Consider the following 288,358-nt stretch of genomic DNA (forward strand, 5'->3'; position numbering starts at 1 on the left):
GTGGTGTTAGTGTCTGTTTGTTAAGACAGTGGTTCCCAAACTGGAGGTCCTGAGAGATTTACAAGTGGGGAACAGACGTCTTTCCCCAGTAGCCACAATATACTGTATAGTAGGATTTGTTTTGGTGTCCTCCTTACAAGGGCGCCCATGCCCGGGGGCAAGGGGGGACGCCCCCACTCCTTAGCTCTCAGGGAGAGGAAAAATCTAACGTAGTCAGGTGATTTTCTTTCAAGAAAATGATTTAAAAGTCGGTATTACGTAGAAGTGGTAGGGGATACCGTGGGTGATATTCTACCGTGGAATACAAGTCGCCATTCATCTTCCAAAATATTAAAAATACTACATACCCCCAGGTCGCTCCAGAGTGGCAGTGGAGCTTCAATGTTTTTAACATTATTGCAATCGTTGAAATTAAATTATTGTTTCCTACTGGAAACTTAACTTTTGATGTCTCTTTCAGTTTCGTTTCTGAAACACAGGAGCAGTTCTTTATATCTATCTCTATCTAAAAGGAAAAATGATGGTTTTAAAGTAAATTAATATGAGTGGAATTAATGTAGTTGCATGTTTATTTAAATTTTTCTTCGGGTTAAACTTTCGGTTTGAAGCAGCAGCTTAGTAGCTTTATGACATTTCGTTGGCGTATGAACAGTTTTATACACTTAATTTTACTTATTTCAGCCACACATATCTAAAGTTAAAATTAGTTACTGTGTTATTTTGAAATCCTCTTAATTTATTCTACTGAAGGTGCTCTGAACTCGTGGACCGGGGGCTAAAAGTTCCCAGGGGCACCATTCTCATTTCGAGACCATCTACACCAGGGGTTTCCAACTTGTAAGGGGTCGAAGACGACATTGGCAACCTTACGTATGATCGCGGGTCGCACTTTAATAACAGGCCAATTTTCGTTAATTTCGCAAATAGAACAGAGGTGCCAGTATGAAATAATATGCATAGTTCAATTGAAACGAATATTTAATAATTTTAATTATCTAAAACGCTATTTTACAATTGCATAAAAGAGTAAAATTAAAAATATACGCTATTATACCCAGATCAATTGAATTTTGAAGGAGAGCACCCAACAATATCACTTCGTTTGAGTTAATATTTAACAAATGACAAAAAGAAAAATGTAAAGACAAACTGACATTAATAATGTATGGAAATTCTAAGTTCCCATGGAGGGAATCATATACTTTTCCAATCCAAAAATCAGATTAAAAAATTAGATGTATGGCTTTTCAGGCGTTTGCTCTATTAACCAGCATTTCGTCTTAGGTCTGACACTAGACTCATCAGAGTGGGATGTGTCAGATCCTACCCACTGATGCTGGGGTGTATGCAGGTGAACTTATCAGAAGCCCATTATAAGAGTTTTGTAGAAATTATTTCTCAAGTTGTTCTTATAACGTTTTAAATGCTTTTGTGGCTATTAACTTCACAAATTTGTTTTTAGAATTGTCTAAAATTGTAGATCTAATTTCACAATCTTTTCAATTTTTCGATCACTTTACAAACTATTTAAGAAATACTCACTCTATTGTGTATTCTTTGTCTTAGGGCAGCCTCTAGATGGAGGAAGAATGTACCAAAAAAAAAAAAAAAATGAGGTGCATCATTTTATTTCTCACCAGGTTGCAACTGGAAACAGGCTGTGGATTTTCATTTCTGTAGTTATTTCATTCGAAATAACATCACTACCATATTCATTAAACCAAGGTGCTTCACGTTCAGGTTCACCCGTAAACTAACTCTAACTCTAACTACTAACTCAAAATGTAATCTCTCTTCCCGCTGTCACTGTTATTTTAATGACTTATAACTAGGATTTTGATGACCTGAAATGTTAAAAAAAATCTGTAAAATGACGGCAAACATCCAGTAAAATGATCCGAAAACTTAAAAAAAAAATACATAAATTATAAATGAAATATTACATTCAATTTACTAATCGAGTTGGTATAGCTTGTATTTATGTTATAGACATAATAAGCTTTTGGGCTTTTTATGTGTCAAGTAAACAACGGGAAAACTCTTTACGTTTCGCAGAGAACTTTGCCCCGCGTCTTCAGAAGAAAATGTCGACTGTTCACGCGGAAGACTTCTCTAATTGGAGATGTCTCTCCTGGAATGTGGACATTCCCAAGAAACAAGTTTTGAAAAAAAAATGTCTTTAGTCCCCAGATTGACAAAGCGTTGTAATGATTCTCAAGTCTCCGTATTCATCCTCACTTAAAGTTGCGATAAAATCCACTACCACACGCGTAAATGCTTCAAAATCCTCAAACATGTAAGAAAATGACTCAAAAAGTATAAAATAGTATAATAAATTCTATAAAATGACCAAATAATGAAGTATAATTTTAAAAAATGACCTAAAAGTACCAAAAATTGGAAAAAAATGACCTAGTAAATTAGCATTTCTGCAAGGTGGGAACTATGATCAGAATTTCTGTACAAGTTAGCAATGTTCGTTGTGAACCAATTCAAATATGACATGTCATCAAAATCCTGCTTATAAAATTAAAGAATAGCAAAAGTGTACAGTCTGTTCCGAATTATAGAGTAACCATGGGATATTCCTCAGAGCTATTGTTTCCGGTTCTTGTTCTTTTAATTCAATTCAATTCACTGCATATACTCTGCACGCTCTAAGTCAGATTCCTTTGCAACTGTCTGGTCTGGCATGTGCCATATCAGTAGTTCAATCGGCGCAATGATTTCTTTGGTAAGATGAGTAAGCGTCCCCGAACAATCATAATGAACACAATGGTGAGTCTTGACTCATTGCAGGTCTGTTTTTTCCACTGTCGCTGAGAAGTCAGCCAGCTGTCTTCATCGATAAAATTGTTGGGTTGGTTGGAACATTGCACACACCGAATTTTCTTCGTTGCGCTGAATTGAAATGGAGTATGGCTTTCAGTGCCGGGAATGTCCGAGGACTAGTTCGGCTCGCCAGATGCAGGTGTTTTGATTTGACTCCCTTAGGCGACCTGCGCATCTTAATGAGGATGAAATGATGGTGAAGACGACACATATACCCAGCCCCCGTGCCAGGGAAATTAACCAATTATGGTTAAAATTCCCGACCCTGCCGGGAATCGACACGTATGACAAAAAGCCAATACGCTAACCATTTAGCCTTGGAGCCGGACTTCGTTACGTTCCAGCCCAGGAACTTGCGTTATAATATATTTTCAACAATAAAAGGACGCTGTTGAAGAGTGTGTTGCATGTTAGTGTTATGACAGAAAACAAATAGAGACTGCGAACTAATATTAATAAGAGCCAACAGTAGTCATAACAGTCAACAACGGATGGTAGGTGGTGGTGACGGTTATTGTTAGGAGCTAATATAGATTCTCCCGGAGCCAATGAGATCATTCATGTTTACACTAGCTTCCAGGGGGAAATTATAATGTACTGAATTTGCAATAGAAATTGTAATGGTTTAAATGGATCGTACTGTCTTTTTTTTTTTTTTTTTTCCAAGTTGATTTACGTCGCGCCGACACAGACGTGCCTTATGGCGACGATGGGATAGGAAAGGGCCAGGAGAGGGAAGGAAGCGGCCGTGGCCTTAATTAAGGTACAGCGCCAGCATTTGGCTGGTATGAAAGTGGGAAACCATGGAAAACCATCTTCAGGGCTGCCGACAGTGGGGTTCGAACCCACTATTTCCCGAATACTGGATACTGGTCGCACTCAAGCGACTGCATCTATCGAGCTCGGTGGATCGTCTCGTATTTCTAATTCTAATGATGTATCCTTCCCAATATTTAGGGGCATTATTTTTCTCAATTTATGTTCAATTTCGTGAAAAGGAAACAATAAAGCTTTAATTTCGAGAAAATTATTTCTTAAACTTATTCATAAAAATTTTAATTTGCGAGATTTGTGAATTATTTATGTGAAAGATAGATAAATAAAGAGAAACGATGTTGATAATCATTCATTAGTCTTTATGTAGTCTTGGTTAAGGCTATATTATATCCCTAATGTCCGGCTCCATGGCTAAATGGTTAGCGTGCTGGCCTTTGGTCACAGGGGTCCCGGGTTCGATTCCCGGCAGGGTCGGGAATTTTAACCATCATTGGTTAATTTCGCTGGCACCGGGGCTGGGTGTATGTGTTGTCTCCATCATCATTTCATCATCACCACCACCACCACCAACAACAACAACACCACCACCACCACCACCACCACCACCACGACGCGCAGGTCGCTTACGGGCGTCAAATCGAAAGACCTGCACCTGGCGAGCCGAACATGTCCTCGGACACTCCCGGCACTAAAAGCCATACGCCATTTCATTTCATATCCCTAATAAAGATTACATAACAAATTACCCTTTTACACTACATGGCCATACCATTAAAGAGTTTCCTAGAATATTAATACAAAGAGATATTTCTGTCGAATTGAGAAAGCCTTTGGAATACAATTTCATTCATTATTCTTTATGTAGTCTTGATTAAGGCTATATTATATCCCTAATGTCCGGCTCCATGGCTAAATGGTTAGCATGCTGGCCTTTGGTCACAAGGGTCCCGGGTTCGATTCCCGGCAGGGAATGATCGTTATTTTCCATTTGCACTTATCGCAAACTAAGTAAATTTCGCTTTAAATTGGCCTTGTCGCTTTAATTCGCTGTAATTCACGAAAATAAAATCACAACTTAATCAGAATCATATTATGATTTATTAAGATATCTCAAAATCGCTTCAAAATATTTTTTGTCGCATTTATCGTTGATATGAAATATTTATGCCTCTACCAATATCCTAGTAACTATCATTCTTAGTTTCCAGTTCTTCAACCTCCTTGTCGAGAACGGAATCGAACTCGTCGGTATCAGAATCGATATCGATCAATACAGCACATAGGCCTACAGTATGTAGCGGCACCGCCGGTGTGTAGCGGCGGCCGGTCAAAATGGGTCAGCGAGGGCTCAGGGCGAGTGTTTACAATTCTACAGCACTAAAACACACACATTGACGTTCTGTTATTAATATATGGACCGGGCGAGTTGGCCGTGCGCGTAGAGGCGCGCGGCTGTGAGCTTGCATCCGGGAGATAGTAGGTTCGAATCCCGCTATCGGCAGCCCTGAAAATGGTTTTCCGTGGTTTCCCATTTTCACACCAGGCAAATGCTGGGGCTGTACCTTAATTAAGGCCACGGCCGCTTCCTTCCAACTCCTAGGCCTTTCCTATCCCATCGTCGCCATAAGACCTATCTGTGTCGGTGCGACGTAAAGCCCCTAGCAAAAAAAAAATATATATGGCATGAGGAAACGCCAGTCCATATACAGTATTTAGCTCCAGCACAATTCTCTGTTACCTAAACTTGGAGCCTTTTCAGTCCGATGGTAAAAAAATGAAACGTCTGGCCTTGGGTCACTCGGGTCCCGGGTTCGATTCGTGGTCGGGTAGAGGATTTTAATTTCGTCTGGTTAATTTCTCCGGCTCGTGGGCGGAGTGTTTGTGTTCGTCTTAAATGTGTGAGTTCAATTCATCAAAGTCGATCCATAATTAATAATCAGAAACATAAAAAACCGAACAATTCATAATTAATAATCAGAAACATCCAAAATTGTAGCTGGCTAAATGGTCGTTAAGACCGAAAGCCAATATTTTTAAAAATGAAATGGCGTATGGCTTTTAATGCCGGGAGTGTCCGAGGACAAGTTCGGCCTGCGAGGTGCAGGTATTTTGAATTATCTCCCGTAGGCGACCTGCGTGTCGTGATGTGGATGAAATGATGATAAAGACGACACATACACCCAGCCCCCGTGCCAGCGGAATTAACCAATTATGGTTAAATTTTCCGGCCCTATCGGGAATCAAACCCGGTACCAAAGGCCAGCACGCTAACCATTTAGCCTGATGATCAGCAGTCGCCACTGCACATATGTCAGTAGAATTTAAATTTCTAATTCTTCTGTTCATGCCGAAAGGTAGAAAATATAAGAAAACACGATGAAACACGATGAAAGATTAAAGAGATTCAAGAAAACCAGGTAGAAAATTCATAATGCACTCACACTGGAACCGTAGATATAAAGGTCAGGAAGAAATCTAAGCATGAAGTGTTTTCAGAGATCGCAGCAAATGATAGAAACGTAAGGTGTCGACATACTGTCGACCTTGGAGTAGTATGAAAATTGTGAACGGGATATCGATATGATATTAAAACAGCGTTAATATGTCGATGTCGGAATAGGTGTTGACCGAGGGGGTCGGATTGAAAAGATGAGCCTGGCACGAGCAAATGGAAGCAATGACAGCCTCAGCCAGTGGCCCCGTGGACGCCACCCTACGCTCCCAAGTTGAGAGTCCCCGAGTGGTCATTTAGCCACTTCTTTCGGCAGATAGAGGACGTTGTGATGTATTTTATTCCCAATTCCCGGGCGTCACTTGCACTGAGTATGATTGTGCCACAATTCGATTGCAAGCAAGGTTGCAGTTTTACGTGACTGTTGGTATCGTGATCATAAGGACAGGATCTACAGTTTTACGTGACTGTTGGTATCGTGATCATAAGGACAGGATCTACAGTTTTACGTGACTGTTGATATCGTGCTCATAAGGACAGGATCTACAGTTTTACGTGACTGTTGATATCGTGCTCATAAGGACAGGATCTACAGTTTTACGTGACTGTTGATATCGTGCTCATAAGGACAGGATCTACAGTTTTACGTGACTGTTGATATCGTGCTCATAAGGACAGGATCTACAATTTTTACGTGACTGTTGATATCGTGCTCATAAGGACAGGATCTACAGTTTTACGTGACTGTTGATATCGTGCTCGTAAGGACAAGATGTACAGTTTTACACGACTGTTGATATCGTGCTCATAAGGACAGGATCTACATTTTTACGTGACTGTTGATATCGTGCTCATAAGGACAGGATCTACAGTTTTACGTGACAGTTGATATCGTGCTCATAAGGACAGGATCTACAATTTTACGTGACTGTTGATATCGTGCTCATAAGGACAGGATCTACAGTTTTACGTGACTGTTGATATCGTGCTCATAAGGACAGGAACTACAGTCTTACGTGGAATTCGAGCCACAGGCACACGAATTTACATCACAAAAATCCCATATGCATCGTCCGGTATTCAAACCAGGATCCCTATCGAATAGCGTGCCCCTCAATTTTCAGTTCTCTATTGTCCAAAAATCTTGTCAGTTTTATAGACTAGTTATAAAATACGTTTTCTTCCGTCTTTCTTAATCCGTTTAGCGTCCAGGGTTGGTTTTCCCTCGGATTCAGCGACGGATCCCACCTCTATAGCCTCAAGGGAAGTGTCCTGGAGCGTGATACTTTGGGTCTGGGGATACAATTAGGGATGAGGACCAGTACCTCGCCCAGACGGCCTCATTTGCTATCTCTGTAAATTAAGTTGTAGCGGGTCCGCTGTCTCTAATGTCGCTTTTTTTTTTTTGCCAATTTTTCAGATAGTTATCCGATTTAGGTCAACTCAAAACCGTATCCGTGGTTTTTAGCGTTCATGTCTGTTTGTCCGTCTGTTCACCGTGGTGAAACAGCTGGATAGATCTCGACCAAATTTCAGTATACTCAACCAGGGTAAGGTTTGGGTATGCATGTGATTTAAAAATCACTTAATAGAATGGGGGTTTATAGGGAAACAACAACAGTTTTCTTCCATTTTCTCTTATACTATTGGAAAACGTCCCTTCATTTTAAACAGCTTTTGTTATGAGCATAATTTCGCTTACTCTTCAAAAGACGGAGAAAATAGCTACTTTCTGCGGGTTACATGCTCTTCATTGAGTGGTCGGCAGACCGACAACGAGCCTACCGATTAACATGGCAACGTCTCTGGCTGCTTGCCAGCAAGAAAGTAAAATAGGCTAATGTCATTTATGTCAAAATGAAATGGCGTATGGCGTTTAGTGCCGGAAGTGCCCGAGGACATGTTCGGCTCGCCAGGTGCAGGTCTTTCGATTTGACCCCCGTAGGCGACCTGCGCTTCGTGATGAGGATGAAATGATGATGAAGACGACACATACATCCAGCCCACCGTGCCAGCGAAATTAACCGATGATGGTTAAAATTCCCGACCCTGCTGGGAATCGAACCCGGGATCCCTGTGACCGAAGGCCAGCGCGCTAACCATTTAGCCATGGAGCCGGACATTTTCGTCAACATTCCTGTAAACTCGTGGTTCTTCCTTACGTAGAAGGCGAGAGAGACGTCATGCTGCCATTCTGCGGGATATTTGCGGAATATCGTTGGAGGTTACAATCGTCTTCGAATAGCTCTAAAGGGGCTGTTAATATTCGAATACCGTGGAGTGTGGCCCATAATTTCACACCGTAAGGTGTTTTCTGGCATTTGCTATACATTTTACTGTATTTCTCTTCTACTTCTGTTTGCCGCTTTAATTTCTTGCCTCATTAGGCTTACGTAATTACACCATAAGTCATATTCTTATCCGCTTACCATGAATCCCTGCGCCTAAATTTCTTCCCTGTTACTGCCTTCTTATATCCGTAACTCATATCATCACAATTTAGTGAGGGACATTTAATTTTACAATACATCCACTTGGTATTTACATATTTGTCCTATCCGGCTGTCCTCAGTTATAATCCTATTTTCTATTCTCTTCAACTTTCTTAAATGTAATACTTTCTTCCTTAATTACTCCGTATGTATGGGAGTGCTAATTCGGAAACCTGGGCGTTCTTTCCTATAAGGAAAAATTCCAAGCTGTTCAAATGTATAACTTTTTGGTAACGGAACATATCGAAATATGGAGGCAATTTCAATGACGGCGCTGACCTTCGTTTCGTGGTAACTGCTTTCTAAAGGGTAGTAATTTTACAAAGCAGGTGACACAATGGCTGCTCAATTCGGAGGGATCTACAACTTTGGTCCTATGCCTTATTGTCGTATCTCGATTATTTATACTTTAGATAGCGCAGAATTTATCGATTATGTTCAAACCTCTCCAACTCGATTGTGACTGACCTGTCATTATAATGAAAACTATCCATCTCTATTGTGAATTTCAGTTGGCAATTATTGTAGAAACTTCCGGACTCGAGTGTGAATGGCAGTACGAATTGTGGTCTGCTATTATCATCTACATTTTCCGAACGTGCACCTTACTTCTGAAACAACGTATGATAGCGCTAAGAGACATGCAATTTAGTATAATGTTACTCACTGGGTGTGCAGAACTCCGTATACCAGGTAGAATACCGTAGCGAAACAGGAGTACATTTGCTAGTTGTAGAATATACGCGTGTATATTTGTTGCCACCTCAAGAAGTGAGTGGCATCTTTGATCGGATGCTTTGTGATGATGAAGGCCTTGATTCAGAGGGTCTTGGGTTCGATTCCTGGTCGAGTTTTGGATTTTAATAGCGTCTGGTGAATTCCTCTGATTCGGGGACTGGGTGTTTGTCCCAATACACTCCTCTTCATATTCACACTACCACACTAGAACTTTATTTTCGTTAAAAAATCAAGCTGTATCTAAAAACAAAGTCTGAATATTTATTTCCTTTACTTTTACTTTTGCTTGTGATATTGCCAAAGACCCAGTTCATCATTTTCTAGTAATAATGGTACTTCACTTTTCTAAATTTATATGTAGACCTATTTCTTCTAGGAGATTGGTGACTTTGATTACTACTACGGAAACAGCTGTTTGGTCTTAGCCACAAATTACAAGATCGTCCGCAAAACACAATGGTATTAGAGGTACAGATAATTGAAATCCATACATTACCGAAACTTTAGTCAGGAACTTTGTGTTCAATAAATAATAATTGACAATAAAGTGATTTATTCTCTAGTTGAATGAAAATGATGAAAGGTGATCGCCTTGTACTCGTAATACTCCACATTTAACTTTAATTTTTTCCGTAAGACCCTAGGGAGTTCGTTCGTGTTGTATTGTCAATGAAAAAGTTGGTGAGTAATCTCCGTATGGATTGGGTAGTGGTGGTGGTTATTGTTTTAAGTGGAAGTACACGTTGGCAACCATCATTAACGCCAATCAGAGGGGAAAAAATAAAGAGGTTCGACGCTACGAAGAAGGAAGGTATCGGCAAAAGAAAGGGAAAGGCTTTGAAGGGCGTGAAAATGAAAGACTCCTAAATACCGTTGGGGTCGGAAGAGAACAAAACATGACCAAGTGTGGTCGGTCAGGAAAGATGAAAGCGAGGAGCCTGTCACAAGTGGAAGCAATATCCGACTCAGCTAGGGAAACCTTGGTCGCCAAACTGCGCTCCCACCAAGCCAGTTGACCGTGCGGTTAGAGGTGTGCAGCTGTGAGGTTGCATTCGGGAGATAGTGGGTTTGAACCCCACTGTCGGCAGCCCTGAATATAGTTTTCCGTGGTTTCCCATGCTGGGGCTGTGCCTTAATTAAGGCCATAGCCGCTTCCTTCCCATTCATAGCCCTTTCTTATCCCATCGTTGCCATAAGACCTATCTGAATAGGTGCGACGTAAAGCCAATTATTAAAAAAAATACGCTCCCAAGGTCCCTGGTCCGCCTTTTAGTCGCCTCTTATGACAGGCAGGTTGTTTTCTAATGTATTCTACCGTCAATATTTTACCGTCCCCATCCACAAGGGAATTACGGACTGCGATAATGCAGATTGCGCGATGGTTACCCTCGGATGACTATGACCAATGCCATCAACGGCCTTACTAATGCCAAGAAACACAATACATCTTGAAGTCTTTTTCGTTGTTGCTGTCCGTAAAATGCCGTAAAATTTATGTTGATGAAAGATACAGGGGTCGTAATAAGGCCCCTTTGGTATTGATTTAAAGCGATGTATTATAAGATTTTACCGGTTTTTGTAAATGTACGCCGAATGACAGTTCAAATACTAAATGGCCTCCTTTTTCTCAAATCATCCTCACCACCTCCCTTTTTTTTAATGCTATTTATTCGGGGCATCGACCTAAGAAGATTTTTTACCCCTACTTTGCACCATATATGTTGTGTATTTGAAAAGGTAAAATAAATGAAAATGTAATGAAGTGTAAAGTGTTGAATGTGAGGAAAGGACCACCCACTCCCTAGGGCAGGGATATTAATCATTTACAAGTAAAGACTCCTGACCCGGTCGGGAATCGAACCCGGGGCAGCCGGGTGACAGGCGGACGCGTTGCCCCCTACACCGCGGAGCCGGACACCACCTTCATAACGTATGAGAATTGTTCTGGCAGCCTTAACAACATCTGGCGCAAAACAATTGTTTAGCATTCTTGTAATAACATGCACCAACACATCTGCAGCAATAGGACAAGAAATGAAATGAAATTCCACAGCCTGTTTCCAGTCATTCGACCGGGTCAGGAATAGAATGAATGAACCCCCATCTGGCGGCGAGGATAGGAATTGTGCCGGCTACCGAGGCCTGTCGCACTCAATAGGACAAGACCAACTACAATATTAGCAGACCTGAATGCGTATATCGATACGATAAAATGGTTGCCAACTTAGCCATATGTAGCCGGCGTTTGGGGCCATGTCTAAATATTCTTTTCGGCCTATGTTGCCTGAATGTCTGGTTGGAGTTGTCTTGCTGCTGGAATTCGCGATTTCACTATCTGTTAGTTATTGTGTTCAACAGTGTTAAGGTTATTATTATTATTAGCGAACCGGTTGTTTTTGATGCGCTAACATTGTATTTAGAATTTACAACTACGGTATCTTGAGTGTGTCGTGGTGCTTCAGTTGCTTTCGTTGGTGTATGTTGGAAAGATGTTTTAAATGTATAAATGTGATAGGCGTGGATCATGGTTGTGGGCATGAAATGGGTCATAAAATATGTTCTGTGAATTTTTGTCACTCTCACTGTGAATGTGCCAGTACCACAACTTTTCTAAGGACAAATCATTAACGGGAAAACAGGTTAGGAGTATTCACTGTGGTCATAGTACAATGCTTGGTAATACTTCGGTGCGTTTTATATATATTTATACTCGGTTCATTTCCATAGAAGATGCAAGTTTCCTTTCCATTGTGCTAAGGAAATAATTTATAGGCTTATTTCATTCTATTGATAGAAAAACGATCTGAAGTGTCCATTATCAATGTTTATAGGTAAAATAACACCCACGGTATCCTCTGCCTGTCGTAAGAGGTGACTAAAAGGGTCCCCAGGGGCTCTTAACTTGGGAGCGTGGGTTGGTGACCTCGAGGGCCTTAGCTGGGTCCTGGCAATTCCTTCGACTTACTTGTACCAGGCTTCTTACTTTCATCTATCCAATTCGACCTCTCTTGGCCAACTCTTGTTCTTTTTCTACCCCGACGGTATTAGGTTTACGAGGCCTAGGGAGTCTTTTATTTTCAGGCCTTCGTGGCCCTTGTCTTTCGTTGGCCGATACCTTAATTTTTCGAAGTGTCGGACAGTTTCTATTTTCCCCCTTCGATTATAATAGAATATGGTTGCCTAGTTTTATTTCCTCTTTAAATAGTAACCACCACCACCACCACCACCACCACCACCACCACCACCACCACCACCACCACCACCACACCACCACCGTCACCTTTTCCTGATGCTGAATAGTGTCAACTATGAATCTGAATTTCTCCAGTTACGGAATGAAAGGTTTAGGAATATAGTTAAATGAGAAAACTGTGTGTAACCTTGAGGATGAGTGTCGTATGGTGTTCTGTTGAAAGGAGTCGTTAATTTATTTTACACTGTTATGATTTACTGATACAAATAAAAGTTGGTGATAGCCTATTCAATTTTGCTGATTTTAGGGTTAGGTACGTAGGTCGAACTTGTGATTGTGTTTTAATAATTTTTAGACGATATAGCAATATAATTTCGCGATTATTAAATTTGGAAATTCTGTTTATGTTGCATATAACCGTTCTTCTGTATGGAAATTACGACCGTTATCAGCGTTAATTATTTTATGTAGGCATTTTCATCACTACCGTAATTAAAAACATGCTTTAGAGTAGAAACCTTTCCCGGAGGTATTGGCTAAGAACCTCCAGACCAAAAATGTAAAGAGAGGTAACTGGTAATACATATGAAATCCCAGGAGTAAAGGCAAGGGAATGCAAAATACTGAGATTTGGTAGCAAATTATCCTCTCTAGAAAGTAACGTAGCTGCTCAGTTATATGTTTTGCCATCAATGTTGCGTGATGTCATTGAAAGTGGGATGATATTCTTAAAAATATATGTCTATGTATACATTTGAAGTTGATTACTGTTATTTATTTTAACTAAGAATGGCATTTAAATATAGTGGTGTTAGTGCTTTGTGTTCTTCTATTAATTTATTTTACAATATCATGATTTAATGTTAAATTATGGTAAAGGTTTGTGATTTTAAACTTTGCTGGTTGTAGAATTATGGACGAAGGTCGAACATGTAGAGTATTTACGTTTTTAATTTTTGTTTTAGAGGATACAGTAATAATATCATTTTATGGTTTTAAACGTTGGAAACGTGGTTTATGCTGAATATAACAATTTCTTTTTTTGCGGATATTGTGAACATTTTCAGCGTTATTTTATATGGAACTTATCCCCATCGCTTTCCATTAATCTTACAACAGACAGCGAAAATACACCGAGGTCTATGGCCCAAGTCTCTCGCCATTTTGGATTCTGCATTACGATCTGATAAAAAAAATGTGAGTTAGTTGGTCTTGAATAGAATCACTTACGGCCTTCAATAGGACGTTATCGAGCCCAGGACTAGGGTATAGACTACTGGAATACTTTTAGTGATGGAGATAACCAATTATTCGGAATTTTCGAATGAATCATTACAGTAATATCGTAATTCAGATACAATTGTTGTTGTAGATTCCCACAGGGAATACATGGAACGTGAATTATATTTTAATAATAATTAAAATTAAGTCTGAAAAAGTCCGCTCTGTGATGCAGTGGTTAGTGTGATTAGCTGACACCCCGTGGTTTCGATTTCCGACTCTACCACGAAGTCTCTAAAGTTGCACGAGGGTGGTAACGAGATCCACTCAGCCTCGGGAGGTCAACCGAGTAGAGGGGGATCCCCACCTCAGCCACCCTCGAAGTGTTTTCCCGTCGTTTCCCACTTCTCTTCCAGGCAAATGCCGGGATGGTACCTAACTTCAGGCCACAGCCGCTTACTTCCCACTTCCCTGTCTATCCCTTGCAATCTTCCCATTCCCCCACAATCTCCCTGTTCAGCATAGCAGGTGAGGCCGCCTGGTCGAGGTACTAGTCCGCCTTCCCAGTTTATCCCCCGACCCAAAGTCTCACGCTCCAGGAGGTGGGATCCCTCGTTGAGTCCGAGGGAAAAAACCAACCCTGGAAGTTAAACGGATTAAGAAAGAAAGAAAGAAAGAAAGAAAGAAAGAAAGAAAGAAAGAAAGAAAGTCTGATAAAATATTAAATGCGAGGAACATACAGCAACATGTTTCATTCTTTTTTGAGCGATTATACAATCAACGTAAACTATATAAATATATTTTCAAAATAAAGAAAACAGAAAAATGGGTAAGATGGTGGTAATTAAAGATCAAAATGTCGCCTTAGTTAAAATACAGAACATTTAGACAACACAATCAGGGATACAAAACACATCAGTAATAACGGTAATCAACGATCTCACACAGAACGAGAACCTAGCAGAACAAAGCGTGTATATTCTTGCTGTGAAACCAGAGGATAAATCAAATTCACTCCCTTCATACGATTATTGACGTGAATGAATGAAAATGAAAACCTACAACCTGTTTTCCAGTCTTTGACCGGGTCAGGGATGTAATGAATGAAACATAGGGTGTTGTTACAATGGGGTCGCCACTCCCACGGTGACTTATTACTGACTGATAATTGCTGAAATGATAACGGAGAGTGTTGCTGGAATGAAAGATGACAGGGAAAACCGGAGTACCCGGAGAAAAACCTGTCCCGCCTCCGCTTTGTCCAGCACAAATCTCACATGAGTGACCAGGATTTGAACCACGGTATCCAGCTGTAAGAGGCCGACGCACTGCCGCCTGAGCCACGGAGGCTCTATTGACGTGAATAAACTATTTTATTTTGGTTTTCTAGCTAGCCTCGTGCTCGTGGATATTTATTTATTCTGGATGGCGGGATAGAATGGAGTTCACTCAGTCTCGCAAGGTCAACTGAGGAGCTATCTAATATGAGAGACAGCAGAGTCACGAGACCAAAGCAATATGACTGACGATGTAATCACGCTGATACTCCAATATCTGCAAGGCATCTGGATGAACACTATTATTCTTAGCAAAGCATTGGCCTTGAATGGATTGCTTCTGCTATGGGATCGTTTTTGGTGTGTTAACGTCATTTAAAACATACACCCATAGGAACCCTCTCCATCGACTCTAACAGCGTTATGTTGCAACAGAAGTTCGAAAACTATGAGAAATGGACCTGGAATCAGTGAGGCCTTTAGACATCTCCCCCACAGGGCTCATGCACAGTAAGCTGCAACAACACCTGCAGGATCTCGACAACGCTACAATTCCCCAAATGTAGAAGGTTGTTATTCAGAACACTTGCCGCAGCTGTGGCGGTCGTGAGAACTAGACAGAGGGCAGTACGTCTCTTCGCGGTGTACCGCCACGGTTATTGAAATGCGGATATTCTTCTAATACAACTGAAACAGACACAATACTTAAAATAGAACGAAGAATAATTCTAACGTGTATAAATAAACAATATGAAGTTAATAGCCGTTGGAGAGTAGCTTCAAATAACTCAGTTTATAAGGAAATCGAACCAGTATTGAGGACAGTTACAGTAGAAAGAAGTGCATCTCATTTTTTTGGATATCTTATTAGAACACCGGAAACAAGAGTTAGTAGAAAAATGATGGAATACCAGGATTAAATGGATTACAGAAATTAAGAATGATGTTAATGAACTACAAATAACATTAAATGATCTCAAGAACAAAAGAAACAAACTTATGATTCTCAACGACTCACATGTGAGACCACAAACAAAAATTAATAAAATGGCGAAAGGTAGAGTCTTCTCAAATGAAGAGAGGATGTTGGCATCTGAGAGGATGAACAAATATTGGAAGTATAGAAATGCTACAATTTCTTTGTATAATCGATGGAGTGATCTTATGTTGCCCATAAAATGTTACAGCAACAATAATAGTAATAACGAATTAAATAATTTTCAGTTCTTTCTTTCTTCCTTTTTTCGACGTATCCTAATAAGACTATATCACGTGTTGTAATTCTACTAGAAAAAGACCTGCACCAGGCGTCTCCGGAGGCCATTCGCCATTAAATTAACATGTTGTATGAACAAGGATTGATTTTCGTATTGTAGTGTAGTTTTCTTAAATAAGGAAATCTGAATACAGGTGAGTGTGGTTTCCCTGAGGAGTCTTTCTTCCTTCTTTCTTAACCTGTTTACCCTCCAGGGTTGGTTTTTCTCTCGGACTCAGCGAGGGATCCCACCTCTACCGCCTCAAGGGCAGTGTCTTGGAGCGTGAGACTTTGAATCGGTGGGATACAACTGGGGAGAGGACCAGTACCTCGTCCAGGCGGCCTCATTTGCTATGCTGAACGGGAGCCATGTGGGAGGATAGGAATATTGGAAGGGATAGACAAGGAAGAGGGAAGGAAGCGGCCGTGGCCGTAAGTTAGGTACCATCCAGGCATTTGCCTGGAGGAGAAGTGGGAAACTACGAAAACCACTTCTAGGATGGCTGAGGTGGGATTCGTCTCCCCCCCCCCCCCACTCCCTTGTACTCAGTTGACCTCCCGAGGCTGAGTGGACCCCGTTCCAGCCCTCGTACCACTTTTCAAATTCGTGGCGGAACCGGGAATCGAACCCGGATCTCCGGGGGTTGCAGCTAATCATCCTAACCACTGTTCCACATTTTTGATGCTCTCTGAGCGAATTTCGACAGAGAGGTAAAGGTTGAGATTTTACCAATTTAAGTGTGGTAATAATAGTTTTATTTTGTTTTAAGATTTTGATCCAATACTACACAATAAAGAGCCTCCGTGACTCAGACGGCTGCGCGTCGGCCTCTCACCGCTGGATACCGTGGTTCAAATCCCGATCATTCCATGTGAGATTTGTGCTGGACAAAGCGGAGGCGGGACAGGTTTTCTCCGGGTACTCCGGTTTTCCCTGCCATCTTTCATTCCAGCAACACTCTCCATTCTCATTCCGTAGCATCTATCAATCATTAATAAATCAGTTTGGAAGTGGCGACCCCATCGTAATAATAGCCTATATATGATTAATTTATTACATCCCTGACCCGATCACTGACTGGAAAACAGGTTGTAGGTTTTCATTTTCACTACACAATAAAACTTTCACCAAAGGAACAATATTTCGCACTTATTATAATCAAATAGAAGTACGGCGTGATTATACAATTCAAATAATTTGGTATTTGACTACACACTAAGAAACTAACAGACACAGAAGAGAATGTCAGACTGACAATGACGAATGCGCGCGGGAAGAGGGTGAATCATACCTCAGTGTCCATGAACTTGGCAATAAATAAATAAATAAATAAATAAATAAATAAATAAATAAATAAATAAATAAATAAATAAATAAATAAATACCCCTGCTACCCTTCCTCACAGCACGTGCAAAGTCTCCACTACTTGCTGTGGCGCTATATACAAATTGGTTAGCCGAGAGGAACTACATTTTGTGCGTATTTCCGCTAATAATTTTGTTAATAATTAAAGAAAACGAAGGAAAGAATTAACTGATAAAACGACAGGAATTGTACACATTACATTGCTTTTGAAATGTATATAATTCCTAGTTTTAGCCGGCAAAAATGCGAATAAGTAAGTAAACTCGTGTCCTCCTCCTCCCGAGGTGGTGCAGCTCTTTTCAGGCTCACCCCGCATGGAGGTGAGTTGCATGTATAAATACCATTTCAACCACATACCAGCCTTCCTGCCATAATTTTCTGGCAGTAGCGGGAATCGAACCCGGGCTACCGAGGACGACACCTATTAACACTAACCGTTACGCTACGGAGGCGGACTAAAATGCGAATAAATATGTACCATAATATGTTCTCAAAATAGTGGGGGGGGGGGGGTGGGGGCCTAACTGCTCCCACTCGCCCCACTCACCCCTAATCACCGCTAGTGTCTATAATGGCACGATACCCGTATCTCGCTCTTTATCGTTGGTTAATAATGTACACTGCCTACTGCCATTTTTGGTGGATTGATGCCATACCTTTGCATCTGTCTCTTGGCACAGGCCATAGCAAAATGCAGCTTCCACGGAAGTCTCAGTCTCGTCCGTGAATAATGCCATTTAGGGCACGACCAGTGCGTCTTTAGTGTTGCGAAAGGTGTGGCTCATAGGTCAGCCGTGCTGGAATAGCACTTTCTGGTCCAGTGAGGAAAGCAAAGGTAAACTAGACACTCCTCATCTTTCCTAGTACACCTCATTTTGGCGCCGCCATCGGTTTTTGTGGTGCATTATGAGGATTCAACCAGCCTCTGGGGTGACCTAACAGACAGACAATAATGTACACATGTGCTAAACCATTATCATTAGTTTTCAAAATCTCGTGTAAGGAAGAAATCTTGAATTGTGCGTGGATCGCAGTAATATAGCTGCGGACCTTTACTGAATAAGCCCTATAGTCGTTATTATTTCTGAATTTCTGTTCGAATTTGCGATCTTAAACTACCCAATTTTGACCCCTGTCGACTTGAATTCAGAATTATTTTCAACTGTCTGGTACTAATAGTTCAAGCTCATTGGTGATCAAATGTAACACTCAAATGCAAGATATTTAATAACCATTCTGACATTATTGCCATGGCAACCATTTGCACAAAACAGTATGCCGTTTGTATTTCCTTGACGGACCCAGGTACGGCGTGCAGGTCCCATGGTGTAATGGTTAGCACTCTGGACTCTGAATCCAGCGATCCGAGTTCAAATCTCGGTGGGACCTGATCTTTTTAGCCGATTATTTTGTATTCATGTTGATGTTATTTTTCTGATCGTGGAATTTCCAGCCAACGAGGATCATTTTACCGCCTTTGCGAGTTCTCTCACGATTACATAAGCTTAGTCTTTAACGATCATAGAGGACAGAAAATACAGCAGTTCGCCGATAGCTGGGAGCACTTTGCTGAGACAGTCAACGCTGTGAAGCGGACAAACTTGTAACTCTTGGGAGTAGTTCGAAGCACACCCGTTGAGCGGCGTAGTTCCATGTTGGTCAGTACTACGTTGTCACGCTAGCGCTACCTATCCGAGAATGAATGAAATCCTTCTTTACTACTCATTGAATCCCATCAGCGGGGAAGTCGAATGGAATGATAGCCTACTATAGGCAAATGCAGTAGAGACTTTGATGGAATACAAATGTAATGTTAATATTTGTTAATAACATAGCTCGTTGTCTATCTTTTGGCGTGGACGTACACTACTAAAATTAAGTTATGTTGTTAGAGTAGCTTTCTTCATTACCAAAAAATATTTAATTGTCAAATAAGGGAGTTTGGCAAGGTATTTATCTGATGTGAATTTTCATAAATAAGGACTCACAAGATTAAAGAGTCCGCCTCTGTGGTAGAGTGGTTAGCGTGATTAGCTGCCACCCCCGGAGGCCCGGGTTCGATTCCCGCCACGAAATTTGAAAAGTGGTACGAGGGCTGGAACGGGGTCTACTCAGCCTCGGGAGGTCAACTGAGTAGAGGTGGGTTCGATTCCCACCTCAGGCATCCTCGAAGTGGTTTTCCGTTGTTTTTCCACTTCTCCTCCAGGCAAATGCCTAACTTAACGCCACGGCCGCTCCCTTCCCTCTTCCTTGCCTGTCCCTTCCAATCTTCCCATCCCTCCACAAGGCCCCTGTTCAGCATAGCAGGTGAGGCCTCGCCTGGGCGAGGTACTGGTCATTCTCACCAGTTGTCTCTGCGATCCAGAGTCTGAAGCTCCAGGATACTGCCCTTGAGGCGGTAGAGGTGGGATCCCTCGCTGATTCCTGGGGAAGAACCGACCCTGGAGAAAGAAAGAAAGAAAGAAAGAAAGAAAGAAAGAAAGAAAGAAAGACATTTAAAATGAAAATTTGTGTATAATTTTGCTAGAACTGTGATGGTCTTCTTCTTCCTTTTATCCCAATTTATTGGGATCGACACTGCTAAAACAGTGATAGTAACCAAGATTGTTGAAGAGAAAAAAGACCGGTGCGGTGTGGTAGTGCGGTGGGGATGGTGGCCTTGGGCGGCTCGAGACCAAATTCGTACCTGTGGAAATAATCTTTTTGGAGCCAAACATGGTGTTACCCCCTCCCCCTACCTATCTCCCAGCACCAAGCCGTTCCCACACAGGCCCGACCAATCTCCCGAACGAAATACGCGATGCATATTATTTTGATGTCAATAACGTTGATTTATCTGTGCCAGTAACTTATACCCGTGTGGGTGGGGATGGTAGAATAACACCGACGGTAATCCCTGCCTGTCGTAAGAGGCGACTAAAAGGGTCCCCAGGGGCTCTTAACTCGGGAGGGTGGCTTGGCGACCACGGGGCCCTTAAATGACATTGTTTCCAGTTGTGCAAGGCTCCTCACTTTCATGTTTCCTACCCGACCTCCTTTTGTCAACTCTTGTTTTGTTTTTTCGACCCCGACGCTGTTAAGTTACGAGGGCTAGGGAGTCTTTCATTTTCTCATTCTTTGTGGCCCTTGTCTTTCTTTGGCCGATATCTTCACGTTTCGAAGTGTCGGATCCCTTCCATTTTTCTCTGATCAGTGTTATGTAGAGGATGGTTGCCTAGTTTCACTTCCTCTTAAGACAATAATCATCACCACCACCACCTATCAGAAACTTACTACCTAAGGTATTACAGTTAATAATTTGAGAATGTATTATTAAAAAGAAGTTTGGTTTTAACGTATTGTTTGATTATTGGGACTACCGACCTGTTTCCAGATCTTTTTAAAAACATCTTTTCTTGCACTGTCGTTCAGGTTTTTCACTCAATTACACAACAATATTTACCGTACATTTTATTGCAAAGTACAAATAATAATAATAATAATAATAATAATAATAATAATAATAATAATAATAATAATAATATAATAATAATAATAATCATATGGCTTCAGCTACCGTGTGCAGACATTTTAATTTGATGCCATCTGGCTGTCTGCTCGTCAATTTCGACGTTCGGTTTTACTCTAGGCCCACTAGATGGCAGACCGAGTAAACCGAAACTCTCTTGGGCGTCTATGGCTGAGATTTAATAAATTTTGTCGGGTAAACACCAAATGTGTCACCCCAGAGATCTTTTACATGCCGACATCGTACGACATGGAGTGTCGAATGGACTTTTTTCCTCCCTTCAAAAATCCGACTATCTCTGCCGGGTTTGAACCCCCTATCTTGTAATCCGGAGGCCGACACTCTACCACTGATCCACAGAGGCAGCTGGCAAAGTACAAAACTAATTCTAAGAAAAATGCAAGTTACTTGGTGTACAGTGAATTATTTTTTTTTACGAAAAATAAAAATTGTTATTGGATATTTGAAATTAAATGCAATTAAACAGCCTAAAGAAGAAAATAAATCAAGACAAGGAAGTCATTTCAGAATTCAGGGAAAAATAAAAACGTTTCTTGGAGTGGAACTTACTTACCGTTATTTTAAGAAGTTGGATCTTGGATTTATTTGCAATTAAATCAAATTTAGTCTATACAAAAATGTTTGCTAAATATGAGCCTATAATTTTAATTTCAGAATATCTTCTTTTTTTGTCCGCCTCTGTGGTGTAGTGGTTAGCGTGATTAGCTGCCACCCCCGGAGGTCCGGGTTCGATTCCCGGCTCTGCCACGACAATTTGAAAAGTGGTACGAGGGCTGGAACGGGGTCCACTCAGCCTCGGGAAGTCAACTGATTGAGGTGGGTTCGATTCCCACCTCAGCCATCCTCGAAGTGGTTTTCCGTGGTTTCCCACTTCTCCTCCAGGCGAATGCCGGGCTGGTACCTAACTTAAGGCCACGGCCGCTTCCTTCCCTCTTCCTTGTCTATCCCTTCCAATCTTTCCATCCCTCCACAAGGCCCCTGTTCAGCATAGCAGGTGAGGCCGCCTGGGCGATGTACTGGTCATTCTCCCCAGTTGTATCCCCTGACCAAGAGTCTGAAGCTCCAGGACACTGCCCTTGAGGCGGTAGAGGTGGGATCCCTCGCTGAGTCCGAGGGAAAAGCCGAACCTGGAGGGTAATCAGATGATGATGATGATGATGAATATCTTCTTTTTACAAAAAATATTCCAGGATGTGAAGGAGGGGACGCACCTCGCGCCAACGACTTTGGCCAGTTTGTTATCATTTCTTGAAAACATGGGGGAGGAAAGAGATATTTTCATAGAATAAAATTATACAACTATACAAATGAAGGTAGAAATATCATCGCCGCTCTAGCATCCTTGCGTCAACCGATATGGTAATAAACTGGCACATTATCCAAGTTCAATAATGTTATTAAAGTTTTTGTTATATTCAAAATGTTTAACTTATGGCCTCAGGTAAAACAAACAAACAAACAAACAAACAAACAAACAAACAAACAAACAAACAAACAAACAAACAAACAAACAAACAAACAAACAAACAAACAAACAAACAAACAAACAAACAAACAAACAAAAAATCGAAGAAATGTCTGACCCGCTACATCCCCTGTTGGTGGGGGCGGTAGAATAACACCTACGGTAACCCCTGCCTGTCCTAAGAGGCGACAGAAAGGGGCCCCAGTGTCTCTGAACTTTGGTGCGTGGGTTGGCAATGACGGGGCCCTTAGCTGGGTCCTGGCATTGCTTCCACTTACTTGTGCCAGGCTCCTCACTTTGATCTATCTTTTCCGATCTCCCTTGGTCGACTCTTGTTCTTTTCCGACCCCGACAGTGTTAGAGCACTCGAGACCTAAGGGGTCTTTCATTTTCACGCCCTTCGTGGCCTTTGCCTTTCTCTGGCCGGTATCTTCATTTTTCGAAGTGTCGGATCCCTTCCGTTTTTTTTTCTGATCAGTGTTATGCACAGGATGGTTGCCTAGTTGCACTTCTTCTTAAAACAATAATCACCACCACCATCTGACCCGCTACATAGAGCGGCGCCACGTGCGAGCGCATGGCTTGCACGGGCCAGGAACCGCCCATGATGGTGGCAGCAATCACAGTGACAGTCGATGTGGAACTCCTTTTGTGTGCCCCGTGTTGATGAAAGGTGGGACTGCGGACCTTATAAGGTCCTTTGTCCCATGACGACGTGGAGGTGATTATGGCTTGGATCAACTGGTTAGTTAATTTCAATATTTGCGACAATATTGTCTTGGATGCTGGTGTTAATTGATACTTTATGGTAAGTTTCAGTCCCTAATTCCAGCGCTTCATTAGTCAATTTAGCAGCGGCAACTGGAAAGGTTATTGTGATGAGGTGTTTGCGCGGTGAGTTGAAGTGGTTGTGGGTGGAGATGTTTGAAGGGGGACTGATTCGGAGGCTTAGGAGGGAAGTGGGGTGTGTAGTGATGTGATGGCGTGTGTGTGTTTGTTTACGTGAGTAATGGGTCTTAATTGCCTTTTTGAAGTAAGGGCCAGGAAACGAAACGGCATGGTTGCCATGGCAAATAGCACATTTTGGCTGGTCCCGAGGTAATTTATAAGCTGTCACATCTGTTGCAGCGGCTGATGTTTGTAGACTCAACGTCGGAGTGATTCGAATTTAGGCAATTAAAGCACACAGTGACAAGTATGGGAGCTACTCGAAGTGTAGGGTGGATTTTGCCGGGTGGTCCTGGTTAGGTGCTTTTGTGGCGGAGTGTTTGGTGTGGTTGTGAGCTCCTGAGGTTTAGATAGGTTTTCTGGAGATGTAGATTTGGTCTCAGGAGGTTGAGCAGATGTTTGCGATTGCTTTCGAGTGGTGGGATGGGTTGTTTGTGTTGCTTTGGTTCTGTACTCGCGTGTTATGTTTTGGATGACTTGGTGATTGAGTTTAGTCAATTTTGAGGAGCTGTTTGTGTAGAGTGGCAGCAGTATGAGCCCTTAAGTATGTAATAATTAAGAATATAATACAAACAAAATCCTAATTAAAGTGTCCAAGCCTTCTCTCTTTGTATTAACTATATACATTTTTTATAGCCTGCATTGTATTTTGAAGAACTTCCCATATTACGAAATAGCCCCTTGTTCTGAATGTTCATAAACCAGTATACAATTTAGGTCTTCGAAATTTGACTGAGTCAACAATGCGTTTTTCACTGAGTCCTCTGTCCGCTGTGCTTTCATTAAATTGAAAATTACTGAGCAAGTAACTATGCAGCTTGGTTCACCTAGCTATTATCTTGCATTCAGGAGATAGTGGGTTCGAACCCCATTGTCGACAGTGCTGAAGATGGTTTTCCGTGGTTTCCCATTTTCACACCAGGCAAATGCTGGGGATGGGCGTTAATTAAGGCCACGGTGGCTTCCTTCCCTCTCCTAGCCCTCTCTTATCGCATCGTCGCCATAAGACCTTGCTGTATCTTTGCGACGTAAGGAAGATTGTAAAACGGAGTACACATTGGCGCTGTGATCAGGTGTAGCACTAAAAATCTCACGTATCTTCAGAAATTCAGGACAAAGTTTATGAATTTTTTTTCAGATTTGAACATTTATCAAAGAGAAGGGATTCTTGAATAACAACTCTTTTCTCCTGCATTTACTTTACAGATATTTAAGTATATACAGTGACTAATGAGAGAAGCGGTATAAGAATGGCTCATTGCTGATAACCAGGGTTAGCATTTTTAGGTACAATTTCGGATGAAAGAAGGAAGGGTAAAGGTGCTCAAATGAGGTTAGAAAAGGGACGAAAAGGTGCTGGTTTATTCAAATAATTCAACGATTTCTCTTTCCTCTATTCTATTTTGTTGAATTACAAACAAGTACATAAAATGATCACTCATCAAAAGAAGGAAAAACATGAAGCTGTTGTACTTCAAGACATTAAGCATCTCTACATTTTTAAAAGTAAGTCTGTTTCTCTTAGGAGATAGACTGTCTTTGTAGATGCTAAAGCTTCTTTCGACATCCACAGAAACCAGTGGGGCAAACCTTGTATTCACTCGGAGTGGCACCTCTAGAGATGTGGCGAATTCCTCAATGTCTGGATTCTTCCGAAGACTAGACTCAAGTTTGTCTTTAGCAAAGCCATCTAACTGGTCTCTCACGGAAGTAAAAATATCCCATTGTTATTCCTTTTCTAGACCTTGTTCTTCTAATCGTTTAATAACTGCAGTCAGGTACTTGTAACTATGGACACGAGTCCCACTGTCGGCAGCCCTGAAGATGATTTTCCGTGGTTTCCCATTTTCACACCAGACAAATGCCGGGGATGTACCTTAATTAAGGCCACAGCCGCTTCCTTCCAATTTCTAAGCCTTTCCTATCCCATAGTCGCCATAAGACCTATCTGTGTCAGTGCGACGTAAAGCAAAAAAAAAAAAAAAAAAAAAAAAAAAAAAAAAAACTATGGACAGAATATATTTCTGTTTGAAAATTATGTAGACTATTTTCTCCGGTAACAGAAGTTGCTGTGGCTTGGAAATTGCACTTGCGTAGGCTGGATCCAAAGACAGCACAACCTCTCTAATTTTGTCAAAATTCTCACACAACATAACAAGACACTCAATCCACGATCCCCAGTGAGGAATGACCGGGAAAATTGGAAGGGGAAGGCCAGTGGTTTCCCTGTAGACAACAACACGAATCGGAGCTTCCAGTAGAATCTTCTTCAAAGCAGAGATGAGTTGATTTGCGATGTCGTATTCGTTCCTTATGGATTCACAAACCCTGTGAAGGGTATGAACCAAGCATGTCACATGCTTCAATTTCGGAAATAAAGGTTTCAGTTGGTTAAAAGCTGAAACAATGTATGGAGCTTGGTCCGTAACCACAAGACGTTTTTCAAACTCGATACCAGTAGGCCAGAGTTTTTGGTAGAAGTCCATAATTAATTGAATTACTCTACTGGCATTGGCTTTCTGCAGCTCATACATTTTTAACAACATGGGCTTAACGTTCTCCTCTGCTAAAGGAAAAACTAAAATATTCAAAACATATTGTTCCATTGAGTCTCTTTTTTTTTGCTAGGGGCTTTACGTCGCACCGACACAGATAGGTCTTATGGCGACGATGGAAGAGGAAAGGCCTAGGAGTTGGAAGGAAACGGCCGTGGCCTTAATTAAGGTACAGCCCCAGAATTTGCCTGGTGTGAAAATGGGAAACCACGGAAAACCATTTTCAGGGCTGCCGATAGTGGGATTCGAACCTACTATCTCCCGGATGCAAGCTCATAGCCGCGCGCCTCTACACGCACGGCCAACTCGCCCGGTCCATTGAGTCTATGGTTTAATCCACAATGATTCCTACATCGCAATCAGACCCTTTCTCCTTGATTCTTTGTATGGTTTCTTGTTAAACAGGCTCCATGTAGTTTTTTCAAGAAATCCCTTGAAGGCTGGATGGTTCACCTTATTGAGTGGAATTCCTGCTTGTGTAAGAGCTGCATACAAATCAATGTTTAATTCCTTCAAATTTTGGCTTTTTGAAGAACTCTGTTGAAACACATTTCGTAATAGAGTTTGCCGCGATTTGTTTGCTTGAAGAGTCTTATTCATTTAATGCTTAGAGCTGGAAATATGTTGTTTGATGCGATCTCGCCGGTGTTTTTCAGCTAACAAAATTCTTGAATTACAAATAGTACATCGCATAACAGCTCCATCGGTGTCTATGAAATCTTGTTTGAATTCCTGAGCCGGTGGCGCCGGACACATTTGGCATGGTAAAGTTTAGTAGTACACTCGTTTAGTAATGTAACCAAGTGCTAACACTAGTTCACTTGATAACTTAATACGACTATCACACAACTCACTCTTGCGCTCACTCGCTCACTTGCTGTCCGCACTCTCTTATAACACCGCGACAGTTACCAGAATGTTCTCATTCATGCTAGAACTGCAGTCTCAGCAATTTATAGTAGCTTCGAGCAGAACCCAGTCTCATTTCTCGGAACTGCGCGGATGCGGTTGTTGACATCTCTGCTTCACCAGTCTCCGCCTCCATGCGAACAGATACCAACTCACATTCACAAACAGCAGGCTACTGATTCTGGTTTAGATAGAATCACTCATTGTCATTGTCAGTTGAATTATTGCGGGTTACTTTATAGAAATAAAGCGAGAGAAAGAAGTTTTGTCGAACACACAATTATTTACTATTGTTGCAGGTGTGCTTTCAACTCCCGCGCGGTGTTTACTGAAAGAGGTAGGCTTACTATTCGCATGTATACAGCAAGCTGAGGAGACGTTAATTGAAAGTTAAATATTTTATATTGATTGGAAATCTTATAAAATAAATTGGAATTAAACTTAAAGAAAAAGGGGGGAAAAAGGGGATTATGGGCAGGTTGGGGAAAAAGGGATAAAGGTCCAAAAAAAGGAAAAAAGGTGCGTGAAAAATGCCTTTTTTCGCAACTAGAAACGAAATTTCACACTGTGATATCTTTCCGAACAGCTTTAATTTACCCTAACAAAAAGGGTGCGCACCTAAAAATCCTAACTCTGCTGATAACTATGCTAACTTTTGCTAGCAGTGTTGTGACGGTAAGCTCGGGCACGGTCAAGTAAAAGCCGCATTTAGCAACGAAAACTCCCTCACAGAGTCTATGTAAACAACTCCCTCGCGGAGACAACTAAAAATATTTTTCTTCCGACTTTACCAGACTTAGGACTGACTATACGAAATGCATAGGTGTGGTTAAGAATATTTGGCTACTTCCACTCTCCATTACTTTAAGTGAGAAGTAAAAATTTAAAATTTTACCTTGTTAAAAATATTTGGTCACTTCTGCCCTCCATTAATTGAAAAGTAAAAATTTAACAATTTACTTTGCCTTTGAATTTAAATATGCTGCTCTTTTGATGAATTCAAATAGAGATATTTCCTTCAGAAAGTATTGTTGACGCAAGTGTGAAATATGCTGATAAAATTAGTTATCATCCTGTAGAGCAGGGCCTCTCAAACGCCCAAAATCTCACGCGTGCAGAGCGAGGCGCAAGAGGTCCGTGCACTGTGCATCGGTGCCGCTCGGTATCGCTCGGATCAACGCTTCGTCTCTGGGCTACTCGGCTATGCTCGGCTCTACTCGGCTCAACTCAGCCCGGATTTGGAGCGCTACGGCGCAAGTGGGGGAGAGGGAGACAGGCGGAGAGAGCGAGAGAGGCGTGAGGAAAGAGAGAGTTAGCGCTATTGCTCCAAATCGAGGAGTGGGGGGTCTGCACTCTGGTCAACCAAGCCAAGTCGTCTTTTGCACCGTGCACAGTGCATGCACCACGCGCATGCACCCTGAGAGGCCCTGCTGTAGAGTAAACCCAATCTCCTACAGTTTCTGTTACACCACTTGTGATGGGCCGGGGAATGTTGTGATTGTACATTGTGGCCGTCATGTTTTCTTGAATGTGAACCAGTAATGTATGGCGGCCGAACATGATAGGCCTACCTGCCCAGAATAATGCTGAGTCTCCAAGCTCTTAGTGACGTTCTACTGAAAATGGTTCATTGTAACTTTCCCCTCCACATGCGCAGAGAAGTTGTCATCGGGGTATAAACCAGTTCGCACTTTATCAGTGAACAACATTCTGGTCCAAAGATCTAATATCCAAGTAATTTCTTGTTAAAGTAATATAGTGCAAGAAAAAAAAAACTCTACTGGAAAAATAGTATACCTCCCCCCCCCCCCCCCGGAAAAAGTACATGTACTGTTAAAATAATCCTGACAAACCTCTGAAGTACACTTTGAACGCGGGCCATCCTATGATGTCATCGAAGTGGAGGAGTCCTGAGGGACCTTCTTGAATACCTCCCTCAGCATGGAGTCTAATGCGCACAGTTTGGGTACTTAGCTCCTGTTCATATAGCAGAAGGTTCCCTTCTTACAATTTCGGAATGGTTTGCACACAGAGCGATCAGGGCTGGTCTGTTTCCCCCTCGTTCTCCAGATCTAACACTGTGTGATTTTTACTTGTGGGGTGAACTGAAAGGAAAAGTGTATCGAACAAATCCTCACACATTGGAGGAACTGAAAGGAAACATTACGAATTAAATAAGAAACATTACAGTGACAGAAATCACTCGCGTTAGGCAGAATGTGCTTCCCAGATACAATGCCTGTGTAACCCAGGAAGGACGACACTTCCAGCATCTTTTATAAGGTAAAAATTGCCAAAAATTGAGAGTGTAAAGAGTCGATTTTTAAAGCATGTATTAAACCCTTGGTGGTCCATAAAGGATACCTATCAGCAGTTAGCATGAGATCTGTCTCTTGGGTCGTTGCGGGTTCTTCGTCACTTGCTGAGGTACAGGTGGGTTTCAGTATATCTAATCTAGCTACTTGAATGAAAGATCAACTCTAGATAATTTGTGTTTTATTTAAGAATTAACGAGAAAACTTGAGAAATCATCATTGTAATTTGAACTCATCTTGTCCCAACCACTGTCACAAATTAAGAATGAAGAAAAGAAAGTCTGAAAATACTTAAATTCGGTTTCCATGTGATACTACATGTACCATTATAATGATTCGTGATGGTCCAGCCCTCGTACCACGAACTCTGGACTCTTGGTATAATTAAGGTAGTCCAATCGGCGTGTGCCACACAGTGATTGCAGTGGCGGCTGGTGGTTAAAAGGTTCAGTGGTGCACAATTTTTTCCAATGATATAATATGCTTACAGGCTAATTTTCAAATCTAGATACCTCAACAATACTTTTTATTATTAAAAATAAAACAAACGTTTTTATTTTCAGGAATATTACTACAACGCATCAACATGTTTTTCATTTAAAAACTCTTTTACCATATTGAAATGAAACACCTTGAGGTAGCCTAATTCCAGTATTGAAAAAATATCCTTTTGTAATGTATCTGGTTTCGAAATTAAACGTCGTGTTGGCCTTCCCATTCGTTTCACCTCGGATTTTTCCTCGGCAGTCCGTTGCGGAAACGGCCTAGACGTTAAAGACTGCACCGAATTCATGATCTGGCAAAACACCAGTAACTGATAAAAATGCACAATAATAAAAACACACATGCTGACACGAATGTTTACACAATGAAATCAATAAGCTACTTAGCTTGTACGCACATAACAAAGCTCACGACTATACTGAAAGAAATGGCGGTGTTTATTTTCAAATTTAGAGCCATTAGTTATATATCCAGCCACGGCCGATTTGATGCGTCGCTCTAGCCAGGACGAATAGCTCTAACTAGCTTCTTACTGAGCGCAGCGAGGGATACAAGCGGCCGTGATCCCGCAGATGAACTTCCATCCGGTGTCGCTAGATGACACTCCTGTTCTATAACAGAATCTCACATTGAGTAGCAGCGGTCTCTAGCGACTTTGCTAGTAGTTGGTTACGTAGGGGCTCGGCTGATTTGATGCTTCGCTCTAGCTGTCTCCTTAGCGCAGCGAGGGATCCAGTCGGCCGTGGTAGGAGGAGCCAGGTTGATAAACCTCCATTTAAGCAATGTATAAGAAGCCACGCCTATCTTTTCCTCTCCCCGCGCACCCCTGTAGCAGCCCAAAAGCACACTTCTAGCAGCCCCGCGCACCCCTCGAGCAGCCAAGTTTTCATCCTACCACAGGTTGACTTCCCGCTGCAAACTTTGCGACTCCTGCAGTAAACATCTAAGAGTACCGGGTTGTAAAGTACCCTGTAGTAATATTTGCTCTTTCAAGCTCTTGAAAGGTTTGTCTTGTTGAATGAAAATACAGTAGTTGAGTAATCCAAATGATGAAACTTTACCTAAAATAAACATAAAAATTTAATGGGGGTAGCGCAAACCTGCAACCTTATGGAGAAACCGCCCCTGAGTGATTGTACAGCATGAATCGATGTGACCTGCGACTACGTCATGGACCGACATGTAATCTTCTAATTTACTTTAAAGTCATTGTGGATGACGACCGCAAGGAAAATGATGCTATAATGGTATATGGCCTTAATCTAAGTCACTGAGGTTGAGGACCCCATGACCATCCAATTTTCTAAGCTGAAGACTAAACACAATTAAGTTACATCGGTTGATGACTAAGGTTTCCACTTTACTAATCCCAGCACATTTAATGCTCAGTCAATCAAAGTCAAATAATACAACAACAACAATGCTCACAATGCTTTGCAGCTGTAAAATCCATTACATTCGGACATGTCCCCTTAAGCGTTACGTTAATAATTGAACTTTCCCAGCAAAATAAACTAAGATTTCCAGAATACACCTTCAAGCTGTTCACTTGGCTTTAAGTTATTTCATAAATACGGTTTCCACTGAGTTTAATAATTTAATAAATTTAAATGATTTTATAAATCCTAATTAACAACAAAGTCTATCTCCGCGACTAATGGTTTCTTTAACAAGTCCCTACTCAAATTCTGACGTGATTATTGTTACGGAGTTTTCCGTGGTAGTTAGAGGTGAAAGAAGGTGCGGGGGGTGTACAGGTCTCAGGCTACGAAATTAAAGTGAATTTAAAATTTAACAAGGTTATATTTTCTTAGCAAAAAACAAGAAATAACAATAATGGCAAGTACAGAGTAGCAAAACCACTAATCGAGAATGTACAATTACAGGATTTGGGGCTCCGAGAGCCAGACACACAATTCTTGAGCAATTAGCCCAACTTTACGATATACAGAATTCAACAAAGGGGCAGAAGACCCCAATCAAGCCCAGGAGCACTTGCTCCCAATTACATCATAAAGCCTCCTCGAGGCGCGCAGAAACAAACTTCAAAAGAGCGATCTGCTCTCAAAGGTTAAGCCTATCAAAGGCCACACCAAACTCCACCTTCAAGTTGTCCTCTCAGGACATAAACACAGGGGTAAAGATACCCAACCTACTGAGGCCTATTAAGTGAGAAAATTTAATTACCTGGCCTCTAAAATACCAATTTGAGAGGAGGCAAACTTGCGCTCCTAATACACTTTGTCTAAAACCTACTTGGCACTAGGCCGTTAATGCAAGGGCTAATCCCATACTAAAGAGGTGACTTTAGAAGGAAACAATTTACATTACGTTAAGGAAGAAACGGTTGTGAAAATAAGTTCACCTCAATGCAATATGAGAGGGAGCTCGAGAGGGTTAAGCACTCTCTATCCCAATATGAAGCTTAAAAGATAGAATAAATACAAAGATTCTTTACATTTTAGGGAAAGTTACATGGTGGAAAAGCTTCGGACCCGCCCCGAAAGTTAAACTGCTGAGCTAGCAAGAAAAGAAGTTATTAATCGGCCATTACCTTGTTGTTGAACTGCTGCCCGAAGGAAGAGGCGCTTCCCGCCCCCTGCTATGTACTTTACACACTGAAAGATGTTACTGAAGTGGCCCAGAGACCCTAAAATCAGCAGTTTATATACTCTCGCAGAAAGTTCGAGGCGTTTCAGGAAGGAAAACACCCGCCCACAATCATTTTATTGGTGGATAAAGAAAACCCCTACACCAGATGAAGAAGAAACACATTATTGGTGGAAAATTAATTAAAGAAATTCGGGATTGGCTAAATTCAAAACAAAGGGGAAAGAAAGGGTTAATATTGCCAACTTAAACAATGACTGAAAGAAATTTAGCAAAGAACAAACTTTTGAAATTAAATTTTCTCCAAAAAAAACAGTTCTTTCACTTCGCACTAGGGTGCACCGTTGTAGTTCTTCAGTAGTGTCCTCTAGAAGAGAATGTTCACACTTCTTACTACAAGCAAAACAAAAATACGTCGAAAACAACACAGTTCAGAAACTTCAAAATTTCCAAGTAGTGACATCTTCTGGGTAACTTGAAAATTAACACCTTAAATAAAGTTCAGACTTCCTCCAGTAGGGGAGTTTCAACTGGCGCAAAATTTGAATTAGCGGCGTGGAGGTGTACCGCCCGGTACAGACCTCCCCCCCCAAAAGTTCCTCCAAGGGGTAACACAGAAGAACATAAACTTTGTTTGAAAACAAGGTCCAAGTTATGATGATATGGAGATTAATTGCAGAAGCATTTATCAAAATTGTTGAAATTTGATTTGATCCAGTTTCAAAAATTCTCGTAGTAACTGCTGAAGTAATGTCTTTATGTTTGTAGAAGTTAAATTCAGAAGAAAATCTTTAGTTTTTAAAGTTGAGGAAAAATTTTCTAAGTCCACCAGGTATTGCAGTAAAATCCAAGAAAAGGTAGTAATGTTGAACTGGAATGTCCATATAGCTGATTAAATATTTTCAAGGTTGTTTAAGTTGGATGGCCAGAGCGGCCGCTGCAGCTTGTGTCCAGAGGAGGCCGCTCGGACCCCTCAAGTACCCTGAGATACCGCTCGCCCGCAGTATGAGAGGAGTAGTGGTGTTGAAGCACGCCGCGCCCGCGGCGAACATATACAGGCTGCGGGCAAGTAGCAGGTCGTGCGCCGCACATCAGCCTTGGTCGGGAGGAGGGCTCTGGCTCGCCGTACACTAGTCGACCTCGCTGGAGGAGAGGGGGCCCTTCCTCTATTCCAGTAGCGGTACGGTGCCGCGCGGCTGCGGGGGCACTGAAATATTAAAGCTCGGCGGCAGAATTTCTGTTGGACCAGAATGATTTTAGGGTACATTCATAGTGGTGAGGTTGAGGGGCCAGCGGCGTGGAGATATTTATTTTCATAAGCAAGCCACTGTGTGTAATGGAGCAGGAGACGGGAGCGTGGTAATGGCCGTGGCAACGACAGGATGGCAGTTTAACGGTTCGGGGAAGGTTTTACAAAAATGCTTACATATAAAACAAAATATTATAGAAGGGGCAGAAGGCCTTAAAGGTAAAAACCCAAAAAAAATATAACCTTCATATTCCTCTCAAGATTATATGAAGCAAGTTAGCACAGAAATTATACAGGTTTCACCTGCGACAGGTGAACCCTAAATATCCTCTCGGTGGCTGGATTACTTAATAACAACGTAACCGGCGTCAGGAAATCGAGAATGACACACGGCCCATGAAATCTGGGGGCAAGCTTGCCCGCGGGAACAAAATTCTTGACCATCACTTGGTCACCTACCTTCAAATTGGTGGGTCTCCGTCCACGATCATATCTTTCCCTAACCTTTTCATGAGACACTTTAAGATTGGCTTTAGCCTTCTTCCAAAGATCTTTAATGTTGTCCGGGTCTATTATCTCCGGTAGAATGTCACTCAGAGACCAGAGGTTAGAGAGCGGCGTGTTGGGAACAAACTTGAACATCAAAGACGCTGGAGTAAATTTATGTGATTCATGAACCGCCGAATTCAAAGCAAAAGCTAACCAATGCAGGGACGTGTCCCACCTAGAATGATCTTCATGATGATAGGCAATAAGCGCGGACCTGAGATTACGATTAACCCGTTCAGCCAGAGATGGTTGAGGGTAATAAGCAGAAGTAGTTACATGAGAGATGGACAGGTCAAAACAGAATTTACGAAAAAGATTTGATGTGAAAGCCTTAGCATTATCAGACACAATATATTGGCACGGAACAAAAGAAGCAAAAATAGAATTTAGGCAAGTAATGGTGGACTGAGCGGTAGCCAGCTTAGTCGGAAATAACCAAGAAAATCTTGTAAAACCATCTACACATACAAAGATGAACTTGTTGGCATTTCCCTTTGACTGAGGGAAGGGTCCTACATAATCAATATACAGGCGTTCCATGGGGCGCGAAGCCTGATGCGAAGACAAAAGGCCTAACTTGATGGACATGGTGGGTTTACTAAGCAAACAAGATTTACAAGCTTTTACTAGTTCACGGATTTCACCGTCCATACCCTTCCAGATGAACCTTTCACGAATCTTTTCACGAGTTTTAAAGATTCCAAGATGCACCCCTAATGGGGTCTCATGATAGTACTTGAAGATCATAGGCACAAGAACAGCTGGAACGACAACCTTCATCATCTTATCATGCCTCGAAGGGCAACATAGAACACCATTCCTCAGAACATAAGGGACAACATGTTCCCCAGAAGAAAGGGTTTCCATTATCGGAGCCAGCGTCGGATCTTCACGTTGGTATTTCTCGATATCCCTAAAGAGCATGGGAGCATCTGTTAAGATGGCATTAACATCAGATAGTATGGACTCGGGAGGTGATGAACTGTCGCCCGGTTCATGCGTCTCGACGTCGTTGGAAAACATACGGCTGAGTCCATCGGCAACAACGTTTTCGGTCCCTCTAATATGCCTGACATCGAATTGGAAGGCATAAATTCGGATGGCCCAACGGGCTATACGACCAGTACGACTCGGCCTACCTAAGACCCAGCTTAAGGCTTGATTATCTGTCTCCAGGTCGAATTTGACATGTTCCAGATAGAGACGGAACTTTTCTAAGGCAAATAAGACTGCCAAACCTTCGAGCTCATAGATGGAATACTTGGCTTCTTGAGCCGATAGAGTCCTAGATGCATAGGCGATGGGTCGCCTCCCTAGTTCAGTCTCTTGAAGAAGAACTGCAGCTACCGCCGACGACGACGCGTCAGTTTGGACGATGAATCTCTTTGAGAAATCAGGCATAGCAAGGACAGGGGCATTACAGAGAGCTAATTTAAGATCTTCAAAAGCGGCTTGTTGAGAAGGTCCCCACTCGAATTTGATGCCTTTCCTACGAAGAAGGTTCAAGGGCGCCGCTCTATAAGCGAAGTTAGGAATAAACTTCCTGAAGAAATTCACCATACCAATGAACCTGGCGATACCTTTAATGTCCTTAGGGGGTTTAAAATCACAGATGGCCTGTGTTCTAGAATGATCGACTGCAACACCATCAGGTGACACAATATGCCCTAGGAATGACATGGAGGGCTTAGCGAAGACAACCTTGGACAACTTCACAGTTAACCCAGCCTTACGAAGGCGATTAAGAACTTCTCGCAGATGATCTAGATGTTCTTCAAAAGTCTCCGAAAATACGACGACATCATCCAAGTAGTGATACAAGTACTCAAATTTGATGTCGGAGAAGACCCTATCTAGCAGCCTAGTGAGTACAGCTGCTCCCGTGGGGAGCCCGAAAGGCACGCGGTTGTATTCATACAAATTCCAATCCGTGGCAAACGCTGTAAGATGTTTAGACTCTTCCGCTAGGGGAATTTGATTATAGGCCTGATTCAAGTCCAAGATAGTAAAGAACTTGGCCTTACGAAACCATGAAAAACAAGAATGAAGGTCAGGAAGGGGCACAGATTGTAACACCACCTTCCGATTGAGAGCCCTATAATCAATGACAGGCCTGAAGCCCCCTTGGGGTTTCGGGACTAGAAAAATAGGCGAAGAATACGCCGACTTAGAGGGCCTAATAATACCATCCTCCAACATCTGATCGATGATTTCTTTCAGAGCCTTCATTTTAGGTGGAGATAGCCTATATGGCGGAAAACGGACAGGAATCGAATCCGTGACCTCAATTTTGTATTCGATAAGGTCAGTAACACCAAGAGTATCAGAGAACACCTCTGGGAACGACTGACACAACTTACGAATACTATCAGCCTGCTCCTCAGGTAGATGTCTAAGGTCTAACAACATCTCATCCTGGGTAGGCGAAATAGATGAACATGACGCAGAATTACATTTTAACAAGGGGATTTTACAATTGGAAGCAAATTTGAATGTGCACGACTTACTCTGAAGATCGAGCACAAGACCCGTGTGAGAAATAAAGTCGGCTCCCAATATGATGGGGCAAGACAAGTGCTTAGCCACAAACAATCTGATTTTCCATGTAAATTTAAAAATACGAATTTTGACATTTACAGAACCGAGAATTTCTAATGGAGATGAATTCGCCGAAACATGTTGAACAGGAGATGAACCATAGTCAGGTAGTTTACAAACCGATTTCAATTTTGAATACCATTGATCCGAAATAATTGAACAAACACTGCCTGAATCTAATAGAGCTGTTATAGGCTCATTATTTAACTCAATTTTAAGAAAAGGAACAGGTGCGGGGGTGTCCGCCGCAATCCTAAGACACTCTTTGGGGCATTCAAAAGATGAATTTGAAGACTGAACGTTCCCTGAATTTACGACCTGTTTGCCAGGGGCTGAGCCTTGGGAAGCAGAATTAGTCGACTCAGCCGAAGCCGCTAGTCACTTATTATTAGTGACATTGGTGGAAGTTGCACAAGAAGTTGAGCAGGAGGGGGTGCTATTTGAATTTGGGCAATTCTTGGCGATATGTGAGAAAGCCCCACATTTAAAACAGCCTTGTGATGAGCCAACTCCATTATTTGCCCTCCTAGATTTGATCAATGGACTCTTGTTCCGAAGATGGTCAGGCGACCCGCAAGCGTAACATTTACGAGGTGTCACTGATCGGCGAGGTGGAGGCCGAGTTTCGCGACACGCAAGGAATCGGCGTATCTAACTCCCTCCGCTGAGACGGCCAATGCTTCAAGTTCAGAGAAGGTTTGCGGGCACGCCGCGAAACACAAATATGACCTATAGGATGGTGAAATTCCTTCTACAATAGCCTGTACAATCTGATCTTCAGGAAAATGAAGAGCAAACACCCTAGTATAAAACTTAATGTCTTGTATGAAATCAGCCAGATTTTCATCCAATCTTTGTACTCGATAATAGTACTTCTGAATCAGGGATGACCTCGCGCGAGCAGGAATAAAATTTGCAAGCAAGTGTGCGTGAAAATCTTCAATAGATGACTGTTCAGCAATGGCTCTTACTATTTTGTCTGAGAGAATACCTATTGCATAGGGATAGATGATTTGCAAAATCTGGCATGGAGAAAGAGAAAAAACAAGGGCATGATCCTGAAATTCAACTAAAAACCTTAAGAAAGAAATAACTTCACTGATAGTGTTAACCGAAAACTTCGAGATACCTCTGAGCAACATTGCCAATGGATGAGGCAAGCTGCTGAACCCAGGTGACATAGTAGGTAAAGGTTTTAGTGGCAAAGAAGTTAATTCAGAACGTACATTATTCAACGATGCACGGCGTTCAGACTCGTTGTCCAATGGGGCAGAGATCGTTTGAGCTCCAACGGTTATCCTATTGACTTCTCCCTTAGGAGGCTCTTCCTCGCTACCTACATTCACCGTGGTGGGTTGATCGATTTTGGGAGGAACTTCCCCAGTTAACAATTGGGTAACCTTACTGGATAATTCAGAAATACTTTCAAGCAACGTACTAGCTTCCTTCCTCTGAACGTCATTCAACTTCAGAGACAACAGATCGTTAACTCTATTTGAAAAATGAAATAGCCTGGCTTGCACACGCTTAATTTGATTCGGAGAAGGATCATTTTCGTCAAAAAAACTAACTACAGATGCTAGCCCAGTAGTATTCTCGGTGATCGTGGAAAGAGAGTCGTCAATTTCTTTCTCTCCCAAAGTGGGGATGGAAATGGGCAAATCAAGGGACTCTCTAAGCTTGTTTGTGTCTACTGCAACCGTGCCTCCAGATTGCACATTTCTAATAGTCAATTCATAGATCAACTCCTCCTTGCGCAAATAGTTAAGATTGAGAACATCGCGAGGGCCGGGCATGATGACAGAACAATTTTGAAAAATAAAAAATAAAAATTTCCAGCAACAGAGAAAATTGTTAGAGTTCGAATCAAAATAATGTTTAGCCGTCAAAAGGGGCTAAATTGAGACCCATTCAACCACGCTCTGCTACCACTTGTTACGGAGTTTTCCGTGGTAGTTATAGGTGAAAGAAGGTGCGGGGGGTGAACAGGTCTCAGGCTACGAAATTAAAGTGAATTTAAAATTTAACAAGGTTATATTTTCTTAGCAAAAAACAAGAAATAACAATAATGGCAGGTACAGAGTAGCAAAACCACTAATCGAGAATGTACAATTACAGGATTTGGGGCTCCGAGAGCCAGACACACAATTCTTGAGCAATTAGCCCAACTTTACGATATACAGAATTCAACAAAGGGGCAGAAGACCCCAATCAAGCCCAGGAGCACTTGCTCCCAATTACATCATAAAGCCTCCTCGAGGCGCGCAGAAACAAACTTCAAAAGAGCGATCTGCTCTCAAAGGTTAAGCCTATCAAAGGCCACACCAAACTCCACCTTCAAGTTGTCCTCTCAGGACATAAACACAGGGGTAAAGATACCCAACCTACTGAGGCCTATTAAGTGAGAAAATTTAATTACCTGGCCTCTAAAATACCAATTTGAGAGGAGGCAAACTTGCGCTCCTAATACACTTTGTCTAAAACCTACTTGGCACTAGGCCGTTAATGCAAGGGCTAATCCCATACTAAAGAGGTGACTTTAGAAGGAAACAATTTACATTACGTTAAGGAAGAAACGGTTGTGAAAATAAGTTCACCTCAATGCAATATGAGAGGGAGCTCGAGAGGGTTAAGCACTCTCTATCCCAATATGAAGCTTAAAAGATAGAATAAATACAAAGATTCTTTACATTTTAGGGAAAGTTACATGGTGGAAAAGCTTCGGACCCGCCCCGAAAGTTAAACTGCTGAGCTAGCAAGAAAAGAAGTTATTAATCGGCCATTACCTTGTTGTTGAACTGCTGCCCGAAGGAGGAGGCGCTTCCCACCCCCTGCTATGTACTTAACACACTGAAAGATGTTACTGAAGTGGCCCAGAGACCCTAAAATCAGCAGTTTATATACTCTCGCAGAACGTTCGAGGCGTTTCAGGAAGGAAAACACCCGCCCACAATCATTTTATTGGTGGATAAAGAAAACCCCTACACCAGATGAAGAAGAAACACATTATTGGTGGAAAATTAATTAAAGAAATTCGGGATTGGCTAAATTCAAAACAAGGGGAAAGAAAGGGTTAATATTGCCAACTTAAACAATGACTGAAAGAAATTTAGCAAAGAACAAACTTTTGAAATTAAATTTTCTAAAAAAAAAACAGTTCTTTCACTTCGCACTAGGGTGCACCGTTGTAGTTCTCAGTAGTGTCCTCTAGAAGAGAATGTTCACACTTCTTACTACAAGCAAAACAAAAATACGTCGAAAACAACACAGTTCAGAAACTTCAAAATTTCCAAGTAGTGACATCTTCTGGATAACTTGAAAATTAACACCTTAAATAAAGTTCAGACTTCCTCCAGTAGGGGAGTTTCAACTGGCGCAAAATTTGAATTAGCGGCGTGGAGGTGTACCGCCCGGTATAATTATATTTTATAATTCTTTTATAATGTTTGTCGCCGCTTGGTATCGAGCAGCTGGAAGAAAATTTACGTCATTTATTTCCAGTATTATATCTTGTTTCATGACATCACACTATAAGTTTAATCTAACACTATCAATTATTAACACTTGGATAACCCTAATTATTAAGTACTAAAATCTTCATAAGTGACTCGACGTAAAATGTAAGCCAAATACTACGTCATATCCCATCATGGCATTTAAATAAGGCTTTGTGCACCCTTAAAAAATAAATCAATAACTACTACCAACACTCTATTTTGGACACCCTGAAAATCGTGAACTTCGCTCATTATAGTCTAACCTTGTGGTTTCAAATATACATTCAGATCTCAGTTAAACAAGTTGATATTATACAGTACAATGCTATCTAATAACACACACGTTACTCATGGATGAAAATTTCAACTAGATCTTGCAAATTACGGTCTCCATTCTAAGGAATACAATGTAATTTTCAACACGTTAAAAGACAGCACGGACACCGTTACTCCCACGGTTAAAAGACTAGACGGTAGGGGTCATCAGTTGGGTGTGCAGTAGCAGGCCACGCCTCCTGACGTCACGCGGTCTCCAACTTCGTAGAGCCCCATTAGTCTACTGCTGGTGTTTACCTTCGTAACAGTGTAAGAGTTTAATTTTTCTGTGCTGTGCCATGGTGTGTTGTTCTGTCGCTGGTTGCTTTAACCATGACAGACACCAGAAGGACTTATACATGAAATGTCATCGTTTTCCAAAGAACAGTGGCATTAAATTAAAGTGGATTAATGCCTGTAAACGGGCTGATTCGTTTACTGTTGAAAATGCTAGTTTGTACTCTGTACACTTCGACGACTCAGACTACATAAGGGACTTGAAGAGTGAGTTATTAAACCTTCCAATTAGATGTAACTTAAGGCGTGACGCAGTACCACATTTATATTTGCCACTGAGTAGTAGGTAATGATTTAGCGTGTCAGTCCAGTAAAGATCGGGAAATAAGGGCACAAAAGCGAAATCATCGTAAGGAGATGCGGCAAAATTTACGATTGCAGGCACCAATTGAAGCAGAAAATGTTAATAATGCAATCTTCAGGAAGGAATTAGATAACAAAAGTAAACACTAATGTTTCTGTGATGAGAAAATTGTTGAAGTGACTGCTGAATCAGAGTTAATTAGACTAGGAAACTGTGACTTAAAACAGCAAAATAAGGATCTTCAGGGCCGTCTTAATGCAGCTAATACCGAGATAATAAAATTAAAAACTAATGTTCGTTTTTTTTAGGATACCGTACTTTTCTAAAAGTCAACAGCAAGCTTTAGTAAACGGCAGAAGCTCAAGCTGGTCATCTGAGGGCATTGCTAAGGCAGTCACTTACGGTCCATATCAATTTGTTTTTTGCTATTTGCTTTACGTCGCACCGACACAGATAGGTCTTATGGCGACGATGGGGCAGGACAGGCCTAGAAATGGGAAGGAAGCGGCCGTGGCCTTAATTAAGGTGCAGCCCCAGCATTTGTCTGGTGTTAATGGGAAACCACGGAAAGCCATCTTCAGGGCTGCCGACAGTGGGGTTCGAAATCACTATCTCCCGGATGCAAGCTCACAGCCGCGCGCCCCTAACCGCACAACCAACTCGCACGGTAAAATGAAGAAATGATTAGAGGACCCCATGATAATGTCCAAGTCATAGTAATGAGAAGTTTAACTCAAAAGTGGATACAACCTATCTACTACAATTTTGATACAGCGATGTCAAGAGAACTGTTGGACTGCATTTAAAGTTGGAGCAGTTGTATGTAACATGGGACCTTCAAATAGGAAATGTGTGACTAATCTGAGTGTTTCGTTGGACAAACACTCGCTGGAAAACCCATCAAGTAAAGAACGTAACATGGGGTTTTCTTTTTTTTTTGCTAGTGTTTTTACGTCGCACCGACACAGATAGGTCTTATGGCGACGATGGGATAGGAAAGGCCTAGGAGTTGGAGGGAAGCGGCCGTGGCCTTAATTAAGGTACAGCCCCAGCATTTGCCTGGTGTGAAAATGGGAAACCATGGAAAACCATATTCAGGGCTGCCGACAGTGGGATTCGAACCCACTATATCCCGGATACAAGCTCACAGCCGCGCGCCTCTAACCGCACGGCCAGCTCGCCCAGTATGTGGTTTTCTTGCGATGTGCCTTATGCACTTGTATTACTGCGGAAATATATCAACTGAAAAGTGGGCAATATGTTACGAAAGAAGCATTTACAAAATTAATTGAAATGCAAAGTGAGGGCGAAGACCTGCAATATGCGCATACTCTTTTAATGAAGCATATTCTTGTGACTGGAACGGAGAGCAAAATGTACGAAAAGCCGGTGAACTGTTATCACTGAACGTGGGTAAAGCAATATGCCACAACTTTCCAGAGCTCAGCTATGTAGGAGAGACTGTAATCACGATTAATAATGGATTTGACGTCCTAAACTCTCGTGTCCACGTGTGTGGTACAAACAGGTTTAAAAGTGCCTATGGGAATTGTATAGAGCAACAAAATCATGCTTTTGACAAATTATTCGAATTAATTTTCACCATGGGAAGCCTCTTTCACCTAAAAACGAGTGACCCCTGACATATGGAAGAGGTTGACGTTTCTTCAGGGGCTTTTCACCAACATTCCACCGGCCAGTACACATTTATAAATAATTACTTATACAATAATATAATGTTAGGTTTTCACAATACTACTTAATACTAACAATCCGCCAAAACAACGGTAAAAAGCATCCCGTGCTATTGGTCATATTTCTTTATTTTTAGTAGGTAGTTTTAGAAATAAAACTGCGTATAAAATCGTTCTAAAATCACTGGATGGATAGAAAATACGAAAACCGAAACGTAAATACTTTATTAGCTTGACGAAAGATAATTTAGTACAGAGAAAGCTACTAGAATTGTTCGTGTTAAGCAGTGTTATTACTTGTAATGCTCTGAAAAATACTGAAATAAATTATAACATATTACAACATAATATCTATACATAACAACTGGCAATTATATTTGACAAAATTGAAAAATATTAAGTGGTTAAATAAAAACAAGCACATCATTAACAGAAACGCACAATTACAATGGGTCGTGTTCACTGCAAGCTCGGCAGTGGAGGCCACATGACGTCACCAGCCAAAGCGAGCCTGCGCGTGACCCCTACCGTCTAGTCTAGTAACCGTGGTTACTCCCCCAGCGGCGACGCCTCCGATCAGCTAGTCTAGCGGCAACAAGCTCCCCTCCGTTGTCATAGCTTTGATTGAAAACACCTGTCCTATATATTCACGCTTAACTGGTCTCAAAAGAATGAAATCTACGATTTCGCAAGTAAAATTACAAATACGACATTCCTGGGCCAAACAGATTACGCACAGAGATTTCCTTTAAGATGTTATTCAATACTTATACACGTCACAAACTGACACTTACGGGTATTCTCTCATGATTTTCATCTCAAACATTGTACAAATATACGTATCTTCCTCGGGTTCACGCAGAATCTCCCGGCATAATTACAGGCTTCCAACCACCTGATTCACAAAAATCCTACCTCAACACAAATCTAACAAGACTTAAACCTCTTGCCTCAAACACGACAAATCTCAATGACAAAAAGAATGGAATAATAATTCTTAGAATTCACAACGCATAATTACACACAAATACTCTAATAATGCAACATCTTCGCACAACGTGACCTCGTATTTTTGAACTGGACTTCACAAAAAATGACTGACATACTTTACTGTTATTTATTGTCAATCAGACACAGTTTAAACGGACATAGAAATAGCATTTCCTTCGTGACAGATGTTCACCAATCTGCATTGCTCAACATGACAGCGCGCCTACACCCGATTGAAACTGGGTAACCACGGATTTCTTCCACCACATCCGTCTTAATTCAAACAGAAGAAAATACGTCGGATAAAGAAATCGTAACTTGATATCACAAAATACAGGAAATAAATTCACGAAAATGACGATCTACTTTGGACCTTATATCGCTTCGTAACCCTCATTATTGACAATTACAACACATTACACGGCACTCGTAATAATTTATACGTATTATCCAAGCATGAAAAACAAATAACTTTTCGTCATATTTTCTGACATTCACGAAACAAATGGGTGACCAAACTGCGTCATAAATACCCATTACAAATATATATATTGAACCCTTGAACTTACCATTCCATCGTTGGTCAGCCACGGCTGCTACAGTAGAACAATATAGAACTCTTAAATCATGGGTCGTTGCGGGAATAAATTCGGTCACGATCTTAACCAAACAATGGGGTTCAGAAGAGAGCCTAACTACTTGAAATGAGGAGCAAATATGTGCTTACTAACTTTTATTAAAATCGAAATGACACGACAACATTATTAATTTTATATAAATCCTTGAAAAAATAAAAAAAATATAGATCATTTATTATTGAATGTTTCAAACGCAGTCACATTGCATAGCGTTGATTTATTTCTTACAATATCGAAAGTTGCTTCGGAGAAATTGGTACATTAGTGGACAGCGAAACTGAAAAACTGAAAAAGGAAAGACCTGAAAACCGGGCACCTATTACTCCAAACGAGAACTGAGAATTAATCCACACGATCCGTGGAAAATCTGACTTTCAACAAGTAGAACGCCTGATTTCCTCTCAATTAAGGTTATCCACCAGTCGAATACCCTTTACGGATAAACACCCGCCGAATGGACCCTTAATCGAACCAAATTGACTATCAGTTGCTTTGGATAGGTTGCGAAATATTATGAGAAAACATGGTGTTCACTACGAGTTAACAGCATCATTCACAATTGAAATAAAATTCCACCATGTATTTGTCATTCATGACACCCTCAAGTGATAAGGTAATCCCGATGCTAAATGTGCATCACCCAAACAGCTGTTCGGAAGGAACCAACAACAACATGATCCGCGAGGATCTTACGTTACGTCGTTCTAAAGGAACAAAACTGCGAAATGCAGGAAACACTTATTCATCACGCATTTAGGAGAAATGCCAAACACTGAGGTAAATTAAAAAGTGGTAAATCACTTGAAAAGTATTATTATCAAACCGATTTTCAGGTTAGAAATGGTTTTGTTACGCTTAATAAAATTACCAGTCCACATTGAAAAATACTACTTTAAGGAATTCTTTCCTTGGAAAAACAATGACTACCATTACAGATCCATCTACTTATTGTTTGTCCCAACACACTACCTATAAAGTGATTACTTAATCGAATTCAACTACGAATAAAATGAAAGTACGACAAAGATTGAAAATAAAATAATATTACTGGCAGACGAATCGAAACCGCATTCGCAACTCAAGTCTCACACTAATACACTGAGTGTCAATATGCACACTATCAAAACGAAACGGCCGTCAGAACGACAAAACAGTTAAGTCCGTAAAATAAAATAACATATCGAAGTCATTAAAACTCAACACGCATGGAGAATTACAGTAAAATATTTAATCTCCATCAGGTCGATATCCAATATTTGGGCAACCCTCATTCACCGATAGCGGCCCCGTTATCTTAGGGAACACCTTCCAGCTGTTGGAGCTACGCACTAGTTGGCCTCATTATTATCGATCTAACCCTCTTCATATTTCATATTTTACTGTAGATGCTACATTCGCCCAGGTCACTTCGCAAAACAAAAGAAACATCTAATCTGAGACTTGAGTATGTACAGCTGACATCCCAGACCTATCGTCGGGCTCACTTAAAATCTGTACATCCTAACACTAATCTCTATGTACATGATACCTTCCAAATGCTATCGTCGGGCGTGAACTAGGACGTCTCATCATCAGTAACTTCAAGGATAACATGCGACATCCTAAATCTATGGTCGGGCGTAAAAATGGGTCGTACTACGCATCCCCTAGCATATCAGGCGAACTAACAATTTCAAACCAACTCTGACATTTCAATACACGTGGAAGCACGTCTCTTACTATTAAACGAATGCAAGTCGGAAAATTCAGTAAGTCTCCATCTCGTTACAATACGTGAACTCGAAAATAAATATACGTGACGAACAATTCTCCAACTCAAACACAATCTCAGCCTGTGCAATGAAGTTTTTAGGGAAGCAATGATAATTCCCAACACACGTCTACCATTTTGTGGACGTATTCAAAATAATAATCATCACTACCGCATTAGAAATTCTCAAATCGTCTACCGTCCATTCCAAATATATATATCAATGACATATCCAGTGAAACGAAATTCAATACAACACCAACCATGTATTCTAAATGCTCTTTTATCCTTGAGGTCACATTATCTTAATATTCATACGGGCTTTACGGAACTAGTCACTTGACTTTTACTACCAAGGTTTTTAATCTTTACTAGAGTCGTTTTCACTTGGGATCTTACTAGAAATCTACGGTGCCTCACACAGTAGTCGTCTCAAATTTCGGATTGGTAGCGGAATACATTACAGCCTGTCACAATACAGCCTGTCTCACAACTCATTCTCCTCGCCTTATCCCAGCGGTGTCACTTAAAATCCAGGCTCCCTTTCTCCATCAATATTCCTATCCCTCTCATCTTTTCATATTTCAATCCTCTGGTGAAAACAACAACCATTATAAAATACACCTCTTTACTTCACTGTTACTACACTTTCGGACCTCGAGAATACAAGAACACACCGCGATTTTCCGTATCATCGATATACACGATATCACAAAATTTTACTTCCAATGAATAAATATAACTCTATCGAATTTCACTGAAATTTTCTAAATGCCTGCGATCCTTGTAAAATATCCTGGTTAAATGCACTTTTAACATAGAAAAATTTCTTTATCCCGCGGTAGACATTATTATTATTATTATTATTATTATTATTATTATTATTATTATTATTATTATTATTATTATTATCGACAAACATTTCTGAATTCAACTGATATTTGAAATTAAGACATTCGCCACGACTATTTTACCATTATAGCTTTCCTAATTTTCCTCACTTTGGACAGTATCTCATAGAACATTAACACCAGATTTAAACGTCGCATTTTACAGTTTCTTGACGTGAAATTTACAAACTAAAATTTTCACACGCTGAGCAAAATTATAACACTTTTCGCCTGATAATTGCAAATATCAACCCGACAATCATCTTGAAAAATTTGTTGGGACAGAGAATGAAATCTAACTACAACATAATACAAATATAGACAGACCTGCAAATGGCGTCATTCCCAGTATTCTGGTTACATCGTCGCCAGATGACCTCGTGCCTTTAGCCGTACATTGGTACAGATAACATCATCTTCTTCAACATATCAATCTTACAAACACTGCCTTTTTCACACGATATTAAATTACAACACCAATCACGCACTTTCCTCGTTATAATTTGTACCACGAACCTCCCTCGTTCTGCAGTCAACTGCGACTGTCTGCTTTCTTCCCAGAGTTGTCTCTCTCTGTCTCCCACAACACAACAGGTGTTCAACAGATAACGAAATCAGAACTACTCTGACTAGCTTCCCAACTCTCTTACCACTTTCAAACGCACATGAGGTGATACAATAAAATTTGCTGTGTACTTTAACAGACGCCTATACTTTCACAGTTTGTCGGCAAAAGTTCAGAAATTTTCTGTCACCTTCCCTTTCTAACCGAATGTGTTGACCTCAGCCACGAACATGTACTAAGTTGTTTGTAGATCAATCTGGTATAATTTTCTGCTGACGACGGGCGTAAGCTACCGCCGCTTCAAAAACCAGATCGACACTGAAAAATATGCAGTGGGGGGTTTCTTTTATAGTCTTTTGAGGGACGCTACACACACTACTAAGCTTGATTGCGTAATCTGCTAATTTCGCGTCCAATAGACCGATTTTTATGAGACTTGTCCCAGAATTCCGGACAGGCTTGTAATTATTTTAGATATTAATCTCATAATTTTACCACACTCGCAACAGGTGAAATAAATTATTTCTGCCCGGGCGTTTCGCGGGTTTTCTTCATCCTTTGACCTTGGCACGTGGAGCTAGTCCACTGATCTGACGCTGACTTGTACTTAGGCTTACCTGCATTTATAATTTACCCTGGGGGTTCTGTCTTCACGTAGGGTTTAAGAATAATTTTGATTATTTATTTCTTTATTTACTGTATTGCCAAAATCTCTCGTCACGCAGAATTCCGTGAATTTAAAGAATTATCGGGCACTCGAAGTCCGCCGAGGTGTCACGGTATTTCACGAGCTTGCCGCGGGTGAGATATTTCCCACGCGACATCCAGACTCTAGGAGCGCAACATGGCTGCCCTCAAAAATAAAAGTAGCTTGTTGATTTGAAATAAATATTGAGAAAAATAAAAACATATTTTTCTCATCGTAGAACTATGGGTTCAATATATGTGTGACATCATAAAACAGGTACAAAAGCGGGGATAGTGGCAGTTCCACCTACCTTAACTGTACGTCAGCTTCCATGTTAGCTCACCTGCAACCCTCCGATGTTTATTTAGCCATTTTAACAATTCTGGCTTCACATTTTGTTTTATTCATATTTTTTTCCTGAAAATAAAGGCACAAGAAAAAAAGAAATACCTTTCACTCGATATTTTTGCGGACCGAACACGAATGTTTGGAATGTCGCCTGCACACGAATTACTATTTTCTTTTACAACACAATATTATTTGAATTTCATCAATACTACTTCGGCGTTTTGACGACCGTCTTTACATATCATTTATACTGTAATGGAACAAAACTATCTCTATTTGGAGACAATACCCCAGCCACATCAGCCAAAATCTAAGTTTTGCTGGACTTAGTCTATTACTCGCCGATCAGTTTACTCAACAGTGTGACCTTCTCTCACGAGCTCCAATGATTCTATGTAGGGTGATTTCAAGATGGCGCCCCCTTTATTTATAGTTTTCTGTCCCCTCTCTTAGGCATTTTTCTTGCCGCCAAGAACTCTTGCGTACTTTTTCCGATTTTGTGGAAATTTATTTAAAGCAGTTTTTACCGTCATCAAGTACTTGCTAAATTGCTAGTGACATTGTTCATAAACAATTAAAATTATCTCGTTCCAAATTAACTGGTTAAATGACGTCATTTGATAGGCACTATATTCTGACGACTTGGCATGGGTTGCATTGACATGTGCGTCATCGAAATATTCTCCGAAACGGCTTAGCAATCTTAAATCTCTATTACTTAAGACCAATTATCTTACAGATAATTACAGGACACTCATTACAGTACGTTCACTGCTAATTCCTTTTATTAAAGATATTTATTTAACCAATACTTTATTCTGTATCCGTCCACCTTCGACACGTGCGGGTGATGTCACATCTCATAGCGTGAGAAAGACAGTGGCAACCTTCCTGCCTCGTGTCGCCTCTGCGAGATGAATATATATTTGAGCTTCTCATTACGATTAATATGGGGCCTCATGTGGTAACTTTACGACAACAATTTCTTGGGACACAAAGGTCATGGGTTCAGTATTGATAGTGGGGAAATTTGCACCGACAAGGCTGGTTTATGAACTAGTTAAACAACCCTTCTAGGTAGAAGTTCTGAGGTTACAACTATCACTACCATCCACAAGAAGCTATACCGAGCATATAGAAGGAAGAATAGGCATGACGAGAGAAATCGATTTAGATTTCTACACCACAGACGCCATTCTCGACAGGAACTGGACCAGAGAAAACCAAGAGCAAAGACATATTATAACACGACTTGCCATTCATGGCTAAGATTTTTGTGAACAAAACCTATTACTATTCTAACGAAAGTCAGGTGTGTATTCTGTGCAGTAAGAACTGTGATAGGTATCATATAACCGTGTGGCGAGCGAGAATAAAATCGTTGGGTGACTATTGTAAAACCTAATTTATAATCTAATGCCCATTCGGGCGAATCTTTCATCATAATAATTACATATAGTATTTTATACACTCTTAAAGCACGGCGGCCGCGCGCGGCGTAAGTTCGGCTGATGCAGCTGCCTTAGCGCAGAGTACAAACACCATGCGTTCGGTCTTAGTTTATGTGAGAGACCCTGTGTATTGACCACATGTGTTTCCGACTAGTTGAACAGATGGTGTCGAAGATTTTGGATAACATCCGCGATGTTATTGGTGGTGCCCTTAAACACATACTGCTGTACGAACCAGCTAGGGGTGTATTTGATAGCAGGGACCTACTTGTTACCTTCTCTGTCTTGTAGCCTAGTGCCTCGGAAGTATAAACAGAGAGTACAAAACATGGTTAAAGGTAAAGTCAAATTGTTTCACCCTGCATGAAGATAATAATAATAATAATAATAATAATAATAATAATAATAATAATAATAATAATAGCAGTAGTAATAATAGCGTGCGGCCTCCAAAGAGGCCTGGTGCAGGTCTTTCGAGTTTACGTTGTACAGTTGACCTGCACGTCTATGAGAATAGGGCCCTACCTCTCATGAATTCTAATGATGAAGATGGCGCACACACCCAGTCCCCGAACCATCAGAATTATCTAATGAAGGTTAAAATCCCCGATCCGGCCTGGAATTGAACCCGGGACCCACTGGACCAAAGGCCAGCATGCTAACCATATAGCCATGGAGCCGGACCCTGCATGAAGATCATCCTGATTACAATAGGTTTAAAGCAGAGTTAATGTGTGTTTGAGTGCTCTGTTTATTCACTGAGGATTGTTCAGCGTACGATATTAACTGATAACGGATATGGTTAGTTTGAAATTGATATAAGAACAGTACTTTAATGAATGGCAGAAATTTAATGTACCGGTATGTCATTGTCCTTGGACACTTCCGGCATTAAAAGCCATACGCCTTGCCATTAAGATAGAATTAGATCTACGTCACATGTTATTAGCGTATTATACGCCGTGTTCCAAAAGTCCCATTACACCCTCCCCTGTCCCAACATTTTTGAGACATCCGAGCGAAATATTCTTTCAACAGCATGTATATGATGAGAGGAATGTGTGCAGGTAATACGGCAGATAACCACCATTTACTCCAGGCTATCTGTGTACACATCAACATTTTCATGGCACAGTATTATTCGTCTCCAAGACGATGTGAATTTCTCGGCTCCATTGCTGGCGTGATGAAAGCAAATGCGTTCCGACCAATGTCTTTGAGGTCCTCGGTTTTCTGATAACGATTGTGGGCGAGTTCCTGTTTGATATGTCCCCATAACGCATTATCACAGGATGCCAGATCGGGACTACGGGGTGGCCATTTGAGAGGTGCCTGTAACGTTGGGGATCTCCTTCCAGTCCATCTGTTTCTGAACACATCGGTAAACCGATTTCCCTGTCCACCCTCCTCTCATCATATGCATGTTGTTCAAAGAGCACTTCGCACGGATGTCACCAAAGTGTGGGGTAATGGGAATTTTGAACACCTGTAGTATGGTTCAACTAAATAGCTATTTATGCAACTCGTGCGTGGACGTTTTTCCCTTACACGTATTGCGAAATGCGCTGGAGCACCATCTTGATGGAACCATGTTCGACCAAGAAGTCTCTAATATTTTTTTGAAAACCCCGATACACCTGACACCGTGCCATTGAATCAGGTAACGTACCTGGCCATGCTATGTGACTGGTTTTTACGGTAACTGGAACGTTACCGGCACCTCTCAAATGGCCACCCCAAAGTCCTGATCTGACATCCTGTAATAATACGTTATGTGGACACATCAAACAGTTACCAAAGTGGGAGGTGGGAGAAGGAGGTAAGTGGACTTTTGGAACACTTGTAGTATGGTCGAACTAAATAGCTATTTATGCAACTCCTGCGTTCAGTGGACGTTTTATCCTACATGAGTGGAAATATTTAAGCACGAAGCATTATCCAAGTATTTAAAATAATAATAATAATAATAATAATAATAATAATAATAATAATAATAATAATAATAATAATAATAATTAATAATCACCATCATCATTTTCTTTGGCTTTACGTCCCACAGACTACTTTTACAGTTTTCGGAGACGCTGAGGTGCCGGAATTTAGTCCCGCAGGAGTTCTTATACGTGCCATTAAATCTACCGACAAGATGATGACATACAGATGAGCACTTTTATATACAAACAGACTGAGCTATAGCTCATTCCACGTTAAGAAAACAGTATTGCTCTTATGGACCTACAAGGAGTGTACACACCCCCTCTGAGACCTCCATAATTCCTCGTGATTAAGGGATATTATACTGTACTTTGTATTGTATTATAAAAGATTTAAAAGGGATGAGGCATTTTTGCCCGTGAGTTATTAAAATAACTACATAACATTTTATTTTTCATAAATATATTCGTAGTTCGTAGGGAGAAAGCACAGTGGCAGGAACAGCCAGCGCTTGGTTGCCTTTTTTCGTGTTTCTTCTGTGTTGCTCTGGTACAAGCATCGCGTAGTCCCACACTCTGTGAACCATCGGCAGCTCACAACTGTAGGGAAGTCATCTACAGTATTTATTTGTTGCGTGTGTGTTTTTAGGTTTTAAATCAATGAGTACTTGTGTTGAGTGAGAGTTGGCTGTATATTGCATAATATTTGTGTGTGTTCTATTATTTTCGTACTGTACAGAAGTTGTTTTTGAAGATTTTGGTGTTGTGGTATGCAGCGATAGATCAGGGCATAACTTGTACTGATAAAAGGAATTGCCGTACGTTTTACTTGTGCTTGGTTTTGTTATTTAGTTATTCTTTCTTAAGCGCGTTTTAATTTTACCACTTTCTTTTTACGACCACATTTAATTTTTACTGTTTTTTTAGCGCTACATCACAGTAGTACCCCGAGTTGTCTGGATAAATTTTATTAAATGCATCCCAAATGCATTCCTCACCCCTCGAGCCCATAAAAGATATTATTATTTTTCTACTTCTTTCCAATTTGCCTTACACTTCAATGCCGAGGTTTTTTGTGTGCCATAGTTTACCTCTGATTCCGTACAAACCAAAAATAGCCCTTGTAACCCCTCGTTCCCTTTAGTTCACAAAATTAATTTGCAGCTTAGTTTATTCCTCTTTTTATCTAGAATTTAAATACTGAATTTCACAAATTTATGTGCCGCCCTTTTCCCGTGACGGAATTGAGCAGAACCGTTCGATATGGTAACCCTGTTGTCATAAGCGCAATACTGTTTTCTTAACGTGGAATGACCTACAGGATCGAACCTGCCAATTTGAGATCAGAAGGCCAGTGCCTCAACCGTCTGAGCCACCCAGCCAGGCTTTACATTATGCGAGAGGAAGATAGTTGCACGCATAATTGTATCTATTACCATAAAAATGTCAGTTCTATGGGAAGAAAATAAAATGTCAAATACAGCACTGAGATGTAGCCTACTGTATGTGTTTAATAATCGATAACGGGTATGGTTAGTTTGAAATTGATATAACAACAGTACTTTAGTGAATGGCAGAACTTTAATATACCGGTATGTCATTGTCCTTGGACACTTCCGGCATTAAAAGCCATACGCCACTGAATTAGACCTACATCACATGTATTATACGGCGTGTTCCAAAATTCCCATTACCCCCTTCTTTCTTAACCCGTTTACCGTCCAGGGTTGGTTTTAACCTCGGAGTCAGCGAAGAATCCCACCTCTATCATTTCAAGGGCAGTGTTCTGGAGCGCGGAACATTGGGTCGGGGAATACATGTGGACAGGAGGAGCAGTACCTCTCCCAGGCGGCCTCACCTGCTATGCTGAACAGGGCCCTTGTGTGGAATGGGAAGATTGGAAGGAACAGAAAAGGAAGTGGGAAGGAAGCGGCCGTGGCCTTAAGTTATGCCCATTCAGACATTTGCATGGAGAAGTGTTAAACCACGGAAAACCACTTCGAGATTGGCTGAGGGGGGAATTGAACCCCGTCTACTCAGTTGACCTCCCGAGGCTCAGTGAACTCCGTTCCAGCCCTCGTACCACTTTTCAAATTTCGTGGCAGAGCCGGGAATCGAACCCGGAGATCCGGGCGTGCCAGCTAATCATACTAACCACTTAATTGCGTGTCTATTGAAGCATGTGGAGAAGACCATGATGTATAACAGGTCATTAATTGTTTAGGATCGAGCAAGTTGGCCGTGCGGTTAGGGTCGCGCAGATGTGAGCTTGCATCCGGGAGATAGTGGGTTCGAACCCCACTGTCGGCAGCCCTGAAGATGTTTTTCCGTGGTTTCCCACTTTCACACCAGGCAAAACCTTAAGACCACGACCACTTCCTTTCCATTCCTATCCCATCGTCGTCATAAGACCTAACTGTGTCGGTGCGACGTAAATCAAGTTGTAAAAAAACTGTATATTTAGGAACATACTGCGATCTGGATGTCAACTATCTGGATATTGCCAACTCACCCGGTAAATATATCGTAGGTAAGGAACTAGTCAGCTTCATACCGAGCGAGGTAACTACGGGGTTTAGTTCACGCTGCTCTTAGCTGGCATTCGGGAGATGGTGGGTTCGAACCCCCACTATCGGTACTTCTGAAGAGGGTTTTCCGTACTTTGCCAATTTCACACCAGGCAATACGACCTGTCTGTGTCGAAGATACGTAAAACCAAAAATTGAGGCGAAAAAAAAGAAGGTTCTTATCATGTTGTAACTCGACCATTGAGGACACAGCAAAGGGGTTCGGAGGAAGTAAATAAAGTGAGAGAAGCCTCATACATATTCTGGAGCTGTGACACACACATTGGGAATACAGACAACTCAGCGCCTGAAAATGGATGATCATGCCCGTCGCGAGGTTTTATTTGAGTGGATCGCTGACTAGTGAGCAGCGCACACCTGAGAATAAATTACATTCTTACTAAAATGTCGCAAATTTACGCCTGTAGTGCCTCGTGTTGTTTTGTTTACCAGGTTACGTCTCATAAATCACCCCATTAAACCCCCACGATCTAATGAAGTTACTTGCGGGATCAAATTTATGTGATATTGTCTGGAAAGGGAGCTGACCTTGCGTGTATACTTCACGCAGGAACAGTAACTATCACCTCGGCAATGTTAGAAAGGGTGTAAGGGAGCATAATAACAATGACATTATGAGCTGAAGAGGGAAGGGATGTTTCTTCAACATCTTTTGTGATGAAACGTAGAAAAGGCCTACATAATCAATATTCTTCTCATGAATGCGTCTTCAAGATGAGGCAATCCAACGTACTTCAGAGAATGCGCATGCCAGGAGCGGCAACTCAATATACTGCGGAGTATCTGTCTGAAGCACCCGGTACCTAGAAGTTTGCGGTAGCTACAGTAATGGTCTTACCCCTGATGTGAGAAAGAAAAATCCATTAAAACAATAGTAATTGCTTGAAAGAGTAAAAAAATTTAATCAAATACTGCAATCCAGAGAAGACAAATACACACAAAAATATAATTATTTATACTCATGTTCCGATAGAGTACAGGTATCACAGATTTAGAAGAAAGTCGCATAAGTATGCTTACTTTTTCGGAGTTGTATGAAAACAGCTTATGAAGAAAGTCACTGATTGTTGGTTTACCTGGACAGAGTAAAGATATCACACGTAATAGATTTCGAAGAAAGTCACTGACGTTTGCTTACCTGGACGGAGTAAAGATATCACTCCAATCAGATTTGGAAGAAAGTCACTGATGTTGGCTTACCTGCATGGAGTAAAGATATTACTCCAATCAGATTTGGAAGAAAGTCACTGATGTTGGCTTACCTGCATGGAGTAAAGATATTACTCCAATCAGATTTGGAAGAAAGTCACTGATGTTGGCTTACCTGCATGGAGTAAAGATATTACTCCAATCAGATTTGGAAAAAAGTCACTGATGTTGGCTTACCTGGATGGAGTAAAGATATTACTCCAATCAGATTTGGAAGAAAGTCACTGATGTTGGCTTACCTGCATGGAGTAAAGATATTACTCCAATCAGATTTGGAAGAAAGTCACTGATGTTGGCTTACCTGGACGGAGTAAAGATATTACTCCAATCAGATTTGGAAGAAAGTCACTGATGTTGGCTTACCTGGATGGAGTAAAGATATTACTCCAATCAGATTTGGAAGAAAGTCACTGATGTTGGCTTACCTGGATGGAGTAAAGATGTCACTCCAATCAGATTTGGAAGAAAGTCACTGATGTTGGCTTACCTGGACGGAGTAAAGATATCACTCCAATCAGATTTGGAAGAAAGTCACTGATGTTGGCTTACCTGGACGGAGTAAAGATATCACTCCAGTCAGATTTGGAAGAAAGTCACTGATGTTGGCTTACCTGGACGGAGTAAAGATATCACTCCAATCAGATTTGGAAGAAAGTCACTGATGTTGGCTTACCTGGACGGAGTAAAGATATCACTCCAGTCAGATTTGGAAGAAAGTCACTGATGTTGGCTTACCTGGATGGAGTAAAGATATCACTCCAATCAGATTTGGAAGAAAGTCACTGATGTTGGCTTACCTGGATGGAGTAAAGATATCACTCCAATCAGATTTGGAAGAAAGTCACTGATGTTTGCTTACCTGGACGGAGTAAAGATATCACTCCAATCAGATTTGGAAGAAAGTCACTGATGTTGGCTTACCTGGATGGAGTAAAGATATTACTCCAATCAGATTTGGAAGAAAGTCACTGATGTTGGCTTACCTGGACGGAGTAAAGATATTACTCCAATCAGATTTGGAAGAAAGTCACTAATGTTTGCTTACCTGGATGGAGTAAAGACATCAATCGTCATGTTGTACGAAAACGGTTTTGGAAGAGAGACACTTCAATGTGCACTAATCAGTATTTACAACTGTCATTTTGCTCTGAGCACTTGAATAGTACGGGAAAAGTCTTAATTTTGCTGCTGTGAGTAGCACTGAACATGATTGTGTCAAAGTATCCTACGTGTTGTGTAAAGAATTAGTGCTGAACTTCAATTAAAATTAATAATGTTTGCTCTTCTTCGATATATCCTCTGTGTTTTAAAATTGTAGTATCAGTGCTCCTGGCGGAGACAGTAGGAACTATACCGTGACGTCATTGAGTTCCAACTAGCTAGAATGTACTCATTTCAGGCCGTTACACCCCTCCCTTGCTCCTCAATGCCACCTAGCAGCCGTAGAAATCAACGTGATTATCTGCAAAATCTGTAGCTTGGTTCTAAAAGGGCCAATGTCAAAAAACCTATTTTTTGAGCTATGAGCATTTGAAGTTTTGCTTATAGTTTTCCAATAAATTTTGCAACAACAAACTTTAAATAACTTTATACTTTCTTTGTGGAAGTCATCTTATTAAACGCTATTTTTTTCTATCGTATTCTTTAAAAATTGCCAAGTCTCTAATCTTTATTGGTAATCTAACATTATTGGCAAGGGCTTATTTAATTAAACCTTAACTGTTCGTTTAGTACTTAACAGAGACATTGGCCCTTTTAACATGTTGCAAGCCAGGATAAAACGCGTTTGTATCAGTTAATATCTCAATTTCGATAAAAAAAAAATGACATTGGCCCTTTTAGAACCAAGCCACAGAAATATCTGAGCGTCTTGCTGCATTCCTTTGGGAGAGAGCATAGTCACTGTAATTCAGGTACGGAACAACGATTAAACTTCTTACATAGAACAATGGTGGAGGGGGTTGTTGGCTGGGGATATTCTTGCTATTATGGAAGAAACGCTCTGTAACGTAATGGGAGAGAAAAATAGCTACCTGAGTAGTGCCGGGATTGATAAAGTTCAATGCATACCAATGAATGTGCGCTTCCTGTCACAATTTTATTATGAAGGGTTAGTGTGGTGGATGATGATCCGACTACCTGGTGGAATAGTCACAACTCACATAGAGTTGGCGTCAGGAGGGACATCCGGCCGCAAAACGTGGCCAATTCCACATGTGCGATATAATTCTCACCCGCGACCCCACAGGGGTGGGAGAAGTGGTAGTACTAGAATAATAAGAAGAAGAATAAGACGTGTTGTGGATGTCAGTTTTACTTTTGTGTGTAGTATATGGAATTTAGGAAATTATCATTATTGGTCTTGTAATTAAATCGTTTGTTGCAGAAACAGCACTTCTCCACTTTTTGACACTATATGAGTTATTAATACTGCCATGATTAATGCACGAAGGGCTACCATTTTGTGCAGAAAAAACACTTCTACCATATACCTCTGCCTGTCAGTCGCGAATGAAAGTTTCCGTTTTATGCAGAAAGAACACTTCTCCCGGAGAGGTGTTGTTTTTACTTCAAACCAGCCCGCTTTACAAAAGTAGTTGTGTCAGTTCTTTCACCTGAGTCGCTAGGAAGAGGTGTGAAAAGAGATGCAAAAGTCGCGTTTCATATAAATCAATTTATGGAGTTTCAGTATGAGGCAAATCATGTCTTAGGAAAATACTGTATTGATGGACTGTGCGTTCATACTCTCAAGTTGCTTATTTCTTCAATCCGTCTCCCTGTGTTACCGACTAAACTTGCTTATCCACAAGGCTGTGTTCCATTAAATGAAAAGAAATTAGCAGCCATAAAGAAGTTGGAATCTTACATACCAGAAGAACACCATGAGTTTTATAATGAACTGTTTGCATGGACAACATCAGCGAAATAGAAGTGAGAAGCATTGTTCAAACATAACAGACTTACATGTTACTTGTATTATATTGTGTTGTTTTGTTTTATATATATTTTGAATTTTGGAAAGGGATATAAAAAAGTATTCTTATGTTTATTTTTCTATACAATGTGGTCTAATAATATGTGCAAATAAGTAAGTCTTACAAATAACTATTAAATAATGGGTTTCCTCAGTACAAATAAAGTTCCTTTTGAAATTAAAATGACGTTAAAATCAATGTTACACGTATTGGACTAATTCATACAAACAACCTATCTGTCATAGTCATTTCAACAGTAGAATAAGCATAATAAATATCGGAAAGATAGCAATGACATTACACACTACAGACAGTTTTTCCTGTTTTCTGAACAATTTGGTACGTTGGAGAAGTGTCGTTTCTGAAACAAACGATTCAATTAATTATCTTATTTGTACATAGGCCTACTGTGTAAAGTTTTGTTGTGTATGGTATAAATATGTGTATGCTATTTTTATAAATACTCATGGAACGTTCACAATGTTGTTCTTTTATCTAATACTGACTATACCGAGCTCGATAGTTGCAGTCGCTTAAGTGCGGCCAGTATCCAGTAATCGGGAGATAGTGGGTTCGAACCCCACTGTCGGCAGCCCTGAAGATGGTTTTCCGTGGTTTCCCATTTTCACACCAGGCAAATGATGGGGCTATACCTTAATTAAGGCCACGGCCGCTTCCTTCCCATTCCTAGACCTTTCCTATTCCATCGTCGCCATAAGACCTATCTGTGTCAGTGCGACGTAAAGCAGATAATAATAAAATACAGACTATGACTTCGTAAAAATGTTCCATTATTTTTAGCTATACTTTATGTATCTGCAATGGGTTTGAGCTAAATACAGTTTGACATTATAACTTAGTAGGCTATTCGATAGCATAATTCCTAATCTTTAAGCTACGGCGATTTAAAAAAGAGTTCTTGACTGTCGATTGCGTATTATTAGGACTAAGATGACTTTTCCATTGCGTCAGTTTGGTAAAATGACGAAGTAACAACACTAAAATGATTTTTAAATGACTGATTCTCATAGGAATTACGTGCACTGTTGATCTGGCCAATATGGCAAAGCGCGCAAAATCTGACAGGTTGGGTTCAATCCAGTCACCGAGGCATTTACATTTCTCCGCGCCCTTGCTTATACTTTGTTCTGCTGGCCTCTTCGATGTCGTCCCCCTGTGGGTGGGGGTTAAAATAACTCCCACGGTATTCTCTGCATGTCATAAGAGGAGACTAAAAGGGCTCCGGGGACTCTTAACTTGGGACCGTGGGATGGCGACCACGGGACCTTCAGCCAAGTCCTGGTATTGCTTCCAGTTACTTGTGCCAGGCTACTCACTTTCATCTATCCTATCCGACCTCGCTTGGTTAACTCTTGTTCTTTTCCAACCCCGACGATATGAGGTGTGCGAATCGTATGGAGTCTTTCATTTTCACGCCTATCGTGGCCCTTGTCTTAATTTGGCCGATACCTTAATTTTTCGAAGTGTCGGGTGTCGGATCTCTTCCATTTTTTTCTCTCTGATTAGTGCTAGTAAAGGATGGTTGCCTAGTTGTATTTCCTCTTAAAACAATACACACCACCACCACCACCACCACCACCACCACCACCACCTCTTCGATGTTGGTAATGTCTCCAATGACTCTTGAAGTCCCACTTTGGCCACGTGTCTTCTGAGACAATTGACCAGGGTCGCCGCTATTGCAAGATATTCAGCGGTTAGTACCATGTCGACTGCAGAGGTCAATCTACTGTCAGGTATTCTCTGTTGTTCTGGGGCTGTACCTTAATTAAGGTTACGGCCGCTTCCTTTCACTTCCTAGACCTTTCCTATCCCATCGTCACCATAAGACATATCTGTGTCGGTGCGACGTAAAGCAAATAGCAAAAAAGAAGCCTATCACCTTGTTATCCTGTTTTGATCTTCAAGGTTTCCGTGATCTTGCCTCCAAATTTAACCTTGGAGTGTATGGCAGTCGGGATTTGTACAATGAGTCGGGTTTTATTATCTCATCCTAGTACTTGGAGGATTTTACTAAGGGTTTGTGTGTGCATGGAGTCAAAGGCCTTTCTAAATTTACAAAGATGACTACCACATGGCGGCTTCTAATGTGTGAGACGGTTAGTACTGTTTTGTGGATGAATATCCCAGCTCTCGTCCAGTCGATTCTCTGCCTTTGTTAGTAAGGCCTTGGACAGGATCTTGTACTGTAAGTTACTGGGAGGAGAGCCTTCGGTAGTTGTTCGCGTCTTTAGCATATCCTTTCTTACCCAATAAAGAAGGACACTTCTATGCTTTTAGGGTGACCTTAAATGATAATATTCACTACAAATTGTCCTACAAGCTGCTTGATAATTTATTAATACAATGGAACTGCACAAGTTTATTCAATCAATCAATCAATCAATCAATCAATCAATCAATCAATCAATCAATCAATCAATCAATCAATCAATCAATCAATCAATCAATCAATCAATCAATCAATCAATCAATCAATCAATCAATCAATCAATCAATCAATCAATCAATCAATCAATCAATCAATCAATCAATCAATCAATCAATCAATCAATCAATCAATCAATCAATCAATCAATCAATCAATCAATCCAGTCAACTCTATTCTACCTTTAGTGCTGTAGCCTGGGTGAAAGATTCCCCATCAGTTAATTGTTTACTTACGAGGGGAATTCGCCAAGTTTAACAAGTCGATTTCCCAGGAACTAAGATAACCGAGGTCTACCGATTCAGCACTAGGGAGCCGAAATATCACTAAAAGTTTCGCGAACAGTACACATTGATGCATTAACTCTGGTCCGTTCATGGCATGGTCGTCAGTTAATTAGTGTAATTAGTGTACACAGTTACTATCAGTAAACATAACTAACTACTCAGGACACATACGTGTTACACATGATTACGTTCATATAACTTTTGGCTCGCCTCAGAGACCACATATTACCTCTGTCGAAGTCCGACTCGTTGGCTGAATGGTCCGCGTACTGGCCTTCGGTTCAGAGGGTCCCGGGTTCGATTCCCGGCCGGGTCGGGGATTTTAACCTTAATTGGTTAATTCCAATGGCCCGGGGGCTGGGTGTTTGTGCTGTCCCCAACATCACTGCAACTCACAAACCACACATAACACTGTCCTCCACCACAATAACACGCAGTTACCTACACATGGCAGATGCCGCCCACCCTCATCGGAGGGTCTGCCTTACAAGGGCTGCACTCGGCTAGAAATAGTCACTCGAAATTATTATACCTCTGTCGAAATACTCACTGTAACGGCCGCTATTACCAGTTTCCGTTTGGCACGCCTTCACTGAACCACCCTGTATATTTCTCAACAAGAAACGTCCGACTGCAGTTGCGGATGACCACGCGTATCTAGAAGACTAGTAGTCTTTTCCAGCAGGAAAAAAAAGGTTCTGCAATTACTATAACGTACTTGCAAAACATTTAAAGACATTTGAGTATGAAGGCTTTCACGGCCGGAGTCAATATAATCAAAATCGTCAGGGCTATTCTGCTGTGGTCCACTCCTCTCATTCCTGCATTACTACATGCAGAAAAATTACAAAATGAAAGAAGACAAACAAAAATACACATAAGTTAATGCAGTGGATAAAGAATCGTTCAGAACTACCAAGAATAGGTGTTGTTTGTCAATCCCAACTTCTTAAGGAAGGAGCTTGTGTCCTGAAAGGGATATTTGCCAATAAAAGGTAATGTTTGATGCAATATTACAAAATATATTTTATTAACAAGTATCACAGAGATTACAGTATTATCAAAATCAGCCAATAGATACTGATCAGTCGTCTCAGAAACGAAATATTTTTCATATAAAATGTAGGTTACATCACAATAGTAAGTCGAGAATAAATATACCTAGCAGTGTTAACCATATTAAAATATCGAAGTACGTATATTGAGCTAATTCATACTTATAATGATGGATGTTACGATTCAGAATCAGCTTGAAGTATTAATTGTTCTATAATACATACACAGCGAAATTCCTCCTTCGAAGAGATTTACTATTCATTGGTAGACTATTACAAATCTGCAGCTTCACATGGCTGTTGGTATAGTGTTCTTCAGCCACAAGATACGAATTTTGATGTTGAATTAGAAACAAGTTGACAAGATATTTCATTAAAATTTTCCATCTGCATTCCTCGGGAATCGAACAGCGACCAACTTCGAGAGAAGTCAGTGACAATTTGTATCACCAGCCACTCTCAGAATTAGTCTCTCCTTGTGTATAATGGTCACAGTAACGATGAATAATAATAATAATAATAATAATAATAATAATAATAATAATAATAATAATAATAATAATAATAATAATATTCCTATGGCCTCGGCTGCCGTGTGCAGACATTTTAATCTGGCACCATCTAGGTTGCCTGCGCGCTAATTTCGATATTCCGTTGTACTTTACCAAATGCCAGAGTAAACCGGATCCCTGTTGGGCGATCTAATGATTTTTTAAGAGACCGAACATCGAGTTCATTAGTTCCAGGTCACAATGAACCAAGAACTGAAATCATTTCATTATACCGAGCAAGTGGCCGTGTGGCTAGGGTCGCGCAGCTGTGAGTTTGCATTCGGGAGATAGTGGGTTCGAACCTTACTATCGGCAGCCCTGAAGATGGTTTTCCGTGGTTTCCAATTTTCACACCAGGCAAATGCTGGGACTGTACCTTAGTTAAGGCTACGGTCGCTTCCTTCCCCCTCTTAGCCCTTTCCTATCCCATCCTCGCCATAAGGTCTAACTGTGTTGGTGCGACGTGTAAAGCAAATTGAAAAAAAAATAGTAATTTAAATTGCAAACGAGATTATCAATAATTTATGTCAGCACTGTGATTTACAATTTCATCATCTGTGGAAATAATTTTTAAGAAATCTTACAATAAGGCCGTCAAGGTTTGTGAAACTAGATACTGGAGGCCGCTGATTTTCGGAAAGTATCTCAGAGAATATCCAGCAGAAGATAGCTGGAATCACTGAAAATCTGAGAGGAAGGACGTTGAAACGCATGAAAGAAGGGAAAAAGTAAAAATAAACGTTTTAAAGGTTTTTTGTCGTTGAAGTTGGTTCCTGAATGAAAATAATTTACTAACTGGAGCTTGTCCCTTGAAACAAAGGCGTCTTTTTTAAATTACTTATCAACTTTCCTCTCAATCCAACGGTGAGTTTATGACCACTTCAACACCCAGGTATTTTTGGACTGCGAAGATAACTTATTCGTAAGTTACAAGTAACAGACATGGCAGTAACGAGAATAATTGGTGGTACAAACGGGTGGTATTATTGAACTCGATGGATGAAGTTGTACGCGTAAACCGGCTTCAATGGTGGAGTCATGTAAGGCGATTGGAGGAGGCCTAGGAGAATAATGGTTTCGATCAAAGAGAGTAAGAGAAGTAGATAGAGACCAAGGTGAAGATGGTTAGACTCCATTTCTAATGATTTATAAGTGGTATGGAACTAAATGAGGCAACAGAACTAGTTACAAACCGAGGATTGTGGAAGCGTTTAGTTAACACACAGGGGCTTGCAGACTAAAAGCTGGAAGAGATAACGGTCTATAATGAAGATGTATTGCAGTCAATAAGTTCGTGGACTGGCGCCTACAGTGTAAGCAGTACGGGGTACACTCATGTACTACAGTCCCTAACTTCTTGGACTGGCGCCTACATGGTAGGCAACACAGTGTACACATATGTTCTACAATCAGTATGTTCGTGGACTGGCGCTAACAGTTCAAGAATCGCATAGTTTTTTGACCTGGTTTTACTCGTCTATTTCCCGTCGTGGTAATCCGGGCGATTTCGACTAGATCATCTCAAACGTTTCGCTAGCGGATTTGCCTAATTTTTGGCAGAATTTGAAATTTGACCGATGCTCAAACTACGACATTCTCAAGTTCCGCCGCTGACACAACAGAGACCGTAGTTCTGATTTTACTGTACGCAAGCAACTGTCTCTTGTTGGGACTAGCGAAGAACAGTGACGGCAACATCCTGTGGTGCAAACTCTCCTCTCTAGTGTACCACAGCGATACTAGAAAGCCAGTACGCGAAATTAATGTCTACTACGTATGTATGTTAATGTATGTACTGTACTTATGTACGTAAGTATGAAGATATTTTTTTGAGTTTATTCAACATCTTCATCACCGAATGATGGCTAACCTGAACGTTTTTGATCCAGTAGACTTCATGTTTCTCTGGACAGTTTTCCCGCAGGCGATGGAGAGGGTTCTGATTCCACTTGGACGAACATCCCTCCGTTTCAGTCTAAGATTCAGATTGTGTGTACAGAGGTGCAACTCTTGAACTAGCTTCCTTGGAGTAGCGTCAGTGAGTTGATTTGTGCCATATATCTTGCCGTGAGCAATCTTCTTCCCAGTGTGGGTGCCTTCTACCCACCAGAGCGTCGTATAGTAGAAAGGGGTACGATAGTTTGTTGCTTGTTTAAGGTCTCCACCACTTCCCACCACCCCTAATTTATCCTAATTGACTACTACGTCTTGATTTTACGGTCACACTTACAGTTCATGACTGTCTTTTAGTACATTTAACGTTACTTTAATTGCTATCTATCGAGTGGCTGAGCTGTTTGAATTACATAGCTATCATCTTGCATTCGGAAGATAGTGGGTTCGAACCCCACTATCGGCAGCTCTGGGGATGGTTTTCCGTGGTTTCTCATTTTCACACCAGGCAAATGCAGGGGCTGTACCTTAATTTAGGCCGCGATAGCTTCCTTCCCACTCCTAGCTCTTATCTATCCGATCGTCACCATAAGACTTATCTGTGCCGGTGCGACTTAAAACAAATTGTAAAAAAGAACCTTTAACTTCTCATAGTTTCAAGATATTTTTGAATAGAGGCAGAGGGTCTTCTTAAAACGCCGGGGGTAATCTTTCTGCGAACTGCATAGAATTTTCGCAGTTTAAGCGCTATGTACATGTCAAATACCCGAAAGATTATCATGTAGTATATTTGTAGGTGGGTGTAATTTTCTTAGCAAACTGTAAGTTAACTATGAGGCAAGAAATATGTAAAAAGTGCTGGTATATTCACGAAGATTTATCAATGAATTACAATACAATATTTTACGAAGACATCATTTAGATATCTATAGGTTAGAAGGTAAGTTATTGAAATTGTATGTATTTTATATATGATCACCAAGTTGGTTCGTAGGATTACGCTGATAAATAGAGACGTGAACATTTGCAATTGTAGTATCTACGAATTTTGGAGTTATGGGCTGAATACCAGATTTTTGTAGCTTAAGAGGAGTAAAGGTTACCTTTTACTCTTTCGAGTGTCACAACATGCAAATTTAGACTTAAAATTTGAAGTAATTTAATAAACATGATTTCACAATGAAACCTACCTGGATGTAATATTTTGTTTACGATAATATTTAGTGAACAGAAAAATTCTCTGATAATCGAAAATACACTACTTTAAACTGTCCTAGATAGTTTCTTCATCCCGTTTCATTTCTGCAACTAAACAGTAATTGATGTTTCGTATGGCACAACTCTTCGACGATGTGACGATTATTCAGGTGACCTTATCACAGGCGAATGTCGTTACCGCTTTTCTATCTCTTCGACTCTTTTAACTTAAAGTACGTGATGTTATTAACGGTTAGATTTAAGGATAAATTCGTCTCCTCTTCTCGAGGTGCTGCAGTTCTTTTGAGGCACACCTCCAATGGAGGTGAGCCGCATGTACCATTTTAATCACATACCAGTCCTCCTTCCAATCTTACATATATGACAGTACCGGGAATCGAGCCCAGACCTATGGGAACGGCACGCTGCTAATAGCGCTTACCGTTACGCTACGGAGTTTGACAGATTTAGTGGTATAATTTTCCCTTTGTGTTTGTGTAGTCTATAAACGTTTCCGAAAAAGAAAGGCGAAGATTCGTACAAAACTAGATGTTAGGTTTCTACCAAATAATAATAATAATAATAATAATAATAATAATAATAATAATAATAATAATAAATGAGATGGCGAATACCGGTCCTAAGGTACTTCCTCTTGCCTGACCATAATGCTGTAGCTGTCATTAACTTAAATTAACTTAGACACATCAGTTGGGATTATGTGACACGCGATTGGAAGTTCGAGTAATTTTATTCACGTTTAGGAAGGAAAATCGTTAAACTCGGCGTTGCATGCTCGTCCACAATACTTTCACAAACGTAAACAAATAGCAGGTCTCGTTACCGCTGGAAGTTTGTTTTCTTAAATTAAGAACCGTCTCGTCATCAGGTGGCGTTCGCGTATTTTTCTAATCTCTTTTGTTAAAAAATTTCATTTGACGAAGTCTTGGTGGAGAAAAATTCATAATCTGGTTTGTCAAATGACTACAAATACAAAGACAGGAATGAAATTGGGGCATGGTTGAGGTGGTGTTTTGGTCTGTTATATTTGGATACAGCTGAGGTAGAAGATAATTTCGTTTATTATTTGCTACCATTGCACTGAATAACGAAAGGAAGATGACATTTGAAAGTTATTTCACTACAGATTATTAGTTTAAATTATCTTCTTTCCCGCCGATAATATGGGCTGATTATTCTATGGCAAATGCTTGTGAGTCCTTTCATTCGCACATAATCAATGCTTTCTGCTCTCCACATCCACCCATAGTCGCTTTCAAAAAGACTAATGTTGATCTTCCGACTGATTCCTACGTGAAACACAACAGCACAAATGATCCCTTCAAATACCCACCTCAAATCCGCAAGAATGTTCAGTTTTTAGAAAGACAACTCGGAAAGTAAAAGCATGCAAATTGGTCAAGATTAAAATTTTTGAAAATATTGTCACATCATTATGGTTAAAGTGTTAACTTATACTAGTGTAGTTTAAATGATGTTTCTATGATTATGTGACTACTTTCGTAATATTACGTACTGATATGTGATATTAGTTGGTTTTCAATCAGTTTGTATTACTGACTGCATTTTAATGTGTAATTTACTCTGTGTTATTATATCAAGACAAAATGTTAAACCACTCCAATCTGCTAAATGGTTGCGCAGTTCCAATTTTTCACACAGAAGGAATGTTTTGTCTTGAGGTTAGCTCTTAATGTTACAAATGGGACGAGTTGTTGAATGGGTTACACCTAACATTACATACTCGGTACGAGTTGGCCTATCGGATTAACGCCCGAGGTGCTCAAATTCGGGATGAGACAGGCTATTCCCGTTAAGCTGTTATTGATATTATGCTTTAGCGCTTATCATCGGTATCAGAACCATTATATGATCCACGTAAAGAATAGACATGGACGTTTCCCGTATACACGCATTTACATTCTGAGCTTCTTCTAATCCCCTGCCAGTTGCATATCATCAAATATTTCAAGCAATAGAGGTGGGTGAAAATCAGCAACAAGATCATTACATTAACTCTCAGATACTGTACGAAGTCTCCTTTACGTCTTGTCGATTTTCAGCGAATCTGTTCACGCGCCTTATTATCCATCAGGAGTAATGTACAAAATATTCTGTAGTAACCAAAGCCGATCGTGAATGAGTTTAAAAAAAAAATTACAATAGAATACCAACGTCTACGAGGAACACGTTTCAGCTTTCTGCATGTGCCGGGACATTCTATTTTGCGCTGAACGACGCCTAATAATACAAAGGAAAACAATGATATACGGATCATTGTCTCTGTATTATTTCATGTTTGATATAGGAAGGAATGGTGTGACTTTGGAACTGGAAAAGGTCGGTATGGTTAAAGTAGTTTTATAAACTACTGCTTTAAATTTGACGCTACGAGAACAAAATAGACTTCTTTTGATCAGGACGAAAGAAAGATATATTTGGGCTGAATGTCATTATTAATTTTGTCTCTACCGGGCGAGTTGGCCGTGCGCGTAGAGGCGCGCGGCTGTGAGCTTGCATCCGGGAGATAGTAGGTTCGAATCCCACTATCGGCAGCCCTGAAGATGGTTTTCCGTGGTTTCCCATTTTCACACCAGGCAAATGCTGGGGCTGTACCTTAATTAAGGCCACGGCCGCTTCCTTCCAGCTCCTAGGCCTTTCCTATTCCATCGTCGCCATAAGACCTATTTGTGTCGGTGCGACGTAAAGCCCCTAGCAAAAAAAAAAAAATAATTGTCTCTAAAGGAAGGGAAAAATCGTGTTCTTCCGTAAATTGATTCGATTCTGATCCAGAGACTCGTTAGAGTTCGTAGCAATCAGTTATTTCAAACCAAGAAGAATATTGGTAGCACTGAATTTTACCTTCAGATATTTTGTTGTTGACGCGCCTTCGGATGGTGCTTCAATGTAGCGGAAAATTAAATTGTGCAAAGCAAGACCCTTCCGAACCTAATTCATCTGTTAATAAAATCTTTTAAAATCAGAGATACCTGACGGTCAGTAAATCTTCACAGATTTTCACACTTAAAGTCTTACTCAAGTGTGATGAATCTGGTGAACACCAGTGAAAGGAATGAACTTCAATCGCGGCTTTCAGTGAGAAAACTCATTCCGTGAAGAGTACTTGTCTTCAGGCTGATTTCGTGAGTGGAGGGAAGGTTCTGCAGACAGGAGTTGAAGGTGGAGTGGATCTCTCTCGGGGAACTCCCGCTACCATCGCTAGTTGCTGCAGCTGATGAATGAACCCTGAGGCCAACATGGTGTGCTGAGGTGATAACTGAGCGTCAGACATCACGCCGAGACGGACTGTGTCGCCGTAGTTCATCAGGGACAAGGACAGGCCTGGAAAACAAATGATTTAATAATCTTCAATGTTGACGTCTATTCAAAGAATTAATCAGTTTTACGTACTTACCTCGAAGCAGAGCCCTCAGCCACTTTCTCAGCAACTAACTCCTACAAGGAACACTTGCTGTTGTTTCTGTTATTAACATTGCTGTTACAAGACCAGTTTTTACGATGTCGTGAAGTGCATGTGATTTAATTTGCGTCTGTTAATCGAGATAATTGCACACTAGCTATCGCTGACGGATTAGTGTTTGTGCAATCGTGGCAATAATCCCACCTATTGAAAATAAATGGCGGCAGGGGACAGAAACACACTTTGACAATACAGCCCATTAAGGGTCTTCGCCTGCCGCCCATTCAGATGGCCTGCAGGCATTGGAGTTGCACATGGTCAGTGTAACGACATCCTCAGTCGTATTGCTTGTGTTTCTTGATCGAGTCCTCTGCTCCTCATATCAGACATTTCCTCAATTTGCCCCATGTGGTTGAGTGAACGTGAACCCTGTTTCAGCCCTCAGTCTAGAAATAAAATACTGGGATTGGCCGGAAATTGACCTTTTTCCTCCCTTCAAGCAACCTTTGCCAGGTTTGAACGCATGATATTGGGATCCGGAGGCCGAAACTCTACCACTGATCTACAGAAAGAGCCAAACATGGTTCATTTTCCAGCTGGAACTTCATCGTCCTTTGACATCAATGTAGGGTGCACCAATGTTGAGCGCTCTCGCTCTAATTTACTCTGTATGCATATAGTAACTGCTGACATCCAGTCGCCTCATCCATAGTCGCTCTTGTATGACGATGACGCCCTTCTCGCTGCTTGAAACCAACGGAATAAGGAATAAAGACACTGTACATGGACAATAAACCATCGGCGGATGCAGAGTGGATCTTGACCTACAAGTGGTCTGCCAGCTCTGCACTCCGACCGGGCAACCGAGCAACGGCTCTACAGTGGATCTGTATTCGGGAGACGGACAGGGACTGGTCTCCACCGTCGGCTGTCTTGAGAATTGTTTTCCGTGGTTTTACATTCTCCTGCACAAAGGCGAATACCGGAACAGTTCCTAGTTGGCCACGGCCGCGAACCCTCTCACCTTCTCCGCACATCTCCTTCTTAAATATTCATTTATAAGAAGGGGAGTTGGGGATTGGAATAACTTACCAAGGGAGATGTTCAATAAATTTCCAATTTCTTTGAAACCATTTAAGAAAATTCTAGGAAAACAACAGATAGGGAATCTGCCACCTGGGCGACTGCCCTAAATGCAGATGAGTATTGATTGATTGATTGATTGATTGATTGATTGATTGATTGATTGATTGATTGATTGATTGATTGATTGATTGATTGAAATCTTCTGGCCTGAGAGATAGCGGCCCGCCTCGCCCTTCAGTAGTAGGGGCCGATGACCTTCGATGTTAGGCCCCTTAAAACAACAAGCATCATCGCCTTCAGTAGTAGTAGTGGTAGAGTGAACTCCAGACAAATGACACCATCAGCATTGAACTCTAGAAGACCGCAGTGTTCAAGTACCTTGGCTCACTCATTAGTTACGACAGTGTTACCCTCCCAGACGTCTGTGGCACACACCATGGATGAAGGGGGAACAGGTTTCTGGAGTCCTGTGTGTCCGACGAATGTATAAACTCTTCGGGGTGAAATTTTTTTGTTCGCCTGGTTGCCCTCGATGGAACGGAATACTAGCCAGCAACCAGAGGTGGAACTAATACGATACGCTCCCCCCCGCCCCGCTGCAGGAAACAAAATTGGGACTTTTCAAATAAATTGTGTCAAACCGACCAATAACACATATAAATTTAAGTACAGCAGATGCTTTAATCATTTGTCCGACTCCTTGGCTGAATGACCAGCATTGAGGCCTTCGGTTGAGAGGGTCCCGGGTTCGATTCCCGGCCGGGACGGGGATTTTAATCGCGTTTGATTAATTCTTCTGGCTCGGGGACTGGGTGTTTATGTTTACCTCAATACTATCCTATTCATATTAACACACCATACTACCAAACATCACAGAAATACATCAATAGTGATTACATCCCTCCCCATAGGGTTGGCGTCAGGAAGGGCATCCTACCGTAAAACAGGGCCAAATCCAAGTAAAAATAAAATAAAAAATAAAATGAATATATATATATATATGTGTGTGTGCGCGCGCGTGTGTGTGTGTGGCACTGTTCCCGCGAGCGACCCCACAAGTGTGGGAAGAGAATAATATAATTTAATCAAGTCTATATCCATTTAATACAATGGATTTGCTATAAGATTACAAAACTAATGAATGTATAAATAGATTTTTATTTTTTATTTTGCAGGGACTAAAATACAGCGTAAATGAATATATGTTCCTATCTTTTGTCTTCACATTTTAAAAACTTTACTGTACTCACATTTGGTTATAAAGAAACTGGGCCATTCCCACAGCGAACTTTATGAGATACAAAGGCATTGCCGATTTCGGTGATATCCATGGATTTGATATTGAAGGAGGATGAGTTTACAGAGTCATAGCTAGTTCCTTATAAGTTTCAGTTTTGAAAACCAATTCAGATTCCCCCTCCACTAAATCAAAGGGAGTTCGATTACTTTCAGCCAAACAAATGAATACCATGCTAATATAAGTGGAAAAGTCAAAACATAAATCACACATAAGCCTGAAAACTCATAAATCTTATAAGACAATATCTGTTAACTAAAAAAATGATCTCAACAAAATCAACGCCAATCTTACCTCATACGAAATTGTCTGAGCTACAGTACGAAGACCTCTTAATAAAGCATATTATTGGAATTAGAAGATTGAACAACAATCATTACAGTGCAAACCCCAAGACTCGCACGTACTAAAAGAACAAAATACCTACATTAAAAGTAAACGGCGTCGTCATAAATGTCATGTCTTTTGCGGAAGAAACAACAATAGGAAAAGTTAAGTTGACCAATGGAATTCGAGTATTATTAACGGTGCGCGCTAGGCCGCTAAGCATGCTGGGATTGTCGGAATCAAAACAACAAAAATGGCTTCGTCTTCATGACCGAGAGCTGTTGTGTGTATATTAATTGTTAAGTATGAGGCACATTCCTGGCTAAGTTCAGTGGACTTCGTAGAGTACTACAATTAAAATGAATACAACGGCAGTGCACAAGAAGATTGCAAGATATATTTTTCAAAGATGTGGATAGCTATTTATGTTTATTACCGTACGGCGACCTATAAGTAAACAGCAATGTTCGATTTATGATGATCAATTTATATTATGTTTTCACGTAATAAGATATGAATTTTCGTCGCATTGCTATAATTCTTTTTTTGCTAGTAGCTTTACGTCGCACCGACACAGATAGGTGTTATGGCGACGATGGGATAGGAAAGGCCTAGGAGTTGGAAGGAAGCGTCCGTGGCCTTAATTAAGGCACAGCCCCAGCATTTCCCTGGTGTGAAAATAGCAAACCACGGAAAACCATCTTCAGGACTGCCGACTGGGGGATTCGAACCCACTGTCTCCCGGATGCAAGCTCACAGTCGCGCGCCTCTAACCGCACGGCCAACTCGCCCAGTCCTCCATTAGGGGTGTGCCTGAACAAAGCTACACCATCTCGAGGCGAGGACACGAATTTACATTTTACAGTGCACTAGTTTGCATGATACTTCCAGTAAAATACGCAAGGAAATCGAAGGTGGAACTTACCACTATAAAACTCAACCGAGATAGAAATTCATATACAGGGTGGTCGGAAATAACGTGAACCGGATACCTGAGCGTTAGAGGGTTGCTGACACTGATAAATAATTTGAAATAAATAATTCGATACCTCACACCGTTGTAATTTTATCAGCTGTTCAAGTTAGCCAATCAAATCGCTTCGCGGGCGAATTCAAATAGGCTTTGTGCGACAGTGTTGTTAAAATTGCAGGCGGCTTAAGACCGGTTTGAGAGCCAAGCCGAGGAATCAGTATCAAACACAAACACACCGTTGGTTTCAGCCAGTGTCACAATAGAGTACTTGCATTGGCGCGATCTTGGTCAGCTCAGAGGTCTGTATTCAAACCCCTCCCCTGGCGAAGTTTTATTCTTCGACTGGTGCTCTCCTGCCGGTCTTAAGTCATGCACAAAGTTAGCAACACCGCCTCGCAAAGCCCACTTGAATTCGCCCGCGAAGCGATCTGATTGGCTAAATTCAGCAGCTGATAAAATTACAACGGTGCGAGATATTGAATTATTGCGTTCATATAATTTATCAGTAAGACCAACCCTATAATGCTCATATACCCGATTCACGTTGTTTCTGACCACCCTGTATACAGTATAAATAGCGAAACATTTTCCACTTCATCTGTAATGGACACATGCAGCATACGCTAGATGTATAACAATTCTAAAAACTCTCTTCCACTCCTTTCTTCCTTCTCTCTCCATCCCTCCCTCTTTCTAGGTATTTTTGGAGCAAATCTAACTTATTTTGGGGTTTGGTTTGTGCTTTAAAGTGTTGGTGACAGATGAAAAATGAAATGGCGTATGGATTTTAGTGCCGGGAGTGTCCGAGGACAAGTTCGGCTCGCCAGGTGCAGGTCTTTTGATGTGACTCTCGTAGGCAACCTGCGCATCGTGATGAGGATGAAATGATGATAAAGACGACACACAAACCCAGCCCCCCGTGCCAGCGGTATTAACCAATTACCGTATGGTTAAGATTCCCGACCCTGCTGGGAATCGAACCCGGGACCCTCTGAACCGAAGGCCAGTACGCTGACCATTCAGCCAAAGAGTCGGACGGTGACAGATGAAAGTTTGAAAATAACGTTGTTATCTAACCCAGGATCGATCAAGATTCGAATCTATATAAGAGCACCAACATTCTCAATCATGAACAGAAACAGTCAAAATCACATGCACTAAAGAACACATCACACAGAACTATCTTTCTAACCAAAATGGTGGTAATCGACAAGGAGTCCCAGGAATTAGTTGCTGTGGACAACCCCAAGAAAGTGCCTGAACGCACTCCAAGTCCTGTTAATACTGTAAAGCTGAATATCCAATGAAAGTTTGTTTAGTAAACGTCTTAAGTTTAGCGTTGCTAAAGAAAGCATCTTATTCATATATTTAGGAAGGTGAAACTTACCAGATGGACACTTACATAAAACGAACACCTGTAAACAACATGTATATATTAATTTCCGGCCAGAAATACGCGGATCTATGCAAAGAACGTAATTGTCATCAATCTGCAAAAGATCACGGCCGTGGTATCATACTTACTGTGGGAAAGTCTAAAGGGCTTTGCTTTTGACACTTCCTGGAGTGGTTACCAAATCTTTTCATCTTGCGTCCCACTTTGGAAGCTATGCAGATATTATTTCCCCACCCTAGTGCCATTAATAAAAATGTTTCGATGTGGAAACGTCTTTAAATTCGTTCTTATACTGGGTGTCACTTTCAAAATCAGATGAAACTGATTTGAAGTCAAATTTGAAACGTATAGAAAACATATTTGTATTGTACGTAATGACATATTTGTAACGGGAATGGAATAAACAACCAAGCACAATTGCAAAATTTTGTTGGTGACATCACTCAAAACAAGATGGCTGCCAATTGACCGATGGTTTCCTTTGTTTCAGGACGCGAAATTTACTGTAGCGTCCAACAAGCAAGGATTGTTGAGCATTTTGAAAATATGATACAGGACAACGAAGCATTTCATATGAGAAAATTCAAAATTGTGGAGTTTTGGTGTCTTGTTGGCAAATCTTCCAAGTGCATGCAATATAAGCGGGTGAAAAAACAACTTAGTATGTACCAAACTACAAAGAAGGGCGAGCGAGGAATCCAAACAGCTCAAAACGATATCCACCGTGCGAGCTTATCGTTCAGGGCAGCTAGCGTCAACTCAGCGAAACAACTTCAGAGCCAGTTTGCTCACCACTGTTGAACGAGAGCAGCTGAGCGAGCATGAAGGGGAAGTGCATGACGTAATACATACTTGAATGCCAGTGGAGAGGTACATTATTCTCACACCACGCGACGATCAAGCCTATATTTTATTTCAATAATTGCACGAATCCCAAAATTCTTCATATACGACTCTGTCAGTTGGTCCGAAATGAGTTCGTTAGAGAGAACGATAACTAATAGAGGAATAGTTTATTTCTATACTTTGAGTGTTTACCCACTCCTCACACTACTGACGGAGCCGTTTATCTCCACATACAACTCAACAAGTATTTTTATACGTCTAATTGATCAGTCCAAACAGCTATAAAAATTTTGGTCTGAAACATATTTGAAATTTCAAAGGAGTTCAGAAGAAGGCCGGAAATCTAATACATGAATATTTCTCAATGTTGGTAGGAGTTAAACATAAAAACATATCAGCCGATTAGTATTTCTAAAGGAGGTCATTCGACTGCACCTGCTCATAAACTGAAAAGGAACAGAAGGATGTATGTTTAATTTTCAACCACACTTACTGTTAACGATTTTGTTTGCATGTACTTCGTAAACAAAAAAAGTACAGAAATTGTAACCGCACTTTTTTCATTCTTTTGTCAACAACAGACAGTTATAAATAAATAAATAAATAAATAAATAAATGAATGAATGAATGAATGAATGAATGAATGAATGAATGAATGAATGAATAAATGAATAAATAAATAAATATTGGCCAAATAGAGAGGGTAAAAAAATTCAAACATCTAGGGGAAATAATCCAAGAAAATGGTGTAGAAAAATCTGCGGTAGAGGAGAGGGTACATAAAATGGAGAGAGCTTATGGTGGCACCAAAGATATCTACAATAAAAGATGCCTATCCAAAAATGCAAAAATAAGGCATTACAACACAGTAGTGAAGCCAGAATGCCTATATGCAAGCGAATGCCTGGCATTAAACTATAATTTAGATAAACTAGAAATACTAGAAAGGCGAATCATGAGGAAAATACTAGGCCCACAAAACACAGCAGAAGGTTGGAAATTACGAAGTAATGCTGAAATATATAAAAAAATAGAAAATATATCAGATGTAATGAGGAAAAGGAGACTTATGTTTTTTGGACATTTATATCGAATGCAAGATAGTAGATTAACCAGTAAGATTTTCAGATATTTGTGGGGTAAGAAATCAACGACAAGCTGGGTCAATGAAGTAAGAAAGGATTTAGAAAAAAACAATATAACAACAGAAGAAATAAATAATAGAGAAGGCTTTCGGGAAAAAGTATTGAAAATAGAAGGATTCCAAGGTAGGAAAGTAAAAAAGACTGGTTCAAAGTGGTCTGAAGACAGAAAGAAGAAACATAGTGAACAGATGAAAGCGTACTGGAAGAAAAGGAAAGAACAAAGAAGAAGGAATTGAAATTGGCACGTGGTCCTCTGGTGGCCCATTCGAAAGAATAAATAAATAAATAAATAAATAAATAAATACATAAATAAATCTTTTCAGTCTGTCGAGCATACAAGTTAAATATAAATATCATACTGTAACCATGGCGAATATAAGAACACGTCTGAGTACTCCTCGAGTTCAAGCGCACCCCGCCAGGCAGTGCTAGAGTGGGTCTTAGGAATGATGCCAGAGGAAACGTACGTATTACTCCGTAACTGATAAGTATATATATATACATACCGTCTTTTAAAAAACAATTAGAGATTACAATTGAAATACCACCGCAGGGTACAATCATACATGGAAATAAGAGCTACGTCCTTCATCACGTGTTGCGGAAAACACAGGTTACTGGAGTGTACATGTAAACAGTACGTAACTTCCAGCATATTAAAACCAACACACATGAACTCTTTAAACTTCCCAACTCAGTTTGTCGGTTTCTGGACTTTCGAAAGCTTGCGTGAAGATTTGGCGACAAGTAAGAGAAAATGTGAGGCACTGCTCCAGAACGTAATTTCCATCTCACACGAGAGATACCCATTTTTTCATCATTCGCTATAAAATTATCTGATTTTATTATCAAATCATCAGAGAAGTGAACAAGACAAATTCTGCTATTACGCGTTAACTCATTATCTTTCCGTGGAATAGCTCTGGCCCATTTTTTCAAATTGATTTATACGGCATGCTGAATTATGAAATTAATCAAGCCACATAAGATACATGCTTGAAGTATGCAACACACAATGAACTGAGTTTAGGAACTAAAAGCAAAGGAAATTCAGTTTCGCTTAAATATCTCGCAAAGTAACGCTTCCCGCTCTTTTCTATACCCCGGTTGCCGGAACAACTGGAGCACGTGTTGGATACAATCGCTTGCAGTGGCGGGACCACAAACTACCGTGCTATAATGGCTGAGTCACCTCACACTTGGTCTTATATTCGACATGCTATAACATACCCGTCATGACAGAGCAACGGCTTTTCAAAAACCTCGCAGTAAATGTTGGAGTAGAGACAAAGGAGGACATCATTAAGATAAGTTCCAGATTTCAAGTTCATAAATATTTAAACAGAAATAAACATATCTATTTCTAAATATTTGAGTGTATTTTTATAGATCTGATCATGTTATATCAAGAACGAAACAAGTTATTATTTGTTTAACAGTGTGTATCTGCATTCCTTGTTTAACAGTGTGTATCTGCATTCCTTGTTTAATAATGTGTATCTGCATTCCTTGTTTAACAGTGTGTATCTGCATTCCTTGTTTAATAGTGTGTATCTGCATTCCTTGTATAATAATGTGTATTTGCATTCCTTGTTTAATAGTGTGTATCTGCATTTCTTGTTTAATAGTGTGTATCTGCATTCCTTGTTTAAGAGTGTATATCTGCATTCCTTGTTTAATAGTGTGTATCTGCATTCCTTGTTTAAGAGTGTATATCTGCATTCCTTGTTTAATAGTGTGTATCTGCATTCCTTGTTTAATAGTGTGTATCAGCATTACTTGTTTAATAGTGTGTATCTGCATTCCTTGTTTAATAGTGTGTATCAGCATTACTTGTTTAATAGTGTGTATGTGCATTCCTTGTTTAATAATGTGTATCTGCATTCCTTGATTAACAGTGTGTATCTGCATTCCTTGTTTAAGAGTGTGTATCTGCATTCTTTGTTTAATAATGTGTATCTTCATTCCTTGTTTAATAGTGTGTATCAGCATTCCTTGTTTAATAGTGTGTATCTGCATTCCTTGTTTAATAGTGTGCATCTGCATTCCTTGTTTAATAGTGTGCATCTGCATTCCTTGTTTAATAGTGTGCATCTGCATTCCTTGTTTAATAGTGTGCATCTGCATTCCTTGTTTAATAGTGTGTATCTGCATTCCTTGTTTAATAGTGTGTATCTGCATTCCTTGTTTAATAGTGTGCATCTGCATTCCTTGTTTAATAGTGTGCATCTTCATTCCTTGTTTAATAGTGTGCATCTGCATTCCTTGTTTAATAGTGTGTATCTGCATTCCTTGTTTAATAATGTGTATCTGCAGTCCTTGTTTAATAGTGTGTATCTGCATTCCTTGTTTAATAGTGTGCATCTGCATTCCTTGTTTAATAGTGTGCATCTGCATTCCTTGTTTAATAGTGTGCATCTGCATTCCTTGTTTAATAGTGTGCATCTGCATTCCTTGTTTAATAGTGTGTATCTGCAGTCCTTGTTTAATAGTGTGTATCTGCAGTCCTTGTTTAATAGTGTGTATCTGCATTCCTTGTTTAATAGTGTGCATCTGCATTCCTTGTTTAATAGTGTGCATCTGCATTCCTTGTTTAATAGTGTGTATCTGCAGTCCTTGTTTAATAGTGTGTATCTGCATTCCTTGTTTAATAGTGTGCATCTGCATTCCTTGTTTAATAGTGTGTATCTGCATTCCTTGTTTAATAATGTGTATCTGCATTCCTTGTTTAATAGTGTGTTTTATGACAGGTATGTTATAGTGTAACATTTATAATGAACTTGTGTGTTCAACAGACTGAAAATATTTCAATTTACATTTACTGAGCCGACACTAGAAACTATGACTTCATTTTTAATAAATAAATAAAACAAGAACAAGAAGTTCTAAATGTATGAAAGTTAGAAGGAATATTGAGTGTGCTTTTTGTGCTTTCCGCGTGTGTTTACGAAGTGTTTTTAATGTTATTTTGATGATCTTTTGATTAAGACATACAACTGTGTGAACGCTTTCAGTGTGCGATCGTGTGGCTAAGTACTTACTTATATTTGCTTGTGGTGGTCTCCAGTAAATGACACTTTCTACCTCTTGTCCCCAGAGTAGCCTCTTACCAGACTCGTGTGCAGATTCAGGGGCAATGTCTGTCAAGGTGACGCAGTATCGTTTTGAGAAATAGTTAACAATGAGTCGCACAATGAAAGATGGCAGCACACTTGTGATGAGTGAGTTCTGATGGGGCCACTGGGATACGAGCTGCAGTAATGTTTGACGATCCCGCGCTCCTTTCACAGCGACTTGAAGCTGCCTCAGACCCGCTTGCGGATCGTCTTCATCCCCTAAGGAGGTACGAGTTGGAAGTGCTAGACACAGCCAACCATCCCTACCCCCACCTATCTTTGAGGGATTCATCAGTTCTTGGAGAGGTAGGTACCTCGCTGTGGCCAGCACTTCATCTGGAACAGACAATCCCAGCTGCCGGAAATAGTCCCGAAGAGCCCTTACTGAAGCACTCATCAACACTTCACTGGAAGTACTTCCAGTAGCAGTACAAATCTTGTGGATGAGTGCCACAGGGACTGGATCAGACCACGACACTACTTTACGACCACATAGTGATACTGTCTGCAGCTGATGTGATTGGCCCTGATTTGACCGTAGAATTTCTTCTATTAAAATACGTGGACCTGTATAGATCACTTTCCATAAATACCACAACTCCTTGAGAGATTCACACAACAATTTCCACCAGTTATAAACTATTTCTGCATTTGTTCCAGGCGTGATACTTCCTTTTAATGAGAATAATAATATTTCACGGAACATTAATATTGGTATCCTTATAAACGTTGTTACACCAAACCACCAAATCCATATTAGCGTGGTACTGGCTATGTGAATTGGGTGGAGTGAGTGACATAGTCCACGAAGAAGAAATGATAAACTGCATCGACGCTTTTCTGCATGTCTTTGTATCATAATAAGTACATTCGAGAGAGTTGTAAAACAGGAATCACTTGACTTTCTCAACGAGCGAACCAGATCTCTTAAAACAGCTATGGAAACTATAATCATCACAGTGAGACTTGTTGTAAAAAATGGGGGAGACTTTAATATATCTTTGTTCTCTAAGGGATCGTAGTTCAGAATAAAGTCATTCCAGTTGCTGATGAATGTTTCACGGATAGAACTATACAGTTTAGGGACAGCTACAAGAGTCTTGAAGTGGCCGACCAGTCGTCGGTCCAGCGTTGTTTCTGGGACAGGGTTTTCGTCATCTTCTCCAAGTGGCATGCGCCATAGAGAAGGCTTGTCTGGGCTGAGAAGTAGGAGATCTCCTAATCCCAAGCCTTCCTCGGACATCAACAGGTGGTGCAAGCGAATGAGGACGAAGAACCTCTCTTCGGGACCCGACAACGTTGGTATAATCGTCACTTGCCAAGGAGATTGCTCGGGTGGCAAATATTTCGTCACGATGTCACTGACACATTCCTGCAACAAAAGAGAGAGTGTTCACAATGACGGCATAATAATAATAATAATAATAATAATAATAATAATAATAATAATAATAATAATAATAATAATAATAATACCGGGAGGTACACCTCAACCCCGCACATTTGAAAGAAGCGCCTTAAGAAACACTATCTATCGAACAACTCTAGAAACCGCTAATGCATAAAGTTGGGACATTGATCAGAAGATGTCACTACTGAATAACTGAGTAATATGTTATTTTAAAGTTTCCTAAACTGACTGGATTTATTTGTTTTGTTTTGGTGTACATCAAAAAGTTTGAACTTTTTTTTCATAGATGTCTCTATAAAAACTGAGGTCATGCACTCTGGTGCAAGGTGGAATAATTAATGATTTGAAGAAGGTTTGTGTTCATAGGTTTTCTCAAGTAAATTGACTTTCATTTATTTTGGTACTTCAAGGTTTGCAACATTTCCTTCTCATCGCGCCAGCTTTTGAATCTGGCCAATAACAAATTTTCTGTAATTATTTTTCAGCCAATCACAGGCTTCTTGTAGGTTTTTGATTTATCCAATAAAAATGAGGGTGTGTGTCCGGATTTAGTCCAGAGCCTTCTCGAACCCTCCCCTTGGGTATATAAGCTGCGGCTTTTTCAAGCTACCTTGTCTTATTGATCGTCGAAGTTCTGAGTGTGTGTATTAAGATAGGAGGCGGGGTGCCTCATTCTTCGGCAGGCAGAACATCAGCCCAGGTAATGGCCTCCAGTTTTATATCTCTGTAGCTACATCCGCAGACTTACCCGAGGGGAAGGTTCTAATTTCTAACTATGTAACCATCCGTTTCCTAAAAATGTAAACTACTTCTCATGTAAAATTTCATAAAGACTTAAACTGTAAATCGGGGATAGAGAGTGCGTTACCCTCTCGAGTTCCCCTTCAATTTATCTTGAGCTGACTGCGATTTTGTAACGGTTTCTCTTTCTGTAAAGCACTAATTAACCTTTTTTTCTAGTCACCTCAGTAGCTTGGGATTAGCCTCTGTATCATCGGGCCGCGAGCCCAAGTAGGGTTTTATTCTTGGTTTTCTAGGAGCGTAAGTGTACACCTCCATACATTTTGAGTTTGGGTCAGTAATGTTAACCTGTTCTTTCTTCTCACGAAGGCCCGGTAGCATGGGTACTGGATACCCCTATGTAAACCACATGGTATTATAAATGGTAGGTTTTGCCTAGAGAGACCTGAGATTGTAAGGTTTTGTGTAAAGTTGCCTTGTGTATGCTGTATGGAATTAGGAGCTCAGTCTCCTTGGTAAAATTTGGAGAGCATATAAGCTCTTTTCTGATATTTGTGTAATAATGATTGGTGCCTTTGGGAGGTATTAAATTGTATCGGTTGGAGCAATGTGCTCTGGAATTTTGTGTCTAATTAAACGCTACTTTGGCGACATTGTAAACTTGAACATTTGGGGCTTGAAGCCCAAAACTGTTAAATTCCCTATTCTGGGGTTTTCTATTCTGGAATCAAAATTTTCATTGTACCTGATACATTGGTTTCTATTCACTAAGTGAAGAATGTTGTTAAGTTTGAGATCTGAAAAGAAATATAACCTTCATTTAAAGTTTTAAATTAATTTTGATATCGTAGTTAGACCCATTCAAGCCCACACCTTCTTTCACCTCTCTGCGTTCCACAGATACCTCAGAATAATAATAATAATAATAATAATAAATAAATAAATAATAATAATCGTATGGCCTCAGCTACCGTGTGCAGACATTTCAATTTGACGCCATCTGGCTGTCTGCTCGTCAATTTCGACGTTCCGTTTTACTCTAGGCCCCCACTAGATGGCAGACCGAGTAAACCGAAACTCTCTTGGGCGTCTATGGCTGAGATTTAATGAATTTTGTTGGTGTTTACCAAATGTGTCACCAGAGATCTTTTACATGCCGACATCGTACGACATGGAGTGTCGAATGGACTTTTTTCCGCCCTTCAAAAATCCGACTACCTCTGCCGGGTTTGAACCCGCTATCTTGGGATCCGGAGGCCGACACTCTACCGCTGATCCACAGAGGCAGCTATAATAATAAACTATAGTTTAGATAAACTGAAAATACTAGAAAGAAGAATTATGAGAAAAATATTAGGATCAATGGAAACAACAGAACAATGGAAAATAAGAAGTAACAATGAAATATACAGAACATGGAAAATATAACAGAAACAATAACAAGAAGGAGATTGCTAATTTTTGGACATATCTGTAGAATGGATGATAACAGATATTCAAATGCCTTTCGAAGAAAGAGTCAACAAGGAACTGGACACTGTAGGTCAAGAAAGATGTAAAAGGAAATAAGAAAAGGACGAACTCTAGAAAGAGAGATTTGAAAAAAGAAAGTTTTAAGAATGGAAGGATTCAAGGAAGAATGAAAAGGAAACGCGGTCCAAAGTGGTGTGAGGAGAGAAGAATAAAGCATAATGCAATGAAAAAGGAATACTGGAATGAACGGAAAAGGAAACAACAAGGAAGGATGAATTGAAATTGACACGTGGTCTCTAGCACGCCTCATCGTAAAGAAGGAAAAGGAGAAGAAGAAGGAGAAGAAGAAGAAGAAGAAGAATTAATAATAACAATAATAATAATAATAATAATAATAATAATACGTAGTAGGAGTAGTTGTAGTAATAATTGTATCGTATGTCCTCAGTAATCGAGATGCAGAACTTTTGAAACGGCGGTCTGGATACAAATTTAGACATTCCGATGGTGCGAGTGGGCCGGCCCCGTGGTGTAGGGGTAGCGTGCCTGCCTCTTACCCGGAAGCCCCGGGTTTGATTCCCGGTCAGGTCAGGGATTTTTACCTGGTCCTGAGGGCTGGTTCGAGGTCCACTCAGCCTACGTGATTAGAATTGAGGAGCTATCTGACGGTGATATAGCGGCCCCGGTCAAGAAAGCTAAGAATAACGGCCGAGAGGATTCGTCGTGCTGACCACACGACACCACGTAATCTGCAGGCCTTCGCCCAATACAGTGTTCAAATCCATAATAGCCTATGCAAGTATAGAATGTATAAACTCCCCTGATTAAGCACAAAGACAAAAAAATAATTCGATTAGTAATTGGAAAAGAAATAACCCACGGTCAACTCACTTCCGGAGCGCCGTTAGCCCCGTGAATAAATCTAATCTACAGTTATTAGTAATGCACAAGCTATGACAAGTATAGTGGCCCCCCCATGCCGTGATCACTGCCCGCTGTCGCGAGGCTACTCACGACAATAATAATACCATCAAATACAGAGGGCGTAAAGTGACTGTTAGGGGAAAAAACTTCCAACAGTTGCCACGTGTACTATTTCGTTGTCGGTTAATCGGGATTCAATAATAATAATAATAATAATAATAATAATAATAATAATAATAATAATAATAATAATAATAATAATAGTAGTAATTGTACCGGCTGGTACACCCCTACACATTTGAATTTTCCGCCTTAAAGTACTCCTCTACAGGAGAAGCTCTGAACTTTAACAACTGTATCAACTCATAAGTTTTCTCAGAAGATGTCACTACCGTAAATTTTGTGATTACGAAGTTGTCAGTACTGTGTGGAGTTCAACTTGTTTTGTTTTCTATTGATCAAGAAGTGTGGACATTCTCTGATAGATGTCTCTACAAAAAAAAAACTATGATCATGCACCCTGGTGCGAAGTTAAGGAACTTTTTGAAGACATTTTGTATTCATAAGTTTTCTCTTTACTAAATTTCGTTTTTTCATTTGTGGGTTGGCAATATTAATCTTTTCTTTCCGCCAGTTTTGAATCAAGTCAATCCAGAATTTCTGTAATTAATTTTTGACAAATCATGTATTTCTTCTTCGACTTTGAGTGTATTTTCAAGACGGACCAATAAAGAAAGAGGGAGTGGCTTGATTATTCATGAAAGGTCTCGAATCTTCCACGAGGGTATAAAACTGCTGATTTTCTTGTCTCTTGGCCACATCATCAACATTTAACTTAGTGTATGGATATGTAGCGGGAAGCGCCCCTTTCATCAGGCAGCAGAACTTCAATAAGGTAATGGCCATTTAACATCTTTATTTCTTGGTAGCTCAGCAGTTTAACTCGCGGGGAAGGTCCGAAACCTTTTACTAATGTAACCTATCTTTTTAAAATGTAAATTCTGCCGGCTTATAAATCTGTAACTGTAATTCGGGGATAGAGAGTGCGTTACCCTCTCGAGCTCCCCTTAATTTTTGCCTTGAGGTGACTACGTTTTGGTAACTTTTTCTTCCTTAATGTATTAAATTTTCTTATACGAGTCACCTCCACAGTTTGGGAATAGCCCCTGGTTCATCGGCCTAGTGCCTCTTAGGTTTTAAAAAACTTTCATGTAGGAGTGCAAGTACACGCCTCCATTCCACTTGGTGTTGCGGGCCATTTACTTAACCTTTTCTTGTCGGCTAAGGCCCAGTAGGTTGGGTACAAGATACCCCTGTTTCAATGTAAGTGGTGCCTTGAAGGCAATCATGTGTAAAAGACTGGTATTGCCTTTAATAGGCTTGAAAAATTGAGAGCGGGTCAGCTCCTTCTAGTATTTGGATATGTGCCTCTAGGAGGCTTGACATTGCTAGGTGGGAGCAAGTGCTCCATATAATTAGGGGATTTCTGCCCTTTGGTAATATGTGTTTGTGAGCTGAGAGCTCAGAAATTGTAAAAATTAGGGCTTGGGGCCCAGATTGTTAAACTGTCTCTAAATCTTGGTTTTCCTGGTCTTGTACCTGATTTGCTTGTTGTTATTTGTTATAGTTTCAAATTCTATGTGAAGCTATTTTCGAAAATATAACCTTTAATGCAATTTTAATCAATATCTCAGCTTTGTAGTTAGACCCATTCCAGCCCGCACCTTCTTTCACCTCTGCATTCCACGGGTAGCCCCGTAATATAATAATAATAATAATAATAATAATAATAATAATAATAATAATAATAATAATAATAGAATGGATAACAACAGGCTGACAAAGAAAATTCTAAATCTAGCTCTAACCCTGAAAATCCGCAACAATTGGTTAGCAGAAATACATGAAGATCTACAAGAAATGGGTATCGAGGACGAAACCATTCAAGATAGAATGAAATTTAGAAGCTTAGTAAACAAACATAAATTTGCAGAGAAACCAACAAGAAAAAATACAGACTGGACAGAAACACGCAGAAAGGAACACAGTGAAAAAATGAAGAGATATTGGGAAGAAAAGAAGAAGAAACATTGTGCAAAATAAGTTCAAACGCGCTCCACAGCTGGGCACAACGAATCAAAAATAATAATAATAATAATAATAATAATAATAATAATAATAATAATAATAATAATAATAATAATAATAATAATTGTAGCGGGAGGTACACCCCAACGCCGCGCATTTAAATCTTGCGCCTAAAAGAACTCCTCTACAGGAGAAACAGTCAACTTGAAACTAAACCTACTTAAACCTTTACTCAGAAGATGTCACTACAGTAATTTGACGTAATTTTGTTATTGTGAAGTTTCCAGTACTGTGTGAATTTCTACTTGTTTTCTTTGCCCTTCCTCAAGAAGTTAGGACTTTCTTCAACTGATGTCGCTACAAAAACTATCATCATGCACCCTGATGCGAAGTGGATGAACTTTGATTTAAAGAAGTTTTGTATTCATAAGTTTTTTAACTAATTAATGTTCCGTATTTTTGGTTTGGCAATATTGACCTTTTCTTTCCGCCAGTTTTGAATTTAGCCAATCATGAATTTCGGTAATTAATTTTCCGCCTATCGCAGGCTTCTTCCTCGACTTTGAGTGTAACTTTTAAATTCTCCAATAAAGTGAGAGGGCGTGGCTGGTTTATTCATGAAAGGTCTCGAACTCTCCCCGAGGGTTTATAAACTGCGGATTTTCACGTCTCTTGGCCACTTGATCGTCATCTAACTAAGTGTGTGTGTCAAGCAGGAGGCGAGTGACGCCTCTTTCATCAGGCAGCAGTTCTTCAGCAAGGTAATGGCCATCTAACATCTTATTTTTTGCTAGCTCCGCAGTTTAACCTGAGGGAAAGGTTCGAAACTTTGACTATGTAACCAACTTCTCTAAAATGTAAATCTCCTTTCGGTTCATGTAAAAATTTTATAAATCTTTCACTGTAAATCGGGGATAGAGAGTGATGTACCCTCTCGAGCTTCCCTTCATATTGGTTTGAGGTGACTACGTTTTGTAACTGGTTTTCTTCCTTTCCGTAATGTCTTAAATTTTTTCTTATACGAGTCACCTCCATAGTTTGGGAATAGCCCCTGTTTCATAGGCGTAGTGCCCCTTAGGTTTTAAGAATGCATACTTAGGAGTGCAAATACTCGTCTCAATTCAATTTGTGTTTCGGGCCATTTACTTAACCTGTTTCTTTCCGCAACGGCCCAATAGGTTGGGTACAAGATACACCTGTTTCAAATTTGTAAATAGTGCCTTGTAAGGTCTGTGATTAGTAGATTTTCATGTAATGTTGCCTTGGGTAGGCTTGGGAGAACTGAGAGCACCTTCGCTCTTTTCTAGTGTTGTAAAAGTGCCTCTGGGAGGCTTGATATTGTGTGTTGGAAGCAAGCGCTCCATGTTTTGAGGGATTTCTGCCCTTGTGTATATTTGTGCTCTTGGTAAATGTTAGCTGAGAACTCAAAAATTGCAAAACTAGGGGCTTGTAGTAAAATTTACATATGATAACAATGACATTTACAATAAGATACAAAAGTTAAAAACTAGAAAAGCGACTGGAATTGATCAGATTTCTGGGGATACACTAAAGACAATGGGTTGGGATATAGTACCATATCTGAAGTACTTATTTGATTATTGTTTGGTCGGAGGAGCTATACCAGATGAATGGAGAGTTGCTATAGTTGCCCCTGTGTATAAAGGAAAGGGTGATAGACATAAAGCTGAAAATTACAGGCCAGTAAGTTTGACATGCATTGTATGTAAGCTTTGGGAAGGCATTCTTTCTGATTATATTAGACATGTTTGTGAAATTAGTAACTGGTTCGATAGAAGGCAATTCGGTTTTAGGAAAGGTTATTCCACTGAAGCTCAACTTGTAGGATTCCAGCAAGATATAGCAGATACCTTGGATTCAGGAGGTCAAATGGACTGTATCGCGATTGACCTGTCTAAAGCATTTGATAGGGTGGATCATGGGAGACTACTGGCAAAAATGAGTGCAATTGGACTAGACAAAAGAGTGACTGAATGGGTTGCTATATTTCTAGAAAATAGATCTCAGAGAATTAGAGTAGGTGAAGCTTTATCCGACCCTGTAATAATTAAGAGGGGAATTCCTCAAGGCAGTATTATCGGACCTTTATGTTTTCTTATATATATAAATGATATGAGTAAAGGAGTGGAATCGGAGGTAAGGCTTTTTGCGGATGATGTTATTTTCTATAGAGTGATAAATAAGTTACAAGATTGTGAGCAACTGCAACGTGACCTCGAAAATGTTGTGAGATGGACAGCAGGCAATGGTATGTTGATAAACGGGGTTAAAAGTCAGGTTGTGAGTTTTACAAGTAGGAAAAGTCCTCTCAGTTTTAATTACTGCGTTGATGGGGTGAACGTTCCTTTTGGGGATCATTGTAAGTATCTAGGTGTTAATATAAGGAAAGATCTTCATTGGGGTAATCACATAAATGGGATTGTAAATAAAGGGTACAGATCTCTGCACATGGTTATGAGGGTGTTTAGGGGTTGTAGTAAGGATGTAAAGGAGAGGGCATATAAGTCTCTGGTAATACCCCAACTAGAGTATGGTTCCAGTGTATGGGACCCTCACCAGGATTACCTGATTCAAGAACTAGAAAAAATCCAAAGAAAAGCAGCTCGATTTGTTCTGGGCGATTTCCGACAAAAGAGTAGCGTTACAAAAATGTTGCAATGTTTGGGTTGGGAAGAATTGAGAGAAAGAAGAAGAGCTGCTCGACTAAGTGGTATGTTCCGGGCTGTCAGCGGAGAGATGGCGTGGAATGACATTAGTAGACGAATAAGTTTGAATGGCGTTTATAAAAGTAGGAAAGATCACAATATGAAGATAAAGTTGGAATTCAAGAGGACAAACTGGGGCAAATATTCATTTATAGGAAGGGGAGTTACGGATTGGAATAACTTACCAAGAGAGATGTTCAATAAATTTCCAATTTCTTTGAAATCATTTAGGAAAAGGCTAGGAAAACAACAAATAGGGAATCTGCCACCTGGGCGACTGCCCTAAATGCAGATCAGTATTGATTGAAGAGAGTTAAAGTACTGTAATCTTGGATTTTTCTATGTTTGTCATTGTTATCTCACTAAGTGAGAATTTATCTTGTTGCTTTTCAAAAATATAACCTTCCATTTCAGTTTTAAATTCCTTCTTGACATTGTAGTTAAACCCATTCACCCCGGTACCTTCTTTCACCTCTGCGTTCCACGGGTAACCCCGTAACAATAATAATAATAAAAAGTGTATAATGATGTTGGGATCCAGTATTCACCTGTATGTTCTGTTCAGTGATAGGTCTGCCTCGGAAGAGAGGTCCTCCTGTTACAAGGTGGTTGTCCAAGTGGAACTTCTTGGGCTTCTCCCAGGCGTATCGACCCCAGCGAGTCGTCAGGGAAGTACGGAGGTGGGGGAAGGCAAGACTACCGTCAGCTTTGCGACGTTCCACGATGTGCTCCTGAAACAGATAACGATAAAGGAGTTAAAGGATCGTAGAGTTCCGGTGCTTAGTATGGCACAGATATCTATATTCAGAACGTAAATCTGCGGAAAGTTATTAACAATTCAAAATGTATACATCCATCATGTTTTCCAGAACTTGAGAGTCGCATTTAGACCAAATATTAACAAACAAATGTTTATACATTTTTTAAAAATTACGGACACGTTCCAGCAACACATACTGGCAGTAGTTGGATGTTTTCTAAAGCACCATGAGGTTGTTGGGAAACCCGGATATCACATGGTAGTGCTATATGACAAGGCGTACTAGTCAAAATATAAATAAATAAATAAATAAATAAATAAATAAATAAATAAATAAATAAATAAATAAATAAATAAATAAATAAATAAATAAATAAATAAATAAATAAATAAATAAATAAATAAATAGTCCGCCTCTGTGGTGTAATGGTTAGTGTGATTAGCTGCCACCCCCCGGAGGCCCGGATTCGATTCCCACTTCTGCCATCCTCGTGGTTTCCCACTTCTTCTCCAGGGAAGTGTCGGGATGGTACTTGACTTACGGCCGCGGCCGCTTCCTTCTCTCTTCCTTGTCTATTTCTTCCAATCTTCACATCCTCTCACGGGGCCCCTGTTCAGCATAGCAGGTGAGGCCGCCTGGACGAGTTACTGGTCCACATTCCCAGTTGTATTCCCGATCCAAAGTTTCACGCTCCAGGAAACTGACCTTGAGTCGGTAGAGGTGGGATCCCTCGCTGAGTCCGAGGGAAAAACGAACTCTGGAGTGTAAAAAGATCAAGAAGGAAAGAGGAAAGATTTCTTTTACGAAACTTGATTTCAGGAAAGATGAAAATGAAATTTGCAGTTAGCATTCTGCCGTCGAATGTCGGCGACGTTCAGAGTCTGACCATTGTATGAGTAACGATAGGTGCCATGTCATCCATTGGTTTGTTGCTAGGTCAAAGATATAGGGACCAACGTATGTGACGAATAACATCTCATTATGCACTCCAAGTTCACCATTATTCTTTATATTCATTGCTGACCGTCCTGACACTTTTAACCCTTTCCTGGCCAAATTATTTAAGAAATGAATTTTTGGGAACTAAACATGTTTTTGTAGTGATGGAATGTCAAGGAGTGGGAGGCTATTTAAAAAAATCAAACACTGGAACTGTGAAAAAATGTGGGAACTATATATCCCAATGGCTGTCAGAATGCCTAAGTGACACAAACGTGGGAACTATACTTCCCAGTAACCAAAGGCTAGCACACACACATCAGGACATAGAATGAGAATATGTGCAATCGTCTTATACCACACAGAATTATAACTCATTTACACTGAATACAGCTGTAACCATCGATTCAGGTAGAATAAGGGGCGTACAAAGTGAAAGCCAAACGAATAATACATTCACAATTATATATTGGAAAGGTAATCTGAACTCATTTATTTGTCATGAAACAAGCTACTAATATATTACATTTTACTTTTCATGGAATTTCTGGAACTCAGTAACATAATAAAATGAAATAAAATAGAATAACAAAAGAATTCCTGAGATGAATAATCATGGCAAGGTGAAGAACTTATGTTCCTGTGTTTCACCTTTACATAAAACCTATTTATTTACCCATACTAGGGCAAAAAATATGCTCAATCTATGTCTGAAGCACTACAGAATAATTTATAATAATGTATGATAACGTAAATAGCTTAGAATTACTAACATCCATCTTTCTGGTGCAGAAAATCACTTCACTTCCGAAAAATGCGCGCTCCTAGCAGCCATTACACTACACACATGTAAGCAAACACGTCCACCAACCTAGAAACTGCAAATATACCAGAGCAAATGTTTTTTTTCTAAATTTTCTGATGTCCACACCAGGTACCAGCACAAATAAAATGTGGGAATCGGGTCACCCTTTGGCCCAATAGCGGAAAAAATTTAGTGGTAATTATATCATCCACTGGCCACGAAAGGTGTAGCGCCGCCATCCTGTACGGTCCTCAGCTTTCCTCAAGGCACATTGCAGAGACCCAGAAGCGTAACGTTAGGGCCTGCAGGGCCTGCGTTTCAGGCGGGCCCGGGACTTTAAGGTGGACCACAGACTCATCGCAAAAAATATATACAGTATATCTAGCCTAATGTCACTCTGCACTGGTCAGGGCGGTTTGTAGAATCAGTCAAAATAGCTTGTTTTAAAATTTGTACATAGAGGGAATGATTGCCACTTGGTTGCATCTAGAGTTTATTGTACTGGATGTAACACAGCACAGCTGTGAACAATATTTTCTCTTGCTGTCTCTCGTAGCATCGGAACAGGCTCTTTACAAAAGACCTGCACCAAATTATTTAAAAATGATCACAGCAATGAAAATTGAAATCAAAATATATATTAGTAAATGATATTTCATGAGTGAGATCCTGACTGCCTAAATGAATGAATTCAGGGATTAAACAATTAATTAATTAAGGGATTTAGAACACATAGTATCTGTACTGACGTAAAGTGAGTGTTTATCTGAGGTTAGACAAAACGAACAAACCCGCGGCGCAATAGACCAAGAAGGCCACTGTTTTTCCAAAGAGCGATTTCTCGTACGAACATTTACTGTGAAGAACTCCAGAATGCTTTCGTGATTCTTGATAACACGCCCATTGACGGCGATTGAATGACGGGACCTCGAAGATATCTGAAGTACAGAGTCCAAGTAAACATGTATGACAGTAGTTGATCACCCGTCCGGTAGCTGAATTTTTAAATCAGAATCAAGCACAGATTTAGTGCATTAACATATATTCTTCTTCTTCCTCTTCTTCTTAGCATTTATCCTACTTAATTGCAGGGTCTGCTGTTCTACACTTACTTTGCCACTTGATGCGTTGTTTTCTGCATCTTCTGGAAAGACTTTCGCCACATTCATATCCTCCCGCAGAGTGCCTTCGTGGTCAGCGGCCGTCAGGACTTAAGTTTAATGCACTTCTCGCAACTTAACTGTTTCAGCGTAGTACGTGTCCATACCATCGCGAACGATTCTCTCGCATTTTCACCCCTCCTCCTCCCGCTGTAGGTGAGGGTGGCAGAACAACACCCTATCACTTGCCTGTCGTAAGAGGCGAATAAAAGAGGCTCCAGGGGCTCTAAACTTGGGGAGCGTGGGTTGGCGACCACGGGACTCTCAGCTGACCCCTGTCATTGCTTCCACTTACTTGTGCTAGGTTCCTCACTTTCATCTATCCTATCTGACCTCCCTTGGTCAACTCTTGTTATTTTCTGACCCGAAAGGAATTAGGTATCCAGGTCTAGAAAGTCTTATTTTCACGCCCTTCGTGGCCCTTGTCTTTCTTTGACCGAAGATTTTTTTCGAAGTATCGGATCCCTTCCATTTTTCTGTCTGATTAGTGTTATGTAGAGGATGGTTGCATAGTTGAACTTCCTCTTAAAACAATAATAACCACCACCACTCTCGTATTTTCTCAGGGATTGGGGCCACACCAAACGCCATCCGAACATCCTCATTTCTGATGTGGTTCAGTCTAGTGAGTCCCATTGGCCAGCGAAGCATCTTCATCTCCATGAAATGCAGCTGTTGTGACTGGCCAATACTCGTTTCCATACAGTCTCACTGGTCTAAAGATTTTGGATTTCAGTTACACTGGCATCGTCCGATCAAAACGGACTCCTGTGACATAGAGCCACTTCATCCAGGCAAGGTTGATTCTGCTTCGAGCATCTGGGAGCGTGTCACCATTCGATTGGACAAGTAATCTCAGATATTTAAATTAAGATGTTTTGAGTATGTCAACGCTGTCAGTGTTAATTGAACCGTTACCTTGTATCCCACACTCTAGGTACTCAGTCTTGCCGACGTTAAGTATATTTTCTTAAATTTTCAGTTGATTTTTCCCGATATCAACAACTGACTTGCTTCAAATTAGTCAAAACCTCTCATTTGTGTCATGTTACAAGATCATTTAATAATAATAATAATAATAATAATAATAATAATAATAATAATAATAATCCATATAGGGTTGGCATCAGGAAGAGCATCCGGTCATAAATAGGGCCAAATCAACATGTGCGACACAGTTCGCACCCGGTACCTTACAAATGTGGGAAAAGCAGTAGAAAGGGAAATAATAATAGAAGAAGAAGGAGAAGAAAAGAAGAAGTGCATGACCTCAAATACGACGTGCAGTTGGTTTGCTCTGATGCCATTTAGGCTGCCTGTGAATCAATTTCGACGATCCATTTTACTCTACCTATTATATTCGACAACTTACTGCTGAGTTTTAATCAGCTAGCTTACCCGTTGCGAGAACTCTCGCATATGGAAACTCGGTCCCCCCTTTTCCCCGATATCTGTATGAAGGGTAAATTATGTCAGCGAAACGTCTTTATTTGTATAAAAAAATATATACAGCTTGGTTTTTTCTTATAGAATATAAAATAAAAATGAAATGATATAAAATACACCCCCGGTGGCCCTGGTTTAATTCCCAGCTCTGCCACGAAATTTTAAAAGTGGTACGAGGGCTGGAACGGGGTCCACTCAGCCTCGGAAGGTCAACTGAGTAGAGGGAGTTCGATTCCCACCTCAGCCATCCTCGAAGTGGTTTATGTGGTTTCCCACTTCCCCTCCAGGCAATACCGGAATGATACCTAACAAAGCCACGGCCGTTTCCTTCCCTCTTCTTTGTCTATCCCTTCCGACCTTCCCATCCCCGCATAAGGCCCCTGTTCAGCATAGCAGGTGAGCCCGCCTAGGCGAGGTACTAGTCCTCCTTCCCAGATTTACCCTGTGGGTGGGGGCGGTAGAACAACACCTATGGTATCCCCTGCCTGTCGTAAGAAGCCTCAGGGGCTCTCAAATTGGGAGAGTGGATTGGTGGCCACGGATCCCATAGCTGAGTTCTGGCATTGCTTCCATTTACTTGTGCCAACCTCCTCACTTTCATCTATCCTATCCGACCTCCCTTGGTCAATTCTTCTTCTTTTCCGACCCCGACGGTATTAGAGAATTCGATGTCTAGGGAGACTTTCACGCCCCTTGGCCGATACTTCCATTTTTCGAAGTGTCGGATCCCTTCCATTTTTTCTCTCTGATTAGTGTATATAGAAGATGGTTGCCTAGTTGTAATTTCTCTTAAAGCAATAGTCACCACCACCACCACCTCCCCTGTTGTATCCGACCAGGACACTGCCCTAGAAGCGGTAGAAGTGCGATCCCTCGCTGAGTCCGAGGAGAAAACCAACCCTGAACGGTAAACGGATTAAATATTATTATTATTATTATTATTATTATTATTATTATTATTATTATTATTATTATTAGTAAGTTATTATTTACGTGAAAAGTGCCCATTACGATGCCATTCGTCTCTTACTGCAGTTATTATTGGCTACTTGTAAATTGTACTGATTAAGTAACTTGCCTTTCGTTTCGTCCAAAGTAAGATATGTGCCAGTTGACTTGTCACGAAAATCCCCCGGGGCAGTCCCTCGCTTGGCTCAACCTGTATTTTTTACATGATAAGATCACACAATATAAACGTCACATTTATTATTCCATCACCTCCAGCCACTACTGAAGCCTCGTTAGATAAGGTCCGATATGTAGGAAGCCGAAATGACATTAAATCGAAATACCCTTCTCACGGTAGCTGACCACATATAATTATTTTATCAGATAAAGTGATCAAATCATTAATAATACCAGCGAAAGATCATTTATCCCACTCAAAACTAAGTTGGTGTTTGGTTCCTTTCTACACTGTTACAGCACGGAGAAGGTCGAATACCCTATTTATGACGCAATGATTCACGTCTTCCAAGGCCAGTTTGAACGCGGTTGAGCGCGACGCAGGTTATCCGCTGGAGATCAAGGTCCAGAGGGGATTCTTCTTTGAAAAAAGAAAAGCATGTGTAGTAGTAGCATCAAACCTTAAAAGTGCCAGTCATCTATTCCACGGTACACTCTGGTGATAGGTTCTTCGGTAATTTTCACTGAAAGTGACCTCGACTTACGGCGGTGCAATCTCACTGCCCGGAACAAGTTCTTCGAAACCTTTCTGAATTTCCGAACCTGATTATATTTTTGGTCTTATTTATTGAGGTTCTGTTTACCTCACAACACAGTGGGCCGAATGAACAATCTAGCAATAATAATAATAATAATAATAATAATAATAATAATAATAATAATAATAATATTGTAACAAGTATGATAAGACAAACTCGGGTGAGATATACTGGGGACTAGAAGGAAACGAACACGATTTTTTGCCATGTATAATACCTACACGAATAAACCAGCTTGGGGAGAGGTGAGCAGTCGACTAGAAAAGTCCTGTTACATAAGTAGGACAGATCATCCGCATAAAGGAAGAGGTAGATCGCAGAAAACTAACTATGGTAAATATTAGTTTGTAAATCGGGGAATTGATTATTGGAATGAATTACCTGCAGTTGTATTCGCGCCTTTTCCCAAACTGTAAGATGCTTCAAGAACAGATTCCAGCATTGTGTGTACATTTCTGGGTATATGATGGTGTCACGGTAATGCAACGCTCAACCCACTGTAAATTGTAGTATTAAGGCATCTGGATTATTTATGGCCTGTGTGAATTTGTATATGAATGTGCTGTATTTACAATGCTGAGATAATAGTTAGCAATTGGACTGCTCAATCTATTGTAAGCCATAATGTAAAATTTTGAAATACTTAAGATACGTGTGAATTTGTATATGACGGTGTTTTAATGTTAAGCTAGAGGTAAGCTCAACCTGTAGTACTGTAGAGCGCAGTGTTAAGCACTGGAAATACTAAAGTTGTGTGAGAATTTCTTTATGATGATGCTGGATTTAGAATGTTAAACAAGTAGCATTTCTTGTAATATTTTCTTTCCATGGAATTGCTTGTTGTACTCTGGTTGTTGTTGTTGTTGTTGTTGTTGTTGTTGTTGTTGTTGGGTAATTATGTCTAAACTTTATTATCACACTACTGTAAGTTATCATTACCAGCCCCAGGGGCTCTGAACTATGGAGCGTCGGTTGGCGACCACGGGGCCCCTCGCTGAGTCCTGGCATTGCTTCCACTTACTTGTGCCAGGCTCCTCACTTTCATCTATCCTATCCGACCTCCCTTGGTCAACTCTTGTTCTTTTCCGACCCCGACGCTATTAGGTTTGCGAGGTCTAGGGAGTCTTTCATTTTCACGCCCTTCGCGGCCCTTGTCTTCCTTTGGCCGATACCTTCATTTTTCGAAGTGTCGGAACCCTTCCATTTTTTCTCTCTGGTTGGTGTTATATAGAGGATGGTTGCCTAGTTGTACTTCCTCTTAAAACAATAATCACCACTACCACCACTATCATTACCACCGGGATATTTCCCAATTGCGATGCATTTGTTAATAATAATAATAATAATAATAATAATAATAATAATAATAATAATAATAATAATAGCACCGAGTAAGAGGCTTGCGCGGTTTGAATCATGCAGCTATCAGCTTGCATTCGGAAGATAGTGGGTTCGACCACCACTGTCGGCAGCCCTGAAGATGGTTTTCCGTGGTTTTCCATTTTCACACCAGGCAAATGCTGGGACTGTACCTTAATTAAGGCCACGGCTGCATCCTTCCAACTCCTAGTCCTTTCCTATGCCATCGTAAAACCACTAGCAAAAAAGATCTCGAGTTAACAAATTCCTTGTACAAATTCATTAAGCTTTTCAGTACAAAATAGACATTAATTGGAGGCGTTTTATGTTACGTGTTCCTTATCCAGCCTCCGTGTAGCCATAACAAGTATGCGCGCTAAACGTTTCCCACTGTTATCTGGTGTTATCTGAGACTCACCCGCAGCTGAGCACGCAACCGTTCTTTATCGCAGCGACCTTTCACTTGCAGTAACACGGTGATAAGGCCCTGGTTGCGCTTTGTGTCGATCGCAGACCGTACTGAGGTGTTCTTCACGAACTCCAGCTCTGGAAACCTCCCTTTCAGGAAGCGAAACCACACACCCCGTACTGTCCTCACAACTGGAACAAAAACAGAGGAAGTCTATGTACTGTTGTTGGAAACACAAGATATAGATACACATTTTAAATATTATCCTACAAAGATAACAAGTAATCATGAAAGATACATACAGTTGTACAGAGTAGGCAGGGGCGTAAAGAATATGAGGGAAAAAATGCAGGAAACAAATTTGAGCCCCTCAAACAAATTCTATAAAACCTATCAATAATGCCTGTTGCTCACGGTAAAATGTTTCGTAAAATTTGTTGTACAATTAATTTTATAAAAATTTGGTGAAAGCACGTTGTGTTGCTCACGGTAACATTATTTTATAAAATCCGTGGAAGCGGTGGAAGCATCAGAATGGCCATCTATGAACTCACTTCTAAATTGAGACGTGTATGTGTTGCCATCTATCGATAAACTTTCAAACCAAGAATCAGCTGTTCAACTTACAGTGTGTTTGAGAGTATGGTTTCAACAAACAAAGCAAAACTTGCTGCTTTACCTGCAATTATATGTTGTAGGCCTATAGTGGTAAAAAGGAAAAAAAGAAATGAGAGGAAATGCTGGACTCGGGATTGAATCAAAAGAAGAGAAGAAGGTAGAGGATTGCTGCCCTTGGTTGAAAATTAGTTGAGGTTAGATGACCAGCATTCATATAAGAATTAGGCGATTGTTTTTCTGCCTCTCTTCTTGCGTTTCTGTTGTGGTAAAGTGACGTTTTAACTTCGTACAAACAAGGATATTTCTGGTATTCGTCCAGTGAAACACTAACAGCTTCCTTAGTCCACCCGGATCCTGCCATTTTGTTTGTTTACAATCGAGCTTCACAATCTTCTCACGATGTAGCGCCAGCATCATGGTGATGTCAGCTTCGCTGATTGGTCCGTTTCGTAAAATTAATTTTACGGAATAGAACATGTCCTATTTTATAAAAATTTGATCAAAGGTTTTATAAAACTTGAATTTGACCGCGAGCAACAGAAATTTTATAAAATTAAATTATTGTACAATAAATTTGACAGAAAATTTTACCGTGAGCAACAGGCATTACAGACACAGCAGATACTTCGGTGCAATCTACATACAGTGGAACCTCGATATCTCGAATCACCTCGGGAGCTAAATTTGATTTCGAGGTATCGAAATTTCGAATACCGTTTTTGACCACATAAAAGCACATAATTGAATCATATGTATCTACGGGCTTATAGCGAACACATTATTTTCAAGAATATTTAAAACATATACAAACAAACTCTATTTCACGGCATCACTTTAATTATAACCCTTTTTATAGTAACTTTTTAGAAGGCAGGTACATACAGTAGTGAAACAAACATACCTCTGTTAACACCGTTATTCCCTTCTGTTTGTTACGGTTAACCTTTCCTCCCTTCACCTTGAAACTTTTCGTCAAAACCACGCAGCCGAGATTCGTAAATGGAGCTTGTCATCCGCCACTTCGTGAGTTGCTTTCGTACGTGACCGGTAATTCATTCACACCCGAGAAACAGCGAGGTTTCGCCGATTTTCCGATCACTAGAAATTCTAGTTTTTTGGTTCCCGTCATATTACCTCCCAGCATCACTGTAGCCCTTTCTTTACTTATTAACTGTTCCTCACAAACAAAAAATGCCGTATTGCACAGTTCGTGTTGCACAAAATTCGAGTTACAGAATATTTTGTGCTTCAAGGGACGAAATGTTTGCTTCGAGAAATTCGTGTAACCGAATTTCGAGTAATAGAGAAATAAATTCACGTGAAGAACAGGACAAACGGTGGAGAAGTTTGATTTACTTCGAGATACTGAAAATTCGAATAATGGAGGTTTCAGATATCGAGATTCGACTTTACATATTAAAAGAGCCTTGCTGTAAGAGTACAAGAAAATTAATGTTAATATATTTTATTTTTTAGGGATTGAAATGCAACGTTAATAAATATACGTTTCTATCCTGTCCTTAGATCAGGGCCTCTCAGAGTGCATGCGCCCGTGAACTACAAGGTGCAGGAGACGACTTCACTAGGTTGACCACAGTGCAAACCCCCACTACACTTCCCCTACACCTGTCTCACCCGTTCGGCCTGCCTTCGCCTTTTCCACCTTCCCCGCTGATCCTCCCCTCACTGCGAAATGTTTATGTGCGGTGAGCGGTGACACTGTTGTATGGGACAACGTTAGCGGTGTTAAAGCACTCTTTCAATTTGGTTTGAGCAGACTATCTTCTCTAACTCCTCTTTTCCTGTATCGTTGCAATGATACCAGTTAAGCCTGGAACAAGGGACCGGCTGACAACAATTCTGAGAGCCTTCTTTACATTACAATCAGAAATAGGCCTACTCGCACGCAATCTAGTTTTCGTACAAGTCAAAACAGGAAAAATTACCTTTCACATGTGCATGTGGAACCAAACATAGAAATAATCTTAGCTGCTTCTCGATGCAGCTTAGGAAAATCTTCCTTCGACAAATTCTCGTAGAATTTGAGCAAGGCCTTTGTATTGGAAAATATATCTTTTTGATTAACTTATCGCATAATTATTGTCCCACGGATTAAGCATTTGACTTTATCGTCACGACTGACAAAAATATAAATTTAAAAAATACGAAAGTTCCCAGTTCGACTGAAATGGACTTTCGAAAGTCTTTGCTTTCTTCGAAACAGGTTGCTCGATTATTTTGTTGTTTTGCGCTTATCTATTTCACTGATAAACAAGCCGTCTATAACCGAACGCTTCGTCGCTCTCAGCACACTACACCATCCGAGTCAAGCCGAGTCGGACCGATCCACTGTGCACGGAGTCTCTGCACCTCGATTTGCACGTGTGAGATTTGGGGCGTTTGAGAGGCCGTGCCTTAGATTAATAATAACGTTATTCGTTTTTACGTTCCACTAACTACTTTGGACGGTTTTCGGAGACGCCGAGGTGCCGGAATTTTGTCCCACAGGAGTTCTTTTACGTGCCGTTAAATCTACTGACACGAGGCTGGCGTATTTGAGCACCTTCAAATACCACCGGACTGAGCCAGGATCGAACCTGCCAAGTTGGAGTCAGAAGGCCAGCGCCTCAACCGTCTGAGCCACTCAGCCCGACAAGAAGAAGAATAAGATGGTATTTATATTGACAGTCATCTTCAGTATATTCCTCATCAATAGGGCCTAACGAACGTGGTTTTGCAGTTTACAAAACGATCACGAAAAAAGCCGCCACAATCGCCTGTTAGATTGGTGCCATGAAGACTGACAAATATTTCTCCCACATATGCGATTTTTCTTTTTTTCCGTATGGCCTCCAGAGAGGCCTGGTGCAGATCTTTCGAATTGACGGCTGTAGACGACCTGCACATCTATGAGGATGTGGCTCTGCGTATGATGAATTTTATTTGTTAAGGCGGCAGATATACCCAGTTCCTGAGCTAGAGGAATTAATTAATGAAGGATGAAATCTCGACCAAGCGGGAGACCAAACTCAGGATCTCCTTGAAACAAATACCAGGACGCTAAACAGTTAGTAATGGAGCCGGACCACGTCAGCGATACTAAGAGAATCTAAATTCATGAATATCTCCATTGTTATAGCCCATACGGTAAAAATATATCAGATATAAGTGTTTGGAAATTAGGTTTTCTATAATTATTGCTAGTTACACTTTTTGCATACAACTAATAATTTTGGAGGTATTTAGATATTTGTGAAAACGAAATCCATTTTATTTTCAGTTCCGACTTATAACCTTTAAGTTCTTTTAAAAACTCATGCAAGATTAATGAACATTCGAAAACACATGAAAAAGGAAACATTTAATTAATAACCGAATCTACCTGTAAAATGAAACATTTCTTCTAGAATAGTACTGACAGCTTCAGTGTGGGTATTGATCAGGTGCAGTAGTCACCTTATTATCTTCCTGGACATTTAACCGATAAGACCGTGGAGTTTCCTTGTTATATACACAGTGATATTGGAATAGAAACAAATCTTGGTGATTTGATAGAAACTGTGAAGAACGAATCGTGACATTCTGTAATTAATATATTTTTTCTTTTTTCAGTTACAATTTATTACTTATGACATGTTTTCTTTGTATATTCGTGAGAAATGTAATCATGACGAATATCTTCGATATTATTCCTCGCACAGTAAAACGCCCGAAACATAAAGTTCATACCTTTTATTTTACACAATTTTCAGTATGTACAGTTTTACAGTTAAGCTGTTATTAACACGGAATTTGATGTTTTGACCTTCTTAATATTGCTACACCGCTGTATAATAGTCAAGTAATATGTCGTCTAATGTACAACCCGGCTATATCTCAACTTAAGTGTCAAGTTTCGAGAAATTCAGTCTCCCATGACGTCATAACAAACAAACAAACAAACAAACAAACACACACAGACAAAATTTAACTAAACTTACTTTCGAATTTTGTGTACCTAATCCGAAAGAGAAAAAGAAACGAAGGATCAGGGAAAAATTTCGAAGCATGCAATCCAAATTTTAATTTTCTATTTATTTATTTATTTATTTATTTATTTATTTATTTATTTAGTTATTATTCCTCAAACGATTGAGGTTGCCACGCTGACAAAGAAGAGCACACAATTCAAATTCAGTAATCTAATTAAAATTTAGAATAGATAAACAATAATAATGTAGATAAAACAAGCTTTAATGATAAAGGTATATAGAAGAAGATAAAATATGAAATACGTTGGCGCATAGTATGTATGTATGCCCCAGCTCACATCAAAGCGTCGTAAATAGGTGACCAGTAGTTTAAGAATGGTGCTCCTTGAACCCAGTTTCAGCCCTATGACCTCGATGTCCTCAATGTTGTAGGCCTACATATTGACGTAATAGGAAATGGTTGATGGATATATATACTAGCAAGATACCCGTGCTTCGCTACGGTATTATAATGAAATTTATAATTGAATGCTTAACGTTTTATACATAATCCGCCGAAATTCACGATCTAAATCGTTTTCTGAGAGAATCCGCCAAAATTCGTGATCTGACTCGTTTTCTGAGAGATTACGGCAAAGTTCCTCCCATTTTCCAAATCTTTCTTTCCAGCAATCGATTTCGTACTTCCCGGGCTAGGTCCAGGTATTCCACCCGGCCAGTTGTGTCCCTAAATCGTTGCCATCTTTTCGTATAAGCATTTTAATATGGATAAAATCCTTGAGCAGATCCGGCGTGGTGTCGTCTTGGGTGCCTTGGCGGTACTGAACCCGCGGCCGGACTGCAATCGTAGTCATTACCCGTCCAGGACCCGTTTCCAGCGCGGTCCGCACATTTTGACGACGGTCCAGACTATTATTATTATTATTATTATTATTATTATTATCATTATTATTATTATTATTATTATTATTATTATTATTATTGAGGAAAGCAATGGCAAACTACCTCACTCCTCATCTTGCCTAGTAAGCCTCATTTTGGTGCTGCCATTTTGTGCTGAATATGTGACGTCGCCGGGCCCGTGGTGTAGGGGTATCGTGCCTGCCTCTCACCCGGAGGCCCCGGGTTCGATTTTTACCTGGACCTGAGGGCTGGTTCGAGGTCCACTCATCCTACGTGAGTATAATTGAAGAGCTATCTGACGGTGAGATAGCGACCCCGGTTTAGAAAGCCAAGAATAACGGCCGAGATGATTCGTCGTGCTGACCACACGACACCTCGCAATCTGCAGGCCTTCGGACTGAGCAGCGGTCGCTTGGTCGGCCAAGGCTGTTTACGGGCTGTAGTGCTATGGGAGGGGGGCGGGTAAATATGTGACGTCACACACATACTCTGTTATAAGATGGACCGAGCGCGATAGCTGCAGTCGCTTAAGTGCGGCCAGTATCCAGTATTCGGGAGATAGTAGGTTCGAACCCCACTGTCGGCAGCCCTGAAGATGGTTTTCCGTGGTTTCCCATTTTCACACCAGGCAAATGCTGGGGCTGTACCTTAATTCAGGCCACGGCCGCTTCCTTCCCAGTCCTAGCCCTTTCCTATCCTATCGTCGCCATAAGACATATCTGTGTCGGTGCGACGTAAAGCCAATAGCAAAAAAAAAAGTTATAAGATGGCGCTGTATTGACTCGCGCGCTCAGTTGGAGGTTTCCTGTCGTTGTGAATACATCGTGATCAGTTGTATAGAATAACATAGTTAATAACGGAAAAGAAAGATTTGATTAGGATTCGGCAAAAACGTGCAAAAGAAAGAGTTGAAACGAGAAAGGTGAATAATGAAGGAATTTTAAAAAATGAATCGAAATGTATTATCCACATAATATTTGTTTTTTATTTCTAACTAGCTGATGTACCAAAATGAAATGTCGTATGGCTTTTAGTGCCGGGATATCCCAGAACGGGTTCGGCTCGCCAGGTGCAGGTCTTTCTATTTGACGCCTGTAGGCGACCTGCGCGTCGTGATGGGGATGAAATGATGATGAAGACAATACATACACCCAGCCCTCGGGCCATTGGAATTAACCAATTAAGGTTAAAATCCACGACCCGGCCGGGAATCGAACCCGGGACCCTCTGAACAGAAGGCCAGTACGCTGACCGTTCAGCCAACGAGTCGGACGCTGATGTACCCGTGCTTCGCTATGGATTTCTCAGAAAGGCTGTCTTGGTGGTTTTCCCAACTGAAGTCATTACAGGTCATTACAATGACGTAAGTAGGAATGTAGCGATTGAAAGCAATGTTATGTAAAATACTCGATCAAATGTATAGCCGCACATTTTCTCACTTTTAACGAACAGTCTACGGTGCCGATCTAACAGTCCAAAGTTCCAGAGCATCTGCAATTATCCCGTTAGATGTGCACACTGCTCATTCCAACTAGTGCCTCAGAGTAGGGAATGAATAGCTGGAATGCTGTGATGAATCAATCAATGGTTACGTAGCAGTAGTTTAAGAAAATTTATGAACAAGAGGAATGACAAGAAGAGAGCTATATCACTCCCCACCTACTCCCCGCCAATATGTAGGCAGGCTGTTATACTCGGTACGCAACAGTAATCCCATTTATCGGAGATGAGTGGCAGCAGAAGACACAAAGCACATCACAACAAACAATGGTCAATGTTATGTTATTGTTGATCAATTTTATGAGCTTTCTATATTGTAGGTCTTAACATTTAGATAACTTCCAACTCTGTTTTATTAGGACATCTTATAATTTTAGTTATAGGGCAGACTGTAGTTCCTTATTCCCCGACTTTACATACCGATTTTCATGAAATTCTGTAGACCCATTTTCTCGTGACTCGATGCTGCTATGGACTTAGCAACAAAAATTCAAAATCATGAATATCTCTGTTATCATAACCAGTAGGCCTACGGTAAAAATGTATAAGACATACATGATAGGAAATTTAACATTATATAACTTTAGTTATGTAGTATTTATGGATAGGATCACTAATAACAAATATTTGAGAATTACACTTTAGGCCTTCCCCTAAACTACCATTTCACTCAGGGTGAATAACATTATTTATGACCTAAATTGTAGCGACTTTTTTCCCGACTTTACATACCGATTTTCATTAAATACTCTTTGGCCGTTTTCTCGTGATGCACGTGCATACATACATACATACATACATACATACATACATACATACATACATACATACATACATACATACATACATACATACATACATACATACATACTGCCCCCATTTTTCCCGAGCTAAGCCCAGCCATCGAGCGATGAGTCCCAAGGTGGACCGTTCGATCGTTGGCTATCACTTTCTAGAGGCATTTAAGGGTTGTAAGGATTGATGACCAAGCAGGATAAAAAGAAATATTAAAACAACACTCTGACATTTATTCACATAAGCAATTAAACAACAAAATATTCTTGCTAGTATTTTTCTTTAACATAACAGAGCTTTCATAATATCGGGTTTCTTCCTCGATTTAGAGCGACTTGTGTTCATATCTCCAGCTCTACTGTGCTGTAAATGAAACCAAAGAAGTAATTAGGCCACTTGCCTTTTTAAACCAAACATTTAACTGAAAGAACTAAATAAACATGTGTTCAAAGTTTCACCAATTTAAAGTTGCCTCAACACGTGGTCTTTACAATGTACACAACTGAATTAGTCATTTACAATATTTAATAATGGTTAATGACACTAACATGAACTTCAGTAGCAAAGAAAAGCTGTTTCCAAAATTCTTAAATTAATTAATTATTATCTTGATTATTATTATTATTATTATTATCATTCAATTAACCTGTTTCACTGTAACACGATCGTGTTCTTACTAATTCTCCACCGCATCATTTATCTAATGTTCATCATTAATATTTCAGAGTAATGATTTTTGATTAATTATTAATGACTTATTTTTACAATGTTTCCAAGCAATCATGCGGCTGACAAAATTTCTACCTTTAATCTTTGCATTTCATTGCTATTCAAATTAATCTTAAAGTATTTCAGATTTTTAGAAATTTACATTACCAACGTGTGAGCTAGTTAAATAAATTTTGTTACAAATCGAGTGCCTTTACAAAGTAACGAGATGATCTTTCCTTTTAAATCTCGCAAATGAAAAATTAAATTCCTTCCTAGTCTTCCTTGACTTAATTTAATTAAACTTTCCCTTAAGGGCATGAAATTATTTCTTAAGGCAACACACAACGATGAATGTGATCCGCGTCACGGCGAGTGCGCAACCAGATCAGAATTAAATGAAATAAACATGGCACAAGAGAAATATACACACTTACACACACATTCACACTAGGGAAACACGTTTTATGTACACTATTTACAACGAATCCTGACTTGGCAATTTTAGTTATGATTTTTATCAATGGTCGGGACGCATAATGTCTCGCAAAAATAATTCGTGCACAGAAATTCTCTTACATTAATGGTGGCTAGTGATCGAAGTCATGAGTATCACTTGATAGAAATACATTTCACATATCAGCGCAAGTTCATCTAATTCATGAGATTATTATGGAAGATTCTAGTAAAATCCATAAGCACTACCATCATGTGGGCTACAGGTTGAATTTACCGCAAGCGTGAGCCTTACTCGCATTATTTTTACTTCCTACCTGTGAAATACACTCACAAACACGTGCTCCACTAATTATAATCTATCTTGCGCTCCAAATACACAAGAATAAATCAATATCACCACTAATTCATCATTTACTCAATTATGCAACAAATATCCCACAGGATAGGCCATATTCCAGACCCTTCATGAACAGAGCACATTCTATCTCACATTTAGGAATTCTACAGTAGTTTTATGGCTCACGAGCGTTTACTTCTGCTTTACCCGATCTTTAATCAATATTATTATTATTTAAGTGATTATTACATCTACTGATTCTCCTGGAATGTCGTAAAATTAGATGACTTCATCATGAAAAAACAACAAGTGATTTTAAAAGACACTAGGTTCGACCCTATTCACTCAAAATGTACACGCAAATTTTCCGTCCGGTAACTTTCAATATTTCAAAGAAAGTAGGTTTATCGTGTGGTCAGTGATTATTAAACTTAAGCTCCTTAAGCATGGGAAGTCAGTCAAAGACAACCTACATGTCTACTCTAATAGATTCCAAAATCTCATTCACACGTACCTAGTCTACCATGACACCTTAAGAAGTAGGAAAATGAAATATTTCTAACTACAGCAAACTGATAGATCTACGACTTAAGAAGAAAGATCTCTAGTTGTACAGAAGATAGGACAGATAAATTAAATTAAAAAGGTACTCAAGTTTTTGTAGAGTTCGATTCCCGTCGACAGTCAGTTATTTCAGCATACTCCGGCCAGTCTTCTTCCAATTACCAGAGACGCCTTACATTTTTACAGCTCCATGGAGGCTCTGCGATGGATGTCCCTCGATGAAATGATGTTGGTAGTTGCGGAATTCTTCATCTTGAGATCTTCAATTCCAAGACGTCTTCGTTGATTGCTGGTCACAAGCTGTAACTGAGATGACAAAATTAAGTATTTTGAACAAGCACACGCAGAATATAAACAGCTCGTCTACACTGTCACACTTAACTTGGCTCCTAGGTGTTTTTATTCCACAGAATTCACTAATTATCAGACTAAATTCTGGTAGAACGGGCGTCGACTTGTCTTGAAATTTCTCCTTCCACGTGGTCCGATGATGTGATGTCTCTCACAGCAAACAAGCATTAAGAAGAGCGTAAAGAGAAGAGCATTAAGCATTAAGAGAGCGATTCACTCGAAGCAAGGCCTTTTATAATTAGCCCAGGAAGGCGTGTTCTTCAGCGAGGACGGTAATTGGCTGATGATCACCTTTAATTTGCGCAGACTATTCCAGAAACAGGCTGAGTCGCGCGTGCGAAGGTAGTCACGTGGTTAGCTATAACCTTGACACAGTCCTGCCGGTGACGTATCGCACCCCTCTGAACGACAAAAAAAACTCGTTCACGGCTCGCCACAAGTTCCCAAGTGATGTGTTGCGGCTTCAAGCAGACAATAAAATTTTTGCTTTCCACTCGGTAAAATATTTATAAAATCGCCAATTTTCACGGGGACAATACATACATACAAACAGACTGACAGAAATTACGGAAAATTAAAAAAGTGTATTTCCTTGTTACTGTGGACATCACCGATAGAGAAATACGATTTCTTTTAAAATTCCGAGCAATGCACAGACACAACTCTTATTTTATAGTCGTATATATAGATAAAGTCTAGAAAGCCCTCAAAACCCTGCGACCGTTACAATATTGACAGCCTACCACCAATTATTGTTTGTATTTTAAGCAATCTCTACTTCATGCTAACAGCAATCGTAGGATAATAGCATCTTTCTAGAGATACTTACCTATGTACGTGGCGAACAGGAAGGGCAGGCAGCTGACCACCAAGAGGAACGCGATCATTGTGTAGAGGAAGCTCACCAGACCGATGAACGCCTCCAATTCCCTCAGGAACCACTGTCCTCTGGCCACCATGACGCGGAGTGTTGACTGTGTTCTGTACACTCTGCTGCTGCTGTTGCTGCCGATGGTGATGCTGCGGTATCTGTGTACAATACCAAACATTCTAATTTACACGTTCCAAAGTACTTCTCTTTATCATCGGGATACTGTCCTCTGATGAAAACAAGGTGTAAGTTACCTCTCAAGTTAAAATAGATATTCGCTGGAGGAATGAACAGTACTAAGTTCCATGCCTGTAACTGTATCAGTTTTCAAGAAGATGGTGGTGGTTCTGCACTGTAAATTGCAATGTCGCTGCTGCTAGCGCACAGTAGCGGCGATTGGGAATTAGAAGTGTTGGTGCCGGAGGAGAAGGGGGGGGGGGGCATTTATAGGCCGAGACCCACTCTGCATCTACCGACCCTCTGAGCGAAACTTGACAGAGAAGTAAAGGTTTACCAACTTATCAGCGATAATAATAATTTTTTGAGACTGTGATCCAATAATATACAACAAACTTTCACCAAAGGAACAATTAGACACGTATCAAACAGAAGTACGGCGTGATTGTACAATAGAAAGCTTTCAGTATTTGATTACACATTGACCAAGTAACAGACAATAAATAGAACTACAAAAACGCATTGACCGACTGAAACTGCCAGACTGGCGAATGCGCGCGGGTGAAACATATCTCGTTGTTCATGACCTTGGTAAAAATGTGCCCTTGTTTTCCTTCCTCACAACACATGCTAGAAGTGCGATGCGTAGAAGCATGATTTTTTCGCATTAATTTTTGTTCGATTTCACGAAAAAGTAACAATTTTTCGCGTTATTTCGCGAAATAGCACGGACCCCATCGCTCTAATTTCGCTTTAATCCTCTCCCATTATTCATAAAAAGTTTAATTCGTGAAATTTGTGAATTATTTCTGTGAAAAATAGATAAATAAAGAGAAGCAATATATATAATAATTAATTATTCCTTATGTAATCCTGATTAGAACTATACTATAGCCTTAATCAAGATTACATAAGAAATTACCTTTTCACCCTACATCGCCATAGCTTTCACCCTATATGGCCATGCCATTAAGGGATTTTATATAATATTAATATGAAGATATACTACTTCTGTCGAAATGAGAAATCCTTGTTATGTCTTCTGTTTCCCTTCACACACGTGATATTAGAATACAATTTCAAGATCGTTATTTTCTACGAATTGCGCTGTATTTTCACACTTATCACAAAATAAGTCAATTTCGCTTTAAACTTAACTTGTCGCTTCAATTCGCTGTAATTCGCGAGAACAAAATCACTAAGTTCTTAACCAGAATCATATGATTCGTTAATATATTTCAAAATCGCTTCAAAATATTTTTGTCGCGTTTATCGTTAACGCGGAACCATCCTGCCTCTAGCGATGACTATCTGATGGTACAAACCTGCACGAAGCCCCGAGTTTGGACGGGAAGGAAGGTAGTGGAGGGGTTAACTACTGCTGAGCTATTGGGAGTGAAATGAAGCATTGTCACACGAACTTAGTCGCCAGGAGCCGATGTGAACACTTCGGTAGCAACTAACGAAATAAACGCGTTCCTTCCCTTTGTCATGATGCAGGCGCATAGACTTTTCCGTATACAGAACTCATTCAGTGCACAACTAAGGCTCTGTACCATCAGATAGTAATCGCGCTTGTACACGCTGCTACGCAAGTCTCCACTACTCGGTGTGGCACTGTGCGAATCGGTTAGCTGCGTCGACTGACATTATGTGCGTATTTCAGCAAAGTATTTTCTTAATATTAAAATAATTAAAGAAAACAATTACGGTAGGTGATAAAACAACAGGGTTTATATAATTTGTTTTTTATATTTCCTGGTTTTAGATGGCTAAAATGAAATAAAAATGTAATATTTCTCCACAAAGTGAGGGGGAGAATGCCCCTTCCCCCCTCTAATCCCCACCACTGCTAGCAGAAGCTCACAGACATGGCAGTCAGCTGTGTTGCGTCCAGCTGGCTTTTGACCAAGCGGTCTGGTTACATGTATAATAACTGTGCTTATCTAACGGCCCTTACACACGAGAGATTTCCTGTCGTCGTTATCGACTACAAAATACACTTCTTTGTCGCAGGTTAGACCATTTATATAGTTCAGTATGACTGCATTTTGTGGCTAGGCTAGCGTAAAATTGTAGTCCAACCAGCTTCACCGCGTATGGAGTAATTTCGTTCGGCGGCTGGAACGGGCATTCGCAGTATGAATTGTGAAGAAGGGGCTGCACTTCTTTTGCTCATACGACGACGCAGAAAAGACGGAGAATGTGGTTACATCCAATTGTTGAAATCCGTCTACATTTTGGACAGTTTCATTCGGTATATCACGAACTTTGCAATCATCCGGATAAGTTTTTCCAGTTCTTCAGAATGTCTAAAAGTTATTTCCATGAGCTACTACAGGAAATTGGACCAATTATTTCAAGGACAGATACTTTATGAGAAAAGCCTATCGACATAATGATAACTGCCAGAGGGAACGATGTCACCCGTGTGAAAAGGAAAGCGCTACAGTTGGGTTGTGATCAGTGGACGGGATGGGCTACAACTGGCGACAGTGGTTCACGTGTGCTCGAGAAAGCGTTCGTCTGGAAAGTGGAAGTATTCTTCCCACTGCATTGTATGGTAACGGCAAAGCGGCGACAACCGACCACACATGAACCACTTTTTGCGATCGACAACGACTGCAGAGAAACGCTCGTGTGTAAGTGCGAAAATGTTACCATGCGGCGCGCCTGTGATGTTCCTTGCCTCGTGCCTCGTCAATGACAGCTTCCGTAGACTAGGGAGAAATATTATTTGACTCAAGCCGCATCAGTGAGTCTTGCGGTATCCAATAAAAATCTAAAAATGCTGGATGACAGTTCCTAGTCAACTCCGCGTGGAGTTACGAGCTAGGTTGCGATATCTCATCGTCTTGAGTGCTAGTTCGTTTGAGAACTTCGCTTTATTCTTTCTGGTGGGACGAACCATTACACAGGATTATCTGCAGGAAATAATGTGTGAATGATCACATTGTAAAGTGAAAAATAAATTATTTGACTATACAAACTATGGTTTCCCCCGAAGCATTCTTCATTAAAAAAAATGCTTGGATAGTACGTTATTTCAAGTCTCGAAGCACCTACCTAAAGTCCTCGCCTTAAGTTACATTGCACACAATACTACAGAGGCCAAAATAACACCGGATGTTTAGATACTCAAGTGTACGGAGATGATGGGTTACAGTATCCTAATCGATTACACTGATTCAATATTTATTTATTTATTTATTTATTTATTTATTTATTTATTTATTTATTTATTTGTCTTCTTTCAAGTGGTGAATTTAGGCCCCTGGCCTTCTCTTACACTAAACCACATTTAGGCTACAATATTTTTCTGAATATATATATATTTTTAAATGGCTATCGGTTTCTGATTATTAATTTGATGCATTGAACTTATCCATTTAAGACAAACACAAACACCCAGTCCCCGAGCCAGACAAATTACCAGTCGACATTAAAATCCCCTATCCGGCCGGGAATCGAACCCGGAATCCCACTGTTCACAGCCCAGCTCGCTAACCATTTAGCCATGGAGCCGGATATATATTACATTATGCTAACACACACTCTCTCACTCCCAAATTTAAAGGAATTGAAATAGTATACTGTACATTAACCAACATGAAATAATATTGCTGAAAAACACACACGCACACAAAACAAATATTACACAACTATCAACTAGATCTATTAACTGAAATGAAATGGCAGATGGCTTTTAGTACCGGGAATGTCCGAGGACAAGTTCGGCTCGTCAGATGCAGGTCTTTTGACTTGACACCCGTAGGCGACCTGCGCGTCGTGATGAGAATGAAATTATGATGGAGACGACACATACACCTAGCCCGCGTATCAGCTAAATTAACCAATTACGGTTAAAATTCTCCACCCTGCCGGGAATCGAACCCGGTACTCCTGTGACCAAAGGCCAGCAAGCTAACCATTTAGCCATGGAACCGAACATCTATTAACAAGTAAGTTTAAACAGTCGAATGACATCATCACTGGCTTCTTTCCAAGGCGACCGCGGTTGGATTTCCGACCAATATACATAAGAGAGTTTCTTAAAATAATGATTCATGTCACTGGGTTTCGAATTCCGCTTATTACTGAGTGTCCTGGGGCTGTGATCACAATATTACCAAAGACGTAGAACAGCAAGCTCTTTTTAATGGTGCCAAATTTCTCTTTGGAAAAATCAAAAGATCGTAAATATGTCTTTCAGTAAATGAAATTGAAATTGATAGCACGGTAACTAGAAAAGAGAGGGATGCGCAGTAGCCTGGCGTGGTCGTGACGTCACTGGACTCTCCCTCCCATTACCTTACACTTTGTTTAGCGCGTTAATATACCCTTTGGTGTCAGTGTTTCCATTCTAAGCACTGAAATTCGGTGCATTGTTGTTCGTCTGCGATCTGCACATTGTTTCTTTAATTATTTAATCACTTTTGAGGTTTACAAATTATTTAAAAGTCGTGAACTTGTGCGTATCGTTCGTGAAGTGAATTTCAGTGTGTATTTCGTTCTTTTTTTTTTTTTTGCTGTTAAAATGCTGTGATGTGCGGTTGCAGGCTGTAAAAATCATCCCAACAACGCAAAGAAACGTAAGTTGTCCTTTTATAGTTCCCAAAGGAATCAATGGATAGATTTTTGTAGAAGAAACGATGTTGTTAAAATCTAAAATCGCACCTACATGCTTCGAACACTTTCTTCCCTCTCATTCTGAAAGAGATTTACAATCTTTACTCTTAGGCACTTGAAGAAAAGGAACAGTTCCTTCCCAAAACATTCCCACAGTTTGGGAATCAGCAGAAAATTGGGAGAAATACACGTGCAGAGGGAACTTACTTTAAATTCTTTCAAGACACTGGGAGCTGTAAATACTAAAAATTCCGGTATATTGCAACACTTAAAGAGATATTTAAACATTTTAGTAAAAGGTCTCACTATTCTGGCTTTCAAAGTAGATATGCAATATTTAGAAAATCATACAAATAAAATAATAAAACTAATAGTTTTATGCAATATCTTAGTGGTTTTCATGTGAAAATGTTATATTACAACGTAAACGCATTTGTGAAAAGTAGAGTCCGGATGTTTATGACATGACGTATGACTTTGGGTCGGTAAGGAGGACCATTACCTCGCCCAAGTGGCCTCACCTGTTACGTTGAACAGGGACCTTGTGGGGGGATGGGAAGATTGGATGGTATAGACAAGGAAGAGGGAAGGAAGCGGCCGTGGCCTTAAGTTAGGTACCATCCCGGGATTTGCCTGCAGGAGGAGTGGGAAATCACGGAAAAGCACTTTGAGGATGGCTGAGGTGGGAATCGAACCCACCTCTACTCAGTTGACATCTCGAGGCTGAGTGGACCCCGTTCTAGCCGTCGTACCACTTTTCAAATTTCGTGGCAGAGCCGGGAATCGAACCCGGGCCTCCGAGGGTGGCAGGTAATCACACTAACCACTACACCACAAAGGCGGACACACAAGAGAGACACTACGATAAATTTGCTTTTCGTGTACTCAAGGAAGTTACATTTCTCGTAATAATTACAATTTGTTAAATATACAAGAACTGATTTCTGGACATACTTGTAGAATTGACATTATTTCTTTCCTTAAAAATTCAAAGAAATTCAAAGAAAAATTGTCGGGCTTAGTAACTCAGACAGTAGAGCTTTGGCCTTCTGACTCCAAGCTGGCAAGTCGATCCTGGCTCAGTCCGGTGGTATTTGAAGGTGCTCAAATACTCCAGACACGTGCCGGTAGATTTATCGGCACGTGGAAGAACTTCAGCAGGACAAAATTCCGGCACCTCAGCGTGTCCGAAAACCGTAACAGTACATGGTTAAATAATAATAGTATTGCAACCAAATGGTCATGATATATACACTTAAATACACTTAGATGTATATCACTAATAGTGATAATATGCAGTCAATGCTTGCAAAACATGATCAGTTATTTACACAGTTGTGTCAAGCTTCCTTTTCTATGGACACATTCGATAGCATGGTATATGCCGCATCGTTGGTCACAGAAGACACATACGCAACCCGGTCCTGACTTGTGAAATTCCATGGTTCTGCACACCTTATGGTGGAACCCGTGTACGGCAAACCTGGTCACTGTATGCCTCAGGTCATATCCACCACGTGTCCAGTCCCTGTTTAACATCGCATCAGTTGAGTAAAACTCGTCCCATATCATAGCCCTCTTTGCTTGCAGTTCTTGTAGCAGCTCTCTGTAACTCCTTGTCGCTGAGAGTAACAATCTAAGTCTTATGTCTTCAATGAAGTACGTCTCCTTTGCCAGAACGTATACTAGCCTTGATAATGTATATTTAGAAACGCATAAAACTCTCTTCAAGAATCTAGCCTTCAAACTTTCCAGCTCTTGCAGTTGTCTTTTTGAGAGGTGTTCCCATATTAGCTCTAGACCATATATGGCTGTTGGAACAACTTTCGTATTAAACAGAGCCATGGCTGTCTCCAAAGATAGCTGTGGAAGATGTTTAATATCACTAATGCTTCGTATAGCTGCGATGATTCTCTCCTTTAGGTGTATTGTGAATGTTGTTCCTGTTACCTGTATTGTGATCCCTAGATATTTGTACTGGTTACTAATTCGTAATTTTTGTCCTTTACACAGGATGTAATCGCCTCTAGATAATTTTCCTCCCCTCCTAAAAACAACCAATTCTGTTTTGTTTGCATTAAGGTCCATTTTATTATCTTCTGCCCATTTCAAAATTAAGTCCATGGCAACTTGTAGTTCCTCTTTACTCTCAGACGTAATAGCCATGTCGTCCGCATATATGTACGCGTTAACCTTTCGTGTTTGCTTCTTAATTTCTTTTATTGCATCCTGTGTGAAGATGTTAAACAGCAGAGGGCTTAGTGGGTCCCCCTGTAATACCTCATTTGTCTGCCGAATCCATCTTGATGTGCAGAGATTGTCGCTTATTTGGATATAGTTCTCCGCAAGTATGTTGGCAACTAGTCTAGTGAGCCAGGTACGACCGATGATCTCCTCTAGTTTTCTAACAAGTTTCTGTCTATCTACTGTATCAAAAGCCTTGGAGTAGTCAATAAATATTACGAACATTTTGCCTTGCTTTTCTCTGGTTGTTTCGTGAATATCTTGGAGGAGGCATTCCACTGCCATCAGAGTCGATCTCCCGGCTCTAAATCCGAACTGTTCGTCAGGGAGAAGCGGGTCTGCTATTCTATTGATTCTCTGGGTTATCAGTTTGGTTAGAATCTTAAAAGCTGCTGATTCAAGAGCCACTCCGCGATATGATTCCGGTTTGTTTACTTCTCCTTTCCCTTTGTATAGCATCTTAACGACTGCTTTTCTCCATACATTTGGAATGTTTCCTGTTTCCAGACACTTGTTCATCAGCTCTAGCCATACTGTTTCTAGGTAAGGAAGAGATGTCTTCAGAAATTCGTTGTAGAGGCCATCTGAGCTTGCCGCCTTGTTAGATTTTGCACTTGAGATCACTTTCCTTACTTCTTCCTGAGTGAAAGGACTGCATGGTTTAACTTCTCCTTCCATTGTAGGTGTTAAGCCCCGTTTACATAGTATATTTTCCATGTATACCTCCCAGATCTCCATTGGTATGTCTGCTGGGAATCTTGGTTGGCGCGGGCGCACTGCTTTGTACGGGTTTTCCTTGATTTCCTTCATTAGCGCCTGATATTGAGCTTCTATGTAACTGGCTTTCTTATCCTTTAAAAGAGTTTTATATGTCTTTCTAGCGGCTTGATATTCTGCTAGGTGGACGACGTCCATACTTTGTCTGGCTACTCGCATTTTCTTCAAAGTTGCCTGTCTTACTTGGAAGCACTCACTGTCGAACCATTCTTTGGCTTTGCGATTACCATTCCACGATTCGGTCGCTTCTTTTATGTAGTCCTCTATGAGAAGTGCCGCTTCATCGATCTTTCCTGCTCTGATTTCTTGGAGCATATGCTCAGTTTCATTTGAGTTTTCCTGTAGTAGAGATACATTTAGATATCTCTTTAGTTTCTTTTCATTACTATGTCTTGTCTCTATAGCTGGACTGCAGTACACGTTTGTGATCACTGGGATGTGCTTTCTTATTAGTGCACCATCAGTACTTGTGAGAAGAGTTTGGGACTGCACCTCTATGCCCTTTACCAGGACTAGATCTATTGAGCTTCCTCCGTTGTGGCAGATGTATGTTTGCGTTTTCCGGTCATTCACTAATGTTAGTCCTACTTCAGTTAAGTATTCCAGAACTAACTCTGTTTTTCTGCTTGGTCTGTCTAAGGGGCAGTTAAAATCACCTGCTAAAATTACATTGGGGTTGTTAGTAATACTATCAAATGCTTTCTGAATGTTGTCTATTATATCTACTGAGCTGCAATCCGGTCTAAAGTATGCGCAGATGATGACTCCTATTCTTGTTCTTACTACCACTAGGTCCTCGTCCGTCATTAGCACATGGAACGGGGATAACCTTGGCTTGATTAGACAATGCACGCCCCCTGATGGTCTTCCCCTGGTGTGTTTCTCGGCTGGAGCAAGTATGTTGTAAAAGCCTTGTACCACAGTATTCTGTTCTCTAGTTACAAAAGTCTCAGTTAATACACAAATATCGAAGTCTCTGAATATATCACTTGGTGAATTGCTTAAGACTCCTCTTAAACCTTCCACATTCCAGGTTAAAATCCGTATCACATTACTCTCTGGGGCCTCTGTATCTCCATGGGGCACGAAATGGCCGACAGATTATATTGGAGGGCCAGAAGCTGTCTCTATACACTTTCTCGAGTTCACTGATTGGTATCCCTATTTTAAAAGCACTACTTGTTGGTGTATCGCTGACTTTCGTGCAGTCTAGCCTTCCTACTATTCCGTTTTCCCTCAAATATTCTTCCAAATCTTCCTTCTTGGTTTCTGGGTTGAGCCTGCCAATATAGAGCCATGCATTCTTCTCAGCAGCTTGTAGTCTGTATTGCCCCTCTCTTGAGCCTCTCACTTTGTCATTTCTGTCTACTTTAGTTGCTTTGCTATCTCTAATGTTGGTAGCAATCTTATTTCCACGGCTATGTGTGGCAACTTTCCATTCACTTTCTTGTTTTTTCTCGCTCGTCCTCTCTTCTGATATCAGCGAGTTATCAACAGCTTGCTCTCGAGTGTCTTCGTTCGGTTTAATTTTCCGTGCCTTTGGCCTTACTTTTTCCGCCTCACTGTTTGCTTCCGGTGATGTGTTCACCCCAGTTGTCGCTTTCGTTATCTTGTTTGATTGAGAGCTTATGCTCACGTCACATGGTTAAAGAGACGTATAAACAATGACATTATTATAAATTCAGAAAACTTGTAAATAATTTGCTCTCATCATGAATGAAAAATTCTTCTTCTTCTGTGAATCTGTCTTGAGACAGGTGTCAACTGGACAACCTCCATGATTCTCTGTCCTGAGCATCTTGCTTCAATTGTTCATAGCTTCTCCCTTGTTTCTGTTAACATTACAAACCTTCTTCTTCCTCTTCCTTTTCTTCCATCTATTTTTCCCTCCATCACCCTCTGTTGAAGACAATTTCTACGTGGCATGTGACACAACCAAGATGTTTTCCCCTTTCTTATCGTTTTCATCATGTGTCTCTTCTCTCCTACTTTTCTTAGCACTTCATCATTTCTCACTTTATCTCTCCACTTCACTTCTTCCATTCTCCTTCAAAACCATATTTCAAAACTTTCCAGATACTTTGTATCTTTCTTTGTTAATGTCCTTGTCTCCATATGACACTACACTCCACACAAAACACTTTGCAAACCTCTTTACCGGGCGAGTTGGCCGTGCGCGTAGAGGCGCGCGGCTGTAAGCTTGCATCCGGGAGATAGTAGGTTCGAATCCCACTATCGGCAGCCCTGAAAATGGTTTTCCGTGGTTTCCCATTTTCACAGCAGGCAAATGCTGGGGCTGTACCATAATTCCATAATTAAGGCCACGGCCGCTTCCTTCCAACTCCTAGGCATTTCCTATCCCATCGTCGCCATAAGAAAGACCTATCTGTGTCGGTGCGACGTAATGCCCCTAGCAAAAAAAAAAAAAAAAAAAAAAAAAAAGCAAACCTCTTTCTCAAATCAATAGAGATTACCTTAGATGTCAAAAGCCCTCCACCTTTCCGAAAGCTGCTTTTCCCGTAGATATTCTACTCATTTCTTCTGTACAAATTCCATTCCATATCAACAAACTTCCCAAATATCTGAATGACATGTTCCACTCTCTTTCCTTCTAGTGTTATATTAACAGCAATGTCCTTCTTTCCTATTCCCATCACCTTAGTCTTCCCAATGTTTATCTTCATTCCGAACTCTTTGCCCACACAGTTAAAATCACACATTTTCCACTGTATACTGAGAAACTGCTTCCTTTTCCGCCTTGGCTAGGTTCCGCTAAGTGCAAGTTCTATTGTGCATATTTTAGTTTTAAGCTCACGGGGCCATGGCATATTTCCGTTAACACCAGTTTTCCGCTATTTACGGGTTCCTTGGCAAACAGGTTTCACTGTATCTCTCTGGCATAGCCATCCATCAATACTTCACATCACAGCCTGCACGGTTGCCCGGTAACATCGCGTCACACACTTTGTATCCCTAATTTCGTGACGCATATTTTAAGATGACCCATAGGCAAAAAAGAAAAAAGAAGGATGTGCGAAGTGGTTTTTCTATTGCTAGGCCTACTCATAACATTGACGCTGCAATTATACCAGACTTATCCCGTCAATGATAGTTACAACAGCTAGTTCAATATACAGTAAATTACGGTTCATCCTCATCCATACTATAATTTATTTTCATAACTGGAAATGTTAGATCAAAGTATGGAAGTCGGGTATAACAAACCATTTGTGTGGTCTGCAGAAGAAAATGGAATTTGTGCCCGAATTGACTCCCTATTGTTTGTTGTCGAGACAGATGTTGACATGTCACGACCAGATGACATGACTCTCTGATAAAGTTGGTCAGCTATTAATAACATCCTCCCCTGACACGAAATACTGTAACTTCACGTATCATAAGCTTTCACTCGTCTGATACCTCCTTTCAGGTCATGATGTCCTGGGAGGCGTGGAAGGTAAAAGGATTCTATTATTCATATCCTCCGCACTTGGTGGTGGAGAGTTGTCATCTCCACGCCCGGCCACCTTTGTCCCCAGGAATTAACCTGATACTCATTTTTGATGTAAGCTGAGTGAACCTCAGGGCCATGTGCATCCATAGAAATGGAAATATCATTTTTTATAAATTTTTCTTACCAGAAGATATAATGCACTGTAAACTCTGTCTCACCTGATATGGATCTGTGCTTTAATAATAATAATAATAATAATAATAATAATAATAATAATAATAATAATAATAATAATAATAATTGTACCGGCTGGTACACCTCTACGCCGCACATTTGAATTTTCCGCCTTAAAGTACTCCTCTAAAGGAGAACTCTGAACTTTAAAAACTGGATCAACTCATTAGTTTCTCAGAAGATGTCACTACCGTAAATTTTGTGATTGCGAAGTTGTCAATACTGTGTGGATTTCAACTTGTTTTGTTTTCCATTGATCAAGAAGTGTGAATATTCTCTTATAGATGTCTCTACTGAAAAACTATGATCATGCACCCTGGTGCGAAGTGAAGGAACTTTTCTTGAAGATATTTTGTACTCATAAGTTTTCCTATAACTAAATTTTGTTCTTTCATTTGTGGGTTGGCAATATTAATATTTTCTTTCCGCCAGTTCTTAAGTTAGCCAATCAATTATTTCTGTAATTAATTTTTGACCAATCGTGTCTTTCTTCTTCAATTTTGATGTGTAACTTTTAGCCAGCCAATAAAAGCCTGTGGGTGTGGCTGTTTTATTCATGAAATGTCTCGAATTTTCCTCGAGGGTATAAAAACTGCTCATTTTCTTGTCTCTCGGCCACATCATCAAAATTTAGCTTAGTGTATGGACATGTAGCAGGAGGCGGGAAGCGCACCTTTCATCAGGCAGCTGCTCTTCAACAAGGTAATGGCCTCTTAACATCTTTATTTCTTGCTATCTCAGCAGTTTAACCCGCGGGGAAGGTCCGAAACCTTTATTATGTAACCTACCTTCAAACATGTAATTTGCCGATGCTTTTGTAAAACTTCACATATCTTTAACTGTAAATCGGGGATAGAGAGTGCTTTACCCTCTCGAGCTCCCCTTCATTTTGGGATTTGAGGTGACTACGTTTTCGTAACCGTTTTTCTACTCTTCCTTAATGTGTTAAATTTATTCTGTATACGAGTCACCTCCATAGTTTGGGAATAGCCCCTGTTTCATCGGCATAGTGTCTCTTAGGTTTTAAGGTTTCATGTAGGAGTGCAGATTCCCGCCTCCATTCAGTTTTGCATTTTGGGCCATTAACTTAACCTATTATTTTTCTACTAAGGCCCATTAGATTGGGTACAAGATACCCCTGTTTCTCTGTAAGTGTTCCTTGAGGGCAGTTAATGGTAAAGCCCGTTGTGGCCTTTGATAGGCTCAGAACATTGAAAGCGGGTCAGCTCTTTTATATGTGGTAAAAGTGCCTCAAAGAGGCTTGGTATTCAAAGGTTCGAGCAAGCGCTCCATGTTATTAGGGGTTTTCTGCCCTTCGGTAAATAGGTGGTTTTGAGCTGAGAGCTCAGAAATGGTAAAAATTGGAGCTTGAAACCCGGATTGTTAAATTATCTCTAAATCTTGGCTTTCTTGGTCTTCTACTGGATTTGACTTGTTGTTATGTGTTAAAGTTTGAAATTTTTTAATGTGAAAATTGTTAAGTCTTGCTATTTTCGAAAATATAACATTTAATGCATTTTTAATTCATATCTCAGCTTTGTAGTTAGGCCCATTCCAGCCCACACCTTCTTTCACCTCTGCATTCCACGGGTACCCCCGTAATAATAATAATAATAATAATAATAATAATAATAATAATAATAATAATAATAATGATAGTAATGCCAGCGGAAGTGTATGTAGCGGAATGCCTTAATATGAACAGGAAAGGCCTGTTAGAAAAATTGGAAATGAAAGAAAGAAAGAAAGAAAGAAAGAAAGAAAGAAAGAAAGATCGATCTTTAAAAAAAATTCTTGGCGCAATTAAAGACAAAGATGAATATAGACGTCGGCATAACCATGAGTTGTGTAATCATGTCTAAAAGATCTCTGATGTCATGTAGAGAAGGAGAATTGCATTTTATGGCCACTTGCATAGAATGAAACGAACACGATTATCGACCCGGATCTTTACCTATTTTAAAGACAAGAAGACCCGGCCAACTCGGTTCAAGCAGGTGAAATGGGACCTACAGGAGATGGGAATCACTTATGAAGATATACAAGAACGCAACCCACTCCGGAGGAAACTAAAAATCCACCAGAGTTTTCACAACTAGAGTATGGTTCCAGTGTAGGGGACCCTCACCAGGATTAGTAGATTCAAGAACTAGAAAAAATCCAAAGAAAAGCAGCTCGATTTATTCTGGATGATTTCCGACAAAAGGGTAGCGTTACAAAAATGTTGCAAAATTTGGGCTGGGAAGACTTGGGAGAAAGGAGACGAGCTGCCCGACTAAATGGTATATTCCAGCTGTCAGTGGAGGGAAGGCGTGGGATGACAGTAGCAGACGAATAAGTCTGAGTGGTGTCTTTAAAAGTAGGAAAGATCACAATATGAAGATAAATTTGGAATTTAAGAGGACAAATTGGGGCAAATATTCGTTTATAGGAAGGGGAGTTAGGGACTGGAATAACTTACCAAGGGAGATGCTCAATAAATTTCCAATTTCCTTGCAATCATTTAAGAAAAGGCTAGGAAAACAACATATGGGGAATCTACTTCTGGGTGACTGCCCTAAATGCAGATCAGTAGTGACTGAAAGGAAAAAAAAAAAAAAAAAAGGAATGGCCAACGTTAAAGATGGGAAAGACGTGGACAGAGGAAAGAAAAGAGCAATACCGGCAACGAATGGAGCACCGGGATAAGATCAAGACCCAGAGAAGAAAGCTGAAATAACAATGTCCTTAGTAGGCCGATAATAATTGTACCGGGAGGTACACCTCAACCCTACACATTTAAAAGAAGCACCTCAAGGAACACTATCTCTCATCTTGAGACCACTAACGCATGAAGTTGGGACAATGATCAGAAGATGTCACCACTGAATAATTGAGTAATGTGTTATTATGAAGCTGCCTAAACTGACTAGATTTATTTGTTTTGTTTTGGTTTACGTCAATACGTTTGAATTTTTCTCCATAGATGTCATTAGAAAAACTGAGGTAATGCACTCTGGTGCAAGGTAGAAGAATTAGTGATTTAAAGAAGTTTTGTGTTCATAGGTTTTCAAAGCTAAACTAACTTTCATTTATTTCAATATTTCAAGGTTTGCAACACTTCCTTATCATTCGCCAGCTTTTGAATCTTGCCAAACAGAAATTTTGTTTAATTATTTTTCAGCCAATAATAGGCTTCTTGTACCTACTGGATTATCCAATATAAATGAGAGGGAGTGTCCGGATTTAGCCTTCTCGAAACATCCCCTCGGGTATATGTTGCGACTTTTCAAGCTACCTTGTCTCTTGATCGCCGAATTTCTGAGAGTGTGTGTGTTAAGATAGGAGGCGGGAGCCTCATTCTTCGGCAGGCAGTACACCAGCCCAGGTAATGGCCACCAGTTTTATATCTCTGTAGCTACCTCAGCAGACTTACACGAGGGGAAGGTTCTAATTTTTAACTATGTAACCACCTGTTTTCTAAAATTTAAACCTTCTTTCAGCTAATGTAAAATTTCATAGAGAGTGCGTACCCTCTCGAGTTCCCCTTCAATTTATCTTGAGGTGACTACGATTTTGTAACCGGTTTTTCTCCTCTAAATTACCAAGTAACTTGTTCAATCAAGTCACCTCAGTAGCTTGGGATTAGCCTCTGTATCATCGGGCCGCGAGCCCAGTCAGGATTTTATACTTGGTTTTCAAGGAGCGCAAGTGTACGCCTCCATCCATTTTGAGTTTGGGCCAGTAATATTAACCTGTTCTTCCTTTGCACGAAGGCCCAGTAGTTTGGGTAATAGATACCCCCGTGTACAAAATTGTAAATTGTAGGTTGGGCCTAGAGAGGCCAGAAATTTGTAAGATTTTTTGTGTAATGTTGCCTTGAGTGGACGGTAAGAAATTGGGAGCGCAGTCTCCTTGGTTAAATTTAGAGAGCATGTAAGCTCTTTTCTGAGATTGCTAATTTTATTGTAATGTTGAGGGCTGCCTCTGGAAGGCTGTAAATTTGTATCGATTGGGGCGAGGTGCTCTGCCTTGGGAGATTTCTCTCCTTGTCTATGTAAACGCTACATTGGCGACACTGTAAATTTGTAAATTAGGGGCTTGAAGCCCAAATGTGTTAAATTCCCTATTCTGGGGTTTTCTATTTTGGTATCAAAGTTGTCATTGTATCTGATACATTGGTTTTCCTTCACTAAGTGAAGAATTTTGTTATGTTTTGAGATCTGAAAAGAAATATAACGTTTATTGAAAGTTTTGAATTGATTTTTGATATTCTAGTTACATCCATTGAAGCCCACACCTTCTTTCACCTTTCTCTAGCACGGAAACCCCGGTAATAATAATAATAATAATAATAATAATAATAATAATAATAATAATAATAATAATAATAATAATAAATTATTATAATTTATTGTTATAATTATAATTGTGTCTGAGCATCTGTTAGGTCATCAGCCCAGAGGCTGGTTGGATCCTCAAATAGCATCACCAAAGGTTATGCGGTTGTAAGGAAACCCCAAAAACCAATGGCAGCACCAAAATGAGGCGTACTAGGCAAGATGAGGAGTGAGGTAGTTTGCCATTGCTTTCCTCACTGGGTCAGAAAGTAGGCTACTATTATAGCACGACTGACCCTATGAGCAGCAGCTTTCATAACACTCAGATGCACTAGTATTTATAATTATGATTATTATAATTTTTAAAACTATGGATTAAGGTTGAAGTGAGGATTGAGGTGGTCAAATAATCTATAAACAGTCCGTACAGTATTCTCGAGCAATTCAGAATTGACAGAATAATAACATTAACATTTATTTAATTAGTTTTATTTTATGAATGATTATATTGAACATGAATAAATTCCAGAATATATTATACCATGTTGACTATAAGCATATAAATATAGTGTATACACTGCTCTAAAAATAATTACACTATTATTATTATTATTATTATTATTATTATTATTATTATTATTATTATTATTATTATTATTTCGTGTAGCTTTTTGAGACTGGTGTACACCCTTCAACGAGAGTCGTGTACAGGAAAGTTCGTGTTTATGTGGTAGAGGAACTGTTATGTGTAGTGTGTGAGTTGCAGAAATGTTTAAGGGAGAAAAAGAAACCTAGTCTCCTACCAAGAAAATGAATTGCACACAATTAAATTTCCACGATCCGACAGTGAATCGAATCCGGGATCCCAGGTCCGAAGATGAAGAGCAGTCAGCGAAGTAGCTCTTTAAGGGAACATCTCCAATGAGCTGGGCCGAGTTTCATTTCCTTTCAGCGACGTACCAGTCCGCTTGTCGATCATAAATCCGTGACTGGCCCAAGAATCGAAGCGAGGTCTTTGAGAAAGTCTGCTAATGGTGTTAACCGTTATACTATGGATATGGATAAATATGAAGTGATGCCACTTGGGAACTTACAATACTATCACTGTTAAACATAAAAACATGACTAGTTTAATTTCAAATTCCTCGCAGTTTTTTATTTTTTTATTTTTTTTATGATGCCGGGCTGAGTAGCTCAGACGGTTAAGGCGCTGGCCTTCTAATCCCAACTTGGCAGGTTCGATCCTGGCTCAGTCCGGTGGTATTTGAAGTGTCGGTAGATTTACTGGCACGTAAAAGAACTCCTGCTGGACTAAATTCCGGCACCTCGGCGTCTCCGAAGACCTTAAAAAAGTAGTTAGTGTGACGTAAAACAAATAACATTATTATTTTTTATGTGGCGTTTAATAAATATGCCACATACTGTTCTGTATTACATTTCACACAGTGATCTGCTTAACAAGTTACCCGTCCCCCCACGGCACTTAACGCCCTTGAAAGGGCTTTGGCCTGCCCTGCGACCGCTGTTCAGCCCGAAGGCCTACAGATTACGAGAGTCCGTGTGGTTAGCACGACGCATCCTCTCGGCCGTTATTCTGGGCTTTCGAGACCGGGGCCGCCATCTCACCGTTAGATAGCTCCTCAATTCTAATCACGTAGGCTGGACCTCGAACCAGCCCTCAGATCGAGAGAAAAATCCCTGATCTGGCCGGGAATCGAACGCGGGGCCTCCGGGCGAGAGGCATGAATAAGTTACACGTTTCCTTTTATAATCTTTCCCTAAGTTCATTAACCACTCACATGTGTCGAAAAATAACTCAATCGCAAGCGTCAATGCAAGCTGAAGGCTATTGCTAGGTCTAAAAAGACCCGTAAAAAGACCTGTAACATAAAAACAACAACAACAATCAGCCATTTCAATCATTAAAATGATGTGGCCTCTTTAAGTCGTGGGTATAGGTAGGCCTTCAACAGTCTTCTCCAAGTAGAACGGTCTTGGGCAGATCTCATCCAAGTGGTACCAGCGATCTTCTTGATATCTTTGTCCCATCTGTCCGGTGGTCTTCCTCTAGGCCTTCGATGTTCTCTCGGACTCCACTCCAGCACTAGTTTTGTCCATCTATCATCATTTCTTCGTGCAACATGGCCAGCCCACTGCCATTTTAAGGAGCGTACTCTCTCTAAGATGTCTTTAACCTTTGTAACAGACCGGATGTCATCAGCTCTTTTCCTATCTTTCTTTGTATAGCCTAGCATTGACCTTTCCATGGCTCTCTGCGCGGTCCGAAGTTTCCCTTTTGTGAATTCGTTCAGAGTCCAAGTCTCACAGCCATAAGTCAGCACAGGAAGGATGCATTGGTCAAATACTGTTTTCTTCAGATTTGCTGGCATTTTTGATCTTAATACTGAAGAAATCTGTAACATAAAAAAGACCTATAATATAAAAAAGGACCTAAAAGCTCAGTTATTTAGTGAAGGAATATGGTTTTAAAATGCAAAGTTCTGGTGGTATGCAACGTACAGTGGAAAAATATGTGAATTAGGTACTTCTTCTTTCAGACATTGTATACTTTTACATTAACTTACAGTATAATAAAAAAAGAATTCCGTGTTTGTTAAAAAGTGCTAAATTTAGAAAGAAATGTTTTTTTCACCTAAAATGAATTCAGCGAACCCGAAATGGACATACTGGAGAAAGGAAATGAAATTAGTATAACTGAACTCATTGGGCTTAGCCACATTAGGGTTACAGAAATTGGAATTCGGAAACCTTACTTCATTTGGTTTTGCAGTATATCACCATATTCATCTCCAAGTTCTTAGGTGTAAAGGATCGTCGGTTTTCAGACAGCACGTTGCGAAACATCGAGAAACTTCTCTCCACATCATACTCGAAGGAAGTGAGATCTTCTTCTTCAAAAACACTCAAATTTCAGTATTTCACTTATCTTGCACATAATTTGATACCATGTTTTTTTTCCGAGCATTAGTTCCATATTTCATTTCATTTAATTCTCTCTCATACTGAGGAAAATATATTTAAGAGGTGATAGATACACTAATGATGATCTGAGTTGAGAATAGGCAGTACAAATATAGTCGAAAGAAGGTCGAGTTGGAAAAAAAAGCCGTTAAGACCTAAAAAGGCTAACAAGACCTATAAGCCAAAAAAAACGCAAAGAATGACAAATAAAACCCACTTTTTTCTGGCCTACAATGACCTGAATGAAAACCTACAACCTGTTTTCCAGTCATTGACCGGGTCAGGGATGTAATGAATGAAGCAGATATAGGCTGTTAGTACGATGGGGTCGCCACTCCCAAAGTGATTTATTAATGAATGATAGATACAATGAAATGAGAATGTAGAGTGTTGCTGGAATGAAAGATGACAGGGAAAACCGGAGTACCCGGAGAAAAACCTGTCCCGCCTCCGCTTTGTCCAGCACAAATCTCACATGGAGTGACCGGGATTTGAACCACGGTATCCAGCGGTGAGAGGCCGACGCGCTGCCGTCTGAGCCACGGAGGCTCTACAATGACCTGAAATAATAATAATTTCGTGTGGCTATTTCTAGCCGTGTGCAGCCCTTGTAAGGCAGACCCTCCGATGAGGGTGGGCGGCATCTGCCATGTGTAGGTAACTGCGTGACAGTGTTATGTGTGGTCTGTGAGTTACAGGGATGTTGGGGACAGCACAAACACCCAGCCCTCGGGCCATTGGAATTAACCAATGAAGGTTAAAATCCCCGACCCGGCCGGGAATCGAACCCGGGACCCTCTGAACCGAAGGCCAGTACGCTGACCACTCAGCCAACGAGTCGGACACCTGAAATGAAGGAATATATATTATGTTGAGTCTCGTCTTCGGTCACTCGAGAAAAAAAAAAGAAGAGATTTTTACCTCAACTTCCGAGCCCTAGTTATTACTGTTCTTCAAACACAATACACTGTGCTTTAGCGCCTCGCAGCTGTGAGCTTGCATCCGGGAGATAGTAGGTTCGAACCCCATTGTCGGCAGCTCTGAAGATGGTTTTCCGTGGTTTAATTTTAGTTTTCATTACTTGTTTTGTGAAGGAATATAAGGTTTTAAAATGTAAAGTTCTGGTGGTATGCAACATACAGTGGAAAAAATATGAGTGAAACACTTCTTCTTTCAGACATTATACAGGGTGTTTCAGTAAGAGCGTGTAACAATTTAACAGGACATAGAGGATGCTCCACTGAACAATTTGAGGTAGTGAACCTTTGGTCGGAGAAGCCAGCTTAAGGAGATAATAGGAATACAATCCCATTACTGTGTACGTTTTTATTTACATTAGTTACAGTTAACTGCAAATACCATCACTGACAAAATGAACGTACCATTTCCACTGTATTTTATAAAACGTGCTCAAACTGACGGCCATCAACCTCAATACAAGCATGACATCGGCGAACAAGATTCTGACGTACCCTGACAAATATCCCTGGTGTCACATGACAAGCAGCTACAATTCTGGCAACTAACATCATCTCCGTATCCACTGGCGTCTAATACAGAAGTGACTTTAGATGGGGGAAGCCTATTCTTCTGCTGAGGAGGAAGTAGAAAGGTTAAACGTGGCGATGCCGTGGAGGGAAAGAGGTTATTATTTTGTTGGGAAGAAAGGCTGTTCTTTCCCCTAGGGCCGGTTTCATCAACGTGGGTTAAACCTTAACCCCGAGTTACACAGTTTTAACTCTGAGTTTGACTGTTCATTCCGTTTCATCAAGGAGGGTTATTTTTAACTCTAGGTTAAGACCGGAGTTATGTTAACCCCGCCTTTCACCTGGGTTAAACTGTTTATTCGAGGTTAAAAGCAATATGGCCACAGTAAATCATGCATTTGATGCAAAGTTGCTTTATTTAGATTTGTTAAACGGTGTTCCTAACAGAAATAGGCCTATAATAAGAAGGAAAGACTTTGAAAATCTATCTGAGGAATAATTTCTGAAGAGATAGACTTCAAAAACCGTCGTCAGAAAATTCGTCGATGAAGTTCGCGAGAGGTTAGAATACACAGCTGATCGAAACAAACTTGGGCTTGCGAACTAAAAGAAACTACATTGACCGTAATAGTAGCAACAGCGGTATTACACAATATTGCTGTGGAGACCCGAGATTAACTTCCCCCACAGGACTTGACTCTGCGTCAGTATCTCACAGGAAGGAGAAGGAACAGGAATGTTGGAATTGAGAATGACATAATTCTTCACATTGATAACGACAGCACTGCAGTGGCATATAAGAATGCAACTGCACACCACCACTTCAATAGTGCAACACTTATGAACATTATACTGTGTATTACGTAGTGGTTATACAGAAATGCACTTTGAAATTAAACTGTATATTTACTTCCGTGTATAATATTGCTGTGAAGGTGTGCCAACTTTCAAAACAACTCTTGGCACAGAGAAACTAAAATTTTTATAGAACTGTTTTAGTTGTTTCGTAGATCGCACTGTAACGTGGGCAATATTATTAAATTCCCCTGTTATTCTTTTCCATGTATCCTCCTTTTCTTTTAATTGTATACCGTCAATCTTCTTGCATTCTATAATACTTCGGTATAATAATTTCGTGTGGCTATTTCTAGCCGAGTGCAGCCCTTGTAAGGCTGACCCTCCGATGAGGGTGGGCGGCATCTGCCATGTGTAGATAGCTGCGTGTTATTGTGGTGGAGAATAGTGTTATGTGTGGTGTGTGAGTTGCAGGGGTGTTAGGGACAGCACAAACACCCAGCCCCCGGGCCATTGGAATTAACCAATGAAGGTTAAAATCCCCGACCCGGCCGGGAATCGAACCCGGGACCCTCTGAACCGAAGGCCAGTACGCTGACCATTCAGCCAACGAGTCTGACAATACTTCGGTACTCGGTGGCTAATTCAATAAGTAATGATTTTTCTAAAGCAGAAAAATTCGTGCCACTATTTTTCTTCTGCACTTCTTCCATTTTTCGTTCAAGATCACGAAAGAATAATATCTACCATGGACCTGAGGAAGAAAACGAAATACCGCGCAAGAAATAAACAAAAGAGCCACGCAAGAAGTGTGTTCATGATCTCTGATGTTTAGTCACTGCCTCCTTGATTATTAGGACAGCTGTTTCCTGCGAGGGTTAACGCGGTGTTAGTTAACCCTCTGCCGAAATAACTTGGTGAAACGCGTGACTTGTAAGAATGAGTTAAAATATTAACCCTAAGTTAACAAACCCAGGGTTAGAGAATATTTAACCCACGTTGATGAAACCAGGCCCTAGTGGTTAAACGTCGGACTAATCAAGGGGATTCCGGTCAAGTGGCTGGAAAACAGTAATGCGATACAAAGCGGTAGACAAGTTTACTTACATATCTCCTGAAGCTGGCTTCTTCGACCCCAGGTTCCCTACCTCAAATTGTTCAGTGAAGCATCCTCTATGGCCCGTTACATTTTTGCACGCTCTTACGGAAACATTCTGTATAGTCCTTCCTTCCTTCCTTCCTTCCTTCCTTCCTTCCTTCCCAATCCTATCGTCTCCATAAGACATATCTGTGTTGGTGCGACACAAAGCTAATAGTGAATAACAAACACAATACCTATCCCATTGCCGTATGCTGTTACTGCTTACTATCAATGGGCGATAATGAGTAAATGAACCCATTTGAGGGAAGAATGGATGGCATAATTCACAGATTTTCTCTCTGTTCTTTTTTACTTTCAAGATAACTACTTAATTATAAACACGCTAATAATCTACTGTTAACTATGGCAAAGTTCGGTTGTAATATGAAATCTCAGAGTGCCTGCATACACTTCTGACTTCAGAGCCCTAGGAACTACGAGTCACAGTTCCAAGTCAGTTCACCGCGCAATACTAACGTGTACTTTCAGATAACATATCGTCTACTTGTAAATATGTTCAAGTCAGAAGTATTCAGCTTTACAATAATATTTTCCAAGCAAGTAATTTTAAATATGCACGTTATTATCACAAATATCCGTTAAAATGACAAACTAAGGTTTGTTGCAATCAACATCATCCAGCAAACAGCTGGAAGTTTGGTAAGCGGCGCTTCAGTTATGACCGATCAGGAATGGAATGAATGAAGTCACAATCTAGCGGCGAGGATAGGAACTGTGCTAGCTGCCGAAGCCTGTCACACTCTTCTGGGGCAATGATAAATCACTAACGGTTGAAATGAAATGCTGGAATGACATGGGAAACCGGAGTACCCGGAGGAAAATCTTTCCTGCCTCCGCTTTGTTCATCACAAATCTGACATGGAATGGTCGGGATTGGAATCACTGAACCCCGCGGTGAGAGCCACGGAGGTTCCAGGGGCTATTCAACATAGTCACTATTTTTGTCCAAGCACTTGTTCCAACGGTACATCAAAGCATTGACACCGACATGGAAGATCTACACAATTTTCTTTACGTTGGACCGACCGGTAGGTCTTATGACGACGATGGCATAGAAAAGGGCTAGAAGAGGGAAGGAAGCGACCTTGACATTGTTTAAGGTACAGCTACAGCATTTGCCTGGTGAGAAAATGGGAAACCACGCAAAACCATCTTCAGGGCTGCCGATAGTGGGGCTCGAACCCACTATCTTCCGAATGCAAACTGATAGCTACGCGACCCAAAACGCGCAGCAACTTGCTCGGCGTCATGGAAGAGATCTGTGTGTAGTACCTGAAGCCACGTCATACAAATGTTGAATGGCCATAACATCGTTGACGATATGGTTGGACGGTCGTATCGTCGTTGAATCTCTTACCACCCAGGAGTTTCTTCAACGGTTCGAAGACGTGAAAATCACTGGGCACCAGGTCTGGCTATAGGGAGGTTTGTCGTACATCCCACCGGAAGCGCCGTAACAATTCACTAGTGATGTTAGCTGCGTGTGGCCTGACATTGTCGTGCAGCAACACAGCACTGCTGAGACAAGTCCAGGTCATTTTTTGCGAACTGTTACCCGCAAACGTTCCAGGGAGTCACAGTAATTGGGAGCATGTACTATCGCTTACGGTCAACCATCTGAACCATCCTCTCTAAAGCTCCGATCTGGTATCCAGTGATTTCCTTCTCTTCCAACAGTAGAAGAAGCACTTGGGTGGTAATTGATTCAACGACACGACCGTCCAAGCATGCTGTCACGACATGGCTCAGGAACGGGATGCAGATTTCTTTTAGTACTGTTGGAACAAGTGTTCAGACAAGAACAGTGACTATGCTGAATAATAACGGGTATCGGCGCCCTAGTGGTGTGTATCCTTATATCTGCCTGAAAAATAAACTGCCATTTTGCGAGCTCTTCTTACTTTACCTTTTGAAGCGCCTTTATATGATTCATCATCTTCAGCACAATTGAGATATTGGGTGGAATAATGATGCCAGCCAACCTGTGAGTGAGCTTTCTGGTATCTTTGAATACATTTATATCATCTTCAAGATTTGATTCAGACTGTTTTATTTTACACTCAAGATTGAATTTTATAGAGGTATAACTGTGTCTGTTCTGAGCATGTTGTCTCTTGAATGATGAACGATTATTTACTTTTGAGATAGTTACACCATTATTTCACCTGTTATGATAAGAATTAAGATAAGAAATGTGAAGAGTAGGCAACTTTGAGAGGGGGGAAGTCCCGCGAGAGAACTACGGACAGTCGTCTAACAAGTTCACAAGGAGTAAATTGAGATGTGATAAGAGTGACGGTTCTAGGAGTCATAGCATCGGTGAGAGTTGTGACAGGAAGAATAAACACTCCGATGATGATGATATAGTTGGGGACTTCACAGGACGACCTCGCCTCACACCACTACTCTCCAGCGGCATCCCGGTGTCTGTTGGCGGCTTATAGGATTGACTACGTCTACTGTAGCCGGAGTTGCCAAATCGTCCACTGCACTCGACACGAAGACAGGGTAAAGACTGAAGAGAGTGTGAAAGAAACCTCTCCACATAAACAAGGATCACTTAGAGCCGTATTACACAGGGCAGCCAGGTCACGCAGCCAGGTTGCGCAGCCACTCATCGGGCATGGACTGTTAAAGGGCCCTTTCACACGATCCACTGCTTGCCACGCCACTCCACTCCACTCCACCAGAGGTGTGGTAAAAGGCCGGTAGCGTTCACACGAGACACTTCGTGTGGCGCAACCTCCGTCCACTCTCGTCAACAGCAGGCTGCTGTCGACCGGCCTGAAGTGTCTTCCACACTGGGCGACCGGAAGCTCACTCATCACTGAATCAGATTAGCTCGTTTAGACAGTCAACATATAAATTAGCTACAAGTTCGAAGATTTCGTTTCAAAATGTCGGTTCCATTCATAGATACTGAAAAGTTAATAATAGAAATACAAAACTGGCCTTGTCAGTGGGATTAACGAACGACAGACTATTCAAATAAAATAAAAGGCTTCAAATGTGGAATGAAGTTTCCCATGAAGTGATTCCACTTTCTGCCGAACTGGACAACTCCAAAGAGAGAGAAGTTGATATCTACAGTAATAGGCTATATGTGTTATATGTTAACAATTTTCGATATTACAATAACATGGGTCATTGAAAAAGAATTAATCAAGGCTTTTTAGCAGTCTTCATTTCAAAAGAACTGCTTCCAATTAAATTACATAATAACATTTTCTTATTCGGACCGAACACGATAGCCGCAGTCGCTTATGTGCCGCCATTATCCAGTATTCGGGAGATAGTGGGTTCGAACCCAACTGTCGGCAGCCCTGAAGATGATTTTCCGTGGGTTTCCATTTTCAAACCAGGCAAATGCTGGGGCTGTACCTTAATTAAGGCCACGGCCAATTCCTTCCCACTCCTAGCCCTTTCCTGTCCCATCGTCGCCATAAGACCTATCTGTGTCGGTGCGACATACAGCAACTTGTTAAAAAAAAAAAAAAACGATCTTATTCGTGAGAACTACCAGTCTTATTTACAGAAGGTAGGTGTTGGTAGCAAGGCCATACTGGTAGCTCACTAAATCAGTCGTTCAAACGGTCAACATTGTGTGCGTCACAAGTTTGAAGTTTTTGTTTCAAAATATCGGCGGAATACATTTTCTCATGTTGGTGTCCTGACGCTGTAAACTTGCTTCAAGGATTGACAACAATTCAAACAAATTCCCACTCATACGAAAGTAATTAAGGAACATTTTTAGATCATTGATATGTTCATCTAGAAGAACGATGTGAGTTCCTCGTTCTAGGCGATATGAATTCAATGGATGGACCCAATGAACCTTAGTACTGTTCTTTCACCTCAACCTTCTTTTCGGAAGAATAAAAATCCCAAGGATAATATGCGCGTCCATGGACCAGATTCAAACCGAGACGCAAATATGAGGTGGGGACGAGAAGTTGCCGGTAAGTTGACGGAAGTGGACGGCAAGTGTCTGAGAAGTGGAGTGGAGTGACGTGGCGTGGCGTGGAAAGCAAGTGGACCGTGTGAAAGGAGCCGAAGTGTCTTCCACACTGGGCGACCGGAAGCTCACTCATCACTGAATCAGATTAGCTCGTTCAGACAGTCAACATATAAATTAGCTACAAGTTCGAAGATTTCGTTTCAAAATGTCGGTTCCATTCATAGATACTGAAAAGTTAATAATAGAAATACAAAATCGGCCTTGTCAGTGGGATTAACGAACGACAGACTACTCAAATAAAATAAAAGGCTTCAAATGTGGAATGAAGTTTCCCATGAAGTGATTCCACTTTCTGCCGAACTGGACAACTCCAAAGAGAGAGAAGTTGATATCTACAGTAATAGGCTATATGTGTTATATGTTAACAATTTTCGATATTACAATAACATGGGTCATTGAAAAAGAATTAATCAAGGCTTTTTAGCAGTCTTCATTTCAAAAGAACTGCTTCCAATTAAATTACATAATAACATTTTTTTATTCGGACCGAACACGATAGCCGCAGTCGCTTATGTGCCGCCATTATCCAGTATTCGGGAGATAGTTGGTTCGAACCCAACTGTCGGCAGCCTTGAAGATGGTTTTCCGTGGTTTCCCATTTTCAAACCTGGCAAATGCTGGGGCTGTACCTTAATTAAGGCCACGGCCGCTTCCTTCCCACTCCTAGCCATTTCCTGTCCCATCGTCGCCATAAGACCTATCTGTGTCGGTGCGACGTACAGCAACTTGTAAAAAAAAAAAAAAAAAAAAAAGAAAAATCTTATTCGTGAGAACTACCAGTCTTATTTACAGAAGGTAGGTGTAGGTAGCAAAGCCATATTGGTAGCTCACTAAATCAGTCGTTCAAACGGTCAACATTGTGTGCGTCACAAGTTTGAAGTTTTTGTTTCAAAATATCGGCGGAATACATTTTCTCATGTTGGTGTCCTGACGCTGTAAACTTGCTTCAAGGATTGACAACAATTCAAACAAATTCCCACTCATACGAAAGTAATTAAGGAACATTTTTAGATCATTGGTACGTTCATCTAGAAGAACGATGAGTTCCTCGTTCTAGGCGATATGAATTCAATGGATGGACCCAATGAACCTTAGTACTGTTCTTTCACCTCAACCTTCTTTTCGGAAGAATAAAAATCCCAAGGATAATGTGCGCGTCCATGGACCAGATTCAAACCGAGACGCAAATATGCGGTGGGGACGAGAAGTTGCCGGTAAGTTGACGGAAGTGGACGGCAAGTGTCTGAGAAGTGGAGTGGAGTGACGTGGCGTGGCGTGGAAAGCAAGTGGACCGTGTGAAAGGAGCCTTATGGATGTTATTACACGAGGGCAGCTAGTCGCGCGACCACACATTGTTGACCTTGAGGCTTATCTACAGGGCAACCAATCTGGCGACCACTGGTGGTGGCCAGGTGTTGAAATATATGGGGCTTATTACAAAAGGCAGCCAGAGACCCGCACCCACAGTTTAGTTACGAATAGCCACGTGCTACCGTGTACTGTTTTTTTGACGGCAAGTGGAAGTCCGCTATGGATAAAATAAGTGCTACTGGAAGTGCAGAGAAAGGAGAACAGAAGAAACAAAAACAATTTTAGAAAGCGTGTCAAACGTTCATAGACTCCAAAGTGAACACTGAAGTTTTCATCTGTGAAATAGAAAGACGCCCTCCGATTTGGAAAAGTAGTATTGAAGATTTCGACTCCGCAACTAATTGAAGAATTTGTTGCCTGCACAAAGCTCATCAAAAAGAGTATACTAGATCCCTTTAGATTGTCTTAAAGATAGAATAGGATGCACATGCACCTTTGTTTCCCTTCTCCTCCTCTTCTTCATCAGTAGTACAAGGAGATGCATATACTCATCACTCACCTCAACTAGTCTTCATCACTGGTCAAAAAGACACTGAGCAACATGGAACTGTCTGGCTGCTCCACCAGTAGCTCGGCTCAAGACAGGTTGGACAGCCATGGCCGCGTAACCTGGCTGCCCTGTGTAATAAGGCCCTTACAACTAGTTAACGATGCCGGGTGCAGGGTATGATTGATTGCCGGCTTCCAGCTCGCTTCCAGAAACTGATGCCGTCATGTTTTGTCCCCAAGTATAACAATAATAATGTATGTTGGATTATTAATAGCTCCACGATCATCTGTCTTAGATGGCCTAGGTATCACAGAGGAGGTGTGCAGAAGAAATGAGGAGTGAGTTAGTTTCCCGCTGCTTTCCTCACCGAGCCTGAATTTGCTCTCACTTATCAGTCTGCCCACGCACCAACCGACCTGATGAGCGACATTTTCACACAGTTCATAACAGGGACTGGTTGCATGTGGAATGACATTACTAGGATCACTCATATCTGTCTCATATTGTCAAAGCTAAGGGTGAGACTGAGACAGGTCAATGAAAGGAACTAATTTGTTCTAGCCTATTCTAAAAGGCACAGTGCACTGCGAGCACTAGGTCTCGCCAGCAAAGGCATAATACTAATAGAAGGAATTTTAAACGTTCATTTCGGGAGAGGGAGATCGACAGTTCGACAGATCTGAAGATGGTTTTCATATTTTAGTGTGTCGATAAGCAAGTAGATATAAAATAGAAAATAAGAACCGAGCTCGATAGCTGCAGTCCCTTAACTGCGGCCAGTATCCAGTATTCGGGAGATAGTAGGTTCGAACCCCACTGTCGGCAGTCCTGAAGATGGTTTTCCGTGGTTCCCCATTTTCACACCAGGCAAATGCTGGGGCTGTACCTTAATTGAGGCCACGGCCGCTTCCTTCCCACTCCTAGCCCCTTCCTGTCCCATCGTCGCCATAAGACTTATCTGTGTCAGTGCGACGTAAAGCAACTAGCAAAGAAAAGAAAAGAAGAATACTAATAAGAGCTTGCATATCGTCCTGCCGCAGAGCCCAGTGTTTCAACCGTACTGTGGAAACTATACATCTACTAAAAAATTTCGTGTGGCTATTTCTAGCCGAGTGCAGCCCTTGTAAGGCAGACCCTCCGATGAGGGTGGGCGGCAATTGCCATGTGTAGGTAACTGCGTGTTATTGTGAAGTATAGTGTTATGTGTGGTGTGTGAGTTGCAGGGATGATGGGAACAACACAAATACCCAGCCCCGGGCCATTGGAATTAACCAATGAAGGTTAAAATCCCCGACCCGGCCGGGAATCGAACACGGGACTCTCTGAACCGAAGGCCAGTACGCAGACCATTCAGCCAACGAGACAGACTATATCTTAATTCGTAATACACACTTTGAGGACCTGTAGGAAGGGACCGAACAGTTAACCTGAATAAGAACGGATGTCAGGAAACATTCCGTTTCCCCGTTACAAACAAACGCCGCCGCTCATTTAAATGTCCCACGTCTGCTGCGTCGCAATTTGAGGGGATTATTTTCTGTGGAGCGATATGAAGAGTCGGATTTACGAGAGTCCGTTGGAATCCGAGCAAAATCTGCTTGCGTTTGTTACGGCAGCGGTGGATATTCGACTATAGTTCTGGCAATTTTTTCGTTAATGACAAGCAACTCAAACGTTAAGCAGTACAACCCTCGACAGTAACCAGACGTACGACTGTCTACAGTCGCCTCTGCTGTGACCAATAGCAGATGGCTCTTGACCAATAACATGCTTGCTTTGCCAGTAACAGTCCACGTGGAGTACTTCAAAAGCGTGCCGGTCCTGAAGCCTGCTCGCTTGTCAGGTCTCCAGTGTTGCACAGCTGCACCGCAGTTCTGTCCAGTTTCGCTGCTCGCTCTCAGAGGCTAAGTAGTTGAAACGGAGAGTTGACAACGCCGTGTCTCGAGTTGGGAAAATCCTGGCAATCCGCGGACAATGAATGTAAACACAGCTGGCTAGCTAGGCTTCAAAAGCGTGCCGGTCGTTAACGAGGAAATTGCAAGAGCTACATATACAGTGTTTGTATGGAAGAGCCTGATCACGAGGTGGAGTCTTTCTCGTAAGTGGACGCAGAAGCGATGTCAACAACAACAACAGCAAGGACTACTCCGCTCCGCTCCGCTCATTCACACAACAGACGCGGGACATTTAAAAGCGTCTTGGTTTTTTTTTCCTTATAGCAGGAAGGCGGTACGTTTATGGTCGTTGGTTCTCACTCAAAATGCTATGTACTCGTTCTGTTCTCCCATATAAGTCCTCAAAGTGTGAAATATAAATTGAGATACATCCTGTATTTAAATGTCAGACAAGTGAGTGGATGGTAGCATTTTAAATCTCGGGTTGATGGTTTTAGAACACATGTGTGCTACCTTGACTGTAATTATTTGGTCCTCCTGTGTATACTATGGAAAGGACATGAAGGGTTAATACCAAGCGAGTTGGTTACACAATAAGAATCGTGTAGCTCAAGCATTGCATTCAGGAGATGGTGAGTTCAAATCCCATTGTCTGCAAACCTGGAGATGGAGTTTCCACATTTTGAGGAAAATCCTGGAGCTGCGACTGCGGCTGCTTTCTTCCTGGTCGCCGAAAATTTAGCAGTATTCTATAAAGTGAGCTAGCAGTCCGGTATGGAAAAGGTAGCTACAATATAAACTCTTTTTTTCAGGAGGTGGTGGGTTCCAATTTCGCTGTCGGTAGCATTGAAGATGGCTATACCTTAAATACGACCACGGTCGATTCTTTCCCACTTCATCAACACCAAAAAATCGAATCATTGCCGTACAGAGTTAGTCTTTCGAGATCAAACTAGAGGGTTCGATGCCGGCTCAGCTCGGTGGTATTTGAAGGTACTCAGACATGCCGGCCTCGTGTCGGTAGATTTAAGGTCACGTAAAGGAACTCCTGCAGAACAACAGGCACATCGGCGTCTCCGGAAACCGGAAAAATATTTAGTGGGAAATAAAACCAATCATATTATTGTATTATTATAGTGGATTTCCATGGTTACCTATTCTCTCATCAGCCAAATGCTGGGGCTGTACCTTAATTGTAGCTAGGACTCCCATCCCATCTCATCATTTGCAAACATCTACCAGTATCAGTGCGACGGTAAGCCTCTAGAAAAGGAAAACAAGCAACTAGTGCTGACCTATGTGATGCAGATTTTGCCCTTGTGTTCCCAAGAGAGCGAGTTCGATCCCACTTGAGGTCGGTTGTATTGGACAACTCGGCGTTTTTGACTTCTGGAACGTTAGAAAACTCCTACGAGGCACAATAAAGAAACCCTCGCTTCTCTAATCTATAACAATTGACGGGAGGTTGATCAAACATCATTACGTAATTAAGTAGTAATGAAAGATGGATGCATAAAAGAAACGAAACCTTACCTTCGCTGTATTAACCATTTCCATTTCATGTTGTTGATGAACAGCCAGTGACTCTACATGCTCGAACTGCAGTATCCCTTCATAGACCATTGATATTCCTGTTTGGAGATTAAGATAAGACGACTCTTCCTCATGTACGCCTACGTTGTACTGTAGATTACATTAGCCAATGATTTTCAGTGTGGAAGTCATGTGTTCAGACTGGAAAAAGGTATAAAAGATAAGCTTAGATCCATCTGTGGTGAGATTAACTGTTTACAGTGCACTACATCTTTACCTTCATCGATTTTGATTTTTACATTTACGGAAGAAAAAAACAAGATAATATATTAACAGAATACTAAAACCAAACCAAACCCCATGGCACTACAGCCCTTAAAGGACCTTGGCCTACCAAGCGACCGCTGCTCAGCGCGAAGGCCTGCAGATTACGAGGTGTCGTGTGGTCACCACGACGAATCCTCTCGGTCGTTATTCTTGGCTTTCTAGACCGGGGCCGCTATCTCACCGTCAGATAGATCCTCAATTCTAACCACGTAGGCTGAGTAAACCTCGAACCAGCCCTCAGGTCCAGGTAAAAGTCCCTGACCTGGCCGGGAATCGAACCCGGGGCCTCCGGGTAAGAGGCAGGCACGCTACCCCTACACCACCGGGCCGGCATTAACAAAATACTACCGTGTGAAAAGCGGGTAATTCCCTCAAGATATTAATAATATATAACGTAATTTCCATTGCAGAATACCTCCTACTCAAATACTACTATCCTGCTAATCACACGAGTAAATTTGGCGTGATACAAACAGAATAACTGACAAAGATGAAACCGAAGATAGAACTTGATACAGTAATATAATTTTACACCTCACCCGAGATAAAAACGAAATATGAGTCGATGATTCGAAATGTACCAACATTAAATCAATAGGATTTTCTGTTTTTCATTGTTATCCATGGCTAAATGCTTAGCGAGCTGGCCTTTGGCCCAAGAGGTCCCGGGTTCAATTCCCGGACTGGTCAGGGACTAGGTGCCTGTGCAGTCTTCAGCATTATAATTCATCACAGATGCGCAAGTCGCCTACAAGGCATAAACTCAAAGGACCTACACCAGGGATTTGCGGAGCCACATGCCACCATTATTATTATTATTATTATTATTATTATTATTATTATTATTATTATTATTATTATTATTATTATTATTATTATTATTATTATTATTATTATATTGGCCTTTCCTGGCGGGACCTAATGTTTACAGTGCACTAAGTCTTCTGGTGTAGGCTAGAGCAATTGTGTTACTTTCATTGATCTGTCTCTATCTTATCCTTGGCTTTGGTAAATGAAAGTGACTGGCGATGCTAGTAATGCCATTCATTCCTTATGCAGCCAGTCCCTGTTATGATTGGTGTGAAAATGTTGCTCATAGGGTCGGTTGTTGCATGCATTTCAGTGGGCTCGACAGACTAATATGTAATAGCAACTTCTGGTTCGGTGAGGAAAGCAACGGGAAACAGTTTCTATTCTCATTTAACTGCAGTAGAGGACAGGGAAGATTAACCAGATCGCTAAAGTAAATAATGATAATGATGATGATGATGATGATGATGATGACGACGACGATAACTACTACTAGAACGACTTGTCAGGTTTTCAGTACCGGTACTTGAATTGCTTTTTCTGTATTCTTGTAGAACCTACCGATACAAATTCAACACCACCTCACACGACGCTCTACCACGCCGGAGTCCAGAGCTACACCAGCTGTTAATAATAATAATAATAATAATAATAATAATAATAATAATAATAATAATAATAGTTGCTCTATATCCCACTAACTACAGCACTTTCACGGTTTTCGGAGACGCCGAGTTGCCGGAATGTAGTTCCGCAGGAGTTCTTTTACTTTCCAGTAAATCTGCCAACACGAGGCTGACGTATTTGAGCACCTTCAAATACCACCGTACTGAGCCAGGATCAAACCTGCCAAGTTGGGGTCAGAAGGCCAGTGCCTCAACCGTCTGGGTTCAATTCCAAACCTCTCCCCAGTGGAGTGAGGGCATATGACGCTGTTGATGGTGATTCGTCCGTCGGATGGAGACGTAAAGCTTTGAGTAGACCCCTTGGTGCTATTCGACAGGAGTAGGATGCTTGACGACACTGGGTTTCACCCTCGCCCCACCTCATTATCAGAATTAGATCTTATGGGCAGGTCACCCCAGGGAGTCAAATAGAAAGACCTGCACTGGGCGAGTCGAACATGTCCTCGGACACTCCTGACATGAAAACTACAAAATAAATAAAGAAAGAAAGATCACAATATGGAGGTAAAGTTGGAATTCAAGAGGACAAATTGGGGCAAATATTCGTTTATAGGTAGGGGTGTTAGGGATTGGAATAACATAGCAAAGGGAGATGTTCAATAAATTTCCAATTTCTTTGCAATCATTTAAAAAAAAGGCTAGGAAAACTACAGTTAGGGAATTTGTCAACTGTGCGACTGCCCTAAATGCAGATCAGTAGTGACCAATTGATTGAATGCTGGGTAGCAAAAGTAAGACACAGATGAAATAAGGATTAGTTGTGGAGAAAAATATACTGATGTTCACAGGCGATGTCATATTTGTGGCAGACAAACCCCACCTGGTAAGCATGCTGAAGAATTATTGTAAAATGTGGCTGCCAAAATTGGGTTTTAATTTCTTTCCAAAACACCACATAATGGACTCGTACACAGTTGATCCCAGGAACTGAATCAAGCAAAATTTGGGACAAACCACCTGTTGTGAAATTTAAATACCTTGGAGAAATTCTCACCCCAGTGGGAACGAGTGAGAGCAAGGGAGAGGAGGTTGGAGATAGTTTTCAGATATGTCATATAATTTACAAATCTAAGTCATCTCTATACAAGACAAATTAAAGCATTATTGTTCGATGGTCTGAAGATAATGTATCCATGTGACGGAAACCTGACTATACTGTTAATAATAAGAGTTGGCGTCTGACATTTCTTAGAGGGAGGTCCGTTTACTGCCTGCCGAGGCGGGATAAAGGGAGTGGCTGTGTGGTTGCCATGGAAACGAGGGTGGGGCGACTGCGGTTGCCATGGAGATAAAACTTCAGGGCAGCTCGTCTTGCTGGGAGTTGCCAAACCTGTCACTGTCACTGATAAGAACCTGATTGTTTGTATAAGAGTGATCGCAAATGGGACGACACCGCCTGGCCAGGTAGTCTACAACAGATCACAGCGGTCAGAATGAAGGAGGGAACCGCGAGGGGTAAGAGTATGTAGAAAGGAATGCTGGAATGTGGCAACATCGTGAAATGGCACGTGCAGTGTTCCTCCCTCCAACCTTACCTGTCAGACGCCAACTTTAGTTAAGTCTAGTATAGGGTGAAGGACCCAGTCATAGATTTCAAAAACAGGAGATTCCTAAGGATAATTTTGGTTTCAAAAGAGATATGAAAGGAGCGATTCGCATTCCATTTGAGACCATGTAAGGAGATATACGTAGTAGATATTAAGTTCGTGTACTGCCGTCTAGTGTCCCTGTAGTGCATTACAGCGTAGAACTTTCACTACAGGAAGTTGCCGTGACAGTTCTTAGCTAGTTCCAGCAAGAAGCAGTTGCGTGCATGCAGTATAAGCAGAACTACGGTCTCTGTTGTGAAGGGGCGTTGAATGTCAGCGACGGAACTTGAGAACTTGAGCAAAGGGTACATTTCAAGTTCTGGCAAATCTGCTAGCAAAACGTTTGAGATTATGATGTCAAAATCACCCGGATCACCACGACGGGAAAAAGGCACGAAAAGGCAGGTCAAAAGACTATGTGATCCTTGAAATGTTAGTGCCAGTCCACGAACATATTGACTGTAGTACAGAGGCGTACTCTGTGTTGCCTGCATTGTAGGCGCCAGTACACGAACTCATTGACTGGAGTAGCATGAAAGAATCGTGAAAAAAACAAGTGCTATGAAGACGAGAATGCTACCTTTCCCTGGGAACATTAAGAGTATGAACCCGAGGAGGCTGGCCCACAATATAGTGATCCTGCAAGGAAATATAAAACCCAACCTCTATGGCTGAAGGAAGTTCACAAAGAGAAGAGGGAGAAATAGAACAAAGATAGGCCCTAAGGAGGAAAATTCTAGGAATCAGGAATGCACTCGAAACAACTTACCAATCCACGAAAAATTTTGGTGGAGAAGCGAAATCAAAGACTTTAGGACCTTTGATGGAAAGAAAAGGGCATAAATCAGAGCGGTAGTAGGAGAGATGGCTTGAGTAAACTTGCCCTTGAGTTGGCCTTGACGAATAATAATAATAATAATAATAATAATAATAATAATAATAATAATAATAATAATAATAATTGGAGCCAACATTACCCTTAGAGATATTATACACTAAGATGTGTCAGACTGCCTGATTTTGTTTATTCCTAGTTTGTCTAAACTGGGACAACTTTCAACATTAAGTCCTCACCATAGCTGGCTTCCGAAATCAATACCGTTTGCTGTCTGTGTCCATTACCCTCTCACTTTACAGACGTGTAGCCCAGGGCAAACGCTAGAAGGGGAGATTAGTAACTTTGACATGGATTGTTAAAGATTTAGGTTGAAGGAATGTGCTTATTGCTCTTTCTAATGTTTAAAAAAATACCGATGATGTGAAGATGATGTTTGTTGTTTAAAGGGGCCTAACAGCTAGGTCATCGGACGCTTTTTAAAATACTAAAACTGATGACTTTTCCCCTTTTATAATGTGATAAAAAGGGAACGATCATTAAAATTTGCTGGATTGCTTTCCTGAAAAACCTTCTGGCACTTTAGCGGCTCCGAAAACCGTAAAAGTAGTTTGTGGCATGCAAATTCAGTTGTAGAGCTCGGTCTCCGGATCACAAGATAGCGGATTCAAGTCCAGAAAAGGTAGTCGGATTTTTGAAGGGCGGAAAAATGTCCATTAGACACACCATGCCGTACGCTGTCAGCATGTAAAAGAACTCTGGTAACACATTTGGTGTTTACTCGACAAAATTCATTATAACTCAGCTATAGATGCCGACGAAGAGTGATTTGGTTTGCGCTGCCGTGAAGTAGGGGTAGAGTAAAATGGAACGTCGAAATTTACGAGCCTGCAGCCAGATGGCAAATGGTAGTTGAGGCCATACGATTATCATTATTTCTTCCTTTCATTCATTCATTCATTCATTCATTCATTCATTCATTCATTCATTCATTCATTCATTCATTCATTCATTCATTCCTTCTTTCTTTCTTTCTTTCTTTCTTTCTTTCTTTCTTTCTTTCTCAATCTATTTACCCTCCAGGGTTGGTTTTTCCCTCGGACTCAACGAGGGATCCCACCTCTATCGTTCAAGGGCAGTGTCCTGGAGCACTAAACGTTTTGTCGAGGGAATACAACTGTGGAGGAGGACCAGTACCTCGCCCAGGCAGCCTCACGTTCTATGACGAACAGGGGCTTTGTGGGATGATGGGAAGATTGGAAGGGATAGACAAGGAACAGGGAAGGAAGCGGCCGTGGCCTGAAGTTAGGTACCATCCTGGCATTTGCCTGGAGGAGAAGTGGGAATAATAATAATAATAATAATAATAATAATAATAATAATCCACCTCTGTGGTGTAGTGGTTAGTGTGATTAGCTGCCACCCCCAGAGGCCAAGATTCGATTCCCGGCTCTGTCACGAAATTTGAAAAGTGGTACGAGGGCTGGAACGGGGGCCACTCAGCCTCGGGACGTCAACGGAGTGTATGAAGGTTCAATTCCCACCTCAGGCATCCTCGAAGTGGTTTTCCGTGGGTTCCAATTTTCACACCAGGTGAATGCCGGGGCTGTACCTTAATTAAGGCCACGGTCGCTTCCTTCCCATTCCTAGCCCTTTCCTATGCCACCGTCGTCATATGACCTATCTTTGTCGGTGCGATATAAAGAAAATAGTAAATAATAATAATAATAATAATAATAATAATAATAATAATAATAATAATCGAGTGAGTTGGCCGTGCGGTTAGGATCGCGTAACTGTGAGTTTGCATTCGGAGATGGTGGGCTCAAATTCTCCCGTCGGCAACTCTGAAGATGGTTTTCCGTAGTTTCCCATTTTAACACCAGGCAAATGCTTGGGCTGTACCTTAATTTGCTTCGTATCCATAGTATCATCATTGCATTTCATGTACATGTTGACACCAGTGGCACCCAGCAAGTCTGATGTAATCGCGGCAATCAGGCAAGGCAATGACAGTTCCTAGACAACCCCACGTGGCTCTCGCCATGTGCTCGGAAGTAACGCGGTCATTCTCCAATCAACCTGAAGACCGCGGGTTGATACATGTTTTTCTTTGTTTACATCAGTTTCGGTTCTCTCCATGACGGCAGAATACCAGACGGTACTGAAAGCTGAAGTCTATTGAGCGACCTGGGTTTCATTTGACTGTGTCCGGAAAGCATGGGATGTGCCGCAGACATGGTTTACATGATGATATGGAGTGCTGAATGGACTTAGTTCAACTTTCAAAATCTGCAAGGTGTGTACCCGTGTCTTGGAATTCAGAAGCGGGCACTGATCCACAGAAGGACTTAAAATTAATTGGCTGCCAGAATGTTGAGTTCCATTAGTGGAGTTCGAAAGGTTTATGACCTAAAGAAGTACAAAATATGCAAACAAATATCAGCTAAAAACTAGCTAAATGACGAAAAATAGCTAAATATAACCTAAAACTAGCTAAATATGCCCTAAAACTAACCAAATTCGCCCTTAAAACCAGCTAAATATGACATAAACTAGCTCAACGTGACCTAAAACTAGCTAAATATGACCAAACACTACCTAAATATGACCTAAATCCAGCTAAATACGCCCTAAAACTAGCCAAATATGCCCTTAAAACCAGCTGAATATGACATAAACTAGATAAATGTGACCAAAAACTAGCTTAATATGACCTAAACTAGCTAAATTTGCCCTAAAACTAGCCAAATATGCCCTTAAAATCAGCTAAATTTGGCATAACCTAGCTAAGTGTGACCTAAAACTCGCTAAATATGCCATAAACTAGTTAAATATGTCTTAAACCAGCTAAATATGACATAAACCAGCTAAATGTGACTTAAAACTAGTTATAACAAAGCAAAGTCATCTCCGTACAGGCCGTAAAGCCTCTTGGTGGGGTAGAGAGGTTAGCTCAACGCCCAACTGCCTTTGCCCCCAGGAATTAACCTGGTACTCATCTTTGGTGTAGGCTGAGTGAACCTCAGGGCCATGTGCACCTCCGTAAGTGGAAATCTCTTTTCTTAAATGTTACGACTTCCTGACGAGGATTCGAACCCACGTCCTTCCGGGCGTGCCGGACACGCCTTTACTGCTTCGGCCAGGCAGCCCCACTAAAACAAGTTTTATATGCCCTAAATCTAGCTAAATATGACCTAAAAAGGTAAAATATGACTTAAGCATTTTAGGGATAGCTAGCAAGTATTAGAGTATTACAAACATTAAACGTGTCAAAACGTGATAAGCAGTAACACAGCAGATACATTTAATCATGCAAACTGACAGAGTCCATCTCTGTGGTGTAGTGATTAGTGTGATTAGCTGTCACCCCCGGAGGCCCGGGTTCGATTCCAGGCTCTGCTACGAAATTTGAAAAGTGGTACGAGGGCTGAAACGGGGTCCACTCAGCCTCGGGAGATCAACTGAGTAGAGGTGGGTTCGAGTCCCACCTCAGTCATCCTGGAAGTGGTTTTCTGTGGTTTCCCAATTCACCTCCAGGCAAATGCTGGAATGGTACCTAAGGTAAGGCCACGGCCGATTCCTTCCCTCTTCCTTGTCCATCCCTTTCAATCTTCCCTTCCCCCCCCCCCCCCACAAGGCCCCTGTTCAGCATAGCAGGTGAGGCCGCCTGGGCGAGGTACTGGCCATACTCCCCAGTTGTATCCCCCGACCCAATGTCTCACGGTCCAGGACACTGCCCCTGAGGCGGTAGAGGGGGGATCCCTCGCTGAGTCCGAGGGAAAAACCGACCATAGAGTGTAAACAGATTAAGAAAGTTCATTCTCATTCTGTTTTCCTAAAATAATAACCAAAAATGAAATATTAGCATACGGCGTACGTTCGTGCATCATCTCTTTCTCGGAATCATATCCTCTAAACCTGGTACCTACCTATTTCGGGGAAAGAAAGAAAACTACATCTACTACAGTATTTTAAAATCCTGTGTTCGAAAATCTACGCAGATAACACGTACTTTGTTAAAGACGATCCCTCAATTTAAACAAAAATGCTCAAAACCAAAATATAACCTTATATCATTAAAACGAGCAAAATATGACCAAAGAAATAAAAAATGACAGGAATGTGTATTGATATGAAAGATAAAATTGCTTTAAAGGGAGTCAGAAACCCATCATTCACAGTTATTTATCAGGTTTCCGATAAAGTGACCTCAGGAGTGAAATATTTCTTTTCCTTAACATCCTAAACTTAGTCATTAGTAATATTTCGAATTATTTTAGGCATTAATTTTTTCATTTGATTGGAGTCGGCACATGATGTGAATTTGGTCCGTGTTTTACGGCCGTATACCCAGCGTGACACCAGTCCCATGCGGAGCGATATATTCACTGTTACGTGTTCCTGCGGCGGTATGTTGAATGTTGATATGTATGCAGATGGACACATTTACCAGTTCCCCAGTCAGAGGAATGAACTATATGCGATTAAAATTGTCGCCCCGGGCAGGAATCGATCGCACGATCCTCTAAACCGAAGACCAGTATACTGACCATTCAGCCAAGCAACCGGACTCTTTTAGGTAATGCATATTACTTCAAAATCGGCGTGTACAGTTTGTGTCGAGTTCCCTCTCCCGCTTACAGGCCGACCAGCTCTAAGTTGTCGTGACCATGCAGGGAAGCACGTCATAAAACACGGTCGTTACCGCAAGCGAAGCCACCAGAAAGTGCTTGTTCAGATTAGGTCGGAGTGGCAGCTCACGTGCCTCTGTCGTTAAGGGAACGTTGCTAAACAAACGTTGGAATTCGTCTCGCGTTCACTCTTAACTAGAATGTTATTTATGCCTTTGTATCTTAGAAAAGGAAACTTAATAGTTTGAAAAACATTGACTGCACATCGTTGCTCTTATAAAATATGATTTGTTGTACCTGGTGGCTACGGAGTCGGCCCCATGGTGTAAGGGTAGCGTGCCTGCCTCTTACCCGGAGGCCCCGGGTTCGATTCCCGGCCAGGTCGGGGATTTTTACTTGGACCTGAGGGATGGTTCGAGGTCCACACAGCCGACGTGATTAGAATTGAGGAGCTATCTGACGGTGAGATAGCGGCCCCGGTCTAGAAAGCCAAGAATAACGGCCAAGGGGATTCGTCGTGCTGACCATACGACACCTCGTAATCTGCAGGCCTTCAGGCTGAGCAGCGGTCGCTTGGTAGGTCAAGGCCCTTCAAGGGCTGTAGTGCCATGGGGTTTGGTTTGGTTTGGTGGTTACGAAACAATCACTTAGCACGTGCGTAATTTATTGCATTTTTGGTCGACCATTTATTGAGCATTCTGCACAGAAAGTAAATAAGATTACAAGAAAAATATGCATAATAAAATGAGATGCTGTTTGTTTGTTTGTTTGTTTGTTTGTTTGTTTGTTTGTTTGTTTGTTTGTTTGTTTGCTCCGGGTAGGCTCGAAAACTATTTGTTAAGAATGTACAGTATCTTGGAATCCGGAGTCAAGCAAGGGATACCGATTTTTCAGACCATAAGACGCACCCTGATATTTCCCTGAAAATTTAAGGAAAAATATAATTTCACTGTATTTTCAAACAAAATTTTACAGTAATAATTTAATTTGTGTAAAATCACAGATTACGTGTAGGGAGTGCAATACTGTCACTGTTACAAATCAGAAGTAGGTATTGTTTTCCTGCTGCCCTATTGCCATACAATTGTGCGTATTCCATAACCATTAATTTGAATGCTAAGTCGTAAAGAAACCTCTTCTATAGAACTGACATTGTGTACGGTAAATTATCACTACCGGAACTTGCTACAGATTACTAGGGTTCGGAACTTTATGACTTAAAGAAGTACAAAATATGCAAGCAAATATGCCCTAAAACTAGCTAAATATGCCTTTAAAACAAGCTAAATATGACCTAAAACCTAGTTAAACGTTCCCTAAACTAGCCAAATAGACCTAAAACTAGCTAAATATACCTAAACTAGCTAAGTATAACATAAAAAACTAGCACAATTGGCCCTAAAACTAGCTCAATATGACCTAAAACTGACTCAGTATGTCCGCGTAACTAGCTCAATATGGCATAAAACTAGCTTAACGTGTCCTAAACTAGCTAAGTATAACATAAAAACTAGCATAATGGGCCCTAAAACTAGCTAAATATGCCTTTAAAACTAGCTAAATATGACCTCAAACCTAGCTGAACGTCCCATAAACTAGCCAAATACCTTAAACTAGCTAAATATACCTGAACTAGCTAAGTATAACATAAAAACTAGCACAATGGGTCCTAAAACTAGCTCAATATGGCATAAAACTAGCTGAATGTGTAGTAAACTAACTACATATAACATAAAACTAGCTTAATGTGTCCTAAACTAGCTAAGTATAACAAAAACTAGCACAATGGGCCCTAAAATAGCTAAATATGATCTAAAACTGACTCAGTATGTCCCATAACTGGCTAAATATTCCCTAAAGTAACTAAATATGGCATAAACTAGCTGAATGTGTCCTAAACTAGCTAAATATGACATAGCATTAGCTTAATGTGCCCTAAACTAGCTAAATATGACCTAAAACTAGCTAAATACCACTTAATTATTTTAGGGATAGTTAGCAAGTACAGTATTGGAGTATTAACAACATTAAATGTGCCAAAACTGATAAGCGATAATATAGCAGACACATTTAATCATACAAACTGACAGAGCTGCGAGAAGTCTGTTAAAAGTTTAGGCCTATACATTCATTCAGTACGTGCGGTGCAATTCTCTCTCCGTTTTCTTTTTCAAACAAGAAAACAAAAACAAAACGGAGCATTAGCATGTTTTTTTATCTGTTGGCGTACGTTCGTACAGCGCCTCGTTCTCAGAATCACGTCTTCTAACAGTATTTCGAAATCCTGTGTTTGAAAATCGACGCATATAACATGTACAGTAGCTTGTGTAAAACGCAGCCTCATTTTAAACAAACTTTTCCAGAATGATCTCCATAGCAACTTTCCACCCAGTTGGTTACCGGTCTCACTCCTCTGGAGCAGTGATTAATGACTGGCAGATGAAATGAAATGGTGTTGGAGAGTGTCGCTGGATTGAAAGATGACAGGGGAAACCGGAGTACCCGGAGAAAAACCTGTCATGCCTCCACTTTCTCCAGCACAAATCACACATGGAGTGTCCGGGATTTGAACCACAGAACCCAGCATGACAGGCCGCCGCGCTGCCGCGTGAGCAACGGAGGCCTGTTGTTCAAACTCCACTCTATAGTTGTAAAACTTGGTTTACATACAGAATGCACTTGAAAACATACCATCAATGCTGCATTAGGAGAATCCTAGGAAACGAGCTCGATAGCTTCAGTCACTTATGTGCGGCCAGTATCCAGTATTCGGGAGATTGTGGGTTCGAACCCCACTGTCGGCAGCCATGAAGATGGTCTCTTATGGTTTGTCATTTTTACACCAGGCCACGGTCGCTTTATTCCTGTACCGAGCTCGATAGCTGCAGTCGCTTAAGTGCGGCCAGTATCCAGTAATCGGGAGATCGTGGGTTCGAGCCCCACTGTCGGCAGCCCTGAAGATGGTTTTCCGTGGTTTCCCATTTTCACACCAGGCAAATGCCGGGGCTGTACCTTAATTAAGGCCACGGCCGCTTCCTTCCACTTACTAGGCCGTTCCCATCCCATCGTCGCCATAAGACATATCTGTGTCGGTGCGACGTAAAGCAAAATAGCTTTATTCCTGTTCCTAGCGCTTTCCTAAACCATCATCTCCATAAGACCTATCTCTGTCGGTGCAACGTAAAGCAACTCCAAAAAAAGTCCTTCCCCCTTACACGGATCGCAAACTTCTATTGTAAAGACTAAGTACCAGGTTAACACTACGAAAGTGCTGACAGATGTACAAAACCTTTAAAACTTTTCCAGAATGATCTCCATAGCAACGATCCATCCAGTTGGTTCCCGGTTCTTGGTCTTCAACTTTCACACGACAACCAATGATATTTCCCTTATTTTTCACTGTTTCGGAAAAAGTTGAATAGTAAAAAGTAGTTTGTAAGTATGATTCTAAATAAAAGAGAGATATCGAGTCTTACATTCTAGGCCCCCTCTAAAGCCTTTTCTGTTGAATTATTTAAAACTAGCTTAAAAAATAATGAAGACCTTTCCTATCTGGACAGCCACCTTTCAACAAATGCAAACACTGAGCTCGATAGCTGCAGTCGCTTAAGTGCGGCCAGTATCCAGTATTCGGGAGATAGTGGGTTCGAACCCCACTGTCGGCAGCCCTGAATATGGTTTTACGTGGTTTCCCATTTTCACACCAGGCAAATGCTGGGGCTGTACCTTAATTAAGGCCACGGCCGCTTCCTTCCCAGTCATAACCCTTTCCTGTCCCATCGTCGCCCATAAGACATATCTGTGTCGGTGCGACGTAAAGTCAATAGCAAAAAAAATAAAATAAATAAATGAAAAATCAAACAAATGCAAACATTGACGCTTAAATTCAGTATCGTCTCAAATGTGTCAGCGCAGCCTAGGGTCTTATGCGAATTAGGGCGTTTGACAATCGTAACATCAGCACTCAAACTAAGCTGTATGTATACCAAGCCGTTGTTGTTCCGGTTCTACTCTACAGTTGTGAAACTTGGGTTACATGCAGAAGGCACTTACTATACTTGGAAAAATACCATCAATGCTGCATTAGGATGATCCTAGCAATAAAATGGAAAGACAGACTCACTAACGCACGTGTTTTGGAGCAAGCGCATACAACTAGGTCTTATAGTTCGCATGCCTGAGTCACGTCTCCCAAAACAAATAATGTACTGTCAGTTGAAGGTCGGACAGAGAAAACAGGGTGGGCAACAAAACCACTATAAAGACGTTCTGAAGGCGAATCTATAGAAATGTCAAATTGACCCTGAAAATTTGGAGGTTGCGTCATCCACTCGTCCAGAATGGCCTTGCCTCGTCCACCAAAGGCACCTATCCTTTGAACTACAGCGTAGGAAACTTCTGACCGACAAACGCAATGCTAGGAAAGAGCGTATGAATGGCAGAAGTATCAACCCTCAAGGAGCAGGAGCTACCAGATCGCGTGCGAACGGTGTGAAGTGTCTATGGTTGCAGAATTGGATTACACAGCCATCAAGGAACTCATGTGATCTGAACTTTACCTTTGAAAGACAATCATACTGGCTAATGATAAGTGTTAATACAGGATGTTTGCCAGTTGTACTTCCTATTAAAATAATAATCAACCACCACCACTGCTGCTATTTATGAAGATCCTAGATTTGTTTGGTCATCTGATTCAAATTCTTGGTGACTGGAAATTTCACGCTTTACTTTAACTTGTTCCTCAGAAAACGGGTTTACTCGTATGCTTAACAATGCGACTCAGCAGTTTTGGTTTACAGCTTTAATAGCTTCAGTTATCACATTCACTAACACGCGGAAGGTGCCCGGGCGGAAAAAGTTTTTGTTTTGAACCCGCAGTTTAAAATTTGCATTGGATAGCAATAGTAGAATTGTTGTTCCTTGTGGATGTGTTGCATAATGTTGAAGATCCCAGGACCTACCATATTTCGCCGCATAATCGTCGCATTCTTTATTTTCAAAACAAAAATCGGATTTTAAAATTTCATCACATAATCGTCGCACATCCAAATTTTGTTCATCAGCCTGTTTACAAGGTAAATGAAACTGCAATATAAATTGCATATGAATGCGCAATTTTAATACATATATGGCTTATCGGTCATTTGGTAACACAGTCACGTTTGCGAGATGTCGTACGACATACAGGATGAAGCGTAATTCGCGCAATCTGGCAACACTGTAACCACATGTATGGTAACCACCTCCGTCAGCAGGAGGTTGTCGTACTGTACAGTTGGTGCAGTGGATAGAGCTTTGGGTTACCATGCAGGAGATCGAGTGGTCGATCCTGGGTTGAGGCGTATGTTTTTTCTTTCGTAAATGTAGTCCAGTCCGCCTCTGTGGTGTAGTGGTTAGCGTGATTAGCTGCCACCCCCGGAGGTCCGGGTTCGACTCCCGGCTCTGCCACGAAATTTGAAACGTGGTACGAGGGCTGGAACGGGGTCCACTCAGCCTCGGGAGGTCAACTGAGTAGAGGTGGGTTCGATTCCCACCTCAGCCATCCTGGAAGTGGTTTTCCGTGGTTTCCCACTTCTCCTCCAGGCAAATGCCGGGATGGTACCTAACTTAAGGCCACGGCCGCTTCCTTCCCACTTCCTTGTCTATCCCTTCCAATCTTACCCATGCCCCGCAAGGCCCCTGTTCAGCATAGCAGGTGAGGCCGCCTGGGCGAGGTACTGGTCATTCTCCCCAGTTGTATCCCCCGACCAAGAGTCTGAAGCTCCAGGACACTGCCCTTGGCGGTAGAGGTGGTATCCCTCGCTGAGTCCGAGGGAAAAACCGAACCTGGAGGGTAAACAGATGATGATGATGAAATGTAGTCCAGGTGGTATGGTGTCTGACATCTTAATCGTCAACAGCGATTGCAGCGGGTCTTCTAGAAACCATTTGCACTTACATACTACGATTCTAGAAATGGACGAACAATCGTTTTCATTGGTCAGCTTTGAAAGGCGCCCTTTCCTCGTCGTGGGCGTGAATTTCTTCACACCACTTCATCTACTAGATGTGAAACCTGTTTGTTTAAGCTGTCTATTTCTTATTAGTCTAACCAGGTATTTGTTGTTTCAGCATTACAAAATGTTGTAAATGTAGGATACATGCCACCTCAGAAACGGTGTCTTACTGTATTACAGTAGGTAATGTCAGATGGAAATTAGCAAATAAAAAATGCGCCTCAACCCAGGATCGAACCATCGACCTCCTGCATGCCAACCAAAAACTCTACCCATTGCACCAACTGTACAGCACGAGACTGTGATGACAGCGGTAGTTACCCTACATATGGTTACAGGGTTGCCAGATTGCTACTCTTCAACGTCCGTTTTCTACCGGATATACTCGCAAGACGAAATTTTGTAAGAGACATTTTTTTATTGCTGGCATGTGAGGAGTCGCGCTGCGACGCCCGAGTGCGTGAATTACGCTTCACCCTGTATAGAAAAAGTAAATAATACCGGTATACGTACGACGCATGGCTTATCGGTAGTTTGACAACGTGGTCGCGAGACAGTGTACAATTTATTCACCAGTAACATATTATCAGTTTTCATTTGAAATACGTAAGGCTGTAAGTTATCGCTAATCGGCAACTTCGCGGAGAAATACGGGCACTGCACACACTAAATTATCGGTAGTTTGACAACGTAGTCGCGAGACAGTGTACAATTTATTCACCAGTGACATATTATGAGTTTTCACGAAAAGAAAGTAAATATTTGCTCTTTTCAGTGGTAAACATCAGAATGAATGCGTTCTTTCTTCATAACATTATCTTGTTCTTGTGTTCTGCCATAATACATAATCGAACGTTCCGGTACTGGGAAATTTACAAGCAACCCTTGTACTGCACCTCCAGTGGACCTCCAGTTGCGCGTTGGGGAAGTTTCGATAATAATGGCAGGCCATATTTCCTACTGCCAGTCAGATTAGAGTTCGGGAGTTTTTACTGTAACGGCAGGCTCATTTGTCAAGAGCTATTCACAATAAAGATGGAGAGTTTTCATTATAATTACAGGCCCCTTTTCCTAATGCCAGTCACAATCGAGTTGAGAGAGATTTTAATATAATCGATAAATGCAGCGCTATCTAACGTATAAAGAATCGAGATAGGACAATAAGTCATAGGACCAAAGTCGAAAATCTATCCAAATTGAACTGCGATTGTGTTATTTCTTTTGTGACACGACTTACCGTTTAGCCACCAATTACCCCGAAACAAAGGTCTGCACCGTCATTGAAATTGCCTCCAGATTTCGTTATTCTCCGGGGCCAAAAAGTTATTCATTTGAACACCTTGGAATTTTTCCTCAAAGGAAAGAGTGTCCAGGTTTCTGGATTAGCATCCGCATACTTACGGAGTAATTAAGGTAGAAAGTAATAAAGTTAAGAACGTTGAAATTAATAGAAAATAGGATTACAACTAAGAACAGCCCGATAGGGCAAATATGTAAACAGCAAGTAGATGCATTTGAAAAATGAAGTGTCCCTCACTAAATTGTGATAATATGAGTTACGGGTATAAGAAGGTGATAACAGAGAAAAATTTAGGCGCAGAGATTCTTAGGTAAACAGATAAGAAGATGACTTACGGTGTTATAACTTAAGCCTTGTCCGACTCGTTGGCTGAATGGTCAGCGGACTGGCCTTCGGTTCAGAGGGTCCCGGGTTCGATTCCCGGCCGGGTCGGGGATTTTAACCTTCATTGCAGTGGCCCGGGGGCTGGGTGTTTGTGCTGTCCCCAACATCCCTGCAACTCACACACCACACTTAACACTATCCTCCACCACAATAACACGCAGTTACCTACACATGGCAGATGCCGCCCACCCTCATCGGAGGGTCTGCCTTACAAGGGCTGCACTCGGCTAGAAATAGCCACACGAAATTATTATTACTTAAGCCTAAACAGGCAAGGCAGAGCAAGAAATTAAAGCGGAAAATAGAAGTAGAAAAGAAAGAGTAAAAATTATAGCAAAGGCCAAAGAACACCTTGTGGTGTGAAATCATGGGTTACACTCAGCGGTACTGTTAAAATATAAACCAGCTCCCCTTAGAGCTATTCGAAGGCGATTGTAATATCCAACGGTATTGCGCAAATATCGCGGAGAACGGCAGCTTGACCTCTCTCTCGAATTCTACGCAAGGAACAACCACGAGTTAACAGGAATGTTAATGAAAATGGCATTACGGTAATTCCCTGCTGGCAAGTAGCTAGAGACGTTGCCATGGTAACCGGTAGGTTTGTTGTCGGTCTGTCGACTAAATTCAGAGCATAAAACCCGCACTAAGGTAAATTTCTGAGTCATTTGAAGAGTGAACAAAATTAAGCTCATAACACAAGTTGTTCAAAATGAGACGTTTCACATTTATTTATTTATTTATTTATTTATTTATTTATTTATTTATTTATTTATTTATTTATTTATTTATTTATTGACTTGTGGCGTGGCTCAGGCTATGAAGCCTGCTGTTATGCCAAACCATCTCATATGTACTACATTGTACAAACTACAGAGTATTAGGATTTCTAGTTACATATAATTAATTATAAAATTAAACTTAAATAATAGTTATAAACAAAAGGAAAATTTCTGAGAGTCACTTTAAAAAAAAACATTAAATACTAATTTCTTAAGTCTATGTACCATTTATAACATGTTTTTTTAAATACATTTCTACTATGTATGTCTCTAATTACAGCCGGAAGGGAATTCCAAGAGAGTATGGTTGCAGGTATGAATGAGTTGCCGTACCCGGTCGTGCGGTAAATTGGGAAGCTCAGCAGGGAAGAGGTTTCTGACCTTGTAGGTATACATATACTCCACGGATTTTACAGAAAATCAATAGTATAAGAGAAAATGGAATTATTTTCAGTGATTTTAAAATCATATGCATTTCTAAACCTTCCCGTGGATGAGTGAAAACGAAAACCTACAACCTGTTTTCCAGTCATTGACCGGGTCAGGGATGCAATGAATGAACCAGATATAGGCTGTTAGTACGATAGGGTCGCCACTCCCAGAGTGATTTAGTAATGAGTGATAGATGCTACGAAATGATATTGGAGAGTGTTTCTGGAATGAAAGATGACAGGGAAAAGCGGAGTACCCGGAGGAAAACGTGTCCCGCCTCCTCTTTGTCCAGCACAAATCTCACATGGAGTGACAGGGATTTGAACCACGGTATCCAGCGGTGAGAGGCCGACGCGCTGCCGTCTGAGCCACGGAGGCTCCCCTGTGGATGAGTATACTCTAAATATGAAGTTTGGTTGAAATCTATCCAGCCGTTTCGCCATGATGGTGGAACAGACGGACAAACAGATAGACGGACAGACACGAAAGCTAAAAACCACTGATACGGTCTTGAGTTGACGTAAATCGGATAAATATCTGAAAAATTTACAAAACGAACGAAATTACAGACAGACTTTATTTATGTAGATAGCATACAGCTGAGATCCTACTTGCTCTTATCCTAAAGTTAAACACCAGGTTTACCGAGCTCGATAGCTGCAGTCGCTAAGTGCGGCCAGTATCCAGTATTCGGGAGATAATGGGTTCGAACCCCACTGTCAGCAGCCCTGAAGATGGTTTTCCGTGGTTTCCCATTTTCACACCAGGCAAATGCTGGGGCTGTACCTTAATTAAGGCCATGGTCGCTTCCTTCCCAGTCCTAGCCCTTTCCTGTCCCATCGTCGCCATAAGACCTATCTGTGTCGGTGCGACGTAAAGCCAATAGCAATAGCAAATACCAGGTTTCATTTATCCATTTTCCCGTGATGCTGTAACAGACAAACTGTTAGACACAAGTTATGCCGAACGCAACATAGACCATTATCTGTTCTGTCAGGCATTAACAACTGAGAATAAGGTTAATGTTATAGAAGTTCAGACAGAAGGATGATTTTATATACAGAATGTTTCAGGAAGAAAAGCAAATATTTCGGAAGGCAGTAGTATCGAATATTTGAAGTAAGTTACAAATACTCAAAAACATGTGTGCCCTCTATGTCGAATTAAAGCCGTTTGTATGGTAAGCATAAGACCAACCTTACAAAAATGATCAACGACACGCAAACGAGTTATTGAAGTATTTAATGGTGGAAAAGCTCTACACAATGTACAATAGTTCAGTTCAAAATGACTTATTGATTCATAAACATTAGGGAATGCGCAACAATTCAACATAAATAATGTATTGATGATTTTATAAAAAAAAACATAATCTTAACTCCTTTGGAACAGTTCACAGTAGACGTTCAAATATTCCACATACGACTATCAATAAATTCACAAATCAGTAATTTATGTGAAATAATTTGTGTAAGATTATTCTAATGCGAACCATCCATCAGCTGTAATTCCACACACGTGGTAAATTGGACACATGGTTATTTGACACTTGGACTTGAAACAGTCGATGCTACTGGTTCGCGACATAATTTTAGTCAAGAATTCTTGAGCTGTTGAAGCTCAGGCATAGGGAATTAAATGGATCTTGTGGTTTTATTGAGATTTATAATTTCCTTTTCTTAAAGTGTTTTTAAAGGTCATCATCATCATCATCATCTGTTTACCCTCCAGGTTCGGTTTTTCCCTCGGACTTAGCGAGGGATCCCACCTCTACCGCCTCAAGGGCAGTGTCCTGGAGCTTCAGACTCTTGGTCGGGGGATACAACTGGGGAGTATGACCAGTACCTCGCCCAGGCGGCCTCACCTGCTATGCTGAACAGGGGCCTTGTGAGGATGGGAAGATTGGAAGGGATAGGCAAGGAAGAGGGAAGGAAGCGGCCGTGGCCTTAAGTTAGGTACCATCCCGGCATTTGCCTGGAGGAGAAGTGGGAAACCACGGAAAACCACTTCCAGGATGGCTGAGGTGGGAATCGAACCCACCTCTACTCAGTTGACCTCCCGAGGCTGAGTGGACCCCGTTCCAGCCCTCGTACCACTTTTCAAATTTCGTGGCAGAGCCGGGAATCGAACCCGGACCTCCGGGGGTGGCAGCTAATCACGCTAACCACTACACCACAGAGGCGGCGTTTTTAAAGGTAACGAATATTATATTGTGCGGGGAAATAAGACCATTCCGCACAACCACGAATATTGAGCTGACGAAGCTGCACACCTGCTACACATCCGAGGTAGATTAGTTGCCGGGATCACCACAACCAAGAAATCAACAATGTAGCACTTCATTCGGTTTATAACTGAGATATCGTAAGCATCTATTTGACCGGGCGAGTTTGCCGTGCTGTTAGGGGCGCGCGGCTGTGAACTTGCATCCGGGAGATAGTAGGTTCGAACCCCACTGTCGGCAGCCCTGAAGATGGTTTTCCGTGTGGTTTTCCATTTTCATACAAGACAAATGCTGAGGCTGTACCTTAATTAAGGCCACGGCCGCTTCCTCCCAACTCCTAGGCCTTTCGTATCCCATCGTCGCCATAAGACCTATCTGTGTCGGTGCGACGTAAAGCCACTAGGAAAAAACCCCCCATCTATTTGCACCACGATTTGCTTTTCAAAAACTATCAAACTATCCACATCACGTCACCACTCACCAGCGCCATTTCTGGATCAGTGGTAAAGTGTTAACCTACGGATCTCAAGATGGCGGATCAAAACCCGCCACAGGTGGTTGGATTTTTAAAGGGCTGAGAAAGTCCATTCCACACTCCATCTCATACGATGTCGGTATTTACAAGATCTCTGGTGACACATTTGGTGTTTACCCGACAAAATTAATTAAAAACCCAGCCATAGATCGCGCAAGAGTTACCCGGTTTACTCTGCAATCTAGTAGAGTAAAACGACCGAGTGAGTTGGCCGTGCGGTTAGGGGCGCACAGTTGTGAGCTTGTATTCGGGAGTTAGTAGGTTCGAACCACACTGTCGGAAGCCGTGAAGATGGTTTTCCATGGTTTCCTACTTTCACACCAGGCAAAGGCCGCGGCCGCTTCCTTCCCACTCCTAGCCTTTTCCTATCCCATCGTCGCCATAAGACTTATCTGCGTCGGAGCGACGTAAAGCAAATAGTAAAAAGGAGTCAAATGGAATTGACGTGCATTGATGGAGTCAAATAAAAATGCCCGAACACACTAGCTGAGGCTTACTATTTTTATTATAAGCAGAATTCAGGTCCGCCTCTGTGGTGTAGTGGTTAGTGTGATAAACTGCCTTCCCCGGAGACCCGGGTTCCATTCTCGGTTGTGTCACGAAATATGAAAAATGGGACGAGCGCTGGGATAGGAGGTCAACTGAGTCGACTCCCTCTTCAGCCATCCTCGAGGTGGTTTTCCGTGGTTTTTCACTTCTCCTCCAGGCAAATGCCGGGATGGTACCTAACTTAAGGCCACAGACGCTTTCTATCCTCTTCCTTGTCGATTCCTTCCATTCTTCCCATACCCCCACAAGGCTCCTGTTCAGTATAGCAGGTGAGGCCGCCTGGGTGAGGTACTGGTCCTTTAGCCCAGTTATATCCCCCGACCCAAAGTCTTACGCTCCAGGACACTGTCCTTGGGGCGGAAGAAGTGGGAAAAACCAAGCCTGGAGGGTAAACTGATTAAGAAAGAGGACAGAAAGAAATATAAGTATTCAGCCGCTTCAAGAAAGGATCACGTTCATTACATCTCAACGAAAAGCTATAGGATGAAGTGAGGGGTTTTGGTGATATTTCTGGAGTCGCTAGAGCTTCCAAGGTTCATTTTGGTTTTGGCCGCGTGTTTAAGGCTGAATGCCCTTCCTGATACCATGTGAGTTTTGAGATGAAAATCTCAACCCACGGTCGATTGAGATTCGAACTTCCACCTTCCGGGTGGAAAGCCAACAGCTAAGTCCCTGAGATTTATTTTGCAAGTTGCGTTACGTCGCACCGACACAGATAGGTCTTAAGGCGACGATGGGACAGGGAAGGGCTAAGTGGGAAGGAAGCGGCCATGGCCTTATTTAAGGTACAGCCCCAGCATTTGCTTGCTGTGAAAATGGGAAACCACGGAAAACCATCTTCAGGGCTACCGACAGTGGGGCTCGAACCCACTATCTCCCGAATACTGGATACTGGCCGCACTTAAGGGACTGCAGCTATCGAGCTCGGTAGTCCCTGAGATAATCACTCACCCCGGGAGCAATCACCAGGTTGGGGAAGAGTGACATGCCATTTAGGATTGTGGAAGAAGTCAGGGGAAGTTTTGACCGAACCTCTGGGAAGGCAGCCGCTGTCAGCGAAATAAAACCAGATGAAGTGACTTCATTGAGGTTTTCTCCAATCACTTCATGTGATGTTGAGAGATCTTTCTCTCGGTACAAAAACATTATGCATGAGAGGAAAATAAGATTGTTGCCGGAAAATATTGAAAAGTTGCTTGTAAATTCCTTTTATAGTAATTGAGTGTGTTATTAAATTATAAGAAATTTTTTCATGCCTATTTGACACGTTAGTGCCTTTTAAATGCCTATTTTGGTTAATTTAAGAGCCTATATGCCTGCCTATTTCAACTGTTTTTAGTGCCTATAATTCTCGTCTCTACTAATTACAGCTGTAGGCCTATATCAAATTTTCATTTCTTCCTCAGTACGGTATTTTATGCCATTTGTTCAGTCTCAAACTGTTCAATCAATTAACATCGTTCATATGTTGCCATATTCTTCAATGCGTTTTTCTGAGCACCATATTGATAACCTTTGTACTACGGTACCCTACTCTAACAATTTGTACTTATTTGTTTTAAGATTTTTGATAGAAAGTGCAAGTCAGAGTTTCTCAGAGTTGGTATGCATTGTAGAGTGATACTTACGAACTATGGTATTATACTGGTACCTTAATTTAGGTGCCAACGGCCGTAGCCGTGTTGAAACACCGGATCCCGTGAGATCTCCGAAGTTAAGCAACATCGGGCGTGGTCAGGAGTTGGATGGGTTGCCACGCGCTGTTGTTGGGGGGTAAGGGAATGGAGGAGCGGAAAGGAACTGGCCACCCTACCGCACGTAAACTTCGGCTCAGGAACACCTCTGCGGAGGTTCGGACCTGCCTTCGGGCAGAATAACCCTTACCTTACCTTAATTTAGGTCACCTCCGCTACCTTACATATGTTAGCCCTTCCCCATCCTTCTATCGCCGAAAACCTTCGTTGTGTTAATGCGATCTTAAAACAAGTAACAAAAAATTAAAAGAAGATTGTTCGAATATAAACAGCAAACAAGTCCACACGGGCGGTATTTTACATTTCAAACATTCCATTTGCAGTAAATGGGGATCAAATCGGGGCCACCTTGATAGAAGTCAGTGACCTTGCCACTTAAATTGATTTATTGAGAGTGACATACGGAAGGAATAGAGCGAAGAATTAAAAAAAAGACGTGTCTTTGAACTTTTTTCTTTTTGCTAGTTGCTTTACGTCGCACCGGGCTAGGAGTGGGAAGGAAGCGGCCGTGGCCTTGATTAAGGTACAGCCTGGTGTGAAAATGGGAAACCACGGAAAACCATTTTCAGGGCTGCCGACAGTGGTGTCTTTGAACTGAAGATGAAGTAGAAGGTAAAACAAGCTTGTAGGCTTAGGTCTACGTGATTGTTAATATCGTGACCACAGCCCCACCACATTCTTTTTATGTGGATTCCGAATTACAAGGACGTGACTTTCATTCCAAACACTCCACAAGTACTGGTCCGGAATCGAACCACGACGGGCATCGTGAGAAACCAGTCTCCAAGTCATTCACCTATCATGCCCCTAACTGAGCACCTTGCTGTCATGTTTATTGAAGTTAACGGGTCTCCGTTTTCGTGGCGTTGCGTAAGACACTTACTGCAATTAGACCGTGACCGTTAGGACAAAATAAATAGGTGTTTTTACTCGAGGAAGGAATGCCTTCCTTATCTTGCTTTGAATTACGCGACGCTGGAATGTGTGAACTGCTACTTTAACTTCTTTACCATATCATGAGTTATATTTGGAGACATGTTTTTGATTGAGGATAGGTAGCCACATCAGGGAAAGTTTGCTAGTGACGTGTCTGCTTTTCAGCTGTTTCACCACTTCTCTAACAAGGGTTCGAGAGTGGAGAGCGCGTCCAGGCTTTGTGGGTTGTGTGTGCCTGTGTTTTTTGAGAACGAGTACTTGAGAGTCCCCTTTTACTCACCTGTTTCCGAGAAATACCCGATGAGCCGCAAAATCTCCAGGAGAAACGAATTGCCGTAGCTCAGAAGCAGACTAGGAAGCTGAACGCGGTGTCGTCCTGATTGCGAACAAGTGGAAAATACCACGTTGCCCAACTCGCTTGACTAGAAATCTTGACTTGGATATAAACGAAATTCTAATTTGACGGGCTGCAGAAAAATTAACGCTCAGTTGGTAAACCAGGTTCTGGTACACACAATTGGAATACTGGGTAATACACAAAAAAAAGTTCAAAGCATGTAAGAAAACATCCACTTGTTTCCAAATAAACTGACTATTTCACTTCTTATGTATTATTTTGAATAATAATAATAATAATAATAATAATAATAATAATAATAATAATAATAATAATAATAATAATACTGGGCGAGTTGGCCGTGCGGTTAGGGGCGCGCGGCTGTGAGCTTGCATCCGGGAGATAGTGGGTTCGAATCCCACTGTCGGCAGCCCTGAAGATGGTTTTCCGTGGTTTCCCACTTTCACACCAGGCAAATGCTGGGGATGTGCCTTAATTGAGGCCACGGCCGCTTCCTTCCAACTCCTAGGCCTTTCCTATCCCATCGTCGCCATAAGACCTATCTGTGTCGATGCGACGTAAAGGCACTAGCAAAAAGGAAATAATAATAATAATAATAATAATAATAATAATAATAATAATAATAATAATAATAATAATAATAATAATAATAATAAACTCTCACTAATCCACCATAAACAACTATCCCTCAAGTTATGTTATACAATAAAAAATATAAAGGAGAATAGAAATGCAAGGAATGTTAATCGAAGGTAATAAAATAGTGTCGCGAGGGTTATAATTACCATAATGGTTACAATAAATTGATAATTTAAATCAGTTAAGGTTTCAATAATCAGTCATTTAGGTAAGAACCTAAAAAGAGTGGCAACCCACCGCATTCTCTTATAATCCTTTTTTTGTAAATAACGAAATCTTTCCAACCCTGATATGTTCAGCATTGTTACTAAAAATGGGAGCTGCCCCCTTCCATTTTTGGTTTCCAGCAACAATAGAAGGTTTAGGATGAAAGAACTGTTTTATTGTAATAACCTGACAAAAGATTGCCCCTTTAATGCTATTAACATGCATTATTGAAATAAACATTTTCATTAGAATAATTATCCTCGCTTCAGTGCTAATTGGATCCGTAGGGGGGTTAAACCAAAGCTCCTTGCGGAAATTAATAGCTTATTCTTCTATTAATCACATCGGTTGAATAATTGCCGCCATAGTAGTAGGAGAAAACCTGTGGGAATTATACTTCACTATTTATTCATTCCTCACCTTGTCTATCATTTTAATATTTAATGTGCATCGCATTTACCATATCAATCAAAACTTCCTAACAATAACTAATAATCAGGCTACAAAATCTTGTCTATTCCTCCTTTTAAGGGTAAGATTGCTTCAAACTAAATTATGAAACATTTTCAATAAGAAACATATTTTTAAAAATATGGTTAGGTTATCTAAAACATCCCAATGTACCAGTTAATGTTAATACTACTAGAACAAAAATTACATATGAGACTGTTTTGAAAATTGAATCTGTTTTATGTATCTCACGTCAACACTAATCTCTTGTTCGCAATCTGCACAGGGTATATTTAGTTGTTCGCAATCTGGACTGTTCTCAATCAAGACACAATCAAGGTAGTTAGAGTAAGAGGTAGGGATCACGCGCAGGTCTCCCCACCACGCTTGGCCGTCGATGACGTCAACGTGAACCCTCAGCGTCTTTTGCATGAGGTAGGCTAACACTGCTGTAAGCTATTCTGTTTTAGCCACAAGAGAACTTCATTGATATCTTAACATCACCTAAGAAAATGCATTACACTTCACTATTACAGTAGAGTAATAATAGGAGATCAAATACAGTGTGAATCCAGCTGCGTTTCTGAAGTATTTCGATCTGTATAAAAGGTTGTAACAATGCTAAGACTGTGATCAAAGTGGAATGACCATTCCATATGTTCATGTTCTCAACACCTATGATAACAATAACAAGGGGCTCTAATTGTTACAGACTCGAACATTAAAGCTTGATGACTGCAAGAAATATGTCCGTTGTTACAAGCAATATTGGGAAACTATATACACTGTCAACAACACAAACAGCAAATGTTAGGAAACTGTCCACAACACAAACAGTACAGTAAATGTTCTCCTCCAAGTACCAGGAAATGACAAATTCCACGTTAACATTAGATAGGCCATATTAATGAGCCTGTATGTTAACATCCTTAGCACTGGTTTCATATACAACGTAATAAATTGCCTTTCATAAAAAATAACAGGTATGTTATACACAAAGAATAATGCTGATATTTAAAAAAAATATCAAACACACTTATCCATAGCATCAGTGGAATTTCTTTGCTTTTCTTCTTTCTTTATCGGTGATGTATTACCTGAAACCCGGTCTCTTCAATGTCTTACTTTTGTTTAAATCGTCCATTCGAATAAAAGAACAGCTTCTCACGAAGCAACTTGCAAGTTCATAAATTTCGGGGAATTTCTTTTTCAGGATATCCGTAAGGTTTGTGATGATGTTAGAACCCTCTTTCAGTTCTTTCCCGTGGTAAAATTGAAATTACCGAGCTCGATAGCTGTAGTCGCTTAAGTGCGGCCAGTATCCAGTATTCGGGAGATTGGGTTCGAACCCCACTGTCGGCAGCCCTGAAGATGGTTTTCCGTGGTTTCCCATTTTCACATCACGCAAATGCACCGGCTGAACCTTAATTAAGGCCACGGACGCTTCCTTCCCATCCTAGCCCTTTCCTGTCCCATCGTCGCCATAAGACTTATCTGTGTCGGTGCGACGTAAAGCAACTTGAAAAAAAAATTGGGACTCTTTTGCAATTTAATTTCCACCCCTTGTATTTTGACCTGTTTTCTCTCCGTATTTACTTTCTATATCGAGGTTCTTCTTTATCCTAAAAGCTATATAGCCAGTGAAGTCTTCAAACAGCTCCTTGGTTTCACGACTGTCCTCGAGCTATTTTACTAGATCTTCAAGGGCTTTAACGAACCCTTGCTTATCCTCCGATAAAAAAATAGGATGTTGTGGGCTCAACGCTGGCCTTAGACTGGCACACGACAACCGAGTTTTGATCGAGTTCATTAGTACATATTTGGGCGTAATATTTCATAACCTTCCGGAGAACAGTTGGAATTTCTTATCGCCTCGGAAGCATTGAGGCTAGAAGCAATGATTTCACCTTTCACGTCGCAGCTGTCGGAAGAGGATCATCATAAAGCCTTCCGAACCCTCGAAGCTGAGAAAGATAGCTTTCGATAATGTCTTGATTACTTCTGTCACCATTTATTTATGTCAGTGGTTTTAGGGAATACATGAAAGTGTATGTTTCGTTCTTTCGCGTGCCTGCTATGATTTGTGCAGCCTGCAATGGCATGGCAAAGCATACTGAAAAGTGTACACTGTTACTGCTTTTTACGTTTTATCTCATAAAATAAACACACATGGTTTCTTATACACCACAGATATGTTACTACCGTGTATTATTAGCACCTAGCTTCTGCGTGCACAACGATTCTTATTCGAACTACCTCTACCTCATTCAGGCAGATTCAACGCGAGGGTCCTGCGTGACGTCACAGCTCTGCTTTGCCACTGCGCACCTCTCTCGTGATCCCTACCTTGTATTCTACGTACCTTGGACACAATCTTTAACGCTGCAGTTACGAAACATCTCGCTTCTAGCGCTTAAGCATGCTAGTAGCTACATCTAGAGTCATTGTACTAGTAGCCGCTTTTACGCTTGTTCTCGATAGTTGACGACAACAGTGTGAGCGAGTTCTTTACAAGCGAAAAGTTCTCTGTAGGTGGTGAATTATTTTTATATAAGAATAGTTTTATGAAATCTAGTTATTCACATAGACGAAGGTATTCAGTACACCCAGTTTATGGACATCGACGTGAACTCGATGAATTCCATCATTTGCATAAAGACTACGAACAAAACTTTCTCGGTTAATATCGAATGAGGCCAGTTACATTTTCCTATATTTTAGATAATATAAAGAACCTCATTACAAGGCACAGAAAACAGTTCCATTTCAGCAGAAGAGAAACCTGCAGTAACACTGTGGTAAAAATGAAATGGCGTATGGCTTTTAGTGCCGGGAGTGTCCGATGATATGTTCGGCTCGCCAGGTGCAGGTCTTTTGATTTGATATCCGTAGGCGACCTGCGCATCTTGATGAGGATGAAATAATGATGAAGACGACACATACACCCAGCCCCCGTGCCAGCGAAATTAACCAATGATGGTTAAAATCTCCGACCCTGCCGGGAATCGAACCCGCGGCCCCTGTGACTAAAGCCCAGCACGTTAGCCATTTAGCCATGGGGACGGACAACACTGAGGTAAGGAAATTGATTAAACTAAATTATTTCGGAAAATAAATTCTATTTTCCATATTTTCTTTCATAGCATGCATAATTCTTTTAAAACAGTAAAATCTGAGTAGAAAGGATTGATTTTTTTGCTGTTTGCTTTACGTCGCACCGACACAGATATGTCTTACGGCGACGATGGGATAGGAAAGGCCTAGGAATTGGAAGGAAGCGGCCATGGCCTTAATTAAGGTTCAGCCCCGGCATTTGCCTGGTGTGAAAATAGGAAACCACGGAAAACCATCTTCAGGACTGCCGACAGTGGGGCTCGAACCCATTATCTCCCGATTACTGGATATTGGCCGCACTTAAGCGACTGCAGCTATCGAGGTCGGTGAAAGGAATGAAATCAAATAATTGTCTTCGTTTATTAATTTTTCGCAATCGATGATTACCACTCTGCTGACGAACTGGCGCGAAGAAACCGACCGTTTCACTCGCTTCCAGTTCGCACGTGATAAAATGATAATTTCAAACGCTACAACATTAACCAATGTTAAAAAAAAAAAAAAAAGCGCCAGCTCGCGTGGGTAGACGCTAGATGTTCCGTAACCGCAGCCATATTGTTCGAATAATAACTGAAAGACTCTTCTGGGTACTGTTCGGTTGTACGAATCTTGTAATTTATTCTATACCAATAGAGAGATGATACATTTTGTCGAGTTCTGGGCACTAGTGACCAGAGACGGCAAACGAATATCGATATATCGGAAATATCGATATTTTGAGACGGAAATATCGATATATCGACATCGATATTACGAGGTCCGATATATTGTCGATATCTATATTTTGTGCCCAATATATCGATATTTATGTCTAATTTAATACTTTTGGCTACGATTTGATTCTTTTTCAGATCCTTTCAATATTTGCATGCTACAGTTACGAAAATTGAATTTTCATTTCTCAATTCACTTCATTAAACACAGTGATAATATCACAACTTATTCATCGTGCATACCTTGTATGCATAGCTTTACACGTTAGCTAGGCAATACTCCAGCAGAGAGACTGTTTTCAAAGGCCGGTAATACCATAACGGAAAAGAGAAACCGATTAAATAGCAAAATGTTATCCAAGCTGCTTTTTCTAAATGACTTACCCAAGAGGTACTGGAAATTGACCTAAGAGATCATCATCATGTTTTTTTATTTTCACGAACAAATGGAATTGCAGTGCTGAGGAAGAAGTTGGGAAGAAAATGTTTTATTACTTTATAGAGCTCTGATAATCATCAGATGTAGGCTACTTCCTACACAAATTATACGTTTGTACTTTTTTTCATATGGTTTACCGGTGTAAGTCATTAGCTCGTTACTGGACGCCTTGTAGGCCTATATACTGTTTTTCTATGTATCATAACATATTTCGGCTGTAAACGTTTTTTATAATGTGTCATTGTATTGTAAAAGTCATGTTACTTGGTGATTGTTTTAAGCTTGTTTTCTGATCTGTGTCAAGATGGATTAAATCTACTGAATCCTTTAATCATTGTGTAAAATGTAAAACTAGACTTACAATAATGGATAATAGCACTAATATTTTAAAAACCGATATATCGATATTTTGAAGACCGATATTTCAATGACATCGATATTTTAGCACCGATGTATCGAAAAACCGATATTTTGAAAAGTTTTGCCATCACTAGTAGTGACTGGTTGAAACGTCGTTATTTCCTATCTCCACGTATGGGCAAATTCCTGGTCTATAAATGCTTCATGTCGTAGGAGAAGCGAGGGTATCGAGATGAGTGCTATCGAAGAATGCTACGACTATCACGGGTAGCAAGAAGAACGAATGACTCCAATTTGATGGAGCTGAGAAATGTCTCTAACGCACGCCTACTGCCAAACAATCAAAGGCAAAATTTTGAAAATTTTCTGCTATGTCATCCGGCAAAACGGTATGGAGAAGCATGTCATCAAATCATTTAATACACCAATACCAGACAGCTCTATCTCAGCAGCACTGCGTGGAGTGCGAACAGCGACGGTGGTGACATCTAGCGGGTTGGTGTGAACTGCATACTTGTCTGTGCTACAGTTGAGAGGAATGCACTATACTTATTGGAAATATTTTTGTAAAAATAATTGAATAATCATAATAATTAAGAATGAAATTTTAAAATATGAAATGCCTCCTTCATAAACCTCCAAACGAGCATTATGTTAGCCGTGCCTTTCGCTATGTCTTAAAAATTATAAAGCAGAATTTGTTTGAGGATCCACCCAGCCTCTGGGAGGAATATTGAACAACTACTCTCTCCTCTTCTTTCTAGCCTTTTCTCAGTTACCTAGCACAGGATTTTGTATGGACTTAGCCTAGTTTTCCGGCCGGATGCCGGATACTGTACTCACTATTGCGTGTTTCTGTGGTTGTTTTCCGCATGATATGTTGTATATACTTTAAGATGCGTATGAATACGAACACAAACCCGTAGCCCCCGACCTACAGGAATTAACAGGCGCGATTAAAATCTCCGACTCAGCTGGGAATCGTACCAGGGCCTTCTGAACCGAAGGCCAGTATGCTGACCATTCCGTGGTGGTGATTATTGTTTTAAGAGGAAGTACAACTGGCCAACCATCCCTTATTAACATTAATCAGAGGGAAAATGGAAGAGGTCCAACACTCCGAAGAATGAAGGTATCATAAAAAAGGGGGGTTGGGCACGAAGCGCTGACCATTCAGCCAAAGTGCCAGATGAGGCAGATGACTTAACAACATCCATGATTTATTAAGATTTTGGGAAAGGGAAACTGTAATTAAGGGACACGGGTTTTGGTCCATTATTTTGACTTCTTCTTCTCCTCCGGTACGGCCAATCTTCCCGAACTCTGGAGGGGAACTCACCTCACGCTGCTATCTCGCTTGTACTGTATTTTGAATTTTCTGTTTTACCTCTGAAGATAGAAATACATAATAGATAACACATCTTGGCGTTACGTGGGTGAACTACGATGTTCCTGACAAGGAAGAAGTGTTCAGAATTTCCTGAAGTCTCTTTCACAAATTTATGCCTGAAGAATTACCATACACACGTATTAAATTAGTTGGACTGGTGCTCAAGCCTATGCCATTAATACACTGAAGTAAGTTCCTTACGCCAGGCTGAGTGGCTCAGATGGTTGATGCGCTGGTCTTCTGATCCAAATTTGGCAGGTTCGATCCTGCCTCAGTCCGATGGTATTTGAAGGTGCTCAAATACGTCAGCCTCGTGTGGGTAGATTTACCGGCACGTAAAAGAATTCCTGCGAGACTACATCCCAGCACTTCTTCGTCCCCGAAAACCGTAAAAGTACTTAGTGGGACGTAAAGAAAATTATAATAATAATTATTATTATTTTCTTACTGTAAGAAAAAGATGACTGGATTCGAAACTTATGGCCTTCAATTTTCAATTTCAAGACTACCGCGATAAGCATTACACTACAGAGCCACAAGGTTTCGATTGTGAAATTTATGGTACTGTTTAACAATGTGGACCCTCAAGTTTGAGTATACTAGAGCTTCACATTTGTTAACCCTCAAGCACACGCGCCAGATCTTAGGACGCAGACACACGCGTGGGGGTGTTTTCCACTCCACATATCATTGTATTGTAAAATATGAATTACTGTATTAATTGGAGGTTTTAAGATGGATTGTGTAAGAATGACTCTTTCTGGGGGGGGGGGGGGAGATCCAGGCAGAAAGGTATAAGAGTGGGGAGTGCACAGAAAAGTTTTTTGTACATTTCACTAGGAAATGAAACGACCTGGGGTGGATTCCACCCCATACGCTTGTGTTTGAGGGTTAATATTATTGGTTTTACGCCCAACTAATATTTCAGTAGAGTATTTGATTGATTTTCTTAATATAATGGGCATAGAATATCACGTCAACACAGATGCGAGGTCATTACTTTTCTTAATACTTGCGGAACTTATCAGTTCCCATGCCATTATCTTGCTGGGTAATTTGTTCAGCGCATAACACTTTTCTTGGAATATAACTGCAATGTAAGATTATTTAGTGACAAACACTGATACATTTTCAACAACACGCCAGTGCACCAAGAATCATACAGATGGCAATATTTTATTGAAGAGTTGGTCACACCAAGTCATGTAGGTAGCAACACCATCGACTTTCTCGCTGAGAACCGCAAGCTGTCCGGTATTGTCATATTAAAGTATTTGATCTCATCCAGGTCAAAGTTAATGGAAAACGGCAGAGGGAACGTGCCTTGATCCGGTACATTGACCAGATAAAGAGTCTGACGAATCTGCCAATTGAAAGAATAATGCACACAGCAGAAGACTACAATACAATGTATTGTTAAGAGAATTATTGTGTGAAGGGTCACGACGTTCGGAATCGAACAGCGACCAACAAGAAGAATTTTCACACCAGAACTAAATTAAGGCTAGGGCCTCTTTCTTATCGACCCTAGCCATTCTCTATCTCTTCATCATTAAAAATATTGTTAGGAATAAATTAGCGTCTGTTTTATTATAATAATTTATTTCAGGATGATCCAGTAATTGCACACACACAATTCTATTAAACCCTGAACGGCCACACCAATTACTGTCTATTTACATTTTTCTCATCGCAAGACTTCAGCCGGACAGTCTTTACCTGAAGGAAGAAGCCTATTTGAGAGGCCTTTCACTTGCACTCACCAGTCCAGCCACGCCACACAGCAACTGCGTACGGACAGGTTTGAACACAGGGCTATTCGCCACACGACACACGATTATTATTCCTTGGTTCGACTCCAGAGATAGTGCAATAATTCACACAGTTACATGCACTGAACAACTAAACAGTAACAGCAACTATTAACTTAAATCGTATTACACTCATGATAGCTGCTTCCCTTGGTGACTCACGGCGGGCCTATGTGTTTGAGTTAGTGTGACATTAAAGCGCTAGCTAAGCAAAATGTCTTCCTTTTAACGCTTGCTCTATATGTCCAATATCTGAAGCTGTATTCTGTGCAAATTTTAATCTGAAATTATCTTTTAGGTAACACTTCTTCGTATGGTGTAAAGGAGAAAGCAGGAATATGACGTCATTGAAGGTTTCCTACCAGCGGCTTCCACTGCCATCCCTGCTGCTGTTGCTGCTCATAGGCAAAACGCTACAATTCCGGCTCAGGTATGAGCAAAACAAATTATGATGTACATTAAGACAATGTGAACAGCATCATTATAATAGGAACAGCGGTTTAGTTATGCCGATACTCAATGGTACGCAGTACTGGTAGTTCGAAAGAATTGCTAAATGAGTGCCGGTACCGCAAGTTTGCATACGTGTTAGAGAGTGGTGGTACGTTCTGATACTCATCTTAAATGACATTAATTTAAATCTGTTCCATTACCCAATAACAACAAAATCTTATCCATTAATAACACTAAATTCTATAGGAGTCTGGTAATCAATTTCGAACTGAAACTGCTGACAACACGGCCATCACACGGAAGATTAAATTCTGTCGATTTAGAGAAATTTTTAACTGTTAAGTCCTTCAGTCAACCGAAAAAGAAAGCATATGGTAACAGAATTATACCTGAAAAAGGGACAGCGCACTGCAAGTACAGTTCCAAAAGAGTTGAGGTAAGCGGAAAATGACATAACGGGAAATTACCGGTGTAATAGGCAGCTCATTAAATGCTCATTAAGAAGTTTAAGGACGACTCAAACACTCAATCCCCGGGCCAGTGGAAATAACCAATTAAGGTTAAAATCCCTGACCCGGCCGAAATCGAACCCGCAGCCCCTTGAGCCAAAGGCCAGCACGCTAACCATTTAGCCATGGAGGCGGACCGGCGAGTTCGCCGTGCGGTTAGGGACGCGCAGCTGTGAACTTGCATCCGCGAGATACTGGCTTCGAACCCCACTGTCGGCAACCCCTGAAAATGATTTTCCGTGGTTTCCCATTTTCACACCAGGAAAATGCTAGAGCTGTACCTTAATTAAGGCCACGGCCTTTTCTTTCCCACTCCTAGCCCATTGCTGTCCCATCGTCGCCATAAGACCTATCCGTGTCGGTGCAACGTAAAACAGTTTTCATAATAATAATAATAATAATAATAATAATAATAATAATAGTGTCATTGACCCAGACAATGCGGAGGGCATGGTGTGTCATGGTGGAAGGTCAACGGACTGACTAGCCAGCTGGACTCACGTCAACGACAGAGTAAGGGAATTGCAACAGCGTGCATTCCATACTGGAGCGGAAAGAAGTGAAGATGTTATTAAGATAGGTTCCAAATTTAAAGTTTGTAAGTATTTAAACACAAATAAGCATAAATGTTTACATATTTATAAATATTTTTGAGTGTGATTTGATCGAATCTGATAATGTTCTTTCAATTCTATTTCAATTAAATTGTTTCTTTTTCAGGTAGATATATATTACCATAAGTTTTCTTTTTTCAGGTAGTTTATAAATAAACTGAAGAACCTAACAATTATAAATTAACTTCGTCGAAACTGAAAAGAGATGACTTGAGATAATTAGAGTAAGATATCTGTGATTATTTAGCTCATGGCTCCAGTGACCTCCAGTATAAAAATATCAGGAACTTCAACCAAGTAACATATGTCTACCGACACCGCTCTAGCGTATTCTTGTTATCACCTTCGTATTATCGCACCCACGTGCACTCGTTTTTAAATAAATTCATCAGAACAGCGCACTGAAACATCTTTATACCTTACTAGCTGTAGTACCCGGCGTTGCCCGGATAGTTTCTGAATATTTACCTTTAAGATTTGCATAACCAGTTAGTTATGTGCGATGTGAATTTTTATAGAATTCCTTTTTGACTTGCAGATTGATGTTATGATCTATTATGTAGTTTTAGAATTATTTAGATGTGTTTGATTTCAAGTTTTAGATTATTTAATTTTCGAGTAAAACTTTGTCCTTACGGAAGCTCGAATCGACTGGGAAGTATTTGATCCTGTCAAAAATTAATAAGTAATAACTATGTATTTAGCCATCGCACTATCGATACGATGTACAGGTTTTAAACTGTCAATGAGACTGTCCCCCTCTCGCCCCCCACCACTAAGAGATAAAAAGATCTGGATTGTTACCATCTCAGTGACCCAGAAAACTGTAGATTCGACACTGTTTTCGATAATTTTTATATCTCACTCCCCTCTCACCCAAACCCCAAAGGGGGCTGAACATGAATTTTAAAAAATTCGGAGTGTCACTAATCATTTCAGCTACCACGTAAAAACTATGGATTCGATAATATTCTAGATTTTTTATACCGCCCCCCTCTCCCCCTGTCCATAATGGTGCTAGGGGTGTCTTACCCTCACGCGGTTTGTCTCCTGATACTAATTGATAAGTGTACCAAGTTTGGTGAAATTGCTCCAGTGGTTTAGGCGGAGATGTGTCATTTACACACACACACTTCCATTTTTATATATAGCAAGCTTTTTATACTCTTACTGCACCCATCAGATGAGTCTGAGTGGCTGATTTTATTAATTATATTTAATAACGAATAGGAATAGTCAGATAGGTCAAGACAAGGACAGCATTAGAATTTTATAGTAGCCAGCGCATGAGAACAAAGCTTCAATAGAAGCCCACGCTTCCTTTCTTCCCTAAAAATAAATTGTTATCTCCAGAACACCTGCTGTTGCATCAGCTTTGGAAATTACGCAGCAGTAATGGAAAAATACTGGGAATGAGAGAGACAGAAAATCACGGTCATAACTCCCTGAATTCCCTTGATTTGGAATAGACCCGTCCATGCAGTTGAATAACGTAATGTGTGCTCCAATCAGATCACTGAATTCAAATATTTTAAAAAGTAGCGCGACAAAATTGTATGTAGCTCATTAGCAATCCAGGCCAATAATTAATGAAGGTTGTGTCACAATAGGATGTCAATATTTACTGAAATAATTCTTGACTAACTTAATGGCTTTTTGGAAATAAATTGAAACATTTGCGTACTCAGATAATGGGTAGTAACAAGAGTGGGAATCCCTTGCCAGTGTGGAGTTTGGCTCGGTAGCGTAGAACAAGATATAGTCCAGGTAACGCCAACGATACTGTGAGATAAATTACGAACGGTTCTACGATCACGCTGCATTACGGTGGTAACAAGCAACTATGGAAATTTTGTGTACAAGGCATTTCATCTTTTGAGTAAATTTTATTTCGGAGCTACTCTAGCGCTGGTCAGTTGGGATTTTTGTGTGTCAAAATTAGTATTCTTCCGCCCATGAGTGCGCCAAACACCCTCGAGATGCAGTTTTCCACTTTCAGTCAGCATCCGGAGTGTCATCATGACCAGACGTGTTTTAGCCTTAGCTCCATCTTCGGGTAAAGTTCCAGTGAGCTAAGTGTATTCACCAATTTATTTAGGTGAAATCAAGTTTTATAAGTACAAGCTGTATTGGAAAGTGTTTATAATCATATTATTGAGCTGATTAACATATCAACATATTTTATAATGTTCAATCTACGTATTGCTGAAGTAAGACTTGAAATTGTACAATAGTTACATCACGTATAACATGACTGTAAATGTGCTGGCCCGTAAGAGAAGCTTGACATTCAAATAGGCACGGAACTGTAAGTGAGTGGAGAATATCTTTGCCTGCTACTGGGAGCAGTCATTTAGTGGTTAGAACACTGTGCGGGGAAGGACATACTTTCACTCTCTACCAGGAATTTAGGTCGGGGGGTGCGAGACCCTACACAGCTGTTTCGTAAAAGCACAGGGAGAGCAGATACTGCGAGAGATTTCACAGCACCAGAAGTAAACTTGAACGAGCGCCCGGCAAGGTAAATCATGCTTGTGTCATCAGGCATTTGAGCACTGTGTAAGCTGCATATATTATAAATGTTTGGTGTTATAACAAGTTGTTTATATCAGTGTTAGCATCAAGAGAATACGTGTGCAAATGTGTTAATACTGGTGATAATTAGTACGTAAGCAAATAATGGATACTGGAAGAATGAAGATTGGAATAAATATGTCTGTCATGAATCTATAAATCACCATGACCGCTTCCAGTGACGGATGACGAGAGGTGCTAATAATGTGAGTACCAATCTCATATTAATTGTAGAATCTAAAGCTTTTCTTTAATAAATTATCTAGATGTAAAAAAATGTGCGAGTGATTAGTGTAAAAAAGGACCCGAGAACACAGCCAGATATTTAGGGTAATTTGTTTCATGATCAGTGTAGTTATTATTATTATTATTATTATTGATACCATGTGTGATATAGGCTGGAAGTACCGTTTTATCACCTTGTATCGTCTAATAATACATTTATTTTTGAGGTAGTTAAAATGATCGGCTTTGTATATTTACACTATTATTATTATTATTATTATTATTATTATTATTATTATTATTATTATTTGTAATTCATATATACATGTATTCTAATTGTTAAATGCAGACAGGGATACCGTGGTATATGAATGATGAAACCACATCTATGAGAGTTACTGTCAAAAATTCTGGTTGGCTGACAGTGACGAATATATTTGTATTTTTTTGGTCACAGCAAGTACCATATTAAACTGTTGAGTGGTCAATACTAGTATTTAATTTCTGTTCGAGTAGTTAAAGTGCTGTTGAGCAAAAGACGCGATGTTGGGTGACGGCAATATGTTTGAGACGTTGAAAGGTCCATATAGAAGATAATAAAGTGATATACGATGTTATTTGCTAAGGAAAAGTAAGAGATATGGTGAACACATTCCGTAGGTTGACTGGGAACAAAAGTATCCAGCATTGTAGCTGGGATGTTATTGAATACAGGCAGATTGAAGTGGAAATGACTTCATATTGAGAAATATAGTGGGGAAATAAACCAGTCAAAGATAATATATGATTCGAGAGGACCAAATGACGTTTATGCTATTTAACTGTGACACAATATCGCTTATTGAGATAGAAGTTATTATACACGTTTGATTGCAATTTCAATAGTATGTTGGCAACAGTGAACACCCAATTGAGTAATTGTGAATGCTTGCTAGGGCTCGCTAGTAGGAACTACTTTCGTTGAACACCACGAATGATTATTATTATTATTATTATTATTATTATTATTATTATTATTATTATTATTATTATTATTGGAAAGTAATTTTATTTTTGCCACGATCCTTATTAGTATTATTTGGTGCATTTTTGTTACACTGTCATGGTATTCTATGGTGTATGGACCACAGGAATAATTATTCAGAGTTGTGGTCAAATTTCAGCGAAATATAATCATTTGGACGCTGGAATAAACCAAAACTTTGGTGTGAGGCTAACGTTATGAGGATTTTTCAATGTATATTTTATGTATATATTAACACTAATTTATGCACTAGGTTATTGTTTTTGGCTGTGTATCTCGCGTGGTGTACATAGTAGAGTAATTTAGAAACTATTTTATTTCAAGTTGGAGAGTATATTCTCTCCGAATTACTGTAAGTTAACATAGGACAGACACTCGCACACATGGTAAAGCAAAGTTTTAGATTCTCATACAGCAACAACAAATCACATAGCTTGAGTTACATGTTACTGAATTCTGAGGTTTAAAATTAACGTTTATTGTACTTTGTAAAGAACATATTATAAATCATGAATTGCATATGGGAAGTCAGTAACAATTTCATTCAGATCAATGTTATTATTATTATTATTAATGTCATAAAACCTGTTTTGGAAGAATGATGTTTACGCCTTCACACAGTGAATCAGTTATATTCGTTGAATTATAATATATCATGGCAAATATTGTTTTATAAATTGAAATTCAGTAAGCTCTATTAATGAAATTTGATTACCAATGGTATGGATTATTGTAATATGAATGTTCTGAGGTACCAGATACGAACACATTATGGTCTATAAGGATGGTGGATTAATAGTGACTATATTTCTGTGTCAGGATAAACTATTATTATGAGTAATATTAGCATTATTATATTTATTATTATTATTATTATTATTATTATTATTATTATTATTATTATTAATATTTGTTATCATTATTTTAGTATCTCACCAGTGTAATTCACAGGCTATTTGGAAGGCCTAATGAGGCATAATATTAATAATTTTAGGCAGTCAGTTGTGGATTTAATAAGGAAATAGGGAATTTAATTGTAATTTAATTAATTCAATATTAACATTTATATATATTTTTTATGTAATTTATCAAATGTTTTGTTATCTACAATATTGAATTTGGTGGACAATTATTAATATTCTTAATGATTTAATTAACAATAGCCACTAAAATATTCATTTATTATTATTATTATTATTATTATTATTATTATTATTATTATTATTATTATTATTATTATTATTATTATTATTATTATTTCAGTGCGTTGCCAATTCATTTGATAATGTGGGGTTGGAAGATTTGGAGCCATAAAAATGATTTATAATGGTCAACTATGAAATAAATTAATTAATTAATTAATTAATTTGATTGCAATTTAATTAGTTAAACATTAATATTTTTTACTGTAACTTCTAGTATGTTTGGTTAAAAAAAATTTGAATTTGGTAAATTATTAAAAGCATTTCTGAACATTGATTCACGGATAGTCGTCATATAGTTTCAGTTATTATTATTATTATTATTATTATTATTATTATTATTATTATTATTATTATTATTATTATTATTACATTTTCATTTTGGCTTTCCAAAATTAATACAGGCATTAGTGATACATTGTGGGCACATTTAAAGTTCTTTTAAACAATTTATAATTCATTTCAGTAATATCATTAATTTTATTATTTAATTATTATCAACATGTTTATTTATTTACATATCTTAGAAATATTTATTATCTTACATATTTCGATAGATGACAAATAGTATTCCGACGATTATTTGAGTTAGCCACAAATAATTTCATTCACATCAGTATTATTATTATTATTATTATTATTATTATTATTATTATCATTATTCTTCTTCTTATTATTGTTATTTTATTGATACACCTGTTATTTTATATGTACACTATTATTCTGGTAATGTGTACAGTTACACTGGTATCTGGGAATTTGATAAACAAATCTGGTAATTAATATTTGATATAAAAATTCAATAATTAATTAAAACATTTTTGTAATTAATTAATGAAGTGGTCATGCGTGTTATTAAAGAAATTATTTTTTCTTCTACAGTCTCATAATGTAATGACATGCTATCACAAATTTAATTTCACACTAATTAACATTTTATAAAATTATCTTTACTTTCTTGATTTTATCAATAAAATTTTATATACACATTTTAATTGAAATCAGTCTGTGTCGTAATTAACATAGTGAGTAGTTTTCCCACATGCACTATCCCTATGCATCCCTATTAGACGACGGGGGACTGATCGCGCCTGAGAAGGGGATCTCATATACCTTCGGTAAGTATATATATATATTTTTAGGGCAGCCGTGGCAACATTTGACATCCAGTCAATACCGAAGGAACTCAAGAAGGTTGCAGTACTTCATCCCCGCCCAAAGGAGTCCTATGAGTACCTTACACAACAGTATATATTTTCCAGATCCTAAATCTTATTTGTACCAATTTTGGTTGGCAGTTATGCCCAAACGTACATACATAATCTCACTGCTCTAGAATCCTGGAGCTGGCGTTGCCATGGTTACGCCTCTGTGGTGTAGTATTTAGTGTGATTAGCTGCCACACCCGGAGGTCCGGGTTTGATTCCCGGCTCCGTCACGAAATTTGAGAAGTGGTAAGTGGGCTGGAACGGGGTCCACTCAGCCTCGGGTGATCACTTGAGTAGAGGTGAGTTCGATTCCCACTTCAGCCATCCTGGAAGTGGTTTTCCGTTGTTTCGCACTTCTCCTCCAGGCACATGCCGGGATTGTACCTAACTTCAGGACACGGCCGCTTCCTTCCCCCTTCTTTGTCTATCCCTTCTAATCTTCCCATCCCCCCGCAAGGGCCTTGTTCAGTATAGCAGGTGAGGCCACCTGGGCGAGGTACTGGTCATCCTCCCCAGTTGTATTCCCCGACCCTGAGTCTGAAGCTCCAAGACATTGCCCTTGTGGCGGTAGAGGCGGGATCCCTCGCTGAGTCCGAGGGAAATACCGACCCTGGAGGGTAAACAGATAAAGCAGAAGAAGAAGATATTTATCACCCGTGCTTACAAAAATATACCCTACCGAATTACTTACACCTTACATTATTATTGCGGACCCCTTTGATTATCGTCCCCCCAGGGGTCCACGGACTACAGTTTGGAAATGAACATAATGTTCTATGTTGAGACGTGCAACTGTTAGAAAACTGTCCTAATGCTTGACAGTATCATGATGCATATCTATCATGAATGGACATGCTGCCTGTCAAGGCTCTGTGCTATCTTGTAAGAGCTTTGCTGTAGTTCGCACTGGCTGTGCAAAGTGAGCATAACTTGTGTCAAGCACAACATCGTCAGTCATTCTCTGAAAGATGAATGTCGTTAATGTTCACAGTAAATCATACAGTCGGTGGAGAATGGAATTAAGTCACTTTTTGCACTTTTTCGTATTTTTTCTTCTTCTTCTTAATCTGTTTACCCTCGAGGGTTGGCTTTTCCCTCGGACTCAGCGAGGGGTCCCACCTCTACCGCCTCAACGGCAGTGTCCTGGAGCGGGAGACATTGGGTCGGGGTATACAATTGGGGAGGATGACCAGTGCCTCGCCCAGGCAGTTTGTATATGTTTAAATGCTGTTGAAAATAGTTAATTCAGTAAAAGCCCGTACATGCATATGATTCAATTATGTGTTATAAATGCTCAAAAACGGTATTATCTTTTTTTTTTTTTTTTTGCTAGTTGCTTTACGTCGCACCGACACAGATAGGTCTTATGGCGACGATGGGACAGGGAAGGGCTAGGAGTGGGAAGGAAGCGGCCGTGGCCTTAATTAAGGTACCGCCCCAGCATTTGCCTGGTGTGAAAATGGGAAACCACGGAAAACCACTTTCAGGGCTGCCGACAGTGGGGTTCGAACCTACTATCTCCCGAATACTGGACACTGGCCGCACTTAAGCGACTGCAGCTATCGAGCTCGGTGGTATTATCTTTGTCTCGAAATTTCGATAACTCGAAACCCGAGGTGATTCGAGATATCGATATTCCACTGTAAACATCACTATCATGAACTCTGTTAAAATTGAAGATGACAGTTGTTACTGGTTAAATTCATGATGATAATAGGGTTCTCTCTTGATAGCAAAGAAGCAACGTTTCTTCTTCTTCTTCCTCTTCTTCTTATTATTCTAATTTTGCTTCACCACTCCCTTCTGCCTCTCGGCATCGGAGTTTCCAACCAAATTGCCTTACTTCATTTGAGTGATTGCATCGGTACTTCGCAATTTCATTGACCATCTGATCCCAGTTATGTGTGAACGTCCCTTTCTTCTGGTTCCATCACTTCTAGCCTCAAACACCAGTTTATATTTCCTCTCAACATCAATATGGACCAGGCGACTAAACTATTTGAGTGACTTCTTGTCAATATCATCCACTACAGATGTCACCCTAAGCTCTGGCAGCTTTGTTCCGTACTCTGTCTCTCCTAGTTTTGTTGACAACTCGACGTGGGTGTTTCCTTTCTGAGCTTGTTACTCTTTCCTCTTGTCCAAGAGTGTGAGCCATACAATAAAGTGCGGAGGAATACGGTCTTGTAGATCTGAAGCTTGGTCTTACTTGACACTTCTTTCTTGCTGACTAAGCTCTCACTCAGCTGATATTAGATGACATTGGCTTTCTGAACTCATTGATTTCATCTTAGATCATAGCATCTTCAGAAATTACTGTGCCCAGATACTTGTAAGAACTGGACTTATTCGAGTCGATATGACATCTTCCTTGCCTCCGATTTTCATCACTTTGCTCTTGCTCCTGCATACCTTGTTCTTCAAATATACCTTACCCACTCTCTGACTGCCTGCTGTAGATCTTGAGGATTGCTTCTAATTAAGATAGTGTCATCTGCACAGAACAAGCTCTGCAGGTACACAAGGCGTAATTGCCAGTTAGTTGCCGACTTTAAATTTCTTTGCTCCTCTCTTACATTGATTTTCTCACTCGATCCATGAAAATGACGAATAACAGAGGATTTTCCATCCTGAAGGTCATGGGCTTGTAGGATAGTAAAATAAATACCTAATGAGATTGTGAAAAATAATCTTTGAGTGGCTTGACTCTAATTTCTCAACTTTTCTGTCCTATACTTCGTGTCATCATATGAAAATAAATATTTACAAAGATTTAATGTTGGTAACGCTTTCATTACGGAGAGATTTTTCGTGGCGTAAATGTTCGCATTTTAACTTATATGTTCTTTTCATAGATTAAACAGTGCATTCTAGACTGCTGGAAGTGTTGGCAACATTCATACAAGATAAGAACTTGTCTGTGCAGTATTTTCAAGGATTTCATATCATTCCTCCCAACCAAGAATTTACGACTTTCATTTTTTATCGGAACATTATTATTATTATTATTATTATTATTATTATTATTATTATTATTATTATTATTATTATTATTATTATTATTATTATTGAAAATGGCAGATATCTCTGTGACAATTCTTACTTACATAATGTGATAACTATATAAAATCAACACATAAATGACATAACAACAACAACAACAACAACAACAAAAATACGATAAACAAATTTGTTGATTTTTTAAAGTTCTTTGAAGCCATTTAAGAAAATAGTAGTTAAACAACTGAAAGGGAGTCTGCCACTTCTGCGACAGCCCTAAATGCAGAATAAGGGTGATTGATTGATTGATTGATTGATTGATTGATTGATTGATTGATTGATTGATTGATTGATTGATTGATTGATTGATTGATTGATTGATTGATTGATTGAACAAACGTAAACAAAATTTTACAAGAAATTTTATCGAAAGGAGGAATTTTACAATGACGAAAGAAGAATAAAAGAAAAGTACATTAAAACAGGACACAAAAAACTTGACAATTAAAAAGGACATACGAACAGTGTATAATAATAATAATGATAATAATAATAATAATAATAATAATAATAATAATAATAATAATAATAATAATAATAATAACAATAATAATCGCATGACCTCAGCTACATTGAATCAGTGGTAGACTGTCCCACTCATGATCCCAAGTTTTACTGGTTCAGTCCCGGCTGCTATAGTAGATTTTTGAAGGACTGTTAAAAGCAATGAAAGAGGTACATACTGTATTATGTATAGTGAACTAGGTGTTACCCGCGGCTTCACTCACGTGGATTTATTAATTTTCATGTCTATAACATGTTATGTTTTTGACAAATACTGTAGACATACTAATTTTAAAAATTCATCCACGTTTTCAATTTTTTCACCTTCTTAAGTGGATTTTCCGAAAATATGTTTCTTTGTTTTTAAAGGAGATTCCAAATACAAATTTTCACGTTTTTAACATATCGTCGTTGCCGGGACAGAACCTCCTATGTGATAATATGTTTTGGAGATATACTGACCCGCAGCACATACATTGTGAAGAGCGAGAATGCCTTGACAATAAGCACACGATATTGCACCTTAGATGACCGAACCTTACCAGCCAAAGTTCTAAGCTAAAATTATTTCACATAGGAGGTTTTGTCCCGGCAGCGACGATATTCAGTTCTTGAGATGTACTATAAGTATTTTCATAAAAAGAATTTAACTCCTTCTTCACGTCTTTCCAACCACCCCCACCCCAGCTTAGTGGATTTACCGAAGAAAAGTAGGTCTGTAAAATACTCAGTTTCCAAATTAAGGGATTAAACCCCTTTCTCACACATTTTAACCCATCGTTAGTGCATTTTTCGGAAACAAAAGATGCGTGTTTCTTATTTTTAAAGGAGATACAAATGATCAATTTTCACGCCTGTCACATGTTCAGTTTTTGAGATATAAGTATCCTCAAAAAATTATTCAACCCCTTTTTCGGTCTTTCTTATCCCTTAAATGGATTTTCCGAAAACGAAAAATACGCGTTTTTAAATTATCAAAGGAGATTCCAAATACCAACTTTCACGTCTGTAACATACTCATTTTCTGAGATATCAGTATCCCAATTAAAGGATTCAACCGTCTGTTCAGCCATTTTCACCCCGCCTTAAGTGGATTTTCCGAAAACGAAATAATACCTGTTTCTTTATTTTTAAAGTAGATTCCAAATACCAATTTCCATGTGTGAAACATGTTACGTTTTTGAGATATGCTGTAGATATAGTCATTTTAAAAATTCTACCACCGGGCGAGTTGGTCGTGCGGTTAGGGGCGCGAGGCTGTGAGCTTACATCCGGGAGATAGTGGGTTCGAATCCCACTGTTGGCAGCCCTGAAGATGGTTTTCCGTGGTTTCCCATTTTCACACCAGGCAAAAGCTGGGGATGTACCTTAATTAAGGTCACGGCCGTTTCCTTCCAACTCCCAGCTCTTTCCTACCCCACCGTCGCCATAAGACCTATCTGTGTCGGTGCGACGTAAAGCCATTAGCAAAAAAAATCTACCAATTTTTCACTTCTTTTCACCCTCTTTTAGTGGGCTTCCGAAAACAAAAATTACATGTTTCTTCATTCTTAAAGGAGATTCCAAATATCAATTTTCACGCCTGTAACTTCTTCACTTTTTGAGATAAAGGTATCATCATAAAAAGTATTCAACCCACTTTTCACTTACTTTACCCCCCTCCCCCAAGTGGCTTTTACAGAAAAAACGCGTTTTTTAATGTTGAAAGGAGATTCCATGTGCCAACTTTCACGTCTGTAACATCTTTTCGGAGATTTAAGTATTCTCATAAAAAGGATTCCACCCCCATTTCACTTATTTTTACCCCCATAAGTGGATTTCCCGAAGATAAAAAATATGTTTCTCTGTACTTTTAGAGGAGATCCCAAATACCAATGTTCTCGTCTTTAAACTGGTAAGTTTTGAGATATAGATATACTCATTTTAAAAATGTTTCCCCCTTTTCACCCCGTTAGCGACGGAATATAATAAAACCTCCCTTAATGAGCAGCCACACTGTTATATAAATGTATCCCCAAAATTTCATATATTTATGTCCAGTAGTTTTGGTTCGGCGATGATGAGTCGGTCGGTCGGTCGGTCCGGACATGCTATTTTATATAAGATTATTTTTATACTTCATCCCCTTTTCATCCCCGCCCAAAGGAGTCCTATGACTGTTTTACTCAACAGTATATTTTTTCCGGATAGTAAGTCATAATCTCGCTGCTGCAGAACCCTGGAGCTGACGTTGCCATGGTACGGTAGTTCATTTCTTTATCCGATTCCTAGAACAGGGGCAGTGTGGTGCCAATATCTCCATAACGGTTGGTTTTAGAGCCTTAAAACATGGTTTTTGGGCCCGTAGGGTTTACGGAGTTTTGTTCGTTGTGTCAAGGGTCTTAAATTGATCTTTGTCTCGTCCTTGTACGACAAATTTGATATTTCGCATATATTAGCCTATTATTTTTATATCTCCCCCTGCCCCCCTCCCTTGAATTGTTTTAAGAGTAAAATATAGCTCATGTCCCTCAGGGATAATGTATATATATATACATTAGTAACATAACTTTTATAATCGGTTCAGTAGTTCCTGACATACGCCATTACATACAAACAAAGTTTACCTCTTTATAAAATAGTGTAGATAGGGAGGTAGAATCATCTAAATTCAAATACCCGGAAGGTGAAGCCACACTTTTAGCAGTTATTTACCTTGTCCTTTCTTAAATTATCTGAAGAAAGCTGGAAATTTATCAAACATCACTTATGGTAACTCCTCTTCCTGTAAACGGGTATTTGCCCCAATGTGCCTCATGAATTCCAACTTTTATCTCTTCTGTCTTTAGAAACTCCACTCAAGCTTATTCGAGTACAGATGTCATCCCAAGCGAACTCTCCACCGACAGCTCCCAACATTCCGCTTAGATGAGCTGTTCGTCTCCTTATTCCAAGTACTTCTAGCCCAAAGCTTCCAAGAAGTTTTTTCGTAACACTACTCTTTTGTCAAAAAATTAGCCAGAATATCGCTGCTTTCCATTGTATCTTTTCCAGTTCTCGTTTTAATTACATAGGCCTACTGAAACTAAACACAGAGATAGTCCTCGTGAGGATATAAAAAGGAAGGTGGAGAGACGATGTCTGGCATTATAATGAAAACTGCCCAACTCGATTTGACTGGCAGTAGTCAAGGAAGCCTGCCATTATAATGAAAACTCTCAACCCAATTGTGATTGGCAGTAGGCAACAGGATCCGCTCCGCGGTATAAGGATAGCGAGCTTTCCTTTCACTCGGAAGCCCCGGGTTCGATTCCTGGCCAGATCAGGGATTTTTGCCTGGATCTGAGGGCTGGGTCGAGGTCCACCCAGACTACGTGATTGCAGTTGAGGAGCTATCTGACGGTGAGATGACGGCCCTCTCTCTAGAAAACCAAGAATAACGGCCGAGAGGATTCATCGTGCTGACCACACGACACCTCGTAATGTACAGGCCATGGGGCTGGGCAGCGTTCCATTGTTAGGGCAAGTCCCTTCGGGGCTGTTGCGCCATGGGGTGTGTTCTTGTTTGTTTAGTAGGCGAGAAGGCCTGCCATTACAATGAAAACTCCCTAACCCCCTGTTCACATGATAAATGACCTATCTTCCCGTCGTGTTTCTCGGGCTACGCTTGACTGATTTGCTGTGTGGGATAAAACCATAAAAAACAGGAATATCAAGGAAAAACATAACCTTCAATTCTGTATAAAACTCACTCCAAAATTAGCTGGTAAACTATCTCATTATTGACTTACTGGCATATTTGAGAAAAATGTATTATTGTGCTTCTTCAAAATAAGTAATTGCTGTTATTTGTGAAAAGTTAACAAAAATTCGAATCCATCCTCCTATAAGCCAATATTTCTCAACCACCGGGCCGCCGTCCGACACCGGGCCCTTGTATCAATTATACCGTCGCGAGGTCTTCTTCTGTATTTTCTTTACTTTTCTAAGTATTTTAACGAATATATATTGTATAGAAATATTCTTAGTAGAGTAATTTTCGTGATTATGTTTAGAATTGAGAGATTTATATATGTTCAAATAAAAAATTACATGCATTGCATATAAAATATTTGGCATGTGTATATGCGAGAAGTTTTTTTAAAATAACTATTAGGTTCTCTAGTCTGTCGAAACTGATTTTGATTAATAAATTCATAAACTACCTGAAGAAGGAAACATATGGTGATAATATTATACTTAAAAAAGAAACAACTTTATTACATGTTTTGCTCTTGGACGGACATAAACTGTTCCAGATTTCAAATTCGTAAGTATTTAAACAGAAATATTTGAGTGCGATTTGATAGAATCTGATGATGTTCTTTTATGTATGAAATATGTCATTCTGTTTTAATTAAGCCGGTTGTTTTTCAAGTATATTACTGTTATAATATTTTTTCAGATAATTTATTAATCAAAATTAGTTTCGGCAGACTGGAGAACCTAACAGTTATAAATTAACTGAGTTGAGACCAAAAGGAGATAGGTTCAGATATTGCGAAATATGTGACAAGTGTTTCGCCGATATGTTGACATCCTTCAGCTGCTTCTTCTATTCTGCTGACTTCTGTGGTAAAGTGCAGTACATAATAATTATCCCCTGTAACATTCCTTTTTTGAAATTAAAATTAATGTAATAAGACAATGATCAGCGTTATGCATTTTACAACATTTTGGTTGTCAGAATGCGATAATATGGCAATAAACATAGCATAAATTAATAAATTAAGAAACTAAAACACGCTAGGAAAAGTTATTCATCCAGTGATTTGTAATTAATTAAATTTTTTCAACATGCTACATCGTACTCATAGTTTACATTTTAAGAATTATTTTTAGTTAAATGTATGAACATTAAATAAATTGGAAACGTAATTACGAGTGAATAGGTTTGGTCCGGGTCGTCGTCTTATAGTAAAAGGATATACCTGGCCGCTGTCTGCCAAAAGGTCGAGATCCGCTGCTATAAGCCCTGAGGGCGTAGGAGGAATTGAAGGATAGGACATTATGTGTGATAAATGTCCTGAATTTCTGACAAGAAAACGAACCTATGTCTGTATCACCTAGACAGGCAGGCTCCATAAAATAATCGAATGGGCGCTAAATCATGGAGAGGACACGTAGGTATAGTTTTAAGTAGAATGTGCCAAGTTTACTCAATGAAAATAAGGTTGTATCTACTAAATTCCATACAACAAGCAAGCAAGAAAGAAAGGATTCAGTTTCGGCGTTGCATGTCGCATTCCCAATCTGTTCACAAACGTAAACAAATAGCCTGTCTCGTCACCGTTTCAAGTTTGTTTTGTTAAATCATGAACCCGAATCGTCACCAGGTGTATTTTACTTATCTCTTCGGCGTTGGGGAATAATCATCAATCATCAGTATGCTGTCTATGAATGAAATCATGAGTTAAATAGGTAAACTATTACTCGTTGGAAATAATTATAAATTTATTATGCACAGAACATTGGAGCTGGCGATGTGTGAACAGATAATGCAAAGCGACATTATAGACGATTGCGTAACTTCTTCTGTGATGGGATTTGAATTAACGTAAGTACATGGTCATGGTTTTTTCCTAGTTATTTTTATTCTTACTTTATACGAGAATCTATTGGGGGAAGTGTAACGGCAAGTGCCCTGGTATATAACCACAGTTGTTACTCCGAAAACACAATAGTTCGCCTCGATATCAATACTTCTGCAAAAAGGAGAACTGTTGAAGACGTAAGTAACAGACATTTAAAATTGATTAATTTCTGACTTCATGAAACGCGAAATAATCTCCGTGTGCAAGATGTCAACAAAACGTGTCCAAACGTGTCAAAACATGTTTATGCTCTAAGGACGAGAGTGTTGCTACGTGTGCCTTTGAAGATATATTCTCTCATTGCTCGTATGAGAGTATCTAAAAATGATGTAGAAAAAATCTAATAATTTTCGATTCCCGACTATGCCACAAAATTTGAAAAGGTATGAGGACTGAAACGCGGTCAACTCAGCCTTGGGAGGTCAACCGAGTACAGGAGGGCTCGATTCCCACCTCAGCCATCCTCGAAGTTGTTTTCCGTGGTTTCCCACTTCTCCAGGCAAATGCTGGCATGGTTCCTATTATAAATCCACGGCCGCCTCCTTCATTCTTTCTTGCCTATCCCTTCCAATCATCCCATGCCCCACAAGACCACTGTTCAACAAAGGAGGTGTGGCCACGTGGGCGAGGTTCTGGTCCTCCTCCGTAGTTGTATCCCTCACCAAATGTCTCACGCTCCAGGAAACTGGCCTTGAGCGGTAGAGGTGGTATCCCTCGCTGAGCCCGGGGAATAACCAACCCTGGAGGGTAAACAGGTTAAATAAATAATAGTAATAAGAATAAGTAATACATATTGTCGATACAAGAAGTCATTGATACATCGTAAAATCTACACTTTTAGCAAATATTCAGTTATTATAAATGGAAGGAATTTGGAGTATTGTCCGAAACATTGCCTTCAGTTGTTTAGTTTTTGTTCCTAGTCGTTTAACGTCGCACTAACATATAGAAGGTCTTCGGCGACACAAGGATAGGAAAGGTTTAGGAATGCGAAAGTAGCGTCCGTTGCTTTAATTAAGGTACAGCCCAAGCTTTTGCCTGTCCTGCCCCACGGTGTAGCGGGCAACGCGTACGCCTGTCACCCGGCGGCCCCGTGTTCGATTCCCGGCCGGGTCAGGGGTTTTTAATTGTAAATTATTAATATCCCTGGCCTGGGGACTGGATGTTTGTGTCGTCCTTAACGTTCCTTTCCTCACATTCAACACTCTACAGTTCTGCAATTCCAATTACACGTAGGTTCATGTCATATGTTGCAAGTAGGGGAAAAAGATCTCTATAGGTCGACGCCCCGAACAAATAGCGAGAAAAAAAAAGAAGCATTTGCCTTTTGTGAAAATGAGAAACAACGGGAAACTATCTTCAGGATTGCTGACAGTGGGGTTCGAACCCACTATCTCCCAGATGCAAACTGTCAGCTACGTGAAACAAACCGCGTAGTCACTTGCTCAGTCTACGCGACCCTGACCGTACGGCCAACTCGCTCGGTTCCTTTATTTGTTTTACCTGCATTGTTATGGTACTATACCCCTTTAGTGGTTTGTCAGTTAAAAACACAAGGAAGAGACATCCTATGAGAATTTCTTCCAACTCCAAACTTCTGTAGGCAACACAACCTATTTTTGCAACCTGATACATCGTGATAAGATTTTGAAAAAGCTGTTAATAACGTTATTATAGCCCTACGCAAAAATAAATGATTATAGATTTCTTTTAACGAAGAGTTGGCGAAAAAGTAATCATAATCTTAGTTTGTCAAATGACTACAAATACAAAGACGGGATGGAAACTGGGTCATGGCTGAGTTCGTGTTTTGGCCTTCCGTATTTGGATGCTGCTGAAATCGAAGATTGCTTCGTTCTTCATTTGAAACCAACCGCACTTGGTGCCTATCCGTGATTGGAAGAGAGGAGAGGAGTGATCAACCACTCTTGAAATTCAATCCAATCAGGCAATTTATTTATTCATTCATTCAGTTAATTCATAATGTCTATTGCAAGCTATGGATAACACTGTTCAGACTCGTGACACAAATGAATACTTGTTACTAACATACATTAATAGGGGTTAGATAAATGTTGTCCTAGACTATATAACAATGTTAACGTCCAGGACAAAATAAAAAATATAAAAATAATAGGAACTACAATTTAGAGATCGGGTGAAAATAGTGAGTAGGTGTAATTGTAATATTTAAGATAGTAATAGATAAATTAATTGCAACAAAATTTTGTATGTATCAGAATAATTTCAGTTGCAATAAATGAGTACTCTCTCACCAGTCCCAGGCGATCCGGAACTAGAGGGCGGGCTGAGTGGCTCAGACGGTTCAGGCAGGCGCTGGCCTTCAGACACCAACTGGGCAAGTTCGATCCTGGCTCAGTCCGCTGGTATTTGAAGGTGCTCAAATACGTCAGCCTCGTGTCAGTAGATATACTGGCATCTAAAAGAACTCCTGCGGGACTAAACTCCGGCACCTCGGCGTCTCCGAAAACCGTTATTATTATTATTATTATTATTATTATTATTATTATTATTATTATTATTATTATTATTATTGAAACTAGGGGATGTGAGTATTCTGTTATATTATATTCTATCAATCGTAAGGAATGGGAAAATGTTGGTGGTATTTGTAGATTATTTGACGAGAAGCTATTTCAAAACTATTTGTTTACATTCTTTTCGTTCTCGCCGGTAATAGAGCTGGCACGCACCAAAGCCAGAAATGGTTGTCTTTTCATTGGCACCTAGCCATTGCCTTATACTCTGTTTTTTTTTTTTTTTTTTTTTTTTTTTTTTTACAAGTAGCTTTACGTGGCACCGACACAGATAGGTCTTATAGCGACGATGGGACAGAAAAGGCCTAGGAGTGGCAAGGAAGCGGCCGTGGCCTTAATTAAGGTACAGCCCCAGCATTTGTCTGGTGTGAAAATGGGAAACCACGGAAAACCATCTTCAGGGCTGCCGACAGTGCGGTTCGAACCCACTGTCACCCGAATACTGCATACTGGCCGCACTTAAGCGACTGCAGCTATCGAGCTCGGTCTTCTACTCTCTACATCTGCCCATATCCACTTTCATAAAAACCGTAATTGATCTTCAAACTGATTCCTGTGTCAAATGTAACAGCATAATAATGATCCTTTTAAATACCCACTTAATATCCGCAAGAAAATGGATGTTTTAGAAAGATGACTCGACAAATACGAAATTGGAAATAACAATTACATCATTATGGTTAAATTGTGATATTACCGTACTTTAAATATATCAGTGGTTATCAAACTGTGGTGCGCGTACCCCTAGGGGTATGCCGGAGACTTATAGTGGGGTACACGAGCAGCCTTCTGAGAAAACATCAAGTATGGAAATAAATAATAAGAAAGTTAAATATGTATATATGGAGCCACGTTTCGCTTGAAAGTTTTAACTGGACTACGACACATCAGAAAACTGTGTAACCACGCAGGCACACCCTTCCCATTGAAATTTTGATGATTTACTATGTCCGAATTCCAGAATTAAAACCGAAAATTATTTATCTTTATTAATTAATTTGATATTGAGGCTAAAATCTATCGTTTTGTGAAACTTTCATACAAACAGGGTGTCCTGTGTTATTTTATCATCATTGTATTACACTTGACACTTAAACACGAACTCTTAAATTTCTTGTGATGTGCTATAATAGTACATTATGGAACAAGCCTATAATGGCAATAATTAAGACACGAGTATGTTTATAAAATGAGCGAAGCGTGGTTAATAATTTCCATACGAGTGTCTTAATTATCATTATAGGCGAGTAGCATTGACTGTTTATGCTCGACGATAATTATAACTCTATTTTTTTTTTTAAATTCATAAATTTCTGTCGAGATGTCGCTTGACAGTTGAGCTTACTGAACAGAGCCCACAGCGCATGCACTCGGTTATTGGTTTTCCATGAGTGGATCAGATACGTTGTGCCGGCCCCGTGGTCTAGGGGTATCGTGCCTGCCTCTTATCCGGAGGCCCCGGGTTCGATTCCCAGCCAGGTCAGGGATTTTTACCTGGACCTGAGGGCTGGTTCGAGGTCCACTCAGCCTACGTGATTAGAATTGAGGAGCTATCTGACATTGAGATAGCGGCCCCGGTCTCTAGAAAGCCAAGAATAACGGCCGAGAGGATTCGCCGTGCTGACCACACGACACCTCGTAATCTGCAGGCCTTCGGGATGAGCAGCGGTCGCTTGGTAGGCCCAGGCCCTTCAAGGGCTGTAGTGCCATGGTGTTTGGTTTTTGGTTTTAGATCAGATACGTTGACAGTGTCATATGTTTTCATAGCTTTGATGTCCGGCTCCATGGCTAAATGGTTAGCGTGCTGGCCTTTAGTCAGAGGGGTCCCGAGTTCGATTCCCGGCAGGGTCGGGAAATTTAACCACTATTGGTTAATTTCGCTCGCACGGGGGCTGGGTGTATGTGTCGTCTTCATCATCATTTCATCCTCATCCCGACGCGCATGTCACCTTCGAGCGCCAAATCAATAGACCTGCACATGGCGAGCCGAACATGTCCTCGGACACTCCCGGCACTAAAAGCCATACGCCATTTCAAAGCTTTCATAGAAGGTTATCATAACCTAGCTTCATTTCAAAAATAAATTGTTTATTGTACAGTTGGTGAAGTGAATTTGCGTGCGGTGTGGTTATGGAATATTGGAAGTAGAAGGTGCATTTGATGTTTGATTTTGGAAACAACTGCGAAGCTAGTGCGTTGAGCGCAGGTGCGATACTATTCTTAGATAATTGGTCAAACGGTTGTATCGTAATGATAATATGAACTCTGATTGATGGAGAACCTGTATAATAATGAAATTTGAACTGTAATGAGCCTCATTAAGATTCAGGTTTCTGGAATATAATAACTTTTTATATTTCGGCATCGTCGAGCATAAAAATGCATTTAATTTCACAGTCTCGTCTTATTTATAATGGGTATATAAAAGAAGGTTTTATAATCTATTAAAATGCTTTAATATTTAGCTAGGTACTCATATTTGTTAATTAATTTAATGGCGTATGGCCTCCGGAGAGGCCTGATGCAGGTCTTTTGATTTGACACCCGTAGGCGACCTGCGCGTCGTGATGAGGATGAAATGATGATGAAGACGGCACATACACCCAGTCCCCGCGCCAGGAGAATTAACCATTTATGGTTAAAATTCCCGACCCTGCCGGGAATCGAACCCGGGACCCCTGTGACCAAAGGCCAGCACGCTAACCATTTAGCCATTCGGCCGGACCTCATATTTGTTAAAACTATCATTTAGGGATTTTTCATGGGGGTACATTGGATTTTTAGGCATCCATGAGGGGTACAAGCACATAATACTTTGAGAAACTTTGCTTTAAATAATTTTGTATCATTATTTGACTGCATTAATGATATTATGACCGGGCGAATTGGCCGTGCCGTTAGGGTCGCGCAGCTGTGAGCTTTCAATCGAGAGATACATTCGAATCCCACCGTCGGCAGTCCTCAATATGTTTTCCGTGGTTTCTCATTTTACTTCTTCTTCTTTTTCTTAATATGTTTACCCTCCAGGGTCGGTTTTTCCCTCGGACTGAGCGAGGGATCCACCTCTACCGACTCAAGGACAGTGTGCTGGAGCTTCAGACTTTGGGTCGGGGGATACAACTGGGGAAAAAGACCAGTACGTCGCCCAGGCGGCCTCACCTGCTATGCTGAACAGGGGCCTTGGTGGGGGACGGGAAGATTGGAAGGGATAGACAAGGAAGAGGGAAGGAAGCGGCCGTGGCCTTCAGTTAGGTATCATCCCGGCATTTGCCTGGAGGAGAGTGGCAAACCACGGAAAACCACTTCCTGGATGGTTGAGGTTGGAATCGAACCCACCTCTACTCAGTTGACCTCCCGAGGCTAAGTGGACCCCGTTCCAGGCCTCGTACCACTTTTCAAATTTCGTGGCAGAGCCGGAATCGAACCCGGGTCTTCGGAGGTGGCAGCTAATCACGCCAACCACTACACCACAGAGGCGGGCTTCTCGTTTTACACGAGGCAAATATTTGGGCTGTACTATAATTAAGGCCACAGCCGATACCGTCCAAATCCTATCCCTTTCCCATACCCCCGTCGCCGAAAACTTTCGATGTGTTAGTGCGCCGTTAAACAAGTAGCAAAAGAAAAAAACTATTACGAACCAAACTGTGATATTAGTTTCCTTTTAATCAGTGTGATTGCATCTTGATACGAGCTTTACTTTAAAAAATTATAAGTTTATCACGACAACATTTTTAACTACACCAGCCAGCTTAATGGTTACTCAGTTCCAAGTCTGCATAAAGCGGGAATATTTTGTGTACAGGTTAACTCTTAATGTTGCAAATGAGACGAGTTGGAGTTTCGCATTAGCGCTCCAAAAGTAGGTTTGCTGTGAACCGGTCAACTTCGGAACGAGTTAGTTTTATGTCTGTTGGTTCCGTCACCACAGCCGCGGGGCTTGCGAGTTTTACCTGCAGTCCGAATCATAGGGACGTGACTCTTTATTTTATAAACTGTACCTGCACCGACCGATTTTCGAAGCGCGACCGCGTTGATAAGAAGCCAGTAACTATACTGGGCTGTCAGGGTTTCTTTTCCGATAAAACTCTTACTAGGGAATCCCCGAGAATGACAAGCTTAAGGGGATGCGGAGCCGCCTATCTTACTAATGTTAAATTTTTTTAATTCATGTTCCTTTTTCTCAAGATCTAATAAAGTTATGAAAATGAAATTTATGTCACATTTTATTCAAACCTTATTTGACATACTGGCGGAGCGTTTTTGTAATATGGACTTAAGGGGACTCAGACACATATTTTTTTAAACAGTCAACAAATAGAATATTTTTTTCCTAAAAAAACAGTCAAATCTCAAACAGGTTTATATAAATCTGGAAATCCCTCCGTTAAAATGTTAACCAATATGAGACAAATTAATGATGAAAATTACACAGCTCTGTGATAAATAGTCACCTAGAAAAAGGAACATACATTTGAAAAAATTGGAAACTGAGAAAACTGCAGCTAAAACTTTCCACACATATGATTTTCTCATTGTTAGCGCAAGTTTAAATTAAAATTGTGGCAACTTTTAATTGTTAAACTATAATGTATTATACATCATTTTAAAGAGCAGACTTCAGAGATTCATAAAATATAAAAATATAAAAAAAAAAATTTTTGACCATTTTAACCGTTCTGTATCCCCTTAAGTAGTACAGACGGTGTTCATACAGCAGTAAAGTATACAATAGAAACCAACATTACTTTAGTATCATCGAAGATTATAAATTAGCTCTCAATATTACTCTGAGTAGTTTCTTTAAGGAAGTTCTTTTCAGTCCAACATTTGAGTACGAGTATTTACAAAAAGCTGGCTCCTTTCCTAAATGGTCAGCGGAGTGGCCTTCTGTTTAGGGGGATCCCGGGTTCAATTCCTTGCCTGACTGGAGACGTTAGTCACGTCGGGTTAATTCCTTCGTTTACAACACACCGCACGAGCCTCCGTGGCTCAGGCGGAAGCGCGCCGACCTCTGACCGCTGGGTTCCGTCATTCAAATCGATGTGAGATTTGTGCTGGACAAAGTGGAGGCGGGAGAGTTTCGTCTCCGGGTACTCCCATTTTCCCTGTCACCTTTCATCCCAGCAACACTCTCCAATATCATTTCATTTCATCTGTCAGTCATTAATCATTGCCCCAGAGGAATGCGGTAGGCATCGGCAGCTCGCACAATTCCTATCCCCACCGCTAGATGGGGCTTCATTCCATTCCTGACCTGGTCAAACAAATGAAAACAGGTTGTGGATTTTCATTTGTACAACACACCGCACACCGAGAAACACGCTTTAGTGAAGACATCCTTCCACACAGGTTTTACGTCAAGAAGGGCATTTGGCCGTAAAACAGCTCCAGCTCCACATGTGTGACACAGCTCGTAGGAAAAGCGGTAGAAGAAGATTTGATTATGTACAAATACATAAATAAATAAACAAATGAAAAATGAAATGGCGTATGCCTTTTAGTGCCGGGAGTGTCCGAGGCCAAGTTCGGCTCGCCATATACAGGTCTTCTGATTTGAGGCCCATAGGCGACCTGCGCGTCGTGATGAGGATGAAATGATGATGAAGACGACACATACACTCAGCTCCTGTGCCAGCGGAATTAACCAATTATGGTTAAGTTTGTCAACCCTACCGGGAATCGAACTGGGACCCCTGTGAAAAAAGGCCAGCACTAACCATTTAGCCATGGAGCCAGACAATAAATATTAAATAAATAAATAAATATTCATTATAGATGATTATGCCTTTCAGTGTTCAGTCTGCAAACCTCTGTGAAATTACTAAATGCCGCCACAGTCCTCTATTTGTAACTAGCTGTAGCCTCGCTTAGTTCTATACCTCTTATCTTCAAATCATTAGGAAGTGAGTCCAACTATCCTCCTTTCGCCTCATATGACCCCTCCACCGAAGCCGGTTAATGTGTAAAAATGTACCGTTCTTCTTCTTCTTCTTTCGCTTTTCCCACACCGGTGAGGTCGTGGGTGCGAACTGTGTCACACACATGTAGATTCGGCCCTGTTTTACGACAGGATGCCCTTCCTGACGCCAACCCTATTTCGAGGGATGTATACACTATTGCGTGTTTTTGTGGTTGTTGGTAGTGTGGTGTGTTGTCTGAATATGAAGAGGAGAGTGTTGGGGGAAAACACAAACAGCCAGTCCCCGGGCCAGAAGAATTAATCAGACGCGATTACAATCCCCGACCCGACCGGGAATCGGACCCGGAACCCTCTGAACCCCTGAACATTCATCCAAGGAGTCGGACAATGCGTAAAAATGTACAGATTTATACTTAATTATTACGGATCATCACTTGATCAAATCTAAATCTTGTGATATTGTACTCCTACAAGCTGTGACCCAAATTAAGCAGCGTTTGGCCGCATTCTTCTACGGTTGGCAGTACTGCTACCGGGCAACAGTGGGACCCCGCGGTCATTCAGTAACACACTTAAGAGCGTACACAAGTGAAAAGAACGAACAACAGAGTAATACGTACATGAACCTCATGGTGGAGCAGGTAGCCGCATGGTATCTCCCGCACGAGTCTCTCTAGCAGACTGGTGCGCAATCACCGGCCGTCCAGTCGTTTGACCTGTGTCTTGCTCGCGTAGCGCTCCTTATCTTTCCACTGGCTTCGATGACGCGTGCACTTCAACGGGACGCTCTCGATTGTACTGAACCATTAGTGGAGGGAAATGGGCGACCCGAACAACGCCTCTAGTTTGACTGACAAGCTTTCGTAATGTCTATTTCAAGGCGATCACAATGGCCCATGATGAACTCGCATCGTACTGCTTCAAGATATCATCTACCGTTATTTTCACCGACTTAATAAGTTTGTATTTCTGACAAATGGCATTTTAACATGTTATGGTTTACATAGACGCACACAAAAAGAAAAGATTGAGCGCGTGGTGTTGTATGGTCTTCACATTTAATATTTTTTCAGACTTAATAATTATTATCCTTTAGGTTCCAAAAATATAAGTTTTAGGCGCCTATGTAGGTGGGAAAACTGTATAAAATGGGTTTTTTGTTTAAAGGGGCCCAATACATCTGAAGGAGTACTGTACTAGTATAATTATTATTATTATTATATAATAATATATTATATAATAATAATAATAATAATAATACAGTAATAATAATGTCCGCCTCTGCGGTGTAGTGGATACCGTGATTAGCTGCCACCCCTGGAGGCCCGGGTTCGATTTCCAGCTCTGCCACGAAATTTGAAAACTGGTACGAGGGCTGGAACGGGGTTCACTCAGCCTTGGGAGGTCAACTGAGCAGAGGAATGTTCGATTCCCACCTCCGCCATCCTCGAAGTGGTTTTCCGTGGTTTCCTACTTCTTCTCCAGGCAAATGTCGGGATGGTACCTAAATTAAGGCCACGGGCGCTTCCTTCCTTCTTCCTTCTCTATCCCTTCCAATCTTTCCATTCCCGCCCCCCCACAAGGCCCCTGTCCAGCATAGCAGGTGAGGCAGCCTGGGTGAGGTACTGGTCCTCCTCCACAGTTTTATACCCCGACCCGAAGTATCGCGCTCCAGGACACTGCCCTTGAGGCCGTAGAGGTGGGATTCCTCTCCCTCGATGAATCCAAGGAAAAAAGCAACCATCGAGGGTAAAGAGATTAAGAAAGGAATAATAATAATAATGATAATAATATTTAAAATAGGACATGCGAGACATTATAATGTACAGTCGTGTACAATAGTTCAAATCTGGTTGAGGTGAAATTATTAGAAGTTGAAAATAACTACCAACACAACAATAAATTTATTTATGCCTCATTATCATTCTCAGTGTCGTTTCTGCCAAAACTGTGTGCGCAGTAAATCAATAACAACATTTCCAAACTTTGTGGTGCAAGTTTATGTCTGGACAGGATTAGTTTAAATGCAGAGAATGATCTTTCGACATTTGCTGAGGTGGCCGGAACTTAATTGTAGAATGAAGCCCTAACAGGATTAAATGCTTCTGGTAAGGTCTGCGTTACACCCATTCAAACTCTCTGACACACTTTTCGATACCGTACACCCGGGATTTCTGTCGAAAACCACATGTGCAGTTTCTTCAAGACAATTTCTGCGGCATTATCTGTACCTCTTTTTATCTGACACTTTGCTTTTATAAACACACACATTGATTCAGTGAAACTGAATTTTGACGATCAGTTGTTTTATAGCGTTTGTTAAGAATGTGAAATTAGCACAAATATATGCCAGATCCCTTAGATTCTTCTCTTGTAGTCCACTCTAAGCCATCTTAATACACTGCGAGTCATCTTCCGAAAAGATATCAATGTTATCTGTATAATGGATATTCTAACTGTAATACTGAACGGCTTCTAACCGTATACCCCATCTGGTGCTGGAGCAAGGGCATATTAGGGCACTTTTCTTTCAAAGTAGCAACTGTATGAATTTATTTTGGAAATACTTCCTTTACTGAAGTAATTAACTCGTTCACTTTTGGGAATTGATTTATAATTTCTTCTGCTGTTCGGTGTAGAGCATGTGCGGGACAAGTAATGGGGATAACGGTAAAACCCACAAATTCCTGGTTCTGGGCTTCTCTCACAACCCGCACATCCACCTTCTCGGCTGCTTGGCTTGCACCCTTATTTTCTATGCGTACTGTGAAAATGTAATTATATAATAAAATCAATTAATAATATTACTGTTTATTTTACAGTCCGACTCATTGGCTGAATGGTCAGAGTTGAGGCCTTCGGTTCGGAGGATCCCGGGTTCGATTCCCGGCAGGGAATTCTTCTGGCCACGGGGACTAGGTGTTTGTGTTTGTCCCAACACTTTCCTCTTCATTTTTTTTTGCTAGGGGCTTTACGTCGCACCGACACAGGTAGGTCTTATGGCGACGACGGGATAGGTAAGGGCAGTGAGCGGGAAGGAAGCGGCCATGGCCTTAAGTAAGGTACAGCCCCAGCATTTGCCTGGTATGAAAATGGCAAACCACGGAAAACCATCTTCAGGGCTGTCTCACAGCTGCGCGCCCCCAACCGCACGGGCAACTCGCTCGGTACGTCCAGAATTAAGGTCACGGCCGCTTCCTTCCCACTCCCAGCTCTTCCCTATCCCATCGTCGCCGTAAGACCCATCAGTGTCGGTAAAATAATTAATAATAATCTATATAAATAAATTTGTAGAGGGTCCGTTGTCTGTAATTTCGTTGGTTTTGCCAATTTTTCAGATATTTTTCCGTTTTAGGCCAACTCAAGGCCGAATCCGCTGTTATTTATTTTGTCTGTTCCACCATCACGGCAAAACGGCTGGTTAGATTTCAACCAAACTTCATACACTGACTGACAGAGCAAATGCAACACCAAGAAGGAGTGGTCAGAACTTTATGCCAATTGCAGGATAGACTGACGTCACTGAGGTATGCTCATGATGTGAAATGCGCCGCTGTGCTGCGCACGTAGCGAACGATAAATGGGACACGGCGTTGGCGAATGGCCCACTTCGTACCGTGATTTCTCAGCCGACAGTCATTGTAGAACGTGTTGTCGTGTGCCACAGGACACGTGTATAGCTAAGAATGCCAGGTCGCCGTCAACGGAGGCATTTCCAGCAGACAGACGACTTTACGAGGGGTATGGTGATCGGGCTTAGAAGGGCAGGTTGGTCGCTTCGTCAAATCGCAGCCGATACCCATAGGGATGTGTCCACGGTGCAGCGCCTGTGGCGAAGATGGTTGGCGCAGGGACATGTGGCACGTGCGAGGGGTCCAGGCGCAGCCCGAGTGACGTCAGCACGCGAGGATCGGCGCATCCGCCGCCAAGCGGTGGCAGCCCCGCACGCCACGTCAACCGCCATTCTTCAGCATGTGCAAGACACCCTGGCTGTTCCAATATCGACCAGAACAATTTCCCGTCGATTGGTTGAAGGAGGCCTGCACTCCCGGCGTCCGCTCAGAAAACTACCATTGACTCCACAGCATAGACGTGCACGCCTGGCATGGTGCCGGGCTAGAGCGACTTGGATGAGGGAATGGCGGAACGTCGTGTTCTCCGATGAGTCACGCTTCTGTTCTGTCAGTGATAGTCACCGCAGACGAGTGTGGCGTCGGCGTGGAGAAAGGTCAAATCCGACAGTAACTGTGGAGCTCCCTACCGCTAGACAACGCGGCATCATGGTTTGGGGTGCTATTGCGTATGATTCCACGTCACCTCTAGTGCGTATTCAAGGCACGTTCAATGCCCACCGCTACGTGCAGCATGTGCTGCGGCCGGTGGCACTCCCGTACCTTCAGGGGCTGCCCAATGCTCTGTTTCAGCAGGATAGTGCCCGCCCACACACTGCTCGCATCTCCCAACAGGCTCTACGAGGTGTACAGATGCTTCCGTGGCCAGCGTACTCTCCGGATCTCTCCCCAATCGAACACGTGTGGGATCTCATTGGACGCCGTTTGCGAACTCTGCTCCAGCCTCGTACGGACGACCAACTGTGGCAAATGGTTGACAGAGAATGGAGAACCATCCCTCAGGACACCATCCGCACTCTTATTGACTCTGTACCTCGACGTGTTTCTGCGTGCATCGCCGCTCGCGGTGGTCCTACATCCTACTGAGTCGATGCCGTGCGCATTGTGTAACCTGCATATCGGTTTGAAAAATAAACATCAATTATTCGTCCGTGCCGTCTCTGTTTTTTCCCCAACTTTCATCCCTTTCGAACCACTCCTTCTTGGTGTTGCATTTGCTCTGTCAGTCAGTGTATTTAGAGTATACTCACCCCGGGGAAGGTTTCGATATGCATATCATTTTAAAATCTTTGATTAGACGGGGGTTTATAGAAAAACCAGAACGGTTTTCCTCCATTTTCTCTTATACTATTGATTTCCTGTAAACTCTGTGGACCGTATGTAAAACGCCTCTTCATTATCAACAACTTTCGTTATGTTCATAATTTACCTTACTCTTCAGATGACGGAGAAATTTACTATTTTCTACGGGTATCATGGTCTGCGTGTGTGACCAATAGACCGACAACGAACCTACAGGTTACCATGGCAACGTCTCTGACTGCCATTGCCATTTTCCTCATCATGCCTTTAAATTCGTGGTTGTTCCTTGGGTAGAAGGCAAGAGAGGCGTCAATCGGCCATTCTGCTGGATATTGGGGGAATATCGTTGGAGTTTATAACTGTTCCCGAATAGCTTATGTAAAAAAAACCATTAGTCATCTTCTTATCTGTTGACCTAAGAATGATTACGCCTAAATTTCTCATCTGTTACCTCTTTCTTATATCCATAACTCACACCAGCATAATTTATTGAGGGGCATTTGATTTCCCAATACATTCACTTGGTATTTACATATTTGTTGTCATCCGGCTGTCCTCAGTTTTAATCCATTTTCTATTAATTTCAACTTTCTTTACTGAATTATTTTCTTCCTTAATTACTCCGTATGTATGCGAGTGCTAACCTCGAAAGCTTGACACTCTTTCCCTTGAGGAAATATTCTAAGCTATGCAAATGTATAACATTTGGCCCGGAAAATATCGAAATATGGATGCAATTTTAACGGTGGTGCAGACCTTCTTTTTGGGATAATTGGTGGCTAATCGGTAAGTCGTATCACAAATCTGAAAGCACAATCGCATTTTCACTTTGGAGAGATCTACAACTTTCGTCCTATGACTTTTTGTCGTATTTCTATCCCTTATATGTTAAATAGAGCTGTATTTCTCGATTTCGAGAGGAAAGATAGAATCGTGACATTCGGCACGCACATTGACATGACCAGTGGCCATGTGATAACCAAATTTTATGATTCTAGCTGTCATATGAGTATCACAAATATAAAGTAGTATGCGAAAACTGTACAATATTTCACACCATTCAATGATTCTAACTCAATCTAACCCATAAATATAAGAGATACACGGGACCAACCACGTAGAACACTGAAAGAGGCGTCTGATGGCGAAGTCCGTTTCTAGATATGTCGCAGAGTTTCAAAGCAGTAACTCTCGAAATAGGTCTGCACTTCTAGAGTGTGCCTGTACATTGACTATTTTGGCTACATTTCTGTACAGTTATCCGTTTCAGGTGTAATAATGACCATCTGCATATTTTTAGCTTTGGTGTCTGTTTGTCTGTTTGTCTATAACTTGGAAACTACTGGATTTATTTCCACCAAACTTCATATCTAGAATCCACCTGTCCTTGGGTAGGTTTTAGGGTAAATATTGTTTCTAATTCCATGAACTGACTGGGGGCTTATACGAAACAGAAACGGTGATTTTGCAGTCTCACAAAATATACACCACCAAACTTAATAGAAATCTACCTCCCTTAATGGAAATTAATTTCTAAACCTTTTTTATCATGTGCATCATTTCGATAAGAGGATTTATAAGGGAGATATCATTAACAGACCGTTTTTCGGTACAAGTCACACCGGACTTAACTTAAGAACGGGAGCGTGTTGAGCGTATTTCTTACAACTTGAAAACTATTGAAGATATTTGAACCAAACTTTATATTTAGCATCCACCTTTCCAAAGGTATATTTTAAAGGCCAATAACATTTCCTGTTCCCGCAATGGACTGGCGGTTTATAGGGAATCGAAATGGTGAATTTACTCTTCCACAATATATACAGTACAAGACCAACCTGACTGGAAATCGACCAAATTTGTTGGAAATCCATTTCTAAAACTTCTTTTTCATGTGCAATTTTTCGACAGGAAGAATAATAAGGGAGATATCATGATTAGTCGGTTTTGAGGTTAAGTCCAGCAGACATAGACCAAAAGGTGTTGTACGTGGAGCAGATCCTTATCTATGTATATAAATAAAATCGTAACGACTGTGTGCCTGTACATTGACTTTTTGGCGAAATTTTCGTACAGCTACGCGTTTAAAGGGTAATAATGACCATCCGCATACTTTTGGTTTAGTTTCCTGAAAGACCTAATTTTAACCCTCCTCGCCCAAAATCCACACTGCGGCATAATCTGCCAGACGAACAAGAAAACTGAAATTTGGCAAAATTATACGTTTTAGGATGTAACGGACAGAACATTTCCAAGTTTATAAATTTTTGCCCTTTTTTCCCCCGAAGAATATCGAAATATGGAGGCAATTTTAATGATGGTGCAGACCTTCGTGAAGTCCTATCACATAATGGATGGCACAATCTCCGTTCAATTTCGAGTGATCTACAACCTTGGTCTTATGCCTTTTTGTCGTATCTGTATGTCTTTTACGTTTGGTTTTTGTCTATTTTTCGATGTTAAGTAAATTTGGACTTTTCACATGCATAATTCATACTTTCAATAACTTATACGAAATATAGAATCATCAAACTCTACACGAAAATTGGCCCACCCAGTAGCCATATGTGAGCCAAATGCTATGTATGTAGCTGTCACATAATTATCTGAAAAGTAATGCAATGTGAGATAATTTTACAAAAAGTTTACCCTATTCAACGTTTCTAACTCAATCTGACCCATGAATAGATGAGATATCATACGACCAGCCAGTTAGGCCGCTAAATCCGGCGTCTTATGGTACAATCCTTTGTTGATATGACGTACCGTTTTGCAGCAGTCAATCTGTAAATGAAGGTCTGCAATATTTTAAGCATGCATATGCTTTTGTATGTCGACCTATAAATATATTCACTGATGTCGTGTTGTAGCGATCGAGAAAGGGTGTGTCTGCTATTGTAATCAGTACTCCCCACACCTGCTTTGACTGGCAGTAGGAATGGGGTCCTTCTCCAACACCTGTGTAACTGGCATTAGTAAGGAAGGCCTACCATTGTAATGAATAATTCACTTCTCGATTTGACTTGCAGAAGGCAAGGGAGCATGCAGTGCTCTTTAAAACTCCCCTACCCGATTGTGTTTGGCTATAGGCAATGGTGCCCGCCCTTATAAACAAATGTATCCATCTAAAATTTGACTGGCATTAGGCATAGTGGCCTGCTATTTTGATGGAAACTCACCAACTTGGTGTGACTGGTAGTAAGCTGGCTGGCTGTAGGAAAAGGGGCCTGTCATTATGATGATAACTGCACGACTCAATTTCGACTGGTAGTAGGGAAGTTGCCTGCCATTCTAATGAAAACTCCCCAACTGAAATCTGTCTGAAGTAGGAAACGGGGCCTTCCATTGTAACGAAAACTCCCCAAATCGATTGTGACCGCGCAGTACGCGAGGGGCCTGCAATTATAATGAAAACTTCCCAACTCGATGGTGAATGGCAGTAGGCAATTGAGCCTGCCGTTATCATCACAAATCCGTAACAAGCACTTTACAATGTAAACACCGTATGGGGACCTCCCCATGCTGTTTCTCGGATAACGCTAAGAGACATGCCATTTTAAAACAATCGTATTTACTGCATGTACAGTATTTACTTGGATATTCGAATACAATGTAGAATACCGTAGCGAAGCACGGGTACATTTGCTAGTCTACAATAAATCACAAAGACCTAACATGTTACAGACATGAAAATTGATATTTGGAATCCCCTTTAAAAATAAAAGAACACTAATATTCGTTTTCATAAAATCCTCTTAAGGACGGTGGGGTTGGGGGGGGGGGGGGAGTGAAAAGAAGTGAGGAAGGAGTTGAATTATTTATAAGAGCATACATACATCTCAAAAATGAAGATGTTACAGACTTTAAAACTGGTACTTGGAATCTCCTTTAAAAATGAACACACTCTTATTGGAAAATCCACTTAAGGGGGTGAAAAGAATAAAAAAGCGGGTGAATTTTTAAAATGAGTATCTTCTTCTTCTATCGCTTTACCCACACCTGTGGGGTTGCGGGTGCGAACTGTGTAACGCATGTGGATTTGGCCCTGTTTTACGGCTGGATACCCTTCCTGACGGCAACCGTATGTGTATTGATGTAATCTATACTTCTGTACTAATATTATAAAGAGGAAAAATTTGTATATTTCTTTGTAACGGATAGACTCAAAAACTACTGAACCGATTTTAAAAATTACTTCACCTATGGAAAGCTACATTGCCAGTGAGTAACATGGACTGTATTTTATTTTCAAAACAATTCGAGGGGGGAGGTATAAAATATTAAAATAATAGGTTAATATAGGCGAAGTCGAATTTGTCGTACAGGGACGAGGCAAAACTAATTTTAAGCCGCTTGACGCAAAGAACAAAACTCGGTAAACTCTTCGGGCCCGATAACCATGTTTTAAGGCCCTAAAACCAACCGTTATGGAGATATTGGAACCACACTATCCCTGCTCTAGGAATCGGATAAAGAAACGAACGGCCGTAACCATGGCAATGTCAGCTCCAGGATTCTACAGCAGCGAGGTTATGCATGTACGTTTGGGCATAGCTGCCAACCAAAATTGATACACATATGACTTACTATTTGGAAAAAAATAAACTGTTGTGTAAGACGCTCATAGCACTCCTTTGGGCGGGGATGGAAAGGGAGTGAAGTATAAAAATAATAATAGCCCCGGAGATCTCCGTGTTACCTATAGGTTAAACTATTTTCTATCAAATCATGGAGTAGTAGGATCACTGATGTTATTAGTGCCGATATTTTGGTCCACTTTTACGGTCATTGTAACCATGAAAACAACCTATATAATGTACACAATTGTCAAGATGGTGTGCCCATGATTTGAAAAAAATTCTCAAAATTTATACTCAGATTCATTATATGATGTGCGAAATGAGTGACAAGCCCTGAGAATTATAATTCTCGATAATTATAGTAGTGTCCGACTCGTTGGCTGAACGGTCAGCGTACTGGCCTTCGGTTCAGAGGGTCCCGGGTTCGATTCCCGGCCGGGTCGGTGATTTTAACCTTAATTGGTTAATGCCTAATGGCACGCGGGCTGGGTGTATGTGTTGTCTCCATCATCATTTCATCCTCATCATGGCGCGCAGGTCGCCTACGGGTGTCAAATAGAAAGACCTGCACCTGGCGAGCCGAACCCGTTCTAGGATATCCCGGCACTAAAAGCCATACGACATTTCATTATAGTAGTTTCTTTTATGCATCGTGTATTTCGTTGATCATTTGTAATAGTTACGAAACGTCGTACCAAACAAATACATTCAATAATATTTATATTATATCTAACGGAAGTATACTTACACTAAACCTGCAGGTTTGTGAAGGGAGCAGGTATATCTAGGTGGGAATGAAGGAAAAACATGGTAGCAAAAGATCTTAGAGGTCGACGCTAATTATAAACTAATATTTAGGGGCCCCCGTGAAGAAAAGGAGAAGAAGAAGATACACTATAATTCCAAACATGAAAAATAATTTCTACGTACTTAAGTAAATACACCAGTGATATAAATATTTATTGAAGTCGGTCACACCGATAGTATGAGTAACTAAAGCCAGTTAGTGATCACTCGTACAAAGAACGGGTACTTCTGCTAGTAAATAAATAAAAATAATTATCGTCAAAAATATAATTCATCTCGCATGTAGATGTAAAGCCCTTGAATTGTGTAATGATATACTGTGACGCTGAATTAATGATAAAGCATTAATGTGTAGGGCGTGATGACACTGAAAACCGTTTTAACACTGTAAGATGCCAGGATAGAAAACATACCATTTAACGTAGAGACGTGCCAAAACAGAACCAATCAACATGAACACAGTGAGGTGCCGAGTTGCAGACCAATTACTTATAAATCACAGTACCGATGTAACGTGTGGCAGCAATTAAGAGAAATTAAATATAATGACACAGTGAGACTCAAGACCCAATAACGTATTGGGTGACAGGCAGTTAACAATTCAATAATAGCAAGTAACCCAGTGCACAGAGATTACCCAAGACTGTGCCAACACACTGACACCCAGAAAACCCAAAATAAATACCACATAGAGTCACCACACAGAAGCAGTAAATGGAAAAGTTAATACAAGTAAAAGGCAAGACAACTTACCTCCCAGGTGTGAATGTGGAAGGTGCCTTTACAATGGATCATTGCAATCATGCCTCTTTCTTTAAAATTACTATAGTATTAAATCATGAAGCGATAGACTTAGGTTTTAGAAATAGTTGAATTTAATAACAACGCAATGTGAACATTACACCAAGTTTTAAATAAAAATAGAGAATCAATCAAGGGGTTATCCGAAATAAGTCCAAGAAGGATGGAGCAAGTAGTTAATTAATTAAATGAATTCTCAAGCACAAATAGAGAGAAATTAATCCGATGCTTAGCACGGTGTTTATACAGAACAGGGTGCATAAATTAACAGGGGCAGGATATCAAGCAAAATCCCAAATACATAAATCATATGGTAACCCACCAATACAAGGGGCGGAACTAGCTCAATACCAAATTAATTAACACGAAGAAACTGCTTAATCAAATTTTTAGGGATAAAATCACAGGAAATGGTTCATGAATGACACCACAAATCCAGAAAAGTGGTGAATAAAGGTAACTCAGTAAATATCATCAGCAACTCTTCAGGAGCATTGCAGGATAAGCAGAAGTTACTGCTTAATTCAATTTTTCATGGATTAGATCATAGGGCAATAAATCCTGAATGACACCACAAATGCAGAGAAGTGGTGAAATAAGGAAATTCAGTAAATATCATCAGCAACACTTCAAGGACATTTCAGGATAAGCAGAAGTTACTGTTTAATTCAATAATACACGGATTAAATCACCGGGTGAATTAAAACAGATCACTCAATAAATAATCAGATAGCGTGGTGAAATTAAGGTAATATCGGTAATAATCACCACCAAAATTCAAGACAAGCTCCAGTGAACCAATTCCCAACGTTATCCGAACCAATCTCAATCCAACTCCCCAGTAATAACGCAAAAACCAAAACAATATCTATGACAATCAATGTCACCAAGACGACCACCAAATAAAATTAAAATCAGACAGTCAACGAGTGACAAAACAACGCTCAACGAATTGGTATTCATTTTTCTCAGCTCCTTTTCAAAACAATGAAATTACAATTTACCACCCAGAGTGGTTGGTGATAAAAGTTAACCTTACAGAACGGTTAGGCATATTTAGCTTATCTCCAAGGTTTGAAATGGAAATTAAGAAAAATAATCGTAACTTTGGCCTTTGCTGGCGGGACCTAGTGTTTACACTGCACTAAGTCTTCTGGTATGGGCTAGAGCAAATTTGTTACTTTCATTGATCTGTCTCTGTCTTATCCTTGGCTTTGACAAAATGAAAGTGACTGAGGTATGAGCGATGCTAGTAATGCCATTCCTTATTCAGCCAGTCCCTGCTATGAATGGTGTGAAACTGTTGCTCATAGGGTCGGTTGGTGCATGCATTTCAGTGGGCTTGGCAGACTGATATGTAATAGCAACTTCTGGCTCGGTGAGGAAAGCAACAGGAAACTACCTCACTCCTCATTTCCCTAGTACGCCTCTTCAGTGATGCCTAGGCCATCTATGACAGTTCATGGCGGAACAGTTGAGGATACAACCAACCTTCGGGCTGATGACTAAACATACATACATACATACAATCATAACTTTCTACGGGGTTGGATATGAATCGAGATGAATCTTCGTAGCGAGTTTTTACGACCGGATACCCTTCCTGACGTCAACCTCATAAGAGGAGTTAATTAGAAAATGTTAACGATGCGATATATGATAGCAGAAAGGGAGAGGGTGAATCCTGGTGCCGGCACATAGTCTATTCCTGTTGAATAACACCAAGGGGTCTGCTCGTGGCTTAACGTATCCATCCGACGGACGAATCACCATCAACAGCATCATATGCATCCACTCGATATGATATGAAGTTACTGTAGATACTAAATCATTTAGTTATTAAGAAGTTTATTATTAAGATCTAAGACTTGTAGCAATGTAATTTAATAACCATTTTAAAGCTTTTAAGGTTTACTGTTATTGGGTTTAACTGCCATGTTGTAAACCAGCAATTAAATAAAAAAGTAAATAAATTTGTAGGGTCTTATATAAAATAACATGTACTGACTGACTGACTGACTGACTGACTCATCATCGCGGAGCCAAAACTACTTAACATATAGAAATGAATTTTTGAGGATACTATTACATTACAGTGTAGGTGTTCCCTAAGGAAGAATTTTTAGATATTTCATCCCTAAGGGGGTGAAAAAAGGGGGGGCTAATTTTAAAAATGAGCGTATCTATATCTCCAAAACATAACAGTTTAAAGACGTGAAAATGGGTATTTAGTATCTCCCTTAAAATTAAAAAAAAAAAAGACGTACTTTTGATTCCTGAAAATCCACTTATGGAGGGTAAAAATAATTGAAAAACTGGTTGAATCCTTTTTATGAGGATACTTACTTCTCAAAAACTGAAGATGTTACAGGCGTGAAAAGTCGGTATTTGGAATCTCCATTAAAAATAAGGAAACCCTTATTTTCTTTGTTTTCTGACAATCCACTTAGGGGGGGTGGGGTTAAGGACCGATAAAGAGGTTGAATTCTTTTAATGGGGATACTTACATCTCAAAAACTGAAGATGTTGCAGACGAATATAAATGTATTTAAAAAGAAACACGTATTTTTAAAATTTATTTTTGACGAGGTCTGTTTCAATCATGGTAGCCTACAGTTCTATGTCGCATGTTCCAGAGTTAGCTCTGCCAGTAGCCTGGTCATCTTAACCCCAAAAGGCAATACTGCAAGCGTAGTTTGTTAAGGGGTTCTAGGGTAAAGGAAACTCACTTTTTCGGTGAGTTTTTATATGAGAGATTTTCAGATAATGTCTTAGTGCAGTGCCGAGGAATGATTACTTTTATCAAATTACGAAATGCGCGCGAGCGAAGCCCCGGGTAATAAATAAATAAATAAATAAATAAATAAATAAATAAATAAATAAATAAATAAATAAATAAATAAATAAATAAATAAATAAATAAATAAATAAATAAATACATAAATAAATAACACTCCGGAGAGGTTTGCAATAAATCCAGGCTTTTTGCACGCAATGTAGTGATTAGAAATTGTATAGCACCACTTCTCCTATGCGCCCATTCTTTCTTTATGCAACTATATATATATATGGGAAACTCGACTAAACCCGCGGTATTAAGCCAAAATTGGAATATAATACATTTTGTGAATTATTATAATGTAAATGAATATGTCTACACTGGACCAACTGTCACTTATGCCATATTTATTTAGTAATTCAAACCAATGTTATAATTTACTTTTTCAATTAATTCACTTAGTTGTGATTGTAGTACCTCGCCAGAATGGGTAGATCAGTCAGTAGAGCGCTGGCCCTCCCAGCTCAAATTGGCAGGTTAGATCCTGGCTTTGTCCGGTGATATTTGAAGGTGCTCAGATTTATCAACCTCCTGTCAGTTGATTTATGTTACATATAAGAACTTCTGCGGGTCAAAATTCCGGCTCCTCGGCGTATCCAAAAACCGTAAGAAAAGTAGTTAAAGGGATGTAAAACCAATAACAATAATTAATTTGCAATTAATTAACTATTGTAGTATCTCGTCTAAATCCATACAGAGTTTTTGTGCGGTTTGATGTGAATTCTGGAGATGGTTCGTCCGAACCCCACTGTCGGCAGCCCTGAAAATGGTTTTCTGTGGTTTCCCATTTTTAAAACCATTTTTACGTCACACTGACACAGATATGTCGTATGGTGACGATGGGATACGAAAAACCTAGGAGTTGGAAGGAAGCGGCCGTGGCCTTAATGAAGGTACAGCCCCAACATTTGCCTGGTGTGAAAATAGGTAACCGCGGAAAACCATCTTCAGCGTTGCGGACAGTGGGGTTCGAACTCACTATCTCCCGCATTCAAGTTCACAACTGCGCGCCCTCAGTCGCACGGCCATCTCGCCCGATGGTTTCCCATTTTCACACCAGGCAAATGCTGGGGCTGCATCTTAATTAAGGCCACCGCCGCTTCCATCCTATACCTTGCCTTGTCCTATCCCATCATGCTCTGCTATGCTGTTTCTGACTCTAAATAAATAAATAAATAAATAAATAAATAAATAAATAAATAAATAAATAAATAAATAAATAAATAAATAAATAAATACAATTGACTTCATGGCACATGATAATAATAATAATAATAATAATAATAATGATAATAATAATAATAATAATAATAATAATAATAATAATAATAATAATACAGTAGAGTCCCGCTATCCTCAACCCTAATAACCCGGAAACTCGGTTAATCTGAACCAGAAATGTAAAATGATCAAAATTGTAATAATATTAACATTTTTTAAAATCATTCATGTATGAAATCAATGTAAAAAATACTGCACCATGTATTGCAAATGTATGAGGCAGAAGTCGAAGTAACATAGCGTAACGATGTTAATCGGGTTTCAGAAGTTAATAAAACGCGACGATCCACAAATATCAGTCACTTAGTCATTTCTCCTTACAAAGTCAGTTTTTTCTCTTTGTTTATTATATGTCAGCCTTCATAGTTGAAGTGCAATGCTGAATTTCGGAAGAAAATTCTAATAATCCGAAAATCTCCCATTCCAAACAGAACTCGGTCCCAGCTAGTTTCAATTAGCGGGAAACTATTGTAATGATAAAAACAATGTCTTTTATGTGTTTTATTTAATCAGTTTACCCTCCAGGGTCGGATTTTCTTTCGGACTGAGCGAGGGATCCCACATCTACCGCCTCAAGGGCAGTGTCCTGGAGTATTAGACCTTTGGTCGGGGATACAACTGGGAGGAGGACCAGTACCTCTACCAGCTGCCTCACCTGTTACGCTGAACAGGACCAGTGTGGGGGATGGGAAGTTTGGAATGGATATCCGAGGAAGAGGCAAGGAACTAGCCGTAGCCGTTAGTTAGGTACCATCCCAGCACTTGCATGGAGGAGTGGGTAACCACACAAAATCACTTCGAGGATGGCTGAGGCGGAAATTGAACCCCCTCAACTCAGTTGACCTCCCGAGGCTGAGTGCACCCCCTTCCAGTCCTCGTATCACTTTTTCAAATTTCGTGTCAGAGTGGGGAGTTGAATCCCGGCTTCCAGGGGTGGCAGATAATCACACTAACCACTACACAATAATAATAATAATAATAATAATAATAATAATAATAATAATAATAATAATAATAATAATAATAATAATAATAACAATAATAATCATCAGCTGCCGAGTTGCACACGTTCTGTAGTGGTGTTATCTAGTGGCCCGCCTACGAATTTCAACAATTCCGAGTGTGCTGCTCTCTTGCAGCGAAAGCGGCATTATACTGGCCGATCCCTATGACTGAGTTAAATTAACTCGGTAGGATGAGATATGTCCGCCTCTGTGGTTTAGAGGTTAGTGTGATTATCTGCCACCCCCGGAGGCCCGGGTTCGATTCCCGGCTCTGCCACGAAATTTGAAAAGTGGTACGAGGGCTGGAACGGGGTCCACTCAGCTTGGGAGGTCAACTGAGTAGAGGGGGAGGTTCGATTCCCACCTCAGCCATCCTGGAAGTGGTTTTCCGTGGTTTCCCACTTCTCCTCCAGGCAAATGCTGGGATGGTAGCTAATTTAAGGCCACAGCCGCTTCCTTCCCTCTTCCTTGTCTATTTATTGCAGACTTCTCATCCCCGCACAAGGCCCCTGTTCAGCATAGCAGGTGAGGCCGCCTGGGGGAGTTACTGGTCATCCTCCCCAGTTGTATCCCCCGACCCAGAGTCTGAAGCTCCAGGATACTGCCCTTGAGGCGGTAGAGGTGGGATCCCTCGCTCAGTCCGAGGGAAAATCCGACCCTGGAGGGTAAACAGATAAAGAAGAAGAGATATTTTACGTGCCAGCTACAATGAGATGAATAGCCAAGATGGAACCCGCGAACTTCGGGTTCTTATTCGGACACTCGTCAACAAGCTCATGGCCCAAAATACGTTGTATGTAAGTTATCTGCGGAAACTACCAGCTCATTAGTCAAGATTAGGATCGCTCGACGGTGACAAGAACACAGATAACGCAGAACATGGGCTGTAGAGGGAAGACCGTGACCTTGATTTAGCTACAGCTCTTCAGGGCTACTGAAGATGTGGTTCGATTCCAGTATGTCCAGAATATAAGGTTAAGGCAATACCCTCAACAGGAAGCTAGTTCACTCGGCAGTGAAATTTAATCGGGCTTATAGGACAACAAAGAATACCTTTGGGTGTGTCATCATTACCCATTGTTCGTACCCTACTCCTCCTCCAAAGTCTGACTGTATGTCGTCTTACCTCCTACATGGCAATTTGATTATAACTGCGAACTGATGTGTTGTTGTGTTTGAGTCATCAATCCATAGACTGGTTTGATGCAGCCCTTCATACCACCCTAACCTGCGCTACAGTTTTCATTTCTACGTAACCGCTGCATCCTACATCTGCTCTAATCTGCTTGTGATATTCATATCTTGGTCTATACCTACCGTTCTAACATACAGTGCTGACAAAAGGTTTAAGGACACCTGTCAAAAGCAGATAATCATCTACATGCCTTAAACATTGTGCTAACATACATTTTTTGGCACTGGAGCTAAAAGTACAGCAGAAATGCCAACCATTAATGAAACCCAGAGGTCTCTACCTCCACTCATTTCCAATTTAAGGTAGTTTTTGTAAGTTAAGGCATGCTTTAAAAAAGCCATAGCCAGTTTTCTGAATTTTGTTATACAAGCAGGTGTACCAGGTAGAAATCAACCGGTTATTACTAAAAATCATTTTAAAATGTGTATTAAAATTTTGGGGGTGTTGAATGTTTGCTGAATTTTATGAAAAAGAGATAAAATGTAGGAAGAAGAAAAATAATTTTGAATTTCCCTCCATTTGATGGCCATGTAGCCAAAGACTTTCTTGCACACTGCAGTGACCCAAGGAGAGATGTTAGGAAGATGGCTACATGGCCATCATATGGAGGGAAATTCAAAATTATTTTTCTTCTTCCTACATTTTATCTGTTTTTCATAAAATTCAGCAAACATTCAACACCCCTAAAATTTTAATACGCATTTTAAAATGACTTTTAGTAACAACCGGTTGATTTCTACCTGGTACATCTGCTTGTATAACAAAATTCAGAAAACTGGCTGAAAACGTTTTCAAGTTATTATTTATTTTGTTATAAATATATGGCTTTTTTAAAGCATGCCTTAACTTACAAAAACTACCTTAAATTGGAAATGAGTGGAGGTAGAGACCTCTGGGTTTCATTAATGGGTGGCATTTCTGCTGTACTTTTAGCTCCAGTGCCAAAAAATATATGTTAGCACAATGTTTAAGGCCTGTAGATCTGCTTTTGACAGGTGTCCTTAAACGTTTTGCCAGAACTGTACTATACTTCCCTCAAAAACCAACTGAATAAGTCCTGGGTGTCTTAAAATGGGTCCTATCATTCTATATCCTCTCGTCAAATTTAGTCATGTCGTTTTCTTCTTATCAATTCGATTCAGTATCTCTTCATTCATGATTCGAACAGTCCATCTCACCTTCAGTATTCTACTGTAACACACATTTCAAAAGCTTCTATTCTTTCTTTCTGAGTTAGTTATCGTCCATGTTTCACTTCCATACAATGCCAATTTCCAGACGAAAGTCTTCAATAACATAGGTCTAATTCCTATGTCACCGGGCGAATTAGCCCTGCGGTTAGGGGCGCGCAGCTGTAAACTCGCATCCGGGAGATAGTCGGTTCGAATCCTACTGTCGGCAGCCCTAAAGATGGTTTTCCTTGGTTTTCCATTTTCACACCAGGCAAATGCTGGGGCTATACCTTAATTAAGGCCACGGCCGCTTCCTTCCTATGCCTAGGCCTTTCCTGTCCCATCGTAGCCATAACACCTCTCTGTGTCGGTGCGACGTAAAGCAAATATAGCTAACTAATTCCTATGCCAATTTTCGAAGTGAGCATTTTTTTTTTCAGGAAAGGCCTTCCTTGCTTGTGTTAGTCTGCATTTTATGTCCTCCTTACTTCTGCTAATCACCTGACTTCATTCGACTACACACCATTACTTTTGTTTTGTACTTATTTCGTTTCTTCTTGTACTCCTTACACAAGACTGTGTCCATACCATTCGAGAATTTCTCCAAATCTTCTGCAGCCTCAGATAAAATAACAATATCATCGGCAAATCTCAGGGTTTTAATTTTTCGAGCGACTAATGCACCCTTTGATCTAGTGACTTATCCCCACTGCTTACAAAAACTGCGCTCTTTGAAGTAGAGAATGCCAAACCAATGCAGTAAATGCGAGTCATTAAGACATGGGTTCCATTCCGCGTCATAAAATCAAGAAAACGAGAAGAGAGTTCTACTTTTGATGTAGAACTTTTTTTTTCTATTTGCTTTACGTCGCACCGACACAGATAGCTATTATGGTGACGATGGGTTAGGAAAGGCCTAGGAGTTGGAAGAAAGCGGTCGTGGGCTTGATTACAGTAAGTTACAGCCTCGGCATTTGCCTGGTGTAAAAATGGGAAACCACGGAAAACCATATTCAGGGCCGCTGACATGTCGCGACAGTGGGATTCTAACCTACTATCTCCTGGATGCAAGCTCACAGCCACGCGCTCCTAACCGCATGGCCAACTCGCCTGGTAATGTATTATTATTATTATTATTATTATTATTATTATTATTATTATTATTATTATTATAGTACTAGAGAGATGTCTATGTATGTCTAACCGTTCTTGATCCGGGTTAGATAGATAAATGTTTTTATTGGCATAGTTAAGGCCATCGGGCCTTCTCTTACACTAAACCAACTACTATACATTGGAGTCATAATCAATACTACAGTAATTAATACTAGATAAAACACAATTTAAGCACAATCAAAATATAACTGAAATAAAATTCCACATACATACAACTGTAATAATAATAATACCAATAATAATAATAATAATAATAATAATAATAATAATAATAATAATAATAATAATAATAATAATAATAATAGATAGTGATGATATTGTAGTAGCACTATCAATGAAGGCTAGAAGTGCACAGTTCACTCGCATCCTGCTGTACCTCTTAACGCTCTTGTAAATGACATGTAGTTGGTACTCCTGTGATGACCTCCGGTAAACGATTTCATTCTCGTGCGGCATGCACCGAGAATGAGCTCTTATATGCGGCAGTTCGATGGTCAGGGGTGACGAGCAGATTGGATGTTTGAGCCCTAGTATGTCTGTCATGAACATCTGAGAAGTAATGGAAAAGCGAAGAAAGGTGGGGAAGATGTATTGAGAACTCGATGGAGGAGAGAAAAAGTATGATGGTTACGAAGAACATGGAGTGGCGACCACTCTAGTTTTAGGAAAGATGGTGACACGTGGTAATATTTTCTTAAACTGCATATATATATCTCACACATGCATTTTGAGCGCGCTGTAGCCTTAGGGGAAATTGCGGCCTCACATCACTGAAAACAATATCACAATAGTCAAAATGTGGCAGTATTGGAAATACACAGCCTGTGACAAGAATAGTCCTGTTCTATCAACATAGATGAACAGTGCACAGCAGTGACCTTACTATCCTTCGAAATCGTCCCCTCCCATAACTATGCACTTCTCAGATCGGCGATACATGTCCTGGAAACTTTGCAAGAAGGTTTCCTTTGGGATGGTGTTCAAAAGCCTCGTTACGTTGGATATCAGGAATATCGTCAAATCTCTTTCCTTTCAAAGCGAGTTTGAGTCGTGGGAATAGGAAGAAGTCTTGAGGATTGAAATCTGGCGAGTATTGGGGATGTTCAAATTGCACCATCCCCCTTTTTTTTTTGCCATGAACTGAGACACCAGGTTTCATCCTCAGTGACAATACAGTTCATTACATTTGGTGTCGCATCCGCAGTTTCGACAAAATCCTGTGAAGCCTCCAAACGTGCCTGCTTCTGATCATCCGTCAAGTGATGTGGCACAAGACGAGAACACGTTTTCCTCTTCCCTAACGTCTGTGTAGCGATATGTCGCAAGGATTCACTGTTAATCTGCAGTTCATCCGCTATCATGGGCACAGTTAATCCCCGATCGTTCGTGATTAATGTCCACACCGTCTCAATGTTTTCGTCACTGAGGGCGGTCGCCGGTCTTCCGCTACGGGGTTGTCAGAAACACTTTCCCGGCCTCCTCGAAAACGGGCGAACCACTCGTACATACACTTCAAGGACAGTGCTTGATCTTCGTAAACACGTACTAGCATCGCATGTGTTTCTTTCGGTGTCTTGCTAAGCTTAAAACAAAACTGTACATTGATCTTTTGGTAGTTCATGTTCCAGTTCGCAGTTCAGAACCAACGCACTGAACACGCACTGTGTCAAACAGGTCTTACACGGCACACACACAATGCTCAACTGAACAACGTTGGGAGCAGGTGGTCAAAACCTGCTGCTACACAGGTGCAGCGTTGTGTGTCGCCAGTGTTGCCAGATAGACCGTTCTGACTTCATTCACCGAACTTTATTGTCATGGGTTGTATTTTTATATTTATACTAAGAATGTAAAGCTGAGCAGAATTTTTGACAGATATGTAAGACATGTGCAGACCAAGTCATGCGTTCGTCCATGATAACGTCGAGATTCTTCACTTGTGATACAAAAGGAATTGGAACATCCTGAAGGATTACTCTTGGCAATGGACGTTTAGTTATACTTGTTATTTGAGTTTGATGGCCAAGAAGGATTACTTGCGACTTTATAGAGTTCGATTTCAGGCCGTGCGCAGATGACCAATCACTAACAGCCAGTAAGTCAATGTTTAGGAAGTTGATATATTCCTGAAGGTCTCGTGCTGTAGAGTCTGTGTGGGGTTGAAGATCTTCAGCGTACATATGGTATTTGCGGTGTCTTAAATGTGATGATATGCCATTCACAAAGAGTGCGGAAAGAAAAGGACCTAATACAGAGCCTTGAGGAACTCCTCTGTTCACGTGGCACCACGGGGAAACGATTCCATTATTACCTTTCACACATTGTTGATGTCCGTGAAGATAAGAATGCATCCAGGCAATTGTACACTGAGAAAAATATAGAGCCTTAAGTTTTACAAGTAAAGTGTCAGTGTCTATGCTGTCGAAAGCTTTACTGTCATCTAGCTGTACCTGAACTGTGAATCGTCCTCTGTCTAATGCTGGTTCGAGGATGCAGTGCGATGAATTTGCATGCCATTTTTACGGCCGGATGTCCTTCCTGGTACCAACCTCCGTTGAGGCAGCTAATAAGGATGAAATGAAAGAAGTTAGGTAAGGAGGTGGAAAGAATCGGTTTTAGCCTATGAATAAGTTACTCGTAGGAACTGTCCCGACATTTGCCTGGAAGTGAAAAATGGGTAACTGCAACAAAAAAAATCTCAGGATAGGAGACAGTGGGATTCAAACTCACGCTTCTCCCGAATGCAGAGCTTTGCCCTATAGTAATTCCGCTCAGTGACTAGAAAGTTGTGCTTTTTGCAATTAAAAGGGTTGAATTTATTTCTGAAGTACGAAATGAATCTTACAGAATGTCTTGGGATACTTATTATGATCGCAGGTGCAACTAACGGGAATTAAAATACTATCAAGGAACCTCTCAACAGTAGCGGTTATCAGATCACATCTCCACATTAAAATATCTGTAGATAAAGTCGAGTCCCTGATAAGAATCAACAAGGTTTGCCTGCTGATCTGTGAGATATAAAAGTTCTGAAGGCTACACTAACGTGCAATAAGAACAACATTAAAAACGTATGAATAGGGCAGTGACTTAGTTGCCGGTTTTTCATCCGGATGGCCGGATTTCGAATCCCCGTCAATCCAGGACTGCAATTTAATCTGGAAACTCACTTGGTGTCAGGAAGGGCACCTGGCCAAATACAAGAATGAACCAGAATGGCTCTAGCGAGCCTTGAAATAAATGGACTTAGGTTCAGAGGGTCCCGGTTTCCATTTCCGGTAGGGTCTGGAATTTTAGCTGCGACTTGTTCATTCTTCTGGCTCGGGGACGGGATGTTGGTGTCCGTCGCAATACACTCCACTTTCAGATAACACACACCAACTATCAACGACCTCAAAAACACGCAGTAGTGAATGCATCTCTCCACGCAGAACTGGCGACAGGGTGCGCACCCAGGATCACACCAGAATGTGGGATGAACGGCAGAAGAAAAAATAAAATTGTTATTATATTTTATTAATTTTTCAGTGGGTGGGAATAACCAGGATAACTTCATTCGAGATATGGAAGGGATTCAAAGGAGAGCAGCAAGATTTGTTCTAGATGATCTCCGAGTGTTACGCAAATGTTCGAGACTTTGGGCTGGGAAGACTTGGGAGTAAGACGAGCTGCTCAACTAAGCGGTATGTTCCGAGCTGCCAGTAGAGAGAGAACGTGGAATGACATTTGTTGACGAATAAACTTGAATGGCTTTCTTTTTAAGGTAGGAGAGGTCATAATCTTAATATAAAGATGGAATTCAAATGGACAAACTGGGGCAAAACCTTGTTTATAGGAAGCAGAATTAGGGATTGGAATAATTTACCAAGAGAGTTGTTCGATAAATTTACAAATTCTTTGAAATCATTCAAGTTCTTTGCGCCTTTTAAATCGTGAAACCGCCAGCTTTCGCCCCTGTGTTGCATTGGGCTCGTCGGTTGTGTTGCCACAACCCTCTAATGCGCCGGAGGCTAGAGCCCCGTTGAGACACCACTACAAGCTTCCTATGTAGGACAATGTAGTGATGGTGCGCTAGGGGAGGTATGCACCTCCACTTGTATAAATGTCTGCCTTTAATAAAAGACTACGAAACAACGCATAGGGAATCTACCACTTGGGTGACAGCCCTAACGCAGATCAGCGGTGATTGAAAAAATAAATAAATAAATAAATAAATAAATAAATAAATAAATAAATAAATAAATAAATAAATAAATAAATAAATAAATAAATAAATAAATAAATAAATAAATACTAACTACAGCGAGCAAAGAGGCGTATCAATGGGCAAATATTGTCTACATAGATATGATACCTAAGAAGAAGTGGGAAATCTCACATTACTGTAATGAGTAATTTCATAAGGTATTTCATGATATGGAGCTACGCGCTCGCAGCATTAAACCAATCACTTGTGTCTCTTGAAGTTTGTACTTACTACCTTATAATGAACCGTTCTTGATTCATATATCGTTGGTTTAGAGGTAAGAATCACTAAGTGGCTGAAGTTGAGTTATATGTGGTTTCAGATATTTTTTTCTGTCTCATGAAGAGGTCATCAAGTGTATAGGAAGGCTTTATCCCATCACAAGTTGCATTTCAGGTTCAATTATGCCCTGGAAAACGTCAATTTACCTCAGGACCATGAAAATGTAACTTAGGAGTTTTACCTCCAAACCAACAATTATGTTCATTTTCACTGTCTTTGGCCAATATTATGAGATACATTGACTATTTCAATTAGGGCCTTAACCTGCTGGTACTTGTGAAAATTCCACGCGATGTCACTGGGTTTGGAAGCTAGGATAATCCGGTTGGGAGTCGAGTGACGGACCAGTGCGTCACCACGCTGAATTTACTCGAAGAATTCTTCAGAATGTATACAGTTAGACGACGAGAATACGATTCTCAATTGGTGCACTGGAAATGCCCCCAGACAGCTATCGTGAACTAGCTTTAATCAAGGGTCATTTATAAGGTGACAACTTCATTTCCTGTCATAAACAAAACAAGCACTATTTGAAGACGTAGCACTGGAGATTTGCGTCATGAGTCGGCTATAACAGCAATCGCGTAGATAGCGTGAACTACAAGTTTGATGAATCGATACAATTTATTATGAGATAGACGAGACTAAGTACATGTACCAAATAGAGAATTATGGAGGTTATTAGCTCATTCAAAGAGGCTTACAGACAGAATGATGCAAGATACAGATCGAAAAATACAAAAGAAGTATTTACATATTAAAAAATCCGGTAATTATCGACATATGGTTCCTTACAACGAATTTCTCCTAAATCGTGAAACAGGAAGTATGGATCTGAGGAGACAAAAAATGACGACATGAACTTTCTATACGAAACTGTAAATTCAATCATTGACAACCCTGACGTTTTATGCCTCTCGCGGTTTCAAGTACCCCGATTAAACGCAAGGACAAATGTGATATTTCAGAATAAAATGATCAGAACAACCGCTCACAAAAATTCCCCACTCTACATGCTATGCAATGTCTACAACAGTGCAGTTCAGAAAAATAATTCTTTCGACTTACGTGTACCTTTAGGCCTGTTTCTACAACAATTCACCATCTCCAAGAAAACTCTTTAAACAACTTCTAATGCCAATTTGAATCATGTAATACCTTATACAAATACTATATATATTTAAATATAATTATTATTATTACTTTTCTTTTGCTATTTCCTTTACGTCGCGCCGACACATATGTCTTATGGCGACGATGGGATAGGAAAGGCCTAGGAATTGGAAGGAAGCGGCCGTGGCCTTAATTAAGGTACAGCCCCAGCATTTGTCTGGTGTGAAAATGGGAAACCACGGAAAACCATCTTCAGGGCTGCCGACAGTGGGGCTCGAACCCGATTACTGGATACTGGCCGCACTTAAGCGACTGCAGCTATCGAGCTCGGTAAATATAATTATGAATGTTAGAACTAGCACAAAATAATAGTTTAGAGATGACATTACGTTTCTCTTTTACTTGTACTTGTAAAGATGAGATTAGATTAGATATGTACTGTACATTGTTTCCTTCTCATTTTAAATATAACATTAGAATAGTTTAGATATTAGGTTATTAGACTGATTTGAAATTCATTGACAAAATAAATACTGTACATGTAAACAATTGCTACCCTAAATGGGGTTAGAAATGCTGTAGTGCGCAGTAAATAAACAATCGTGTATATGTACCAATAATGATGATAACAAGAACGTTACATAGCTTGAAATGTCGGAACTGTTTCTAAGGAAACGTACGAATCAATTATTGCCACGCCACTAAATATATTATTTAGTATGAGAAAACGACAGCTCATAACACATACGATATATTGTAACTATGAATCTTTGAGCGTGATACATCATCTACATGATTGAGGTAATGAAGCTGCTACAGTATTAGAATGGACACTTCACTGCCCAAGTCAGTACTCTTGGTACTCACGATCTTACTCCTTACTTTAAGATTAAGATCTAGTAGAAAATAATAGGATTAAAAGAAGTCTTCTTTCTACTCTAAAGTCGCAATATATTCAGCGTTTCACGATCAACACTAATACAAGACAAGAATATGTTAGCGATGAATGGGTCGCTTACTGCGCAGTCCGCATTCAGTTTATAAAAGAAACAAGAATAATACACTATTCTCTGTTCTCAAACAACACGTCGGAAAGGATTCTGGGGGCGATAATGCGTGCTGACACTCTGGAAGATCGCTACGTACAATAATCACCAACGCCGCCACCTAATGGGTTCTCACTATTCCGCCATTCGTTTCCACTTGACCATGGGGAACGGCACAGCTCGCCAGTTTGGTCTGCAGCTACCTTCAAGTAAGTGACCGAAAAGACTCCGCGGACAACTTACTCTTTGGATGTGGCCGCGGGTGCTGGGCGGAGAGGAGCCTACACCAGTCGACCATAACCACCGGCAAAGTTCGCATTAGAACTTCAGTCCATCTCACGCAACATTAGTACTGTTGGGAGACCAGAAGAATGCACATACCCGGTGAGGCACGGGGCGAAGGGATTTTCACCAGCAGAGCCAGTGACGCAATGGTTACCATAGCAACTCCGCTACTATCCAGGCGACTTAATTTTATTTTCTACTGGCAGCTCTTCGCTCTTGTCAGTTGTAATCCAGCAAACTGCGAAGTGTGAGTCAATGTTTTCGTGTAGCAGATAAGAGCAGATAAGAGCCGATCTGTCTGGGTAGAACAGAAATTTCGTGCTTGCAGGCCACATTCCTCATTCTTGCATTCTTCTCATCTCTACACAGTACCATGGTAGTACCATGGTTACCGCTTGCATCGGCAATATCTACGCGCGGTATGACTGTCCTATGTTTATTTCTCGCAGACGACTCGCACGACTCGCCGATGCTGCCAACCACTGTACTTAGGAACTAGTCCATCTGTTAGCAAAGGGGGTCAGGGGGCGTAAGCCCCCTGTCTGAAGTCGCGAACAGCATGCAAAGGGGGTCTGCAGGGCATGGGTAAGACCATTGGTCTGGATTGGTTATGGTACTGAGCCCTGGACCACAATTACATTTGTTTTCACATGTTAGGGCAGTTAGCCCTGGACCACAATTACCTTTCTTTTCACATTTTACGGTAATTAGCCCTGGACCGCAATTACCTTTATTTTCAGATATTAGGATACTTAGCCCTGGACCACAATTACGTTTCTTTTCATATGTTACGGTACTTATCCCTGGACCATAATCACGTTTCTTTTTTTTCTAGTTGCTTTACGTCGCACCGACACAGATAGGTCTTATGGCGACGATGGGACGGGAAAGGGCTAGGAGTGGGAAGGAAGCGGCCGTGGCCTTAATTAAGGTACAGCCCCAGCATTTGCCTGGTGTGAAAATGGGAAACCACGGAAAACCATTTTCAGGGCTGCCGACAGTGGGGTTCGAACCTACTATCTCCCGAATACTGGATACTGGCCGCACTTAAGAGACTTCAGCTATCGAGCTCGGTAATCACGTTTCTCTTCACATTAATACACCACGGCATTCTATGTCAGTTACTGGTCACGAAATGATAGGATTGATAGCAGCAAAGCCTACTACTTCTTTCTTCGTACATAGCGCATGCAGTACGTCTGACCATTGTTGATACAGAAAACATATCTAATTATATTGACATGGCATCGTGCGATGGATGTGTTATTAATGTAACAAGTTTTTTAGCGAATTACAAGAACAACTTCAATGATTTAGTTCAATTCTATGTACGTCACAATTTGATTTCAAATAGCAGAGTATGTGAAAGGTGTGGCCGTGACGTTAAATTATTAGTGAATGAGAAGTTCAATCGTGTTGTTTTTTCATGTCGTCGCCGAGTACAGTATCCTCCGCTATATTAAGGTTGGTTCCATTTACAAACATTATTCTTGTCTATTATACATTGTTTAACATTCACGTTACATTTCCTTGTATTTTTTCTTCCGGTGTCGGGAACGCTACGTACTACTAATAATTAGGCCTCTATTTCTTTTTAATATTTAATCATAAGTCGCGCGGATTTAAGCCTCTATTTCATATTCATATTTAAGCATAACTAGCGCAATCTATGGTTTCTAGTGTTTAAAATCGTAATTACTGCATCGAAACGTCTCAACTATTTCATCACGTTCTTATATAATCGTGGCTGGCGTTGGCACGAATGGACTCTGCCATCGCCTGAAGATTTTCCCTATGAAATGTCATTACCATACTTCAACATAGCCAGATATTGTTACTCTCATTTGTTTCATATGGTTATTCTTTGACATTGCCTCACTCTTAGGTCTTTTCATCGCGTAAGTTGGTCATAACTTCTGTCTGTATTGAATTATGGGAACGACATTTCATTGAACTAGCCTTCAACCAATGGCAGTGTCCATTCGCCCACCATCAGCCATGATTACTATAATACAAACTTGCGTAAGTAAGACTGAAGTTTTACTAAGTTCGCCGGTTTACTGCTGCGTCCGCAAGGATTCCGGGGGCGATGCTCTCTGGATGATCGTCACGGGTGTTGGGCGGCGAGCAGCATACAGCATCAGTAAACCCCGTGAGTAAACCATTGTGCACGACGCAGTTCGCCGGCTTGCAGCTATCTCTCGTCACCGTGTTTGTTGATGGCCTCGGAATGACAGCCGAAGTCGAGACAAGGTCCTCTATTTTGAGGTTCAGTCTACGACCGAGTCCCGGGATCGAGTGAAGCCTCGGAGATGTCGGCGTTGTTCACTTAGAGTAGGGCAGCAGGAAGGCATCACTGTACTTGTTACTATCCTTGGGGTGAAGGTCGAGCGCGGAACGAGGTCAATGTCGGTTCCTGCTACTTTGACGTTCAGTCTGCGATCGAGTCTCGGGAAGCAAATACGCGAGGTAAGATGCCCTTCAGAAAGTATTCCGAGGGCGGTAAAGCGCACCCAGTCCTTGGATGGTTATCACGGGTCACGGCGGGGACGAAACTCCCTGCGTTAGGGTAGGTAGGGACATGGGGAAACCCTCGCTGTACGTGTTAATATCCTTGGGGTGACAGTTGAACTCATGGCGAGGTCAAGGGCGGTTCCACTGTAGGTTCTATAGCGGTACATTCCTGCATGATGTGATTCGCCGCCTGTCTGTCAACACCCAAGGATATAGCGAGAGGGCGAAGGTGGTTGGGAGGAGGTCGTATCATGGGGGCTCACCCCCTCCCCGAAATGAACTTCACAAATTTAAACATCAAATCTGGGTTTCCGAAAATTCTACTTAAACCGGAACTATTATGAAATAAAGCATTTGCAGTAATAAACTAATATATTGAATTCAATCTATAAAAACCGTACTTAAATGCTACTCGAATAGTCTCTCTTACTCTTCTCCTTTTTTTTATTTTACAATTGGCTTTACGTCGCACCGACACAGATAGGTCTTATGGCGACGATGGGATAGGAAAGGCCTAGGAATGGGAAAGAAGCGGTCGTGGCCTTAATTAAGGTACAGTCCCAGCATTCGCCTGGTGTGAAAATGGGAAACCACGCAAAACCATCTTCAGGGTTGCCGGCAGTGGGGTTCGAACGCGCTCTCTCCCGAGTACAAGCTCACAGCTGCGCGCCGCTAACCGCACGGCCAACTCGCTCGGTCTCTTCTTCTTCTTCCTCGTTTTGTCATCGATGTGTCTTCATTGATGACCTGGTTGTGGAGCTGCTGCAGATCCTTCAGGATCAGCGGAACGTAATTGTTCATAAAAATGATAGGAGATATGTTTTGGGATTACCTTCGTACCTTCCATTTTTCCTTGTATCAGGGTGTGCACCAGTCAGAATGACGAAGCAAGTGACAAACAAAGTTATTCTTTATTTTGTTTACGGTGCTTCTTTGAGGACGTTCTCGTTTGTGAATCTATCAGTTCAAGGTACTCTGAAAAGTCGATGCCAGCTCCACATCTCAAAGGCCCTTATTTTTAGCATTTCCGCTTTTAGCTGGGATCATGTTTCTTTACCACCTCGTTAATGTGATGCCCCAGGGAAGATCACATCACCCCAGCAACACAGTAATTAAAATTGAGTGAACTTCACCTCTTGGTATAGCTTACAAACATCATCATGACCGTGTGGCCTCAGCCACAGTTTGCAAACATTTTGTTTTGACGCCACTCAGGTTGCCTGCGTGTCAATTTCGACGTTCATTTTTCTCTACTAGATTCTTGGCTGAGTTTCAATTTAATTTTGAGGAGTAAACACCAAATGTGTGACCAGAAATCGTACGACATGGAATGACGAATGGATTTCTTTCCATCCTTCGAAAATCCGATTACCTCTCTCGAGTTTGAACCCACGATCTTTGGATCCGTAGGTCGACACTCTACCACTGATCCACAAAGGGAGCTACCATCCTCTCGTAACACTAAATGCGTGAATCTGCAAAACAAAGTGTAGTCCTCGAAGGGCGTGAAAATGTAATACTCCCTGGTCCTCACAAACCAAATACCGTGTGGGTAGAGGTGATCAAGGGAAGCCGGGTAGCAATGAGGATGCTGGCACAAGTGATGATGATGATGGTGTTTAAAGGATCCTAATATCTAGGTCATCGGCCCCAATGGTACGAAATGAGACGAAATGGAATGACAATTTAAAATTCCAAAATTCAACCAGTGACCAGAATTCAAAACTTAATGATGAAGAATGAATGGTGACGCAAGTGAGATGGCAGGTATAACCAAATACAGTAGAGATAATACGCGACACTTACGGATTTCGCCTTGCTAAAATGGGAGACAATTCGACGGTGGCGCTCCTAGTGACTTGACCTGAACAAATCGCGCTAAATTCAAATATCAATGGAAATGTATATACGGAAATGGATAAATGAATTACGTCTAGAAAGAAAGTGTTATTGAGATATTAACTTCGAAGTTGCTAAAGCAATTCTGGATAAATGAATGAAGAATTATTTAAAAGGTTATTATTCAAAGACTGCAATTAGACATACAAACAAGAAGTGAAATGGACTGGTGTGAAATGGCTTGATCTTTCATTTATGCATTACTTTTTTATCTTTAGCATTCCTGCCTGAACTCTTAGGGTTGGATTTGTCTTTTTTCTCATTTAAAAACATTGTATCATCACATTAAGACACTTGTCAATAAAAATATCGGCACATTCCTTACACATATGATGCAATGAATTAACATTTAATAGCTGGACAATTTTCCTCCTAACATGAAGGCTACTAACAGAAAGATAATCTATAACATCCCGGCTTTAATCTGAGAAGAGGGATAAAGAAAGAAAAGTATGAAAATGTTGTCGATAGTGATGCTTTAAGGAATATTTACGTACAATTAGAGAAAAATGTAACATACCCTTGGCTGTATTGTTGGGGATTTCTAAAGTCGTTGGCCTGGAAATGATCTGAACAGATCTTATAATTCTTATATAACGTAACGTCCCTTCTTTCTTGTACACCTTATCCAAATCGCTTCTGTGACATTTCAAAACCCACAGATCACACCAACAACAACACATCGGTATTGCAGGTTAACTGCTCACTATAGAATAAAATATGCGTATTACATTTTATGCCAGTTAAAATATGGGTCGAGCAGGTAAGAAGATTATGAAGTACTATAAAAATCTGTCACTGGAAGAATATATATGCAAACACAATATTACTTACATGTTCTTGTCACGAGGGAACCTGAAGAACGACCGCGCATTTTTCTCTACTTCGTAATTACTGCAGCCAAACACAGCACATACTTTTCCCCTCATGTTGAGAGGAGATATCAAGGAATGACACACACTACTATTTATTTATGTCAGCTCGCTGAGAACGCATAAATAACACCAAAAACGTCACACAAAAATGCACGTGCTCTTATGAGAGAATCAGTACTGTTCAGGTCTATCCGCTAGAGTGAGCTCCAGTAGCTGTTCCTCGATATCTCGCTCAGTGTCGCGTATTATCTCTACTTTATTTGGTATAACTTGATAACTTGAAAACAATATTCTCTCACCTATGGGTAACTAATGCAGATATCGAGCTCGAATAATAATTATTATTGTTATTTTACGATAATATTATTGTATGCATAGCTATGAAGTGTTTACATCCATTGAGTACTATTTACGTAGTTAAGTTATATGTACGGACGATATGATTGCGCTCTTTTTGAGGTTATGTCATGATGGTGGTGGTGGTGATTATTGTTTTAAGAGGAAGTACAACTGGGCAACCATCCTCTATATAACACTAATCAGAGGGAAAATTGGAAGGGGTCCGACACTTCGAAAAATGAAGATATCGGCCAAAGGAAGACAAGGGCCACGAAGGGCGTGAAAATGAAAGACTCCCTAGCCCTCGCAAACCTAATAGCTTCGGGGTCGGAAAAGAACAAGAGTTGACCAAGGAAGGTCAGATAGGATAGATGAAAGTGAGGAGCCTGGCACAAGTAAGTGGAAGCAATGCCAGGACTCAGCTGAGGGCCCCGTGGTCGCCAACCCACGCTCCAAAGTTCAGAGCCCCTGGGGCGTTATGTCATGAAAGAGGCACTGTATATAGGCCTAGACCTTTATATCAGTTAATGTAAATACTTGTAAATTAGTATTATAATTTATACTTACCTTATATATAAATTATAATCCGTAATTGCGAAACATACTGTAACTTCTAGAATGGTAATAAGGCACTAGAACAATTTAGAATATTCTGTACATTGTAATCTATGTACTGGACACTAGAATTTTCACGATGGTAGTTTTTTTTTGCAATGTATCTTTCTGGAAACCTGGCCGGGATATATACAAAGAGACGATCTTGACAGTAAAGTCAGTTATGGTTGGAAGTTATTGGTTGACGAGTTATGGTGTAGTAAGGAATATACTTGTGACTTCGTGACATGCGGTAAACGCAGTCTCCATATTGAAGTGGCATGCTTGTACGCAGTCAACTGTTTTATATGTGTTCCAAGGTTGTAACCTCTATGAGCTATGTTATTCAGTTGTTTTTAATAATGGCGGCTTTGTTGATATCCTCGAAGTGAAGCGTTTGTTGTGATACTGTGATTAAGGTTGTGTGTGTATTAATTTGTGTATATATGTGAATAAAATTAATTGTACCAACTGACAGCATCTTGTGCGCGTCTTTATCGATACGTTAATGGATGAATACTAATTGATCCAACTCACAACATTAAAAGTTAAAAGTAACTCCAAAATCAATCCACTGACTAGGATTTAAAAATACGATGATGAACAATGATTATGAACTTAAGACAATCAGTGGATCCGACTCGCAGCGCCCCACCTTCCTAGAAACTAACTTAACAACTAACTTAAAATGGTATATACTGACCAAGGCGCTGCTTTCAAAGCAGCAAACATCATATTTATCATGTAGCGGTACTAATCATAATGTATACTCACAGATAATGTGTACCGAGCTCGATAGCTGCAGTCGCTTAAGTGCGGCCACTATCCAGTAATCGGGAGATAGTGGGTTCGAACCTCACTGTCGGCAGCCCTGAAGATGGTTTTCCGTGGTTTCCCATTTTCACACCAGGCAAATGCTGCGGCTGTATCTTAATTAAGGCCACGGCCGCTTCCTTCCCATTCCTAGGCCTTTCCTATCCCATCGTCGCCGTAAGACATATCTGTGTCGGTGCGACGTAAAGCAAATAGCAAAAAAGATAATGTGCAACGCTCAGGTAACGCAAACCTCTAGTGTTCCTCACATAGTGGGTACTAATCACAGGCAACGCCCAGACATGTGATGTTCGTCGAAACGCAGACCCGTAATGTCCACAACCAGATGCTGAAATACCTGCGTGGGGTGTTCCAAGCGAACCTGGACAGAGGGAAGCCTCCATTATAGTGACGGATACTGTATACGGGTACTGCAAATCCATAGTGATCCACCCACAGACCCATGGTATTCCTCACTAATCGCAAGAAAAGTCGACGCATGGTGTTTCTCGCGTGATGGTACTAATCACGGGTAATAATCTCATGGTTCAAAATTCATCTTCTTTTGTCGCCTCTTTTAGTCGCCTCTTACGACAGGCAGGGGATATCGTGGGTGTATTCTTCGTCGGCATCCCATACCCACAAGGGTGCTGGCACAAGTAATTGGAAGTCAAGTCATACTCAGCTAGGGGCCCCGTGGTCGCCAACAAACGGTTTCGTCTAGGACCATTTAAATACACGGAAATAACATATAGCGACTAGCAATGTGTTTCCGTGATGATGATGTTGATGATTATGATTATGCTATTTGTCTTACGTCGCACCGACACAGATAGGTCTTATGGCGACGATGTGATAAGAAAGGCCTAGGAATGGGAAGGAAGCGGCCGTGGCCTTAATTAAGGTATAGCGCCAGCATTTGCCTGGTGTGAAAAATGGGAAACCACGGAAAACCATCATCATGACTGCCGACAGTGGTGTTCGAACCCACTATCTCCCGGATGCAAGCTCATAGCTGCGCGTTCCTAACCGCACGGTCAACATGCCCGGTGAGGATGATGATGTGATGATGGTGGTGTGATGATGATGGTGGTGATGATGATGATTATGATGATTATGGCGATGATGATGATGATGATGATGATGATCATAATAGTGTGTAGGCTCCGGAGAGGCATGGTGCAGGTCTTTCGAGGTGACGCCGTATAGGTGACCTGCGCATCTATGAGGATGGGGCCCTACCTGTGGTGAATTCTAATGATGAAGACATCACAAACACACAAACCTTGTGCTAGAGGAATTTAATGAAAGTTAAAATTCCGGAGCCATCCGGGAATCGAAGCCGGGACCTGCCGGACCAAAGGCCAGAATGCTAACCATTTAGCCATGGAGCCGGACGTTTTCGTGATGAGAGGCATTAAATAACAGCATGCATTGTAGATTGCATCACTGACTTGAAGGCTGACATAACCAGTACCTACCTAGATAATTCAATGCTAGAACGACATTCTTGTGGATTCTGTACGAACGTCACTGGCATTGAACAACATACCATCAACAAGCAGGCGCAGTGTTTAAGAGACCACATGAGTAATCATATCCTAGAACGCAGAAGAAAAAATAACCTTCGCATGAAGTGTAGTCATCGAGTTCATTGGCTGCGACGGTTGAATTTGAGTGTAAGTAATCAAGTTCCGGTACTTCCCAAAGCAGCACAAGTTAACTCATTTAAGATGTAATATAATATTCTGTCTTCCGTTGTACATTCTAAGCAATTCTAAGTGACTTGCAAACTACTGATGGTTATTTTCACTTGGTGGTGGTGGTGGTGGTGGTGGTGGTGGTGGTGGTGGTGGTGATTACTGTTTTAAGAGGAAGTACAACTGAACAACCATCTTCTATTAACACTAATTCGAGGGGAAAATGGAAGGGTTCGACAATTCGAAAAATGAAAATATCGGCCAAAAAATACAAGGACCTCTAAAGGCGTAAAAATGAAAGACCCCTAGGGCTCGAATGCTCCAATACCGTCGGAGTCGGAAAACAACAAGGTTTGACCAAGGGTAATCGGATAGAATACAGTAGATGAAAGTGAGGAGCCTGGATCAAGAAAATGGAAGCAATGCCAGGACTCGGCTAAGGGCACCGTGGTCATCAACACAATCTCCCAAGTTAAGAGGCCCTGCGGCCGTTTTAATCGCCAGGGGATACCATGGGTGTTATTCTACCGCCCCCAACCACAAGAGGTTATATTCACTTCTTATTCATCCCGACCTTTTTCTTATTTCTCGGGGTATGTATGTATGTATGTATGTATGCATGTATGTATGTATGTGGATTTGGCCCAGTTTTACTGCCGAATGCCTTTCCTGGTGTTAAGAGATGTATTCACTCTTGTGTGTTTCTGTGGTTGTTACTAGTGTGATGTGTTGTGTGGAGATGAAGATGTATGTTGAGACGAACCGAACACACCCCAGTCTCCGAGGCATGAGAATTACGACACACAGTGAAAATCCCCGTCTCAGTCGGGAATTGAACTCGAGGCCCTTTGAACCAAAGTCCACTACGTCGATCAATCAGCCAACACTTGGTGGTTATTTACACTACAGGCAGTTTTTAGGACAATACTCTGCTAATATTTCCGCAGAGAGAGTACAACATATTTGCAGCTTGGATATTCGCCAATAAGAAAGCGCATGAATGGCGTCGCATTATGCTCAGCGATGAATCGCGGATGACCATCGTCGGCGAGTATGGCGGCAACCTGGGAAGAGATGCCATTATTCCAATATTTTGGAGAGGTGCAGCGGTGTTACTCCTGGCGTCGTCGTGTGGGGAACCGTTGGGTAGGACATAATGTCACGGCTGATAGTGATTGGGGGAATTCTGACGGCACAACGGCACATCACGGACAACCTGCATCCTCATGTGTTACCTCTCATGTAACAGTATCGTCGTGCCATTTTTCAACACGACAATGTTCGTCCACACATGGTACGTGTCTCTATGAAATGTCTGCGTGATGATGAGGTATTCCCGTGGCCAGAAAGATCCCCAGATATGTCCACGATAGAACATGCTTAAGACGAGATCCAACGTCAACTCCATCCCAGTGCTAGTATGCAGGATACCAAGGACCAGCTTCAACAATTAAGGACCAGGTTAACTTGAAGTTCAACAGAAACAGCCTGTGACGATAAAGCAGTCTCTCAGGCCAGGGAGATCTGATTCGGTGATTTGATTACGAAGAAGGTGAGGTGTGTGCGGCCTTGGCCTATATTAGGAACTGTCCTGGCATTTGCTTTAGTTCAGGAGAATGGAAAACCACAGAAAACCATTCTCAGGGCAGTTGACGGTGGGGACCAGACCCTCTCCGTCTCTCGAATGTAGAATTACAAGGCTGTCAAGCCTAATTCTACTCTACTCGGTGCAGTCTGTGGTAAACAGCCTGCTTTTCGTTACGCCTTCTGTCCATGTACGCAGACTTCTGGAGCGAGACCTTTCACGTCGAAAGTGTACAGAGCTTCACATTCTAATAAGTAATTCTGAAGGGCCTGTGGAGCGAGACCTTTCACGTCAAAAATATACAGAGATTTACTTTCTAATAAATAATTCTGAGGGACCTGTGGAGCGAGACATTTCACGTCAAAAGTGTACAGAGGCTCACCTTTTAAGAAATAATTCTGAGGGACCTGTGGATCAAAATCTTTTCACGTCGAAAGTATACAGAGACTCGCCTTTTAATAAACAATTCTGAGGGACTTGTGGAACGAGACATTTCTCGTCCAAAGTGTACATAGACTCGCCGTGTAATAAATAATTCTGAGGGACCCGTTAAACCATATCGTAATATGCTTCAATTCATTTATAATAACACTGTGGCATAATTTTATTTAGCGCGCGTTGGTGTCGCGGGGAGTAAAGGAAGGAACCCTGGATGGCCGTGGCATAGGCCGTGAGAAGCGTGTATTGCACCTGAAGGAATGATTTCCTCGAGTTGGAATTGAGCCGCAAGCCGTGATTTTAATAATATAGACCCTTACTATACCACCAGACCTAAGCGCAGCAACCTGGAGGGGGTGAGATTTGAACGAGGGCATGTACAGAACAATTGTCACAGGTTGACAAACTTATCTTTCCCAGGGCGGGAATCATCTGAATTTCAATCAATAAACCCGCCACTATGCTAAATTCCATAGATCTGACACCGCAACTAATTAAGATCAGAATTATCGAGTGCCAGGAGTCGATAGTATTATTTACTTGTGAGAGAGGTGCGTATTTACAACAGCGGCCGTTGATATCTGCATGGCTGTTTCAAAGGAAAACGGTTTGTTAGACGGTGATTCCCCTCGAAGCCAGCGTCCTCTTGAGTCTATAAATGCTGCGACAAGAAAGGAAGCGCGCTCACTTGATTTCTCAGCCCATCGTTGGTGATGGATTAAAAACTGTAAGCCTTGGCGTAAATTTACTCTTGGAAATATTAACTACCAATGGATTAAACTTCAGAAGAAGAAAAGAAGTTATTCATTTTGGTAACGTGTGTTAAAATTGAACCTCAACTACGTCAAGTGGTAACGATAATAATAAATTCTGAGTCGGTATAATGACTGTTCGTCTGTTACCTTACGATGGGTTCTATTAACAAAGCTACATCTTGGTCTGTGGAAAATGCAAGGTGTGGACGGTTTTTCAAAATTTAATTTTAGATTTTATTTTAATTCTTAGGCTGGAAATATTCTTTTTGTAAATCAAGGTGGTCCTCGCAAGGTCTTCTTTTCTCGCTTAATGCTTAGCTAATTTTTAATTTTATGTGTGTTTTGTTCTGGTTTTAATATTATTCCTTCCTGTTTAATGTATCTTTGCCATTTAATTTTGTGCCGGGTCCGGTTCTATTTTGCTTTGCGCGGACTCATGTCTTTGGTTTTGGTGTACCCTAGCGACATGTTGTTGATGTGATTGTTGTTAAAATTTGGGGTTCATTGGGCCCGTGCTACTTGATTTTGCTTTCAATACGGTGGATGTTTATTGATTTCTGTGCGTACTGATTGTGATGTGTTTCTATTTATTCATTTTCGCCGCCTATTAATCTTTGCATTTTAATTTTTGGGGGCGATTTGTTTTCACATTTACTAGTGATGTTACCATCGTAGCATCGGCCGCTTGGTGGGTAATGGGTTTTAATTCCACAAGATTTTAATGCAACTTAATGGAAATTCACACCACTGGATGAACCTTGTATTTAATTTTAATCCGAGCAAAAGTAATTAAATTAATTTTAAAATAGATTACCGGTCACAACTGTAAGTTTTAACTGTTTCTGATTTTTTCAAGTTCTTATATTGCATTCTAGTGTATGGAGGTCAACATTTTATTTGTTTTTAACCAATTTAAATTGATCTACATTTTGCTCTGATGATGATGCTTGTTGTTTTAAGGGGCCTAACATCGAAGGTCATCGGCCCCAAAGATGTACATTTTAAAGTAAAATTAAATACGTTCAGGGATGTATGCATGTTCAGGTCCCGAGCTAAGAGTTGTATGTAAATTAGATAGGAACAAGGGACAGAATAGGTTAGATATAGGCGTGTACATTAGTTATTGGTATTTTATTCCTGTATGTGTTGATTTTATATAGAGTTGTTGGGCGAATTCTTCATAATACCTAATGGGCTGCGTACGCCATCATCGTCGCGATATTAAACGGATTAGACTATAGACAGCATACGTTAGGATGTTTCTATGCATGACGCATACATTTTCAGCTGCGAGGAAACGTAACGGGAGAGCTTTCAACGTTGAAAGTAGAATAGGGTCTTCAAATGTGGCGGCAAGCAAATTCATGAGTGTGGCGGCCATCGAACCAAGGATCCTTTATATGTGAAACTAAAATAGCCGTTAGATGTTTACATGGATGAGATGATTAGAGAAAGGCAATTAAAGCCTTGGTGCTTTATTGTGAGCCCTCATTTAGCTAGCCAATTTTTATGCGAGATAATGTGTGGGCTGTGAGCTATATTTGTCAGTGAGAATTTTTTGCCATTATGTAGCACCAAGAAGGTCGGCCAGGGTTCGACGAGATAATTGCTTCCTAGGTAGCAAGGAATGCTCGAATCAGTTGTAGGCTGAAGGCTGAGCGCAGAGGGTGGAGGTGTTTACAAACAATACCGTTACTTGCGTGAAATGCCAAACCCACAAAGCCCAATTTTTAGACGTTTATTGCTAACCAGCTGATCTCCCCTGTCGTGACGAGTTATGCTGAAATATTGTGTCTGTGTGAGACATGCAATCTTCGGAGCTTCGATATGTGGGGACGAGCCCCGGCGCATCTAACGACTTCAGTGCATATTCTGTGTTTGTTTTATTTTGCAGAAGTGATTTATGTATACTTACCATATGTTGATTGTTATTGTGTCCAGTGTATTTATTTCTGTGTTGTGTTGATGTTCTCTGGTGATTAACCGGGAGACTTGGCCCGATGGCTAATTTTGGGGAAGTAAGGTTCTGTTCTTATCCTTTGCTCATGGGTACGGATCCATATGATTATAATCTATGTTGTTTTGGATGGGTAATTTAGACGCAGTCCTGAACAAGTATTTTACATAGGTGACCGAGTGATCGGGATGTACGTATGTAAATTAGGCCAATTACTAGTTATCGGATAGTACTAGAGCCCGGATTTTTATGCAGTAATAGGTTAGAATGCAAACTTACTGAAGCGAGTAGCAAGTATAGTCTACCTTCACAACGATTATGCCATGAGGATTGCATAAATATTAGGGGTACGGTCCATCGGAACCCCTATAATTTATGCTACTCTTGCTACATTATGGAAGAGCGGGTGGCCGACACTTCCTACTAACCAAATTAGTTTGCAATCTAACCTGTTACTGTATAAAAATCCGAGCTTTGGATAGTACTATCGCATCTCATGAACGGTTTTAGATCGAACCTTCGGGCAAAAAACTAGGGGCTTAACGAGGCAGTCAACATAATGAAATAAAGTAACCCATACAGATTCCAGGTAACATGCTATCCTATTTTCGCGGGTTCGTTACCCATTTCTAATTTGTTAACGTTTGTTAAAAATTTCAGTTCATGTAAATGTGTGGATCACTTTCTTTGACCAACATAAATGGTCGGTTCTTCGTTTTGTTTGATAACTTGGTATTTAATTAGTATGATTAATTCGTGTTTGTAGTTAAATAGCCAACGGCCGTAGCCGTGTTGAAACACCGGATCCCATGAGATCTCCGAAGTTAAGCAACATTGGGCGTGGTCAGGAGTTCGATGTGTTGCCACGCGCTGTTGGTTGGGGGTAAGGGAATGGAGGAGCGGAAAGGAACTGGCCACGCTACCGCACGTAAACTCCGGCTCAAGAACACCTCTGCGGAGGTTCGGACCTGCCTTCGGGCAAAATAACCCTTACCTGTAGTTAAATAAATCTATTATACCCGATAACCTGCGTTCTCATTCATTAGTTTTATATGTACGTATTTACTGTCCATATACTTCAGTATATTTCAGTAAGTAGAGATTTGATTGCCCACATCCGAACGTACAACGCGCTTCTACCCTGAGCTAGGCCGAATTTAAGACAGGATACGGTACACGGTGGAGCAAGACCTTGTCACGTCAAAAGTGTACAGAGACTCACTTTCTAATAAATAATTCTGGGGGATCTGTGGATTGAAACATTTTCAAGTCAAAAGTGTACAGAGATTCATTTTCTAATAAATAATTTGAGGAATAGTGGAGCGAGACCTTGTCACGTCAAAAGTGTACGGAGATTCACGTTTTAATAAGTAATTCTGAGGGAGTCCACCTCTCTAGTGTAGAGGTTATTGTGATTAGCTGCCAACTCCCGAATGCCCGGGTTCGATTCATGGCTCCGCCACGAGTTTTGAAAAGTGATACTAAGGATGAAACGGGGTCCACTCACCCTCGGGAGGTCAGCTGAGTAGGGGGATGGGGGGTAGGGGGCCCTATTCTCAGCCAGCCTCGAAGTGATTTCCCACTTCTCGTCCCCGCAAATGCCGGGATAGTGCCTTACTTAAGGCTACGGTCGCATCCTCACGTTTTCCTTGTCTTTCCCTTCCAATCTTCCCATTTCCCCACTAGGCCCTGTTCAGCATAGCAGGTGAGACCGTCTGGGCGAGGTACTGATCCTCCTCCGCAGTTTAATCCCCACCTAAAGTCTCACGCTCCAGGACAACGCCATTGACGCGATAGAGGCGGGATCCCTCGCTGAGTCCGGGGTAAAAATCCAATCTTAGCTTAGGGAATGTTTCATTTTTCTCCCCGAACGTTGGAGGGGCACCTAGAAGGTGACGCCTTTTCTCTATTCAGTTAAACGGATAATGAAATTAAATGAAACGTCAAAGGGTACGGAGATCCACTTTTTAATGAGTAATTCTGAGAGAGCATTTGGCTATTCTATAATGAGGTAAAAAAAAATCTACAGCGCTGACCTCTCAAATCATAAACCAAGTGTCGTAGGTTAGTATTTAGTGCTAGCCTGTTTACGTCATGGTTTTCGTAATGGATACGACAGTGCTACCTGTTGGTCAAGTGGAGAAGTAATTGCAGCGTGCCCTCAGGCAATTGCATTCAGATGGCGCAAGCTGATAACGTCATAGTGAAGGAAACTCACTTTCCGGTAGCGCACTTGACCATTTCATTTTCAAATTACTTACATACTAATTGCAGTATCTCAGTCCTATGATATCACTTCTTTCTTTCTTTCTTTCTTAATCCGTTTACCGTCCGGCAAATTACAATTAACGTAAACAAAACTCATTTCACAGTTTTTAGAAATGGCAACCGTAGATACCGACCCACTAAAAAATCTATCTCACCCTCAATAACCCCTCACAGAAACCTCAACCCTTACTTACTATTGGTATCACGTTCCAAAATAACTTAAAATGGAATGTACATATATGGTGTAGTGGTTAGCATGATTAGCTGCCACCCCTGGAGGCCCGGGTACGATTCACGACTCTGCAACGAAATTACTTATATAGCAGTCGGTAGGTCTTTCCGAACGACACATACTAATTGCAGTATGTCAGTCTCAGCCTCGGGAGGACTACTGAGGAAATGTGGGTTCGATTCCTACCTCAGCCATCCTCGAAGTGGTTTTCCGTGGTTTCCCACTTCTTCTCCAGGCAAATGCCGGTATGGTACCTAACTTAAGGCAACGGCCGCTTCTTTCCCTCTTCCTTGCCCGTCCCTGTTCAGCATAGCAGGTGAGGCCGCCTGGGCGAAGTACTGGTCCTCCTTTCCAGTTGTATCCCCCAGACGCAAACTCTCACGCTCCAGGACACTGCCCTTGAGGCGGTAGAGGTAGGATCCCTCGCTGAGTCCGAGGGAAAAACCGACCCTGGAGGGTGAACAGATTAAGAAAAAAAGAAGGAATGTGCATGTTAATACAATTTATAAAATGGCATGCAATAGGTTTAATCTCCTGCGCTGGTTAAAAGGTCAAACCTGGGGACTAAAAGCCTCCTTATTCCAATCACTATTTTGACATCCTAAAATTAGACCGCTATGCCATTCGAGTCGCCTACAAGCTCGGGCCTAAAGCTAGAATTGAGACTATTAATAGGTCGACCTATACACTTTCCCTACAATCCGTTCTTACCTTCTTTCTATTTGATTACCGTATCTTACAAATGCTCATTATCACAACCTAGTGAAGCCATGAAGCTATCCCCGCTATCTCAATCGATCCTAAACCAGCAGCCAACACCCGCCACCATCCACCGTTTCCAACCCCAGCCCATGCCCGAAGATAGCAATTGATTGGAAAACTACGCTAAACAGAGCAAAGGCTTCGTTAATAACATTAGCCTTGGCAACACACAATACTGAGAGAAAAGGCGATAACACCGCCATCAATTAAAGCACAAATACACCATTAACTGTAAATACACAAACATACAATGCACAAAATTTTCTTGTTATATCTTTTTCCCACAAATCAACACACCACACAATTATCTAAAAGTAACAATAGCACAAAACTCAATAATAATATTAATAATAATAATAATAATAATAATAATAATAATAATAATAATAATAATAATAATAATAATAATAATAATAATAATAATAATAATAATAATAATAATAATAATAATAATAATAATAATAATAATAATAATAATAATAATTGTAAATTAATGAATAACATCACGGAAAGAATTCAAAAATTAAAAAGTGAAGTGATAATAATTTCTGTAAATGTTGTTGTATTGAATGTTAAAACAAATACTCTCAAACAAAAATGTAAATATTGTACCACTATATAGAGTTAATCACACTAAGCACAGAGGCGGACTGGTTGCACACTTACATGGTTAATTAACAGAATAAAGTTAAAACTTAAACATAACTGAAATAAGTAATACAATACAATATTTGTGGAGTGGAAATGAGAAGATTATTTCTTCTAATGCTCACACAGTATATACAGCAATAATAATATGTCAGCAACGTACAAAATAATAAGTGTGGAAATAAGTATTGGCAGTGTAAACCAGGGCCTCTCAGGGCGCATGTCCCTGGTGCATGCACTGTGCACGGTGCAAAAGACGACTTCGCTTGGTCGACCAGAGTGCAGACCCCCACTCCTCTATTTGGAGCAATAGCGCTGTCTCTCTCTTTCCCCACGCCTGTCTTGCTCGCTCCCCCTGTCTCCCTCTTCCACACTTGTTCCGTAGCACTCCAAATCCGAGCTGAGTTGCGTCGAGTAGAGCCGAGCTTAGCCGAGCAGCCTAGAGGCGGAGCGTTGGTCCAAGCCGAGCCGAGCGGCACCGATGCACAGTGCACGGAGCTCTTGTGCCTCGATTTGCACGCGTGAATTTTTGGGCGTTTGAGAGGCCCTGGTGTAAACTGTCAAAAAATGTCGCACACGGTCTGTCCTTCCAAACTGTAGAAATCGTTGAGTGTTATACTCCCAATTCCTAGGCGATGCTGACCTTTGCCTCCCCATTTTGTAATCGCCGTATGATGTGTGACTTTTCTTCAATATTAATTTTCTTCCTTTTGAGGTATCTTCACAGCGATGCTTGCTTTCATTTGAAATCTACAATCTACTGAAAACAAGGGTTTGAAAATAAACTTTGCATTGTTGCCAGCAATCCTTAAACACGTAACAAACAAAATTCAACATTGGACGTTATAGGGACCGTGCGAATGGCGAGTTGTGCGCTCTTGCGACTACTTCAGAAAACGTTTGATGGGGTAAGCTGCAAGCCGGTTAGCTCCTGACGGTGTTAACTGAAAGAATGGAGAGTCGAACGAGTAAAAGTAAACTAAACTTTCACTCATCTCCCTGCAAGGAATTGACATTAACATTTATTGTAGGGGACTTCTCCTTCAAATTAAACGAACTAGCCTCGTTGTGTTCACCCTGTTTCATTATGAGACATAAGGTGGGTTTTACAGCATGGTAAGCCTCTCAACGTTGGCCAAAAAAGAGAAAGCAATGTCTCCTCAACCCCTGATAGCGCCTGGGACCGAATAAAATGTATCTTTGTTACTGTTAGTTCTCTGCATTGAAAACTTTGAAGTACGTCAGTGAGCAAAATAAAAAGATAAAAGTGCATACACGTGCCCCTCAATGTGACATTATCGGTACCCGTAACGACATATTCCGAATTAATGGCAGATAATACTGAAAATAAAACCTTTCCAGTAAGGGAATGGCAGTACACAGGAATTGCTCATGCCTTGAAATTTTCACAGTGATACTTCCTTTAGGAGAATATACAAACATTTCACATAAGTTGATGTTCAAAACATACATGAATATCTGCACTTGGGTGTAGTAGACGTGACTATCTCTAATATTATTGTTGTGTCACATACAAATACGGTACATTGCTCCGTTTCTCTTGAATAATAGGCTTTCCTTTACACGAAAAAGGACACTTAATTTCCAGGAGAGAAAAATCACTGGGATGAAATACTATCCCGTCTGGACTCGAACACAGCAATGGGTGCTCTACTTTGATACACACTCCCACCTGTTTTACAAAACAGTCATTGAGTTTGCAGTACTCAGCCACCGCAAGTTGTTCACTGTACCTACCGTACCTCATCGCAGGTGTGTTAAGGGATGTGGAAATTAGAAATGACCTTGAAAGCTGATCATAACCACCACTTCTCAGTGTCTTAATCTGATCAGCTTGCTGGCTGGCAGATAAGAGTAATTTTCTTTGTTTGAACCATGCAGCACAGCGATATTGAAACCTTGTGTCAAATGCAATTTTGTACATCTGTTCTGTTGTAACTGTTGCACATCTTGAGGCAAGAAATCGAGATAATTCACAGGTTTGATTGATAATTTAACAGCGGATATTTTTGTAACAAAATAGCACCTATGGACTGCATGGGTATTCTGATTTTGTACTTCGTTCAGACACTTGATCAAATCCTCAATTTCGCTACGTTCTACAGCATCATCTATAACTTTTTGTAGAATGGAACCTGCCACCACGTAATTTTCACTCTCACATTCGGCTTTAAGCATATCAGTGAGGGCACACTCAATATGTTTTTACTCGTTGGTACAAACAAGTTTTATTGAAAGTGGTTGATTCTGTTTGTTCAGCAATGTGGACGTATGGTTTCAACAGTTCTGCTATCTTCTCTCCTTTCGAACATAGATCCTTACGAGCGCACTTAGGTTTATTTTTTCCATTGCTGCACTATGGTTGTTTTGGAGGAGTCCCTCTCGGAGTTAATAAAAAAGCAGCAATGTGCTTACAGCATTTCGACTGACCTGCTTTGCATCCACAATCACCGTCAACAATGTTCCTGTTACTGTCAGCGTGAAAATAAATAAAAATACTTATAATGAGGAATTATTTATCGCATCACCTTTAGGAATTAAATACTTTTCTTATAATCTTTGAACCATCTCATCATTCACAGCTTAATCCGCCTGCGCAGGGGAAGAACACTCAAGAAGAAGTTGTCGCCATGAATTACGGGTCGGTTGTCCTTCCTCACTCATTATTTATAAAGTGAAATTCTGTCGGGATTTGAACCACAGTCGCCGGAACTTGAAGCAAGCCGCTCGCTACCTCCTTTATAATACAGTAGAATAACTGAGAAAAATTGGCTTGCTTTTACTATGTTAGCTTAGCTGCTAGCCTCTGACTTTAGTGACCTTGGTTTGAACCCCAGTGTCACTGAAGTGCGATTTTCAGTTGAAAGAATTGTGTTTCAGGAAAGGCATCCGACTCTAAATTCATGATTACAACTCTTACAGGACTCAGTGTATGCAATGGCCCCGCGCAATGATTCAATAATTTATAACTAAAGTTAATGTGAATAAATAATTAACAATTTCCCGAAGTAGGAATAAAATATAGTAAATACCTTGATTTCAACGTTGTATGGTGACATTAACACTCGTTTCCCTTAGACACTTGCCGTATATTTCTTGCCCTAACCTTTCCTTCACGTCAAAGACATGGCTACTGCTATTTAAAACTTCACCTTCCTTTAGCGTGGATTCCCGGAAATAATCTGAGTGTTGCACTGACTGAAACCCTACATAATTTATAGCGGTCGCTGCTACAGTCGAAGCCATTACTGTCCGGCTTTACCTCTTTATTTTACAATCATAAGTCAAAGCTTACTGCCCTGATTGTAATGAACTGCACTGTCAATGGTCTCGTGAGTGCCCCATCAAACGACTGCAGCTGTTCCCGTTAGGGGCGCTAGCTACTAAAAATCTCGTGCGCGCACGGTCCCTATAGTCCATACATTTCTCCGAAAATGGGATAAAAATACGCCGTTTTGCACGATATGTCGCAATAAGCGACGCACTAAGCGATTATTTCAATAGTGTTTATATAAGATTTAGACGGGGCCGTTAGATTTCGCCGTTATATCCACTAGATCGTTAAAAGCGATGGCGAGTATAATGTAAACAGAAAAGGCAAAGTCATCTCCGTACAGGCCTTGAAGGCCCTTGGAGGGGTGGAAGGTAAAGGCTCCCACTATCCGTAACGCCGGCACTTTGTAGGGTAGAGTGGTTAGCTCTACGCCTGGCCGCCTTTGCCCCCAGGAATTAACCTGGTACTCATTTTTGGTGTAGGCTGAGTGAGCCTCAGGGCCATGTGCACCTCCTGAAGTAGAAATCTCGTTTGTTAAGTTTTTACGATGGGGATTCGAAGCCACGTCGTTCCTGGCGAAACGTACACGCCTTTAACGCCTCGGCCATGCAGCCCCTCCGAGTATAATGTACGGTATGCATAGTTCTCAAACCGAAGACTTGTTGCATCCCCAAAAGTTGCACCGTTGGCTGCCGCAGATAACCTAGCCGTCACTTGTAGATGTCCAAGGGCGAAATAGTCGTTGGAAGAACCTCAGGAATGGCCTACCCCAAGGTAGGTCTCGAATATTATTTAATATTTTCGCGAATGATCAACCTTTGCCAAAAGGAACAAAAAGCTTCATTTGTGCAGATGATCGAGCTATTGTCACCCAGGTTGGTCAGTTTAAGAGTGTTGAACGGAGACCAATGGAAGCCTTAGATGAACTGAGTTCATACTACAGAGAAAAGTATCTAAACCCTAATACCTCAAAGATGCAAGTTTGCGCTTTTCACTTAAAGAATATGCAGGCAAGAAGAAAACTGAAGATTTTCTGGGAGGGTGCTCTCTTGGATCATTGCTCAACACCTAAATGTCTAGGGGTAACTCTGGATCGTGCATTCACGTATGGGCAACATTGTGTTAACACGAAACACAATGCATCTACGCGAAATTTCATTCGTCGTAAATTTATTATGAGGTACAAACTGGGGAAATGTAAGGTCAAACAATGAGAACTACTGCTTCAGCACTGAGTGCATGCCCTGTTTGGTATAGATCATGTCATTCCAAACAAGTAGATATTGCGTTAAATTAAACTTGCCGGCTTATAACTGGTCACCTCAGTTCTACACCTTGTGATAAGGTATACATACTGCTTGGCTTGAATTGCTCCCCCAGATCTTAGACGTGAAGTAGCTGCCGAACATGAAAAATCTAAGGTAGACGTTTCCCAAACACATCCATTACATGATTATCAACCTGCTCAACAACGACTGAAATCTAGGAGAAGTTTTCTACATTCTACTGAGTGCCTTTCGAATTAAATCAATCATCAAGACTAACTTCCTGGATATGCAGAAACCTTCATCTCAATGGATGGATGGGTCCGTCTGAAACTCTTCCAGCCGGTTATGAAGAGTCGTGGTCTACATGGAAGAGTCTGAACGGGCTGCGGTCTGGGGTCGGTCGATCTAAGATCAATATGAAGAAGCAGGGTCTATCTGAAAAGTCAACCCTCTGTGCCTGCGAAGAAGAAGAAACCGTGGTGCACCTCCTTCATTGCAACTCCTGCCCTCTCGTTTGCACTATTAAGTGACGGCCACACCAAATGGTCGAGATCTCACCAAATTCTGGTCCGATAAGATATGACATAATTGTTATTTTGAATGTACCTCTAGTATGTTTTTGCCAGTTATCTAATCATTATTCTCATTCTTAACTAATAATTTATACACGATGTATTGCTTCCGATACGAATAAATAAACTGGAGAGGTGAAGTAGGTAAATGGGGGAGTAAGATAGTTTCCCGTTGTTTTCCACACTGAACCAGTAAGAACAATTACGCATCAGACTTCGAAATGTCAATGAAATGCCCACTTGAACTAGTCCTTTGAGTGCCATTTCCATACAATTCACAATAGGGATTGGCGGCATAATGGATGGTGTTGTTAACATACCTCAGTCGCTTTCATAATGTCAAGGGTGAGACTAACGCAGTTAAATGGAAGTAACACTTTTGTTCTAGCCCACAATAGAACTTTATGTCTCACTGGGCTTTTGACGCTTAAAATACTCACGGAACAATTTTCTGGTACTGCACTGAACAGCCTGTGATATCTCTGCTTTCTGTTACTGAAAAAATGATCTTTCAAAATCGTCTTGTTTGAAATTGGATGAACGTATTGTTCAGGTGGCAGAATTCCAAATACCTCTTCGGCCACCCCTCTCCCCCTTCCTCACGGTTACCGAGAGAGTTGGCCGTGCGGTTAGGGGCAAGCAGCTGTGAGCTTGCATTGGGGAGGTAATGGATTTGAATCCCAATGTTGGCAGCTTGGAACATGTTTTTTCCCCATTTTTACGCCAGGTAAATGCTGGGGTTGTACCTTAATTAAGGCCAAGGGCGATTCTTTCCACCTCTAGCCCTTCCCATTCCCGTCGTCTTCATAAGACCTATCTATGTTGGCCCGACATAAATCAACTTGTAAAAAAACCTTATTTCTAAATATTTATGTTATATTTTGAATAGTCACACATAATAAAATGTGATGTAATAATAAATAATGTTATTGGTTTTACGTCCGACTAACTACCTTTTATGGTTTTCGGAAAGCCGAGATCCCAGAGTGTTGTCTCACAGGAGTTCTTTTACTCGCCCACTAGTAAATCTGCGGATGTATTTGAATATCTTTAAATACCACCGGACTGAGCTGTGATTGAAATTCCACATCACGATTCTCATCACGACGCACAGGTCGCCTAAGGGAGTCAATCCCAAAGACCTGCACCTGGCAAGCCGAACTTGTCTTCGGACACTCGCGGCACTAAAAGTCATACGCAATTTCATATCATACCTTTCAGCGTTCAGTCTGCAAACCTCTCTGATTTTTTAGTACTCTGCCACAATCCTCTGTTTGTAGGCTACCTAGCTCTGTTGCCTCATTTAGTTCTATATCTTTTATCTGTATTATTATTATTGTACCAGGAGGTACACCCCTACGCCGCACTTTTAAATCTTGCGCCAATAAAACCTCCTCTATAGGAGGAACTCTGAACTTAAAACTGGACCAAATAGTAAATTTTCTCAGACGATGTCACTACCGTAATTTTTTATGGTGAAGTTTCCTGAACTGTGTGAAATTCTACTTGTTTTTGTTTTCCATTCATCAAGAAGTTTGGACATTCTCTCATAGAGGTCACTACAAAAACTATGATCATGCACCCTGATGCGAAGTAAAAGAACCTGTCAGAAGTAATTTTGTTTTCATAAGTTTTTCCATTACTAAATTTCGTTCATTCATTTTTGGGTTGGCAATATTTATCCTTTCTTTCCGCCTGTTTTGAATTTAACCAATCAAGAATTTCTGTAATTAATTTCCTACCAATCACAGGCTTCTTTTTCGGTTTGGTGTGTAACTTTAAGCTATCCAATAAACTTGAGTGGGTGTGGCTGTTTTATTCATGAAAGGTCTCGAACTTTCCCCGAGGGTTTATAAACTGCTGATTTTCACGTCTCTTGGCCATTTGATTAACGTCTATCTAAGTGTGTGAATGTGAAGCAGGAGGCGGGTGGCGCCTCTTTCATCAGGCAGCAGGTCTTCAGCAAGGTAATGGCCGTTTAACATCTTATTTCTTGCTAGCTCAGCAGTTTAACCCGCGGGAAAGGTCCGAAACTTTAATATGTAACCTTATTCTCTAAAATGTAAGTTCTACCGGCTTATGTAAAAACTTATAAAATCTGTAACTGTAATTCGGGGATAGAGTGTGATTTACCCTCTCGAGCTCCCCTCCATTTTGGTTTTGAGGTGACTACATTTTGGTAACTGATTTTCTTCCCTTCCTTAATATTTTAAATTTATTTCTTATACGGGACACCTCCATAGTTTGGGAATAGCCCCTGTTTCATCGGCCTCGTGCCTGTTAGGTTTTAAGAAGCTGCATAGAGGAGTGCAAGTATTCGCCTCCTTTCATTTTGTGCTTGGGCCATTTATTTATCTGTTATTTCTTTTACACGAAGGCCCTGTAGGTTGGGTACGACATACCCCTGTTTCATTTTTGTAAATTGTGCCTTGATGGCAAGTTATTGTAAGGTCTGATATTGCCTTGAATAGGCTTGTAAACTGAGAGCGTATCACCTCTTTTCTAGTATTGTAAAAGTATTGTAAATTACGGAGCTGGTGCTCCATGTTTTAGGGGATTTCTGCCCTTTGAACAAATCATTGTTTGGTAATGCTGAGCTAGGAGCTCAGACTTGTAGAACTAGGGGCTTGTAGCCCAAAAGTGTTATAATTCTGAAATCTTGGATCCTTCCTAGTCTTGTTTCTTCACCTAGTCAAAAGTTGTTAGATTTTTGTTGTTATTAATTGTTAAAACTAAGAAAATATAACCTTTGTAGACCCATTCACCCCGGCACCTTCTTTCACCTCTGCTGATCCACCGAACCACGGTATTATTATTATTATTATTATTATTATTATTATTATTATTATTATTATTATTATTATTATTATTATTATTATTATTATTATTATTATCGACTAGGATTTTTAAAAAAGCAGTAGCGTAAATTCCCTCAAAAATCTATTTCGAACCACATTGAACAGAACTTTTAGGCAAGAGAAATTTCGCAGGTAGTCGTTCATGCTGTTAGTGAATGGCGTTCTAAGAAAAGCCAGCAGATGTGGTATAGATCAACCTCAACTTCCAGGGTGGAATTAAACGAGGAGGAAGAAGCAGTGTTTTATAAACTTTGAACAAACTCGTTCATCCATTGTCAACAAACCTTTACAAACAATAGTAGGCCCCAAGTAGCGTAATCCAGACATTTACTCTGCGAAGAGGTGATGCATGCAGCGGAGCAAGGTGCAAAGACATGGTAAGTTCTCTGTGAGTAACTGTATTTCTTTCCTTGATTCTACTTGTTTAGCCAGTCGTGTGGTGTAGAGGTAGCACGTCTCTCTCGGAGTCTTAGACTTCGATTACCAACTCGACCCAGGATTTTAATTCTGGACTGAGACTTGGAAATTGGCTTATTCAGCCTCATGAGCTCAACCGAAGAATTGAATGAAAGACAGCTATTCCAGTGAATGAGGTCAAGGATCTCGTGAAGCTCACCATGTGTACTACAATATCTGCAGGCTGTCCGTCTGGGCAGCAGCCATCTTGGTAGACCAAGGTGCTAAAGGAGGGCTCCACCACGGATTGTTTGTTTGTTTGTTCAGCCAAACCAAGCAATCAACACCCTTCTAACCTTACTTCTCACCCATATTTCCATTCAAACCTACAGCGTCAAGGGCCATCTCGGTGGACTGAGTAACTGAGACGCTGGACAAAACCAGCCAAGATTTCCACCTCCACCCCACCCCCACCCCCACCAAGAAAACATGAAAGCCCCACTTATTCTGCAAACCTTCCCCTTCTAGGCTTACTGCCCACTAAACGCCAGGTGAAGCACTGACTCGGTGCACCGCTAATGCCGTTAAATAACGCTGTTATTTTCAAAATTACCAACTGCACGCTCTCATTAAATTGTAAACGCAGTAGTTTGCTAAAATGTTAGCCTCAGCAAACAGTTCAGATAAAGTCCCATTGCCCAAACAAGGTAAATTTCGGGCGTGGTCAGTACTTGGATGGGTAGCCATACCAATACTACCACATATCTGAAACAATATATTTGTGTCAGCCATACAATCAGACTTTTCCCATTGAACTGCATTTAATTAATAACCAAAAGTCATTAAACCACAGTTAAGCAACATTGGGCGTGTTCACTCACTGGATGGGTGACCAATGTCAGCAATTTATTATTCACTAACTACTAACTTCACTAATAACTAGAAATCAACCCCTAAAACAAACATTCAGGTATACATTTTCTACCAAATACTAAATTCCACATAACAGCTGGGTGAGGAGCATTAAATTGCACCGGTACCAGCAAATCTAACCAAACTCCTCCTCTCGGCGGGAGGAGGGGGCTTTAAATTCCAAATGGGCCGTTTATTTATTTATTTATTTATTTATTTATTTATTTATTTATTTGAATGAATGAATTACTCACACAGTAGAGCGCTAGCCTTCTGAGCCTAAGTTGGTGAGTTCAATCCCAGCTCTGTCCGGTGGTACTTTACCCCATGGTGCAACAGCCCCGAAGGGTCATGGCCTACCAAGCGACCGCTGCTCACGAAGGTTATGTGAACGAATCGTATCCGTGAAAGTTCGTTACAGTTTTTGTCCTAAATGGAAGATAATTATTGCTTTCGTTCAAATCAACAGTAAAATTAGCGGTAAATTAATAAATACCATTATTACTCTTTCTTTTTACAATGGGCTTTACGTTGCACTGACACAGATAGGTCTTATGGCGACGTGGGATAGGAAAGTCCTGGGAGTGGGAAGGAAGCGGTCGTGGCCTTAATTAAGGCACAGCCCCCAGCATTTGCCTCGTATGAAAATGGGAAACCACGGGAAATCATCTTCAGGGCTGGCGACAGTGGGGTACATACGTACCTACAGCGACTATTTCGCTGTAGACACGGCTCTCTTCTATGGCATTACGCTTCATCGTGCCGTCTTTTGTTTCCTTCCTGAGGTCCAGGGCTAGCACCGACGAAAGGGAGTGCTATTCAGAATTAGAACTGTGAAAGATAATCATGTTAATGTGGTTATGGGTCTCTAAATCTCGCGTTTCCACTGCATGAATTGCCAGCATTCAGCTCCATAAAGGGGCACCGGTCTGACCACTGTGCGGAAGACTTTAGATGCAATGGGATTTTCTTATCGCACAGGACTCCACTAACTTGGCATCATTTCATCCATGCGGCACTAACTCTTGTTTTGACATTGGTATGTTAAAACGATATGTTTAAAAAATCATCGAAACGGTAGACTCCAGATATCTTTTGAGAAGATCAAATCATGACCATGTCGAATATTCCCCTATAGAATTTAATACCAGAGTAGCATCAACAAAGTTGACATATTTAAATACCAACATAAAATTGTTCAAACCAATTGACTAGACAAGAAGAAAATAAAACATGAGTGAGAAACCTAGATTACTTTTTTTAAGAATGCATAGAGGGAATTATACGTAGATGATATAAACAGAGCGAAATAAATAGTTGTTGAATCAAAAAATAAGTCGTGGAAAGATTTTGGTAATAACCTGGAAAGGCTAGGTCAAGCAGCTGGGAAACCTTTCCGGAAGAATCTTAGGACGGGAGGCAAAAATAAAATGAGCAGTGTTTTGGGTAATTCAGGTGAACTCAAAACAGATCCCAGGGCATCACTAGACAGGTAGAGGGAATATTTTGAAAATCTTCCCAACGTAAAAGGAAATCTTTATGGTGGTGTCGCGAATAACCGAGCAAATGGGGAGGAGGAAAATGACGGTGAAATTACGCTTGCGGAAGTGGAAAGGATGGTAAATAAACTCCATTGTCAACAAGCAGCGGGAAGAGATGAAATTAGACCTGAAATAGAGAAGTGCTGTACAGTGGGAAAGCACGGATGAAAAGGCTTCATAGAGTAGTACGATTAGCATGGAGTGTTGGTAAGGTACCTTCAGATTGGACAAAAGCAATAATTGCACCTATCTATAAGCAATGGGACAGGAAGGATTGAAAAAAACTATCGAGGTATTTCATTGATTAGTATACCAGGCAAAGTATTCACTGGCATCTTGAAAGGGAGGGATCACAGGTTGACAGGAAGTTGGACGATAACAAGTGTGGTTTCAGACCACACAGGGGCTGTCAGGATCAGATTTTCAGTATGGGCCAGGTAACTGAAAAATGCTACGAGAGGAATAGACACTTGTGTTTATGTTCCGTAGATCTAGAGAAAGCATATGCCAGGGTACCGAGTGAAAATATATTCACCATACTGGCGGACTATGGGATTAACGGTAGATTATTAAAATCAATCAAATGCATTTATGTTGACAATTCGGCTGCAGTGAGAATTGATGGTAGAATGAGTTAGACAAAGCTGTAATCTCTCACCTTTTTTGTTCGTAGTTTACCTGGATCATCTGCTGAAAGGTAGAAAGTGGCAGGGAGTGATTCAGTTAGGTGCAGATGTAGTAAGCAGTCTGGCCTATGCTGACGACTTGGTCTTAATGGCAGATTGTGCCGAAAGCCTGCAGTCTAATATCTTGCAACTTGAAAATATGTGCAATGACGGTATGAAAATTAGCCTCTCGAAGACTAAATTGATGTTGGTAGGTAAGAAACTCAACAGAATTGAATATCGGATTGGTGATATAAAACTGGACCAGGCAGATAATTTCAAGTATTTAGGATGTGTGTTCTTCTAGGATAGTAATATGGTGAGATTGAATCAAGGTGCAGTGAAGCTATTGCGGTGAGCTCGCAATTGCGATCAACAGTATTCTGTAAGAAGGAAGTTAGCCCCCGGACGAAACTATCTTTATATCGGTCTTCTTTCAGACCAACTTTGCTTTACGGGAGCGAAAGCTGGGTGGACTCAGGATATCTTATTCATAAGTTGAAGTAACAGACATGAAAGTAGCGAGAATAGGGAACATGCATGATCCGGGGTTTTAATTAAAAATACGCTAATCTGATTCAAAATTTCACGCAGAATTAAAAAATGTGATCAGAATGTACAAATAATAACTCCAAACATGATAAAAATCTAAATTAAAGTACGAAAATGTTACGTCACGCAAGTACGCGATCTCATTGGTCTGACGTCATCGTACAGGTTGACTGAATTAGCAGACGAAATAACACATAGTGTGCTGTGAGATGCAGGGTACACGTAGCGTATTTCTACTTTATGTTAGTGTCTGGTTTGGTTAAATTCGAAGTCTATACATTGGATAATAATCTGAGTGCTATATTTTAGACTTAAAATGAATCCTGCGCAGACAGTGAGGCAGAAAACTTATAAATGGTGTATAGTTCCGATGAGCAATAGTACATCGCATACCATCCCAGACAAATTGTTTATAAATATTCGCTAGAACTAGGGAGAAATGGATTTTGGCGAGCCGGAGAAATGCTGGTGATATATTGGAAAAGTCTACAGTTTATTTTTTAAAGATCATTTTAACCTAAGTTGAATTTGTTTGAATTTTCAATCACTTTTCCATGTCAGCCATTCTAGTGGTAACACTTTGAATTTTAATGTATGATGCTTTAATTAAATGCTTCATTTACATCTTGGAATATGAAAGTAATAAACAGTGCATTATTAATGCTGATTATTAAAGTATTCTCCAAACCTAACCTATGTTTTGGGTGATCCATGTCTAGGTAATAAACCAAAGGGGTTATGAACGATATTGACAGCTCTAATTATACAAATTTATATTGGCATGCGACAGTTATTTATGTCTTTATTAAAGAGCTTACATTTGTAAAGAAATTTAGGCTATAACTAAATACTCTAACAAAAAATAGGCGTGTACGTCATGAAAAAAAACAACGTGAATTTAACAAATATATATCTCTACACAAAACCAATGCTTGTCTGTTGGGGTCTTATAAGTTAACAATGCTCAATTATAATAATTATCATAATATTAGTGAAATAAATAACATAATTACACACTGAAAATAGTGATGTTGGTGTTTAAAATATTATCCAACTTAGCCCAAGTTTTAGGTTATACAAGCCAAGTCAATAAACCGAAGGATAAAAATACCGGGTGAATTGGCCGTGCGGTTAGGAGCACGCAGCTGTGAGCTCGCAGCCGGGAGATAGTGGGTTCGAACCCCACTGTCTTCAGCCCTGAAGATGGTTTTCCGTGGTTTCCCATTTTCACACCAGGCAAATGCTGGGGGTGTATCTTAATTAAAGCCACGGCCGCTTCCTTCCCATTCCTAGGCCTTTCCTGTCCCATCGTCACCATAAGACCTATCTGTGACTGTGCGATGTAAAGCAAATAGCAAAAAAAAAAAAAAGTAAAAGTCTCAGTACCCAAAGACATTCCTGTATTGAACGACTAAAATGTCACCAAGACACTTTTCTTGCGTGATATGCTCAGCTTGTTAAAAGCCAAATGTAATTAATGTTATTGGCATTACGCCCGCTAACTACTTCTACGGTTTTCGAAGACGCCGATGTGCAGGAATTTAGTCCTGCAGGAGTTCTTTTACGTGCCAGTAAATCTACCGACATGGGGCTGACGTATTTGAGCACCTTCAACTACCACCGGACTGAACCAGTATCGAATCTGCCAAGTTGGGGTCAGAAGGCCAGCACCTCAACCATCTGAACCACTCAGCCCGACTTGTGAAAACTAGATTAAGTCATATTTATTTTTATCTTTATCATGTTTAACTTTTTCCCTCCACCAAGATATTTAATGTTTCTCTTTCCTGGGCCCCGGAAGTGGGTAGGCCAGTTGCCCCAACCATAAATATATATTTTTTTCGGGAATGATAGATTAGTCTATAGACCTATAGTACTGCAACCTGCGACAACAGTATTTTTCTATTCAACTTGCCCCAAGTATGGGCGATAAATTTAATGCAACCTTTGATGGCCTCGTAGTCCTAATTCTCACCAAGTTCCACGTTGGATTGATAAAAATGTAGGTATCACCATCGCGCTGTACTTCCTCATACTTCACCTCAAGTTGTGGTACTAATTTAATATGTTGTTGCCCGCGCAATATTTCCACTTAAATGTTGCTAATTAACTATCCGAAATCGGGGATGGATTTACCAATCAAGCGCGGTGGTTGCATGTCGATATTAAGTCAATATCTCAGGGTAAAAACATCTATACGTATTCAAAAATACTATTTACTTTCGCAAGTTCCGTTGAAGAGGGTGTATATTTCAATGAGTCACTCATTTTCTCCAAAATCCTACCGTAGAATCAATATGAGCCTCTGAATATCATGATTCCGAAATACCAGTCTAAATATATCCTTACAACTAATCTTCCTATCTCTACCTTTGAAAATAAACGCTTGAATAATCTTAAAACTAATTTATTAGCATGCCAATACTATAACTAACAAAATAATGACCATCTCTGGTAATAGAGGAAAATAAATTCGAATATCACATATTATCTTTCTTGACAACTCAAATTAATGAATTAACATAATTAAAATTGGGCAGGTATATTTAATTCATTTGGGCCATTATTATTTTGCTGTGTGACCACATTTCATCATTTTATTTCATCATGGGGACAATTAGGATTTACTCTTTATTAAAGGAGGGAGTGTCTTTCTTTCCTTTAGGTCTATTTGCAGTACTCTTTGGAATTGGTTTGGGAATTGCGTATTTGACTTGTTTATGCATGAGATAAGTAACTTCTTCCAATTATGGCTTCAAAATGCCATCTTAGTATTTAAAAGAACTCAATCCTAACCATTAATATTAATTCCAACATCCTTATATATTAAAAATATGTGCCAAAATAAAATCAAATATCTTCATTTACGAGTGCCATCTCCATGTTCTTCAATCATCATAACCTGCCAGAATCATACAGATCAATTAAATATTATGTATATTTTCAATTAAAATGGCTCCTTCTACTGCCTACTAATTTTACCATTTTCAGGTTAACGCGTGCTCCAATACTGTATATTCACTATGTGAGACAAATATATTACTAGGCGACTATATCTCTTTCCCATATGCACTCCAAATACATGTAAATTACGCTCAACCTATTTCCATATTTCATTTAAGTTCGACAAATCGACCATCTAACCTCATTGCTACACTTATTATTCACGTATCTAGGCCTTAATTCATTTGCTTGCCTCATTTTCAATCACAACATAACCGTAGCTAAGCATAAATTCGCACCCATTCCCTTCAATCATTTACTTACACAATACCTATTCAACATCTCAAATCTCCAACAACATATTATCATTCATGCTTCTAATTACTGCGATTCCTCCGCATTCAATCAATATCTCTACTTAACTTCTTCATAATGACTACTACGTCGCAGTAAAACACTTCTTTTACCTTAATATATTTTCATAACATCGCAAGCCGCTATTTATTCCAACTCATCGTAAATATGGACGATATTGGGCTAGTTATTCAATCTGGTCATTGGGTAGCCTAGGTTTATTATTATTACACTGCACTTTCATATCTTAGCCTTGCCTAGCTTAATATACGATGTACTCTTAAGCATATTGGTTCGAAAACATCCTTATTCACTTCCCAATACTGCTCACATGAACCTCAGATCAAACCTATGAGCTCGGCAGTATATTACAACACATAAATAATACGTATCTGTGGTTATTTTCTCCGGCATATGCCTTAGAATTCACATATTGGCACAAACAGGTCATATCTTTGGCACTTCAGCATTCCTACAATTATACTACACTAAATGAAATACTTTATAGTTAAATTTCTTAAAATGTTACTTATCTCAAGCCATTTTAGGTCTGACGTTGCTTTCTTCTTCCTCCTCACGGCATCTCGGAACTTTTAGCCTTGCACTGGATTACGTCATGCTGGATCTAAGTCGCCAGGCTTGAGCTTACGATGATCTGGTCAGCCTTCCTCCATCGCTTTACGCTCGCTCCATTCCGTGTCCAATTTCCATGCAACGAAAATATATTGTTAACTTGATAGAATACATCTTAATTTTCTGTATATAGAGCTCTTCCAAGGACTTTGTCTTATTGCATTTATATTTCTTATCCTCTATAGGTAGTGCTCAGATTTAATTATATTTTTATAAACTGGTTCTTTCTTGGTGAAATATGCTGCCTGAATAATGTTCTTTAAATCTTATGGATGAATTATACGTATTATTTGTGGAAATCTGGCCGTCTATTAAGTTAATTTAGGCCTAATTTACGAATGCCGAATTCCGACACCACTTCTTCAGCACAGTACTTGTAATGTATTATACGTGCTTCCCTGCCGTTTTTTTTACGTATTTTTCAGTAATTTGTTTCTAGATTGTTCCTTCGTATGGACTCTAATATGGTTGTATTGATTAAAATATCTGTTCTTCTGGTTCGTTGATGATAAAATCTTCTTGCCAAAGTAGATAACAATAGAACGTTTTTCCAATTATTTTTTTTTACGTACAATGGTTCATTTCTCATAGAGTTTTCTTTCCATCTCGCCAGGCACTGCCTCCTAATTGCGGTCAACTTGTCACAAAAAGTTATTCCGTGCCTTCTCAACGCTTGAAGCTGATCTGCGCCATTTTTCTTCCGATCTATCTTCATGTCAACTGACGTCAATTGTAACGTAATGGTACAGTACTATGATCTTTCTTTCTTTCTTTCTCTCCTTCTTTCTTTCTTTCTTTCTTTCTTTCTTAATCAGTTTATCCTTCAGGTTTGGTTTTTCCCTCGCACTCAGCGAGGGATTTCACCTCTACCACTTCAAGGGCAGTGTCCTGGAGCGTGAGACTTTGGGTATGATGATACAACTGGTGAGGAGGGTCATTACCTCGCCCAGGCGGCCTCACCTGCTATGCTCAACAGGGGCCTTGTTGGAGGATGGGAAGATCGGAAGGGATAGACAAGGAAGAGGGAAGGAAACGGCCGTGGCCTTAGGTGCCTGGAGGAGAAGTGGGAAAATACGAGAAACAACATCGAGGATGGCTGAGGTGGGATTCGAAACCCCTCTACTCAGTTGACCTCCTGAGGCTGAGTAGACACCGATCCAGCCATCGTACTGTTTGCTTTCAACTTACATGGCAGAACCGGGAATCGAAACCGGGCCTCCGGGGGTGGCAGCTAATCACATTAACCACTACAGCACAGAGGCGGACTAGTACTATAATGCTACCTATATGTTTATGTTATTGCTGAAATCCGATTTCTTACTTACTAATGCTGAAAGCCCGATAATGTAATGTTATTCTTTAATATGGGAATCAGTCTAGAAGGAAATGTTGAAAGTGATGTGATTTCTATCCAGGTTCGTTGTTATCCTAATACTATGAGTTGCAATACATTGCACGTATATAAAAGATGCCACTTACAAACTTGCTTTTTATCCGCGAATTTCTGCGGCCGCAAAAGTCACTATTTTTCAAGAATGATGACATCTACACATGATAGATTGTCTGACTGTGCTGTTTTGAACCTTTCTTCTGTCATTTTGAAGTTATTCGCGATCACGAATAATAAACAATCGGCTTTTAGTAACGGCTGGTGCACAATGGCTGGTAGAGCTGCATGCGGTACTGGATCGTGACGTCACAGCGGGCCGCTTACGTCAGCGGCCGTTTCACTCGCCTTGCGGAAAAGCACTTTTGAACATGTTTTTAATGGTAGAAAACAAGGCAACTTACCTCATTGTAATACGTTTACGTACTATTTAATTGGCGTACTTTTCAAAAAAAATTGAAAATTATACATGTTCCCTATTGTGGCTGGCACAAACAGGTGGGAACAATGGAAGGAGTGTACTCGGAATGTGGAAGTAAAGGCTAAGTTAGGAATGACCTCGATGGATAAAGCTGTACGTATAAACCGGCTTTGGTGGTGGGGTCATGTGAGGCGAATGGAGGAAGATAGGTTACCTTGGAGAATAATGGACTCTGTTATGGAGGGTAAAGGTGGTCCACGCATAACCTCAAATGACTGGCGTTAGCGTTATATTTTGTACAACCATGAAAATAGGTGATTAATTTGAAATATCGTTTCATTTTTAGATATGTAGATCATTCGATTTTTACATACCGGTATTTGCAATGCCCACGTGTGCTGAAAGTTCATCATACAAAAACTGTTTACTTAGTTCATGATGTAAAATGCAAATGAAGGTATATACTTCGAGTTGTTTAAAATTTATGGATTCCTTGTCCGGCTCCATGGCTAAATGGTTAGCGTGCTGGCCTTTAGTCACAGGAGTCCCGGGTTCCATTCCCGGCGGGGTCGGGAATTTTAACCTTAATTGGTTAATTTCGCTGGCACGACGGCTGGGTGTATGTGTCGTCTTCATCATCATTTCATCCTCATCATGACGCGCGGGTCGCCTAAGGGAGTCAAATCAAAAGACCTGCAGCTGGCGAGCCGAACATGTCCTCGGACACTCCCGGCACTAAAAGCCATACATGTTGATTATTCACATATTGGTTTGTGCCCTTAGTTTTTATTTCAGAATTAGCTTTTCGTCGCACCGGCTTATGGTGACGATGAGATAGGAAAGTGCTAGGAGCTGGAAAGAAGCCGCTATGGCCTTAATTAAGGTACAGCTCCAGCTCCTTCTTTAGACATGACAAATCTGATTTTGAATGTTTAGAACATTGGTTGAGAATCCAAATGAATATGCAGCTTTTGTTTGTTTGCTAATTTTCTGAACGATATAATATTTTCATAATATGGATTCTTTTTAAAAGTTAAAAACTAAATTTTAGGCTAGTGCCCCTTGTTTTCGTTGGGCCCGCGGGGTAGCTCTAGCTTGCCTGCCTCTTACCCGGAGGACCCAGGTTTGATTCCTGGTGAGGTAACGCATTTTTACCTGGATCTAAGGGCTGGTTCGAGGTCCACACAGCCTACAGGATTACGATTGAGGAGCTATCTGACGGTGAAATAGTTGCACGGTCTAGAAAGCCAAGAATAAACGGGTGGTGTGCGAATTCGTCGTGCTGAACACTCGACACCTATTCCGACTCGTTGGCTGAATGGTCAGCGTACTGGCCTTTAGTTCAGAGGGTCCCGGGTTCGATTCCCGGCCGGGTCGAGGATTTTAATCGCTTCTGAATAATTCTTCTGGCTCGGGGACAGGGTATTTGTGTCCGTCCCAACACTCTCCTCTCCATATTCACACACAACACACTACACTACCAACCACCAAAGAAACACGCAGTAGTGATTACATCCCTCCATATAGGGTTGGCGGCAGGAAGGGCATCCTGCCGTAAAACAGGGCTGAATCCACGTGCGCGCGCGCGCGCGCGTGTGTGTGTGTGTGTGTGTGTGTGTGTGTGCGCGCGACGCAGTTCACATCCGCGACCCCACACGTGTGGGAAAGCGGTAAGAAAAGAAAAGGAAAGAAGAAGACCACTCGGCACCTCGTAATCTTCAGGCCTTCAGGCTGAGCAGCGGTCGTTTGGTAAGACATGGCCCTTTGGGGCTGTTGTACCCTTTCTTTTTTGTTTCTTTCTTTGTTTGTCCCTTGTTTTGATCTGGTAAATCAGGTCATCCTGTGCGCCACAGCATATGTGTTTTCCATGAAAACATAAGGGAGAGTGATACATGAAAGAAAGATTCTGACAAAGATATGGCAACCAGTGAAAACAGAACAAGGGGAGTTTAGGCCTGGGGGGAATGAATAAAGAATAAGGAACGCGAAAAAAATACGAAGAAATGTCTGATATATTTGGAGAGGAAGAGTTGCGTTCGTTGATCGCATAATAATAATAATAATAATAATAATAATAATAATAATAATAATAATAATAATAATAATAATCGTATGGCCTCAGCTAGCGTATGCAGACACTTCAATTTGACGTCACCTGGCTGTCTGCTCGTCAATTTCGGCGTTCCGGTTTACTCTAGGCCCCCACTAGATGGCAAACCAAGTAAACCGAAACTCTCTTGGGCTTCTATGGCTGAGATTTAATGAATTTTGTCGGGTAAACACCAAATGTGTCACCAGAAATCTTTCACTTGCCGACATCGTACGATATGGAGTGTCGAATGGACTTTTCTCCGCTCTTCAAAAATCCGACTACCTCCGCCGGGTTTGAACCCGCTATCTTGGGATCGGGAGGCCGACACTCTACCACTGATCCACAGAGGCAGCTGATCGCATCATGATGATGGACGACCTGTAAACTCACAAAACAAATTTTCAGTCAGGTTTACAAGAATGACAATGGTAGCCAGTGTATACAAGGTACAAGGACAGATATGGTAGAGAAGGGAACAACGGAAACCATAATACAAAGCAGAACAACTTTCAGAAATTTGATTTCAAATACTTCCAGAAGTTGAAAACGCGAAGCATGAGTTTGAAGAGATTGTCGCGCCAGAAAAGATGTTACAAGGTAAAAACTTTAGGTAATTTTACGTGGTCTTCAGATTGTGAAATCTCGAGTTGATAATAATTATTTCAACATTATAATCTCACATTTATGAGAGGTCGGTGGAGCATCCAGGCTCAATTTAGGCTTTCGCTGAAGATTAAAGGCCAGATATCCTTCCTGACGCTAGTTTAAATCTCGTCGGGTTTCGAATAGGGGTACTTGGGTTTGGAGACTAATAAGTAGGATTCTGCGGCAGCGCGCCCTCTGTAACTTTCTTCAGCTTATTCCAGGTTATACTGGGTCGGTGGAGCTCTTCTGGTTCATTTCGGTTTGGTCGGGGATTCAGGACAGGGAGCCCTTTCCGACCCCATTTGATCCATGTCAGGCTTCTTCTTCTTCTTTATCTGTTTACCCTCCAGGGTCGGTTTTTCCCTCGGACTCTGCGAGGGATCCCACCTCTACCGCCTCAAGGGCAGTGTCCTGGAGCTTCAGACTCTGGGTCGGGGATACAACTGAGGAGGAATATTGAAAATACCACCACTTCACCAGGTGTTTCCCAGACGTGAATGATCGTGGGACAGTGATGCTGTCTCTCTCAGAACCCAACAGATCTCCCTAACATATTATCAAATTAACCGTATCAGTAATAATTTCGAAGAGTTATCTGTGACTTCGCTGTCTTCCTCGCAGAAGTTCATAAATCCTACAAATAGCCACTATGATATTCCCACCTGCCAGGATGGATGTCGTAAATACAATATTTAAATATCAAAGTTGTCTCTACTCCCCATTAATACTTTGTAAAATTTTCCGTCTCTCAAGCCAAGTGGTTTTTGAGATTTCCAAGTCTATCTCCTAACACTTTAACTTTTGGAAGTCCTCTTCTTGATATCAACTGACCTAGGTTCTTCCTCTAGGAACACTGAATGCTCAGTGAGTTTCTTGTTTTCGGTGGGGTGTTAATATGCGCTCTAGAGATTCAGTACACCGCAATATTTATGATTGTGCAATCGTTCCATCTGATAACCGCCAGACCGATTTCTTTGAGACTCACCCCAGAGATTCGGCCTATTTTTCCGATCACAATGGTATTGTTCGTTGCTTTCTCCTGTTTATCTCACGAGCGTAATTATTTAATTCCGTGTACGAGTGTACGATGATTCCCGCCTTGATACGCGTAACTTCATTCTGCCGACAGGCATGCTTACCTCTCTCTGGGCATAATTAAATATATTTCCCCCCTTTGAAGTTAGCTTCATCAAACGTTTTCCAAAATTCTTAATTAATTATTCCTCGCTAATGACAGTGCCGAAATCTCTCACAATAGGGGTTATTAGCCAGAATTTTGTTATTAATATCCCGAGGTCTTCCGAAATGTCTCGATCTCGTTCGATGTTTTGGGGATCGCCTCCTGCTGTGAGTGACAAGCAAACGAACACGAGGTGAGCATGCAATTCAAGATGGATGCGCGTTTTTTCTTCCTCTCGCAGTTGGCCCTACATAGCCGTGCGGCGGTTCCTTCAGCAATGTAGAATTATGAGCTCAACCTGGAGGTGAGGCCCTACCCTATGATGAATTCTAATGTTGAAGACCGCACACACACACGCACCAATCTCCGACCCAGAAGGATTAATAACAATAATAATAATAATAATAATAATAATAATAATAATAATACTGTTATTGTTTTTACGTCCCACTAACTACTGTGTCGGTTTTTGGAGATGCCGAGGTGCCGGAATTTTGTCCCGCGGGAGTTCTTTTACGTGCCAGTAAATCTACCGACACGAAGCAGACGTATTTGAGCACCTCCAAATACCAACCGGACTGAGCCAGGATCGAACCTGCCAAGTTGGGGTCAGAAGGCCAGTGTCTCAACCGTCTGAGCCACTCAGTCCGACGAAGAAGAAGAAGAAGAAGAAGAAGAAGAAGAATTAACGAGTGGTGATTAAAACTCCCGACCTGGCCAGGAATGGAACCTAGGAACCCTTGGAGAAGAAAGCCAACATACTAGCCATTTAGCCATGGGGCCGGACACAGCTGCCTGTGTAATGTTATTGTTGATCAACTTCTATCGGCTTAAGTTATCGTAGGCCATCACATTTAGTTTCCTTCCGGTTCAGTGCTATTAGGGCATCTGAGGTCAAGGGAGTCTTTCATTTTCCCCTCCTTTTAAAGACTTCCATTTCTTTCATTCTTCAAGTTTTCGTTCTCCTTTCGATGGCCATTACCTTCATTACCTTCCCGATCAATTTGGCCACGCGGTTTTGTAGCGTTTAAAGCTTTCATGACAACTACGACCATAACCACGTTACCATATCCGGCTCTATAGCTCTAAATGGTTAGTGTACTGGCCTTTAGTCTAAGGTATTCCAGGTTCGATTCCCTCCTTGTCGATGATTTTAACCTTAATTGATCAATTCCTCTGGCTCGGGGACTGCATATGTGTGCCGTATTCAACATTAGAATTTATCATAGGAATGGCCTCATCCCCACAGACACGCAGGTTATCTGTTGGCATCAGTTCGAAAGACCTGCATCAAGCCTCTCCGGAGGCCATACGCCAAAGAAGAAGGAGGTGCTCAGTGTTGAACTTAGCACTAAATAACTAAATTCGTGAATATCGCTGTTATCATAGTATTTACGGTAGCCTAAATTGTTTGAGAAATTAATAATCGGTAATTGTAGCTTGTATTACTTTTGTTACGTATAGGCTTTAGATCAAACTAATATTTCCAAAGATACTAATATGGAACTACTACAACTAAAATATTTTCATTCCTCCCTGAAGGGGGAGGCGGGCCTCTTAGAATGTGACGCCTTCTCTTAAGCCAGGAGATTTGTTACGGTGAAAGAGATGCTTGAAGAATGTGAAGGGGTTGGAGGCCGTGGCCTATACTAGGAACTGTCCAGTTATTCGCCTTAGTGCAGGAGAATGAAAAACCACGGAAAACCATTCTCAGGACAGCCGACAGTGGGGACCAGCCCCTCTCAGTTTCCCGAATACACAGGCGTAGAGCCACGGTGAAGCTGTTGGTCGCTCGGAGACAGATTTGTCGGACCATGAACCAGCCGTGACCACCTCTTGTAGGCCGAAGCCTAGTTTACAACCGCCGCCCACATTAAATATGGAAGTTTGAGAAAAATGAATGAAAAAGCTTGCCATCAACATCAATGTTGCACTCGCACAGCTGTGGTTCTCGACTGTACCATTCGCTTTGGAAAGGATACGGATCAGGCCGCAGAAGTTGACGCCGAGGAGGGGACATTAATGTACTTCAGCCAGCACTACAACACACGACCAGGTAATAGGTCGGTTAGGAAGCTGCTGTTTGGTAGCGCATGCAATATGACCAAATGTAGTTGGAACTTCTGGAAGGAATGCGGTATTAGGCATAGCATTATGGAAGACATCACAATCGGTGTAATCAAGGACTCTTTGAACATCCTGCATCATCACCTGTACTTTTGCACGATTCAGCTTCGATCTTTACTTTATTTCTCATTTATTAAGGTTTGTTTTCTTATTGAATTATAGTGATTTTTTATTGAGAATGTTCAGGTGGTATTTTGTATGTTTGCCAGTTGTAGTAGATTTGTATTTTGCTAATTCTAGGGCTCGGAAGTTGAGGAAAAGTCCTTTTTTTTCTCGAGTTTCCGAAGACGAGGTCCAACGTCATTGTAGGACAGAATACGGTGGGCTTTATTTGTCCTTTCTTGCCTTTTTCGGCGGTTTTTGGCTTATTGGTCCTCCTTCTTTCGACTACTTTTATACTCCCCATTCTCAATTCGAATCATCATTAGTACATCCATTACTTCTTTTTTTCTAGTAAATACATACATTATAACTATGTTTGGAAAGAGAGAAAATGAGATGAAAATGAAATGAAACATGAAACTAGTGCTTGAGGAAATCCACGGGTATCATATTATGTGCAAGATAAGTGAAGTACTGAAAGGAGAAAATTTTGATGTGAGTGTTTTTGAAGAGGAAGATCTCACTTGCTTCAAGTATGAACCCTTAACATTCGTTGATATTTAGAGAAGTTTCTCGATGATTCGCAACGTGCTGTCTGAAAACCGACGATCCTTTACACCTAAGAATCTGGGGATGACTGTTGTGATATATTGCAAAACCAACTGAGGTAAGATTTCCGAATTCCAGTTTCTGTTACCCTAGTGTGGTTAAGCCAAATATGATTCCAGTTATACTAATTTCAATTTCTTTCTCCGGGATATCCATTGTGAGCTCGCTGAATTCATTCTATGTGGAAAAAGCATTCCATTCTTAATTCTGCTAGTAATTTTTAAACAGACAAGTATTTATCTTTTTTAAAAAATTATGTTAATCTAGAAGTATATAATGGCTGAAAGAAGAAGTATTTCACTCATATATTTTTGCACCGTATGTTGCATGGCACCATTATTATATTCCTTCAGTAAATATGTAATTTAAAATTATGAATGAATTTGCATCGCATTTTTGTGTCCTTTTTGGCTAGTTTTTAGGCCTTATTTCGATAATTGCAGGTCATTTTATAGGTTCTTTTTAGGAAATTGACGAGTTTTAAACTTCTTACCCCTACAAATTATCGTTTGCTGTATTTTTATCATTGATGTGCCAGAAAAAAATGTATAATATTATTTGGAATTCTTAAAGTTATACACTACTGAGTGTACTGACGTTCTTTTTTAAAAAAATAGTATTCGCAGTTATCTCCGTTATTATTCCTCATACGGTAAAGGGGCATGAAATATGTGTTTTAATGGTGTCAAATTTCCCTTTGGGATAATCAGATGATCATAAATATGAATTTCAATAAACGAAACTCAAATGTATAACGATTTAATTTATTCTTATCTAACAAATCGTTTTTGAAGGACATCTACATGGAGGATGGAGTGGACAACAGCTGTAGGATTGAGCGCATCGAATGGGAGAAACTGTCTCTGGGCCTAATGAAACTACCACCAATGAAGTCATCAGTCCTCTATAGAGTATGATGAGATGAAGCCTCGTTGATAAAAGAGTCTTCTATACGTATGTCAGTCATGGTCATCCATCAGTTGCTACGTAACATCGCGTCACACATTGTGTATCGCTAATTTCGTGACACAAATTTTCAGATGACCACCGACCATGTGATATATTTACGTCAAAATCTGAAATTATAATTATTGTGTATCGCTAATTTCGTGACACAAATTTTCAGATGACCACCGACCATGAAATATATTTACGTCAAAATCTGAAATTATAATTTGCATAACTTTTAGTATGTGTAGCTTTCCGATATAGACATATTAGTCTAACAGATACGTTTTGACATTTTCCCTTTTTTCAGTTCCGTTAATATTACTTCGCTACTTATATTAATCAAATAATATATAAACTAGTGCTCATCCCGGTTCTTTCTGAATTTAAGTACCCAATTTTGAGATATGTCCTTTTCCCGTGATATCATCACATACAAACAAACAAGCAAACAAATAAACAAACAAAATTGAATTTATTTTCCACTTGTGTATGCCAAATACGAAATAAAGCAAAAAAAGAGTCTGCTGTGATAAGAATCGAGGGCTTTGAATAAGAAACAGCAATCCAGAATGGAGTGAGACAAGGCTGTAATTTGTCCCCTCTGCTTTTCAATGTTTTCATAGAATAGGAAGTAAATGAAATAAAGGAGGAATTTGGAAATGGAACCACAATCCAGTGAGAGGAAATCAAAACTCTGAGATTTGCCGATGATATTATTTTATCAGAGTCTGCGGAAGTTCTTTAGAAATTACTGAATGGTATAGACACAGTCTTAGAGGACAAGATGAAAATAAATAAATCCAAAACGAAAATAATGGAGTGCAGTCAAACGAAGTCAGGTGTTGTAGGAAATACGATACGATACGATACGATACGATGTTATATTAGGAAATGAAGTCTTAAAGGAAGTAGATGAACACTGTTACCAGGGTAGTAAAATAACTGATGATGGCAGAAGTAAGGAGGACATAAAATGCAGGCTAACACAAGTAAAGAAGACCTTACTTAAGAAAAGAAATTTCCTCTCTTCCAAAATTCATATAGGAATTAGAAAGAAGTTTTTAAAGTCTTTCATCTGGAGCATGCGCATGGCATTGTATGGAAATGAAACATGGACGATAACTAGCTCGGAAAGAAGGAGAATAGAAGCTTTGGAAATGTGGTATTACAGAAGAATGTTGAAGATGAGATGGGTAGATAGAATATACTGAATCGAATTGGTAAGAAGAGAACGATTTTGCGGCCTTTGAGCAGAAGAAAGAATGATAGGACAAATCATTAGACACCCAAAACGTGCTTAGTTGGATTTTCAGGGCATTGTAGGTGGTTAAAACGGCAGGGGTAGACCAAGGTATGAATTTGACAAGCAGATTGGAATAGAGGTAGGATGTAGTATGGTAAGGATGTATTCTGCCCGAAGGCAGGTCCGAACCTCCGCAGAGGTGTTCCTGAGCTGGAGTGTACGTGCGGTAGGGTGGCCAGTTCCTTTCCGCTCCTCCATTCCCTTACCTCCCACCAACAGCGCGTGGCAACCCATCCAACTCCTGACCACGCCCAATGTTGCTTAACTTCGGAGATCTTACGGGATCCGGTGTTTCAACACGGCTACGGCCGTTTAGGATGTAGTAGTTATGTAGAAATGAAAATATGAGTGTAGGATAGGTCGGCATGGATAGCTGCATCAAACCAGTCAATTGGCCCCCATGGCACTACACCCCTTGAAAGGCCATGGCCTACCAAGCGACCGCTGCACATCCCGAAGGCCTGCAGATTACGAGGTGTCGTGTGGTCAGGAGGACGAATCCTTTCGGCCGTTATTCTTGGCTTTGTAGACCGGGGCCGCTATCTCACCGTCAGATAGCTCCTCAATTCTAATCACGTAGGCTGAGTGTACCTCGAACCAGCCCTCAGGTCCAGGTAAAAATCCCTGACCTGGCCAGGAATCGAACCCGGGGCCTCCGGGTAAGGCAGGCACTCTACCCCTACACCATGGGGCCAGTCAATGGACTAATCACCAAGTGTTCAGACGAAAGTATTGATTTATATAGATTGGCTTCTGAAATTATCGACGACACATTAACAAGTCCTTCTCTAGGAAATAAAGCACATTAATTTGAGGATCCTCAGAAAGACCTTGGGATCTACCTTAAGTGTCCGCGTACTCGACTTAGAGAACACCGGCCTGCTACTAGTCCTTATTACTCTAGCCAGTACAAATACAAAACTGACATTAAAAGGTTACCTTTACGCATTTCACAGCCATACAGATTACAACGCAACGAAAAACTCAATTTCGCAATAATCCCAAGCCGAGAGAAAGTTACCTTAAGAAATTGATAACAGTTTTTTTTTTCTTGGAAACATAAAATTCTGACATTTATAAACAATGTATAAAACATATCACTGTATATTGTGTTAACGTTTGGACTCAATCAGATAATGAGTTTTTGAGAAACGATTTCTTACATCTGACGCATGTTGAAACACGTTAAAAAACGGGTACTTCTTGCGTTCCACCTGCAATAAAAAGTATTAAAATATAAATTCCAAACCTTCTTGATGTAACGTGAAATGAAACGAAGAAAATGATGGTACTATTTGATTTTCTAAAAGCCTGTTAGTAATTTCATATAAACTATCTCCAAACTCGAGCGAACGTAATTTGTAAACAGTGTATAAAATATATCGATGTATATTTTGTTAACATATGAATTCGATCAGATGTCCGGCTCATTGGCTTAATGGCCAGCGTTGAGGCCTTCGGTTCAGAGTGCCCCGGGTTCGATTTCCGGCCGGGTCGGGGATTTTGATCGTGTTTGATTAATTCTTCTGGCTCAGGGACTGGGTGTTTGTGTTTGCCCAATAATCTCCTCTTCATATTCAGACAACACACTACCAACCAGCACAGAAACACGCCATAGTGATTAAATCCTTCCATATAGGCCTAAGGTTGGCACCAGGAAGGGTATTCGTCCGTAAAACAGAGCCAAATGCACTTGTGCGACACAGTTCGCACCCGCGACCCCATAGATGTTGGAAAAGCGGTAGAAGAAGAAGAAGAATGGATTCGATCAGATAACGAGTTTTGAGAAACAATTTCTTAGATTTGACGCATGCTGTGGCCGTTTTTAACGTGTGTCTTCTTGCGTCCCACCTGCGATAAAAAATATTAACATATACATTTCAAACATTCTTGATGTATTGTGAGACGAAGGAAATGGTGGTGCTATTGGATTTTCCATAGGTCTGTTAATGTTATCATGTAAATAACCTCCAAACTCGAGCAAACGTAATTTATAAACAATGTATAAAATATATCAGTGTACACTGTGTTAAGTTAACATTTGAATTCGGTTAGATAACGAGATTTTGAGAAACAATTTCTTAGATTTGACGCGTGGTTGAAACAGGTAAAAAATGGACACTTCTTGCGTCCCACCTGCAATAAAAAAATATTAGATTCCAAATCCACGTGATGAAACGTGAAACGAAAGGAAGAAATTAATGGCGCTATTGGTTTTCTATAGGCCTATTGGTAATTTCATACAAACAACCTCCAAACGCGAGCAAACATAATATTTTGATCGACAGTAGTATTAAAACTTCGACAGTGTGACCCTCAATTTATGCTCTCATTCTGAATTATGTGAAAGGTCTGACAAGCACAACACTGAAACATTGTTTAGAAGGACGTACCTATAGCTGCTCGCTGGTGATGTACACCTCGTCCTGCTCGTTGTGAAAGCCGGTGATGCAGGTATCCGGTTAACGCGACACTGGACACGGGTTGTCGGCGTGCTCTGCCACTACTAGAATGGAGCCGGAGCAAACACACAGGGGTCAAGTCCATGTCTCACTGGAAGCTGTTGATAAAGAACTCGTGTGGCTAGCAACAGGGAAAAAAAGCAACCAAACTGTCCATGACGAGGTCTGCAGCCGGGTCAGACTACGCCAAGAACAAGGCAAAGAAGAAACACAGTGGTTATACAGAATGTTTCAAAATACACGGTAAAAATGCAAGGTTGGATTCCTCATATAAATAGTTTATTTTAGAACCAACGTAAGTGACTAAACAGTAATTACAAAAAAAATTCTTACAAGAATATTGTTATCATATATACAGGGTGAAGCGTAATTCGCGCACTCGGGCGTCGCAGCGCGACTCCTCACATGCCAGCAATAAAAAAATGTCTCTTACAAAATTTCATCTTGCGAGTATATCCGGCAGAAAAACGACGTTGAAGATTAGCAATCTGGCAACACTGTAACCACATATAGGGTAACTACCTTTGTCAGCAGACATTACTCGTATTGTACAGTTGGTGCAATGGATAGAGTTTTGGGTTAGCATGCAGGAGGTCGAGTGGTCGATCCTGGGTTGAGGCGTATGTTTTTTATTTCGTAAATGTAGTCCAGGTGTTATGGTATCTGGCATCTTAATCGTCAACAGCGATTGCAGTGGGTCCTCTAGAAACCATTTGCACATACATACTACGATCCTAGAAATGGACGAACAATCGTTTTCATTGGTCAGCTTTGAAAGGCGCCCTTTCCACGTCGTTAGCGTGAATTTATTCGCACCACTTCATCTACTAGATGTGAAACCTATTTTCTTTGTACCCTCCTCCAATGGTCCCATAGATTAGTACCAACTATTATTCTTGCCTCGTTCAGTTCCATTAAATTTCGTTAGGGCCTTACGTTACCAGTAGGCCTAGCAAAGTGCTCTGCGAATAATGTCCAAACTCGGTTACAATTTGTATGTGTTATCACCATGGTCCCAATAATTCTGCCTTTCAACATTGCGTGTTGCGTCTGGTAACAGTATGCTGTTTAGTACGTATCTCAATGTATTATTATTATGTTGTAAATGTAGGATACATGTGACCTCAGAAACGGTGTCTTACTGTATCACAGTAGGTAATGTCAGATGGAAATTAGCAAATAAAAAATGCGCCTCAACCCAGAATCGAACCATCGACCTCCTGCATGCCAACCAAAAACTCTACCCACTGCACCAACTATACAGCACGACGTGGACGTGCTGACAGCGGTAGTTACCCTACATATGGTTACAGTGTTGCCACATTGCTACTCTTTAACGTTCGTTTACTACCGGATATACTCGCAAGACGAAATTTTGTAAGATACATTTTTTTATTGCTGGCATGTGAGGAGTCGCGCTACGACGCCCGAGTGCGCGAATTACGCTTCACCCTGTATACTGACCATTTTATAGGGGTTGTGTGTTTTATTATATGCTGATGATTTAAAATGATACAAAACTATTACTACTTATGAATATTCTTTTGAATTGCGAAAAGACATTGACAACATTTATGTTTGGAGCATCAACAATAAAATGCAGCTTAATATTAATAAAAAGCACAGGTAAAAATACAGAAATGTTGTTTGATCATAAAATGAAGAATATAACTCACTAGAAGACAAACTCAGTATAGGATTTAGGGCTCATAATGCACAGTACAAACGCACATTGAAAAAGTCGTTAATGAATGATACAAGCAGGGTGAAAAATCGCAGAGGGGGAGGGTTCCCTCCCCTCACAGACCATCTGGGGTTCCTCCCCACTAAAATTGTCCGAGGCGGAGGGGAATTCTTTCATTATAAAATGAAAACAATTTAGAACACATATATTACTGAAATTAATGTTAATAAAAACATTGGCAATAAAACACATAATATAAACGTAATAGGAATAGCTTTCGAATGCTTATCATTATTGTTATAACAACAGAATTCAAACAAAAAGATTTAAAATTTATATTTCCCTGGGGAGGGGGTAATTTACTTACAGGGAATTATATAACCGTCCCCCCGCGTACTGTTTGAAATAAACACTAGTAATTAAGCCCTATGACACTTCTCCCCACCACACATACACCATTTTTTCTGATTTCATACCCTGGATACAAGTCCTTAGGTTTCATAATGAGAAACTCGAGCGAGCTGAAAATCATACGTACTTTGACCATACTGTATTGAAATCTTTAAGGCCCTTCGAAGGATACCTACCTTCCTTAACTATCAGCAATCGGCATGCGATCTTCCTCTTGGGTCGCTTAAGGGTTCTTCGTCACTTGCTTAGGTAAGAGGTGGGTTTCAGTAATTTAAAATTAATGTCTACAATGAATTAACTCGATTTAAAAGTGCAGGTTTATTGACCATTTGAAACGAAATATGAAACGTGTGACATTTTACAACAGCTGATCAATGAACTCATGCCTGTCCATTAGAAACAGCGAATAATAACAACGATGATGAGAGACGCTGGATTTGGAGACTTTAACTCAATTGCCTGAGGGGCATCCTTACTAGAAACCACCGTCTTAATTTAGAATAAAATAAAGAAAGTCTAGAGATCCCTAAGATCGGCGTCCATGTGAGACTGCATGTACCACCATAATGATTCGTGATAATCCAGCCCCCCCCCCCCACCAGTAACACGACCTCTGGACTCTTGGTATAATTAAGGCTGCCCAATCGGTATGTGCTACACAGTGGTTGTACGGTATGGACCCTTAATTGAATCGATGTGACCTGCGACTATATCATGAACCGACATCTAACTTTGTGATGTACGTTAAAGTCATTGTGGATGATGATCGCAAGAAGAATGATGCCCCTAATGTAGGTCACCGATGTTGATGACCCCATGGCCATCCAAATTTCTAGGCTGAAGGTTTAACACAATTAAGTTGACCAAGTTTTCCACCTTAGTAAATCCCCAGCATATATGGTGCTCAATCAAATCAAAACAAAAACTAACAACAGAAACAACAACAACAATAGATCGCAACACTTGCGGCAGTAAAGTCCCTTGCAATCGGACATGTCCCCTTTATCGTTACGTTAATAAGTTGAATCTTCCCAGCAAAAAAAAAAAAAAAAAAAAAAAAAAAAAACTAGGATTTCCAGAACACATTTCCAAGTTTGTCACTTGATTTTAACTAATTCTCAAAATACGATTTCACTGAATTTAATCAATTAATAAATGAAGTAATCTCATAATCCTGTTAAACAACAAATTTATCTCTCCCGGACGAAGTGGTTTCTTTGAACTCCCTAACTGTTTCAATTAAATTTACGTTATCACTTGGACATGTTTACCAGAAACATTTCTTTAAAAGAAAACATTTATCTAAGTTTATTCTCATAGCTTTCTTGTTTCGAAGCTGAAATACGAAAGACAGGGTCATAACTACCGGTACCATTTGTTTATTTGATTACGTCACTCAACAAGTTTACGTTATAACACTAATACTTATTGAGACACTAGCTTGGATAATTCTAACCTTAAATCCTATAATTTTCCTACATTACACGAAACACAAAATGAAACAACCCCTGTTAAACTCTTATAACGTCTACGGTTATCCCTTGGACTAATTCCGGTACCTCCTTCCGATATGCTCTCATGCTGATGAGACTCAACTGTCGTAATACACCTCACCGAAACTCTAGTGTGAATGGACTACTGCACCAACATGTACACCACAGGCATTACCTCATAATACATAAACCTACATTTGTGCCTTGGAAACCAACAACACCAACACCTCATCCATCACGAACTTTATGGATTGACAAGCTATCGTGACATTCAAATAAAATAATCGCAAGACCTTGGACAATCCTCAACAACACGAAGCAACATTACTATAAATTCTCAAATTTTGACACCCCTGAAAATGGTTATTTACAACATAACACAACATCGTATCATTTCTGTCGTACCTACAATGAATCGTAAGTTCTCTACCAAACGATTATCTTTTTCAGTAATGAAATATATTTCCAAACATTTATTATAAATAACAAAATCTCAGTTAAAATTCCTTTCGGACAAACGAGCTGGCTCGCTCACCGAAACAGATGGTCTACTACCTGGAAGGAAGGCCCCTCTCGTGACCTCTGTGAAAGCAAACACGTTATCTGTTCTAATTGTATCAAAAAATGAAATCTTGCCTCGTTGACAACTCGCGTGAAAGGCAATACTTAACCAATACAGAATATGCGAAAAGATTTAATTTAAAACGTCACTTGAAATGTTCCTAGCCACAACGTCCTACAGTTTCTCGTGAGATCCTAACTATGTAATGAACCTATTCCCGTACCATTAAATTACACAAATAAATCCTCGGGTTTCCCACAATTAAAAATCCCGGCAACAAATATATCTTCAACACTACAGGATTTCAACCACATGAGACACATTTCCTCTTAATTCTGCAAGACTTGAACCAGTCGCTACCTCAAATTCTCTACATGACAATAATACGGAATACCTCTCCTCCGCGATCCACTATACTGTTCCATAAAACAATCTGTGACAAATTTACCACCTCTCCTCAGAAATTGACTTGCAAAAATTTTTCTCCTCACCAATTCTACACACATTTTATTAGACATTTGGAATAACACTTTTCTTCCACAAATCACACGCCAGTTTCGTCTCGTACATTCCTTGACAAATTCTACATCTCCGACCACATTACGGCGTGCTCTCCGCAGTAACTGGCGTTCCATCAATACTACACAATCGCTTTAAATAGTAAATCACGGATTACACTTACTGGTACGGGAATTGTATCTTTATATTGAACAGAATTTCGTGATAAATTAATATCTTAAATTGGGCAACATGTCCAGAAATAGTACCCCGCTCTACACATTGCATTAGTTTTACAGCCATAAAATCTGCTTTTGTACAACATTTCACACGCTAGTTTCGCGGCTCTACCGATTATCCAACAAACATAATATGACCTTTCGTCGTATACTTCTGACATTTCCACGAAATAAAAGGGTGATCAAAATCCGTCACAAATACACAAATAAAATGGTGACATAATGAAGTAAACAAACGTACTTCACAAAGGGTAGCTTACATACCTGGAAGTCGCACGTAGCCTTCCTTCGTTACAGGTCCACCAGCCTCTCTCAATCTCTTATCTAGCCATCCCAACATGTAGCGGCTTTACAGAACATACTTTACATTTCATCAGGATTCCTCTCTCAGGTGTAATATTTATGTGTTGTTTTATATCATTCATCTGAAAATAATGACATATAAAAATATAAATGCCCTTCACACGTTTCTTCCTTGCACAGACCGAACACGTTTGTCGAAACACCGATCCCCACACGCAGTACTTTATAATACAGCAATGATAATTGCTCATTCAACTGCAGTATTTTGGCATTAGAATGACCGTCTGTTGCCTGTACCTGAATTTGAATGATGATTCCACATTTTGGAATACCGTCGGTTTACCTTTTAACTTACCTCCACTTGGGGATCATGTTACAGCCACCTTTGGCCAATCCTATCTTGCCTTTTTGGACTTAGTCTTCCCAACAAGTCTGCAATGTTATTCAGAAATGCTTGGAGTCACCTCAAATTCACTGGACACAATGGGCAATCGCAAATGGCGCGGCGTGGTTTTATAAACTTTTCTCCCACTCCCATGCTATTTGCATATACCACCAGAAGTTTACTTACACAGTTTTACCTCACAGAAAATGTAATTAGGATTGCTTCTGAAATAATACATCCTTGTTTAGTTTAGTAGCGGTGCTGATGATAAGCACTAAACGTTTCTCTTAACAAATTTGAGTCTTTAAATTAACTCATAAGCTGGGCATTATTTGTTGGTCGATGTAACAGAGTTTAAACAAACAGGCGCATCTTTTCGGTAATATTCCTTCTTGGAGCACTTAGCGGCCTTAAGTCTTTACCACTAACAACCAAATTGTTTCATTTACGACCTGATGATGTTCACCACGGGGTTTCGTCGCCAGTTCTCCTTAAAACGAAATTTCAGCAAAAATAGTTCCGCGCCAAATTATTTTGTATCCCTGCACAGTTTACACGCGTGGGTGACGTAATTTCTGTTACGTGAGAATGAGACTCACACGTGTTATCCACATGTCGTCTCTAGTCTATATATATAAAATAAGAGTTTTGTCTGTATTGCTCAGATTTTGAAAATAATGGTATTTATGTATCGATCATGTCCACAGTAACAAGAAAATGCAGTTTTTACTTTTCCGTAATTTCTGTCTGTCTGTCTGTCTGTCTGTCTGTCTGTCTGTCTGTCTGTCTGTCTGTCTGTCTGTCTGTCTGTCTGTCTGTCTGTCTGTCTGTCTGTCTGTCTGTCTGTCTGTCTGTCTGTCTGTCTGTACACGCATCACGAGAAAACGGCTGAAGATAATTGAATAAAAATCCGTATGTAGAGTTGGGGGGTGAACCGCTACAATTTAGGTTATAAATTATTTTATTGACGCTGAGCGAAATGGTGGTTTAGGGGAAGGCCTAAAATTCAATTCTCAAATATTTATATTATTAGTGGTCATATCGATAAATAGTACATTAGTTATATAGAATTAAATTTCTGATCATTTACGTCTTATGCATTTTTACCGTACTGGCTATGATAACACAGATATTCATGAATTTTGATTTTTGTTGCTAAGTCCATATTAACGCCGAGCCCCGACAAAATGGGTAAACAGAATTTAATGAAAATCGGTATATAGAGTCGGGAATAAGAAACTACAGTTTAAGCTATAAACAATGTTATTCATCCTGGGTGAAATGGTAGTTTAGGGGAAGGCACCTAAAATTTAATTTTTAATTACCTATGTTCTTGGTTCAATGGAAAAGTACTACATAACAAAAGTTATAGAGAATATAATTCCCGATCATTTATGTTTTATTCAGTTTTACCGTACCGACTATGATAAGAGTGGTATTTCAGAACCGACAATTAATAATGTGAAGGCCTACAATATCGAAAGCGCGTAACATAGATCAACAATAACATTACACTGACCATTGTTTGTTGTAATGTTCTTTGTCTCTTATGCTGACATTCAACACCGATAGATGGGATTACTGCTGTGTACCGAGTATAACAGCCTAACTGAATATTGGCGAGAAAATAGCTGAGGAGTTAGATAACTTTCTTCTTTAGCACGCCAATCCTCTGGTTCATACATTTTCTTATACTGCTGGTACGTATTACACTGGGTCATCATAGTATGCCAGCTATTCGATACCTACTCTGACGCGCTGTTTTGAAAGAGCAGTTGCGCACTTAAGTCAGAGGCTCAGTTAGTAGTTGTAGTAGTAGTAGTAGTAGTAGTAGGAGTAGTAGTATGAACTGGTCTGGAATTACAATTTAGCCCTATTCCAAATTATAGTACCACAATTCACTAAATAACTCAAAATTCAACCCTAAAAAGAGCCGTTTCTTAAGAAAAGTTTCTTCCTCTTCACTTTCATTAAATCTGCAATAATTTTATTCCAAATTAGCAGCGAAGATGTGGTTTCTTCTCTGGCTTGGAGGAAAAAGTGCCTCCACGTCGGACAGTTCTTTCCCCCGCCAGTATAGTGAATTGAGATTTTCCGACTCATCGGGTACTCCCAGGAAACAGATAAGTAAACGGGCATAGTTTTTGCCCTGGGACTATCCACTATTTGAAACCCCCTCCTCACCGCCGAAAAAAGGACGAAGATTGTTCACGGATCACGGATGTCTGCGTCTTGGTCATTCCAGCACTGTAGCTTTGGACTGTTAGTTCGGCAGCATAGTGCTGTTCGTCAAAAGTGAGAAAATGTGTGGTTTTTCATTTGATCGAGTATTTCATATGAAGGCATTGTTTTTAATCGCGTTATTCCTACTGACGTCATTGTAATGACCCATGTTCATTTCAGTTGGGAAAACCATTATAATTGTCTTTCTGAGAATCTATAAAGGCAGGCGGAGAGTGAGTGTCTGCCATTATAATGAAAACTCCCCAACCTGATTGTGACTGACGGTAGGCAAGGTGGCCTACCATTACAATGAACATTCCCTAACCCAGTCTTCATATGAAAAAAGACGTTGGTGACTTGCCCGTCGTGCTTCTAGGGCAACTTTAAGAGCTATGCAACTTGATACAATCTTGCTCACAACGTTTATACTACCTAACCTAGAATTCTGTATAAAATTTAGAATTCCGTATCGAAGCACGGGTACATCAGCTAGTCAGAAATAAAAATGTAATTATGGCTCCTCATGACCTGGCGGGCTTGATTTAAGTGGTGCCTCATGTAACGAATTTAGGATTCTGGCTCCTTATGACTCAAAGGTTATGGGTTCAGTGCAATACATTTGATCGTAGCAAACTTGAACATGGATGTGTTGTGTAGAATCCGTGTTGCCAATCTTACAAAAATGATATTGGAAAGGTTCAGAAGAGATTTATTAGAATTCTCTATTATACGAGTACAAGTTATAAACGATCAGCTCAGAAGGGAAGAGTTTCTTAAAAATTTAAATTCTCCACTCTTATTAATAGAAGATAATTTAATCAGCAGGTATTTCTGTATAAAATAATAAATGGTATAATAGATGACAGCGATTTACTTGTTAGGGTGAACTTCAGTGTAAAGTTAACTCATGTGGGGACACGGAAACTACCCTACTGTCAACGTTCCGTGTCCCTTAGTCAAAGAAATTCACCATTGGTTAGAATATGAACAGTTTAATCAGGTAGCCTTAAATGTTAATAATATTGATTTTGCAGTGTCAATTAGCGAATTTCTGTTTCACATTGGTTTACCCATATCTGATTTGTGAAGTTTCTTTGTGGTTAGTATTGTGCCATTTCACTGTCCTAAAATGATAATTCAATGGAGGTAAAATGGACGCAATTGCCGATATCAAAGTTAAACATGATGCATGAACTCAGTCATTCATATCAAGGAGATGCGATATACACTGACTGACAGTGACAATGCAACACCAAGGAGGAGTGGTTCGAAAGGGATGAAAGTTGGGGAAAAAACAGAGACGGCACGGACGAATAATTGATGTTTATTTCAAACCGATATGCAGGTTACACAATGCGCACGGCATCGACTCAGTAGGATGTAGGACCACCGCGAGCGGCGATGCACGCAGAAACACGTCGAGGTACAGAGTCAATAAGAGTGCGGATGGTGTCCTGAGGGATGGTTCTCCATTCTCTGTCAACCATTTGCCACAGTTGGTCGTCCGTACGAGGCTGGGGCAGAGTTTGCAAACGGCGTCCAATGCGATCCCACACGTGTTCGATTGGTGAGAGATCCGGAGAGTACGCTGGCCACGGAAGCATCTGTACACCTCGTAGAGCCTGTTGGGAGATGCGAGCAGTGTGTGGGCGGGCATTATCCTGCTGAAACAGAGCATTGGGCAGCCCCTGAAGGTACGGGAGTGCCACCGGCCGCAGCACATGCTGCACGTAGCGGTGGGCATTTAACGTGCCTTGAATACGCACTAGAGGTGACGTGGAATCATACGCAATAGCGCCCCAAACCATGATGCCGCGTTGTCTAGCTGTAGGGCGCTCCACAGTTACTGCCGGATTTGACCTTTCTCCACGCCGATGCCACACTCGTCTGCGGTGACTATCACTGACAGAACAGAAGCGTGACTCATCGGAGAACACGACGTTCCGCCATTCCCTCATCCAAGTCGCTCTAGCCCGGCACCATGCCAGGCGTGCACGTCTATGCTGTGGAGTGAATGGTAGTCTTCTGAGCGGACGCCGGGAGTGCAGGCCTCCTTCAACCAATCGACGGGAAATTGTTCTGGTCGATATTGGAACAGCCAGGGTGTCTTGCACATGCTGAAGAATGGCGGTTGACGTGGCGTGCGGGGCTGCCACCGCTTGGCGGCGGATGCGCCGATCCTCGCGTGCTGACGTCACTCGGGCTGCGCCTGGACCCCTCGCACGTGCCACATGTCCCTGCGCCAACCATCTTCGCCACAGGCGCTGCACCGTGGACACATCCCTATGGGTACTGGCTGCGATTTGACGAAGCGACCAACCTGCCCTTCTCAGCCCGATCACCATACCCCTCGTAAAGTCGTCTGTCTGCTGGAAATGCCTCCGTTGACGGCGGCCTGGCATTCTTAGCTATACACGTGTCCTGTGGCACACGACAACACGTTCTACAATGACTGTCGGCTGAGAAATCACGGTACGAAGTGGGCCATTCGCCAACGCCGTGTCCCATTTATCGTTCGCTACGTGCGCAGCACAGCGGCGCATTTCACATCATGAGCATACCTCAGTGACGTCAGTCTACTCTGCAATTGGTATAAAGTTCTGACCACTCCTTCTTGGTGTTGCATTTGCTCTGTCAGTCAGTGTATAATGAGATCGGAATAGAAACGATCAATATGGCAGTGGCTGAGACAAAGAAAGGATTCAAAATGGTTAAGACTCGGTACTATTGCAAAATGATCATTGAATGAGCAAGCTTAAGGAACGGACGTGCCAATCGGAAGAGACTAAAAACGCAGATATAATATCAAGAGTTGAAAGAGAATCATTTGAAGAAGAAGTTTTGCGAGATCTACTTCTATTAGAGAACGTGTAATTATAAAAACCGTAATAAAAACTGCAAAAAGAAGAGAATTATAAAGAAATTCATACAATGATATATCGTCACGGCGAAGAATAGGCCTTGACACAATTACAATGAAGAAAATTTCGAGATTACGCAGAAATAGCTAACTCATAAAATAACAACTAATATATATATGAGACAAGAGTAGACATATTGGTAATCTGCAAACGTTATTAAGATTACAGTCAAGACGAAAGAATTGTCATTGAAACTAAAATGTTAGAAGGCTATGGATTCAACATTATGACACAACTAACTTCGGTATATGTATATTTGTATCTTATTTGTGCAAGATCTGGCAGCTATACATTTCTAAGAAGACAATGGTGAGATGTCCGGAGGAGGCTGAGCTGAGATGACGGCAAAGGAGGCTTACTTTCCCCAGAGCATCCCGATGACCAACGGCAGGAAGTGATTGCCAAGCCCAAGCCGCAAATGTCGAGGAGAAACTAATTCAGTCCCGGAGGAGCGGAAGGAAAAAGATAAGTCTTTCTTAGTAAAGTAAGGTAAATAAATGTTGCAAATTCTAATATAACCGTACATATTTGTTGGTGAATATATGGTTAGTTGTTGTAGTCTTCAAAATATCTCAAATATGTTAGATTCGCGCGGATTAACGTTACATTTGTTTAAAAATACATGGATATAGGTAGTCATCTGAAAGACACAATCAATCCTTGGTTAGGGAATGTGAAGTGAATTACACGTTAGTGCCATTGTTATGATATTTAAGCATATTGGAAGGTTATCGTATATGAATTTGTAGATATATTGTGCCCTACTGCACTTTAAAGTTCCGTCCAGGCGAAAGCCGGTCTCGAACCCAGAGTACAGTAGTGAAAGAACTCTCACAGACGTGAGCTGGTGCACATAGTCTTACCTGAACACAGTCCTCTTCATTCAGCCGGGTAAGCGCTCTTCTCAGGGATAACATGGGTATAACGGGGCAACATAAAGATAAAAACACTAGGACATGTGCCTACTCAGGTAAGAATTCGCTAAATCAAATAAAATAAAATATCGAACAGAAAACATCGCTGCATTCAAAGTTTAACAAATAGGGATTTATTACACAAAATTGAATTATTTACAAATGAAAGAGCTTTTCAATATGATAGGGTAAAATAATGCTGAGCCGATGACAACCAGTTCACTGCCTTCACGAAACAGCTGTACTGCAACAAGCATGTTACAATAGTGTAAGTAACGAAGTATAGAAAGATGGATATCTGCTTAACTACTCATAAACAGTGATTCCCATAAAATTTACAATGCCTCGCGCCGTCGAACCCCGGTGCAAACAAAAATCACCACAAAATTTACCATGACCTGACTTGGTCACGAACCCTAGTCCCATGACGAGTAAGGCGTCAAAGATACCTATGCAAATAATATAAAAGGACACAATCAACATATACATGGGTGTCAGTATAAAACGGGTCAGTGTTAAAATTTTACGTAAAACAAATAGGACATTAAAAAAAAGATCTCTCCCTGCTTTCAAGACATGAAGGTCGTTTCTTCCCCCCAGGCACACTTGACAAACTGCAGACGACAATAACCAACTCACAAGCCTGTGACGTCAAGCTCAACGACCTCCACCCTCACCACTTTACTCGCGGCAGTCCCCTAATTTATGAGCTCAAATGGGCGACAGGCTAAATTCTCGCCTTTCAAAAGAACACCTCACGTAATCAGCTGCTAAAGCCCTCTTTTAAATATACCTGGGCTATCTGCCCTCGTCTCAATATCTCCAGCAATCTCGCTAATCTTACTTATGCCTTTCATGGGCTAAATCCTGGTGCTACAAAAACACTAATCATTAAGCGATCGTCACATGGCCATACTAGGCATTTCCAAAATATATTCAATAAACTCTCAATTGTTGGGCTCTCTCATGTCAACTGCAAATCTTACTTCTGCCTCTCATGGGCTCAAATCTCTTAAATATTCGGACTCGCTCGCTCTATCAGTGAATCTGGGTGAATTACTGGTCACGTCTTGGTCACAACTATACACATCTACGTCTGCAGAAACAAATGCCTAAATGCGATCTAATAAAAGTACCTATCTGTTTGACTAACCTCCTATGACCAAAGGAGTTCGATCAGACCCTTACAAATACACGTACGTTATAATGACACAGTCAAAATGAAATATGAACACGCTAACAAGGACTCTACAAATAACATCTATCTTAAAGTACGGGGTTCGAGTTTGAGGCCTAGCTCTAAATTACAAGGAAAATTTTCCTACCACAACAAATCTGTGGACTGGCGGCCCCCATATTCCTATCTAAATTTAAATGACATGCTTGAAACAGAATTGGAAAGCTCTGACCTTATTTATCGGGACATAACGGAGCGGCCATCCCTGTGGACCACTGGATCTACCACATCATGATAGACTGCGGAGCTGGCATCAGATACTGTTGACCACTTGGAGACATTCTTGCTTGTGTGGCGTCTTCGTACAGCTCCCTCTGTAGTTGGAAGGTGTCCCCTTCGATGTCGTGCTGATCAGGTGCTCCCAATGTTCCTGGATCGATGCCCGTTGTCGTGTTGGCTTCTGCTCCTGGTTGTGGCTTCTTTGCAATGATGATGTCAAACACTCGTTCTGACTTGATGCTGGGGTAACTGAAAATAAATTCATATATTACAGACTGTCCAAACTCGATGCCTGTCTCCACTACTATCGTGTCTCACACGTCACATTGACCAAGTCTCGTTCAGAGTTTTAACCTGGTACACAATAGTTTCTTCACTCCTCCCAGTCACTGTTCTTTCATCCTATCACACGGACAACACATAGTTTTACAATTCCTCACCTGAGCCAATATTAATTCTAGCCTCTCGTCAGTAATAACTTGACCTCATAGAAATATGAAGCTACTAGTTCATTAGTCTCTTAGAAGCAGTACCTCATCTCCCCATAGCATATTCTCACAGGTAAAATCTTAAATTTAGCTGAATATTCAAGTTGCTTACTTACTTCCTTGCAGATCTAGCTGTACTCTTCGTCTGTGCTGCTCGAAGACAAAGCGTTGTTCTCAGTACCGACACGCAGTATGACGACTCGTTCAAGCAGTCTTCTTGTCCACGAATGACTCTGATATGCCAGGCTGCCTTATTTTATAATCCCGGATGGCGTCATCAAGCCGCTTGGCCGCGTGCAATCCGCGCGCGCCCGCGAAATTTTTTCCCGCACTAAGTATATCATGAGCTCTAATTAACGAATGCATTAATGAATGCAGCCCTAATGCATATCAACATAAAGCAGAAATTATACAGGTTGCAATTCTTGTCTCAGATCCAATGCAACTCCTCCGTAACCAAAGATATTAATTTAATTCTTTCTTCCCTCCTCATATACGTTTTGCCGGGATCTGGGAAGCGTCCCCAATCTACATCAAGAGGCTTGGCTTGGGACATAACTCCTTTTAATGGGTTTCTGGAGATTTCTCATCATGACGCTCGCACACACTTCACACAAGAACGCTTCTTCTGGACTTCTTTATGACATTTACTGTAATACACTGGCTTCGTGGGTGGCCTTGTGTTATTCCAATATCCAATACTAAAATTAATCCAATTGTCCCAATGAACAGGATGGTTCAATATATCGGTAGAATAATATTATATGTGAGTGATGGTTAATCTCATGGAGTATGAAGGTTGAACAGTGCCATATGAAGTCAGAGTAGGATAATATATGGATATGAGAATAATTTGAAGCGGTAATAAGATTAATAAAGAAGAGGAATAAAGTGAATAACTGAGAGGTGAATGATTCCAAGCGTCAAGTTACAGTTGAGAATTATTTGGAAGAAAAGGAAGAAGTGTGATATATGACAAGAAAGTGATACTGAAATATTAAATAAATAAAAGGAAGGATATATAATTGGAATATGTGTTGCTACATCGGTAAAGAAGAAAATGATTAATTATTAAGAAAAAGATAAGGGTATTGAAGAAATCCAGGATCATCAATATTCATGATACCATAATGATCAATCGTTGACAAGTAATCCATATCCTACGTTGGTGAAAAAATATTGTGGTGTTTATAAGAAGTTATGGCATAAGTAGATCATTTAATTGAATCATTTTAGGGAATGTTGAGTATTATGTTGATTAATCTTAACCTAGATCTCTACTGTAATGTTGAATATTCATTAAAGAAGAACATGGCACACACCGAATCATATGCATAGGCATTACTATTTCTTTATAAATAATTCCGAGAGGTTAGATAATTCGTAGACACTTCGTGAATGATATTCTTTACCTATTTTAATAAATGACACTAGGTAATGTGTTGAAATTCAGATATTTATGTGAGAATATTTCTCATCAGACACATTTTTATGATTAAATTGAAGACTAATGAGATGAATGATACATTTGTGTTGACGAGTGATATTAGATATTAATATAAATATTAGCACATATTATGAATAACTTGATACTTATCTTTTTCCTGACGCATTCCAATCAAATAATAATCCCACAACAAAGAAAACCTAATGCTCATCCTAAGTAATTACAAGAAGAAGAGTGAGATATGATGCCGAAATATGATACTTTCCAAGATGATTTGTAAATAATTTGTAGAGACTTTAATTATAATTTACGAACATTTAAAAGAAAGGTGAGTTCATTTCAAAATCTTCAAATTAAGTAATATTTTTATATTACATAATTATATTTCAATCAACGATCTTAGTTACTACAACGAACCTTAATTGATGAATTTTAAAATGAGATGATAATTTTCTTTCAATTACATTTTCTTTTCTTAATTTTTCGAGAATTTGAATAAATAATTATGATTACGTGCTTGTTGTTTAAAATGGCCTAATACCTAAGGTTATCGGCCCTAATTATG

General features: G+C 40.6%; 1 protein-coding gene and 1 non-coding gene across 3 annotated transcripts; one reads left to right on the plus strand and one right to left on the minus strand.

Annotated features, from left to right (window-relative positions):
• The first annotated feature begins 18,921 nt into the window (after positions 1-18,921).
• Positions 18,922-18,993, plus strand: TRNAQ-CUG (transfer RNA glutamine (anticodon CUG)). The gene has a single exon. It is a non-coding gene; the product is annotated as a tRNA-Gln (tRNA).
• A 48,471-nt stretch (positions 18,994-67,464) lies between these two features.
• LOC136875515 (uncharacterized) lies at positions 67,465-200,034 on the minus strand. 2 transcript variants are annotated; one of them, XM_067149064.2, is made up of 6 exons: positions 199,982-200,034; positions 109,030-109,229; positions 98,004-98,185; positions 89,940-90,122; positions 79,954-81,400; positions 67,465-69,763 (listed from the first exon to the last, which is right to left on the minus strand). In XM_067149064.2, exons 1-6 carry the CDS (start codon positions 199,990-199,992, stop codon positions 69,552-69,554), a joined length of 2,235 nt encoding a protein of 744 aa, XP_067005165.2. In that variant the 5' UTR covers positions 199,993-200,034; the 3' UTR covers positions 67,465-69,551. The 2 variants fall into 2 exon arrangements, with proteins under 2 accessions (XP_067005165.2, XP_067005164.2); XM_067149063.2 differs by lacking the exon at positions 199,982-200,034 and adding an exon at positions 140,639-140,720.
• Between the last annotated feature and the right edge of the window lie 88,324 nt (positions 200,035-288,358).

The sequence above is a fragment of the Anabrus simplex genome, chromosome 6 (genome assembly GCF_040414725.1).
Source record: "Anabrus simplex isolate iqAnaSimp1 chromosome 6, ASM4041472v1, whole genome shotgun sequence".
NCBI lineage: Eukaryota > Metazoa > Arthropoda > Insecta > Orthoptera > Tettigoniidae > Anabrus > Anabrus simplex.

Coding starts and splice junctions, on each gene's coding strand:
- LOC136875515 (XM_067149063.2), bottom strand. CDS start 140,667: ATGAAATGGAAATGGTTAATACAGCGAAG. Junction 98,186..109,029: donor CCTGTTCGCCACGTACATAG/GTAAGTATCTCT, acceptor TTTTTGTTCCAG/TTGTGAGGACAGTACGGGGT. Junction 81,401..89,939: donor TCACTGAACAGAACATACAG/GTGAATACTGGA, acceptor CTTTTGTTGCAG/GAATGTGTCAGTGACATCGT.